The sequence below is a fragment of the Ptychodera flava genome, chromosome 5 (assembly GCF_041260155.1).
Source record: "Ptychodera flava strain L36383 chromosome 5, AS_Pfla_20210202, whole genome shotgun sequence".
NCBI lineage: Eukaryota > Metazoa > Hemichordata > Enteropneusta > Ptychoderidae > Ptychodera > Ptychodera flava.
Window position 1 is genome coordinate 15523892 of NC_091932.1, and position 288358 is coordinate 15812249.

Consider the following 288358-nt stretch of genomic DNA (forward strand, 5'->3'; position numbering starts at 1 on the left):
GATTTTTAAAATTGTTATGAAATTTTCATATTGTTTTTTTTTTCTGGGTAATTTTTCGCAGTTTTGTTTTGGTCAAAACAATCATTTTCTCTGAAACCGCTAGTCCGCTTGAAACTTGCTTTGAAACTTGGTATGCATGTTTCCAGGGGTAACTTTTGTGAAATATACTCACTCTGACTTGCAATATAGAAACCAAATGTGAGCCAACTGTTGATCATTGACTTTATGTTTTAATAATGGTTCTGGACAAGAGAAAATGCGAGAAAATGGCTGGCCGGGGGCAATATTGCATCTTATTATAAAGACATTTGACATGGGTATGTACGTGTAAGTCATAGTATATAAAGGCATATCTTAGTAATGACTCTTGTCATGAAAAAATCACAAGAAAATGGCCATCAGGTGACTATATTGAATCGCATCACGAAAACATTTAACACAAGTATATAAGTCATGGAGTGTTGTCCTTGTGCCGAGTTTAGTATAAATTTGTCGAGACATGTCACAGTATTGGCTCTCAGCATTGAAAGACAAGAAAACGGCCGTCTGGTGGACGTACTGGATCGTATCACAAAAAATTGACGTGCGTATGTATTCTATAGTGTATCGTCCTTGTGCCAAATTTGAAAGAAATTGGGCCAGGCATATCTGAGATATCTGCGTGGACAGATATACGGAGCCAATCTAATAAAATCCAGGGAAACACATGCCAAGTGTTGTTTGACTTTGCTCCGAAGATCTTCAAATTACAGCACCTAGTACCGGTATACGAGAGCTTTTGTTAAAAGTACTTATTAGTTTCCGTTTGAAACTGAGTTTGTTTGATATAAATACAGGTTATATTGATATCTGTTGATTATGATCAAAATGGGAACCCAGTGTCACTAGCAATAATATTTTTCAAATTTGCACAAAAAGAAAACTGCCGATATCTTTATCAGTGAAGAAACAGTCAAAGAACAACATCATGAATCACTTTGATGTAGCACCTGCTGCTTTTGGTTTTACTTCTCCCTAACAGTCACTGAAAATTGACAGAGTCATGTGATTTATCATGTTAACATTTTAAGTGTCTAGAGAAAACAGATATGAACCGTATTTTAACATTTTAAAATACGAATCATAGTTTCACTGTGAATAACTAATATTGTGTTGGGATGTTTACATACAATAGTCGAACTAACAGAAATCATAACGTACAGAAACATCATTTAATTTACTGCCATAATTGTGTTATTTACGTTCAGTTTTGGGCCATTGCATTCAGATGCAAGCACAGTTTTACCCCAAAAAACCCCCAAACATATAGAAAATTTGTGATCATTACGACAGACAATTTTCATTGATCATATGTGTTTATCATGTCATCAACATCTGCTCTAGAGAACAGTGGGCAGCAGATCATGACAGAACTGCTGTTGACCGACTTTCTCAATGGGTAACGAGTTTAAGGACACTCTGATTGTCAAACTAGATGAAGCATAACCATTAATAAGCCTCCAAATCTGACTACACCGCTGAAATATGCCATTGAGAAGCTGAAGGCTCATATTTTTTCCCAATTCGTAAAGTAATTCTTGCTTTAAATGTTCACTGAAGTTACAGTGTTACTGAACCTCTGTACAGACTATAAGCCAATCAAGAGAAAGTCAAACTATGTGTAAGTAGTTTTTTAAGTTTTGTCCAATTGCATAGGTAAACCGGTATTGAAAATATAAATTTACAGGACAAAATATCTTTGAAATAGTTTGTTAATAACTGTCGTGAACTTTAAGGGTTGAAGTGTTTTTGACAAAAGAGAACATACAAAATGTTGACAGAAAGTTCAAATGCCGTGGTTTTGTGTATGCCTGATGCCACACCTTGTATGCCGTAGTCTTAGAAATCTCAAAAACCATCAAGTTCCGCTTTTTAACTTGGTGCAGTGATCATTTAGACAAATATCTCCAGACTATCCTTTGGGTTTTTCAATAGATTATTTTCCAGTCACGTTTTGAGATTTTCAGTGAAAATTTATTTTTTCAAATTTACCTCAAATCACGAATCTGATTACAGTGATGTTTGGCATGGGTGTACCTTGAGTTAAAGTGGAGTCAGAATTATACTTCTGCAATTATCAATCGGTTACAACCAACTTTCATGTTAGCCAGCATAATTTATTTTTGACTTTTTAACCCCAACGGACAACGTCTGGTCCGTGCATACCGGTACATGTATGCATCCGTTGCTCTATCCGTCCATTCACGCACATTTCTCAGAGATGCCTCTAGTGATTTCATTCAAACTTGGAATAAGGATTACTCCGTATGTCATACGTATGCACATCGATTTGGTTTGTGATACAATCCAATATGGCCGCGTGACAGTCTTTTTATTTCCTGTATTTGATGTCCGTGTGTAAGTTCACGTAAATTTCTCAGGGATGCGGGCAATGATTTTACTCACACTTGGTACGAGCATTACTCCTTATGTCATAAAAATGCATAATATCCATTTTGTTTTTTGATACGATCCAATATGGCCATTTTGTGGACATTTTGTTTCCTGTATTTGATGCCTTGTATCCTTTCATGCAAATATCTCAGAGATGCCCTGAGCGGTGTCATTCAAACTTGGTACAAGGATTACCCCGTATGTCATAGAAACTGTACGTTGATTTGTTTCATGACACGGTCCAATGTGGCCGGATGAGGGGTATTTTGTTTCCTGCATTTGATGTCCGTGCGTCAGTTCACACAAATTTCTCAGAGATTCTGGAAGCGATTTCATTCAAACTTGGTACAAGCATTACTCCGTACGTTTATGTCATACATATTCATGTTAATGTGTTTTCCGATACGATCCAATATGGCCGCATGACGATATGAGATAAACGCATGAAATATTCGTAGTTTCAGTAAACCCTCTCCTCATAGAAGCATGAAAAGTGAAACAAATATTACCCTTGCAATGCACTTCTATGAGACATTCTTTGGCATTATACACACTATTTTGTTACATTGAAAGTTCAGTGGAACACATTTTCTTCACTTTATGTGATTAGTTAGACACATCCTTTTGTAATTGTTACATGCATAACAAATATTAATAAAACTAGAAACAAAAAAGGACTTTGACTTAGTCTTATTCATTTGATTGTGGCCTTCTATGAAAAACCTTTGCAATTCTGGCCAAGACAATACTAAACATGCAAGTCCTGGAAGTTTACAGGTGCGCTGGAACAATACATTATTAGTGATACATGTATATCATTCATGAAAAATTGTCTCAGTAAAGTGTAAAGATGGCCCTATAACATTTGTGCGTGCTTGGTTATCGCTTTATGATAATACAAAGATTACTACTATTTCACATTGTGTGAAAAGGATCTTAGGCCTATAATAAGTTGCAGCAAATCAAAATTTAACAACATTAGACACAGAACATAGCTGCAGTAATAGCTTGTGCAGTAGCTGCAAGCATATGCATCACAGAAGCATAAAATTGTTGACAGCATTACTGCAGCCATTACAATCCAATGATTCTTGTGATTGCGTCATTATGTTTCACGGCTCAGCTTCGATAGTGTTTACTTTGCGCAAGATTAAACAAAATTAAATTAAACAGCACTGATACATTTTCGGTTTGGTGAAACATAACACAATTTTTGATACCAGTAGCATCAGCTGTTCATGCACTGCACAGCATAGTCTCGGTTTACCCAGACTGCAGTGGGGCTCTACTTCCGCCCGCCCACACAGACCTGTGTGGGCGGGCGGAAGTAGAGCCCCACTGCAGTCTGGGTAAACCGAGACTATGCACAGCAGGCAGCAATCTTGTGTCAAAGTTCACTTTCGAAGCACAAACCAATCGGATAACAGCATCCAAAATGCTGCACTGCCTCGGAAGGTTATATCTGATTGGTCGATTGTCACTATTCACAGCTACTTGAGGAGTCTATCCTATATAATTCATTATAGCGGCATGATTGAGCCAAAAGATAGGGTAACAACTTCCTACACGCTGCACTAAGTATGCAGCATGTGCTGAGTAGTAAGTCAATCTGCCCAACACGTAGCCAGTGAGGTTAGGGAGATGTGATGGAGAAAAAGTATCTGAAAACTGTCTTCATCCAGAACCACCTACCATGAATATTGGATTGTAACTTTATTGTAATTATAAAGCTGTGCATGCTTATGGGCTCAGCCCTTGTGTGATATTATTTTCGGGGTTCGAAATTAGCGGTAATCCCGCGTCCACAGACTACCAACTTTTCCCTGGGGTTACCAAAGTCCATGAAATGGTAGCCCACACGGACTACTAAAGCCTGGGACATGAAATTACTTAGTGGGCGACATGATGTTGATCGCTGACGCCACTACACATTTAATCACAATTTATCAATCACAATTAGACACAAAATTATTCAAACTGCAAAGAAAAAGCTGTCGGGTCATCCACACATTTAGCTTTCCGAAGTGTACGAGATCATCCCATGATATGCTGGGGAAATATAGTCAAAATTGCCACGAAAGTATTAGGAACATGATTGTACCAAGTTGTCATCCTGAAATTCATAGCCAATCTATTTTTAGCCATGTTATGTTTACACGTGCTGAGTGAAAAGTCATTGTCATTGCGAACAGCAAAGCTCTGCGTATGTGTGAATAGGTCGTCAAACTTTGAGGCGTCACCGTCGTCCACTACACATGCTATACCGTTCTCCTAAGGCCATGATCTTCAGGTATTGATGTCAAATGACTAGAAAATTCACTCACTTGATAGAATCATGCAAAATAAATCGTTCATTGTCTAGATATAAATAAAATATTCTTTACAAAAGCCCCTCTTCATTCATGCATGGGCTACCAGACCTTGTCGCTGGGCTACCAACTTCAGAAAATGGTAGCCCAATGGGACTACCAGGGTAAAAAAGTTAATTTCGGGCCCTGATTTTGGTATTATCATCCCACATGGTGGATTTTTATTCTATTCTCATCATTAGCATCAGTTAGCAGCCTCTTAGAGAAAACGTAAAATATGAACCATAAAATGTAAATCTGATAAAGGACGAAATTGAAAAGTGAAGAACAACATCAAAGTGACATACAACAGAATTAAATCACATAGAAGACCGGAAAGACATATTTTTCATAAAGTTGTAGTGAATCACAAAAGATATCAAGTGAATTAAATAAGAGGGAAATGCAACCAATGATCCCTCTCTTTGTAAAATTAGCTCTATAATGAGGTATATAAATTAGAACCCCTCCATCCGTGCACTCAAGTGAAGAATATTGAGATCAAAGAAAAAGACAACATATGTGAATAAAGACATCGAGGCAGGAATACACAGTAAAAAATGTCCCGCCAAAGATGTAAATGCGCAATATAAAAAAAATGCAGCGTATATTATAGTCACAATTATACTAAACACTGCCGCCCTTGTGAAAGCCGTTTTTAACATATTAAAATCAGAGAAAGCAGTTTTGGATTTATTCAATTCTCATTGCTTGGCGTTTTCAGATGGAATAAAAATGCTGAGTGCTGTTTTCTAAAATGGGGCGAACAATTGCTACAAACAAAAAACAAACAGCAGACACATTGTAAACAAGATTAAAACTACACCTAATAATACCAACAATGGGATTTGCCATGGCAATTATGTGGTCACCATATTTTTGAAAGAATTTTTTGTGTCAAGGATGATACCAGGTCTTTATGATGATTAATCCTAATAGTCGAAGCGTTATTTTACCGCTGTGATAGTCATGCATGATAGAAACCCTTTTTAAAGAAATCTTCGATGTTCCACATTTGTCATATTTAGGGGTAATTTCAAAGTTGTTGACCACTGTACAAGTTTGTCTGACGACAACTGCAAATTGCAGCTGTCTTCTCAAACATTTGTCTGCTATTAAAAGCTTTCAAACTTACATTATAATACATAGCTGATGTCATTTCTCTGAATAATTTCGAGTTCAGTGACTATCTATCTGTGATTTATACTCCTGAATCGAAAATCGAAGAAACTGCCGAATCAGCTTCCTTTGCTTCTTATCTTCAAGGATTTGACTCTGATCGTCACCTTTCGACTAGACTGTGGGAAAAGAATGATGACTTCAAATTAACTATCATGAATTCCCATGCACACGTAGACAGCAACATTCCACTCTCACAAGCCTAAGGGGTAAACGTATTTCACCTTCTACCTTATGCAAGAGCATGTTGTTCATATCGTGATTTGGAGAGAGAAGTTGCTTCTCTTTCAAGCTTATACTCAAGGTTACACTTGACAAAGGCTTGTCTACAGAACGATTGGGCTCGGAGATAATGATCATATACCCTTGCCCATATCGCTTCATCCTAGTGACGTTTACCGTAAAATATCAGCCGTGATATTTCACGGTAAACGTCGAGATATGCACGATAATCGTTATCGGTTTTGGAGTTTTCCCGAACTACATTTGCAATTTGACGGTAAACAACGTAAAAATACAAACTGTCTGCCGATCTCCGCCTGCGAAGCAATGTCGCGGATGTAAAAACTTGAAGGGCTTTGAGGAACACGGATATTTCGGGTTGCTAAATACGGAAATAACATGTTGAGTCTTGTAATGTTTTCCCATGGTTTTACTGTTAAAGTTCTTGTATTTTTTACACAAGCTCTAGCGAAGGACAGTTTTTGATCGGTTACAATTTGTAATTGCATATTCCACCTTAACACGCCCCCCCCCCCCCAGGTACAGTAATTTTTTTAATCTCTGTGACTTTCGTCTTGAGGTTCATTGAGATAAGGAGAACTTGCAGCGATGTCGCGCGTGATGTTGACTTCTTCGCGATTAGTCCATGAATGAAGCCCGTCACACAAACATCTTTATATATATGCGCAAGGTGTACTAAAGTAAAGCCTCAAAATTTAAGTTTTTTTTGTACGTATTAGTAAATTCTGGGCACGGGTATATTATAAATCGGTTATTTCAGCAATAAAGCACACCCTGTCACAGGCGTTTGGCACATTGCTGGGATAATAATCGTATTTAATATGCAGAATGTCTATATACGACTTGATTATTCAATAAAAGAATCACTGTACGTGATATTAGTGTAGGCCTATAGGCCTATATGTTGACTGGCATTATACACGAATGGCTATGGCTGCCTGGCTCGGGCCCGGCGAACGCACTGCATAATCATCAATGTGTAGAATGTCTACATGACTTGATTATTTAATAAAGAATAACGGTACGTGATATTACTGTACATGTGAGCTAGCTTAACCGAGCGGCTGTAGAGCTCTGCAGGGCTTTGGTCCGGTTTGGGCCCGTTGTCCACCGCTGCACAGACAAGATGAAAGGTAAGAAAGCTTTTCACCGCCCGATTTCATAAATCAGCGATATTCACAAACTCTGAGCGTTTCCGGTGATAAAAACTGGTCAACGGTCAGATGGCTGCATAAGCAATCGATCGACTGACCTCTTTTGCCTAAAATCATACCTTACCGTATGCTACTGGCGAGAAATCGTCCTGAAATCGGCTGGGCACACCAACCCAGCGCCGGCCATTTTGAATCAGCTGCATGCAATGTACGCGTCCAATGAGAGAAGAGCGACAATACGTCATCTGCCAAGGGTTGTATGCAGGCATGCAGCTGATTCAAAATGGCCGGCGCTGGGTTGGTGTGCCCAGCCGATTTCAGGACGATTTCTCGCCAGTAGCATACGGTAAGGTATGATTTTAGGCAAAAGAGGTCAGTCGATCGATTGCTTATGCAACCATCTGACCGTTGACCAGTTTTTATCACCGGAAACGCTCAGAGTTCGTGAATTTCGCTGATTTATGAAATCGGGCGGTGAAAAGCTTTCTTACCTTTCCATCTTGTCTGTGCAGCGGTGGACAACGGGCCCAAACCGGACCAAAGCCCTGCAGAGCTCTACAGCCGCTCGGTAAAGCTAGCTCACATATACAGTAATATCACGTACCGTTATTCTTTATTAAATAATCAAGTCATGTAGACATTCTACACATTGATGATTATGCAGTGCGTTCGCCGGGCCCGAGCCAGGCAGCCATAGCCATTCGTGTATAATGCCAGTCAACATGTAGGCCTATAGGCCTACACTAATATCACGTACAGTGATTCTTTTATTGAATAATCAAGTCGTATATAGACATTCTGCATATTAAATACGATTATTATCCCAGCAATGTGCCAAACGCCTGTGCACCCTGTAATGGTATACCACGAGAGTTTGACCAGGTTTTGACCAGCGATAGCGAGTGCATATATGAAGTGAACTGGTCAAAATACCGTCGTTGGGTGTGATTTATTGCTATTATATCATAACAGTATATTGGAATTCTGGCGTGGAACGTCATAAACGGAGTTATGCTAAAGCTTAGAGCTCACGCATATGCCAGCCGTGGTATCGTCAATACACCACAGTTCTTTTTGTGTCTCGACCAATCAGATCGCTGTATTTGCACCATCAATTACTGGTATGATATAATACCCAATATCGCCTGTTCCTGTGCCGTATCAGCATGAGTGCCATTTGTGCTGCATCAGACACGAGACGAAGTCGAGTATCTGACGCAGCACAAATGGCACGACGCAAGGAACGGGCGATATTTGGGCACAGGCGCTTGGCACATTGCTGGATAATAATCGTATTTAATATGCAGAATGTCTATATACGACTTGATTATTCAATAAAGAATCACTGTACGTGATATTAGTGTAGGCCTATAGGCCTACATGTGACTGGCATTATACACGAATGGCTATGGCTGCCTGGCTCGGGCCCGGCGAACGCACTGCATAATCATCAATGTGTAGAATGTCTACATGACTTGATTATTTAATAAAGAATAACGGTACGTGATATTACTGTATATGTGAGCTAGCTTTACCGAGCGGCTGTAGAGCTCTGCAGGGCTTTGGTCCGGTTTGGGCCCGTTGTCCACCGCTGCACAGACAAGATGGAAAGGTAAGAAAGCTTTTCACCGCCCGATTTCATAAATCAGCGATATTCACAAACTCTGAGCGTTTCCGGTGATAAAAACTGGTCAACGGTCAGATGGCTGCATAAGCAATCGATCGACTGACCTCTTTTGCCTAAAATCATACCTTACCGTATGCTACTGGCGAGAAATCGTCCTGAAATCGGCTGGGCACACCAACCCAGCGCCGGCCATTTTGAATCAGCTGCATGCAATGTACGCGTCCAATGAGAGAAGAGCGACAATACGTCATCTGCCAAGGGTTGTATGCAGGCATGCAGCTGATTCAAAATGGCCGGCGTAGTTTTATGACTGTTATCAATGCTATCCAAAATGTTTTCGAAAATGTCAGTACCCGGCATAAATCACGTTCATGAAGACACAGTTTAAAATTTGGTGGATCAATGTTTTCTAAATTGGGAACTAACTGCTGCCACACCCAATCTCTGTCATGTTCATTGTAACAAACAAACGCATCATATTTCTTATTCAATGGCTGCTCGTCGTCATTTACTTGAAGTTTATAACCTCTACATCTAAGCCTTCCAATGAAAATCACATAACGTACGTGCCATCGAAAGCGAACAGCAAGTACAATACAAACTGTGAGAAACACAGCAATGCACACTATTGGTACAGAGATCAGAAATGCCTGGTTGCATTCCAATCCAAATTGTAAGCTATATATGGACATCTGATTTGGAATATCACATATTGGATAGTCTAAAACAAGTGTTGCCTTTTCATCACTTTTCATCCAGTCTATGAATGGTTTCATGTTGCAGTGTAAACAGTTAAAACTTCCTGACTTGATTTCTACTTTAATTAGATTTTTCTGATCCTCAAGCAAATCTGTATCAAAAGATTAATGAGAGTGCTGACTATTCTTAATTGCTCTAACTTGTTAGTTTGTGGAATTTGGTTGATACTTGTTAATGCAGGGACTTCTTCAATACTGAGGTCTTTTACATTAGGAAAAAGCCTAAGAAAGGAATATAGACTGGAATAAGGCTTAAAGTGCAATCAAAGATATGTAACCTTTCTATCGAAAGAAGCTGGCTTGAATTCATATTTTCTTCAGTGTCTATGCACATTTCTGAAATACTCAATTTATGAATTGCTAATAAATGAAGTATTTTATACATTTCATTGAACTGATCACAAAATACAAAAGGTTGCAAAGACGTATCTGTAACAGACAAATCCTTTAGTCTTGGCATGTATTCTACATGCATTACTTTAAGCGTATTAAATGACACATACAATTGTTGCAAGTTCTTTGTATCCATAAAAGGGTGTGTGGAATATAGATGCAGTGAGTCCTTACCACTGCCATCAATGTCAAGTGCCTGATGAGAAGGCAATGAAAACACTTTATCGTGCACTATTTTGATATTATTTCCAGATATATCCAATATTTCCAGTTGTAATAGGGAAGAGAAAGACGTGGGATGAACCACAGTGAACTTATTATCAGCAATATTCAAATATGTCAGGGATGGTAGATAAGCAGAAAGGTTTGGAGGAATCACACCGGTGAATTTATTACTGTCCAGCTTGAGATGAGTCAGTCTTGAAAATCTCCCCATGTTATGTAGCAATTCAGTGAAATTTTCGAAGAGATTAGCGGACAGATAAAGTTTCTCCAGACTCTTCAAATGCGCAAAAGCTCTTGGAGGTAAAATGCGCAGGCTGGTGAAAGAAAGCTCAAAGGTCTTCAAACTTGTCAAGCCGATGAAAGTATCAGAGGAGATGTTGCTTAGCAATTCCCTTGAATTCTCAATTCTTCCAAGAGCGGTAGCCACTGAAATACTTTTGAACGTAGAGAGTCTAACAAACTAGTTTGAAATTGAAGAATTTCAATTTTGTATCTTTCAAACCTCTCAATGTTGAGTCGGTCATTGTTAACAGCGGCCCAAGCATATTGATCAAGGATAGTTTTCTTATTTTACTGTATTTAAAGCCATACAGAAGTCTTTTAAGTGAATCCGCATTGATGTTATTCCCATATAGAGATATTGTAAAAATCGGTTCATTGTTCACACTGTCAAATGTTCCTTGTTGAGATGGTGGATTTTTGGTTCCTGCAAAGTCAGTTTCATGCGGCTTCTGATCAGCAAAGATAAAATTTGGTATGATGTCGTCTGCCATGAAACATGAAGACAATGACAGCATTCGTAGATTTCGGAAATTTTTAAGATTTATATCCGTGCAGTGCGTCTTCATTTCATTGTCGTCAAAATAGATACTTTCTATGTTGGCGAGGACTTGTAATACTTTGTTTGGAAAGCATGTCATTTTATTTTGTTTCAAATTAAGTTCCTTCAAGTTTGCAAGACTTGCAAATATATCATCAGGCAGGATTGATATTCCCGTACTGCTGATATTAAGTTTTTGAAGACTGCCTAATTTTTGAAATAGAAAGGAAGAAAAAACCAAAAAGTGATTGTCTGAGAGAGACAGATTCTTTAAATATTTAAGTGGTGAGAAGAGGTCGTTTGGTATTTTGGTGAGGTTGTTGTAAGATAAATCAAGTACTTCTAGTTTTGACAAATCCTTGAATGCGTCTACTGTTAGGACGATCCTATTTCCACTGAGCCACAGATCCTGAAGATTTTTCAGCCCTTTTAAAGATGTTGAATCAACACTGGTAATGCGATTGGATGACAGGACCAGAGAGTGAAGTTGTTTGAAACGCGCAAATCCGTTTGGTGGAAGAGATACAATCTTGTTGTTGGTCAAATCCAAGTACGTTGTGTATGATGGTATGTTCTGTGGTAAGTTGCTTAGTTCCCTTCCAGTGCAGTCAACATAGGTGGTCTTGTACACTTTGCATATTGGTTCCGACTGTAACGCAAAGAGGTTGATAACTGAGAGGAACAAAGTGAACCAGTGACACGTTATGATCATCCTTACCGTAGTTTGGTACCAGTTTGGCCAGATGTAAATGTACCATACACCGAATAAGCTGGTAAGTTTGTAGGGCATTCACAGTGGAAAACTGTACTCCAGCCCTCTTTTGATAGTACTGGTGTTGTTTCCGCACTTCGGTTGTTGTAGCCCTGTACAAGAAAATTAATTAATTTTTAAGAATCCGGTGAACGTAAGTTTCACTTCAGATTTTTGACGAGACTGAATCTGACCGAAACTATCTGGAGGGTCTGGCCCTTTTACAAGCTGGAAATACAAAAAAATACAATATAATTGATGACTCACAATATATAGCTAAATTTATGACCCTCTCCTACAATGTATGTCCATATACGGGCATATACCGGCATGGGGCTCAAAACATCGCAAAGTATTTTTATATAATACTTTCTCCGCCGTGATTTGTAAGGATCGTTAATCGGTTGTTGTTGTTTTCTGTTAGAGGGTATTAAAAATGGCAACGCGGGCACAGTTTAACACCGACGAAGCCCTTGAGCATGTTTTTTCTTGACAGTGATAGTGAAATTGACACTGATCGCAAAACTTAACTCAGCGGAGATAGCAGAAGTCAAATTTCACTCGACAACAACTCTAATAGTGAATTTGAATATGTTCCCGCACCAGTCAAGCAAAGAAAGGGATTGTATGGAACACAGGAAGATAGGCCAGCTGAGCTGCTGTGCAGAGTGTGACAAAGGGCCGCTGACAGACATCGCAACGATGATAGGGTATCCTGTGGATATTGTACAACATCAATCTATCAATGACAATTACACATCGGACTGGCTACCAGTATATCAGCTTATATATAATATAGCTCTTTTTTGAATGTCAGATGATACCTGTTGTTAGACGATGAACTTGTAATAAACGATATGCATATTAGCCTCATTTATGTTGAATATGTTTGAGAGTATGTGTTCCCCCTACTGAAGTGAGTTAATAAAACTTATGTAGTATTTTTAAGAGTGTTACGCTGAAAAGACGTATGTTTATATATTGGAATTTTTAAAAATATAACATTATTTGAATTTTTTGTAAAATCCAATATGGCTGCCATGATCACATGAACTTCTAGATGGGTCACATGACCTTTTGTGCATATTTATGCTGCTCTGTCATATTGCAATACTCAATGAAAAAATTGTCCTGAATACTCTTGTAATAAAAAAGATACAGCTCATGCATTCAAAATTATATTTATAGCTCTGTATTGCCATAAAAAACTATGCATAGGAATTCATGTATAAAAATTAATTACGCAGCAAAAGTGTTTACATCACGGATATGCACACTCCCTCAGGCCTTATCAAACATGCAGATCTGCATTGAGCTCTCACAGATTTGTTTCAGAGCTCTACCAGCTCTCACCTGCTTAAAAATATTTGGAGCTCTAAAATGTCTGCTTCAGATTCAAGTATTTGTGAAAAACAAAGTTCAGACTCGTGTACCTCTTAGGCTGCATTCGATATTCACAAACACTTCTGGAGTGGGGAGGGAAATTTTAAGGGGGACTTGAAAAGATCTACAACACGCCAAGGGGATCTGAAAACAATTGACGTTGCAAAGGGGGGGACTTGAAAATTTATTGAATATCAAATTCCTTTTCAAATACCTTCTGTCATTTTCATTTCCCGCCATTTCTATCTTCGGGCGCTCTTCAGGCGCAAGTTTTAGGGTACATTAAACTATTTATTGATGATCAAAGCAGCCACATGTGGCAAAAGATTTAGGTTTTCATGATTTCTATTTACACACCATTCGTTGTCTAAAACTGTACTCTTTAATGACTAAAAGTTCCAACTTAATCTTTCAATAACAAGGGAGATAACTTATTTCATATCATTCTCCCGTAGACAATAATTGGGTATAGGTCAGTGTCAATTTAATGGTCATGTCGCCGTATGTACAATTTTATTTTTGAAGGACTTTGACAGAATACAAACTATTTAGAATAGTGTATAGTGTCATAAATAAGAACTGGAAGCTTCAGGTCCGGCAACCTTTGAATAACAATTTAGGAGCTGATAACCTATGCGTCATTTGTAGTTTCCTCATAGCTTACAATGTGTACTGAATCAACATTTTGAGTGAAATTCCAATATCAAATTTCGTTCGCACACATGCAGTTGTATCCATCCTAGCCAAATCGAGTACATAGTGTCCTCATAGACTATAATGTATAGTGGATCAACATTTCGGCGAAATTCCAAAATCAAATTTAAAAACGCACAATACATACGTCTCAGTGCGCTTTACACATTTAAATCAAAAAAAATTCCAGCAAAGCAAGACAAGAAACGTAAAGTGTAAAAAACAATCAAATTGGGTAAAATGTACATGGTTAAAAATGAAGAAATTTCTGCAGAGTAAAAACAGTAAAAGTGAAAAAATTATTAAAATTCTACGAAGCATCAGTACATGTTAAAATTAAATCACGCATCAACGGTTACTGAAAAATGGTGACCCTTCCAATGTATTAGTAATTATAGTGCTTTAAAAAAAGGGGAGTCTTTAAATCGCGCTTATGAATGACATTAAAATAACAACTATATGGTGTTCACGGACTAAAATGATGTCCTTATACGAATCTATTTATTGCCTTACCCTAAACCTAACCTAGAGCCTAACGCTAGGCAACTAATACATGTAAAATTAGTCAAAACCGCATTGCATCGAAGTTACACACATCTTCAGTTTTATGTTTTATGGGTAGAATGTGTGGTAGATGTTTCATAAAATATTTACTATATAATCCCTTCATCACCAACATATAAAATTACACTCCATAAGACAGTGTCTATGCTATGTCAAAACAAAGTTGAAACTGTTTGAAAATAAAGATAATGAATCAGACACCCTTTAAAATTAATTTTTAAGAGGGGGGGAGGGGTAATTGTCCGGGTGGTAAATGTCTTGTGTGGTAAGCGTCCGGTGGTAAATAACCGGGGGTAAATGGTTGTGGCAAATGTCCGGGGACTAAAGTTCCGGGGGGTAACTGTCCTGTTACCCCATTCTAAGCCTTGTTCTCAATTGATTGTATTTATGTTATAAGCGCGTAAAAGTGTGTAATTGATCAGATGCATAAAAAATGAACATGTCAATGTATGTGGTTCGAACGTTATTTCGATGCACAAAATCTGACAACAGGTACATTTGCTAATGCAGGGAAAGACCTGAGCACTATGTATCCAAAAATTTGATTTCGGCAGACGTGATGGGTTTCTCATTCATCACAGCACATTACAGGAAAACATTAACATATTCACTGAATTGAACCACATCGCGATTCTGATTTTTGAAATATATTTGTAAATACTACTTTACATCTCTGTGCACTTCAGAAGTTTCTCACATTTTTCATGCGGCTATATGAATGATCTTTTAACATGTTAACCCTTTTCGCCACAACAGTTGATGGGATCGTGGCGCATCAGCGCAATACTTAGAGTGGCGTCATTGACAACTCATAGATCATGTAACTACCAAGTGATGGTATTTACAAATCATACGACTTAGTGGCCTGTTTTATATGTTCGAGGATGAAATTCTGCCGAAAGAAACACTGCCCGGCTAACGGGATGATCAGTATAGGTAGGCTGATGACCATGACAAAGATATGTTCTCTACTAGCGATCCCACCATAAAGTCGAATGAAATGAGCAAAATGAGACATTTTCGGATACAATTCAACATGAAAATCTGAACTTTAGAGGGAACATTTTCAGTTATTTCGCAGTTAAAAAGAGAACCAAATTCCACCTCGGTGGGGACCAGCGTAGACCAGCCGCCAGTCGCTTGGCTTTTCTCTGCAGCTGAGTTAATGGCTGGCCAAGCGTGGGCCAAGGCGTTCACCCCACGATCTTTGCAACAGCCTACCATTTATAGTTTTGATGAGTATATGCCCCAGACTTGGACAAAGTCGAGGACCACAGTAAGACAAGCGATACCTCTGCAGTGAAACGACAATATTCGGTGTATACGTCTCAAAGGCGTATGATAACGAACAAAGCTGCATGCCGTGAGTAATTAAAGAAGCATTCTCTTTTGTCGTACAAGTTTGTTAATATTCTATTTCCATACTAACTGTCAATATTTGATCCTGCAAGTATGTCCGCAGACATCAATGTCAATGAAAGGGCATGGTTTCAAGTATCTGTGGGTCCATAGCTGTGGTGTTTTCGGAGGGGATTCTTCCTTTTACGGGCTGGTTGTGACTTTTAATTTATGAACCCCGCCACCGTTAATAACGTAAAAGTCAAAGCCAGCCCGTAAAAGGCAGAAATCCCGTCCCAAAACACCACAGCTATGGACCCACAGCTAGTTTTCAAGGCAGGATCCTCATACTCAATGTTATGACCGTTTGCCATTTAGAGCTTATCCTTTCATAATTTTAATATCATTAAGATTGATGTTATCCTAGGAAGCCAACAAGAAGCAAAGCGTTCACCACACACAGTAGCCCTGCGTACAGGTCTTTGTGTTCCCGGACTCCACCAGGCCGTATAACGCCGGAACACACAGACCTGTACGCAGGGCTACGCATACAGTAGTTTCCAGATATGATTTCAGTCCCTTGTCCAGTGTATGTGATAATGTGCTTCTTGATCTTTCTCGTGAGCTCTAGGGAAAAAAGAAAGATATGAAAATAGTAGGAAGCCCAATGCGACATATTTTACATTTCATGTAAACAAAACTACCATAATTTGTGTACAATGGCAAAAAAGGGATAACAGCTAATTTATTTTAAGGTTTATTCCAAATTGTTATCACTCGAGTCATTCTCCAGTATGACAGTCAAACACGATTTGTGTGTTAACCGCACCCTGCATGCATACAGATAATCCTGTTTGTTTTGAAATTATGCAAAACCAAAACCAACCTCTGCTGTCTGATAAAAACTGTTTGACAGCTATCAGACGCATATAAATCTATGAGAAATATACACAACTACCCAGTCTAATTAACTTTTCGTCAGTTTTTTTGTAAATATTTGGACTCACTGTGTCGTACTTCCTAAAGGCAGGACAAATATTCAGACTCATTAATAAAATAAATAAACACACAAATCTGGTGTGTGTCTAGCTTAGAGCCTTTTACTAACAAACTTTCAATGTTCTAGCCAAAACAATGCAATCGGTGCCACTCTTTGAAATTGCATGAAATAAAAAAGCATAAAGGGACACAAGTGATAGGAATAGAGTAAACACAAAATAAAAGCGGACTTGTGACAATTTCAGATCATAGAAGATAGTGCTAAAAGCGCTTATATTTGTTCCTGAGCTGCACTGATTTGCATTCGAGGACACCCTTTTGCTGCCCACAGGTTCAATAAATATTTACCTTCTTTCTTTCTTTGCTTCGAGTTGTTTTTTTTATGTTTAGAAAATATGGATGATATTGTGTTGCTGTGCTATGAATACGGGAGCACAGACTTATCTTCAGTATTCACAACAGGATTTGTTGTCATAGTGTCCTCCTCTCCATGCTAAAGCTGTGAAATAGAATGGCATTAAAAACCTTTGAAACTGTCAAACCGAGCACAACGATATAAAACTTACAACACTAATATACTTGTATACCTTCAGGGAAAAATTGATGGTGAAATCCCATGTTGTCAAAGTGCAGATATAAACTACTACGCATTTGTATCAGTACGTAGATTTTCACATTTTAAAACTCAAAATTGGCGCTTTTTCGTTGGGCAATTTTTGTGTGTTACAACGCCTGTCATTGAGTTAGGAGTATCGGTGTTTAGTATACACATATTTCATGACTGTTGAAGTACAAGTTGTTTTATACGTTAACTAACACGTAACGTCAAAGGTGTATCTATTGCCTCACGTTCTCTTAATTAATTAATTGTAATTAAGTCATTCAGTCAATTTATATCGACACGTGAAGTGACAACGAGTTCTCGTGTACCTTGTCGCAAAGAATCTAAAACGGTGACTTGGCTTTGTTACAATATCACTGGTATGCGTTACCCTGTGCAAGGCCAAACAGACCATCGAAGACATTGTACCGGTGATATGCATGTTCCACTCCAAGACTTGGAAAGATATTCATCATACACACTGGTGATTTTAGTCAAACATCAGCTATCCTGCTAATGTCTGACCTTAGATCCAATCTTAAATTCGTCTAGAAGAGGTTTCTTCCTGCTTTATTTCCACCTGTGGCATGACAGCATCTGGAGTTCCTCCCTCAAACTACACAAGAATGACTCTATAGCATTTTCCCTCAAGGAAATAACTTTCTTATGTGTTCTGAGTGATTAATGGTTTCATGATATTTTGATCTTAGTATCAGATATATATTTTGCTTCACGTTGTATCATATAAGTAGACAAAGTGGTCATCTATAGATGTTGTCAATCCCTTTGACCCCACCGAGAATGTGTCCCCCATTAATTATTCTTACTATTTAAGTAGCTATATACCTTTTAGACACTTTCAGATTTTTATTTTTTTCTCAATTGAACACGTCCCAAACCCCAATAAAGTATACATTTTCTGAAAGCCCTGATATAGAGCTATCCGACCAAGCATAGTACACGGTCATTATTTGCATAAGAGTCACGTGACAAGAGTTTTGCTGAACCTTCCAAAAACCGGTTTTTCCCGCCTTATGCAAACACGCTGCAAGATTTCCGGTTGGAATTTCTTCATTGACAAGCCTTGACAATATCCTTAAAAACCGTGTCTGCGATTTTTTCCCGGAGGCTCCATTCAAATTATATGGCGTGATAATTAAAATTCCTTGAAAAGCACCTTCATCTAACACCTTTAAGAGCGCATTAAAAAAAACAAAGGCAAATAAAGAAAATCCCAGGCTTTCAGAAATGTATACTTTATTGGGGTTTGGGACGTGTTCAATTGAGAAAAAAATAAAAATCTGAAAGTGTCTAAAAGGTATGTAGCTACCTTAAGACTGTTCAGCATGGATGGATATAGCGTATGTGGTGTGACATATACATGTACCGGATGTACACAACAACGCTCATACATGGGTAATGTATGTAAGCACATCTTAAAACAACAAGGCGGTTACATGAAATTGACGAATTGACGATGATACAAGCAATCTGCGTGGCCCAAAATCCAGCCAACTAACAACACTCAATACTGATAGTCTTAAGCTTACAGCTTATAAGGTATAAGGCTGTGATACATTCACAAATCCACCAAGATGATCCTACTGTTTGATTCTGAGAAATTCAATGTAAATTATAATAAAGAAAAGAGGACACACATGTTCATAATATTGTGCATTTAATCTGATAAAACGTACAGAAAAGCTTCTTCAATTGATAAGAATTCATTATTAGGTTCTTACATGACCCTTTTTCTTTTCCCAAAGGGTTAATACTCTGTGCAGTTTTACAATTTCTATGTGCGAATATCACTTCTTATTTCCAAATATATTGGTAAGCTACATTTACTCTTTGAAAAATATAAAAATAAAATTGAAATTCAACCACAAAAATGTGTTTCTATATTAGTACAAGTAGAGTCTATGATAATATACCGTACTTGCTAAAATCTCATCAGCCAAAACTTTAACACTGATTTAATACACAACTCTACGAGTATTGTATACAACTAGCCTAAGATTATGGAGCACTCTAAAACTAGTAAAATGAATGGAATTAACTGGGTATTAAATGACATTTTATTTAGGTAGTCGCATAGAAGTTAAGAACACTGGCATGCACTTTTATCTTTATGGGATTGAATAATATGTTCGATCAAATATTCTGTTCCAAGTACTGTGGCCATGCACTTACAACGCTTTTCTACTTGTGCTGTGGTATTTTCACACATTCGTTATCATAAAATAAATGTTGCATTAAAATTAAGTCAATATTCGTATGTCAATTAAACGTTAATGACCTAACTTATTACGGCAGAAAAATCCCAATTTGCTATATACTCATATTAATGCTCATATGAGGTGACATGGAAAGACTTTCACCATATGTAGGGAAGAACAGGTCAAACATCGGCAACCCTGTTGACTCTATTGCCTGACCTCAGGTTCAATTTCAAAAGCTCCAAGTCTCCTCCCTGCCCTATTTTCCACCCATGTGATGTACTTTTTCGTTAGTAAAATTTTACGCAAAACTCGTGGCATTACAGCGTTTGGAATTTCCTCCAACAATACAAGAATCAGAACATCTCGTTTCTCAGTAGTAAGGATAACTTTATATCTGAGTCACTTACCTAAAAAGCTACAAAATCCCCTCACACCTCCCAGAACTCTACTCGTTGCTCCAATATTCGGTAACCGTGGAGCAAACCCTGCTTTGTCATTGATATGGCTAACAGATGGTTATCTAAAAATAATCCAGTGGAGTATGTATAGACATGAAAAGCTGCTGGTAGGTACCCTACATGAAGTGAGGGTGACCTCTGCAACAGCTAGCAGGGTTCCGTCACCACAGATTACTCAGCCTACAGGAAACAGGAAACTGACGTCAGTGTTTTTCCTGGTATTTCAACATCTGTACAGAAAGAAATAGCCACATTTCAATAATGGACGGAGACTCTTCAACACAGACTTCAATTGACTGGCACTTTCAAGCTCTACAGACGGAGTCCAGCAGCTCTGAATGAGCGAATTAGGCGTGATATAGTTATTGGAACCAACACTGAAAGAACCGGGAGAATTTGAATGGTTGTTATATTTGATGACCAGTGGACCCATCCTCTACAATGTGCAGCTACTTACCCTACCGGAACTGTAGGGATGTTGCACAATACCTTTTCCAGTATGACTTTCGCAATACCGTTCCGGTTGCTTAGCAATTTGTGATGTCATGATTCAGATGAAACATTCTACAGTTTCAGAAAAATCGTTCCGATAGGTTTCTAGAGAATTTTTTCTGAACGATCTCGTTAACTAACTTTCATATCCATTTAATCCATAATGTCGTAGGTATCGTTCCAGCGGCGGACTAAATCCTTCTTGTTTTTGAATTTCTAGTGCCTGCTTGAAAATGTTCTGAATAAGTTCTGACCCGTTTTCTGTTGTTGCGCCTTTTTCTTGTATTTGTGTAAGCAGCTGTTTATATTGAACGTAATAATGTTTATATTTCTCTCTTCTTTTTGATACTCCTGTTTTTCCTTGTATTACATCAATAATAACACCTGGTATAGGAGTTAAAGCTAAAAGAACTGGAACTGTCGGAATTGCCGCTATTACAGCTGAACTTACAAGAATTCCCTTAGTCACATTAAGAGCCATATCAATTCGACCCATTAATTTGTAACTTCGTCGATATGCAGCGCTAGTTCTTTCGATATAGTCGGCCAATTGTTCAACGCTTTCAACAACTGAGATGTGCATTTTTTACTGTATATGTAAGGGATTATAAAAATAATTGTAGTAATATAGAAAGACAATGTGGCAGAAGGAGGAGAAGAAAATATACCACTCCAGGATTTCGATGATGCAAATTTAAATGATGATGACGCTACTGCTGAAACAACTTTTTTCGATGATGATACCTTTGCAGAAGCCGATCCTTCCCAGGCTGGCTCAAGCGATAGCCCACAGGTAGATCCTTCGACTAGATATAGAGTAGAACTTAAAATACAAATGGCTAAACAATTCTTAGATGAAAATAATATTACTGATGAAGCAGCACGAATTGAATTGATTACTAATGCAAAGATTAGGGATGGAAAGCTGTATTATAAAGACCTCAGGCTATCAAAAGATACAGGACGTGGATTTAGATCGCTCAAGACAGTAAAAAAAGTAGTGGGAGGATCTGAATTTGTAACTAAAGTATACAGTAAGACGGGGGACAGCGCAGAGCCTGAATTTGTGAGTCGTACATTGTATTCTGAAGATGTGAAAAATGATAAAATACCGGCTGAGAAGATGACGCCAGAAGACATGGGTGTATACAAAGATGAACTGACATTCTTACGGCAAGATGCGTCTGGTAATGCAGATAAAATACAAGCTTTTGAAAATAAAATCGAACAATGGAACAATCTAAACCCTGAATATAGAGCTATTAATGATGAATTAAGGATTGCGAATATGCGTCTTGGCGAGCTTAATAATGAAAAAAAGAAAATAACGCTAGAGAAAAAAGAAGTTGAAAAACAGTTAAAGGATCCTGAAACGAGCACCCAAGGAAAAGAAAAAGCCGAGAAACTACTAGCTGAACTTATAACAAGAGAAGCTAAAATTGTTGATCGAATTGAATACGAACATGGTAAGATCAGTGAGGCACGTGAAAGTCTGGCTACAACTAGGTCTCTTCGTGATGTAATTTCTGATCCAGAATTATCACTCAGGCTGAAGCTGACAGAATTATTTAAACGAAATGGTATTACAATCGCTGCAATACTGACTGCCCTTGGAATGACAATATCAACAATTGCCCTGGCTGTGACTAAAGGAGGAGGAGGAACTGGAGCAAACACAGGTGGTTCAGGTCCGCCCAAAGGCTCAGGCGATAGCTACACAAAAGCGAAAGAAATTGTAAAGCAATTTGGTGAATGGTTAAAAACATTGGCCTCAAAAAGTGCTGCTGCAATACCAGGTTTGATCGGTTCACTTGTCAGTTTTCTATTAAAAACAGCAGGATCGTGGTTGGATTTGTTGGAGAACAGCTATGGATATTTTTAACTGGATTAACATTAGTCATCATAAATAAAATTATGTATTGATATATGACCCCCCTACGGCATCGACATGTTTGGTGAAAAGAATATTGCAAAGTTTCTTTCTAAAAATAAAGACCTGTTTGGTTTCTCTGTCGAATTGGAATGGTGTAAACTCCGACGGGTAAATCGACATATCCTTCGAGCAAATCCAGGTGTCCGACTCAAAGATGATAATCTGTATCATAACATTTTAGCTTCGTGAAGGAATGTCAAAAGACTAACTTCTTTAAGCGACTAGAATTCATAGCTGTATTCCAGGATACTGAGGATGACCAAGAGGCTCATCATCTCCAAGAATATTGGGTCCTTCGATTGATTCGCGACACAGGCAATCGATTTATCTTTCAGTCAGACGGAAATATTTATGTAAAGATGTGATTTGAATTTTTTCTTCTAAGTCATTATATACACGAAGTGAAACTTAAGATGTGATTAATTTTCTTTTTTTCTTCTACTATATACATTACACGAAAATGGGGTACGATAGAACATTATCACCGACTTTCACCAACCGAATACCGCAGGGAACGAAGTCAGAAAGAACTCATCATGTGGTTGCTCATAATCCAAGTGAGGCAGATCCAGGCCAGACACTTATCATACGATGTCCAAAGTTAGAAAGCGGAGTAGTACTAGTTCCAGATACTTTCGACCTGGTTTTTGATCTCGAAGTAACGGGAGATGAATATAACCGAGTAGTACAAAATGTTGCAAAAAATTTGGTGGAGCGTATGGTTCTCACATTTGAGGGTCAGGCACTTTTCAATTTGAATAAATATAACCTCATTGAATGTTATCGCGATCTCTTCAAACATAAAAAGGAGAGAACGAACATGACACTGTACGGAATTCAGAACGAAAATCTAAGAAAATTGAGAAGTGGCGCGACCGATGCAGATGCTGCCGTCGTGGGCGATAAGTTACTTTTCGACACATATAAAACAAAATATGCTATTCGTCTCACTCATCCCCTCATAACAGGCCATGGAGTTGCATATCCAAAAGAGTTAGGTAGTCATATCGAATGGGAAATTACGTTGGCACCCGCCTCCCAATTACTTGTCAGTAATCAGGTTGTTACAGCCAATTATAAATTAAAAAACATTCAAATGGAATACGAAACAATTTCTGATTCCGTACTCGCGAGAGATACTGCTGGTTATTACAACAGTGGGAAAAGTTTTCTCTACGAGCATATACATTATTTTAGAACAATCCCATTCAAAGAATCAACCACGGTTATCAATGAAAATATAAATGTACCACGACGTAGCATTAGAGGTATCTTATTACTCTTCACTAAAAATCAGAATAAGTCAGAACTTAATAGTGAACTTTTCTTTAATCCATCCATTGAATCTGTGTCTGTATCAATCGAAGGCATTGCAAATAAAGTGTACGCTCAGAAGATGATACCAAGACAATTTTGGCGAGAGGCACGACGGTATTTTGCTGAAGATAAAGATTGGTGTGAAATTGATATAGATGAAGTCGATTATTTGAAGAATAAATTCTGTCTGTTTATCGATCTGCGTAGTTTTAAAGATATTGAATTTCATGGAAATGGTCTTAGAGTAATGAACACAAAGGACGGAATACAGCTTGAGATCCTGAAGAAAGATGCCTCGTGGGGTGGCGACGACGCTCACAATGATAATATATTTGCCCACGTTTATGTTATCAGTGATGCCCAGGTCAACGTTAAGAATAGTAAATTAGATTCTTTACAATTTTAACCGTAACCGTAGGTCAGTCCTATCGGCCATGTTTCTGCCAGCCATTCGCCCGTGTCCAGATTATATAACTGCACACGTTTGATATCATTTGGCGCCATCATGATTTTACTACGCTTTTCACTACGGATTTCTCCAGCCTTTTTCCGTACAAACTGTACAAACTGTGCCGGCTCGGGCTCCTTCCCAGTTTCAAACAGATCCTTATAGTCTTCAAAGTTCAAATGTTTTCTAACACAAACATCTTTTATCCCTTTATTTTTTTTCGTCTCCGAAGTTGGAGTCCGAAAAGCATACACTTTCGAGCGTATGCCGACAAAATCAAGAATAGGTACACCATTCAACTCATCTTTAAATTTACCTATCACCTTTTTATTAATCTTCGGAACTCCCATCTCATCTTTCATCCCACTAGTATCATATATCGACTCCTTACCATTCTTTTCCACATCTTCCCTAACTATATCATTAAAAGTTACGTCTCGGGAAGGAAGAGGTACACTGTAAATAAAACTGTCAGTATCTATGTAGGCTAATCGTATTCCAGGGAACCTTTTTCGAAAGTAATTGTAATGCATATCATACATAAGCAGCTTAGAAAGTTCAAGCACTGCCGCGCCAATGAAAACTGGCTTTTTATATTCATATCGATCCCTTTTCAGTTCCAGGAGAGCACTGTCGCAGGAATCTCCATCCACTTCGGAAGTTATGGTAGTTATATGTTTCATCTTTGGATTATACTTCTGAATCTTTTTACGACCACTATCCGTACCGTTCCGGCCCGAAACAAATCTAAAGTCTCTGTACTTTCGGACGTCTTCTATTGTCTTGCCGAACATTGCATTATTCATCAGCTTATAGAAATTCTTTTCAAAATCTGTCTTTCCCTTTGCCCTCATTTTAGTGTTAAAGTCAATGTAGTCGGCGAGACACGCCCTCTCTTCGAAGGCAAGCGCCCGATACACCTTTTTCAGTCGCATTCCCATCCGAAGATAGAATTCAAGCAACTTGTAGTGTAAGACGTATCTCTCTCTGTCCAACACACTTGTAATCAGTCGAGTACCCTGCCCCGGAAATTCATAGTGATGTGGCGCTAATGGCAAATCGCTGTGTTCTTCATGTAATTCGACTGGATATTCTAAGTCTACTTCTAGAAAACTTGGCGGAAAGGTGGCGCCGGATCCCCACGTACCCTCCGGAACCTGATCCGCCATTCTGAGCATACCATTCCTCCCACTCTTCCATCGTCATCCAATGAAGGCGGCCCGTGGGCATTGGTTGACTCATTGCCCATCCGTAAAGATTGTTTGCATCGAGATATTTTATTTCGGACAATGGCTTCTCCGGATCGTAACTCCCACCGGCGGCTCCAGCTCCACCGGCCCCATCAGGTTCGTCTGTAACATAAGCCGGATGATTTGTCTGTAAGTAATGAATATTACACTGGCTGATACCACCTCTAATTCCCTTCTGTACGAAATTCATCTGCTCAGCATCTTGAATGAGCCCAAACTTATTACCTGTATAAAGTAACATAGCATCCCATGTTAAGCCGGGCGCTGACATATAGTGGGCTGGGTCTAACTTATATGCTTTTAAACATGTGTCGCGGAAATTTTCAAACACATTCACAAGAAGTAGAACGTCCGTCTCACAATAGAATTCCATATAATCTTTAATCGTCTTACATCCAACTTCGTCCCACACCTTCAATGCATGTTCGTAATCAGACTCAGAAATCCCCTCTTCCGTTAATTCGCTATAAAATTTACCCCTCTCCGGGAGCTCCTCCTCTTCTAGTCTGTCAACCGAGTCTAAATATTCGTAGGGGAAGAAACCTTTCCCCCTTTGAATGTCCGGGTACGAAAGTGGTACTGCCGTCCATCCGTGGTCCGGCACAGTCTTTGCCAACTTCGCGAGCGACCCCGACATCAATTGAGCACTGTCCATAAACTTTATAGAAAAGAAACGTTTCTTTATCTCCCTCCACCCATCGACAACAATTGAGGCGTGAAAAATAAATGTTTTCGAGAGACCCATAATTCCACCATTGCCCGTCTTAGCTATGATTTTAGGCTCTGGTTCCCCTCCAGCGTCAGCGTCCCCGATTTCATGTAACTTTTGTAAAATAAAAGAACCATCGTATCCCTTGAGGTTGTGAAAGTAGATAGGAATGGTTCTCGACGGGCGGCACTTTTCACAATAAAAAGTATCATCTCCGTCTCGGTATCCTGCCGGCTCTCCACATGCAATACAGTCTGGATCGTTGTAATTAGAAGGATCTTTCATCGGTTTTATTTTCCAATAATACGATTTCGAATAATTCTCAGCCCTTTTCTTCATATCCTTTAGAAAGTCTGTAACACAGGAGAGACCCGTGAATGTTCTGTAACCATAAACTTTTGGCTTACCGTCCAGTCCCCACCGTTCCACCATAACATACGAAAGACAGATTGGAATGTGTCGGCCAGTGCCCCGCTCAATAATTGCTTCAGTATCTGCGTAGACGACGTAGGGACACACCACCTTCTTCCGATGTCCTTCAAATTGACATACTTCCTTAGGAAAAACTGGCTGGGCAGTGTCTGTTCCACAATACATCTCATGTTCTTCCAACTCTCCTGTTGACGCAAATCCTTTTCCACAAACCGTACAAATACACTTCCGTCTGTGCACATTCTTACGATTTTTATTAGAATTAAGAAGGCGATTTTCCGCAGTAATTGGTACGAAATGGTTCCGTGAGGCGCCGACTATTAGTAAAATCTTCGCTGTCTGCACCGTTCCACCTTCCCCTATCGGAACGGTTCTGTTAGGGGCTCCGCTACTATAAAACACAGTTATGCCGGACGGATCGGGATCATTCTCGTAGATCTGAAATACTTTGAGTCTGATGCCCGGATTTTGTCGCTCAAAACGCTCGAAAATAGTATCATCGGCGGGCGTGGGAAATGGAATGCCGTCCCAACAGTAATCGGCCATAAATGGAGTGTACGTATTCCAATTTTTTCTGGTATGACCAGCCTTCTTTTTACGAAACTGGGGGTCGGCCAACTTTAAACTTGCTACGACGGCATACTGGAAGCAGTTCTCGGCGCCTCTGAGTAGAACCAGATCGCTCACACATTTCTTATTTTTCAACCATTCCGGCAGTTGGACTGCGCCAGCCCCAAGTAGTACTTCTACCAGTCTTACTTTAAAATTAAGTATCTCCTCGAGAACTAGGCCGGAACCCTCAACAGCTTCAGCTTTATCAAGCCATTCTTGTAGTCTTTTACTAATTGTTCTTTCACTGCCGCCCCTCCCTTATCTTTTGTGTATATACCCCCCTTATTAACATAGTGTGTGCGAGTTTGCATACTTTTATCTTTTGGATTTGAAAATTTGACTTCCATTTCTGTAAAAACACGGTACATCTTTCTTTCTTTGGCCATACCTTCAATATCAATCTGACGATATCCTCGACTCGCTTGACTTCGTAGGAAAAATCTTTTTCTATAAATACACCTTGGAATGCCCTCCGTAAGCGATGTTTTTTTATGCTGTAATGCACAGTAAGTCTCCTTGGAATAAACTGCGGCGGCGCCTCCCATTTCTTCACCAATTCTTCTCTAAGATCATTGAAATCTATCCTTGGTTTTTTACCGAAGGGATTTTCTAGAGTAAAACCTTGACCTGAAGAATCTGTTAAATCTGTGTGAGTCATGGTATACAGGTAATTCTGAGTGTCTAGCCCTCTATTTAAAACGAGGCCAAGTATATCGGCCAATTGGTTTATCTTATATTCGTTCACGATTGGATCCATTGTACTGTCCTATATATATATCATAAATTTTTTTCTTAAAAGAAAATATTTATTCTAAATCATCAAAATCCACTATAATATTTTTAGCAGCATTTATTTGTTTATATATCTCGCCTAATCTTTCTAAGTCGATTAGTTCTTCCGCATCTTGAATTTCTGGTTTATTAGCCGCAGCACAAAATAACCTCTCAACAGTGAAAGAAAGAGCACGTTTATTTAAGCGCGGTTCAAATGCTAAGAATTCTATCTTACTACCTTTCCTGATATTACGAGGTACAATAGCAGGATTTTCTCGGACTGGCAATGGACTCACTGCTTTAAAACCACAGTCAATTTCTTGAACCATATCAATACATGTAGCGAAATCGTGAGCCCCTCTTTTAAACCGAAATTTAAAATACGCCACGCCCTGCCCCCCGCTCCCTCGCTTCTGATACACTTTAGATGGATTGTAAAATCCGGTAGTATTCTTGGAGTGAGCGGCCAGGCTTGCAGCATAACTTTTAGCAGTGCTTGCATCGAAACTTTCACCTAAGGTACGGAATACTATTAAATCGGTAAACTTTTGAAGACTTTGTTGCCAACGGACACACATTTCATCGCATGTAGCTGGATCTTTAGAACCGTACTTAGGTCCGATGTTGAAAACTACTTCTAGCTCACTGTCTACGTATATGAAAGGATCTACCAAAGATTCACCAAATATGAGTTTGCCGTCACTGATTCGAATTTCTCCGGTTTCAAGTATTTTTATTGCATCTGAAATAGAAAGGATTGTCATTGTCTTATCGTATATATCTTAATAAAAAAATAATTTTTAAAATTTTTTTCTATGATATATAGCACAAAAATGTCATACATATTCATAAATGGACCAACTGGAAGTGGTAAGAGTTACGATGCAGTAAATTTGGCGGAGGGGCCGGAGGTGACTCACGTACCAGAATTTGACACTAGTTTTTCCAGCAACATTGCCGACTTTTATAATGGACGTGTCGTTTCGATTGCCGATTTTCAGAATCAGTTTATAGAACATACTCTTAGTTTACAATGTCAGGCTGGGAGGGCCTCCCCTTCAGAACGCTACATTATTTGTGACTCTTCCATAATTCAACATCTAACTTTTTCTAGAATCCGGGGCGTTTCCGTGGCAGCGGAAGAAAAAAAGATTGTTTCTAGAGCATTTGACCATTTACATAGTTTCATTATCATATTCAAAGATATGCCTTTTGATTATTGCAGGCGGAATATTCTGACTCGAGCCAGACAATATGAAATAACCGCCTTAGAAGAACTAGAAGAGATTCATGATAAGTTCAAACAGACTTTCTTAGAAATTTGTAATGACTACAGACTTCCATGTTTGGTAATTCATCAATCTCTTACGCCTGTCCTTCTCAAGAATATACTTAATCCAACAATTGATACCGAGACAGTCGGGCCAGTAGATTTCCCACAAGCTTTTGACTTTGGAATTGCATGGAGCGGCCCTTCGGCACGCGATAGCGGCAGCCAGGGATTTTTAATAGACGGTTTCAGCAAGGAGGAACTTGAAAAAGCGTACTATCCACCTGGACAAGAACAACTAGAACAACCTCGAGTCTCACTCAAGAACCTACACAAACTTCTTAATGCTTGTGAATCTGTGCACGCTTATAATGCTCCGTTTGACTTACGGGCACTTGATATGATGAAGCCCTACGGTTCCGAAAGGGACTTTGAAGTTACTTGTCTATGGCTCATGTCAGTTGTGTACATTATACTTCAGCCAGAACTTATAGATAAAGCTGAACAAGGGGGACTCGAAAAGAAGGACTATGGCAACATGAGAAAGTCGCTTTGAAGATCTTGCAAACTTAATATGTGCCTCTGGATCCGGAGGACCCTCCCCTGTACCACCTCATCCACATACGGCCAAACAAGATGCAGTAAGTGAACATTACTTACGACAGTACATGATAAATACTTGGCCAGGTGGTTGGAAGCGGGGTGGTAAACTGACACTTTCGGCTTTCAAGAAATTAAGACTTTTTCCATGGTACTTATTGAATAACTTTCGTAAATACTTACGTTAGTACTTACGTTAGTACTTACGTTAGTACTTGACAAGTACCAGCACAGGAACTTACGAAGTTCTAATAACATTTTCCTCTGGCTCCCAACTATTGAAACTTTCCGGATAACCTTTCCATTTTATCAGATAATATTTCTTTCCTCTAATTTTTTTCGTCTTCAAAATTCGTTCTACTCTGTACAGCTCGTCGGCACGTTCCGAAAGGGCACTCTGCAGTTCATCGGAATAGAAAGTGCCGAGTATTTCCTCTCCATTCAGATCTTTTATTTTGTAAACTGGCGGCGTTCCCAGTCCAGCTGCGTACACCACTTTTGAAACTACGAAAATCTCCTCTGTCCAATTTGGTAAATATCCCTTCTTAAAAGTGGTCTTGTATTTTGTAATTCGGACCCGTTCTCCCGGCTTGAATTCAGGGTTAACTCCCATGGCTGCCAACTCAGGGTAAAGTGTATAAAATGCCTGCCAATCGTTGTCCTCTGTTACGTCGACGGGTTTCATTTTGATACTTCCGTGTACGGTGTTATTGTAATTCTCGAGAAGTTGTGGTAGAATGGGGAGCCAGGAACGTGTCTGTTTATATGTAAAGTATTTCCACATCATCGTCTTAAGTCCAGTTTATTAAAACGTTCAACGACGCTAGCTTTTTTGTCACTGTAGGTGTGAAACCAGTGAATTCCCGCCTCCTGGAGCCACCCTGCATTTTTCAGTTCGTAAATTCCCGCCCTCATCTGTCTGAAGTTTGTCGGGCCTTCTCCCGGATTTCTTAATTATGTCTTGTAGTGCCTGTAACGTATCATCTGCCGTTTTTGACTGTATCGGTCTGGCCCATGCATATTTGCTTAGCACATCGATTACTGTTAGCATGTATCGAATGTTACGGTTCTCTTTTGCGAACGATGAAGGGAATTCCACAAGATCAGCCTGCCAAAACTCGTCCACCGATGTTACGAAAACGCGCCTCCCGCCACGAGTACGAGGTACCGGTTTATGTAGATTATAAGTTAGCTGAGTTTTTAACCACTCCTGCACCTCTTTCTTAGTGACGTGGAGTCCGCTGGAGCGTGCTGCGTCATATAATTTTTGTACACCTCCAAAACCAGTTTTCGGGTTGTAATATAATTCTCTAAGAGTGCCTTCGGTGTTGTCGCCTTCGGGGGTGTCGCCTTCCATGATTAGCTATATTAAACGAAAAATTGAATGTCGTACGGATGCCGTAAATGAAATACTAGTTTACTGAATGGTGTACTTTTCAATTGTCTGACTAGGTCCGTGGCCTCCCGTTCTGACACCTCCATTCCATATTCTTTTATAATAGTCTTGTTGTCTGTCTTGCTCGGTGTGTAAAATAGTACTAACATCTGTATGTTTTCCCTAAATGGTTTACTAATACTAGTATATTGTTGAGTCAGAACCCAGACAGATAATCCGTCGTGTCTTGCACTGAAACCAAGTTTGACTAAAACGTCACTGCGCTTCTTCATATCTTTGGACGAGGCGCAGTCGTCGAGGATTATTAAAGTGTTCGTGCCAGCCCATTCCTTATGTACGAAGGCTAGTGTATCATCCACAGCATCGAGTCCGACCGGAAACACAAACACATTGTCATCGGCGAAAATGAATCTTTTATTATACGTTTTATTGTTCATGAATGTCGGACAAATGAAAACTATATATTCAAATTTCCTTAAGTACGGACCGGTGAGGAGATCCATTACATATTCCGTTTTGCCAGAATTTACTTTCTTTCGCTGATCGATGAGTGATTACTTATCTTTAAATATATCCTGTGAATGAAAAGTAAATTTATCTGTCGGCGTTACATATATTTCTAAGTCCATGAGAATAGGTTTTACTCCCCCGTCCGGTTTGGAAGGAATATCAGCATGCTGTACTGTCGGTACGCTCGTCTTATTCAATTGAAAAGCAACTGGGAATAGGTCTGTACTCATTATTCGTGTTTCTATATACAGATAGATTTAAATGGAGGAGAATTTTCCATACTTCGGAATCCCTGTCGGAATCATTCTAACATTCCAGACCATGTTAATACTTTATTTCGGATTCAGGTTTAAACGAATTTTTTATTTTTTACTAAGAATAGATAACATACTGCAAACAATGGAGAATTTAATAAAGTCATCGGCAGCGGCAAATACGCGTTCCGAAGGGGCACTACCTTCGGCGCCTTCGGACGCTCTATCCATAATAGAGACAAAACGTGAAAAAATACTCTGTGTCATCGCAAGTGGTCAAAGCAAGTTATTTTTTGACAAGGAGTTTTCAGTTAGAGAAGTGGAAAGGTGGAACGATGAATCCATAACACGAGCCTTTAAAGTCTATGAAGCGAAATACAGTTCTCTTATAAGTGATACCATCACTCAAAGTTTCATAGATCTAGGAGCCCGTGCAATAAGTCAGGTAGTTCCAATCGATGATCGAGATAACTATGCCACTGATCTTAAAAAGGATTTTATTCTAAACAGTGAAATAAAACGATTATCAGGACGGATAGCCTACACGTGGGGGCCCGTGATTGCTCTAGTTTCCACCGGTTTAATTACAGGTAAACATTTAAATTTTAAAAAAATCGGGCTTAATATAATACCCGAAATAAATGGATTCAACTTCTCAAGCACCGACTCAGCAAACGACGACCCCCCCACGACGACCTTCCCACCCACACCTCCGACACAGCGCAACATAGAGAAAATTACGTTACCGACGAAGCATCCAGGGAGAGTTGCTGCGGGCAGGCGATTAGCGGAATGGAACAGGCAAAACAAAGAGAAGAAACGTCAAGCAATGATTAATGATAGCGATGCGGTAGCGAGCCCCTTGCAGGACCCCTTTCAGGACCCCTGTCGGAACGGTTCCGATAGGGTACCACAACAGTGTGATAGCTGGTATAATAAATGTTATCTTGTTTTAGGAATTGTGGGAGTTTCATTGACTGCATTAGGGCTATATTGGGGGCGTGCTCGGCATAATTGTCCCTCCCGGAAGATGACCCGCTACAGAAAGCGAAAAAAACAGAGCCCGTAGCGGCTCCCTCCAGAACCCCTACCGGAACGGTTCCGAGGGGAGGGGAGGGGAACCCCAGCTCCTCTACATCGCATGAGATGGATTAACTCAGTAATTTTTTTTATTTTTCTATTTTATAACTAGTCAGCAATAATGGATACTAAAACAGTTGTAAACACAATGTACGATGGTATTGTAATCGCAGGACTTGCGATGGGATATCTTATGATCTCCAGCAAATTTCTGAAAATAGATATGGGCGATCCAAGTCGTCCAAATTTAACTCGATTGACAAAATTAGGCGGTGCGACTGCTGCCGCGGTTGCGACCAAAGATCTCCTTGAACAGAAAAATATTATTCCTGCTGAACCTTATACTTTGTAATAATGATATTCATTGAACACTTATACTTAGTAATATATACATACAACGCACAACGATGATCATTTGGATTGTAAGCAAAACAGGCGAACCGGTTACTGTTAATTTTAACCCTAGCATTGACATGGCACAGTTTACTAAAATAAGACTGCTAGAGTGTGGACTATATAATTCATGGCATAACATAACGAGGGCGAATAATGTACTAAAATATCAAGAAGGAAACGATCCAAAAAATAAGACAACAAAATCAATACGTCCGGGTAACCACAATATCAATACGTTAAACAAAGCAATCGGGTTGAAGCAAAAAATTAATTTTGAAAAACATCTGCCGACAAACCACGTTCTTCTAACTTTGGCTAAAGATATTAAAGTCTATTTCAATGCCACAGGTAGCTTCGCCAACGTCGTCGGCTTTTCAGATAAGCCAGAGGACAACCCAGTTATAAAAAGTACTATGAGTTCAGGTCGAGCAGATTTCTTAACAGTTACTAAATACATAGTTCATTCAGATGTCGTTGATGTTACTGGAAATTATGTTTCATTTGGCTCTGGTGAATACATACAGGGAAAATTATCGGACTGTTTACAAATACTTCCCGTCAAGGATACAAAAGAAATAAGTGAAAAGGTCACCTATGATTTTAAAAACGGAGCACTTTCCATGCCATTGAGAAAAGGTTCAGACCTTATGAGTTCAATGCGTATTTGGATAACAGATCAGGATGGAAACATAGTCAATTTCAATAACTGGCCAACTAGCTTTTGTATTGAATTGCTGTAGTCGTTCCGAAGGATCCTACCGGTGCGTTCCGAAGGAACCCTATCGGAAGATAAACCATCCCACGACCAATCCTCCAGCAATATAGATCATCTCATATTTCTTTTGTTCTTGACTTGGCTGATAATAATCTGAGAATTGAACTGCCCCTTCGGAACGGCCTGACGTAGAGTTGCTTTGCACCGCTTCTGCTTCTTCCAGGATTTCTGCATCTGTATCTCTTAACTCTGCCGCAGCATGTGCATCCTTTGCTTGATTTTCTCTTTCCCAGTCAGCCTGTAGTAATCTTTTTTCTGACCAGACGTTGCGATCATGTTCAAATTTTTCTAATGCTTTATCATGTCGGACCTTTTCTTCAATAAGAGCGTCACCATTCCCGCTAAGCTTTTGTCCGATAATATTTCCTCCTGTGAATGCCGTTGCATTTAATACAGCACCGAGAACTGTCATTCCTATAGCTGAAGCCATGATTGTATATTATTACAAGGTATTATTTAATTTTCATTGTATATAGGTCCCTACGGAGTATGTCTGGTCCAAGTAACTTCGGTCTAGGTGCAATTCATGTACAAAATCTCGAGCTCGAAGATCTGAGTGATGTTAAAGTTAACAATAATACTAAGATAGCAGGTAATCATAATAAGGATTACGTCCTTCGTTATAAGGACCGCGAGAAACTTTTTGTCTTAGCCTTAGCCGACGTGCAAAGTCACGAGCATGCTGTAGAATTTTCTGAACTGAAAGACATTGATGAGTCCATAATAGACGCTACAAAGGCTTCGAATGATCCAACTCCTTTTGCTCTGACGTGGGATGGGGTAGTAAGAAATTCATGCCTTATAATGTACCGCGTAACATCTTAGATATATTGGATAGTGAAATTAGTGGTGGAGTTACTGAACTGCCAGGAACTCCAAATGTTATTTATTTCGATAGCAATGTTAACAAGTACAAGTTGTTAGATTTCGTAGTTGGCTTACTCCTACGAATCCATACATTGCACTTCTTGGTATACCGATTCACCTTAAATTAGTCCTCTTAATACAATAATGTCTTCAGATAATACACTAAGAAGGTGGAAACGAGGGGAGAATTATTGCTCATACAATGCTAGCGGGTTCCAGTAAGATTATTTTGGGACACAACTTTAAAGAAACTGGGTCTGAAAAGTGTCGGTGATGAGGCAGCTGAATTAACTTTACAGACAGTAAATCAACAGATGACTGATAATATGAAAATACTTCAACATGGTACAGTTCTCATTAGATGTGTAAAGTTAGCTACGGGAGACGAGTTTGATGATTTGGTTGGATATTATGCTATGAAAACAGATAACAGAACAACTTGTGATATTATCATAAGTATTGATAAAGATCGCAATGAAATGAGTATTGAATGTTTTGTTGGTGGGAATAGAGTAGAGAACGACTTAGGAACTACATTTGTACGTAGAGATAAAAGAGTGAACACTTTAGATATCAGTGTTATTCATCTGAACGTCTCATTTTATTTGAAGTAATGGTCTTCCGTCACATTTTAAGTTCAGAGGAAATTACTGAAATTTTATCTATCGGGTGAACAAGTTCGCACCGATAGCTAGGTAGCCATATCAATAACAAGCCCGTTCGGACTCCACGGTTACCGAATATTGGAGCAACGAGTAGAGTTCTGGGGAGGTGTGAGGGGATTTTGTAGCTTTTTAGGTAAGTGACTCAGATATAAAGTTATCCTTACTACTCTTCTCCTCAAAGAGACAACTCTGTGCCATTCTCATCTCAAAATAACACCATTCACTCTCAGCAAAGTGAGGTGACAGTACTAGCATGGTCTTGTGACTGTTCTCAATGCTATCCAAAATGTTTTCGAGAATGTCAGTATCTGGCATAAAGTCACGTTCATGAAGACACAGTTTAAAATTTGGCGGATTAATGTTTTCTAAATTAGGAACTAACTGCTGCCACACCCAATCTCTGTCATGTTCATTGTAACAAACAAATGCGTCATATTTCTTATCCACTGTCTGCTCATCATCGTCTTCTGGAAGCGTATAACATCCAAACCTTAGTCTCCCAAGGAAAATCACATAGCGAATATGCCATTGAAATCGAACAGCAAGTACAATACATACTGTCAGAAATACAGCGACACACATAATTGGTACCGAGATCATAAATGCTTGATTGCATTCAAATCCAAACTCTAAACCATACAGTAACTTGTCTTTCATACTCTGCGGTGTTCCACATTTTGATACTACCACTTTGGTAAGTTTGTCGTTTTTTATCCAGTTGTAGAAATTTTCCAAATTGCAATTGGAACAATCAAAGTAATTAGATTGAATCGTAGCTTGTCTTAGATTGGTTTGCGATTCCAGCCACTGTGTATCAAGAGTTGCAAGTTCAGTGTCTAGTAATGTTAATTCCTCCACTGTCTTTGTATTAGGAAGGACATTGAAGCTTGTCAGACCAATGACAGAAGACAGGGAAAGCAACTTTGTACTGGGAAAGAAATTCAAAAGTAACATCAAATTAAAATTTTCAATGAATTTTACCTTGTCGAGTGATAATGTCTCAACATTGTGCAGTTGAGTAAGATTGTTTTTCTTGTCACCCATCATACACATATTTCCAATCTCAACTACTTTCACCTTTGATAAATGAATCACACTCAGCAAATCTTTATAAGAGACGCATAGTGTACCTGTGTTGTCTAAAATTAACATTTCAAGTGATGGAATGTCTCCAAGATGTAACAGGTCTATTTTGTAAAATGTCAGAGATAGTTTTTCCATGGTTCCTGTGTGTTTGAATGGGTGAATGCCTTCAGATAGTTTTTCCATGGTTCCTGTGTGTTTGAATGGGTGAATGCCATCTGGGGTCATTCATGAAGCGTATTTCCGACCAGCGAAAGAGAGCGCAGAGATTTCAGTGCATAAAATACTTCCTCAGGCAAATTGCTGATCTTATTGTTTGATAAGTCTAATACCTGAAGCCTTGTTGAGGCAGAGAAACTATCAGCATGAATTGAAGTTATACCGTTGTATGAGATATCCAACTCCTCAAGAAACGGTAGTCTGGCAGAAATGTTGGCAGGAATGGGACCTTCGAACAAGTTGTTCTGTAGCTGTAGATGCATCAAGACACTGAGTGCTTCTATGCTTCTGAACACTTCTGTGATGTTTTGTAAGATGTTGCCATGCAAATCGAGAGCAGTCAACTGATCTAAACCATTGAAGGTTCCCATGGAGAAAGTATGGAGTTTGTTCTCGTTGAGACCTAAGGTTTTCAAACTATGAAGACCAGCAAAGGCAGTGACAGCGATATGATTCAGGGCATTTTGACCGATTTGCAGTTCTTCCAAGTATGGTAACAATTGAAAGACACCAGATGGAAGAAATGTTAACACATTCCTTGAAAGATCAAGCACGGTTATCTTTGTTTCTTTCAAACCCCTCAGTGTCGTTTTTGTGATTTTTGACAGTTGTCCATATTGATCGCTAAGGTCCAGTGTCGTATGTCAGAATATTTAAAATCGTACAGAAGTCTCTCCAGTGAATCTGCATCAAAAGAGTTTTCATGAAGCATAATATTTGAAGCATTTTGACACCGATAAAGGTAATTTTCTGGATTGTGGCGTTTTGAAAGAAACATGAGCCTAATGTTAATGTCTCCAAGTGTTGGATGTTTTCAAGCTGTATCTCACTACAGTTTGCATCAATATTGTTAAAATCGAATAGAACAGTTTCTATTTCACTTAGCATTGTAATGCTGTGCTAGGAAAGCATGACATACTGTTTGCCTGCAGATCCAAGTACTTCAATTTATCAGACCTCTGAATATATTATCAGGCAGAATAGATATGCCTGAAAAGTGGAAGATAAGAATTTGAAGACTGTCCAATTTATGAAATGTTGTGGCAGACAAAACCAATAACTCATTGTGCGATAGATCAAGCGATTTCAAAGTTTTAAGCGGTGAAAAAGTTCATCGGGAAGTGTGGTTATTTTGTATCTGCTAGAGCAAGTGCTTCCAGTTTTTGCAAATCCTTGAATGCGTCCGGAGCTATTTCAGAGATCTCATTTGAAGAGGTATCCAGATATTGAAGATTGTTTAACCCCTTCAGAGATGTTGAACCAAAGCTGGTAATATGGTTAGTGGAAATTATCAGATATCGAAGATCTCTACAACTTACAAAACTGTTTGGAGGCACGGATTCGATGTAATTCTCGGCCAAGGTCAAGTAAGTTGCATATGGTGGTAAGTCTTCTGGAATGTTTTGCAGCTCCTGTAAGTTGCAGTCGATATACGTGGAATTGTAGATTTTGCACAGTGTCTCTGTTGTCGACTCAGAATACTGAGAACAAGTAGAAGTATAGTGACACGAGTGACGCAGCATTCTTGTCAGATTGGAAGGTTTTGATTGGTCTGAAGCCTTGTGCTATCAATGTAAATCTGAGCTCTATTCAAGCTCTACAGTAAAGTACAAATTTGACGCGTTGACTTGTGTGTAAAGGCGAGGCAAGTGGTTTATGACTGGGATCATCTGATCTTCTTATACTGATGTACATCAGGAGCGCTTGATGGTTACTGGGGAAGAATATGCAATGTTAAAGTTTCTTATCATAGTTATATAGGCACTCCCACTTAACATGTTTCACTTCCACACATGCCACACATGATACATATTAATCTCAGCTAATTAAATCTGTGACGAGCCTGTACTATTTGCAACATAATTCATGTAGTCTGATTATATGCGACACACTCATCTAAAACAGAACAAAATACTGCCATTCACCATTGTTTTCCAAAATCACGGGCATTTTGCTGACTGAAGCAAAACATTTTTTACAACATGTTTGGAACTAATTTTGGATAATTGGATGGTTTTTTTTTTTTGGTTTTTTTTTGTTTTTTTGTTTGTTTTTTTTTTTATGTACATTTTATTTCATCGTATAAAGTTTTCCATTTTCTCTTAGCTCTTTACGATCTAGAAAAGATTCACAGAATATGGTAGTCTCCAAATCGTGTTGAAACACAGCTTTACATGACTTTTGTAAACACCACGCCTTAAATATCGAATACATTGAAATAGTGATCAAATGTGTCACCGCCTTGTTTGGCATGCCGACAATCAATGATCGCATATTGATTATGGGATCAATGTCAAAATGTCTGCTGATAAGAAGTCTAACCTCATTCCAAAAGGACTGAACTTTAATACAGTGAAAGAAAATATGTACTTGGTTCTCTGTCACGTGGCAATAAGCACAAAATGGAGAAGTGCGTATTTTCCATTTGAATAGTTTTAGACCACAAGGCAAAATACAATGTATAAATTTAAAAACAAAATTACACAGTTTTCTATCAAAGGAACATCTACTGCACCTTGTTTCCCATATATTATTCCATTTTACATTCTGCAAATTACATGTCTTGGACCACATAGCCTCCACATACGATTTCTTTATTTTGTATTGAAGCAAGTCAAGATAGAAAGACTTAGTTGTAAAATTAACAAAAATATTTCTATTGAGTGTAAAATTACGAGAGGGTTCGGTATTTTCACTTAGCAGTGTAATCCAGGGTTTCATTGCATTTTTAAACAAAAAAAGCTCATTTACATAATTACGTTTGTTAACAATGATATTTATAATTTTCTGCATATCTATTTTCTTCCCAGTAATAACATCTTTTACAAACAAAATTCCAGATTTAATCCACTCCGGGAAAAAAAGAGTTTTATTTTTATACCTTATAAACTGGTTAGACCAGATTACTTGTTGCAGCAATGACGTCACGGAATTAGGCTTTTCAATTTTACCTTCAAAAGATTCGTGTAGATAAAGGATCATTTCTCTATAAAATGTTGGCAGAGAACCAGTACAAGGACAATCTACTGGTTTTGTAAAGTTGCTGTAGAAACTGATCACATCAAGGTTATTTTTACATAAATAAAAATTAGGAATAAAAATCCAACTTGGTTGTATGCTATCCAATAATGTACAGTTTTTATCTTTCAAGAAACGTTTCGCCCAAGATGCTTTGAGTGCTTTATACTGAGTCCAAATGTCAGTCATTTTAAGACCACCTTGGTGATAATCAGCTATAATTGTATTGCGTGAGATTTTATGTATTTTGGAACCCCATAAGAATTCAAAAAAAAGAGCATCAGCTTGTTTTAATTTGCACTGTGGAAATTCAAGCATTGACAAAGGATAAATAAGCTTCGAGGCGGCAAATGTTTTCAAAACCGCAATTTTCCCATACAGGGTCATATTCCGCTTACTCCGTGCTTTTAAAGCAAAAGAAGCTTTTTGGATAATTGGATGTTCATCAATTTCAAATTTCTTAAAAGTGTTAGTTGCCCTATAGCTGAATGTTGCAATATTACAAATTACTCATGAAAACAAGTGTATAACTTAAAACGAAAAGCAGGTGAGCTTACATTTGCAGATTAAACCAACATTATTTAACCATCCAATTATCCTAAATTAGTTCCAACTGTGTTTTACCTATTTCATTTTGTAAAGAAATAATTTGACAATTGCAATTATACAGCCAAGAGGGAAAAAATTGTGTGGGTTTCAGTCACCTGACCTACACTAATTTTTATCTGTGAACCGCAGAGCTTCCACTGACGCAAAATCCTGCGCATTTCACGCATAATTACTCTGAAGTATACTGCACACTGAATACTGCAGAAAATTTAATGAAACTTGGTACAGATGTTGATCTTATAGTGTTGTAACAGCATACAAACATATATAGCAGTATCATGTCAGTTGATTGGTAATTTGCACTCTTGCAATTAGGATATGTCCAGAAATACTTCACCGAATTTGATGAAACTTGGTACATATCTTGATCTCACAGTGCTGTAATAAAACACAATGACAGCAAGCATTATCGTTTCAGTTAATTGCAAATTTGCATATTTAGTAAATTTTTGTGTTTAGGGTGAATGTCCAGAAGCACTGCCTCAAATTAGCGATATCCTGTCAAGTATTGTGCTTCTGCATACTAAGGGAGGGCTCTGATTGATATTACAATTACTGTATTGTAATTAGATCACCCTCTTTAAATAAAGTATGCACACAATCACACAATCAATTCCACTCAGCAGATACCATAGTGGAGATGAAAAAAATCTTTTTTCTGCTTTCTCGCTGTAGTTTACAACAAGTGAAAGTTCAAAAATATTTGAGAGGAAGGTCATGCAGATTTTCCTTGCACTGGTACAACCCACTCAATTTGCTTTGCATGTATTGGTGCACTCAACATTGATATAGAACCTAATTACAGAAATTTACTAAATATGCAAATAAGCTAATAATTAGAATGTCATGCTCATCAAACTTACAAGTAGACCTAAGTATAATCAATATATAGCACAAATCCAGTCAAAGTCATTGTGCAAAACAATGAAATAGAGCCTGGTTACAGTTCATTAAATATGCAAATTAGCTTAACATCTGTAAGCCATAGCCACCACACTTTTAGCATATTTAGACCATAGAACAGTTTGAGTACCTGCAGAGTTTAATCAAATTGTGGGGAGTAATTCTTGAGATATAGCCTAATGCATAAAGTCACTAATTGTGTAAATGAGTGTTAATTATGCAGACCACACCCACCAAATCTAATCAGATCTAGATTTTTCTATGATGATGCCATATACCAAAGTGCATATCATTCTGACCAATAGTTTAAGTCATGATGGAAAAAAAATCTGTCCACAGATAGACGGATGGACGGACGGACAGATGACAGAAAGGCACATACACAAATATACGAACATTTGCGTCATAGGACACCATTTGGGGCTCAGGCTCAAAGAATCCAAAAGAGCTACAGTAGGAAGCCTCAATATTAATCATTCTCACTAACAATACTGGTTTTAAACAACACCTGTCAACTTTATTTTCTTGTCCGCTAACATTCATTCACATCCATTGAATTTAAACAAAATTATTAATTTTGATTTCCAAAAGCAAAAATGTGGTAATGGCCGATGTGTTTCTGGTTTTGTTCCAAGTATTTATCACTAGCGTTATCCTCCAGTACGCCTGTCAAACATAATGTATGTATCTAACATGTGCGTATGTATCAGTATATCATATTTGTTTTGAAATAATGCAAAACCAAAACAATGTATGTATCTAACATGTGCGTATGTATTAGTATATCATATTTGTTTTGAAATAATGCAAAACCAAAACCAATCTCTTATAAACACTGTGTAATAGCTTTCAGAAGTATCAATATTTTTACAGTGTGGTTCCAATAAAGCAACATATTCTTCACTTTTTTGTGAATAATGATTAAGTCTTGCAGTGTCATACGCCCTACATGCAGGACAAATATTCATATTTATCAATAAAATTCACAAACATACAAGAATGAATTGAACTTGGTTGTGTATTATTGGCGCTTTTATGAAAAACATTCTGCAGTTATAGTGAAGACAATATACTGTGTGCAAATATTTAAAATCTGTAATAATTTGTATTAAGTTAAAAATGGGATACAAGCAGTATAAAACAAATATATTAAAGAAGTACTCAGTTAAATATGGAGTAAGTAATCGTTCAACATAAGCAAACGTGTTAAAATTTCAGACCATAGAAAATAGTACTGATGTTTGTATGAAAACCACATTTTTGCATTTTAGGATACCCAGTTCTTATATATATATATATATATATATATATATATATATATATATATATATATATATATATATATATATATATATATATATATATATATATATATATATATATATATATATATATAAGGAGTGGTATCTAATATATATATACGGTATATATATATATATATATATATATATATATATATATATATATATATATATATATATATATACATATATATATATATATATATATATATATATATATATATATATAAGATGGTATCTAATATATATATATATATATATATATATATATATATATATATATATATATATATATATATGATGACATGAGTTGACGATGATGTTGATACATAGTGAAAATATGGATCACTGTGAGTGCATGCACACCGATAAACAACTTCCAGGACTGGATTCAGCATTTCATTGTTATAGCAAACTCCATTGTATACATCCCTCTGCAGTAGGTTTGTATTTTACACTTTTCAACCTGCTAAAATCAATTCATGTTGTAATTCAAAGGCTTGTTCATCACACCTACATTACATGCAGTTACCATTATTGTATGGCATTTACAGTCTAGAAATAATCTTTACATTTGAGGAGATTCCTAACAAAGTTCTTAGTCCTTTACTTTGAAATGATGCTGCCTGACGTTGCTGTTTGACATTTGGCATGGCTCGCTGTGACCGACGATTGGATCTCGTGTCACAGATGTTAACTCACTAATAATCAAAAGCTACATCATAAAGACAGCTGTTTACCTGGTGAAGTGATGAACTTGCATTGAATGATTTAAAAGATGAGGAAAATTGTTTGTTCCATGAGTTGGTAAGCAATAGTTTGGCAAGAAGTGACAAATTTTTATTAAGGTTATCAAAATAGTTTACGATCTCAATAGTGGGAGGGTACATACATGTCTATTACAAAAACTACAATGATATGTCAGTCAAGAAGTCTCAGAGACCATGTGCATGTAAGATTTTCCAACTACATGTAATAAATTCACTGTATTGCTGTTCTAAGAATAAGAGTTGTTAGAATACCACCCCATTTCTTGTTGTGTAAAGTAAATTTGTTCTTTTTGACCGCTGTACAATATTCTACTTTCTGTATATTTTGTAGTAATCTTTTGAAAATCAAGTCATGTTACCAAGTTTGGCAAAAAATACCCATGTGCTCACACTGGAAGACAACAGAAATGGTGTCTATATCTTCCAAACCCTATGCAAAAATACTGCCTTTGTGTTTACCCTGAAGAGTGACAGACAGGAAATCTCTGGCTTACCCCAGTTGATGGGCAATACCCTGGCCTAATTGTAAATTTGTGATAAAACACAACAAAGCCAGAGTTTCTCCAAAAGGTTTGTGTAAATCACTGGTCTTAAGTTAGAAAATCAGGTTGTGCACACATGGTACATTCAGGCCGGCACTTTAAATAAGGATTTGACCCATGACTCCCTTTAATGGCAGAATTTCCAGCACATACATGGAGTGAATAATTGTCTACTTTGAAATACCTGAAAATCCTGTATGTGTTCACAGTATCTTTGGAAAAGCAATTTTACCAGACATTATGGTAGTAAAAGCAGTAAGAAAAACAAATTAAGTAAAAGCAGTGATACTACATGTATTAAACATTGGTACCAGTTCATCACAGTAAAATCATGAACAGAGTAAATTGTTGTAAATTTCCTTGCTTGTTATTTGCATATCATTTGCATGATAATAGTTTTGCTGTACCCTGTTATGAAATCAGGATATATACCCTTTAATAACACAAGTTTTATCATGAAAAGGCTTTGAAAAGACACATAATTATGTGAAATTTCAATTTGTAATGTTCCAGCATTGAGTGCATCAGTAATTGATACACTACAAACCACTTTCCACAATTCTTACGGCACATCTTCATCCAAGTTCCTGTGTTTTGAAGTTTTTGGTGATTTTTGATAATGAACACTTGAGGAGGGCGTATGAAAGCTGACCATTGGATGCAAAGATGAATCCGCTGAATCCTCCAACCATTCTGATGGTAAATGCCGGGACACTTGCTGTGTGGTTGATTGAAAAACAAAAGAATAGGAAATAAAAAAGTCCACGCGTTTTCAAAGATATAATTCATATGAATTAATAACAGCTAAGTTTCTTGCAGTGAGCTCTGTACACAATCAAGTTTCTTTAAGGAAACCTGATAATTTATGATTCTTGGACATACAGTGGTTTGCGTTGAACCATTGGCAATATGGGAACTAAAGCTACCTTACTGTTTAAATTGCAGAGTTGCCCACACTGTCAGGTGTAACTATCATCTAGCTGTAATTTCAGTTAACAATAAAGGAATCAACTCTGTGAAAGCTGAAACATTGTCTAAAAGGAGGTCAGACATACTCAAAACAACATTACCAGATATGCACAAACGACATTTGCAAATGATGCATTCTGGACAGTCAGAGTGATGTGTGTGGATGTCTGGTGTTGTTTTGACTACATCTCCTTCAAGACAATATTTCACCTTTCACAGAGTTGATTTATTTGTGGTCAACTGATATTGCCGCCTAGACGATTATGCCTGACAGACTTGGCAACTCCTCAATTTAGACAGTATGCCTACTTTCTGTATTGCCAATGGTTCGACGCAAACCACTGTACCAGTAAATACACACCGCTATTCGCAGTAGTGGAGGCCAACCAGGGGCAGCTCACCTGTGATTTGGGCAATTCTTTCATGATGTGTTGGTATATTTTGTCTCCTTCTATTTTCTCCACTAAATGTTGGAATCTTGAGGCGAGGACGGCTGCTTCCATACCTTTCACAGTTTGTGTGCCAGAGCCTTCATCTCTATTCAGCTTCTACAAATGAAAGTACAAGTTAGAAATATTCAAAATGATTTGTTATTTTGTTATTATCCATTATTGGCAATCATACTTCATTAAAAATCATGCTTCAATGCACAGAAACACAACATGAAAGGTCTTTACTTTCAGAAAACAATAAATCTCTCGATGATGTTTAATTTGACCTGAAATGGTGCACAATGTACAGAAGAGGATTTAAAGCTTCAGTAAATTTTGGAATTTGAAAAATTGATCAGTTTGAAATTAATCAATTAGAAATTGCAGGTTTCTGACATTTGTTAATATTCATGCATGTCATTGATGATCATGTAGTATGAAATGAGGCTAAATACAATGTATACACAGAGCTTATCCTGAACAATTTTTCACACAAAAGAAGAAAGTTTGTTTTTCATCAACAAGCATGTCAATCTAGAGAAGCCATGAACACCCCTTTACATGTACATTTTCATTTGCATCTTAACAACATGTAAAAAGGACTTAAAATGACCGAGCATGATGAAAACTGGCAAAAAATACCATTGCATGGGGAATGAAACATTTACAATGCAAGGTCCTGAACACTGCGCATGTAATCATCATTTTGCTGCATGTCAATGTCAGAATTACAGGTACAATTGCATTTCAATATTCCTATTGTTCAGATCTCAAGTAAGAAATCTGCATGGTTCATGCACTCATCAGTCTTGTCAAAATTCAAGATTGTGAACAGCTAGACATTATGAGAAGCACTTGATGGAATTACACATACCTGCCACTCTTCAAAGAACACTTTGCCCAGTAGCTGACCTTGGTGCTGGTTTTCGATGGTCTGATAGTATGACCTTGCAACTTTAATGTCCTTCTTCCAAAACTGTGATGTCATCGCTGAACTGGTATGTGGTGCTACTTCCTTAATCTTCAGTGTAAAAGTAGCAAGTAAGCATCAATACAGTGGAATTTGATTGAGCGTCCGGTTTGCCTTGCAGAGCTCGACGAGTCTACATGTTGCTTATCATTAGAAAAGTAAACATTTGCAACAAATTGAGTCTTCGTCTTTGGTTGGTGTTAGATTACAGCGCGCGGCAAACGTTTCCCATACACTGTCTCGTCACGATCACTGCAGTCGTTTCAGCATGTCACTGACAGCAAGCATAACACTGCACTACATGCACATCATCAGTTTTCTTTTAGGTGTTTACTTTAAATTGGGAACTTTATGAAGAAACAAGTAAATTCTTTAAAAAAAATCCTTTCTTCTCCTCTCGATGTCAGCAATCACGACAACAGTTCCTTCAGCATGCAGTCTGTAGCATTGCGAGTGCAGTCTATTCTATCAACAAGTTTGACATGATACAACACTGAATATTGTCAACCAGAAAATGCTAAACACTCCTAAATGAAACTTTAATCCCGCTTTCTCTTTTGTCTCAGCTAAATGAAACTTTCTCAATTGACACTTCGCTCTGAATTGACACTTCTCTGAGCTACAAAATAGACTTGAAGAAAAGTGTTGATTTTGCACAGGCAAGGGCAATTCAATCAACACGGTACATTTTGTGCCATTGAATAACACACCAAGTGTTTCTGAAATAATTCACCGTATTTTGGCACTTCATTTCCCGGACGGCATCATACACGGCAACGGGTTAGCATGGAGGGGACGATGATATCTCTCTGCCTTCAAAATATTCTTTACCTTGCTGAAAAAAATACAATGTTTCACTGTAATAAAACGCCGAGAGTCAGTCCGGTTGATTTTGAGGACTTTCCTCGAGATATAGATCCGACACTCGAAAAATATGCCAGTGAGTTTTGTCTGAGTTATATTTCCCAAATCAAAGTACACAAAGCTGTAGCTGAAAGAAAACTTTGATGATGTGCTATAGCTATAGTGCGGTGTCAAGCTTGTTGTGCATGAGTGGCATGCTGAAACGACTGTCATTATTGTAGACGAGACAGTGTCTAGGAAACGTTCGCCGCGTGCGCTGTAATCTAACACCAAATACTCAATTTGTTGCAATGTTTACTTTTCTAATGATAAGCAACATGTAGACTTGTCGAGCTCTGCAAGGCAAAACGGACACTCGATCAAATTCCACTGTAATTATTGTAAAACTTACTGAGAAGCACAATATTTATAACAAATGATCAGAAAGTCTCTTCCATACATGAGAAATGGTCCACTTTTTCAAAAGTGAGATTTTTGATAAATGTTTGCTCTCCAAAAAAAATAAATGTGAAAGAATACACTCCATAATTACCATCATTGAGAATATGACAATTTTTATACAATGGCCAAAGGATTCACAAACTCAAAAGGCTAAACAATTGTGTGTTCAATACTTCTTTTTTAGCCTTCACATTTGGAGGGAATGTGTAGGTTCTGACGATGACACTTGGTACTTCAAATGGTGATATGACTCTGTATAAAACAGATTTGTGTCATCCCAACAAAAATTGGTTGATACAATTAGTCAAGCAGTGAGTGTTGTCCACTGTTTACTGAAAACTCTCACACTTGCTGGGAGTAAATATAGTAATTCACCTCAGTTGATTACTCATTTCTACATCAGTACTACAGTAACAAGATGGAGCTCGCTAATATACTCCTGGAGACGCTAACATGGTTTTAGACCAATACAACGTGTTGTTTTCAAAAAATGAAGGTGGACTTCAAGTTCAACACCCTGTAGTGATGAATGATGTCAGGGTTAAGGAAACAACCACATCAGCACTAAACGTCAGTCAACAAGTCATTTTCAATGACAGAGTCCCCACTTGTTTAATAACTTTGGAAACCATTGACAAAAGTAACAGTGAAGTGAAATTGGCCAAAGCATATCCGAAAAGGCTTGAGAAAGTATTAATCTCGTAGTAATATGTATAAACATTGATGATGTATCAATAGTGAATGGAATTAGTTGCATGAAATAGTTTGAAATAGTTTGGTAATAGTTTGGTAATATAGTTGGGTGATAGATGTTGCTATATGTGATGAGAGTGAATATGAAAAAGACAGAACATGTCTGAGATATCTGTGTTAACGGATGAACGCACACATGCATGCATACATGGAGCCGATTCTGGAAGTCCACTTGGACTTTGTCCATGGGGACTTAAAATCCATCTTCATAATAACACATTGTGATGATATGAGACTTGAATTGGAATTTTCACTTACTTTTAAAACTAAGATGCTGACTATAAATATGCAGACAATGTTCAACAATGTCAGTACAAGGCTGATGGTTCCTGATATGAAGTGTTCCACAGCTGGGTTCACGTATTCCATTCCAGAGGAATTCTGACTGGTTGCATTTAAAACCAAGGTTGAATTCACGGGGTCATAGGTCACCAATGTGTCAATGGTTTCAGTGGGTTCGACATATCCAATTTCAGGGATTTTGTAAATGGAATATGCCCACAACATACCCTGTATGCAACAGAAAGACTTGTTCAGTTAGTCATCATGCAGTTTGACATCTTCGGCATCTTCGATACAGACATGCCAAAAAACTTGATGTTCAAAGCAAAGACTAACCTGAAAGCACATGATATAACTAGTTAAATTGTAATAAGTGCTTCATCAACATATTTTCATATTCTCACAATATTTGATACTTTCATGCTGGATGTCTAAATTGTGAAACTTGTAAAATGTAAAACTCTGATTAAGTCAGGTCTGTTGAAGTTTCACAAATCCATATTTACTCACAACAACAGCAGGTGTCAAACTACTAATGTGCCTATTATATAGATAGAAGGCATGACTTGCACGATCTTATTCAGTCAAGCTAGATGCTTATGGTCCGTCGTGGTTGAATTCCATATTTGGCACATGACTTTCATTCTCTTACCTAGTCTTGTATATTATATGAATGTACAGTTAAACCTATTTTCTGCAAATAGCATCATCTGCACTATTTATATCAGTGCCACAATCGGATTGCAGGTTACATACAAAAGTTTTTAGTTCCATAAGTTGTAGTTTCATGTATATCCTAGGATTCTTGTTGTACATGTAACATTCAGTTTCTTGTTCTGTTCCTGAAATCATGCCAAAGTGCTCGTTCCCAGTTGTAAACATTGCTGATATGTATGTAATATTTATGTTAGTGTTGACAACTTATATTTTCATCAGGACTACAATTCATTTGTCAATAATAACATGGTGCATTGTGTTGGCAAGGCTATGAGAATGTGTTACTATATTTATACTGGTGAAAAGAAAAATACAAAAATGTACTTGTTTTACAGAATAAAAATGGCAAAAATACCATTGAATCTTGCAGCTGCCAATGGTGTCAGCCTTTTCATGTCAGTGAGAATCATTAACTTTGATCAAAAGCATGGAGGTGAATAATTCTTCATTTCACACAAAGTGACGTAGAATACCAATTACAACTGACTTACAGCATTGACTGCAGGTGGCAATAGAGATGCTGATATAGCCACACCAACCAGTGATCCGATGTTACCACCAAGGACTGAGATAGCCACCGCTGCACCAGAGGGTAATGCTATGAACACACCAACTACGAGGCCTCTGAGCTCACCTCTGAAAGGTCCAAGTTGAAAGTTCAAAAAAATAATTTCACGATGAGGCAATACTTTTTTGTTAAAACACAAGGTAAAAACTTACCCTGTCCTATGTGGGAGCATTTGCTTGAAATATATTCTAACTCAATGGTGTCACCATGGTGACAGTCTTTTTACACCCAATCATGACAGTTCTGATGTCACACTCTGAAATTTCAAACCTGGTTTGAAAGTCCTGAGTACATGCATATTACTATTGCTATTCCTGTAGTAAACATCTTAAATATTCACTAAAAAAGGCCTGATTCACACACATGCATACCCATGCAGAAACAAATTGTACAATGAGCCTGGCATACTGTTTGAAAGAAGAAAAGAACTGACAATGTCATTCTAATTTATTGTCCTCTAACAGATGAAAATCAGTGTGCATTGGGTGTGCTGCTTTCAGATCAGACAATTTGAAGGATCTCTGACAACATCTGACTCAGTGGTTTACCTTTAAAAGGAGGGAAAGTGGGGGAGGGGGCTTGAAGCAAAACTTTGGTATTTGACCTATTATCATCCCATAATTGCACTTTTGATGCTGCACTCAAATGTATGAGTAGCGACAATTTACATAATCATTGTGGACTCCACTAGTACAAATGTAGTACTACAATATGACATCATTCAATAGGAATTTCATTTACATATTAAAATTTGTTATTTCGAAATCTGCACTGATTTTCCATATTTTGGCAATACCGGCAAGACCATATTGGACAACATAACCCATTACATAAGAATCACACCTAATGCTTATACAATCGACTTCACTCAAATACCAAAAAAAATCCATTCCATTCATATAATGAGTATAACAAGTAACAAATTCGAAAAGTGAAAGTTTTTCTAACCTGCTTGACATGGCTTCCGTCGGCCAACCAAACTGGTCACCCCAACTACCCAGTATCAGCCCAATGATAAACCCTGTAATTTACCACATTGATATTTCATTAGTCATTCAACAGTCCATTTTTCATTTGTTTCATATTACCTATATTCATCTTTGCTCAGTATGCCCTCTTTAGTAAACTGTCATGTCACCGACTCAAAAACTTTTCTTTAACATCAGAAAATTTAGGGCTTGCTGAAAGAAAGAGTCACGTTGAGTTACTCACCACATGCAATACAAAGGACCAAACCAATGAGCTCTGTTTTGATACCAAGGTTTCTGAGTTTATTGTGTGCAATCACTGTCCCAAATGTTCCTGCAAGAATAGGTCCCTGAAATCCAAACATAACACGGATATGACACCGGAGGTAGAAACTTCAGTGCTACTAAGAGAGAGGTTAAGAAAGAACCAAATGACACATTTGTTGTGTTTTGTTTGTAATTTCTGTTTACATGAAAATGATTGAAATTCCTGTGTGGTGCAAAGTAAATTTCTTTACAAAAGAAATAGCAATGACATTAGAAATTGGTGTTGAGAATACATGCATTTTATTTCTGGAAAAGAGCCAGCATTGTGGTGGCTAGGTGGTTTGGAAGTATGGTAACATCAACCAGCCTAAGGGTGACCCTTTTATTTTTTTTGTTTCTCATCTCCAGAGGAATACTCGGGCAGGGCGGGCGGTCGCAATATAAAAAAAAACAAGTACCAAAAAAAAAATCTGTATTTGTTTCAGTTCAATGTTCTGTCCATTCAGTCTCTACAATTTTTAAGTACAAAAAAGGGGTATTTGTTTCAGTTCAATGTTCTGTCCATTCAGTCACTTCAATTTCTTGTCTTTCAGTTCAGTGTTCTGTGCTCTCTGTCCTTTCAGTCTGAGTCGCTGCAATCTCACAATTTGATGATGGTGGTGCTGTTGCTAGGATGATTGCCTCAGAGGCGGCGCAAATAAAAAAGTTTTTTTTATTTTCATGTCGGAGCTGAAATTTACGGTCGGTCGGGAGATGAGAAACAAAAAATAAAAAATGTCGCCCTAATGAAAGGTCTCCTTATTTTGGAAACTGTAATATTTGTCGCTGAAAACAAAGTCCATGTGAAAGAACATTCTCAGGATCTGCAGAAATATCAGTGACAAATTTTTATATATGCATGAAACTGTAACATGTATATCAATATGAAAACAAGTGCAATGGTTAGGAATCATCTCATTTACAGTATATTTGATGGACAAATGACATTAGAGTATTACCAAATAGTTGTATAAACAAGTAAAATGTGTAGTGGATAATGCAATACAACTTAACAGGATTTTTACTCAAGTTTTTGCAACTGGGAATCAGGAACAATACAACGTACAGTTGAGCATGTTAATGTTTAGTTAATAAAATGATAGTGCATCATTTAAAGCTTTTAAACATTCCCGCAACACGTGTGAAGAAGCATTCTCTTTTTGCTATCAATCAACTGCTGTAATGGTTGAAAGCTCACTTCCGATTGGCTAACACTTATACCTCATGAGTGTTGTGCCAGCCAATCAGAATGAGTTTTCTGTTGGCTTATCCTGGTTTTAAAAGGTGGGCTGCTTACCATGAGGGGTGATATCAGCATGCTGGCTACAAGAATGACTGAACTGTTCTCAGATAAACCAATGGCGGCAATGATACTGACAAAATGATAAAAATGAGAACAGGATAGAGGAGAACAAATATGTGCAGTCAATAAAATGATAGTGCATCATTTAAAGCTTTATGAGAATCATTAAAATGAAGTACAACGTGACAAATCTGCCATTCTACCAATGATTAAAGTATTGTTTCAAAAAAATTAATGAGATCTGGTGATGCGCTGCCCTGGCAAAGATATCTTTGGACATCTCTGTATTTCTATTGTCACAATTACATCTGATTGATCCACTGTTGCATTTTCTTTAATGGTATATTTTCTAAACCCCTTGTCCATGCAATGCTGGTTCAATGCCAAGAGCACAAATGACATAGCATGAAATTGCATACTGTACATACATACATATAATTGCATATATAACAATGTACAGACATACATACATGCACACAGATGATAAGGCCCCATTGTTATGTATACATATTTGGCATGTGGAAGCTTACTAATAGTACAAAATAAATCTCTGTAAACAATACAACCCATTTATAACTCTACATTTTGCACAGATGCGGACGAGTTTCTCCAGGGTCTATGGTAAGTTCAAGGTTATTTATGACAACAATAGTTATTTGTACGTCAAAGGCAAGACACTCTACATTTATGCAGGCATGAATATCCAAATGATGTCCACCTATGCATGATCTGACAGTATAGCCTTGTCAACCATTTTGCATTGGATAACTCACCTGGCAAGGATGATGAGGAGAACGTAGTCAAAAGTCAGTTCCCCTGCCGCCTGTACTGTTTCAACAACCTGTCAAACAAAATAAAAGTGAGTGGAAATAACAGTACTTGGTTTGGAAAAAGACTCAGTCAGCTCTGTTACTTAACATTTTCTGACATGATAAACTTTTAATAAGTTGCATTTACCAAATCAGCTCAAAGACAAGCGACCTATCGGCCGATATAGCTCCGCTGTGTTTATGTAGAGAATAACTATTTTTGACACATGTTGATGAAGAAGGTGGAAATCTTTGATAGCTCAATGCAGTGGCCAGAAAAAAGTGGCTAAAATAGCTGCAAAAATACACAATTGAAGATTTCATCATACTTTGAATATATCACATCGGATCATCCCTAAGAACATGTCAACCAAAGCTATCTGATGAGTAGTTTTTTGAGAATAAAATTTTCTGACCGAAAATGGCAACAATTGCCCTTAAAATAAAAATCGCAGATTTCACCATAATTTCAAAAGATCAAATTTAGTTCATCTATAGAAACCTGTATACCAAATTTCAAAGCTATCAGATGAGTAGTTTTGGAAATACACATTTTTTGACCAAAAATGGCAAAAATTGCCCCAAAAATACAAAATTACAGATTTTATCAGAAATTCAATACATATTACTTAGCTCATCTGTAGAAACCTTTATACCAATTTTCAAAGCTATCAGACCAGTACTTTTTGAGAAATACATTTTTTGACCAAAAATGGCAAAAATTGCCTTAAAAATGCAAATTTGCATATTTCTGCACAATTTGAACAAATCTGAAATAGATTATCCCTAGGGACATAATGTACCAAATATCAAATCTGACTGTTAGTTTTGAAGGAGAAGATTTTTAAAGAATTTTTTACCAAAAATGACAAAAATTGCCTTAAAAATACAAATATGCAAATTTCACCACAATTTGAACAAATCTGACTGAAGTCACCCTATGTAAACTGCATATCAAATTTCAAAGAAATCTGACCAGCGGTTTCAGAGAAGATTTTTTTACCAAAAACACCAAAAAATGCCCCAAAAATACAAATATGCAAATTTCACCACGATTTGAACAAACTTAAGTGAGGTCACCCCAAGTGAACTGCACATAAAATTTCAAAGCAATCGGACTTGCAGTTTCAGAGGAGAAGGCAATTGTTGACGGACGACGACGACGACAGACGACGACGACGACGACGGAAAATCAACCTATTTGATAAGCTCCGCGTCGCTGACAGCGGAGCTAAAAAAGACATACACAATACCTTCTCCAAACTATGAGGAACAAAATAATGAAATTAAGAAATAAAAAAAATTAAAATATTCATTCACTTTAATTTGTGTCGAAGTTCCTCGAATCCAGAATATCGATATATTATATGTCAACTTGATATTCAAGAGCAGATTTTTTACTCAAATCCCTTCAACAAATAAATGAGAACATGGTGAGAATATAGTATTTGTTGATCGTTACCTAGTAAAAGAACCAGAAAATTTGTGCAGCAATTATATATGCAGGTGCAATTTCTTGTAAATCACTAGTACCTGTGCCACAGTCATTCTTGATTTGATAGACTTAAGAAAACTGCTCTGCTTTGATGACGGATCTGTAACCATGGCAGCATCCTCTTCTTGTACATTTTCAGACTCAGAACCTACACTGGTTTCTGTTTCCTGGCCAAAGTATATCGACGCTGGTACTACACTGCGAGAGAAGTACCAATGTCAGAACTTTTATGAGTTACGGTATAATGCTCTGCGAGACTCTAAAATTTTTACAGTTATTCTCTGATCTACCACTGGAATGGATTCATTTTTAAAGCTCTTGGAGTAAGAAACATTCTTTGCATCTTAGTTTTTTGAAAAACAATATTTTATTTTTCCCCAGAAAGTTAACACAGGGAGGGCTGCCATTTTGAAGTTCAAATATAGCTAAATGTTTGGTAATTTGTCTAGTACTACATGTATCAAGTTTGGCACGTTGGCCCCTGATCTTTATTCTTGAAATGGTACGAGAATGGCTGTAAGATGCATTTAGGAAAATTTTAGTGAAAGTTTACATGTAAGCCTTCCCCTTGTGTGGCGCACACTACCTTAATACCGGTACTTATGGTTAGACTCAACCCTACATTTGAAAATAATTTTTCTGTGGTATAACCTTCGATAACTTGAACATTAAACTGATTTTGATGAGATAATATCTTTTTCTGTTTTTTTGTTTTGGTCTAGTATACTATATTCATTAAACCAAGATGACTTTATTCAGCTTTGTTCTAGCCAGCAATCCCAAGAAAGAATGGGCAAAATATTTTGTGCATTCAGTGGTACAGTCTCAGCAATTTGATTATGTAGGGCATGAGAAGTTCTATTACAAGCTCATGAACTGATACATAATGCACGATTGTTTGGCCCATATTATCCATTGTTAGTGGCTCGTGGCTCAACAACACTCAACCAATGCTCATCAATACGTACACTTTGAATAACTTAGATGCGGACTTGATCAAACAAACATATATGTGTAATTTATCCAATGAATTCTGCTAAAAAATTGCAAAGACTCACACACAATGTACCAATAGTCAATACAGTGAAACCTAACAATGGCCCATTTCCCTGTATAGAAGTCCAACTTTCTCAGAGAAGACATTTTAAAAATTGGGATAAATCATGGCTAAAATATTAAAGAACATGTATTTCAAATGAAAATCAATAACAGGCAACGAACGACAAAGTACCTGTACTAAACTTTTTCACTTACCATATTGATGAATTTGCTTGTTTACCGATGCCCACACTTGTTAATTTATTCAAGATAGTTTCACAATATAAGGGTCCTTTACATGTAAATATGACTTGGTAGAAGCCGTTGCCCTTTGTCCACACTGCATTGCTGATTCCTAGCCCTCTCAGCAATTCTTCCAAAACCTTGGGAATAAATGTAGTTGGGAAAATCTTACTCAGAACTCTAAATAACTCATAATCAAGACTTTGGAGACTGGACTCACGTCTTTTTGGCTTATTAATTTCTTTATAACATAAAGGGAGGGAAAAAACTTCAGCAAACAATATTGCTTTGATAGTGGTGTGAATGTGTATTACTATAGGAGTAATATTGGTGAGTAGAAACTACTCCACTGTACTACTGAGCGAGAAAAATACCAGGTTCATGTTCAAATGAGCTTTTGCAAAGTGGGCGAATGTATAGAATTTTATTTTCTGTGTGTGTTGAATCGATGACAATATTCGGTGCATAAGCTCAGTATATTTCTGATCAAGTGTAGCACAACAATATACTGTTGTTGACATGATGCTGAGGAAGCACAGGCGCTCCTTAGCTGGGTAGTCTGCTAAGTAGACCGATTTTCGGCTCGATTTATCGATCCCGTAGTCGATATGCCCGCCACTGCAACCTAAATACTCAGAAGATGTGCAACACAATCACTCAAAAAACACACCACCCGATTTGTAACTTGGCCGTGCGCTCGCACAAAACATTCAGAACTACACTACCTAGTTGGATCACAAATTTAACCATCTCCTCAAAAATCACGGCAATGAACTTGTTTCTGGCATCATCTTGAAGAAATCGGCCATGTTTTGAGACCAAGCGCAGTGAAATGTGGCCTGTAGAACGTTCATCGGCGTGATTTTTGAGATGGTTAAATTTGTGATCTAACTGGGTATATGGGAGTGTAGTTCTGAATGTTTGTGCGAGTGCACAGCCAGTTGACAAATCGGGTGGTGTGTTTTTTGAGTGATTGTGTTGCACACCTTGTGAGTATTTAGGTTACAGTGGCGGGCATATCGACTACGGGATCGATAAATCGAGCCGAAAATCGATCTAATTAGCAGACTACCCAGCTAAGGAGTGCCTGTGTGAGGAAGACCCGGGAAAACTACCGTAATCATGGTAATGCTGTATGTCACAGATATCAGGTTCAGGTGTCACTTCATACAAAGGCACATCAGCCAGCTCATTTCACTGCTCCAAACAATATGAGGCTGGGACCAGAATTGTGAAAGGATGCTGCTATGTGATGGATATCTCTCCTCCGTTCCATCTTGGATGACAGCTGCATTGTAATACTTTTACATGATGAAAATTTGGCATGCAGTCAGGGAAACAGCTATACTGAGCTACACATATATTTGGAGGGGGGCAATCAAGGACAGCGCCCTCGAACGACGAATTTTCCCCCAACTGATAAATCGACGAGAAGGGTGTTCGTGTTCAATGACACAGCTGCATGGTGCAGTGCAAATGCATGTGATTCATGAAGGTCTGTAGACTGTAGTGTCCCGTCTATGTGTCTCTGGAAGCATGGAAGTCTCGCTTCTACCTCCCTGGTCGAACTAAGCCAAGAGGCTATACAGTCGTCAAGGTGATCCACAACCTACAGATAAGTTACACGCCCTAGAAGCGCCATTGTTTCAAACAGAACCTATCTCGATCTCTAGGTAGGAAATTAGGACAGCCATGGAGCTAGACAACCGACACAGTTGCATGTTATGGGTTGTTTACCGTCCACCCCACAATACCAGGAAAACCTACAGGTGCCTGGGGTTGCCGGTGTACATGCATACTATCACAGCTGCCTGGGTTGCCGGTGTGCATGCATATACACCGGCAACCCAGGCACCTGTGGGCAAACCTCGAACGAGTGTACCTCTACTGCACGAGGTTTAATATCCAGTGCTGTTTGTCACTGATGCTGTCACTAGAGTCCGGTGATCACAATATTTCAGCAGACACAGTGTATATATTCTGTACCTCGTGAATCGGTTTTACGTCAAGAAAGTCTTTAAGCCTTTCTTCTTCACTTTGCAAACCATCTTCGTGGCTATTAACGGTCTCTTTACCTGCAGGGACTTCAGCTGGGACAGTGATTACAAAGAGCACGGCTGACATTTTGATAGTGAATTTTAGACCCTTTAACTTACTGGAAAAGTTAGAATGAGCCCTATACATTTTCTGAAGAACTTGCATATCTTCGATATTTTCGATTTTCAGCTTGAATTTGTATAAAGATGGAAATATTTGTTTGGTTGTAAATGACATTCAACCATCCCATGTGATTCTGTTACTTAGAATACAACAGTAAAAGTAGCCGTATTGAAGATAAATTAGCTGCTAGGGATTTCAATGGTGGACCAAAACATACCAGCTGAAAGAAACGTGCAGCGCGTCGCTTAAACCTCGTAGCATACAGCACTGTCGTTTTCCACCCGCCACTGCCGTCAACCAAAGACAACTATCAAAAGGTTTGACAACCAGCAATACAAGATATGGTTCGCAGTAAGTATTAAGATGTAATTCTCGACGTTATGCGTTGTTATGGTAACGTACACAGTTTATTGTACTATCAGCTGCTGTTGTAGTAGTAGTACCGTGGAGCTACTAGGGTACACTGGCGCTCAAGGTTTTGCCTTGGGTAGTTGGGTTGGACGGTTTTGCTACCCGACTACTGTACAACCCTTGGCAAAACCTCTAGCTACAGAATTGCAGCTACAAAGTTTCTCACAGCTTGGGTTCAAGAAGATTCAGTCTGGGAGACAGGGAACTTTTGATTCTGGTGCAGTGGTTATTGCTGTCTACAGTGTCTGCTCACAAAATTAGAATATGATGCTGCTGTTTCAATCATATTGATATTATTGTAAATTAGATTTCCATAGCTTGACTGGGTATGTATAGGTATTGAGTGTTGGACCGTACATTACACACCTTCTCATATAAAGGTATGGTTTGAACGGTCATCACAATGCACTCAATAGCTACCCAATACTTACTCATGGTATTTACAAGTAAGCATTAATTAATATGATAATGAAGCAACAGCAACAACAAACTTTGTGAACTTCAATTTTATTAACAAATAACATAAACAACAACAACGAACCAGATTACTAAATTCCCTGTGGTAAGACTGTGATCATGAAGTTTGCATTAAGGAAGCTAGCTGTATACTTATAGTTATACTCTCAGCGAGGTGGTGATCTATCTCAAAGCATTGAGGAACCATTGTACAAACAATTAACATGCAAGGTAATGATATCTCAATGATAAACCCATAGCCATACATCAAAACTTGCTGTACTGCCCAAACTCCATCAAACAACACATTTTGTTAGGGCTACTGGGTCCCACAGCACCATGGAAGCATACCTATAGATTTTACATTATAGGATATGAAAATTAGGAGATGATTGGTGGTAGTTTATCTGTAATAAATCCAAATCAATATATTTGCATACTCACCCCATTGCTGTACAAATACTGAAAGTTAGGGACTGGTCAGTTTCTTCGGCCGGGGGGGGGGGGGGGGGGGGGGGCGCGTGGATTATTTTTTGCCGACGTCAAAAGTGGCTGACCCCCCCATTCCAAATTTTGAAAACAGGGTGACCCCCCCATTCCAAATTTTGAAAACAGGGTGACCCCCCCCTATTCCAAATTTTGAAAACAGGGTGACCCCCCTGCTACGCGACAAGTGATCTTATAATATAATACTAAGTATATATATATTATATATATATATATATATATATATATATATATATATATATATATATATATATATATATATATATATATATATTATATTTTACATACATTTAATATTTTAACAGTCATTAAGTGTTTTAATGAAATTGTTGGCATGTCAGTTGTAAGATAGGAATTTCAAAGTGTCAATCTTAAAGTTTGAATACAGTACATTTTGAATGAGCTGTGAATGTATTTCACACTTTCTATACTTAACCAGATGTCCTGAACTGTTGTACAGGAATGGATGTCAATCATTAATATCAAACAGGAAAAAGCAGTAAATCAAAAATTTTGATGGATGTTAAGACTTGCCAGCTATCCAATTAAATCTCCTGAGGAGCCATAGAGAGGCATTTTAGTTGAATCTGATGTGTGCAGAGTCTGAGATGACCTTTTTTGTAACATTGATATTTGTGCATGTTGCTTTCTCATACTGAATTCTCATAGAGAGAACAGAAAAGTATCAGGAATTTGTCATGCTTTTCATATGAAGTGCAGGTTTCATAATAGTACACTTTCACTTAGCAAACATCAAGATATCTCTGCCATATATCTCTGATATATTAAAGTATGGCGCCCGAAGGGCACGGAGAAAAATATTGAACATCCTGATATCTCTGATATATATGTCTTGTATATTAAAGTAATGCACAGGAAGGGTGTGCTGAAAAATGTCTGATATATTAAAGTAATGCGCTCGAAGAGCACGCTGAAAAATAATGAACATACATATATCTCTGATATATGTATGCCTGATATGTTAAAGTTGGACGTGCTTAAAAATATGTCTGATTATTAAATTACGTGCCCAAAGGCGCGCCGAAAAATGCAACTGGATGAAATTTGTGGCTGACACGATGCATTTTAGGCAATGATGAGCCTGTGTCGAAATTCAAAAACACACTGACCCCCCCTATTGGGCATTTCAAAAACATGGTGACCCCCCTACAGTGTTCTCCCCAGAGCTATTATAGAGTGGTGGCCGCCACTCTATAATTTTTGGTAACAATAGAAACTCATTACATAATAGTTGCATTTATTGTTATGTAAATTAGCCGCCACTCTATCAGAAAATCCTGGGGAGATCACTGCCCTATCACCAAAGTCAAAAACAGGGTGACCCCCCCCCCCCCCATGATCCACCCCCCCACCCCTCCGACCGAAGAAACTGACCAGTCCTTATGCTCTTTTTAATTCACCATGTCAGCCACCAGTGAGAATAAAGATTTCTTGTAGTCAGTAAGATGGAAATTTAACTCCAGCAAAAACAAGTCAGGATATCTCTGCAAATTTTTAAATTATTTCTAGAAGTTGTTTGTACTCCAGGGTGAAATGAGGGGCAAAGATGAGCCTTTCATGATTCTTTAGGAAGGATAGGACCGGATAGAATCTTTTATGAACACTTTATAAGCATCTGAAGATGTTCAATGTCACATATAAGCTCTCTCAAAGAAGGCTGTATTACACTTTGTTGTGAAAATGTTGATATTTGGGGCTGAATGGAACAAATGATTGGCAAGTTTTTCAGGTGAGATATTTCTATATGTGTCTGATGCACTGGATCAATAAGTAGATCAGGTCTGATTTTGTATTTTTAGAAATCTATGTAATTCTCCACAGCTTCGAAAAACATAGGGGTGGTCTATTTACATGACAATACATAATTTGCATATTTTTGTTGTGGAAAAATATAGTCTTTTGTAGTTTGTTGGAAATCATTCATGTCCTGATATCTGCCAAGCAGTGCTCTGTGAAGTTGCCCTTCCTGTATTGGACTTCCAGAAAGCTAGGTATAGCTGATTATCATTTGCATTTGGCAAAATTTAATATTATGACAAGGTGTAATTTACAGGTCCTAGGGGTGTTGTGTCGGGAGAGAATAGTACTAAGATGATTTTTATTGAATGGCCATTGACAGCAAAAGACTGTGATCACTCGTATGTATGATGTAAACCATTTCAGGGCAACTGCCCTTGTATACCCATATCAACAAGTTGGTTTTTAGAATGTTATTATCAATAGTGCCAAATGCTGCAGACAAGACCAGCAGGATAAGGATGATTGTTCTACATCGACAGACATAATGATGTCATTTTGGACCTTCAGTAGTACATGTACATGTTTGTGGTGCTATGGAATCTTCTACATGTATACTCTGATTGAAGAGGATCAAGAGGGAATGTACTCGACTGTGTGAATCGACTACCTACGGAATTTGAGCAAAGTCCCCATTGCTCCTTTGCATGAGATTTAATTGAGATTTACTAGTATTCATGGTAGCATTCCCCACTATGATAACTGTCTATAGATGATGCAACATATATCTGTAGTTGATTTAACTGTGATTAAACTCACTATCAGTATCAGTATAGCCACAGTAAAGTGATATAAGCTTCTTATCTGCAGAAGGATGTGATAAAGCTGAAAGACTATCAACTAGTGTTTGCCTCCAGATTAGAATACTCTGTTTGATCTGAAATGAATGCAGTGTGAATGATTTGCATATATCCACGGTACTCAAAATTATTTGAAGCATTTACCAAATGGTAAATAGAAAAATCATTGATTTTCTTAGATCAGTTTTTTGCAGTATGTACTTTAAATTTATTCATACAAATGTAAGTTGGAAGAAACCTGGACAGATTTACCTGCCGTTTCACCTGTGGACAGTGAATGAATATATATATGAAAGACCATGTCAAAGATTTTGGGTAAAGTGCCTGAAAGTGAAGATACATGTTGTATCTTAATTGACAAACCTGAACAAAGGTCGATAATTTATGCAAAAATTCTAAAGTTGAAGACTCATTGTGCGAAAACAAAACTTGATTTCAAAAAATCCAAGTCATAGTTTTTAGCCCGGTATACATGTACCCACCTGTTGATTGCCGTAAACAGATCACCAAGATATTTGGAAGTACAAAATTTTTTGAGCAACAAAAGGTAAAAAGCAAGCATTTTTTAGTGAAATTACCATACACTGTACATGCGCGTGCACTTTTTTTGAAAAATGACAATTTTTTGGAACTGTTGAATATACCGAACTAATCAAAAATGTGACCAGCTCTTCTTTTATGTGAAAATGCAGATTGAAAATAAGTGTCAATGAACCTGAGTTACTAGGTGTGTGTGAAGAAAAAGTTTGTGCAGCATACCGGTAGTGTTGAGAAGTTTTCAACAAACATGATTTAACACTGAAGTTGTAAAAACCTCATGACCTTGAGAACATTTATAATCAGTGATAGAATGATGTTGATAAGATATGACTGCCCTTCAAGAGCTTTAATACTGAAATACAAATCAGAAAAACTGGAACAGGAAATGGATATGTTCGTATTTACCTTAAGGTAGACAACAGACCTTATGCACTGTAGATCATGTAAAAATGAAAAGATCAGCCACAAGTTATTTCAGAATAAAAATGTACATGGCTCCTTGAGACCACTCCGAACATAGGCATGCATCGTCTGGTATCATGAAGGTACATGTATAGCAACAAGAGCTGCCTCCGTGCATATCAAGCCCATGGGGTATCAACTGGGTCAAACCTTGAATTTGCATATACTTGCGCATGCGTGAAGTATTAGTTCCACTATATCGTGGAAAGGTCTTTTTTACTTATTTTCAAATAATAATCAACAACATAATCATGGTAATTAATATGTTTAAATTTAACTGGAAATTGATGTTCACATAAATTATTGGTTGAACACGTTTGACACACCAGGGCTTAGAGGCTATGATACTTTATTGCACTATGCATATGAAAATCGTAATGTACATGTAAAACTGTAGACAGAGTTTTAGAACTCTGGTGTCCCTTTAAAAAAGATCTAGGGCCACACATAGTGTGTCCTTAAAGGACATGCGTTTCTTTGGGACTTAGAGGTTGATAGATGTGCCCGGCCTCTGTAAAACTGTAGTCACATCAATGTTGAGAAGAAAAGTTAGTTGCACTGAAAGACCCACTTGGATGGAGCCGAGGGATAAGGCATGCATGCATGTCTGTGGATTGTTCACAGCAATGCACAGACATATAACAGTCCCTGGGTTATAATTGCGCAGACCATCTAAGGCTGAGGTCATCGTAACAACGCAACTAACTTTTTTCCTTCTACATTATTGGGTGTACCTGATAGAACTTCCACCACCTGTAGGGAAAGGAGATGTTCAGTAGTTTAATAGATAATCAACAGCTGCTTGTATAATTTCATCATTTAAGTGTCATTAATCTCTTATCGCTGATCATTTTGTAAATTTTTTATGCCCTGTGAAAGTGAATATTATATAACTACTTGTGTTTAAATAAAGTCTATAATAATGATAATAATGATACATGTAAGTTAGTAACATGCAGGCGGGACACTACACCAGCATTATACATGTACATGTAGATGGTATTTCTAAAGGTCTACCGGTATAACATCTCGATGATGTAAAAACTTTGTTTCACATGCTTAAGTCTTTTTCAAAACTTCAAGCATCTCTGTTTTAAGGCAATTGAGCAAAAGTTTAAATCGTTCAATTTGAGGTGAAAATATATGTACTACCTTCAACACACATGTCTCTCTATGTGATGAACACCATATGAAATAAATTTTTACCTGTAATTATCGACACACATTTCATGAAAACACTGGTTGATCCTTGCCCAATCAAGACATATTCCCTAGCCTTTACTTATATCTTACAATGTTACATTTACAAGAACCTTTGATATGCTTAATGCTCATTGTGCTGCGCTTCATGTAGTAATCATCAAATTACTCTAAATGCAGTTTGATATGATTTGTTTACTGTGCTTAAAGTGAACTTGATCATCAAATCCAGTATTGGTTCCTTCAACAGGGTTCCCTCCTTGCGCCACCCCCTGGAGTTTGTTCTCCCATCTTCCCAACCCCATCAGTCCAGTCCACATGGGTCGAATATGTTCGGCAGTAATAGTCTCCCCTGCCCAAATAAACACCCTTTGTTAGGGACGTTGAACCCCGCTTGAGCAGTACCTGTATTCTAACACGTAATCCTAAACCAGAAACTGTACTCATGAAAACTTATGATCATAATATGCATGCATTGTTATTAACAGTACGTATAATATTCATATAATTGTGCACAGCTTGAAATTTAATGATCTTGATAATAAATCAAGACAAATTATAGTCTTAGATTTACTACCCCCTCCATATCATTCAAAGATAAACTGAAAGACACTAGATTGTCCTTAGCAAGAGCAAACTATGGCAAAATAGAATTGTTTCATATACAACACTTGTCGGTATTCATCAAGTGCTGTTTTACTTGGCATTTCACAAAAATAGGATAACCTTATTGTTACTGGAAGTGTGACTTACATCTCAGCTACACTCAATGTGAATGCATACTATCTTCATGTACAGCTGCATGCATGTAGCCTTTTGAGATAAGATTATTCAAATTTCAAAGTATATACATAAGTGTGTGATGTGAACCTAGTAGTTACCTACCCCTGGTACAGTGCAGTGTACCGGGGTATATAAATGACATTGACAAATGGAATTCTAATCAATAAGATGTACCTGTATTGATATTTGCATTGCCGTGTTTCATCCAATAGGAGTAGGATAAAGACATTTCCCCGTACAACTGAAAAGATTTACAACACAGATTTTGAGTATTTCATGGTGAAAAATGAAATCCTTTCACCTTCACAAGACGTTAATTTTTCTCCAACATGCAGGGCATGACATCAAAGATCAAGTTGATGTGGGTTGTCCTGTGGAGTGGGTGCAAGACGTCAAGCAGTACAAGGATAACATCTTGTACTGTTCATTAATGGGCATACATGTCTGATATATGTCATTATGGACCTTTTCAGTCATACACTTTCTGGTGCTATGGAATTTTCCGTTCTCTTATTGAAGAGGATCAGGGATCAGGGAGGGATTGTACTTGACTGTGTGAATCCCATACCTATTGCTCCTCTACCATGAGATTTGAATTTTGCACCGAATATTTATAGTTAGCATTCCCTATACTATGATTTTTGCCTCTATAGATGATGTAACATATGTCACAAAGTTGTAGCCACAGTAAAGTCATACAAGCTCCTATCTGCAAAAGGTGCATGTGACAAAGCTGAAATTCTACCTCTACTTGTGTGCCTCAAGATTACAAAATTGTGTTTGAACTGAAATGAATGAAGTGTGAATGATTTGTGTACACCTCTAATTTGTTTGAAGCATTTAGCAAATGGTAAAATGTGACAAATAGGCGTGTCTTTTATTTGATATGCTACACCATACCTCCACCCAAGTAGGGACAATGGTGCTATGAACCTTTATTTGCTAATACACTGTACCTTGAAAAATTGTAATTTGCATAACTTAATTTGCATAATTTGTTACTGTTATCCAGCACGATCTTGGCCCTACGAATCAGTATGTTCACTTTGGCTGGGAAAAAGTTGTCCTATTGCAGGTATTGATTTTGAGTTTCTGGTACTGCCCTTTTCATTCTAGGGAGCATTAGTTTAGAGCTAGCTTTTGATATCTCACTCATGCTTTTTCTTAATCGTGAACTATGGTAAACCAGATTGTAATCGTTCAGACAACAGTATACAGTTTATGCGCTAGTTTAGTGTACGACAAATAGATTAAACCATGACTTTCATTTCTTGTTGTGTAAATACAACACACTGCTTGCACCAAGCAATAGCCATTTATTTCTTGCCATTTTCACATGATCTACAATTCCAAACATGTTCTACCTTCACAAAACTGACGCTTAATATATAGTACTGGTTAAATAAACTTCATAGCAAAAAATGTGCAAGAGGAACTTCTTGGCTATAATATATGAGGAAAGGATCTTTTACACAAATTGTTGATTTTCTCAGTTCTGTTTTTGGCAACTATGTACCAGTACTTTATTCAAAAAATTACAGGTTGGCAGCGTCTGGACAGATTAGGCTAGTATCTCAAAGACCATATATATCACAGATTTCTGGTAAAGTGCCTGGAAGTGAGAAAATCTTGACAAACGTGAACAAAGGCTGATAATTTATGCAAAAATCGTCAAGCTGATTTTGAAGCTCATTGTGCAAAAACAAAGCGAATTTTAGATATCCAAGATTCAATCTTTTGCCAGGTATACCCAGCTGTTGATTGCTGTAAACAGATCACCAGGTCAATGGCATAGTTGTACTTACATTTTGATGAGTAAAAAAGCTAAAAAACACACATTGTTGAGTGAGACAACTGTATGCACACTGTTTCTGAAAAAATAACAAATTTTTGGAACTGTTCTATGACTGAGCTTATAAAAAAAGTACCACATGTTGGGTGTGTGATCTCCTCTTTCATGTGAAAAGTGTGGTTTGAAGCCAAATCACTACAGTTTTGACAGATATGGGAATGTGTGTAAGAAGCCTTTCTGTAGCATAGTGTAGTGTTGAGAAGTTTTCAATAAAATTGATTTAACACTGCAGTCGTCAAAACCTTATGACCTTGAGATCATTTAGAATCAGTGACAGAATGATGTGGATATAAGATATGACTGCCTTTAAAAACAAATCAGAAAAACTGGAACAGGAAGTGGATATGTTCACATTTACATTAAGGTAGACAACAGACCCTTTGCACGGTACTGTAGATCGTGTAAAATAAAAAAGATCAGTTACAAATAGTTATTTTCAGAATAAAAATGTACGTTGCTCCTGAAGATTACCGTACTGTTAATATTTAATAGGTGTGTATTTATATCCTGAAGGTATAGCAACCAGTCAGCCACCTCCATGTATACCAAGCCTAGGGTATCAACTGGGTCCACCCTTGAATTTGCATATTCTTGCACATGCGTAAAGTATTAGTTTCACTGTGTCATGGAAAGGTCTTTTTCAGTTGTTTTCAAATAATTATCAACAACATAGCTATGATAATATGTTTAAATTCAACTAGAAATTGATGTTCACGTAAATTATTGGTTGAACATGTTTGACACACCAGGGCTTAGAGGCTATATTTTATTGCACTATGCATATGAAAATCGTAATGTACATGTAAGACTGTAGACAGAGTTTTAGAACTTTGGTGTCCCTTTAAAAAAGAGCTAAGGCAACTCATAGTATGTCCCTAAAGGACACACGGTTCTTTAGGACTTTGAGGTTGATAGATGTGCATCGCCTCTGTGAAAATTCTGCAGGCACATCGAAAAAGTTAGTTGCCTGAAAGACCTGCTTGGATGGAGCCGAGGGATAAGGCATGCATGCATGTTTGTGCTGTTGTGCACAGCAATGCACAGACATAACAGTCCCGGGGTTATAAGTGCGCAAACCATCCGATGCAGAGGTCATTGTAACAACTCAACTAACTTTTTTCCGTCGATGTTATTAGTCCCACACCATCCGGAGGGACTTGTAGTTTGGTCATGTCCGTGCGTGCGTCCGTCCGTCCGTTCACGCAGATATCTCAGAGATGCTTGGAGCAATTTCATTCAAACTTGGTACAAGGATTACTTCATATGTCATACAGTTGCACGTCAATTTGTTTTGTGATACGATCCAATATGGCCGCACAGCGGCCATTTTATTACGATTTTTTCATGTACAGAGCCATAACTCAGGCACGTTTCAACCGATTTTATTCAAAGTTGGTACAAGGACATTGACCTATGTCATACATATGCACGTCAATCTGTTTTGTGATACAATCCAATATGGCCGCCTGGCGGCCATTTTATTACGATTTTTTTCATGTACAGAGCCATAACTCAGGCATGTTCCAACCGATTTTATTCAAAGTTGGTACAAGGACATTGACCATCGTCATAGATATGCACGTCAATTTGTTTTGTGATATGATCCAATATGGCCGCCAGGCGGCCATTTTATTACAATTTTTTTCATGTACAGAGCCATTACTCAGGCATGTTCCAACCGATTTTATTCAAAGTTGGTACAAGGACATTGACCAATGTCATAGATATGCACGTCAATTTGTTTTGTGATACGATCCAATATGGCCGCCGTGCGGCCATTTTATTACGATTTTTTCATGTACAGAGCCATAACTCAGGCACGTTTCAACCGATTTTATTCAAAGTTGGTACAAGGACATTGACCTATGTCATACATATGCACGTCAATCTGTTTTGTGATACGATCCAATATGGCCGCCAGGCGGCCATTTTATTACGATTTTTTCATGTACAGAGCCATTTCTCAGGCATATCCGCATGTTTCAACCGATTTTATTCAAAGTTGGTACAAGGACATCGACCAATGTCATAGCTATGCACATCAATTTGTTTTGTGATGCGATCCAATATGGCCACTGTGCGACCATTTTGTTACGATTTTTTCATGTCCTGAACCATAACTCAGACATGTATCAAGCGAATTCATTCAAAAGTATTTTTATCACAGACCTAATGAAGAGGACTCTATCCTCTCTGAGGACCTGTAATCAAAATACCCATTAACAAGTGGGGACTGTGTCATCAACGATGACTTGTTATTTGATGTACCTGATAGAACTTCCACCACCTGTAGGAATAGGAATTGTTGTGTATTTTTTGTAGAAAAGGGTACAGATAATCAACAGCTGCTTGTATGATTTCATCATTTAACTGTCATTACCATCTTTAATATCGCTGATCATAGTGAATATTATTTACTACTTGTATAGTAACAGACAGGTGGGACACAGTACACCGGCATAATGTACATCTATGGTATTTTCCAAGGTCTATAAGAGTTTGATAATGTAAAAACTTTATTTAACATATTACCATCTCAGTTTTGAGGCAATGAGCAAATGTTGAAGTCTTTTTCTTTGAGGTACATGTACATCTACATTGTACACGTACTACCTCCAAGACACATGGTCTCTCAATGTGATGAACACCACATGAAATACTTTGTTCTCACATTCCTGGCCGCTGGGAGTGGGGGATCGACAGTGTGGGAAAAATCGATCCCACGTACACTCTCAGAAACCGTCCCACGTACACTCTGCAGTAAATATTACACAAGCTCTGATTGGATGATATACCGGTACAGTCTGTTTTGTTCCACATGCAAAATGTTATCCAATGGCACGACGAGTAACACACGGACTAGAACTACAAAGTAAGCAGATCAAAGTACAGTGGCAGATGACAAACTTGTCACGATTTTGGATAATGTTGTACGTGTGCAATGTGAATTTAACGCATTTTGTGGTCATGTGAGAAAAAGAATCTCACACACCAAGGACCTGGGATCAGATTTCTCACACGATTTGGGGATATTTTGTCTCACACTCGCCTGGGGCTCGTGTGAGACAAAATATCCCCAACTACCGGTAGTGTGAGAAATCTGATCCCAGGTCCTTGCATGGGGGCGTGAGATTCTATTATTCCCTATAATCATCAAGGCACATTTTATGATTACACATGCTTCTTACCCAATCAAAACATGTCTCGTAGACCTTACTTTATAGATCTTACACTGCTACATGTACGGAACCTTTGATGATTCTCTCATTATACTGCATTGCTGTACGGATCAAAATTACACTAGATGCGGTTTGCTATTTTCTCACTGTGCTTGAAGTGAACTTAAACTTGATAATTTCTTGCCATTTTCTCTCGATCTACAATTCCAAACATGTTCTACCTTAACAAAACTGACGCTAAATATTTAAACTTACAGTACTGGTCAAAACTCCACAGAAAAAAATGTGCAAGACGAACTTCTTGGCTATAATATGTGAGGCAAGGGTCTTTTACACAAATTGTTGATTTTCTCAGTTCTGTTTTTGGCAGCTGTGTACTTTATTCAAAAATTTTACGTTGGAGGCATCTGGACAGATTAGCCTGATTTTGCACCAATGGACAGTGAATGAATACTCTAGTATCTGCAAGACCATATCTCAGGTTTCTGGTATTAAAGTGCCTGGAAGTGAAAATACATGTACATGTATCTTGACAAAAGTGAACAGATGCTACCGGTAATTTATGCAAAAATCATCAAGTTGATTTTGACGCTCATATTGTGCAAAAACAAAAGCAAATATTAGATATCCAAGATTCAATCCTTTGCTCAATATTCCCAGCTGTTGATTGCCATAAGCAGATAACCAGGTCAATGGCATATTTGTACTTACCCTTTTATGAGTATAAAAGCTAAAAACCACATGTTTTTGAGTGAAACAATTATATGTGCACTCTTTTTGAAAAAATAATTTTTTGGAATTGTCCAATGATGGAGCTTATAAAAATGTACCAATGTTGGGTGTGTGATCATTCTTTTATGCGAAAATGCGGATTGAACTTCAGGGTCACTACAGTTTTGACCAATATTCAGGGGATGTGTGTTTGTGTCAGAGAAAGAAGGACAGCTAATTTAGATTTGTCTTTGTGGAGCATAGTATCATGTTGAGAAGTTTCCAACAAACATTGATTTACACTCCAGTCGTCAAAACCTTATGACCTTGAGAACATTTAGAATCAGTGACAGAATGATGTGGATAAGACTAGCATGCCATTTTAAAAGCTTATATTAAAATGCAAATCAGAAAAACTGGAACAGGAAGTGGATCTATGTTCGCGTTTTCCTTCAGGTAGACAACAGATATCGACCCTTCCGTTTGCACTGTAGATCATGTAAAATAAAAAGATCAGTAAGAAATCGTTATTTCAAAATGAAACTTTACATGGCTCCTTAAGACTACTGCGAATATACAGTAGGTGTGCATTTTCTGTATATCCCGAAAGTATAACAATGAGAGCTGCCTGCATGTGTAACTGGGTCAAACTCCGGATTTGCATACTTGCGCATGCGTGTAAAGTATTAGTTCCACTGTATCATAGAAAGGTCTATTTTGGCTGTTTTCTATAGTTATGCTATTTTTTTAAAATTGACATCTTGAAATGAATGTTCACAAAAATTATGGGTGGAGCATGTTTGATACACCAGACCTTAGAGACTGTAATATTATATTGCACTATGCATATGAAAATCATATTAATGAGCATGTGAAACTGTAGAGAGAGTTTTAGAACATGGTGTCCCTTTAAAAAAGAGCTGAGGCCACAGACAGTTTGTCCCTAAAGGACGTGTTCCTTTGGGACTTGGAGGTTTCATGGTTACTTGATGTGCTGGCCTCTGTGAAATTACAGACACATCACCATCTAAAAAAAGTTAGTTGGCCAAAAGACCTGCTTGGATGGAGCCCAGGGAGAAGTCACAGTGTATTGCTGTCAACAACACATCGTCATGCATGATGCATGTATGTCTATGTGTTGTTGACAGCAATACAGATGTGACTTGTACCAGGGTTGTAATTGCGCAGACTGTCCAAGCCAGCGATCATAGGAGCAACGCAACTAACTTTTTCCCCCTACGTTATGGGTGTACCTGATAGAACTTCCACCACCTGTAGGAATAGAAAATGTTCTGTATTTTCTTGTAGAAACGGTAAAGATAATCAACAGCTGCGTGTATCATCACCTTCTTATTGCTGATCATTCTTTAAAACATATGCCCTGTGAAAGTGAATATTATTTCCTACTTGTATATACCAGTACCGTTAGTAACATGCAGGTGGGACTTACCATACCTGTACCGGTACATGTATGGTATTTCCAAGGTCTATAACAGATTGATGATGAGAAAACTTTAACATGCTAAATTAAAACAAGCCTTTTTTTTCTTTTTTCTATTTTTTTAAATTTTTTATTGAAAATAGTACAAAAAAGTGAACAGATGCTATGACTAAAGAAAGCGAAAGACTTCACATATCTCTATCTTAATGTTATAAGAAGATCTCTCCTATATACATGTACATGTACATTTGGTCCATTTTCATTTTTAAAGAACATGAAAACACATAAAGAAAGACAAAAAACAAAAGCAGGCACTGACACAAAAGAAAAAAAAGACAAAGCCATTCCTACAACTGTAAATACATGTAAAAAATTACATTACTGCTGAGTTTTAGAATTTTGTGATCCGTCATACATCTATTTTTTGATGTATGTGTCAGGTCCAGTGTCAAGATGTCAAGAATGCCCTATATAACAAAGTCTTGCCATTTCTCAAAATATTGAGACATGTGCCTTTTCTTTCAGAAATTGTCAGTTCTAACTTTTGAATATATTTAATATCTATCTTTAACAGTTGAAAGTTTGGATGATCTTTCGTCAGTTTACAATTATATACATGTATGCATTTCTTGTAGAGAATAACAATATGATTCAACCGATCTGACCATTCTTTGTCTCCAAGAATTATTTGCTTGGGTAGAGGATTTTCGGACAGTTCAGAACTTTGTTCCAAGATTTATACAGTTCACAATCAACAAAAAGATGAGTCATTGTTTCTGATGCACTTTGACAGAATGTACACAAATCTGAGCTTATAACTAAAGGTGACTTCATTCGATACAATGTTGCATTTGTTAAAAGGATATCTTCCACTGAAACTCACGCAGAGAACTGCTTATAGTAACTTGAAAAGGCATTGAATAGATAAACTTCCAGTCCAGTTCTACTTCAAATAATTTTCCAAAGAAATACTGACTTTTTAGGACTAACAAAATAATTGCTACTGATCATTAGTACAGATCTGTTTTGAAGAAGAATTATACAGAGGTTGTGATTTCTCCGGAGAAAAAACCAGATATGTACATGTATTTTATGGTCGCACACATACACAGGTGTTTCAACCAAGTGTTTTCCTCCTTCTGAGTGGAGTGAGCCTCTTGAATCACTCTTCTTTAACCAATGGAACACCTTCCTTCTCTTCTTATTATCACCTAATTCTCTCACATTGAGAGAATAATCATTTGAAAAGGAGACACAATTTTGTGGTAGGAATGACTTGAAAAAAGCAAAAGTTAGAAATTTAGTTGCCTTCAAACAAACAAAACACATACACACAAAAGAACCACTGACTACAACATCAGCAGAAACTCCAAACACACAGGAGCAAAGAAAAAGACAAGAAAAAAAGGCCAAAGGCGCAGGAGAAGCTTAGAACAGCAAAAAAGTTTAGGAACTCAGGAGCGTCTGAAAAGGGGGAAACTACATGAATACGGTTTGCCCATAAGAGGAAAGAAAACAGTTTGAGAACTCTACAACATTAGCAAAGATTTTACATGTATTTCAGCCAGTTGCAATCACAGCATTGCAAGTATCGACTCTACAGCTTCAAATAAACACCTGGCGTCGGCATGTCTGTTCAAAAAACGCATTTGAGCAATACATACACATACACTTGGCAGTGCAGACACTGAAACAAGTCAGCTGCAGCAAGTGACCAGCTGCCGAAAAATACCTAATCTTAGAAAAAGAACACACAAATACAGTTCAAAGGGTAGAGACGTGCACAGTGCAGTGGCATCTGCCTTTGTAACGCACAATAAAAAGAATGCCAAAAACCGATCATCCGATACGTCTCAGAGTGAAACAGCATTTCCACATTTTGTCAGCTGACTAAGCTCTAACGAGGAATGTGTCAAAATAAAACCAAAAGAATGGTCCTTGCTGAAAATATATCATTCAAGTTGGAACATGCAGTTTATTTTCAATCAATGTATAAATTACCGTGCGAAAAGCGAATATGATTTCCTTGTTTATAAGCTTCATCCATGACCTCCCTCAAACTTTGTTTCACCATGTAGTCTGCATTGCACGAGTCAATTTGCACAAAAATATCTGTCAGTGAGTATTTCAAAGCTGCAGTCTTTTCTGTAGGACTAGATGCCATTGCAATCTGATGGGAAACTTGACGATGATATGCCGAGGTGACTTGCAACTGTCTTCTTTTGTCTTGCCAGGGGGAGTTTGATGTGCATTCTCGATGACAACGTCATCCAACTTGAACTTCTTCCTCAGTATATCTCTGACGATGTCCGCACAGGTTTCTTCTTTACCCTCTGGGATGCCACCAAACCTCAGATTGTTGAACTTCTCGAAATATGTTCAGTGTTTAAACAAGTATTCTCTAAACCCTTCACTCTTTCAGACAACTTTTGAAACAATTGATGTTTCTGACTCCTGTTTCTCCTTCTCGAGTTCGACGACACGACAAATGGTGTCTGTCAAATCTGTGCATGCCCATACCTGATGCTCTCTCTTCAAGCTGTTCAAATTTGGTGTCAACCAGTTCAATGCTCTCAACAACTTTTGACTACATCTCTTCATGGATTTCCTTCACCGTTTTAGATATACCATCAATTGTACTATCCAGGTCCTTCAGACACTCTTTGATGATTATTTTGAGAGCCTCTGTCGTCCAGCTTTCACCAGCCGCAGCTTCTGTCATCCCACTTTCCTTTTCAGCATGTGGGTGAGCACATCTGGCCGGCATCTTTGAAATATCGAGAGGTGGCACTATGTTCCCACCATGTTCCTGCGTACGATTCTTCATTGCGGCACAAGTCTCCATCAATATTACAGAATTTACTGGCAACTCTAAAATAACGAGATAGACTTTTAACACCAATGCAGTTCACATGTTGGGCGAAATAGTATTAGTATGTGATGTTAAATTTCTCCCGTTTTTGCAGAGCCTGTCGACCACGCTGTTCACTCAGTCATGACCCCCTAGCTTCTCCGCATACTAAAAACAAGTCTTTTTCAAAACTTTAAGCGTGATCTCCGCTTTTAGACAATTGAGCAAAAATTTAAGTTTATCCCTTTGAGGCCCATATACATGTACTACCTTTAACACACATGGTCTGTCTTTGTGATGAACACCACATGAAATAATTTGTTACCTATAGTATAATCATCAAGGCAGATTTCTTGAATACACTTGATCCTAACCTAATCAAGACATATTATGTCATATAGACCTTACATGTACTAAGATCTTACACTGCTACATGTACGGAACCTCCTCTAGATGCGGTTGTCTATGATTTTCTCACTGTGCTTAAAGTGAACTTGATCCCTAAATCCCGTATTAGTTCCTTCAACAGGGTTCCCTCCCTGCCCCACCCCCTGGAGTTTTGTCTTCCATCTTCCCAACCCCATCAGTCCAGTCCACATGGGTGGGATATGTCGGGTTGTGTATTAAAGTCTCCCAAGACTCTCTCACAGCCCCTCAATGGCTACGCCTCAGATAGCGCCCTCAGCAGTTGCTTTGCTTGCTAGAAAGACTCAGGGCCAATCACCTTATGGTTTATGATAGAGCTGCGTAGCGAAACTAGGGACTGTGAGAGTCTAAAGTCTCCCCTGCCCAAATAAACACCTTTGGCCAGCGATGTTGAACCCTGTGAGCAGTATTGTTGTACATGTAATCCTATCAAACCATGCCATATGGAAAACTTATCATGATAATGCATGCATGGTTATAAATAGTACTGGGTACCAATATTTGTTTACATTTGCACATTTTGAAATGCAATGATCTTACATGATAAATTAAGGCAAATTATGGAATTCAACCCCTCCATATCTTTCAAAGATCAATTGACAGACTTTAGATTAAGCAAAGAGCAAACCTTTGGCAAATGGTATCTAGAATTCTTTTATATGCAACACATGTCAGTATTCATCAGGCTTTTATTTTTCTCGGCATATCACCAAAAATTTGAATAACTTTGTTTTGTCAAGTGTAACATTTCAGCTCTACACATAATATGAATGTACCGTATACTATGTTCAATCATGTACACCTGCAATGCATGTAACTTTTCGAGATGAGATTATTTAAATTTCAAAGTACACATTTGTGTGATATATCTGATAGTGTGTGTCTATGTGGTACAGTGTTTATAAATGACCTTGACAAGTTGAGTCCTAATCACCATGTACCTGTATTGATATTTGCATATCGCTGTTCTTCATCCAATGGGAGTACCGGGGTAGAATACAGACATTTCCCAACACCACTTAAAAGTTTACCTCACAGATTTTGAGTACTTCATGGTAGAAAATGAAATCCTTTCACCGTCACAATTATAGGTTTCTTCAACATGTAGAGCATGACATCAAAGATCGTTTGATGTGTGTTATCCTGTGGATTTGAGCACAATTAGCATGGAAACTTATCACAGTCTCAACAAGTTCTGAGATACATAGACTGTGTCTCACCGCAGTTAGAGTTTGTGGCCATCCAAAGAAGGCTATATGGTGCTGAAATGTGCAGCTAAATTGGGAGGTTTGGAGAGTTAATACTAAGGCTCATGCATGCAATGAACCACAAGTTCCAGAGCGAATGGCCAACCTCTTCCGAGCTAAGCTGGTTCATTGAGCCAGTGTATCTCCTGCCTCCTGGGTTTCCATGTTGGTGGATGACGGTCCACAGCATTCCGAAACTCTTTTGCTACATGCAAAGACCAAATAAAAAAATATATTTTTTGTTTCTGATCCGACCTACCCTATTTAAAAGCCCCTTACCCAAAACTTTTTTCCTCATTCTCAAAACTAACGCATGATTTTGCTGAATTTTCAAATATTTTGGTGGGTCACACTGAAATAAATAAAAGTCCCCGACTGACCAACCCTAATTTCCTGTGGGTTTGTTGACAGAAACACACAATTACATTTACCCCCACTCAAGTAGGTGGTCATCACTGGCCCGGCAGAACCACTTTCACTTTCGGCTCTCCTAATTAGGTCTGCTAACCCAAGTTTGCAACCCAACCTTTTGCCCCGGAAGCAGACTTGAGAGACCCCTCACCCCTATCTCATGACGAAATTAAAATATAGCTGGATTACTTTCTTCAAACACTGTGGTATCAAATTGTTTGACACCATTGTTTGACACCAGCATTCTGCTATGGATAGTTTTATTTACGTCAATGGGTTTATTCAATTACTGTATTAACCCTTTGCACCCTGACCCCCCTGGTACTCTATGACGTCACCAGACATTTATGTTTGAGCCGGCCGGGTTCAAAGGGTTAATGCAAATAAAACCGTGTGAACAGGAAGTGACTTTTCTCATATTTCATACAGTTTCATACATACACGAATGAGTTCAAAATGGAATGCAAAGTATGATTTCGCTGAATTATTTTGTTTAATTTAGAACTGCAGTGAGGTTACTCTTTTAAAGAAGCCATTAATTAACTAATATTAAAACAAGAGTACAGTATTTTTATACTAACTGGACCGACTGCTGCAGTACTGCCATACTGCATTTCCCAATTCATATGCTAATTATATTTCAGGTGAAACCGTATAAACAGTTTGAGGAGAATGGGGTATCATTTAAGGAACTGTGCCTACATACATGGTGTCCGTAAGGACACAATTCCTGAAGGACTTTGAGGCTTAGATGTGCACCTCAGTAAAAGAAACTTAGCCACATCGTGGAGAAAAAAAGTTAGCTAGCATTTAAGACCGAGCCGGATGGAGCCCGGGGCCTTCAGTGGCTAAGTAGTACCCGGGTTGTAGATATGTCCATGGCGCAGGCCTTGGTTTCCATCCCAGCTAACTTTTTGACAGAGGCAGTGGACACCCACCACAGTATTCTTTAACTTAGGATTGTAATCTCCCCCACATTGTACCTTTGGAGCATTTAAATCCATAGAAAGTCCACTATAATCTCCCTCCCCCCTCCCCCCAACCTTGGGAGCTTAATCAATGGCAAAAACAAGAGGGATTTATAATCTACCGGTAGTATTATATAGTATCATATTACATAAATATCATATTATGCTATTAATGCATGGTGCTATAATACAGCAATCAAATTGGTGGAGACATAAAAGTAACTGTGGTATATTTAGCTAACATTTGGTATATGTTATATTTCTCAGCATCCAAACAAAAATTATGAAAAGGACAACTCTGCGTATATATTATTATGTGTATGTGCATTCATTTATTGTTGTGATCAAGCACAAAGTGCTGCCGTGGTTGCTGACCCGATGTGCCGAATCTTCCCGGGGGTTTCCCAGTTCTTCGGTTTGGCCACCGTTGAACTTGGAAACTCTTTTGCCATACCACAATATGGTGTAGCTCTAATACATTACCTCTGATAGTGTGGATTTATAAGAACTGTCCTGTGTTGCACTACGCATACATGTATTGGTCTTGGTGTATTAATGCCTATGAGTTTCATTGGTAACCATCAATTTCAGATACACATGGGTGCACACGCACATATACTCGCACAGATACCATTACAGAAAATATATTCACATACAGGGCTCGAAATAATACCTGTCTGCCTGTCCCGGACAAGTGAAATTTGGCCAGGGACAAGCAGTTTTGAAAAGTACTTGTCCAAGTTGACAGGTAGATTTTTTCAGCCTGCAACCAGTATTTCAACCCATTGACTACAGCAAATATTCATAAGTTTAAATTTATGTACCTTTTAAAATTTGAAAATCATTGTTTGGATATTTACCTGTCAGAAAAAGTAAAAGAAAGTACGATAATATCTAATCACTGTTTACAGGAGTCAGCCATGTTGATTTATCTAAGGTCACGTCTCAAATCTGTTAGATTGGGAGATTCTCAGAGCCATCTCGACACGAATGGCGTTGTTACGCCATTTTGCATACACACAGACGTGAGTTTGTTGAACTTTCCCAGATTCACTCGTTGGTTCTGTCAAAAACTTCCTATCAAACTAATTAAAAATGACATTCAATTTCTCTGGACATTGTCTCAGGTGAGTTGAAATTAGTATAGTTCTTAGAATAAATTATGCCATTTAAACAGGTATTTTTCTCACTGGGACAGGTACTTTTATTTTGACTTGTCCAGTGGACAGGTGGTTGAAAAAAAGTACTTCGAGCCCTGACATAAATGAAAGATAGCTCAGCATACAAGCTTGAAATTTTAAACTTAAGTCTTATTGTACACTTGATACTGGGATACTATGATCAAAAGTTTGTTGAAATGCATCTGACTATGAATATCATGAATTAGGGTCCATAGAAACTATTAAATACTCTACGTACACTCACTCTGGCTTGCCAAAATGTAATAAAATGTGGGCAAAGTGTCATTGACTCTATGTTTCATACATTTTTTAGCTTGTTTTGATAACTGTATGGGAGTGAACAGTGACATTGTCACTATTTTTAATGCAAGAAAGAAACATAAAGTGAAAGAAATCGAGTCAAAAGTAAAATGAAAGTGAAATTAGATGTAAAATGAAGACGTTAAAACAATGAAAATAAATTAAGCATTGCACTTTGCAGGATGTTAAAAGCTATGATTCAGAAAATATGCCCTTTTATCCCCATCAATCAAATGATATGTCATTAATAACCATATTGGTATACTGTGGGATGTTTAGTGTTTGTTAGTGTCTTAAGGTACACGTAGACTTAAACTTTTGCTCAAACTTTCATGAATGAAACTTTCAACCATTCTCTTCCAAAATCAACAATAAAAATCGGGGGTCACCGTGCAAATTTGGAACTGCTGTAGTGAAACAAATTAAGCAACATTTTGGGAAATCTGAAATTAAAAATGGCAGCCATCCCAGTGTTAACTTTATGTGGAAATTTAATTTTGAATTTTCGAAAAACTAAGAGCTTTAATGAGCCCTCACAAGTGGTACATCAGAAAAGAATTGTAGAAATTTGAGTGTCCAAATATCTGTGCAAATAATCACAGCTCTTTTATAAAAATTGTACCCATGAACCTAATTACCGGTATATGCAGTATTTAACCCTTTCACCACCCTAGTTTGACCAAATCCATTGTTTTCTATGGTAAAGTTGGACCTGTACACAGGGAACTGGGGTGAAGGGTTAAATGAGTACTTATCTTGCCTATTTTCCAAAAATCCTGTTTTCAAAAGTCATGTTTTACTATATGCTTTTTAACCATAAAATGCTAATTGGTAGCACAGTGCCAACTTTGGCATCCAGCATTGTAGTGATTTTATACTCGATGCTTATGGCATTCGCTGACATAATTCAAAGGGGTCTGACATGCACAGTCTTTGGAGCATAATATGTCATATTTCTCAGCATGCAAACAAAAATCATGAAAAGGACAACTCTGTGTATACATTATGTGTATGCATTCATTTATTGCTGTTGTGATCAAGTACAAAGTTTATGTGTACAGTGCGTGATCTGAACCCTAGCTGTACTTCCTATACCAATCTGGATATAAATAGCCATGATGACTAGAAACTAAGCATAGCAGAATATCATATATTGATATTTGCATATTGAATTTTTTGTCCAATAGAAGACAACAAACATATTTCCCAACATAACCTGAGTCTGCCTTGCCCTTGTTAAGCACACTAATCCCTGAAAAATGAACATTTTCTTCTTATTTACGTTGACTGTTTTCTTCAACCTGTAAGGCCATCTCTCTGAATGAATATTTACTGTTGAAAGTACCACAATCAACAGCACTGTGGTGGGTGGGGAAGTTATTTTTTTGCGAGTGTCAAGACGTAGAGTGTATGATGTCCTCACCGTAGTTAGAGTTTGTGTTTTCACACAGTTAGTTATGTGGTGTTGAATGCACAGACTGAATTGGGTGGATTCAGTGCAAAATGTCAGCCTCTTCGTCTTGCACCACAGCGGCCGGCCAACTGCTGCAGTGCCTGCCGTGGTTGCTGACCCGATGTGCCGAATCTTCCCGGGGGGTTTCCCAGTTTCTCGGTTTGGCCGCCGTTGAACTTGGAAACTCTTTTGCCATTCCAAAATATGATATAGCTCTAATACATTACCTCAATAGTGTTGGACATATTATGACATGTCCTTTAATTGTTGCATTATAGGCATACATGTATTTGTCTGGGTATTATGCCTAAAGTATATGAGTTTCACTGCCCTCAATTGCAGATACACACGTGTGCACACACAAAAACACACAACATACTCATATACAGGTACCACTACTGAAAATATGTTGTTCATACAAATGAAAGATACAGCTCACAGCATACCAAGCTTGAATTTTTTACTTCAGTCTTATTTTCCACTTGATACTGGGATACTATGATCAAAAGTTTGTTCAATAACATCTGTCAATATCATGAATTAGGGTCCATAGAAACTATTAAATACTGTACGTACACTCACTCTGGCTTGCCAAAATGTAATAAAATGTGGGCAAAGTGTCATTGACTCTATGCTTCACACATTTTTTTAGCCTGTTTTGATAACTATATGGGAGCGAACAGTAACATTGTCACTATTTTTTAATACAAGAAAGAAACATAAAGTGAAAGAAATCGAGTCAAAAGTAAAATTAAAGTGAAATTAGATGTTAAATGAAAACAATGAAAATAAATTAATCAGTGCACTTTGCAGGATGTACATGTAAAAGCTATGATTCAGAAAATATGCCGTTTTATCTGCAGCAATCAAATGGTACATGTCAATGGTGTATGTCATTTAATCATATTTGAATAATGTGGGATGTTTAGTGTTTATGTAAATGTCCTAAGGTAGTATTCAACTCAGAAGTGAAAGACTAAAACTTTTGCTCAAACTTTCCTGAATGAAACTTTCAACCATTCTCTTCCAAAATCAACAATAAAAATCGGGGGTCACTGTGCAAAGTTTGAACTGCTGTAGCGAAACAAATTAAGCAACATTTTGCAATATCTGAAATTAAAAATGGCAGCCATCCCTGTGTTAACTCTCTGGGGAAAATTTAATTTTGAATTTTCAAAAAACTAAGAGCTTTAATGAGCCCTCACAAGTGGTACATCAGAAAAGAATTGTAGAAATTTGAGTGTCCAAAATATCTGTGCAAATAATCACAGCTATTTTATAGAAATTGTACTCATGAACCTAATTATATGCGGTATTTTCATTTGAATGCGTACTTATCTTGCTTATTCTGCCAAAAATCATATTTTCAAAAAGTCATGTTTTACTGTATGCTTTTTAACTATAAAATACTATTTGGTAGCACAGTGCAAACTTTGGCATCCAGCATTGTAGTGATTTTGTACTCAATGCTTATACCGTTCGCTGACATAATTCAAAACTGTCATGCATGATCTTTGGAGCATAATATCTTATATTTTCTCAGCATGCAAACAAAAAATCATGAAAAGGACAACTCTGTGACACATCTCAGGTATACATTATGTGTTCATGCATTCATTCATTGTTGTTGTGATCAAGTACAAAGTTTATGTGTACAGTGCGTGATCTGGACCCTGTACTTCCTATACCAATCTGGATATAAATAGCCATGATGACTAGACATAGCAGAATATCACATATTGATATTTGCATATTGATTTTTTTTGTCCAATAGAAGACAACAAACATATTTCCCAACATAACCTGAAGTCTTCCCTGCAGTTGTTAAGGACACTTATCCTTAAAAATTAACTTTTTCTTCTTAATAACATTGACTGTTTTCTTTATCCTGTGCTGGCCATTACTTTTAACAAATATTTAAAGTACCAAAATCAACAACACTGTGATGGGTGGGGAAGTTTGTTTGTGAGTGTCAAGACGTACAGTAACTGTGTTCTCACTGCAGTAAGAGTTTGTGCGTGCACACAGTCTGTTATATGATGCAGAATGCACAGTATGAAGTGGGAAGATTTGGCTCGGCGTAATAGTAACTTCCACCTTGCACCACAGCGGCAGGCCAACCGCTGCAGTTCCTGGAGTTAGTCACCGTGTCGCTGTGACAAATCCTCCCGGGGTTTCCGAGTTCCCGGTTTGGCCGCCGATGAACTTCGAAACTCTTTTGCCATACCAAATTATGATATAGCTGCAATACATTACCTTTGTTGAATTACGGTAGGCATATTTGTCTTACTGTATTTTATAGTGTCTAATGTACATGTATATGATATTCATCGATAACCAAATCTCAGAGATCTACACACGTACACACACACACACACACACATACACCGTTACATGTATTATTCATTAATGGAAGATAACTCAAAGCATATCAAGCTTGAATTTCTACCTGAGTTTTATTTTCTACTTGATACTGGCATACTACTATGTATAATCAGAATGTAAAGTCATACATTTGACAAATTGTTTATGTTTCTGTTTGTTTGGGAGCTTTACCATAATCTACTTTTCACATTTTTGTTGCATTTAAAATATCAATTTTCTCTGGAAGGTAATTTTAAATATAAGGCCAAAAAAATAATAGGTTTGTTTCTGGTCATTGACATGTGGCAAAACTGATGCGGTAGCGATGTATAATCAGAATGTAAAAAGTCATACATTTGACAAATTGTTTTATGTAAATTTTTTTTTTTCTATTTTTTTTTTTTTTTTGATGGAATTTGATACATTTTTCCCATTTTTCCATATGGGCAAATGAAAAACAGGAAAAAAAAGAGTTGACACGCACACTATGAAATTTTACAAATCATTTTTTTTGGCCTAAGGGATATAAGTTGTGTTAACTCTATGGGGAAAATTTAATTTTGAATTTTCGAAAAACTAAGAGTTTTTGGCCCTCACAAGTGGTACATCAGAAAAGAATTGTAGAAATTTGAGTGTCCAAAATATGTGCAAATAATCACAGCTATTTTATAGAAATTGTACTCATGAACCTAATTATAAGCGGTATTTCCATTTAGATGAGTACTTAACTTGTTTATTTTGCCAAAAATCCTGTTTTCAAAGAGTAATGTTTTACTGTATGCTTTTTAACTATAAAATGCTATTCGGTACGTAGCACAGTGCAAACATTGGCATCCAGCATTGTAGTGATTTTATACTCAATGCTTATACCGTTCGCTGACATAATTCAGAAGGGTCTTGCACGGTCTTTGGAGCATAATATGTTATATTTTCTAAGCATGCAAAAAAAAATCTTGAAAAGGAACACTCTGTGACACATCTCAGGTATACATTGTGTGTACATGCATTCGTTTATAATCATGTGATCGAGTTCAAAGTTCATGTGTACAGTGCGTGATCTGGACCCTGTACTTCCGAAACCAATCTAGATATAAATAGCCATGATGACTAAAACTAAGCATAGCAGAATATCATATATTGATATTTGCATATTAATTTTTTTGTCCAATAGAAGACAACAAACATATTTCCCAACATAACCTGAGTCTGCCTTGCCGTTGTTAAGCACACTAATCCCTGAAAAATGAACATTTTCTTCTTGTTTACGTTGACTGTTTTCTTCAACCTGTGTAGGCCATCTCTCTGAATGAATATTTACTGTTGAAAGTACCGTAATAAACAGCACTGTTGTGGGTGGGGAAGTTTGTTTGTGAGTGTCAATACATAAAGTATCTTATGTTCTCACTGTAGTAAGAGTTTGTGTTTGCACACAGTTTGTTATATTGTGCAGAATGCACAGTATGAAGTGGGAAGCTTCGGTTCATCGGTCTTCAGCAACTCTCACTTTGCACCACAACAGCTGGCCAACTGTTGCAGTGCTTGGTCTGGGTTGCTGAGTCGATGCGCCAAAACCTCCTGGGTTTCTCTGTTCGCCGGTTTGGCCGCCGTTGTGAACTTGGAAACTCTTTTGCCATTCAGAATATGATATAGCTCTCAATGATTACCTCAATGTTGTTGGATATAGAAATGTTCTTTATTGCACTATATATTTGTATTAGTATATTAGTGTCTAAAGTGTATGCGTTTAATTGATAATTACCATCAATCTCAGAGATCTACACACTCACACACACATACTTGTGCATAAACCATTAAATACATTGTTCACACCACGGTCCCTCTATCACATAGAGGGACCGTGTTCACACAAATGGAAGATAGCTCAAAGCATATCACGCTTGAATTTTTACTTTAGTTTGATTTTCAACTTAATACTAGGATTCTGTATAATCAGAATGTGAAAAGACATACATTTGACAATGTTTATGTTTCTGTTTGTTTGGGAGCTTTACTATAATTACTTTTCACTTTTTTTTTCAATCGTTTTTGGACAAAATGGGATATGAAATTTCAATTTGTGTGATATTCATTTGCTTGCAGTTTCAGAAGACTTGCTTCGGAGACGAGCTGAGCATAACAACCTTGAAATATCAACGTTAGAGGAAGTGTCATTACATCAACAAGATATTGAAAAGTAAGAAACAATGTAATAAAACTGGTACATGGTACAATTCACCTTTGGCATGGATTTTCAGTATCTGACTAATGGGATAAGCCTGCAGATGAACTTTGTGCCTGTAGATTTTGAAACATGACTGCAGAGAAATTCATTCACTTTTTATACAAAAATCAAAGATCCAGTACAGCATAAATAACTCTATTAAATGTAGTGGTGTTGACAAGAAAAAAACATTTTTATTAGCTACTATAGACTATAGTCTATAGAAGCTATTGGGATGGGTATCCGTCCGGCGTCCGGCGTCAGTCTGTATGTATGTATGTATGTATGTGTATGTCCGTTTGTGAGGCGTCCGTCCACTCAAATATCTTGAGAACCGCAGTACTTACTGATTTGATATTTGTTGTGTAGATGAAAAATATGATTTTGAGAAACTAGTTTTTTTAATTTTTTGATATTGTTGAAAATAGGCAAATTAATGCCAAAAAAGGTGTTTTTGGTAAAAAATCTTCTTCTTCATAACCGCTGGTCAGACAGCTTGTTATTGGTATACAGGTCCCTAGGGATAACCCAACTTAGATTTGTTCAAATTGTGATGAAATATGCAAATGTGTATTTTTAAGGAATTTTTTTGTTATTTTTGGTCAAAGTTTGACTTACATTGTATGTAATTCTTGTACTGTATAAACCCTATCAATTCACCCAGAATAAAATAATTAATATGATTTTAAATAATTGAATTAATTAGGAAATCATCAAAGCCAAAATAATTTTAGAGTAGAATTATCAGAAAGTTCAACTTTTTTTGACAGTTCATAGTGAAATGCTTACCATCTTGGAGGATTAAAACACGTGAAGGCAACTTTCCTGAATCCCAAGTTTGACATATTCTGAACCGTCATTTATTGTGCCCTGTATGTTATCTAATAGTTTGTCATGATAGGGTGGTAAAATAAATAGAGATGGAGAAAGTTCTAATTTCCATTTATGGTTGACTTGGTAAGGATAAAATAAGATTACTTTTTGAGGAAAAAAATAGAGTGGTCAATTAAAAGAGTGGTCAAAGTGATAGGGATTTTATGGTAAAGCTGGGCTGTAAGATTCCTATTGTGCTATTTATAGCAATTATGCAATCTGTGTAAACAGTGCAATGAAAGTGTAACATGATTCCTTATAATGCTTTTGATGACCTTGAACTTCTTAAGTTTCAAACATTTGTCTCTTCAGTGTGCTTTCTCTGAGTACGTACAGTCTCAACTTATTCAACAGAACTTACTTACAATGTTAATTTGAAAGTTAAAATGTGCTTGATTAATAGGATGAAAATACTGATATTAAAAGATAACCAGCTCAAGATTCTTTATAACCTGACAGATATGCTGTTTTTTTATGACGTAAATCTTGATTTAAGCAAGTCTTTTAATCTTTTATTAGAATGTAATTAACTCTCGTTTATTTTTGCTATTATAGACTAATATAGTCTGATGAAATATGCAAATCTGTATTTTTACGGAATTTTTCTCCATTTTTGGTCAGGCAATCCTGAAATGAGCTATCAAAGATATCCACCTTCTTCATCAATACATGTGTCACAAAAGGTTATTCTCTACATAACACAGCAGAGCTCTGTCAACTGTTGAGTTGCTTGTTTTTTCAAAACCGCTGGTCAGACAGCTTTAATAATATTAGGTTTACATGTTCCTAGGATGACCTTAGTGAGATAATTTCATACAGTCAGGAAATACTTAATTTTGTATCCATGTCTATAGTAGCTTCAGGGACTTTGGCCCTATGTTTACCAGAAGTCAAAATAATTGTCAATATATTCAGAAAAAAATTATTGAAATTTTACACTATTATTAATATTCTTTTATATGTTTCTCTCACAGAATAGAGCACATTGATAAATGGTGTCGAGATTTGAAGATTCTCTACTTGCAGAGTAATCTCATACCAAAGATAGGTAAGCATTAATGTTGTAACCTGTTCATCCCCCAATTCCATATAAACCAGTCCATCACCACCATTCATGACATTGGATTTGGGTGGAACCATTATGGTAAAAGGGTTAAGTCACGTTTAAACTCATTAAGTTGGCATTTCATTGACGCAAATGCAAAATGGTGCCTGACTACAACTCAAGAAATTACAATTCATCAATTCTGGTGTGGGGTTTTTGCAATCACTTCAGATCAGGCCCATTCGACAAAGTATCATAGGGTGAAGTGAGATGACCAAGTCATGATGAAATGAAAAATTACATAAAACTGTGTAATCTACTTATCTAATGTAAGAAAAAAAAGATATGACTTGTAGGTTTGTATACTCAGAAAAATGCAGGGATAAAGAAAAAAGAAGTGCAAATTGTTATCAGGAGATCATTGACCTATCGTAACTTTTGTTTCAGAAAATGTTGGCAGATTGAAGAAACTTGAATATATCAACTTAGCACTTAATAATATTGAGAGAATAGAAAATCTTGGAGGTAAGTTGAAAGTACAAGTTCATGTACTTTTTGAGTTTCTCCTGGTTGGTACGCAGAATATTGAATCTATTCACATCATCAAATTTACTTATAGTTAATGCTAATTATACAGTAAAACTATAGACTGGGTTTGAAGGCTGTCAAATGTACATTTAACTTGTCCTCAAGCTACTAAATTATTAAACTAATACAGGCTAAAGATAGAAATGGTCCTAATTAAAGTTTTGCTTAAACTTTCTTTAATGAAACTTTCAACCAATTTCTTACCAAATCAAGAATAAAGGTCAGGGGTCACAATGCCAAATTTTTAAATGGCACCTGTACCGAAGTCGGTGACTGCCACCAAAGCAGCTTCATACAAACAAAGGGACACAGTTTATCTGGCAAAGTCTTGCAGTGATTGGAAAGCTACAAAACTGGTGAACTATGAACATGCATCAAATACTGAATTCGCTTCATATTCGCTTGACATTGATCGTTGATTTCTTTGAAGAGACACAACTGTTCATGCACAAGAAAGTGATGAGCTGCAGACTGATCGACACCCCCTATCCCCTCCCCACCCCCACCCCCCTTTTACTATTTCTTTTGTATGATGGAGTTTCTTCTCTTTACCCATCTACCAATGGCAGCCTCCACGGTTTGTTCAATTCGTAATTTTCAAACAAACAAACAACAAAGTTCCCTGCTCAATCTGTATCATTCTGCTGAATGTGTAAGCATACCGGGTACATGTACATCTTTCGTCATTTCAGGTTGTGAGTCTCTGAAAAAGATTGACTTGACGGTAAATTTTGTCGGGGAGTTGACGAGTATAGAAAGCCTCAGGGATAATTACAACCTAAGAGAGATGTAAGTACATTACCATTCCAATAAATGATGTTAGTTTACCAATCAATTTTAGGTCTCCAAGTTATTGCATCATTTAAATATCACCACATTATTTTGAGATGTGTGATCCTTTGTACTTTTTTGCCTGAGTAGAGCATGAAAAGTTTAAACTTTGATGACAATTTTCAATGTGTATGCAGGTTGTCTTTTTTGCTGAAGTCCATTTATTTCAAATTTGTTGGAAAGAAAAGTGTATATCACAGACCAAGCCGTCCTCTTCGTAATGGACACAGAACATGAAACTTATTCTTTTTATTAGTCTATTTTATAATGGACTGTTTCTCAAGGGTTTGTGGTTTGTGGTAAAACCTGATCTCTCTTAACTATCCATTTTAAGGACAAAATTTGGTCCAATGTCATCACCGTATGGTAGAATGTGGACTGTGGAAACTGGGGTTAAAGACTTAACGGTATCAAAATTAAGTTTTCAAAATGGGCAGAAACAAGTAATTATGAGATACGTGTTTTAATTCTTTCTCCTTCTACCGTAGATTTCTTACAGGTAATCCATGCGTTCACTTTGATGGATACAGGGAGTATGTCATAGCAACGCTACCACAGTTAGAGGTATGCAATTCCCAAATGTCATTGTGTGGTTTTGTTGAGAAGAATTTTATTTCCTTTTCAACTTTTTTGATCCATGGCAAAGCTAAGAATCCACACGAAGAGATGAAGATTTGAAGTTTTCCCCTTAAAGCAGTTGATGATACAGGCTGAATTAGCATTTTGATATTGAGTCGAGCAGTCCATGCATGTGATCAGTGCCTATAAGACTATATCAAAACTTAAAAGTCAAACAGAAAATATTGAGTTGCATTGCAATAGATAGTGGGAAGAATAATGCATACCATTAGCTAGTGGTTTATTGGTGATAAACAAACACATTCTACAAACATACCAACAAATTTTGTATATATCTCTTTATTTATTCGTTTATTTATTTATTTATTTATTCTTATTTTAATTCAGACTTCATACCTGTCTATATACACTACAGAATAGAATAGAATAGAATAGAAAAGCATATAAATATACTGATCACATGAAAAAAACTAGAATTGATCTTGGAAATATATTTCATACATATTGACTCAGAGTAAGAAACCTGTCTTTAATACCACTGTTTTCTCAAATGTTGTCACTTGTTGATATTCGTTCCATTAAACCATGGATTTGGTTTCTAAAGCAGAGCATTATAACCATCAATCATATTACTGACAAACACTGAACCGGCGCAACTACGCCTTTCATAAGCCAACAGTATGAGGGCTGATTTGTCACAGCCAACTTGAAGTTTCAGCGCACTGCTATAGTAGCTGACCTAGAGATTTTGGTAGCTGTAAGATTCCTGTTGGCCAGAGCTCTGTGATATTTAGTTCCCTGACACTTTAATATGTAAAAGTCTGTACCTGAATTTTTTGTGTCTATGATATTTAATGATAATATTGAATAATATTCTGGCTAACCAATAATAAATTGAGAAGACCTGTTAGGATGTTGATATTTCTAGTGGGAAACAACATTGCAGAAAACACTCAAGACTATCAAGAGTAATGTTATTTATAATAAGAGTATGCATCATATTGATGTCACTGTTTATTATTTTGTAGTGGCTTGATGGCAAGAAGATCACCAAGACAGAAAAGATACTAGCAGTACAACAAATTGACACAATAAAACCAGAAATACTTCAACAAGAAGAAGAATATGTCAAGAAAAGAGTGAGTATAATACATATTAATATTTCTTAGACAGCTTTCATATTATAAAACATTTTGTTCAAAACGGTGGGAAAATGTGCCTGTACATTGTACAACAAAGTTTGGAATATGCTGTGTCATAAGTGGTGATATGAATATGTCGGGGTTGTTGGCATTGTAGACTAGTAGACATGGTGATGTTGAATTGAAGTGTTCGGTCAATCACAGCACAGTCATGCATACGGCATGAAATGTGTGTTTGAAGAAACAGAAAAATGAGTCTGCATTATGGAGAATGCTGCAAGACATCTCACTTTACCCCCTTCTCAAGTGTGTTGAATACAGCATGGATATAATTTCAGCAGTTCTGTGATTTTGATTTCTTGACAATAACTTCATCAGGCACAGGAAAAAGCCGAAGCGGAAGAAGCAGAGAGAAGGAAAGAAGCCAAGGCAAAGTTACAGAGTGAGAAAAAACCTGGATTTGATGGAAGATGGTACACAGATATAAATAAGTAAGGCCGACCGAGAAATTTTTTTAAATTCTTAGACAAAGGTGATAGGTAAAGAAAGACAAAATGGCTGAACGAGAGTTTATGGACTCCCTGACAAACACCGTAATTCGTGATCAGACAGAAATAAAGCGTGCATAAATATGATGGAAATATGATTGTTGTAATCTAGAAATTAGGCTGAATTATAATTTGACATTGTAAGTTTGTAATAACTTTTTGCTTTCCTTTCAATCCATCATTTTGAACTGTCTAAATGGATTTATCCTTTGACCCTGGCATTTTGAACTTGACTTACGGTCTTCACAAATGAACTGACAGTTCGCTTTTCTCTCTGCAGAGAAGACGCTGAAAAGAGGCAAAAGGAACAAAGTGGAACGGAAAACAGGAATGATGAAGACAAAACAAAAGAAGAAAAGATCAAAGAAATTGAAGATGAGAATGAAAAAGAGGCAGAGTGAGCTAAAAATCTCAAAATCTTTGCCGCAAAGAATTTAATGCAGGATCATGTCTTGCATCAATTCCACAATCACACCATGACATGACAGTTTAAATATTTTATAGTTTCCTCATTAAAACTTCAATCTCCAATGTAAGAACCCAAGTTTCCTCTTGATAGCTGAAAGAATTATTCAAGCTATCATTATTTGCTCAGACAATAGTGTATCACAAAAAAGTAGTGGAAGACATTTAACGAGTTTGGTTCAAAATGACGGATTAAATTACCCGTACAATTTACTATTTTCAGATTCTGGGATCAGGAAATGCCATTCACACCAGAGTCAAGAATCGCAGTTCATAAAGAAATAGAAGAGAATAAAAAGAAAGAACAGGAGAAAAAGTAAGTACTTTCTATAAAGTTCAGATTGTGTCTACGTAGAACATTCTGTGCTTTGCAAGTTCATCTGTGTGTGTCAGGCGCTGAAATTATTGAACCTTTCAGTGACAAGGTCACACCTGAACTATGAATCCTACCAAGCTCACAGTAATTTTTTTCCTTTCTGTGTTTCAATTCAATTTTATATCAAATTGTTATTGTTATAAACAAATTATTGCAATTATGTGTAAGTTTATGATTGCAGTCCACAATGCCAACAACTTTCCTGCAATATTAGACACTAGGAAAGAAGTAGGCACAATTGCGTATAAGCTGTGTAAAAGGATTTGTTTAAATTTCAATGAATCAAACTGTTGTCGCGCATTCATATATATAGAAGTGTTCAGATAAATATCGCAACTATGACATTTAGATTTGTCCTTTGGCAATGCATTTTTCAAGACCATGTGTCATTTTGGTGTTTCCTCTCAGTCTATTTAAGTGTCTAATTCATTGGATACATGCAATGTCCCTTTCAATTATTTCCTTTCTAATTTTATTCTCCAGAGAGGGTCCACAGGTCCCCAAGCGGCAAGTGCGACTCACATCCGATGACGGTAAAACCCTGAATGTCAATGAATCCAAGTAAGTGCATCGCAGTTAATCAATCAATCTTTATTATCCCAATTTGGGCAATTAGCATTGTAATTAGCATAGTTCCTGTGTGTGATGAATGTGAGTAGCCAAGAATTGAAAGCAGCAAAATTCTTCCAAATTTTGGATAGAAGTAGGGAGAAACCAAGGTTATGTAGTGAGAGGTGGGGTAGATCAAAGTATAGTAGCTACTCTGTCACCCCATTTCTGTGTCACATTGGGTCAGACCAATGTCTGGCCATTGCATAGACTCCCTCACAGTTCTCACTGCCTCACTGAGCTTTTTTGATTGGCGCCCCCAACAAGAGAACAGAGCAAAGCGAGGCTACAAGCTGCTATAGGCCAGCATGGCTCTAGCCTTGAATTGCCCAGCTTTGCTGCTGAAGGCACCGATAAAAAGAAAGCTTATTACTTAAGACAGTGAGCATTGTGAGAGAATCTAGCAACTGGAGAATAAATAAGTCCAGAGATCCTTGGATGCTGTTCCTGTAAAATTCATCAGCAGATGCTATCTATTTACAGATTGTGCGATTACATCATGTTATCACTCTGACTTTATTCTTTCCCTTTAACTACTTTCTGCAGAGTACCATTCAGTTTAGTTGATAACGAAGAAGACAATTGTTTTGTCTTAGATGTTGCTTGTTACAAGTACCTCAACACATCATTGATTGATGTGGATGTCCAACCAAGCCACATCAAAGTTGTTGTCAAGGGAAAGGTATGGCCTGTGTGGACAACCTACATTCTGCACCACTATCACATCACATCCATAACTCTAAAATCTTAATGTATCATAATAGACCTTTTTCATTATGCATCCCTTTCATGACATGAGTGCTGATCCCCTTCCCCCTTCTTGTCCTTATGCCTTTTTTAACACCGCTCTCTCTCTCTCTCTCTCTCTCTCTCTCTCTCTCTCTCTCTCTCTCTCTCTCTTTCTCTCTAACTCTCATATAAAACAATTTTCCATGGTTTACATTCCAATTGTCTTTCTTTCTTGTTGAAAAGTAAGGACTTTCTATCACCGACATTACTTGTACTTATTCTCACGAACAGAAAACAATCAGCGTCCATTCATGATAATCACTTAAATCGCCTTTCCCTGTTCTCAATCCATCTTCTAGATTTTACAAATAGTCTTACAGGAAGAGGTCAATCCTGATTCCAGCTCAGCACAGAGATCCAAGACGACTGGACACTTAGTTGTTACTATGCCCAAGGTACTCAGTTCAATATGTTTATTTGTTTCTTGATTGAAGTCAATTCATAAATTAAATTACTGATACTAGAAGCTCTTGTTGAGGGATTGTTCACTTGTTCCGCAAAAAGTTAATCTTGTATTAATAAAATGGGACGTAATAGCAAGTATAACCACTATCAACATGAAAAGTCCTGCAAACTCAAGGACGGTTACGTTGATAGAAGTACGCCCTCAACGCTTAAAATGGCAACCTTATTTTGTTTTTATGTTTTACAATTTTAATACCAATTTTAACACAACCATATTTTTTTCCTGTGGCATTGCTTGATCTTGAGAGAGAAACGCCATAATGAATTATTTAACTACATGTCGTCAATCCATAATGGAATTATTACTCTACACAGGCCAAACAAGTCGTAAAACCATTGAAGAAACCCATGACACAGAGCAGAAAGACACATACAAGACAAAAGGATGAAGTGACAGGAAATCAAAAGTATGTATTTTTCATTGACAATATATCTTTAAAAAATAATCTCAAAGTTTCAAGAGTGTTTCATATAGCAGATTTGTGACATTCGCAAAATCTTAAGCACAAACTAAACAGTATATCATCAGATTTACCACAAGTCAGCATGAAAAGAATTTTATCAGTCAAAGTTTTTAATGATAATTATGATCTGTGATTACTAAGATCTGTCATTAGATTAAATCTGTCAAGTAAAATTCTGATTCAATATAAAAGATCTTTCTTACCATATCAAGTTACAATGTGTGAATGTTTTGTATCTTTCTTTTCATGTTATCAGGGTGAGGCATGAAAAGTTGGAAGTAGACCCCAGCAAGGCTACTAATATTGATTTAATGGTGATCAATGACAAAACGCCGATGGGACCGTACGAGGGCAGCAGACGGAAGAAAGTTGAAGAAAGACCGAACAGCGAAGACTTTGTGGATGATCCAGACGTACCACCATTGATATGATAAGCCTTCAGTCCTATTGATATCACATGACAATGAACTCTGACTGGAATGATACACACTCATTGTGGCCCACAGACTAGTTTGAACAATTATTATGCAAGAAACAGGTGCTACTCCATGAGTGCCATTTTCATCTGAGGCAATGCACTTTGTTGGCTTCATGTTGGTCAGGCGTATCTGCTGTTCAAATTTAGCAGGTTTCAGTCATAAAGAAAGGACACAGCTCGCATAAAAAATGTATGGACCCAGTTGAGCCACTGGAGTAAAACCAGTTTCCAAAGACAAGTCCTAAAACTGCCTTAAACCCTGTTCCCCAGCTTAATGGCTATGCTTGCATCCCATCGGATGCACAGTTCATAGCAGTTGCCAAGGAAACACACACAGACCTTACATAGGAGAAGTCAAGCAACCACAATGCTTCTCAAAATATTCTGTGTCTCACTGAACTGTTTTTACCCCAGCTTTTATAGTGGATCTGTTCACTCACATGAAACTTCATAAAATTTTTGAGTATGTACATTCAGATGCGCTTTATTCTGTTTTCTGATTTCCCACGGCATAAATTCTGTACCAAAATATTACATAAACTATGCTGTAGTTACTGACAATGTTTTTCATATTTCCAAACAACAAATGTATAGTGTAGATAATAGAAAATGAAGAATCAATAAATTAAGACCAGAAAGTTATTTCTGTTGCTTCTGTGATTTATGATAATGTATGATTATTGTACAGCATTTCTGTTTTTTCAATAAAAGTTTTTATACTCATATCTGTGTTCATCTTCATTTTATCTTTTTCACATGCGGTAATGCTTACGGCAAGACAGACAGATCAGTTTAAAATTCCTCTGGACAAATCGTGAATGCATATTGAAGTATTATTCATCATTCGTTTTTTTCTTTATATTAAAAGTAGTTTGCGTTGTTTGACATTTTGAAACATTCTGAAATACTGGTCAACTGTGCACAACCACAACTTTGCTTGCAGCCAGACAAGATTTAACATTCAGTGAAAGAATTGACGGTCTACACCAAAAAAATCAAGTCCAAAAAGTGTACAACTCTATACATTATGGCTGAACATAGACTATTACATAAAGTTGGTACATCATACAAGTTTTTGCAATGAAATCTTAATTGCCTCTCATGTATAAAAGGATAGCAGCTTTCCCTTACATTGTGGCAATGTTTATTTGTGACAGGAAAGCATTGGTTCGAATAGGAAAAATCAATTTTGTCTAGGGGTCACAAATGAAATCATCTGTTTGCATTCAGCAAAGGGATAATTTTTGGCACTTTTGTAGTTATATACCCTTGTCATTTTGTATTCTGAGTGACTTTCAATATGCAAAGTTTTCATCGTTTGCAGATATCACAAAACGGTCAAAAGAGTGCAACTTTATCGCTTAAAAACTACTGTGTAATGTTTTGAGACTCGCTACTGCTGCACTGACTCATACGTATACCGATTTTGATTAAAGTGCAAACTTCTTTGCCAGTTGAAAATTTAAGAAACCCCTCTCATCACACAGCTAAGTTTTTCTGCTATTTCACTAATGAATGATGTGCCAAAAAATATTACAAGTAAGATCTCTAAGGTACCTGAAAATAATTTAAAAGAAATATTGCATACACTGACAGAACCACATCCTTATCTTGAACTTTTTTTGTTCAAAACAGCGTTTGGCTCAATCTTTACCTGTGACAGTAAGATGCGATAGTACGCCACCATGTGTTAGTCTGTAACTTCCTTCGTTTTACAATGAGTAGAAAGAAACACAAGCCAGGTTTGGTTAGCCTTTGTCTACAGTGTTCGCACTTTTCCTTTAAGACATAAACCTCATTCATTAAATTATCGAGCCAAACATTTTTCTTCTTTCTATTTTATCCCATATTGTACCTCGTTTCACCGTGTATCTGTTTAATGAAAACGATAAACGAACAAACAAACGCATTCATCATGGCTGACATGAAGCAGGATGTCCGGGCTATTGCCAAATTTTTAGGCGTAAATAGCGTGAAAGTAAACGTAAATAGCGAAACAAAGGTATGGAATAGCTTTTTGTAACATGTACTTAAGAGCCGGTAGAGTATTGTTGTGGTATATGCATAGTTGCGTCCGGGAGACACAATGTTGTTGCCATCTGCACGCTTTCGGATTTTCGATGGCAAAGCTGCCGGCCGGTCGCAATACGTACAGGTTTCACCGTGAGCATCGTTTTCAATGGCCGAGTACATTGTTTCTGTAACCGCAGTCACTATCTATTTCTGTAAGAAAATAACATTACAGCGAAACCTATATGGATTCCTTCTTGAAAGCGGAAATGTCGACTCAGTCACGAGAACAGGAAAACAATCTGTGAACTGGCGACCTTGACCTGGGCCGGTTGTGATGTCACTTTCACACTGGCCGGCCCGCACAATCTAATTGTATCAGGGGGCCTAGAAACTTCTACATGAAGTGATCCGCCACAGCTTTTTCGAAACTAGGGAAATTTTGTCTGTGGTTGCAATTTACACTATCAATCGTATGATATGTTATAGTGCACAGTGGCTACTGCACTGTACTGTTTCCTTCGGACGGTCTGTCTCTAGCTCTGTGCACCGTAGCTATTAAAATCAGCTTTTCAATTTCTCCTTTGTAGTTTCAATGCATATGCCCAAACCACTGAACCAGGTGACAGAAAAATCAGTTCAAGTCATTTCAACCATAGATCCTCCAAAACTGTCTTTTGGAGGGTGTATGTTTCAACGGCTATTTCGAAGTCAGACACCTAACCTCAACTTTTCCGACCTTGGTCACGTCACTTTAACCTGTGTAAATATTTTCTTAAACTAATTTTTCTGTCGCAGATAATTTTCTTCTGATGCCATCAGTATACACTTTTAAACATACAAAAACAAATATTATAAAGAAAAGGGTGCAATTATTTCACACAATTGTGCAGCCTGTAAGAATAACGCCAGATGGCAGTGACAATAGGCTCTGTGACTGCTTGGTCAAACTCAAAGATGAAAACTCACCGGGTGGTGAAGACTCATGTATCAGCATTGTTCATATGATACACATCAACCTTACTTTAAGCAATTATTCATTGATATACTAGTGGTACAAGTAGCGTAGTAATCTGGGATGGTATCTATGCAATGTGTTAGCCTACACCATGCTGTACGCAATCACTGACCCGGCATCAATTGTCAAAGATGGACTAGTCAAAAGGTTGACCAAACTTAGGTTCCGTTCTTAAAAAGGAAAATTTGACTGATAATGATGAATTGCTGCTCTACAAATGTTGATGCAGACAATTTACATTGGAGCCCAAGTGACTGAGAAGTGACATAGAATGAAAATTATGGAGTGGATAGCTTTCCAAAATGACAAGTGTAAACAGCAAATAAATATGCTAAATACATTGAAAGTTGAAATTTTGAAGCAACTTCTAAGGGGGAAATGCCAGTGTCAGAGTGATATATATTTAGACATGTACTTTGTACCCGGCTAGGGAACTCTTGATAAAACAAAAACAGATTTCAACAGAAGCAAAGTGGTGATATGAAAGGTCAGCTATTCAAAGATTATGTCTGCAATGAGTTTTGGTGACGCTATCGTGAAGTCAGTGTATAGACATTACCAGGATTTTGCATCTGGGTAGACAAAGTGAATTTAGTGGCAGTGAACCAAAGGGCTAAAGTCTCTCACTGTCTCTGACTCTCTCTCTCACACACACACACACATTTAAGGTAGTTTTGTATCATACATTGTCAAGCACCTTGATACTTGTTGAAGTATAGCTGACATAACATGACATCAACCGCCCTTACAGATAGCACTGATAAGAAATTACTTATGTAATTTTAGATATCTACTGGAAATATATAATGATCTGATCCCATATTACTGAACTGCAAAACTCAGATTACAACACAGTGAGGTTATATTTGGCTTTCAAAATGGATCGAGCAAATTGAGTTAGTGGTTAAAGGAAATATCACACATTTTCCGGACCTTTTCTGAACAAAAACAGACTTGTTTGTTGTCAATATCTGTTCTAAAAAAGTAAAATGCTTGGGATATTGACCACAGAGATTTCTTTGGCAACATCTGTATGACCATAGGCCTGGCGTAGGGGTTCTTCTCGCTACCTCCATGGTATGACCTTTTAAATTCAATGATCTTATAAATTTTCCGTTCCTGGACTGTGATTAAAAAAATACATGTAGGTCGAAAAATATAATACCCTTGGTACAATGCAGGTTAGAAATGCTGGTATTGGAAATAAAACTACTGAATATGAAACATGTTCATTTGTTCATTCATTCATTCATTCATTCAAGCGGTTCAAAGTCTTTTGTGGATATGTGGATCATGCAACCTTTCTGAAGGTTTGTACCAGTATGCATTTGCATCCCAGGTCTCTGGTTTTGTCCTTGAAACAAAAGTTTATTGATGTCATGTAGAATGCAGTAACTGTACAGCAGGGTTACATGTTGTATGTGTGTGTGGTGTGAGTACTGACTACTAAACAATGGAATACATACAGTGTAAAAAGCACTGAATTTATCAGAGAATTCATTTCAGGGTTTAGATGTTCAATCTATACAAAGGGATTTAAACTTTTCACCCCTAATTCCATTTATGAAAGTTCAAAATCATTCTGTTGAAAAAGGTTATATTTAAAACCTAAGTTTATCCCATTTGTATCGATGTTTCTCTGAGATTTCGTTGATTTACCAATCAGCTGACCCTGAAGTATTGATTTTTAATCTCTATTAATTATCAGTTTGTATGGCTTTAAAGTAAGTGAGTTCTTTTTCAGTTGGTATGTATTTTTTTTTGTTTTTTGAAATTTCACTACCAATTACTTCAATGACATCAATAAACTCCATGTAGGGAACTTCGCAGTAATTCATCACTGTTGTCAAATTTGCAGTGAAAGAAAACATGCACCAGAACATTCATTTGAACAGACATAAATTTTATTTCATCTACATTACAAGACATATTTAACCCTTTGAGCCGCTGTAATTTTCTCCCGCCAAAATTTTAGTGCAAAATTTTATTAAATTTTATGAATTTTTCTGTAATATTTCGATAATTTTGGACCAAATTGACATCACATTTCATTGGCTACAGTTTTTTCTCAAAATTTTGGCAAAAATCAGAGAAAAATTGACTGGGGTTTATTTTATAAAGGGGGCAAAATAGACTTTGGCACTGAAAGGGTTAATACAGAGAAAAATAAGCAAAATATAGTAATTTCATTTTTGTTCTTTTTGTCCACTTGATTACATTTACTTGATTTACACGTGCAGTAGCCTAGAATCCTATTCGTCCGCTTGCCCCCGTACCTCAGACCCACTCGGCAAGCGGACGAATAGGATTCTAGGCTACACGTACAGGTACTCTGTCATAAAACTATTTTTATTTTGTCTGCAAAACAGCAGTTTTGTGAATAGAACATGCACTTTACAAACCGTGATTTCATCTCAAAAACTGAAATTCTAAATTCAAAGATCATGAAAACCATGTACAATACAAATCCCTTCTATCATCAAGTATTGTTACTTGAAAACCATATTATTTTCCAATGAAACTTAATACTTATACATGACAGAATGTAATGAATTAAGAAAGACATGCTGGTAGTGTTTTAAATGTCATGAACTTAATACTCTTTACTTTATTCGAAGACTTAGGTTATTCACAAATAATGCAAAAATAAGTATATGTAATGATTTGCATTGACCCGTTGGCATTAGACGAACTAGACATTGTCTACATCGAGGTGTTGTCAACACTGTCAGGCGTAACTATCAGCTAGGCGGTATTATGAGTCAATTACAGTGAACTTGCTCTTCAAAAGTTGAAACATTGTCTGGCAGGTGGTCAGACATAGTCAAAACAACACCGCCAACTACCGGTAGGCAACAAGTGACTGCATTCAGGACAGCAGACATGATTCACAAACATAGTGTGTGTGGATCTGATGGTGTTGTTTTGACTACGTTTGACCTCCTGCCAGACATTGTTTCAACTTTAATTTGCAGAGTTGATTCCTCTATGATCGACTCATATTACCTCTAACACCGTGATTCAGACAATATGTCTAGTTTGTCTTATGCCAACAGGTCAATGCAAACCACTGTATTTCATCAGAAGATTTCATTTTGAAAAATAAATAAATGATTCTCTGTTTCGTTTTCAAGATTCCAGTTGTACATACAGAAAACGGCAGCAGTGTGAGTGGGCTTGCATCTATCACAAAATATTTAGCCCAGAAAGCAAACAAACAGACGTTACTTGGGACGTCAGCAGAGCAGAAGGCGGCCATCAGTCAGTGGTTAGAGTACAGAGTGACACAGGTGGACAGATGTCACAACAGAGAAGATGTGAAAACAGTGTTAAAGGTGCTGTATGGAAACATTAAGTAATTCATATAAAACTTTGGGCAAACATTCACGTAAAGAGAGATTTTGTATCAAAACTACACAGAATACTGTTGCTGAGAAACAAAGGTCCACAACTAAAAGCCAATGATGAAAGCTACCACCCTGGATCAGTCACCGTGAATCACTGTTTGTCAGGCAAATGCCTAAGGGGTTTGCCATGACTCCTTAGCTTTACGGGATTTCACATTTACGGCAAAACTGTACACTTCTACCTTTCTGTGCGTGTTTGTAACTTCCTGTTTACTGTAATTCATTATTGATGAATCAATTATGTTGTTCTGTGATTTAAATGTATAATACCAAAATGTAAAGAGAACACATTCTTATTTCTGACCACAGTAATCCGTATCCAGCCAGGCATGTAACTAATCTGTCTGCTAAGTCAGCAAAAAGCAGTATTGAGCAAAAACCTGTGCGTATTTTCACCTACTTGGGGTGGTACGTTATAGCAGGTTTAGTCAATAAAAATGACGTTTACGCATGTATATGTTTTACGGATGCCTTCAAATGGTTAAGTCTTTATCAAAATGCAGCATATGGGTCGTTATGCCTCACTGGTTTTAACCAAATTGACCTGATGGTGACACGTACACATGAACTTGAATTGGCAGGATAACGGTTTAACTCCCATCTGCACACACACGTTGTTACTCATTTGTGTGAACACTTCCTCCTGGGGGTCACAGTTTTGTTTCTTCTCTTGTTTCAGGAACTAAATTTTTACCTGAGAGACAGGGTGTACATGTCTGGCAACCAGTTTACTATTGCTGACTTGCTGCTCTATTATGGGCTTCATTCCATTGTTGTGAGTACATTTTGGAACCACTTTACATACCAAATTTCTTGTATACAATATATCGATACATCATGCACTTGTACAGGCACCCTTGCAAAATATAACCACTTTACATTGTAGTAAATATTTAGCTGTTATTTTGAAATAGTCTTTTCAATGTCGATTCTCTTTTACTTTGTTCAGAATATCATTCACATTTTACTGTACGGTTCTTGTTCTGCCTCCTTTCAATGCAACAAAGAAAATTACAATTCAATTGTAAATTCAAATGTGTGGAGAAAAAAGGAATAAATCTAGACATTTATGAAATACGTACAGGAAGTGCGCCCTCTAGAGTAAATGCCACACTACCAAGAATCAGCTCAAATTTCTATAAACTTTTAAACTGACCTTCAAAACAAAGCAACATTTTTCACATTTCACCCTGATTTGTATGTGAAAGTAAATAACAGAATACCAAAAGTTCCTGAATGAAATTCCAAAATATTCACTCAACCACAGTCCCTCCACTCACTGGTGAGTGGAGTGACTGTGACTCAACATGCAAGCAATTGTGTAATTTTTTTTGTGTCTTTCATAAATCTGAAGGAACTTTGTATTGTAGGCAGTGTGCCTTTAAACTTTTAAGTGTCCCAAACTCTTTTGAGTCAATTTTGAAATTTCTTGAAAGTTTCTTGAGTTGCCAAGCACCCTATGCTTACAAATGTATCGGTAATATGTAAACATTGTCATGGGTTGGACAGAAAGCTCTTGTGTCAGTGGCACTTCAAGATAGCTAAGATGGCACACTGAATATATGAAATTCAGTCCCTGCAATAAAATAGCTCCCAGACACTACACTCATGTGGTTCTTTTGCATCTGACAACATTGGACCTCCATGATTTAAAGTATATTCTTATGTAGCTAATGGATCTACATTGCTTCTTTTTACAGTCACAACTGACCATGCAAGAAAGACAAAAATTTATGAACCTTTCAAGGTGGTTTGATAACGTAAGTACCCTAGCCAGTGACTTTTACTATTCCTACATCGTACATTATTGCATGCTTACCAATGTACTATCAACACATGTCATATACTCTTTATAAATAATTGACATTTACTTCAGATTCATACTTCAGTGTTCTGTATACCGGTCCACAAGGGTAAGAGATATCATTTGAAACTAACACAAACAAAAACTTAGTACATTATCACAACATGCTCGACATAATAGAACAAATTTTTTTGAAAAAATTGTTTCAAAAATCATGATAAAAGCCTTGTTTTATCCACTGCAGAAATTGTAAAGTCAAAATTTCATCGGAGAGCATGCTGCAATACCATCTGAAACAAACCAATCATATTTTTGCAGAGACTAATACGACTTTACCATTCTAGAATGTGACCCTTCTTTTCAGATGTCTGTATTACTTTTGAGACGTGAATAGTTTTCGGAACATTTGCATGCAGACAAGACCAAACATTGCATAAGGGGCAACATCAAAAGTTCAATATAATAAATCTAACTTAATTGCTTAAGTTTGGCCTCAGACCCCCCACCCCCCTTCTAACTTAACTGACCTAAAATTGAAAAACATTGCGGACTCCTACCCTGTACTAATTCTTTCAAACGACGTACCAATGTACCATTGAATTAAATAAAAATTGAAAACCATTATAAAGTAACAAAAATACGGGTGACTGGATTGGTTTTCGCGTACAAAAAACAGCCTTAAAATCGTAAAATTTGCCAAAAAAGACGTTAAATCGTTTTTGACTGCAGAGAAATTAATTTGGCCAAAACCCCCCAACCCCCAAACTTAAGCAATTAAGTTTTTTTTCAAACATCGATCTTTTGACGTCGCCCCTAAAAGAAAGGCTTACACTCTCACAACTACAGTAATTACCATAATGGAATGTACCACTAAATCTCTATAACTTACATATTACACAATGGACTACTGTGAAACTACAACAGTTTGTGTAGCCTATATAACTGTTTCAGTACAGCATGTTAAATAGATACAGAGCATCCCTGCTATGTTAAAATATACACACTATAACCAGAACATAATCTTGTCATCATCATGTTTTGTCACCGATGGCTTTTGCACGGGGTTAGCAAAACCTTACAAAGGCTTGAGACAGCACACTGTCTTTCTGATTTCCCGTTTGATGGGACCGTGCATCACGCTGTAGATGAATGGATTGACTGCCGAAGCCAGGGAAAACATACCATCAACGAAATTCTCGGCTACCACCATGGTAGCAGCATCACTGTGTGTGTACAAGCTGACCATGTGAACACCTACGTACGGTACCCAGGTGATAAAGTAGGCGATTATGACGACAATAAAGGTCAAAGCCCCCCGGAAATCTTTCTTTAGGTTTTTAGCATTATTTGTGTTGTTGAAGTAGTTATTAACCTGATTCACTTGCTGTTTCTGATGTTTAACAGCCTGGTATATTTTTATATAGCAGAAAACGATTAACAATAGTGATGGGAAGAAGCACAAAGCTCCCGTCACTTTTACATAAATGCCGTTTTTTAATTTCATGTCCCACACCATGCTGCACGAATACTTGTTGGCGAAGTAGCGGTACTCTCCCAAACCAAGTATTGGGAGCAGTGCAAGGACCGTTGCGTATATCCACGCCGCGGCTATCATTAGAGTGACCCGTCTTGGGGTCATTTTTTGATGATAGTGCAGGGGTTTACAGCACGCGTAGTAACGGTCAACACTTATCGCAACTAAATTCAACAGCGAAGCAAAGGCCAAGGTCATATTCAGGCAGCCGTGGACCTGACAAAATGCATGACCATAAGGCCACGTATCAATCACAAAAGGAGCTATCGTGAAGGATAGAAAGAGCAAACTAAAGGCAACGTCGGAAAAGGCCAGACTCATCACGAACTTGTACTGCGGCGCTTCAAATTTTGTTTGAATGTTTTTCCACAAAGTGACAATGAGAAGGACATTTCCCACCAGGCATAACGGAAGTAGAAATGCAAAGTAGTAGGAGCCGCTGATCCACTTGAACGTCATTGACTTCATAAAGCCAGGCAGCAGTTCTTTCTCAGCCAATTCTGTCCAGTTGGATGTGCAATCTGTATTGGCCGTCGCATTGACTGTAGTGAGATGTTCGAGAAATGGCACACCATTGTCACGTTTCTGCACCCGCAGAATTTGTTAAAAATATTTTGCTGTGATATACTGTGAGTAATGTACGCAGACTGAAGATCCCCAGGACCCTGAAAGAATATATAATTAGTAAAAAATTGTTAATATATTTTTATAGCTATTAAACTCTTAATATCTGCATTTTTTCAATTTTTTTTTCACAATTTTAGTGCCAGTCATGTCGTTTTATTCTCTCAGAAGTGTGCTGGCGTATCGTCTCACTACAAGAAATCTATAAGTAAATTCGAACGGAGAAATAATATTTCCAATTGCATCCTAAAATGTGGATTCAAAAGTATAGCTTGATATAAAAACTTGGACACCATGCACAGTGAAAATAATATAAAATAGAGTGCTGATTGCAATTTCAGGTTTGGTACTTAATATAGCTGCACGCATGTGACATCAGACAATGCTGCCTGAAATTCAGACAGATTTTGTTGTTGTATGCACAGCTGTTGATGCAGCTTGTACCGGTAGTCTAAGCCATAAATTCACAAGGATGGGTGTTACTGTAAGGAGCCATTGTAAGAATAACAGGTTTTATTTCCATCGTTTATGCGGAAAATGTGGATGAATATTTATTTATGTATATTAATGAGAGAAAAAGTGACGTCATTTGCGATCAGCACTATTTATATTAAAAACAGATCCTTTGGTTTTCATTAACAAAGACTGTGATGAAGTTTATTGTTTTAGGAAACTACAGTATTTCATCTAACTTCTCACTAGTTCTGACGTAAGCAGTGATAGCACTCTTCATGCGAAAGTTAGAATTTGAATCCTTTGCTTGTTTTTCAGCATCAAAAAAGGTAATTTCATGATGGATGTACAATCACAAACACAGTATGCTGTGCTAGAAGGGTCATGGTAATTTGGAGGCAGCTAGAGAAATTTGGATGACTTTTTACTAGAGGAGCAAGTGTATGTAAAAATGGTGCCACCGAGTTTTAAAGTTTGGCTCGCGTAGCCAGTATTTGGCATCAAACTCTCTTAACCCTTTTCCTGCCAAGTCCATATTTCACCATCAGGTCAAGATGGTTAAAATTAAGGAAATACTAGTACAACGTATTCCATATGATGTATTTTAACATAATACTGTACATTTGTAGGCTGTTGAAAACAGAATACTGTAAAGTTGATTTTTTTTGGACAAAAGATGCTATAACATACCAAGCCAAGTGGGTGAAAAAACGTCATGTTTTGGCTCAATACCGCTTTTTTACTGACTTGGCTGATGGGGAAGTGATACAGTTATTACTGTCTGGCAGGAAAAGGGTTATATTTGATGTTTTGTAACATTCTACCTTATTAACATAAGCAAAGATGTGCAAACTGTGTAACCTGTTCATGATGCCTTGCCAAATCTATGTTTTGTCACTCTTAGCTAAGCCTCGATATGTGCTCACACAAATGTCCAAGGATCAGCATTGAACGGCTGGATCCACAATACATGGAATACAATTACAGGAAGCGAGAGACATAGTCAGCCTGAAAAAGCAATGCTTCTGGCAATCTGGAGACTTCCTTTATGCCGTCCAATGCCCATGGGAACAAAAGCCTGCCCATGGGAACAAAAGCCAAGCAAGAGAACTGAGTTTGATCTGACTAACGCTCATCTCGCTGTACCATTTTACAGATGATATCTGGCATGAAGAGAATTTGACTCAAAACGCTGGATGAGTGGCAGGTGCTAATGCTGTCATTTGACGCAAAACATAACCTTCATAAGCATTAAGAGCTTTTCAAAGCAATAGGACAGTGTGGAGTAAGGTGCAGAATTGTGTCTTTTACACTGATGCATTTCTAAACTCCATGTATTGACTATGGGAGCTAATGTAGCTCAAGTGGCTGAACACAGCTAAACAACTACAAAACTATGGTTCTAAACTTTATAAATTTGCCATTATTTAGCTAAGGCTTTCTGGCAGACCGAGAAAAAAATTTTGGTTGTTATATCCGATATTTAGCGCGTCTAATTATTGTTCTAAACTTAATAAATTTGCCACTATTTAGTCGGGCTTTCTGGCCGACCAAGAAAACAAATTTTGGGGTGATATATCTGATATTTAGCGCTATAATTATCGTTCTAAACTTTATTAATTTGATGCTATTTAGCTCAGGCTTTCTAGCCGACCAACAAAAAAAATTTGGAGTGATATATCGAATTTAGCGCCATAATTATTGTTCTAAACTTTATAAATTTGCCACTATTTAGCTGGGGCTTTCTGTCCGACCAAGAAAAAGAAAAAGAAATTTGGGGTGACAACTATATATGATATTTAGCGCAATAATTATCGATCTAAATTTTACAAATTTGATGCTATTTAGCTCGGGCTTTCTGGCCGACCAAGAAAAAAAATTTTGGGGTGATATATCCGATATTTAGCGCGATAATTATTGTTCTAAACTTTATAAATTTGATGCTATTTAGCTCGGGCTTTCTGGCCGACCAAGAAAAAAAATTTTGGGGTGATATATCCGATATTTAGCGCGATAATTATTGTTCTAAACTTTATAAATTTGATGCTATTTAGCTGGGGCTTTCTGGCCGACCAAGAAAAAAAAATTTGGGTGATATATCCGATATTTAGCGCGATAATTATCGTTCTAAACTTTATAAATTTGATGCTATTTAGCTAGGGCTTTCTAGCGACCAACAAAAAAATTTTGGGGTGATATATCGAATTTAGCACCACAATTATCATTCTAAACTTTATAAATTTGCCACTATTTAGATAGGGCTTTCTTGCTGATCGAGAAAACGTGTGAGCTTGTAGGAGCAGTCTTGTAGAACCAGGATAGTACTATTTGTTTTCCCAAGAGATATGTTTGAAAATTTAAAGCTCAAAAGTGACTTGTCCCATAGACTTCATTGAATAGTACCTCGTCTCATATATAATTGACAATTGGAATAGGCCAGAAGTTGGAATGGGCTTGACGTTGTTAATTTATAAGAGAATCCAAAGAATCCAAAGCTCAAATGTGACTTTCCCCAGACTTCCGTAAATAGTACCTCCTATATGATTGACCATTGCAACTGGCAAGAAGTTGAAAATCCGGAAGTAGAGAACTGTGGCAGTAAGTATGTATGCATTGAAACAATCTTGGTGAAGAGAAATTGTCAATGTGTCTTTGCGCGTCTAAAACAAAGACTGTCAAATAGTTACCGCTAGTGTCCGTGACATATAAACCAGATATGCAAAGTGAAGATGAATTTAAATAAATGTAACCATACTGCTACATTTCAAATGACCAAGGTCTGTTGAGATAATCTTATTTCCAGGACGATCGCGTCCATTTGTGCAGATTAAACAGTGCAAATTAATGCTAATAGCCTTATCAAACGTGTTGCCCGCCAAGCTGCCACCTCCAAGGTGCATGCTCACAGTAAGATGTAGTAATTTCGAAAGTCGAACCTTGGGTGAAAAACGTTTTCCAAGGATATATAGGATCAGGGGCCATGATAGGATCAAAAAAGATAATGATCGCTTTCAAAATAGCGTTGTAGATTTAGAAATTAGCTGTAGTTTAGAAAGTCAGGCCTTAAGTGAAATTTTTTTTCAAGAATATATCGTTTTCCCACTTGTTTAGAGTAAAACATTTGAGCTTGTAGGAGCAGTCTTGTAGAACCAGGAAAGTACTATTTGTTCCCCGAAGAGGAATGTTTGAAAATTCAAAGCTCAAAAGTGACTTGTCCCATCGACTTCACTGAATACATTGTAGTACCTCGTATAGAATTGACAATTGGAATAGGCTAGAAGTTGAGGATGCAAATGCGACGTCATCCAGTGCACACGTAGGCCAGAAGTTGAAGGTCACTAAGAAGGTCCAGAAGAATGTGACAGTGAGTAAGCTGACGAAAAGTTTCATTTGAAATTTCATTTGCACGTCAAAAACAAAGACTGTCAAATAACCGCCGCTAGCAAGATATGCGGAGTGAAGACGAATGTAAAGAAATGTAACCATACTGCTACATTTCAAATGGCCAAGGTGTGTTGAGATAATCTTAGTTCCACGACGATCGCGTCCATTTGTGCGGATTATGTTAATGTTAATAGCCTTATCAAATGTGTTGGTCCAGGCTGCCACCTCCCAGCTGCGTGCTCACAGTAAAAGATGAAGTCTGGCATTTAATTATCGTTCAAAACTTCATAAATTTGCCGCTCTTCAGCTCGGGCTTTCTAGTGGACCTAGAAAAATGTTCTGGGATGATATATCTGATCTTTATCGCGTCTAATAATCGTTCTAAACTTTATGAATTTGCCGCTATTTAGCTTTGGCTTTCTGGCTGACCTAGAAAAAAATTTGGGGTGATATGTCCGATATTTAACACGTCTACTTATCATTCTGAACTTGATGAATAGCATTAAATTTATAAAGTTTAGAACGATAATTATCATGCTAAATATCGGATATATCACCCCAAATGTTTTTTTTGATGTGCCAGAAAGCCCGAGCTAAATAACATCAAATTTATAAGGTTTAGAATGATAATTATCGTGCTACATATCGGATATATCACCCAAAAATTGTTTTCTTCGACTGCCAGAAAGCCCCAGCTAAATAGCATCAAATACATAAAATTTTTCAGCTAATTTAGAAAATTTAGATGTAGATGTAGACAAATCTAAATTAGCTTTCTAAACTTCAAGCTAAACTTTCTAAAAATGATAAAACACAATTCCGCACCTTAATGACAGTGTGGCCTTGTTCATCAGATCTTGTAGGTGTTGCATGCCACAAATGCAGCTACTAGCCTTGTTCATCAGATATTGCAGGTGTTACAAGCAACAAATGCAGCTACTAGCCTTGTTCATCAGATATTGCAGGTGTTTTACAAGCAACAAATGCAGCTACTAGCCTTGTTCATCAGATATTGCAGGTGTTACAAGCAACAAATGCAGCTACTAGCCTTGTTCATCAGATATTGCAGGTGTTACAAGCCACAAATGCAGCTACTAGCCTTGTTCATCAGATATTGCAGGTGTTACAAGCCACAAATGCAGCTACTAGCCTTGTTCATCAGATATTGCAGGTGTTACAAGCAACAAATGCAGCTACTAGCCTTGTTCATCAGATATTGCAGGTGTTACAAGCAACAAATGCAGCTACTAGCCTTGTTCATCAGATATTGCAGGTGTTACAAGCAACAAATGCAGCTACCGGAACTACATGTATCTTCTTTGGTTACAGTTGATGCTGACACAAGTTTAATTTAATGGCCGGAGACAGCTTTGTATTGTGTCTTAGTATGACCAAGTTCAAGTCTTGACTTTATTACTATAACAGGTCCATATATACATTGTAGTATGAATAATCATTAGGATCAATGAATGACACAACTAACTAATGACACGCCCAATGCATAATCTACTTAATTAGTAAAGGAGTTGGTGGGTGGAGCTACACCATACACGTGATTCCCAACATTTGAAACAAAAACTGTGGAATAGAAGTTGAGATTCATGACAAATTACATGGACATTGACTATGGTACTCGGACTTGAATACTGACATTTGAGTGGTTACTGTGACAAGAAACATTACCGCGAAATGTAAAACTACAAACAGTATAAACAAGTAACGTTGCATTTCTATTTTTACTGACAATTACTGGTTGATTTGAGTGACAGGGATATCGACTTTGTTGTGGCCAATTTTGGTTTACATGATAAGTAAGTTTGCATCTCGGTGAAATGCATGTGCAGTAATCCTAGCTATCGGTGTAACAAAAGCAGGCTAAACAACGCTAAGAATTATAAACACAAAATTGAAAATCACAAGAAAAATATAAGCTATTGCGTATATTAGCCGTGGCCCACTTTGAAAAGGATATCACACTTGGAGCACACTTGAAGGAAAAATACTAAGAGTACAAATTCACAAAATGTTTGATGGGATTCAAACTGACAAGTACGGCACCCAGTCATCTAGCAAAGACATCACAGTCAAAATGCTCGGACAAAGTGCATTTCGTGATGTATCTCAACTGGTGATTACAAGCCCATTTTGGGCGATACATGCAGCACAATACCAGTTGTCCAAAGTTTTCATTCCAGGCAAGTACATGTGTAGATATGCAAGCTGATATTATCAGTCACAAAAGGAGTTCTTGTGTTTACTTTTATTTGATCCCCTGACACGGAAAACTAATTATTGAGGGCATTTTACGTGTTGTTGTATCAATTGTCTAGCAGTCCAAAAGCAACAATGGTCGTAGAAAGGAAGATGAATTTTTATGTTAAGTTTCTTTTTCATATTACTAATAATTCACCAAACACTACATGCAAAATTTTAAATGAATAATAGCTTTAAAAGTCAGTCAACAAACCAAATATGCTATAGATGACACTTAAACAGACAAGCTACATGAAGCCCTGTTGAGAAAAACAACTTGCCTGCATATGTCATGTTTGAATTAACCCTTTGCGGGCTGTAATTTTTTCCCACCAAAATTTTAGTGCAACATTTTAAAATTTTTATGAATTTTTCTGTAATATTTTAATAATTTTGGAACAAATGGACATCACATTTCATTGACTAAAGATTTTAATCAAAATTTTGGCAGAAATCTGAAAAAAATTGACTTGGGTATACGACATAACGGTGACAAAAATTGCTTTTTGCACTCAATGGGTTAGACAGTACAAAGTGATCATTTAGGTGATCACAACACTAACATTTGACATTCTGTTCAAAATCTGGAGTACAGCAAAAAACCAAACACAGATTACATCTGTGCCAGTGTCTAATGAAAAATTTGCTTTTTGTAATAACATTTGACAGCATTGATAAATATACAAGCAAGCAAACTTACCGTATGTATTTCCTCCAGGGCAGGCTGAGGTTTTCAGATGAATGTTAGAGGTTTTCAGATGAATGTTAAAGTAGGTTTTTGCAAGAATTTGTCTACAAGTCTACAAGCTGTGATGTGTAAATAAAAGTTTCAATCTTTCCGTTGAAATTTGAGAAACAAGTTCCAATTTCATGGCGCCTATTCCAGCAGATAGCCAGCCCTTCTATGCCATCAACATCCACTAGTTTCATACGCGTGACTTTTGACTGAGGGAAAATTGAAAAGTTGCGAGGTGCAGGAGAGATGTTGATGAGGAGATGACGAATCAGAATATGTGACGTTTACAGAAACACCTCCCAGCAGACTTTAGATCCAAATGGAAAACATCAGCGAGAGAATCATCCTTGATGCAAGGTGTTGGGCGGAAACTTTGCCTATTCAACTCAACCAGAAAGACTGGAGATTGAGAAACAAGGTCATGTACAGAGAAGATGTGATACGGCACACCCTCAGGAACTTGCTGTGTAAGACCATCTCATTAATAATCTCAACTCCAGGAAGTAGTTTGCTTACAATGACAAGGGTACTTATGGCAATTTACCTCAAGGTGTTAACATCTGGAGTTTTACCACAACCAAACAAGAGGACAGTGGCCCTGAGTGGGATTAGTTGCCAAGTCATCATCCATGAGCTCAGTCCGGGAATCTGACCAGGCCTTGTGTGCTGTACATGCCTGCCTGACATAATTTGAAATTATTAATGAGCTCATCCGTACATGTGTTGTCAGGCATCCTCGTCATAATTATGTGACTCAGGTACCTTACAATAATTGACTTGCTTGGGAAGATGGGATGCACAATTTGAAGCGATTATGGTAGCATTTACGAAGGCTGTTCACAAAATGACAGGAGTCGGAAAAAAAAGTAACACACAAGGGATGAACAAGGAAGAAGCTTCCAGCCAGTGCAGTGCAAACTTACGACCCTAATACAAGAAAGGACAGTTGATAGATAGTAGGCATTTCCTTCAGAATGGCAGCACAGGTTGTTTACTGATTACCATTGTTATGAAAGTCGAAAAGACTGACATCGAAAGAGAAGATGTGCTATTAAAAATATACATCAAGCCTTATAGGCAAAATTATTTTTGATGATTATTTTGTCTCATTACATTTATATCCATATCTGTGTATACAATCTGATAGCTTTATAATGTCGTTATGGCTACACAGACCTGATCTTCATAAATAGTATCTATCGGTAAATGTGTGTTGTTTTGTCATTTAGTAAAAGCAAGATATGTCCATTTGGAAAATGACAGTGCAGCACTTGGCACTTGGCACTCATACTATAGATATTAGAAATTTTTAAGCAATATCACTATGACACATTCACAGAGGTAGGCTCTATTTTATTAAAGTTTTGTCAAAATTCTATAAAACATGCCTATAATTACGATAATTAAGGTATTGTTTGCACTTAACCAACACACAGTTTTCCAAAGTAATATTTCTTATCAAAGATGAATATGAAATCCTCATACTACGTATATTTCCAAAGATCACAGAATCTAAAGTTTAGTATAGTAGCAATGGTTTAGACAAATGGTTAAGACAGGGTACACATTTGGGGTAGGAAATCTCAATTTTGGTATTAATGACAATAATTAGTATCTCATTTGAAACTAGAGAATCTGTAGACAAAAGTGACAATTTTGTTTTGCGTTATCTATTCTGGTTCTTAAATGGTACAGGTTATAAGACTAACATTCAAAAAATGTGATTAAAATCATGATGAGCAAAACTGGAATGACTCGTATTTAAAATGTAAGATTTTAATTGCCAACCAAAATGATCATTTTGTAATAGTGTATTTAAGAACATAATGTTAAAATTTCACAAAATTTGACGCTGCCAGAGGAGCAAAATTTTTTTTGAAATGTTTGAAAACGGAGAAAAAAGAAGCCAGGAAATCGGTTGATTTGGGTACATTTGCATTTATTTACACTTCTTTCTCACCCAACTTGTGACTGCTTATCATGCTGAAAGGTAAAGCCAACCAATATTTTAATCTGGGGTTCACAAATTCATTAAAAATTGAACGAATATTTTACAAAAAAGTGATTTTCAGCAAAATACACAGTGCTGTGTGCAGAACAACCTTAAGGTAGTGTGCGCCTTGAAAATTAAAGATTTAAACTTTTGCTCAAACTTTCCTCAAGGATTCTTTCAACTGTCCTCTTTCAAAATCACAAACAAAAATTTGGGATCACCGTGGAAATTTGGTTTCCAGAGAAACAAATCACCCAAGATTTATCGATATTTGAAATTCAAAATGGCCTCCACCCTCGTGTTAACTCTATGGAAAAAAAACAAAATTTTCAATTTTTGAAAAACTAAGATGGTGAAAAGTTTTCTTACACCAAGAGCTTTAAAATGAACTCCCACGAGTGGTATATCAGAAGAGAATTGTAAAAGTTTGAGAGTCTGAATATCTGTCCCCGAGGCAAGTTCTGCTTTACATTGGCAATGTGGTGAAGCCCCTTTGTACATCTTCGCCGTTGAAAATGACAAGTGACTGGTAACTTCATCATCACAACATTTTGTTTTGTGATTTTTCTTTTCCTTCCTGTTTCTTTGTTACACCACCCCCATCACTTCAAATTCAATCGTACAACTTGAGAGGGATTTCTCTTAAGTGTTCTCATAAATGGGTAAAAGCAGTGCTTCATACAAAGGTGTTAAGATTGCATGTTTCTGAGATGGTATCAGTTTACCAGACGTGTCATTCTAAAAATAGTATCGGCAGAGATTTGTCAGGTGTTGTAGTGCAGATGGCACATATTCTATCAGATCTCTCAAAGGTTTTATCGAATCCATGGAAAGTGACTTACGAGATAGTTGCCATTGACCAAATAGGATATAACGCATAAAGCATGATGGAAAACTGCCAAGGGCATGACTTGCAGTGTGCACTGTGCAAGATTTACTGAGCAAACCCTCAGCTTTGATATCCGAACCTAATGAATTGCCATAATGTTCAAGAATTAATCACCATTCCAGGGTCACAAACTACGTACATCTGAACCCAATGAATTGCCTACATGTTACAAGAATTAATAAAATTAATCACCATACCAGGCTCTCAGCTGAGGTACATTGGAACTAAATTAATTGCATGCATTGTACCTTTGCTAGCTATTTTAGACTATCGTCTATAGAAGCTATTAGGAGGGTGTTAGTTGTCAGCCTGTTTGTATGTCTGTATGTATGTGTGCCCGTTTGTGAAGATGTCCACCCAAGCAATTATTTTGATAACCACAATATTTACAGACTTGAGATTTGGTGTGTAGAAGCATCATATGATTGTGGCAAATGGTCTTTTTTTTCAAAAAATGCTTGTCTGATAACCTTGCAATTTTATGTACTGTACAAGTCCCTAGGGATGATCAAAGCCAAATAATTTGTTAAAACGGGGGGGGGAAGAGAATCCAATTATTTTGTCATTTTTAGAGCTAATGTTTTAGTCTGCAACCTTAAATGACCTATACCAATCTTTGATATATACATGTAGTAAGACATAACGTAGTCATATTTAATATCAATTTGTAGTGAAATTTGATCAAGAAAACAAATCTGAGGTTATTTTTGACATAGATGACAAACTTATGCAAATGTTTTGTAGAGGAAACCCAAACACTGATAAGGGATTTGGATCTGTAAGAATGCCACATGGGGAACAAGTTTCTATTTTTCCTTTCTGAGATTTTCCCTTGACATTATTGAAACGAATCAGGGAAACAAACAGTAAAAATTGTCATACAAGTATTCTGCTTCAGGGAAGAATTTGGTTTGGAAATCTGGCTGGCCTGTGAGCTGTACTAATATCAACGTGGGCTAGATTTGGGGGAAACACAGTAGACCTGCCACAGGTGAGTTGGCGTGTGAATATCAAAACAGTGCAAACTGAAGGAATAAACTTCGGCTGGCTGTCGTGTTAGTGGTGAGGTGATCATGAAATTGTAGCGATATACTCTGGCAGACTGTCGTCTAGATCGTGGCGTGAACACGATGGCCAGTAACTGCTGCATGCACCCAAGAAAAGTGGAGCAACCAGGAGCAGTCTAATTATGCAGATAAAAAAACTGCACACAATCATTATCTGTACTTACTCATGCAGAACCATGCCCAAGAAATACCCATCAAAATAGCATTTCGCGTTATCCCTGGCTTTTTTGTCCATGTGCTGAAGTGAATATGACAGATATCATATGAAATAAAAGTCAAAAGAAACAAAATTTAGTCTGATTTTCTTTTGGCAATATATACACTCTCACTAACTTGTATGATAGTCCGATGCACTGTAATCTAATTAAAATGCAATGTAGAGATGGGTCGGCCTTTTTATGCAATCTTACTACAGTCTATATCTTTCTGCAGTCCTGCCCTCACTTCATCTGAACTTGTCTCTAAATCAGAGTGCGCGTTACAAAAAGCGCTGGAGGAGAGAGAATAACGAATGAAGACGATCAATATGGCGACATACAGCGTGCAGCCTTGTGTGCTTGGCCGCTCTCTGATTGGTTGGGTACTTTGAAAAAATAAGATTTCACACAGCGCAGGTTCAGATGTAGTGATGGGAGCTCCACAAAAGAGAACGTAATACGATAGCACATAGACTGACCTATTGGATTTTAATCTGATACAATGTTGTTTGTTTGTTTTCTATCTGTGGAAAAAACTCTTCAAGAAAACAAGAGGTACAAGTAATCGCACTGATTTTGAGTGACAATGATTAATAAATAGATGATCCTCTAGTTTATCATGCAATCTGAAATAGAAAATCCACTTGTATAAACTTTACTTTACTTTACTTAACTTTATTGCTCAACAACACACTCAAGGAGTGCGGTAAGGCAAAAATTACAAAACTCAGCAAACATTTGATATCCTGCCAAGGAAAGACAAAATCTGTTGCTCACTTGCTAAATGCAGCCACAGAATTGGAAGTATAGTAATTTTTACCTCCCATTTGCCATACATATATGGCAATTGGGAGGTTATATGGTTGAAAAAAGTCTGTATGTGAGATGTCTGTCTGTATGTATGTATGTATGTATGTATGTATGGATGTCTGTCCGTCCAACGCAAAAACTCCGAAACTGCTGCATGTATAAAGCTGATTTTTGGTGTAGTGATGCCATATATGGTGTAGATGTGCCGTTGTTAAAATGAACATTTTAGTCTCATGTATATGCAAATGAGGTAGAAAAAAGGGCGAAAATGGTCAAAAATCAATAACTCAGGAACTACTCTTCTGATCATTGTCATATTTGGTTTTTAGGTACCTTGGGCCCACTCATTCAAACATACAGATTTGGTGTCAATATTGGCAGCTTTCTATTTTTAATGAATTTTTTTCTCTATTTTTTTGCTATTTCAGTAAAATTGTTTCCTCTGAAACCAATGGCCTGTTCGCTTTAAAATTTGGCCTGCAGGTGTCTTGTGATAACTCAGAATAGAATTCATCAAAATTATGGCAAAATTTGCATATTGTATTTTGGGGCAATTTTACCGTTTTTGGTTAAAAAAATCTTCGTTGAAACTGTGTATGCCATTACTTTCTAATTGGGTGTGCAGGTTCCTATGAGTGACCTGAAGATGACTCTGTGAGCTCATGCTGAAATTTGCAAATTTTGTGGTACTTTTTATCATGCTTTCAAATTGGTACATACTAAGGTGAAATGTAGTAGGTCATTCATTCATAGTCAAGTACTGCCTGTGTGAATGAGCAGATTATGATTGTGCTGTTCCAGGCTGAGGTGCTATTCATAGGAATGATGAAATGTTAGACAGTAATTGATGTTTTAACTGAATTGGACTTTAATACATTGTATGTAACTCTTGTACTGTATAAACCCTATCAATTCACCCAGAAAAAAATAATTATATGATTTTAAATAATTGAATTAATTAGGAAATCAACAAAGCCAAAATAATTTTAGTGTAGAATTATTAGAAATTTCAACTTTTTGACAGTTCATATGGAAATGCTTACCATCTTGGAGGATTAAAACATGTAAAGGCAACTTTCCTGAATCCGAACTTTGACATATTCTGAACCGTCATATATTGTGCTCTGTATGTTATCTAAAAGAAATTGCTCATAATAGTTTGTCATGATAGGGTGGTCAAATAAATAGAAATAGAGAAAGTTCTAATTTCCATTTATGGTGGACTTGGTAAGGATAAAATAAAATTAGTTTTTGAGGAAAAAGATAAAGTGGTCAATTAAAATAGTGGTCAAAGTGATAGGGTTTTTATGGTAAAGCTGGGCTGTAAGATTCCTCATGTGCTATTTATAGCAATTATGCAATCTGTGTAAACAGTGCAATGAAAGTGTTACACGATTCCTTATAATGCTTTTGATAACCTTGAACTTCTTAAGTTGCAAACATTTGTCTCTTCTGTGTGCTTTCTCTGAGTACCTACAGGCTCAACTTATTCAACAGAACTTACTTGCAATATTATTTGAAAGTTAAAATGTGCTTGGTTAATAGGATGAAAATACTGATAAAGATAACCAGCTGAAGATTCTTTACAACCTGACAGATATGCTGTTTTTTATGACGTAAATCTTGATGAGCAAGTCTTGTTTACTTTAATTAGAATGTAATTAACTCTTGTTTATATATTATAAGCAATAGTATCAAGTTGAACAAGCTGATATTGACAAGTTGGTCGGCTGTTGGAGGTTAAAAGCTGTAAAAATAAATGTATGCATGTATGCATGTCTATCTGTCTGTCTGTTTGTCTGTCTGTATGTGCGGATGTATGTCCGTCCACATTAAAAACTCCTAAATCGCAGCACCTACCATCTTAGTATTTGGTGGACAGGTGCACCCAGGGGTGGAGATGTGAATTTGTTGAAATAAACATGTCAAAGTCAAAAATATGCAAATGACGGGGGAAAAAGGAAAAATCCTGCAAATTGCTAAAACTCTGTAACCACTGGCCAGATTTGGTTAAAACTTGGTATGCAGGCTCTATATAGTGACTTGCGTTACATTTCTTCAAATTGTGGTGAAATTTTGAAAGTTGTATTTTTTGGGCGATTTTCCCGTTTTTGTCAAAAAATCTTCTTTTCAGAAAGCGCTCATCCTCTTGCCTTGAAAACTTGTATGTACATGTATGATCCTAGGGTTGGCCTTGGTCAGATTTGTTCAAATTGTGGTGAAATTTTCATATTTGTATTTTTGGGGCAATTTTTCACATTTTTTGTCAAAAAATCTTTTTCTCCCAAAGTATTTGTTGCTGGATTGCTGTAAACATGATAGTCTTGATCCTAGGGTTGTTTTCAGTCAGATGTGTAAAAGTCATTATGAGATGGAGCATTTCATATTGCTGGGGTATAAGATTAATTTGGACTTGCAATGGAATTTTCTTAGTCAACCTGTAAGAATGCAATGTCATGTGTGTACTAGTAGTTATTATCTCTGTAAAATGGGAGGACAGTGTCATTGACACTATTTTTCATATGTCACAACATTCTCCATGTATATGGATTTTACAAGACATGTGAAATGTAAAGCCTGAGATCAGACCAAGAATTCGTTACCTTTGGTTGTAACTGCTTTAGTAATGATTTAAGTATTTCTACGAATATTACTTCCGATATTATCATTTTGTCTCGCTAAGAGGTCAAAAATCAGATCTTGGAGGGAAAGGGGTTCATCCATTAGATTTTGGGAGAGGGTATGATTCGTCCTTTAAATCTTGGGATGGGGGAGGGTTCATCCATAAGACTTTGGGAGGGGGTAGGGTTGATCCATTACATCGTTTAAAGGTATTAAAAAATGGATGAAATCTGAGCAAAATTTGCTCAAACATTTGCAGTTGTGTGTAAGTGTCTAGTGTTCTCATTAAGGTTTGGGTGAACATTTTGAATGCAAAAAAAAATTTCATATTAGCATTCCGATTTCCCCCTCCTCAGAAGATCCAATGGTCCATTCCTAATTACTACCAATAATATGCCATTTGCATGTTTTCAAAACGATCCACCAGCTAATCACTGGATGTAACTCAAATGTAAAATGTCAGCTACCTAATTATACACAGAATTGAGCATGATTTTTGCCAGTACTTTTTCCTCCAGGCTCTTGTATCTCCTGATGAACGTTACATACGTGCCTGCAAAGTAATTCAGCTCGTTACCACTGAGCGAAAATTACAGATAGCTACTTACATCATTTTATCATGGAAATGTTGAAGTTCAGTGCAATTTAACCCTTAGAACCCGGCTCAGACATAAATGTCCGATGACGTCATAGAGTACCAGGGGGTCAGGGTGCAAAGGGTTAATGAGGTAGTCTTCTGAGACGCTATCATGTTGCCCCCAGTGTCATAATTCTTATTGTACCATACACGTATTTTCTTTTTCAATAATATTGAAGGTGTTGATGATGTTTGATAAATTATCACTGGGAGAGTTGCACAGCAAGGGTGTGACTGTTCCAAACAATTTGTGAAAAGCAAAAAATTCTGCAAAAGAGATCAATATTCTAAACAGCGGATGACAAACATGAAACTTAAACAATTTGTGTGTGTATGTGTACGGTAAAGTGCTTTTATTCAAAAAGTGTGCGCAGTAAATTTTCTGCTCTGATGTATTTGGAGACGTGAAAGATTATACTGTGGATTCAAACAGCATTGCACATTATATTGCGTATAATTGTATTATGTCAGTACAGAAAATTGGAATTTATGTAAAACGACTCTCTGGCTGACCTTTGACTTCATGTTATTTATCTGTAGGTTCAGAGGTATCCCAGCATTCAACAGCATCTCACACAGCTTGTCTTTCCGAAGAATATATTGTATGCTGACGGCGTACACTAGGCTGTTTTGAGAAGAACGCATTGCTTCCACAACTGGTCATCAAGGGAAAGGAAGGCAGTGTTGTCGTTTGTCAAAGCTGAAAAAGATCTCTATGACGATTATTTCTTTCTGAATGCTATTACCAAGTACTGCTTGTCGCCTACAAACTGCCGTGACATATTATTGTCAATACCCAAAAAATGTTGATTCTTTTAAAATTTTAGCCGCCAGTATCAAGGCAACAAGTTTATGGAGTTGTTCTACTGAATGCCGAGAAACCTTGAAATTCAGAATTTCAGATCTTGGAATACTTCATCTGATAGAAAACCCTCAAATTTCCACCAGTTGTGAGAATTTGGCAGGAAAGAAAAGCTTATAAATGGAAAACTTGCAGGAAACATGATGTTCTCAATAACACTGCTGCTGTAACAATGATATGGAGATATATGTGTATATTTCATTTCAGAAAAAAACAAGTTATTTGTCAAAGTTCAAGGAAAATAAAAGTTGAAATTTGATGTACCCGGATGTAAGTTATAAACAATACACTATGAATTTCTGGTACCAAATTGCAGTGTTTTAGGATAATTTCTTTGGAAGATTATTAATAATGATACAACTTTACTGAATACATATATTTCACAACCATTTCTTCAGCTCACTTTAGCTGTGCTCTGCACAGGTTAATCACAAGCTTCAAATACAAGTAATAAATTCTAGTGATATTATGCCATTTACAGTGCACACTGTCTGTGGTTCTTTTGAACGGAGGTAAATATTCATTCCAGTGTTTTATTTTATACTTCTGCCTGGTACTTTTCTGTTTGTAAAACCCTTGAAACAAAAGTGACTGGGTCGATTGTAATATGACACCCAGTGGCTATTTGATTACAGAGTTACATATTTCTAAAGATTGAATAATTAATGAAGAGGGTATACCAGTAAATGGACGGAGCCTCACTAATATGCAATTAACTTTGCATAGACCATTCAGGGGTACAATTCACTATGTTCTTTCCCCACCAGCTGTTTGCCCCAATGTGCTGTGAAAGTGAAACGATTTCCATGACAACTGACATGACAATTTTCTGAAAGATGAGGTTTCGTCAAGGACAGGTAGTAATGATGTGTCCATTATTTCAATGATCCTGGTAGTTTGTAACTGAAAGTATAGACCCCTAGATATCTAGGGTCTGTGGGTCCATGTATGCCTGAAGTAGTGTTGAAATTTGGCCCTCTCTGACAGTAGTGATTCCATGTGTGAGCTTTCAGGAGATTTTTTACTCTCTCTCTCTCTCTCTCTCTCTCTCTCTCTCTCTCTCTCTCTCTCTCTCTCTCTCTCTCTCATGGCCCCTTGTCTGTTTCAAAGCTTTTAATCTCTGCCCTACACTGATGTGCCCTCACTGGTCTGGCATTGAGAGGGCATATGGCCATGGCCAGTGCATACCGCTTCACAGACAAGGAGAAAAATTGTCTGTGACACAGGGCAATAGAGGGTCACATTGTCAATGAGTTGCTGTGAGTCAGTCGATAGATTTCTCCATTGATACATTCATCTACATTTAAGGAAACAGTTCGATTTTACAAATCAATCGCTAAAATTTGATAGCTTCTCAGTCTTTCATGTTAATCTCAAACTGTAGGATGAGACTGGTTATGATAACTTGGAATATTGCATCCAATAGTGAAAAGTGAAACACACTTCATTTTCGACTGCACAAAATTATCTCAGTCGAAATGCGGTCAAAATGGATATCACATGCGATAACATTAGATTACTGCTGTCAACTTTTCCAGTTGAAACAGTCCAGTTGTCTTGCCTGGGTAGCTTTAGCACTTAATGATAGGGACAAACATGTTCAGAAAACCATTCTGACATTTCTGTTTCCCGATAGTGGGTGCAAGACAGCCGATGTAGAGTCATCACTACAAAATATCATATACGTGACAACTTACAACCATCATTGCACAGTGCAAACAGCTCATATTGAAAGTCACTGACAAGATTTTTGTCCACAGGGCCTATCCATAATCATGAAAAATGTTCTGCCGGACATCAGGCAGACTACACCCTGCACAAACTTTTAATCTTCAGGCTATTTTGAATTCACCATCATCAAATGAGTTCAACGTTTGATACAGATTTTCCTTCTGTAATTTTACCCTCCAGTAAATGGAAACTTGCAGAAATTGTACTGGTACTATGCAGTGAGCATTTTCAAAAGCATAATGCATCTTTTCTAAGCCTATAAACAGAGGATCGGTTACCAGAACTGTTACCAGCAAGAACTGTATTCAAAATAGTCCAGTGGGCGTATCTGCAGGTTTTATTTCTCCGAAGGATAAAAATTTTATTTTAGTAGCGATGAAAAAGTTTTAAACAATTATATGTAGGGCCGCTTGCTATGAGAATAAAAGAAAAATCTGTAGGAAACCTGAATGTGTATTGTCCCTTTTTGTTTACTGACATACGTTTGCCATGGTGATGGTACCAGGAGAAATTTGGGTACTCAATCACAATGAAAAGAAGTCCAAAGCTCAGCATTGTACACAATCCATTCTGACTTCTGTAATTTTATTATGTTATTCATAACTTTTTCTTTGTGCAGGCCGATGTTCCAGGTGTTTTGTTCCGAGAGCCAAAAATGTTCCATCACCTAAAATGTTCTGATGCTTGAAATGTAATTCTACCATCTCATTCTACGTGCATGACATATATATCATATGCCATGAAGCTTAATAAATCGTATCATCACACAGTAATAGTTTCAGGTGAATCACTGATATCCCCACCGCTTTCAGAAACGTTATTTCTAGCTGGTTAACTAGCCATAGGTCAAGTTGCATTCTATGCATGAGTCGAGATTAAGTACTTATCAAGGGTTGGTCAACATTGCAAAGATGTAAATGAAAATTAGTAAACTTTCCTATCTTTCGCGATGTTGACTAACCCATAAAATCCCTGATAAGTCCACGGATTAGCATAATTAGTCATGTTGACTATTAATTACAAGATGTGTGTATATGAGAGATAACGTCCTTGTAATGGGGTGTAAAATAAATAAAGAGTTAAGAGGCTAGGTTAGGCTATAAAGTCATTTATTTTTATTTACTACGATCAGTGAGAGCATGGATGTAAAAAATATTTTTTACATCCATGGTCAGAGCATGAAGAAAAGGAGAAGGACTGATAGAGAAAACTGAGAAAAACTCAATAATGAGCTTATTAATAGTGATTGGGCCGCCTGTGGACTAGAGTGAGAAAATGACGCTTTCTCGCAATCAGTGAGAATCTGTTCTTATTCTCACCGCTGTCGGTGAGAAAATTTTAATCTCCACTGGAGATTGGTGAGAAATGCACTCCTTGGCGGTAATCAAGTGTGAGAACGAATTCTCACCGGTGAGAATGGAAATTCTCACCAAGCACAGTGAGAATTGAAATTCACTGGCGAGAATCAGCAAGACTCCCCATTTATTGGCAAGAATCAGAAAAGCGAGGGCAAGGTCATACTTTGCCGCCTGCCGAAGGGATCAGTGTTCATGAACGTGCCTAATGTTGATGATGTTTGAATGCCACATCAATCAGTATCACTTCAAGGCACCATCATCAAATAAAGCCTTTCCGTCATCAATATTATACCGTGATGATCATCATCAGTTGACTTGGTAACAAATCTTTATCTCGCCCTTGCTTTCAAGGGTTATATTCTATCGAGTTCCCTTGTAGACTTGTGCCTGCGGTCAATCATTTAGATGCGCTTGCACTCCTGTATTGTGTTTAGGCCTATAAAAGATAGGATAGTGTAACACATAAAAAAACCAGCAAAATTTGATAAAATTATAGGTGATTTTTGATAATGAAATGAGGGGGCAAAATTTTAGTGTTGGAGTGTTTTAAATAGTAGTAGGTCGGGTTACCGGAAACAAGTGCAGTCTTTTGGGCTTTACCAAAAAACATGCACTTACAAATATAAGGAATAAAGAACACGAGATATTAGTTTAAGGACTTGAATCACACCGACTTGAACCAACACCTTGGGTACAGTGGTACTTTTAAAAACATCGTGACTTTTCGGTATGATAAAGTCAGTGTATGTGCTATCTTCGAGTTCAGTCAACCCGCTGTCATCGTTTTAATGACTGAAATATTATCACGCTTCTCGGATCACTGGTAAATTTTACACTAAATCGATAAAATTTTTGCCCAAGGAGTTCTTGGCAATCAGATTGCGAGTCTTTCATAAGACAAGATTGACTCAAATGTCATCTCGTGAGAGCCTCTTATCTGAACAATGACATAGGAAAATCACACCTGAGACCGTCGGACATTCAACTATATGGTCCTCAAGTTGTCGTCTGCTGATTATCGACCTCTAATATGCCTGTCACCTTGACAACTAACGCAATTGGAACTAATTTGGGAGAACTACATTTTCAAATTGCTGAAATTTCTCAAAAGTGTTAGGTGCCATGTAGCTTAATGTCGCGATACTACAAATTAGTCATAAAAACAAGGATGTAACTTTCAAAAGAAAAGCAGGTGAGCTTACATTTGCAGATTAAACCGAGATTACTTCACTATCCAATTGTCCCAAATTAGTTCCAATAGTGTTAACTATTTCGAGGCCCGGTACGAACATGACGGTCATTCCATTATTTTGCATTTTTATGTCTACAATAGTAATATGACATCATCAGCTAGAATTTGTCCTGGGTTTCCAAATAAACGCCGTAGAGATCCTAGATTTAATTTGCCAGACGCGAGAAGCTCTCTGTTTCGAGTCCAGCGTTGACCATTCAAATTGCGTGTATCGGCAATATTATAATCTGTGACATTGTTTTTGAGTTTCCACAAGAATGATACGTTCGGCTTTGTCATGTTAACTTTTAATATCTTGATTTTAAAAGCCCAGTGTGGCGAGCTAAAATCGTTCAACCTTTTTATCCGAAATAAAGAACAATAATAATAATAATAATAATAAAGTCGTTTAAATTGTTCTTAAGATCACTTTGACAGACACTGCAACAGGTTCTCTCAGTTTGTAATTACCACACACGGCAACATATATGTTGGCCCAGTTTTTACATCGCACGATAACGTTGCACGTTTCAGGTACATGATGGCATCAAGCCCACTAACTCAAAATCGTACGCGTAATAATGGGAAGAACTTCGTCACAACCTAAAATGCCTCGTGTTGTGATGACTGAATTAATGACGAACCATGACTAAACCATCGAAATAGCACACAGTGGCAAAAAAACCAGATATATTTACAATTCTTTATATTTTTTAATGTTAAGTATGACCACATTGAGCTTTTCACTCAACCATCAGGTCAGCAATATTTATTTTCAGTGAGTGATGACCAAAATATACAAAGGAAGAAAACTGATCAAGATTTGAAATGTAAGGAGGGAAGAGGGGAAATTTAAAACCGAGATTATCTTTGCTATTACTTAAATAGCTGTGGGTCCATAGCTGTGGTGGTAGACTCTCGCCAGTCGCTTGTACCGCTTGGTTTCGCGTATTGGCTTAGCTTCCGCCTTCGGCACTCGATCTCGCGCCTTCGCACTGCATGAAAACCCAATAATTCAGATAAATTCACATTAATGAGTTGCCTGTATTATAGTATAATACACGTGAATTCACATGAATCCACATGAATACAGGCTTGCTGAATCCCAAGACCTGAGTAGACCCACTGATACTGTTTTGTGGCTTCAAAATGTGGCTATGGCTTAGCTCGGAATATGAATGCATTAGGCCTACACAAGGTAATGAAATTTCTGTCGATTTTTTTTAACTAATACTGCGTTTGTGTCCATATATTTTTATTATTCGGTCCATTCTCTGCATTTATTCTATACATATTGTTTTTTTTTTTTCATTTTTATTATGTTTGTTGATATTGTACTGTTTGTTTGTATTTATTTTCTGGGAGTCTGTTATTGGACCCTGGACCTGTTGACCCGTCAAATAAGATAAATAAATAAATAAATAAATGAAGCACTTTCAGCAGACCCTTGCCATATACTTGCGCAACGCTAGTTTACCATCAACATCACACTTCATTATCATCTTATACAATGCTGTAATTTGATCATTTGATACTTATCATAATGTTCAAATTATCGCCAGTGAACACGTCCCGGAGGACATATTTTGTTATTACCCCAGAGCCATCATTGACGATTAGATCGCGGTATACGTAATTTGTCAGATGTAACACAGGCTCCACGGCTATAAACTAGCTCGCCACATAATTATTCTGAGGTTTGCGTGGACGATTATAAAGTGGAATTTGATTGAGTGTCCGGTTTGCCTTGCAGAGCTCGACGAGTCTACATGTTGCTTATCACTAGAAAAGTAAACATTTGCAACAAATTGAGTCTTCGTCTTTGGTTGGTGTTAGATTACAGCGCGCGGCAAACGTTTCCCATACACTGTCTCGTCACGATCACTGCAGTCGTTTCAGCATGCCACTGACAACAAGCCTAACACTGCACTACATGCACACCATCAGTTTTCTTTTAGGTGTTTACTTTAAATTGGGAACTTTATGAAGAAACAAGTAAATTCTTTAAAAAAAAACCTTTCTTCTCCTCTCGATGTCAGCAATCACGACAACAGTTCCTTCAGCATGCAGTCTGTAGCATTGCGAGTGCAGTCTACTCTATCAACAAGTTTGACACGATACAACACTGAATATTGTCAACCAGAAAATGCTAAACACTCCTAAATGAAACTTTAATCCCGCTTTCTCTTTTGTCTCAGCTAAATGAAACTTTCTCAATTGACACTTCTCTCTGATCAAGACACTTCTCTGAGCTACAAAATAGACTTGAAGAAAAGTGTTGATTTTGCACAGGCAAGTGCAATTCAATCAACACGGTACATTTTGTGCCATTGAATAACACACCAAGTGTTTCTGAAATAATTCACCGTATTTTGGCACTTAATTTCCCGGACGGCATCATACACGGCAACGGGTTAGCATGGAGGGGACGATGCGATATCTCTCTGCCTTCAAAATATTCTTTACCTTGCTGAAAAAATACAATGTTTCACTGTAATAAAACGCCGAGAGTCAGTCCGGTTGATGTTGAGGACTTTCCTCGAGATATAGATCCGACACTCGAAAAATATGCCAGTGAGTCTTGTCTGAGTTATATTTCCCAAATCAAAGTACACAAAGCTGTAGCTGAAAGAAAACTTTGATGATGTGCTATAGCTATAGTGCGGTGTCAAGCTTGTTGTGCATGAGTGGCATGCTGAAACGACTGTCATTATTGTAGACGAGACAGTGTCTGGGAAACGTTCGCCGCGTGCGCTGTAATCTAACACCAAATACTCAATTTGTTGCAAATGTTTACTTTTCTAATGATAAGCAACATGTAGACTTGTCGAGCTCTGCAAGGCAAAACGGACACTCGATCAAATTCCACTGTAAAGTCTGTGACACAACCGGATAAAGTCTAAGGAGAAATATATGACTTATTAAACACCTATTGCCTGGTCATGAGGGCTATAGCGACCGTCTATTACCCCGAGGGGCCGTGTGTTACCAGAAACACATCGCTATTCCCCGAGGCCGTAGGCCGAGGGGTATAGCGATGCGTTCTGGTAACGCACGGCCACGAGGGTAATAGACGGGCGCTATAGCCCAAATAAAGACCAGGCTATAGGTGTTTTATAAGACACCACATGCTCATGTTGTATTGTTATATAGTTTTTAATGTGTTTTGATATTTTGCACCGCAACAATCCATTGTGACAAGTTTACTGGGCGATGTTTCCACAGCGGTTTCAGTTGTACGTAGTACCACTTTCTTTCAAAAAATATTCTAAGCATACCTAGCGACATCCTTGGTTGCACTTCAATCTTTTCCGTCGATGAGCTGTTCAAGTTCCTACGCTGTTGGAATGTTGGAAAATGTTGGAAAACCTGTTTTAGAGAATGTGTCGTAACCTATCCCGGACGCACATCACGTTCTAGTCACCCGCCATTGAAGTTGCAAAGCTGCAGACGACACTGCGGTCACGTGACCGGCACTTTTCCAAATTTGGTCAGAACTATTTCCCTAGGGAAATAGCTTTTCAAAAAATGCCCTCTGACGTCACTTTTGTCGATCCGGTGGGGACTAGACGTATCTATTTTCTCGTCACGTGACGTATTCTGGCCAATCGCGACAGGGAATGAGCATGTGGTGTGTTATAAAATGAATATAGACTATTATTGATAAAATGAGTTGGGTATTTGATCAGGGTTGAGCTTCCTTTGTTCTGCAGCTCATAGAAAGTCATTGAACCCATGGGGATCACAAGTGACACGGCTTCCATTTACGGCGTGTCCGATTCAGTATATGCATGTGTCTTTAGGGCAAAGATGTGATTTTAAGAGTTCTAGATATCACCAAATAATACTATTTCAACATCACGTTGCTTCAGAACTTCCAGCTTATCAGATGTGTGTTATATTGTTTCTGGCTTAGAAGCAATTTAATCCAAAGCTGCATTCACATGCCCGGCCCAAGTGTTGAAATTTGGATTTTCGAAAAACTAAGCCGATAAAAGTTTTTCTTTCTACAAGAGCTTTAAAATGAGCCCTCACAAGTGGTAGATCAGAAAAGAATTGCAGAAATTGGAGAGTCCGACGCTCTGTCCGCTGGGAGCGTTCTCCCTTAAAACTGGGACACTAAGTGCACCTGTTAGCTACAGCTTAAAATTTATGCTGAGGCAGTCCAAGAAAAACAAGAGACGTCGACAAACATATCAAATTTTGATAATGCGGTTTTGAATAACATTTAAGAAGAATCAATTTCAATACAAGTTTAATATTTCCACTGGCTTGAGACTGAATTGCGTCAGTCTTAGATCGTAGATTACTTTACATGCTTTCTCTACATGATGGTCGTTCCGAAACACCTGTATGACTCTTTACCAACGACTAAACGGGTGAAAGTGGCACAGTGCTACTTTCACCGTCCCTTCTGATGGATTTTTCCATTCTTTTTCTGTTCTCGTCTTTTCCTCTCTGTAGAGATATTTGTAAGCTTAATGTGAGTTCACTAAACGGGTCGGCGCTTGTCAACTCGTTTTGTGCATGTAGGCCTATACACCTACGCCGGTATCATGTGCATGAAGAATCGTACCGGTGATGTGAAATTTGCCGTATTTCCACCTTTTCAAGGACTCCTTGTTCAAATCTAGTCAGTGGCTACTAAACTTAATTCCATGCACTACGCAGTCATCAAATACAAAGGGAACTTTGCACACCAACTGGACTGGAATAAACATCCCTTTTTCATGTATTGCTGTTCTTCACATTACTTTATCATTTTGTCGCTTTCTTCACATGCTATGTAAGCGTATATCTCTATCAATACATGTATCAGTGCTGCTATATATCTGGCTATTGACACTGTGCTACTTTCACAGTCCCTTCTAATGGATTTTTCCATTCTTTTTCTATTGTCGTCTTTTCCTCTCTGTGCAGATACTTGTAAGCTTAATGTGAGTTTAGCTGCATCGCACACCGCCAAGACCGGGCCATGATGAAAATTTTAATATTGAATTTATATTTGAAAGTTATGGCTTAAATATCTTCAGTTTTACGATAACTCTGCATGTAGGTATTGACATAGCTAACCATGTCATGGATATAAATTTAGTTTGACTTACTTGCGTAAGTAAGCTTAGGCTGTGTTCACAAAAAACGGTGGGGGGGGGGCTGGAGGAATTCGGGGGGATTCGAAAATTTTGGGGGTAGTAGAGGGGGGACTTGAAAATTTTGCGCTACCTGTGGGGGGGACTTTAAACTTTTTAGTTCCCTTTTATGTTTTACATTTTCCAATTCCAAGTTTTTGAAATTCAATGAAAAATCAATACCATTTTTATGTCATCCAATTGTTGTAATGTTAGTAATAATTTAACAGAATCTAGAACCATTTTGTCACATTTCATGACTTTTATCTCGAAAAAATCTAAACCTGTGTGATTTGTCATAAAAAACCAAACTTTTGGGCCTAGTAACAGGGCAGAAGCTGCAACTGTTAATGATTTCTGCAATATTTCTATGCAATATAACAACTACAGTTTCTTGCTTAAAATCTCCCTACACGCATGCTCAAACTCACAATATTTAGTTTGTCGACAAAGCCTGTATATATAAATATATATTAGGTGATAATTTAATTAACAATCAGTTGTCAGTGACACAAATGCATGGTACGTATACATAGGCTGTGATAGCAAGCTGAATACTGGACAATTCAACATACTGTAGGGAGAAGAACAAGACCGCAGTTGTAAAACTGAACAAAAATATTGTCAAAATTATCAAAGTTAATACAGCTACTGCCTACAGGTAGTGTCACTATCATTATTAATGCTCTGCTACTGTAGTGTCACTGTTACTGCATACCTGAGCAGTGATAGAGATAGCTCTGACTCTGATGTACATGGTAGTTGAAGAAGAGTTTGGGTCAAGTGACGCTCATGACAGTAAAACATACTTGTACACAAGATCAGGCCAGAGAGCAACACACGGAAGAACACATGGACATTTTTGAATATGAGAATAATCAAATATTAAAGAAAAAAGATGGGGTCACCATGCTTGATTTTCTAAATTTTCACATTCTTGTCATAAAATGATACAGAAGTAAAACTTTGAACAGTAAAGACTAAATGAAAAAATATGTGACTAAATGGAATTATTTATTTTTTAACCAAATTTGCAATTATTACACCCAAAATTTCAGAGATTAAAACATTTATTTGATGGAATATTTTAACCTTCCAGTATTGTCAATTTTGAGTAGCATCTAATTCATATATGTCTTGTAGTTTTGAAACAAATTTTTGGTAGGTCACTGTGCTCAGTGGCAATTAGCCAGAATTCACAATTTGCGTACTCTCTCATGATTGTCGTTTTGTGTGCTCTTCGGCAGGAGCAATTGACCTGGCCAGAGTTGGAATAACTCAAGTTGGCTTTTAGACCAATAAAATAAAATATACTGATGCATTTAAAGAACTTGCCTTGGAATATGACTATACAAAGTGCTAATAGGCTACAGGTAGTGTTGAACACCTGTGAGCAGAACAGCGCAATACATGTTTATTTTCTCTGTGCTCACATTCTTTATAAATATGTGGGCCTATGATAGTTGGGGGGGGGGGACTTGAAAAATTTTGACCATATAGAGGGGGTGGGGGCATTTGAAATTTTTTTAGGGTACTGAGGTGGGGATCTGAAAAAAAATAAGATTTCAATCGCGATTCCTCCAGCCCCCCCCCCCCCCCCCCCAATCGTTATTTGTGCACGCAGCCTTATGTGTTTTGAGCGCATGGATGCAGGGGTCATCTTGTCAGAGGTAGGTCACTTTTGCTCTTCACAAGATGAAGCAGCGCACGTAAAATAAATAAAACCACGCATTGTACTGGCCTCAAATAGCTGCAGGCCTTGTATTTTAGCTATCAGCAATCGTATGATTTTCAATGAGATCACCATTCCAAAAAATGCGACGTGCGTGTGCGCGCCTGTGCATACTGCATCAGGTAGCAGACTATCCAGCTGACGAGCGCCTGTGCGTAAAACGTAGGTGGACACGTACGTGTAGAAAAGTTACAGCAAACAAACAGCAATAAAATGGCTGCCCCCATGATGCGAACAGGAGTTCGCAAATTTTTAGTTATAAATTCACCACTCTACCAGTCTGTAACAAGTTCCTTCCCAATAATATGTTCAAAGCGATGGGTATTCAGGCGGAGAGGAGATCGCATCGACTCGCCGGAGAAGACACGAGAGTTTATCGCCATACTGGACAAGGGGGAGCGGTCCTTCCTGTTGACAGAACTGCAGAGCTTTGAAAACAAATTGAAAGCATCCCAACGTACGTATATGACAATCAGCAATGGGATAGTTATGTCACCCCTTTCGTAATTCGTCAACCATTGTGAAAAAGCTTTCTCAGCAAATATAGAGTTAAGAAAGCATCCTGTAGTTTTCGCATATCTCGTAAAATTTAGACTTTTCGGGATAAAGAAAGTGGGCGGGGACGATACTCGATAGCCAATGTCGACGGCTTTGCTTTTATTGCATTGTGATGGTGCATGATTCTCAAAACCCAGAGATTCGGTACATTTACATATGGCCGACTGTAACACGGATCCAATCGAGTTAATCATGGCTGCCAACATTAAGCTAAGCAGAGGATTACTGTCGTATTAAAGCTTGATCGCCTCCTCCATTGCACAGAATAGGGGTACTGCATCCCATTCAGGATGGTACGAATAAGCCAGAAGCATCCTAAACCAAGTTCCCTATGCCATTGCATTACTTTCATATTTAACGAAGAGAACTGTACACTTTCTTTGGAGAAAGCGTCACATCCATTGATAGTGTAAATATTATAAGAGAACCAGATGGTACGTGTATTGCATTGTCGACATTAGCTGCAAAATTGTAGCTCTACGGTGAGGCGGTCGGTGAGTTTTGGTTTTTGCGACCTCGCTCACCAGTAGAGCTACAATGCCGAAGGCCCTGTAGCATACAAAATAAGCGCGCCACACATGGCGCGGCATTTTCATGTAAAATCCCACATATTTACTGCATTTGGTCGTACCGATTTATCACTACTGAAGACTAAACACTATACTACACTAACCTTGTCGTTTATGGGGTTTGGTATTAGCGCAAACACGTCGATCGCGTTCCATAAACATTGAGCGTGTTTCTGGGAGCCGCCATTACCGGAAGTTGGTAATGGCGGCTCCAAGAAATGTTTTTGGAACGCGATCGACGTATTTGAACAAATACCAAACCCCATACACGACAAGGTTAGTGTAGTATAGTGTTTAATCTTCAGTAGTGATAAATCAGTATGACCAAATGCAGTAAATATATGGGATTTTACATCAAAATGCCGTGCCATGTGCAGCGTGCTTATTTTGTATGCTTCAGGGCCTTCGGCATTGTAGCTCTACTGGTGAGCGAGGTCGCAAAAAACCAAAACTCACCGACCGCCTCACCGTAGAGCTACAATTTTGCAGCTATGTCGACATGCTTGTATTTTTATTTCATGGTGTATGGTAGCTGCAAAATTGTAGCTCTACGGTGAGGCGGTCGGTGAGTTTTGGTTTTTGCGACCTCGCTCACCAGTAGAGCTACAATGCCGAAGGCCCTGTAGCATACAAAATAAGCGCGCCACACATGGCGCGGCATTTTCATGTAAAATCCCACATATTTACTGCATTTGGTCGTACCGATTTATCACTACTGAAGACTAAACACTATACTACACTAACCTTGTCGTTTATGGGGTTTGGTATTAGCACAGACACGTCGATCGCGTTCCATAAACATTGAGCGTGTTTCTGGGAGCCACCATTACCGGAAGTTGGTAATGGTGGCTCCGAGAAATGTTTTTGGAACGCGATCGACGTATTTGCAGCTAGGTGTATGGTTACGTTTCACTGTCACATGTAAAAAGCCGACAAGGCCGAAGAAGACTGTTATACCCAGACAGAACAATTTTACAAATCAACATTATACTAGGGGGTTCCAGCTTCCCTCTATAAGATACAGGACACCCTCCTAGGGGAGACACTAGTATTCTTCATGTGTGTGTACAGAAAAAACTACCTGTAAAACAAAACTACAGGATTGACCATTTTTCATTTCTCTGTACTAACTATAAGTCGTTCTTCAAATTATTGTCTTTGAGTGTCATTTGTATCTTTATTTTATTTGATTGTTTTTTTTTACTTTCTAATGAAATGAGCATTTTAATACTGTGGTAAGTACATATTTGCATTTGGAGCAATCTATATCATCATGCATGGGTGTGTGGCGGCACTATTTTTTATGACCTTGGTGAAGGGTTTAAGAATAACCTGGTGTATCAGGAGTTGAATGTATGGCCTTAAAGATGATCTTTTCATCATATGTATTCTAGCATACAGGTCTATCTTCTTCCTTTCAAGTTGAAATGCGACTCTAGTCATTGTGCACGTAAATCTGCAATTTCATTGTTTCAAAACACCCTTTTAACCCTTTGAGAGCTGCAATTTTTCCCACCAAAATTTTACAGCCACATTCTACCAATTTTTATGGATTTTTCTGAATTTTTTTGATAATTTTGGACCAAATGGACGTCACATTTCATTGGCTACAGTTTGTTATCAAAATTTTGACAAAAATCTGAAAAAAATTTGCTGGAGTATATTTGTTTAAAGGTGAAAGAAATTGACTTTGGCACTCCAAAGGGTTTAGATTGTATTTAATTATCAACAACAACATTGGACATTACGTACAGACTGTTTTGACAAGTTGAATACTCCACAGTGACAGCTCAGCAAGCTGATAATGAATGATGAAATTGACCTAAATGTTATCTCACTTGTGTGATTGGTCTGTAAAGTTGCTACAAATTTTACCACAGGACCAGTGCTTGCAGTTAAGTTGCCACAAACAATATTCAACATTGGTATTAAATAAATAGGTCCCTTTCAACTTAAACTCCTTATAAAATTTTTTGTACCAGACAGTTTACTCCCTGGTGGATGTTTTATTATGGATAAATATAGTCCTTTGGTCATTGGCACTACTTTGGCAAATTCAGGAACTAATTCTCAAAGCAATTACACAAGTGTGATAACATTTAGATCAATAGGGCTGTTTACACTTTACGTTACTGTTCCCTCATTAAAATGCAAAAATAAATATTTGTCCGCATTTTTAGATAACGCTTTTGAAAATTACGCATTCAAAAACGACGAAAACACATCTTAGTAGGCGACTGCTAGTGTAACAATGAATACTAAAAGGCATATTCACGACTCAGAGTACAAGCTGCCAAAACGGCCATGTATGCAACATTGATAAGATTTGTCCGCATTTCAAGCTGCGTGTCCGATTTGGCGTGCCTACAGCTATATTTAGTAACAAACCTGTAACCGTGAACAGCGCTGTTTCATTGTTCATTCTTAGCTGACTTTCACTCACTGTAATACATATTTCAAACTGAGTTTTAGGGTGGAACAAGAAAAGTTATATCACAACCTAGCAGACCTAATTGATGGAAAGTACACGAAAAGTTACGGCTAATTTAGCTCTGTACTTTGTTGCACCTAAAATCACTAAAATTAGTTTCATTTTTTTGTCAGCAGCAGGTACCATAGTAACACAGCGACCGACTCCAAAACAATTGAGAAAAGGTAAGGACAACCACCATTTAAGATGTTTTTATGTTGATTAAAAATTGTCACAGCATTAAAAAAGATTTTATCATTTATTAAAAACTATCTACTGTTGATTGACCAATCAGAGTGCTCATTCATTGTGTTTTATCTACTCGTAAAGCCTTGGTCACCAAATTCCAGAAACGAATGACAGCGCCGTAGTAAAGTACTGTCCAATCAAAAGTGAACCTGTCATATTCTGTAGACATCTGGTACGTTTTAATATTCAAATTTGGTAGCACAGCGGAAACCAGCTGCAACACAAAATCTGCTGTGCCCTAGGGCATTTATATAATGTGCCCTAGGGCATTTATTGGATGTTCCATTACATTTGAAGGCTATTTCACAATAAAAGTTTTAATTCATATCCTAAACATGTTACATTGACAAAGGGGACGGTTGACGTAAACACATTGAAAACGAAATATATCAGTTAGGGGCGATAGGGGCGCATTTTATCGTTGGGTTGGACTTTATATACCAGAAGAGCCCTTGTACTCGGGCTTTATCCTATACATAGTGTGCTTACTTCCTCTATATTCAATATTTATTGACTTATCTACGGTATTGAAAGACATCCCAGGACTGATTTCAATAAAACTTGGCACAAGGGCATAGTGCCATGAAGTACAAATGCTTGTCAATTCTTGTAAGTGATAATACTGATGTGGTCCAATATGGCCACTTGGTGATCAACTTTGTTTTTATTTTGGTCAGACTGGAGTCATAACTTGGACATGCCTTGACAAATGTCATTTAAACTTGACATAAGACAATGTGCTATGACTTATATTATTAATATAGCCGTGCTTACCAGTTACACTTTCTAATTAGTGTTTTATTACATATACGTCAATTCTGTTACATCTAATCAAATCACCTATAATACAGGTGGAGACTGTGGTATTTACAATAACTTGATGTCTCTTTAATTTTTTGTAGTCGCATTCAGCAATGCAGTCCCGTTTATAGGTTTTGGATTTCTGGACAATGCAATAATGATCATAGCTGTGAGTATACACAATGTTTTGGTCAAATATTTTGCAACTTTGTCACTTGCCAAAGACTTATCAAAAGACAATACTAGTGGCTGTTGCCATGCTTGATGAACCGTTTTAGAAGAAATATGTTGAGCCTGTCACAAAAATGTTCTAGCTGCACCAATATTCATATGCAATTGTCTTTGTGCATGTTCTTGCCGTCTGGTTTAATTGTACAGCAGTACATTGAACGTCACCAGCTGTTGGCAGCTGCAGATTACCTCATGTTTTTAAAAATGGTTTTGTCATACATATCATATCAAATGTCATGGTTTATAACTCGGTGTGACTGGCTCCATTTCATGGGAGGCTGGCTCCCTTGACAAATTACTATGGGGTGTCAACATGTCAACTGAGGGTGAATCCCCCATCCCCCTCTCTAGATGAAACACTGATAACTCTGCTAAAAGTTAGTCATTGTAAATAGGTGCCTTGTTTGAATGAATTTTATAAGACTTTATTCAGAAATGTTCAATTTGTAATGAAATTTTGATTTCAGCAAAGTCTATTCAGAAATTGCACATTCAATCGCTATGTTATTGTAGGCCGTGCATATAACCTGTGTCAAACTTCTGCATATGGTCAGTAAAGTATCAGCATTTATTTGACATTTTTTAAGGGCCAATAATACCAACTTTTGATGATTTTTTTTCATTTTATATATCAATTTCAACTTCTTATTCTACTCCCCAAAGAATGTCGAAACACCCACTATTTAGCTTGTCAACTTAGCGTCTTACATTTGAATTCTAGTCTAGACCAGAAGTCACTTTTCAACAATATCAGTGCAGTTTATATACAGGCTGAGCTGACAAGCTGAATACTGTGTATATCAACATGCCTTGGGGAGTAGAACAATGAATTATGGTTGACATTCAAAACCAAATGGTGAAAATATTATCAAAAGTTAGCATTTCTGGCCCTTTAAAATTCCTGGGAACAGCATTAAAGCATCAATTGTTTTCAGTTTCAAGGGTAACAAAACAGAGGCTTTATAAAATGCTCAAAACACGGTCTTTTCATTATGTTTTGCAAGGAATGAACTTATCCAGATTTGGTTATTGTTGTGAAACTAACAACTTAATATAGAAAAGAGTTTTCTGTTGATTATTGTATTCATTGTCATTTGTGTAAATACCAAAGTTAACCATTGATCCTATTGTTTTCTTTGATTTGTAAGCATTGTAAAGAAATGCATATAAATATATGTATTTGAAGAGAATGAAAAAGTATGGGGCTTAGAAAATTCACTTAATGATGGAGTGGGGCTACAAAAGTCTTTTGCCAGCATTTCCGTGCAAAACATAATGAAAAGACCGTGTTTTGAGCATTTTATAAAGCCTCTGTTTTGTACAAATTATCAATTTTTCAAATTTTGGCAAACCAGAGTAACTGTTACTTTTCACTGACTTTTTCCAATGTCCACATATTTTGCGAGGTTTTATTAATGCCATCGTTATTCTTGACATTTTTCTCTTCTTAGGGTGATTACATTGACCACTCTATAGGTGCAGTTCTAGGAATTTCAGTACTTGCTGGTGAGCTATTATTATACATCTTACATTCATGAATGGGGCATCAAATGTGCCGAGTATAGACCATTTTTGTGCAATGTCAAAATAATTTTTTTTTCTGATCTATAGCGCAAGTATGAAACGCTATCTCAAATGCGCTTCTGGATAGTGTGTGCACTACACGTACAGAATGCGAGATGTAGTCTGGCACTCCCCCAATGGGTCCCCTGAAACAATTCAATAGTGAACGCGCAGATGCAGCTGCAGGGCGTAGGGGTACCTAGAAACGGTAAATGTTACAAAACGGTCATTCCGTATGGCTTTTTTAGCGCACGCAAAATTCTATTGTTCAGGATGGTAGCTGTACAATAATGTATTTGAATCAAAGTTTGGCAAAAATATTAGAATTTCCGATTGCTTTGAGTGGCATCTTTGTTTCTCGTATTTCATTCTAGTGAAATAGGATATACCTAGCTGTTACTAAAGGTGAAGATGGACAGATACACAATGAAAGGGAATTAATGAAGGCTACACCATAGACCCTCGAGAAGTTTTTCTTGAGGGTCTATGGTGTAGCCTTCTGGTCCATTGTAAATCCTGTTTTTGTCAGCTTTATGCACACAATTTTCAACTCCCTATTTAAAACTCATAATCTGAAACTCTATCTTTCAGTAACCGCACGGACATAATTGTAAAAGTTATCTGCAGCTTTGCAATTTCAGTCTACAATGAGTACTCGTACCGACATTTGTAAAGAAACATTTTAAAGAACATCCATGATTTTATGTAACAAGACTTCCTCAGAAACTGATCACTTAGTGTTTCATATTTGTAGGTCTCGTACATTGACAGAAGTGTGATTTGTACAGATTGTTATTAAATTAGCAATTTCGTGTTTTCAGAATATTTGCTCATTCAAGTCCAAAGTCATCTTCTCACCAGTCACCTCTGGGATTTTTTCTTTAATGAGTGCCAAACTCTTAACCTACTGTTTATCAACTTAGATACCTTTGTAAAATTATTTGTTGTTCTCGAATTTTCCTCAACCTACCCTCCCATTGGATAAAAAACACAGGAATAAAACAATATATAAATACAAACACAAATTTTTGGAATGTATTACTTGGGCAGGGTAAAGAAAATAGCTATTTTGATGATAGTAACTTAAACAGGAACTTACCCTATAAAAGCCAGATTATCATAAATCTATGCCAATGTAAAAAAAGCCACGCTACTAATCAGACGTGCCGTGTTTGGTCCCAGAATCGCATAATTTTGCCATGTTTCAGGCGTTCATTGAGTCATATTGAATCTTGCATATGATGTCTGTTAATATATAGCGACTAAACTTGAGTTGAAAATAAACTGGAAAACTGTTCCGTTTTTTGTTGGAGAAATAAATGTGTTTCCTGTAAGACCATTTGACCCCTCTTTGCACATCACAAAAGTGCCCATCATGATTATTCAAATTTATCATACGGTCAAAGCGATGCTATGAGAATTCAATAACTCTGGCCCAGTGTATGCAAATGGCTGCATCATCATGAATCCCCTTATTGTGCGCCTTAGGTCCTTTAACTTCCCGTTTAAACACTGTTTGTTTTCATCGTTTTGTGTAAAACCCTAATCACTCGCAAAAAAACGAACAAAGAATATTATTAACCCTTTGAGTGCCAAAGTCAACTTTTGTCGCCTTTATGAAATGAACCCAAGTCAAATTTTTTTCAGATTTTTGCCATAACTTTGATAAAAATCTGTATCCAATGAAATGTGATGTCCATTTGGTCCAAAATTATCAAAAAAATTGCAGCAAAATTAATAAAAATTGTTAAAATGTTGCACTAAAATTTTGGTGTGAAAAATTACAGCACTCAAAGGGTTACCGGCACCTTACTATTCATCACAAACAACTCACACACCTGTACATGTATGTGTATGTACACTGCTCGCTGCCTTTTAGCAGCACTCGCCAATGTTGGGCTGCAACTTCAGCTTGTGACCCATCCATGGACATGAAAAAAATCAAGCAATTGTACATACGATATCTACTTACATACTGCTTGGAGACTGTCAAAAGTTTCAACGAACATCACCACCTGCAGTATATGTGAACATGCTAGGTAGACTTTGAATCCACAATACCTGATATATGCCTTGTAATGCAATGTGGAGTAACAGTGGCAATGTCCTTTCTGATCTACAGCTGCTGCACTGGGAAATTTGGTTTCAGATATAGCTGGTGTTGGGTAGGTATACTACGTACGGTATTCTTGCCTTGTATACAACAGCCTGTGAATTAGCAATTACGATCAAAGCTGTGTATAGTGGTCACTCAAGGGACTGAAAAAAAATGACCACTAGAGCAAGGTGGTCTTTCTGTAGAGGGTAGGTGTTGCATAACCTTTGGTCAAGATGATGTGCTGAGTGGTGAATTTCAGAAAAGATAACAGTAAGAATAAAATTCATTATCGTAAGTCTCATGAAAGTCATTAAACATGCGGTCTAATTTCTGAACCAATTGTGATGCAGATGTAAAATCAGAAAAAGTAGGATAGTTTCTTGCTTTCCATCAATTTGAAAGCATTTTTTGATAAGTCATTCAGAGTCAAATATGCTGACCATTATACACAGGTTTTGTAGCAATTACATATGGCCACTGGCCACATAGGAGAGGTGGCTGTCTGTAGAGGGCCTTCAAAGTGTAAAATGTTACAGAACTGCGGCAAGGTGACCACTGTAGGAAGGTGACCACTCTATAAGGGAGACCACCAAGACAGGTTTGACTGTACGACCTTTGCTATAATGTTACAGTCTGGGTTTGGCACAATATACCAAGCTAGCCTTGGAAATATAATGACAATCTAGCCTTTGTTACATTGTTTCAATAACATGATGTAGCCTTACTTGAAAACCAATCACAGTGATTGCTTGTACGTGGACCTATTTTGCTGTGATTTTGTACAGTGATTGACAAATTCCGTGCAATGTGGGGCCTAAACAAACTAATCACTTGGTTCAGTTACTATTGACAGTAAACCCATCACTGTGTTTGCTGCTGTTGTGATGTTGTTCATGCATCCGCTGAACTGAAATCCTGTCTTTGTCTCGTCCAGGTTGGCCGGTTACGTGGAAGCATTTGCAGTCAGAGTAGGAGTGCACCCCCCTGACCTGAGCCCACAGCAAGTCAACATGAATGCAACCAGATACTCAGCAAGCTTTGTAAGTCACTAAACCGAGTAGCAAAAAAAAATTGAGAGAGTAACCAAAATATGAAAGTCTTGTTGAAGGTAGAGTTTAAGGCATCAATCAGATAGACAAGGAAATTTTAAAAGAGTTTGTACTTCAAGTTGATGTTGTATGGTAAAAACACTTGAGTTTTAACTCGGCTTCACTCCTCTCTTTCATATGTACAACAAGTAACTGTCAAATTGGTGTTTTCACAACACTAACATTTCTAGCTTTAGTATGAGTATGGATCTCCAGTGCCAGGTAATATACACATCACATACTTGTATACAACTTGTTTGTGTCAGAGCTCTCGAACAATGTCACAGTGCTTTTGATCACAAGGTGTCTTGCACTTCCCCTTGTGGAAAAATTTTGCCAAACACTTCCAATATTTTCATCTTTTCATTCCCGAATCTTCGTGGAGTGTGAGTCTTTCTGCTTGCCAGCAGGAAGTCAACTTGTGACAATGACCCACATACAAAAGATTACTTCAAAACCAGACATGAAAATAACTTGTTGGTATTTCTCATGAATTTTACAGGGTAGAGCCATTGGGATAACGATAGGCTGTCTACTGGGGATGTTCCCTCTACTGTTCTTGGACACCAGTGATGATGATGATAATGATGATGATGACAAGGTAGAGGCAAGTCAATCAGTCGAAGAGAAGAGGTGAAATAAAAGATAAAGTCCCAGTGCTCTGCATGAGAGGATGATATGCGTCCACCTGATTTGTCACCTGGTTTGTGAGACAACCAATCATGTCATGCAACTCATACTGTCACTCTTAGCACCAACCAGATTGGTTGTTTCAAGGGATTACCAACTATCTCACCTGATTTAGGGGAGAACCAATGGTGCCACCCGGTTCATACACCAGCAGATATACAATGCACCTTAGAAGTTAGTACCATCTGTAGAAATAGCAGATAGATGTACCATTGACATCAGGTCACGACAGTACAGCCATGGCAAGTGATCGCTGTACTTGTCACTTCAAAGTCAAGTGTTGCCTGTAATGTCAAGTGTCAAGTACTACCCAGACTGTCAAGTGTCATACACACCGACAGATCAGTGTAAAGTTGCCTACTCAAGACACGGAGGTAGCACCACAGACCTCCGTGCTCAAGAGGATATGGATATGCTAATAAACTTATAAATCTTATTGAAATAGATAATAAGTCACACAAATATCAATGATGTCTACATGTATAATCCCATAGCTTTTATCATCAATTTTTGTCACTGAAAAAAGATAGAATTTTAATAAGCTTACCTCCAGTAAGGTGCTACCTGAAATAATTTGTATGTATATAAGGTGTGGTATAAATTTAGATAAATTCATGATATTTCCAGTTTGTGTTTGTTTCAAATCTTACAATTTTGGGAATAATTTCAGGAAAATGCTAGGAAAGGATAGAAGGGTATAGGTAGTAGATGATAGTTAATATGATTGATAATAGTGCTGAGTGTGAAGGGAACATATCGAAAAAATTGCTATGTTAGGTAATACCAGTATTAATAGTAGCTGATAGATAACAGAGAGTAGGTGGGAATAAAGCATTGAGAAACTGTGTTACTGGTGATACTCAGTTTTATATGTAGGTAGTGTATCTTACAATTTTTCAGCAGGCTACAGTGTTGTTTGTAAGCAATGGTATTATTCCAGTTCCATCCCTGTCTTCAAGAGAAATTTGGGCCGTTGTTGGCACTATTGTTCTGTTACTGTGGTGTCAAATGCGTGAACAGTTTTAGTGTGAAATATAATGGATTGTGTGATATCCAATGCAGTTGAATCTATGGTGCAATCATCAGTTCAGAGTTCAGAGTTTTGGATGTACTGCCGTTTGCTTTCTGCTGCATCTTTCTTTCTTGCGTGCTAACGATTCAATTTCTGTTTTTGTTTTGTTTTGCCAACTTTTGTTTGTTTTGTATTGCCAACTTTTGTGTGTTTTGTTTTGCCAACTTTTGTTGATGCCAAGTATTAGCTTTGCAAATAGAATTCAACCATCTTATATTTATGTGCAATCTTAAAGGCCAGGGACTCGATCCCAGGGATTGAGTTTGTTCTAGTCTGTAAGAGCATTATGGAGTGTCATACATAGCCTTTTGTTTTCCATTGAAATTGTAATCTAATAAGTAAATTTCCTGGCAAGACAATCTGACGCCTGACCCATGCCTTTAAGGATGACATAGCATTCTAGTCCAAACTGGAATTCAGTTACCAACTATAACAATCGACACAACACACCCATGAGCTGTGTTAGAAAATTCAGCACTTGCCATTGCACTATGATTTAGGAGAAAACTTTTACAGAAAACTCTATTTTACAAACACAACAAAAATAATTGAAAATACGTCAAATTTTAAAGCTGATAGAGTAAAGACTGCTCACTTTATTTAGATGTAAATTGTGGATAACTTATCTTAAAGTTCCATTAGCTGTATCTTCTGGCGATTTTTCCGTTAGTTTTGATTGAAATGATCACTGGCTCATGTTGAATAGCCTGTCAAATAACAGAGAATCGCATATTATTTGGAAACATTACGTGCTCTACAACTAAATATCATGTGATTTTACAACGAAAATTTCTATTTTTGTCCGGACAGAAAATACAAACTGTTGACATGCGAATTGCTACGTAGGCATTCTTCTGCACCTGCGCGAGCTATTTACAGCAATTTCAAAATAAATATTCATTACTTATGCCCGGTACTTACGTCGTAGTCCATTGTCCGAGCACGTTGCGTAGCCAGATGTCTGGCAATCCACGACGCAATGTTGTTTTTATCCGGCAATAAACGTGAACTTGTACATCTGGCGTGATCGCGGCGTCACCATATCTGCGTTCTCCCCACCAGCACGCTGAGCACGCCAGACGTCAACAAACGAGCTCGGAAGGGCAATACGTTTGAACAAAATTAGCAGTTTTATGTGGCTGTAACATCACTAATCATGTTTGTTTCTTCGTAAAACAACATTTTGCAACAAATATGAGCCTCCAACTTGGAATTTTCCGAGGTAAAAAATGGTCAAAAGTTACAAATAATGGCCCTTTAAAGGTAGTATGTGCCTCGAAATTGAAAGACTTACAACCTTTGCTTAAACTTTCCTCAACGAAATTCACGACCATTCTCTGACCAAATCAAGAATATAAATCAGGGGTCACCGTGCAAAGTTTGGTGCTAGAGAAACAAATTACCTAACATTTACTGATATTTGAAATTCAAAATGGCTGCCACCCGTTTGTTAACTTTATGGGGATATATACAGTTTTCGATTTTCAAAAAGCTAAGACCATGAAAAGGTTTATAATTCCATAAGCTTTAAAATGAGCCCGGCAACTTGAGTGGTAGATCAGAAAAGAATTATATAAAAGTTTGAGAGTCTGAGTGTCTGTCTCCGAGGCGCATTCTACCTTAAAGGGAAACACGGCCATTTACCATTTAGCATAATGATACACAGTTTGATAATTTCCAATAATGTAATTTCAATATTTTAGGTTCTGCTATTGCACCTCACTTTTTACTCAGTCTTTGATTTTTAAAGTGTCAGTACGCTCCTTGAAAGGCCTTGAAATTTCTGTAATTCTAAAACCTCATGGAAAATCCTGCCAGAGTCAATGAAACTAAAATTGAATCCTGGAAGGTTGATGATTGCCCCACAATTTTCAAAAATGACACGATGATCAGTGATGATTTTGCAAAAATGATTTGTAAAATCGTGCATGAAAATGATTTATTGGAAAAATGATATCTGATAAAAAGCACTTTAGACATGAGAAAGTCCTTGAAATTGCTGAAAGAGTCAATTGCAAGCCCTCGAATTTTAAGTAACTTTGAGTGTGTAGACCTTGCTTCTCAGAAACACTTCAAAGATTTTCAAGCAGAATATGAGTATGAGCTGAAATGTTTCCAGCAGTAGATATTATATCAGGCATTTCATATGAAAGGGGACATTCAAGTGGAAATAGGAAGGAGGTCATATTGTTTGCATCAGTGAGATATTCAACAAAAAGGAGTTGTAAAGAATGAATTTAATAGATAGGTAATGACGTAGAGCAACAGGTGTACCATGTCAGAAAATCCCTGTACGGCATAATTTCAGTGTTCTCAAAGAGGCAGGTATTCCCCAGATTTCAACTCAAAACTACCCTATACAAACAGAATTATGGCCAAGCAACATGCTCCCGTTGTAAAGTAGGACTGTATGGTCCCTGTTTTTTTCCTGAATTTCAATGTATATCTGACCTACTTACATAGAAAACCAATACTTCTTTGTGATTTCGTTTGCCATGCACATATAGTATAGTCACATTCAAAGAGTGCACTGTGTGTTCTGAAAAGAACCCAGATTTCTTTGAAATTTCAGACATGTGACATTCACTAAGTTTGGCGTAACTTTTGCACATTCCTATTTGAATAACACAGTCTGTTGATAATCCCCCATAACCAAAATACATCGCATGGATGAGATGGCCCCGAGAGTGAATTGTTGAAATTTGGAGCATACTAGTAAACTGTGATACCTAGTCAGTTTCTGTATCAGTCAGTTAGCTTAACTGGTAATTTGAAAGAAAGGTGGTGTAAATAAAAACACTCGCATAACTGCGCATAAAAATACGTGCATTTATATATTTCAACATGCGTTTGTACACATGGTTTGTTTGTGCCACCAATATGTGATCTCTTTGAGCGTACTGAATCTGCAGAATACCGTGCGACCTGTTTACTCCAGAGAAGAATTATTGTCCTTGCTGGTTTAACATTCCAGCTGCCCTATTTGCATTGAAACCAGAATTCAGCATATTTTGAAGTTTTTAGAAAGCAAAGTTATAGCTCACTTCATTCCTTCAGTTGGAAAGAACAGCAATGCTGTTAAACAGTGTGCACTATTTTTTTACAATAAACGATATGGATCTAGTTGTCAAACAGAAATAACTTCAAAGGGTCGTAATAAATACCATGTCAACTATTGTGAAGGGCCGTAAATCTCAAATTCAAATTATCAACTGAAATAGCTCTCCCTATCCCTGTTGTATGTATCAAAGAATGTCTTTGGTATTAGTATTGTGTAACACTGTTATGTTCAATGTGACGTAATTTTGTAATTTTTAGGGATGACAACTGACAAAAGGTCTACATAGCTTAGTCAGTAAAGAAAATAACAAACTTTTAAATTAGTTTGTACAAGCATAAATGTGTTCTTTTTGTATGCACACTATTTGTCAGAGTGTGGCTTCTTTAAGTTTTAAAATTCACTGTAATTCGTCTTCACTTGCATCACCTTAAAGCAGAATGAGAACTATGTTCCATTGAGGTCATAGGTCATCACGTCGGTATGAGTGAGATGTGACTCCTACACATCAAGTTGCATACTACATCATTCATACCAAATACATTTCATTTTACGAATTACAGTCAACATTTGTTAAATTTCCAGGGCTACCACTACGAATAGCATCACTTTGAGTGAAATAACTGTCAAAAACGGAGTGAAAAAAGTGTGTACGTACACATGCATCTTGTGTTTTGGACACAGATTTTTCCCTAACATTTCCAGAACAGAATCATTGCACATTTACATCGAAAGGTAAGCTTTCGCAACTTGGACTTGCTGATTTCAAAATTTGCCGCCACTGTGTGACCCGAACCACCGTGACTTGTGGGTAAAATAATTGTTAAACTTTGTGCACTGAAAACTTGGGACACTCACAGCTGATGACCTCACAGACTCTTTCAAAGATAAGTAACCGTTGTCCAGTCATTAGAATAGCAACAGGTATTTATAAACAGTCAAAACTCAAAAAGATGGTTGTTTTGCATTTTGCAAGTACGTAAACTCTGCCCTCTAAGTCAGACATACCCAAGAGGTTGATAAATCTTTCAAAGGAGGTTCATATTTACACTAATTTGCTCAAGGGCCTTTCTGTATTTTTTCTCTGTGTCAACAAGCTAGCATTTTATCAAACGAGACAGTATTTATTTGTTTCCATGGGCTTCCAAGAAAGACAAATTTGTTATTTATTATTTTTTTTCTTTTCGGTAGATATTTTGCATTATTTATTTTAAAGCCAATGATGTCTCTAACTTTCCGTAATGTGGCCTCGCTTTTAATTTGTTTAAAGTTTTTCGGGGATGGGAATGAAATTTTAGATATTTCAAATAAACAGAAAATTCGCCCTGCAGCAGTTACACGAGCTGTAGATATTACAGTGGCGTTCTTGACCCTAAGTTGACCCCACGGCCAACATCCGTAAACTGACCCGTTAGTTTCCCATTTTTTAGATAAAACACGATTGGAACTAATTTGGGATAATTGGATGGTGAAGTAATGTCGATTTAGTCTGCAACACTTTTGAGATATTTGAAAAATATAAAGATCCAATTATCCCAAATTAGTTCCAATCGTGTTATAACCAAACACCAACGTCAAAGCGAGAAAGTTTGTCATATTTATGGCTTCAGCTCAAGTTTTTTATCACGAGTTTTGTATTTTTTGTCACTTATTTAGACTTTGTATGAACACTTCAATTTTTGTGAATTTATTACCTGTTAGCAATATGGTATATCCTGTACGAAACATTACTGTCCAATGAGTTCGTTTGTGCGGCCTCTTTCACTGTCACTGAAAGAAGACGTGTAATAAAGTATTAAGTATTGAAAACACGTTCTTTATAGTCTTGATAATGAATATTAATTGCTATTGTCCCCATGAATACTGAAAAAGAAAATTATGTGCAGCATCTCGGAACGTTGTAGCCTATTGGTTTGATGCAATATCTTTATTGAATAGGCCTAATTTCTAAACAGCCAATCAGATCTAGCGCTTAGTTCCAGACTCCCTAAGTTGCTGTAAGTAATGACAATCAGGTACAACCTTCATAGTCAGCTGCACATTACAATGTAGCAGTAAAGAAGAGGGGATCAATTTTCCATTGTCTTAGAGATCGCATTGGCATTGCTTACTGGGAACTGCAAATACGGTATTTGCGCTTTATATATTGCCACGAATCCGATACAGCCGCTGTTTTATCACAGATGTGTTTGTTTGTGTGTTTCTGTCTGTCTGTTTAAACGTATGACTGGAAATTCAAATGCGTTGCTTAAAACCTGGTGTCATAATTAATTCCATTCTGAAATAGCTTCCTTGGCCAATCTCACCAAACCACTGACGACTCTTTTTTACTGTCGTCTACAATTATAATTTCGTTTGATAAATTAGCATTAATCTAAAGGTTGCCTGCAGGCCATCATAACTCCTAGGTATTTCAATAGAACCCAGCGTCACATCATAATTGTGCAGTTGTACAATGATCCCAAATTCATCACTCATTGAGTGAAGTTTAGGAAACAAGGATGCCAAAGACAAGCGGTCACCGTAAATGCGGACGTAATACCCTAGGCAAGTGACGTCACCAGCGAACACACGCCGATCGGATCTCACGAACCACTTTTATCTGCTCTCGCTTACGTGTTTACTTTTACTGATTGAAAACAGGATTCAAGGGTCTTAGTCATCACTATTATCGTTCCTGATTCAAGGTATAAGCTTTAAAAATAAAGAACGTTCAATGACGAACAATGCTCGAGCTCCCGATCGATGTTTACGGCGATTCCAAACAATGTTCGCCATCCGCAGGCGGTAGAGAAAGTGAGTCTATGAACAAACAAGTACAAGGACACTTCTCATGACAATAAAACTATAAATAAAAATTACAGTACAAAATATTAGTATATCTATGACTGTACATATATAACTATGATGACGTCATTGGCAAGATAAAACCACGACTGGAAGGTGAGGCACTGGCATAAACACAGAAGTATTGCTCGATATGCATGTGTGCCGCAAAGTTTTTGGTACCATGGGCAAATGCACACTCAAAAAAAAATATTTTTAATGCACAATTATAAAATATAGGCTAAGTATAGTATCTTTAAAATTATTTTGCTTTCACTCTGCAACAATCTTACGGAACACTTAGTGAATATAAATGCACAGCCGTCGACCAGCCTGTCCAATTTAGTATACTAGTAAGCAGATAATATGTATACAAAGGCCGCTAGGAAATTTATGTACACATATACACAAGTCTTGCAGAGCGGAGAGTAAGCTAAAGCCTGATAAAATACAAAAGCTCATTAACAATGTCCATATTTCATAATTATGCTATTAATATCATTTTATGTAGACTATTCACGTATAACTGGCATGTGTACGTGTGGGCACGCTTCAACGATGACACTCCCCTAATTGAAGATATTTCAAAAGAATACAGTCGCTTTCAAGACTAGCTGAAGAAACAACGTGCCTGGTGGCCAATTAATTTTATAGTTTAACACTGAAAAGATGTACCCGATTATAGTGAATTATTCTACCAAGTGAAGGCGTATTCTTGGTTCTTAATAGTACATACAATGTTACGAATATGATTCTTTTGAATTTTTAAATTCTTTTTTAATTTTTGTGTCAATACTCAACTCTACTATAGAAAGGAGCTAGAAGGTCGTCTCGGCTGTGCTTTTGTAGAAAAGCCTTTAAGGCTGTGATACGGTTAGACTGGCTGGCTTTGTGCGTCCGACACGGTGATGTGCATGTAGTGTTAGCTATAATCACCCAAACGGAGAAAAACAAAAGAAAATGAATTTTAAAAAAAAGCCTGCGACACAAGCATTGCAGACAGAAAAAATCATGAATTTTGTGCAAAATCACTGTCATTTTGTGACTCCTTCGAGTCACTGCTGGGAGTAGGCCCGACTACAGTGACATGTAAGTAACGGTCATGCTTACCGTGTTCCAACCTCAGGCACACGCGTTTTTACATGGTTCTGACCACCTTCCGGTGAGATTTTCAACGGCCACATAAAGGGCGAACTACGCGGACAGGTAAAGCGTGTGTAAATGTTGGAACTAGAATCACGTGAGAAGATAACAAAATGAAGCTATTCTTGGTCTCACAGCAGAGTCACGGAAATGCAGAAAAGCACGTGAAATTTAGTCTAGTCACGTCACAGCAGAGACCCACAACAATACCAATATCGCAAAGTGCGTCATGATACGACGCGAAAACCGCAGTTTATTCCAAAATCTTACAATTGTATGATGATGAGCGAACATGCATGAACAAGGTCCCAAGAAGATCAGTGATGTTAATGACAGTTCTTGTCATTCAACTTCTTAATCATTCGGTTGTGAGTATAGGGCGTTATTTTGTACTGGGCCGGGAAGGCAACCAAAGTTGCAACCCTTGTGTATGTGTAAGCGAGTATGAGTAGGGGTAGGGCAGTCTCGCTACCTCCGCTTCGGCAGTGCTATGGAAACTCAGATACAGTAAGTGTACTCGTACGGACACTCGTATCGAACCACAAGTTGAAACCACAAATGTTAAGAACAACAACAAAATATCCCCGATATCGTCCGCCGAGATCACACGAACGATGTGCCAAATAATTTCTGAACTTCCGATAGTTCAAGAGTCTCGATTTACCCATAATACTAATATTTAACAAGCGTAACGTCAAACTCTCATGCAGTTGACCCTTATGATTTGTATGCCATCCCGTGTAGACTCCGCACCAGTTGGTTTTAAACTCGTATCAATATTTTATTTGCGATGACAGTGATATTTAGGTCAATGTCTATTCCTCTATTCCAATATGTATTAACTTTCCACCAAAGGGAACAGCTGAAGTTTTTTATATTATTTTCATCATGTGTGCTTCATAAGCAGCGAAATGTTATTATTCTTCTCCCTATGTTGAAACACAAATGATTGGCGCGACACGGTGTGTGCAATATGCTCATTTCTGGTAAGATTTTATGCTTTCAGATTTAGATGTAGGAAGGAGCTCACTCTATGAAAATGCATGAAAGAAGTAACGACTTCGGTTAAATACATATTGGGGACTCTTTCCCTGAAGAATGGACTTTCTCCAGGATTTTTCGTTCTCGCCATATCAACTTTTGCATTGGGTCATGTCGGGCAATTCCGAGAAGACTAATTTCACTGTGTCATGTATTTGCGATTTTTGCAGTTTATGTCGCATCCACATCCTTTCGACTTAGAAAGGGTATTTAAATTTTGTGCCCTTCAACAACGTACTAAAGAGATCGTCGCTGTCATTTCTTTCCTCCCGTAAATACGTCTCAAACAGTCCATACAGTGGATGTTCGTTGATCGTCACCTTAGTCGCCAGCCAATCATATCTGACGTTTTATAATTGTCATAGACTTACAGTAAAATACTCAATTAGCTCCGCGAAGAACGATAAATGTTATTGGATATTATTGGGAATTGATAATACGAATACCACCAGACTCTGCACATTCTTATTAAAATTTAAAGTTTATTAACTAAGTGTATTCAATAAGATACTTTTAAAAATTACTGTACATGGTGAAAGAACGGACCTTAAGTTTGAAATGGGCCCATGGAAATGATATAACACTGGAAGCGGTTTATATTAACCCTTTCACCCCCAGTTCCCTGTATACAGGTCCAACTTTACCATAGAAAACAATTGATTTGGGACAAACCATGGTGGTGAAAGGGTTATACTAGGCTATCTCCATATCCATGAAAAGAGGTTTTTGTAAGCCATGGAGTTATCAAGATTTCATAAATAATGATTAAATAAATAATAGTTAACAGTAACATATAAAAATGGAGGGAAAATAATATATTGCACTATACAGACAATATTGCACAAGCATTCCGAACTGGAATTTTCTCCACGAATGGTCTTGCGGCGGTTCCCAGGCGAATACTGTGATCTGGAACATTGGCGGAGCCGAGTACTTTTACAAATTAACTTAAAACCTTTAACTTTATTGCTAATGTACGTGGCTTACAGACACCGATTCGAAAGGATACGGAAAGCGCATGTGTGTTTGAATACTTGAATCGACTTTCGGAACTATTCGCACCAAATATCGAACATTGGTTTCGTGTTCCCGCCACATTGGCTTGGCTACTGGCTACGCTAAATATTGGTATCGTGCAATCATACACCTCACACAAATCATCATATGGAGTCATTCTTCACTAGTGACATAAACATGTTAAATAAAGCCTGCTTTGGAGTCTTCACCCCTGAATAATCGCAAATCATGCTTATTGATATTCATGTGACAGTTTAAATTTCCAAGTTTATCCCATTTTATGTTAATTGTGAAACACGATGCCAAATTTAGGGCAAGAAGGTCTCTCCGTCTGATATTTGACTGCATCTAATAAGTTTTGTGTAGACTGGAGATCCTTGGTGCTTGGTGATGACAAGAATGGACAAAATGGTGAACGGCCTCCGAAATGATCGTCCTTTGGTTTCTCTTCTTCGTTTTAAGGAAATTAAATCGGCAATTATGGAATGTGACAAAGATCAAGGTTGGGTTTACTTTGAAATTACAGCATGGTTTGAGAATACTCAGTAACGCAGAAACAAAGCAGGCAGATTTGGAAGACTGTTTGATCATGAAAAGTTTACGCAAGCAGTTAACTGTTTCACTCCTCAAGAGTCCATAAATACAGCTGTAATTTCGTAATATACAGTGCTCGCTACACTCTCAAAATCCACGATCCACGCCTCCCGGCGAGAACGCGTCTAGCTCTTGCCCAAAGGACGCAATCGCTTAGTTGTCGTCATTTGCGTGTACGAAATTCCCTAACCCCACCCCTGCTTAGACATAATCCAATTCTCTCAAACAAAATGTCTATCATTCTCTGAAATCTTACATAAAACTATTATACCTACAGCAACTCAATAAATGTTTTTCTCACTATAAATTATCATATATTGTTATTGTTTCCAGCATACCCTTACATTCAATAAATATATCTCATTTGTAAAACGGTAGCAAAAAATGCCCTCAAAAATTATATTTACAAAAGTATACCTCCCTAGAATCCTATTGTTTAAATAATTGCACTTCCGGTTTTTAGTTTTTGCATGTTACTATATAAAACTCTATTTGTTAATATACATATCTCTGACAATAAATATAGTGATTTGACATCGAGATTAGAAGTCAAAACGAAAGTAATTCATATTGCACGTAGAGGGCGGCCATATTGTTTCCAAAATTTGGTAATACATTACCATCACGGTCTGTGAACAGCAGAGAATTGAACTCGTGACTTGAACGGAATAAAAAGTAGGTAAAGTACTTAATATAAAAACAGGCAAATTAATCAATAAAGTCTTAATTTCTCAACCTGTATATGATCCATTCTGGATAATTACAGATCACAGGTCTAGGTAGATACGTTAAGTATCTGTATTTTTTTTCAATAAAAACGCAATACATATGAAAAAGTTGATCAAGTTTCATAATGCATAAAAGCAACGGATGAGAACAAAGTGTACAATGACCGGGTCGATGGACAACTTCATTCTTGAATAGTTCGTACACGGAAAAACGTCATGACATTTGAGCTGACCGGGTGCCCTATCAAATCATGTTCACTGGAACTTAAAAACTATCCGCAACATGTTTCATATGTGGCCCCTTTCTCACATATACCGACTACGGTCATGTTCGATGGTAAAGTAGGAAGCGAAAATGTGGGAAATGGACAGACCACAAGAGTCGAGCCTTCAACTATTTCATAAGGTGTGTAGGCACCACGGTCAGTGTCGTATTGTTATCGGGCTATGCCATAACTCTCATATTTTGAATCGGTTTAGTACAGCGATCTATTGTAAAGAATGCCTGAATTTCCGTGGGTGTAGTTCAGTGCCTGTGACATCAGCAAACGACTCGACTCCCCCATCGGATCTGCGGCGCCGTGACCGTACCAGTCCGAGTACTGCACGCTGGGATAATCGTAGTGGCTGGAGAACGGCATGGGGCTGAGGGGGTTGTGGTCAGCGTGGCCGTGGTAGTTTTGGCTGGCGAGTCTCGCGTGGTGATTTCGCCAGTGGTCGGATTCGTACCATGTTGCGAAGTCGTACTGGTTGCTCGACTTGTAATGGTCGTATCCGTATTGATTCATGTCTTGTTGCATAAACTGGGCACGGGATTTGTTGAAAGTGTCTGTGTATACGTGAAACTCGTGCTTGAGCGTAGACAGGGGTTTATCGTTCATGTTGGTGTTGTTGCCAAGATACATCGAGACCAGCAGATCGATGTAGGTGCCGTTGTCTTCATCCTGGCCGTAACCATGGTTACCAGATGTAAGTTGGCTCAGGGTAGGTCCCTGCTGGGAAGCTTCAGGCGTCCCGCGTGAATAGCTGTGACTGACGTTCGTAAGCTCGCTGAAGACTTGCTCGTGACCTGCTGCCGGCGAGGACGGGCCATGATCTTTGTTACCGCTACCACTGCTGGCCGGTATGGCGGAAGGCGCTGTCACGTGGTTGGACGAACCCTCCGACAAAGATGAGTGGTTGACGCTGCTGGAATAACTCGGGGTGGCGGAGTTGTGCTGTTGGAGGCATCCCCTCCGGTGGTTTCTCTGTGGGACGATGATGGTATTGTCGGGGAGAAGGCAGAGTTTGAAGACTTCAATGTTGGCGCCGTTTCGTGTTCCTTGGAAGCAGATCCTTGTACATCGAAGAAGTCGAGAAGAGACGGCAGATCACCGGACGAAGAGTCGTTCAGTTTTTGAGCAGCGGCTGTCGCGGAGTCGGAAGTATAGTGTTTATCACTGGCGCGATTATCATGGTCCGGGCTGAGGTTTTCACCACCAGTTGATCGTCCTGCATCAATACTGGGGACTGCGCCGTTGCCAGCGTCCGATTCCGACAAAGTTCTGGCACGCTTATGACCGTCACTGGATTGGAACAACAGTGGGGGCGCTTTCCTTTTCATGGGGCTCACTTGCCCGTGACTTTGATCGCTTCCGAACGCCGAATCGCCGATGCCGTGCTCGAAGTATTCTCTCCCTTTCTCGTGCAGGCCCGCTTTGTCAGTGTCAAAAAAGTCGGGCATTTGTCCGTCAGCTAGTTGGTTGGTCTTATCCTTCATCTCCTTGATCATCTGACGTCGTTTGAGCATGTTCTGAAGAAGCGGGATCGTTCCCTTCTTGCCGTTGCAGTCACTGCCGCGATTTGCGATCGCGTCCTTCTGAAAGTACGTGCTCGATCGGCCGAAGTCGATGTCGTCGACACTGTTGGCATAGTAGCCACTGTAGGTTGTCGTGCCGCCAGAGTTGTAGTAGGCGTCCGTGGCATACTGGCTGTTCATGCCTGCAGAATGTAAAACATACAACCACAGTTAACGAAATGCAGAGAATTTGCTGTTATTTTGGGGGTTTCATCCTGCATGTTGAGTAGTGAAGATATCGAACTTTGGTGCTTGACCACACATCTGTAAAAACCAGCCATCTTTATTTTTCGCATTCCCCTGTCCTCCCGGATGGCCACATTGAAATGTTGATGAAAAGATCAATTCTGAATGTGTCGTCAATTTTTGGCGAACGAATTAAAAAATTTTGTGACACCACCCTTCATCATATTGATGGGACTTGAAAGGCGAGTGATGTGTGGACATGCCTACTCATTGTCACTTTGATCGGAATTAATTCGATATAGGTAGAGGTGAACCTGGTTTATTGCAGTCATTTTGCGCAGAGAGACAAGAACAGCAACGTCAGATGACTTTCTTCATGAAATTCATCTGGAGTAATTTTCCTCCGGCTGTCAGTTAATATAATTTCAGACTGTATGTAGGCATGCATACTGAACACTGAACGAATATACGATTTTGGACATATGAGATGTCTCTGGAAACTTGTTTTGTTTTGTTTTTTTAGGTGTTTTTGTTTGTTTGTGTTGTTTGTCTGCATCTTTTTAATGCTTTGTGGTTAACTCTAAATGGCCGATGATATCAATAAAGTCACGGTCCCTCCACCACTCGGAATTGGTGAGTTTGTGCGCCTTTGTGCATGGTTGCTGTGACGTCAGGTGTCATGAGGTGGAAGATTGATGACCTACCGTAGCCGTACATGTCATTTGAAGACTGGTACCACTGTTCCAGGCTTGGATTGGAGTGGAACGCCTGCTGACCATTTGGACCGTACGCGAACGAGCCTGGTCGATTTCCAGCTGCAAAGAAAACAAAGAGGCGATTGAGTTTAGTTGAGTTTTGAACTTTAGTGTGCATAATTCAGCAAAGGTCACATACAACGACGACAAATGTCATGACTAGACATTTTACCAAAGCACAGGAAACGCTCATCAACAACCTGTCGTTGACGAAATTCATATCTAGTTTTGCAAACAAGTATTGAAATGCTATAGGGGCAAATGCTTAAGGGCTATAGTTTAAATCAACACCAATCCATAAAACTACAAACGATCACCGTGTCTTGACCACAACCGTAGCCCCTGGAGGGTCTATGCAACAACATTAGTTAACAGATAATATGAAGCATGGGCAAGCGCAGTTAAATAATGGGTTTAATTCATCTAGAGACTTGAACTGAAGGACATGAACCTGAACTTTTTTGAATTTTGTATCATTCTATTTCACTTTTCAACACTTACAAGCATTAAACTCGGTGTTCAAACAGTCGCTATCGTCCGATTTCAATCGGTTTCTCAGTTGCATTCGCAATTGGTCGTATTTCGTATCTTTATCGAATCCCTTGAGTGCGCCAAGCTTACCATCGCTGCCGCCCAGCATGTTCTGCGCTTCGCGGAGCTGCCTGGCAACACGATCCACTCGGTTGAAGGACTTGTGTAAGTGCACGCCCTGTAATGATAGAGGAAATAACACAATGAGTCTCTCTTGGAAGTACTCAAAAATGTTTCCTGGGTGATTAAAATGAATTAATTTATGATATCGAAACAAATACATACACAATGTGCATTTTTGGGGCCATCAAATAACACCAACTTGATAGTCGACCGATCATCCTAAACCTGCATATGCGCAGTGCGCAATGCGCAGCAAATCGGTAATATTTTGCGTCCATCGGAAATTCTCTTACGGGACTAACGCTTTAGCACGTACCGTAAAATAAGGTTCTTTTCGAAGGATACTTTATGCCATAAATGTACACGGATATACTTCAGTTTTGTTGAAATGAACTTATCCGTGGATATGCATTTATATTTAATAACAACTATACAACACCATCTCCATTTTGGTCCGATTTATGATTTAAAAAAAAATCACAAACAAGATTTGAGAAGAGGGAGTCTCGCATTGCATTCGCGATCATTATTCGACATTATCATAGCAGAATGTTTCTCTTTATATGCCCCCCAAAACCCTCACTACTATGAGGAGAGGGCCCCTCAGTGTATTATAAAGATGGGTTAAGGTAGATTACACCACAGGGACAGATATTCGGACTCTCTAACTTTTACAACACTTTTCTGATCTACCTTATGTGGGGTTCATTTTGAAGCCCGTGGATTAAATCGTTTCTAACACCTTTTTTGTAAAAAATCGAAAATTGCATTTTCCCAATAAAGATAACACAGGGGGGGGGGGGGGGGGGCGGCCATTTTGAATTTCAAGTGTCGGTAAATATTGGGTATTCTGTTTGTCTGGTACCAAATGTAGTATCTGATTTGTGTTCTTGATTTCGAAAAGGAAGTCTCAGCAAAAGTTGAAGTTGTTCAATTTCAATCCATATGGCATTATACTTTGGTATGCGATTTGTCACTTGCTAACGTGCAAAGCCCCTATATTTAAATCTGCTCTTATCCACTTTGAACACAGATACATTTCAAAAACATCACTTTCATCTCAATCCAGTGAGGAGGGCGCTGTTTTGGCGTCTTTTGTACATTGTCAGAAGTAATAGCAGATAGAAGACAGAAATACATAAACACACTTACAATCTTTTTGCATATTTCCTTCGGCCGCTCGTGGCGATGTGTTCTGTGGTATTCCAATAGTGCCATCTTTGCCGTTGAGGTCGTCTTGACGACGTCAGGTCTGGGATGGTCATGATAGCCCTTGGACTGGAAAATTATTATGGATTCTGGAAAAAATAAAATATCAGTAAAATGGATGAAAATAAATTGAAGTACTTTGGTTGATAGTGACTCTCTAGAGATGTGCATTCAAACGTGTTTACGTGTGTGTGTTGATGTTAAAACATATAAATGGTGTCTAATACATAAAATAGGTTTATGAGTCGACGTTTTACAAATGATTCTTTCGTTTTGGCAAAATATAGTGAATTGTAAGAGATAAAGGGGTCAAAGCAGAGAGACACAGTAGTCTACATTTATTTTAGGCGTTAAGTCAGAAGGTTTGGATATGTTAGTTGTTCCCCCACAGAAGTAAATGGAGTGATCTGATCAAACAACCCATCGAGTTCGTTGCTTTTAGGAATGTTTTGATGCTCACCGATGCACAGATGGTCGGTGGCTTACACCTCGCGGTGAAGTCGGAATACATTTCGCTGCAGTGAGTGTGATACGGCGCCGACCACTAAGTATCGAGTCACGGCCACCATGTGACCATGTTTGCCGACCCGCGCACAGGGCAAATCTCAACAAACAGGTTAAAAACGTACGGGGTAAAAAAATGTCCCCGGGCAAACCCAATGTAGCACCTCATCACTTGTCTCCCGTTCAGTCACCTAAGTGCGCGCCGGAAGAGTGCAAATACTTCACTTTTGAATCACCAGATAATATGATGAATTTTGTCAATAAAAATATGGTCAACCGTGAACTAATGTTTTTATTAATAGCAACTGTACACTCATTTGTTGCCCGGAAACATGGCATGTTGGTCTGCTGCCGTGCAAATACAAAATTTGACATTTGACATTCTGCTCTGATCTTTACAAAACGGAATTTTGCGCTTCTTCACTTGTGCGAGTTATATCTATGTCTCTCTGTCTCTTGCTGTTTGCCTCTATCTCTCTGTCTATTTCATTGTCTCTCTTTGTCTGTCCGTCTATCTCTGTCTCTGTCTCTCACTGACTCTCTGTCCTTCTCTGCCTATGTCTCCCTGTCTATGTGCCTCTATGTCTGGCTTCTTTAATGTTGAGAATGACAAAAATTATATAGGCGTCACATACACAGACAAGAATAGTTGGTTTCTCATTATTAATGCAATACAGTGTACCAGATTTGCTATTTACAAATCCGATATCACACTTATTTCGAATTCAATACCTCAGATGTGGGAAACACATCGTACTGATAGCCTTCCAGACCTGTGAGTTTGCCAAAAGATTCACGTGAAACTTTGCGGTGGACTGTCTTTTAGTTATTGTCTATGGCTAGTGACCTGTTGCCTGAAATGACCTCTCTCTCTCTCTCTCTCTCTCTCTCTCTCTCTCTCTCTCTCTCTCTCTCTCTCTCTCTCTCTCTCTCTAGGCTCTCTTGACCACAAAATATCTCATATATCGAAATCAAAGAAATACTCGAATACTTACCCATCGGTCTCCAAAAATGTGTGACGGGATAGCCGCTTTTGCCAGCGCACTGAATGTGCATAAGATGGCCATCACAGTCCGGGTTGGGACACTTCTTCTCCCCTTGCTTCTTTCTGGCTCTGTCCGAGGTAGCAGGCCTTACGCTGACACGATCCCCATCGGTGCTGACGCAACGCTTACTGCACACAAACACACCTGAGAATGACCAGACGACCTCATTCGTTAACTAACTGATTTTATAAAATAAAAGAAAATCGTGGAAATATGCATTTAGAACACGTCAAACTCGAACAATCGATCCGCTCCCACCCCTCTCAAATTATAACCGTGTTCGTTTCAGAAGCGATGAACGACATAACGTCTTCCTACGAATCGTTCGATGATAAAAGACAAGCAAAGGCGTCAGGTTGTTCCCCGGATAAACTGACCATTTTCCCTTTAAACCACTCGTGCAACAGCCCGCTCCCCATGCAGGCACTCTGTATCTGTCAGAGAATCGGGGTTCACTTATTGGGCTAACACTGCATTTCATGCTCCACTGCGCACATTTAGCGGATCTTTACTGTATTCCTACGGCCCTTTTAACGACCTCGTAGCCTGACAACGGCATCGTTCGCTGGTTCAGCATCGTACGATTTCCATCAATTTCCGCCGAACTGAAAACGAATTAACCACCGATGCAGATTTTTGGGCCATAAAGGATTGGTTGCCATCGGATACGGAATATCAGCGAGGTGATAAAGTAGGCGAGCGAAAAAAGTTGTCACGCAACATGACTGGAAAATGTGTTTGAAGATAATTCTTCGCTCGACAGTATGTCGGGCTGGTCTCAAGTTCAGGCATTTAGTACATGATAATCTCTTCCCCCTCCGTCTGGCTTCCTCCCTCTCTCTCGTACAATTCTATCTTTTTATCATAGTGCTACATGAATGCGAGCCAAAATGTGTTCGCAAGGCAGTCTTTCAGGGTTGTCCGTCCACGAGTCCTTCTGTTCTGTGTCTGTCTGTCTGTCTGTCTGTCTGTCCCGTCTGCCAGTTTACCTGCCTTTTTCTTAATATTTCGTCTGACTATGATTTTGTCCCACATTGCACTTGTCATCTAAACTGTAGAGCGCCAAGTTTCCTGGATGGGGCTTTTAAAAAAAAAAAATCAAAAAACAAACAAATTGTGTCGCTCGACTATTCGGTTAATTCACTATTTAATTCCTCGGCGCATGTATAATCTTGGGTATGGGAATGTCAGCAATAAATGAATAACCCGCAATGCTAATATTTCCATCTCGTAATATCTGTATGGCATCAGGCTGCAGATAATATTGTTTGTTTTACAATAGTAAGCGTGGGGATCTCAAATTACCGAACGGTCTCTCCGCTACCAGTATGATCAACTCTCTTGCGGCTCTGAAACGTTCAGACGAAATGTCAGTAGTTCAAGTTTCGACTTGTGAGACCACATTTTGGGAGTAATATGTACCAAAGCTGACAAAACAGCACCACGCTTGTCCATATTATCACAGCAAGCCACACAAAACGCTTTTCCCTACAGGGCTTAAAAGAATGGAAGATTTATTCAGCGTATCGTATTTTATGCTGGTTGCTAAAGGGGCCGGGTACGCAGTTTCAGTTTTGTTAATTTTTTTCCTCCTGAAAACAGATTCCCGACCACAAGGTGAAAGCAAAATCGGGAAATCGACCCCGAGTGAAAATGTGGGATACAGAAACCGCCGGGAAGGCATAATTTGTTCAGTTCTTCGTTAGGAAAGATGCTTGGCCCTGACTACTGGAAACAATGAAAATAGATTACAGTAGAATTTTCAGTATCGTCTTGAAATTCGCTTCAACATCTGGGTAAATGGCTAATCCGTTGGCCCCTCAGGCAAACTTCAAAGCTTCAGGTTAAAGCATCAATTATAACATAAATAGGTAGCTACGTGCTCTGAAAGAAAATTATGCCCAATCGAACCCACTACAGCGGGGTGACTGGGTACTGAAAATCTGTTCTTTTTAATTTTCACACTGAAATATGTCACGATTCGTGTGTCGTTTTACAAAAGATTAACCCAAAGGAAATCTTTCTTTCTTCCTTCTTTCTATCTTATTCATTTGTTACTCACTATAATTATCGTATTTGTTTTCTTGCATATACATCACCAGCCCTTGTGATTTGTAATTATTTTTGACAACACAAACACCGACTGCATTTCGCGTACCCAAATCAATCAAAACCCAAGACCAATCAGAATGGCCAAAATATTGTTGAAAATACCAAGTTTATAAATTCTGATTAAAACGTTCATACATGGTTGTTCGAAACTTGTTGAAAACGTGTAATTTTTAAACGGACAGTGTACTTTTAAGTTGAACCAGCCAAAAAAAGGGCGGGAAAATAAAGAGTAATATTTGAATCAACTAACATGATGAATGTTAAAATTTAAAAGCGTGAAATAACCGAGCGTGGAGACGATCTTTGCCATCCAACAATCTACCAGCAAAACCGATAATTGTTGCTAAAGCTGGGAACGCCGTCGCTGTAACCTTAATTATCTGTAACCTATGAACCAACTTGTGGGCAAACCTTAAATGAACAGTACAGTTGCCAAAGAATTAGCAGTTTCGTTTGACCTCTGGCTGAATAAACCAGTTAAGTCGGCAAAATTTTTAAATGTATGAAACCGGGCTTTAACATCAGGGAAATCATCAGCGCTTTAAACTTGGCCTTCGACATCATAGTTGAACACTTTTTTATATACAAAATGTCGGTCACTTAGGGGCCATCGAACAATGTACGCATCGCAGAACCGTATCGGCCGAAAGTTGTCCCTATCGACCCTGTAAACGGTGGTAATACACGGTGCATACGTCATTTGAAAACGATTTCCAAATAAGTAGGAAATGACTACTCAATTTTCGCCCTACAAATTGAATCACATTGTCTCGTAATATCACAGTACACTATTGGAACACTATTTCATACTTCCGTAATCTGTTATTACTGAACAGTAACTTCGATATAAGGCAGGAAAACTGTTGGCCCGAGAGTTCGAGGGTCCTCCCGGGTGGTAATTAAAATGTTACATCGCTGGTTTTGCCAGCAACGCTTTTTGCAGCCTTGGACGAGCCTCTGTGCGTGTGTTTGGACCGCAACAGATGCTCATGCATGGTGCTGTGGATTTACATAAAAGGGCGAACACAGCACGCGTTTAACGCGCCACATTCGATATTTATTGTACTCTAAAAAGAGGCGACTCTAAATGTCGTGTCCTAAGAGCTACCAACCCTCGTTAAGACTGTCGGCTCTAAAGGCATCGCAATTTCCTTGAGAGATAAATGCCGTGATGTGGCAGATGACCACACTCGACTATCAGAGGAGGAGAGGACAGGCCATCGCAGCTATACATATTTTTGTCCTAAGTTTTGAGAAAAGAAGTGTTAGATGTAGACATTTGAATTTAAACATGTAAACACTCAGTAAAAACTTCGAATCGAGATTCGTTTATGAGACGTGTTGCACTAATCATTGGCGACCATGAAAGGTGTGTTCGGTATTGTACAATACGGTATACTGGGTGTACGACTATGGTGGTGTCTCTGGCCGCAGGCGTGTCAAAATTTGTCGTCTTGGGGCAGTCTCAACTCAGAAGACTACTGACGGGAAGTAGGCCAACGAAAACTATGGCAGAGTGGCTAGCACTCGAGGTCGTGAAGTGGCCCCACTTCAGTTTGAGAAGCTGTACACAGGCCTATTCGGTTTCTACCGTCATTGATACGGCGGGTTTGCGCCGCAGAAAATAGCTACAATGCAATGTGGTTCCAGAAAGTGAACAGTACGTGTGTCATTGTGGTGGAAGTGTTATTCAAACGATGTGTGTTGTATGGACAACTCATCACACGTGCCAGGCCTTTGTCCGTGCTGTCATTTCGACATTTGATCAATGGCCGCTCGCCATCTTTATAACCTCGATCTCTATTGTTAGGGGGTACCCTGGCACACACCCGACCATGCATGGGCGATCCCATATATACGGCCGACCATACTGTATACATTCACTGCTCGAGTCGCTCCACATACCCGCTTCTTTGATAGGATAACACTAAAATTGGCAAGCATATTTTGAACCATCCTTTAGCTTCTAGAAACACAGCCAGTCACTTTGATAACGTATCTACTCAGCTTATTTATACCGAAGCCAGTTTTAATAGCTAAAGTTTACCACAAATCGCCACACGAGTGCACATTGTCCGCAACATTAGTACGAGTGCTTTAGTTTACAAGAATGTCCCATGGCGGGCATTTATCGTCTGCTTTCAAATTTTAACCGATGCTGGATTAATTTATATTTTTATTTATATTACAGACCGTAAAATTAATTACATTCCACAATTTTGAATCTTGTGTCCCTTCAATCTAGTTTTTTGATCAAAAAAGTCATCTTCGAGGCACGAAACTTTTCAACGGGTGAAAGGTCAAATATGGACCAAGGTAATAAATTAAAGTTTTGGGAACACACTAGCGAAAAATTGCACACTTCAGGGACCAACAGGAAATATTGTCCGTCCGTCACTTTGTACGATACTCGTGAAAACGAGAAGACTGCTTCAGCCACCGTGTCTGCAGAAACGAACGAAACTTGAAGTGTTTCAGTACCCGAACATTGTAGATTGAAAATGGCGGATCCTAAAATCCAGTTTTCACGTGCAGCTGGTTCAAAAGACCTTTGTGAGACATTAGTCTGTAAAATGTATAAAACAGAGTTGGATGAGATAATGTAATTCGAAGACACGATAATTTTAAACTATTAATGTGAGTTTTCCCTCCTTTTGGGGGGGGGGGGTGAATTCAAATCGTGATTTGTCATAGGCCAATTTGGAAACAAATCGGACGTGCCATGGTAGGGATTTGACTTTGATGAAAACTATACGGCATGACCCTTGCTCCTAAACACAATAGCGGTAAATAATTTGTGCAGAAGGATAGACATATGCACCCGATTCACACTTGAGATGACCAAAGGAGTCATTTCATACAGTGCGCATATAATTTTCACACTGCATCTCATTGAGATGGTCTCTTCGATACGCAACGAGAAAAGGGTCCATAATGTTTTTTATCTACAAATACACATGATTTTCTCTCCAACGTTGACGACATTCCTCCTCAGTACTGTCATATTTTAAAGTTTGCAACGGCCCTCTTTGAAAGTATTTGGTTGTGAGAGCAATTTTAGTCGCTTTATAGGCTTTAGATAATATCAGAACAAATATTAACACATCTTTCCAAAACTTGGTCTAAACATATGGCCCACAAGCATACCATTATGCGTCGTCGGTGAAAAAACAACACATACTTAATATCGAGTCAGATAAAAATTATCCGAAGGGGAAATGCATCAGGGAATTTTCTGACTATTTTTTGAACCTTGTATGTATAGCTTGTTTCATTGTAATACTCTCTGATAAGCATTTCTCCGTGAAACAACAGGAGGGTCGTTTCTCTGGCACGCAAGGTGGTCGGCAGGACATTTTTGAATATGATTTAGCTTTGAAGGATATGCGCCTTGGTGGCGACAGTCTTCACTTTTTATTCGAAAAGTTTGGTAGTTTCCCACCGTGTCTCGAAAACTCACAGAATTCTTGCTTTAAAAGAACTTGTCGAACATTGAAACAGTTTACTTATATACGCCGCTATCACTGATCGATGATAGTGACCACATAATAGGCAAAGAGACAGTAGCTCTTCTTTGTGTGACTGAGCGTCCTTGGTAACTCAGATATATAAACAGTGAAGATACGGGCTATCAAATATGCCCAATTTAAATCCAAACATTTCTGTCTCTTTGCCTGTACGTTTTGATTACCTTTAAAGCAGCTTTGCTCGCACACAGATAATGGCCCAACTCCAAATCAAAACTTTTCCTACACGAAACCAATTTGTGTGACATGGTTCTGCACATAACATTGCAAAACAAACTAAAACGCCGAACGTTTGTCCTTTCATCACCGTGAAATTCCAGCCTGCACTGAGGGGTTTTTGCTTTGTAAAACGTGTTGATTTCATGCATAGATTTGAATTTTGTTTAGCTGACTTTGAACGGATTTGGGTTCGAAGTCACGTCCCAAGTACCAAAGTTCTGCTTAATCAAAATTCAAGTTCAATATTCCCATAGATGAATACTCGACATTCGAACGGTGAAACAGGCACAGAAAATGAATATTGTTTCAAAATTGTTACGCAGCTTATAATATTTTCTCAGTTTTAACTTGGCGGTCAATATGGCAAATTTTCACGCCTGAAACGTTGCCATTATTAGTGTTTTTGCGTTGCCTGTTGCCGTTAACGGTGAAAGGGCATACGTACGTCGCGGCATGAAGATGCGGGCATACCCGCCCTTCAGCATCCTAGACCCATCGTCATCATCACTTGTTCCGACCGAAAAAATACGCGGGTCAGTTTTGTTCTCCCTTTCCAGTTCATTCCCGCCGAGTACAGAAAATAATTATTCTCCTCCACCCCTTGTAATGTAAAGTGCGCTGTATCAAGTTGACATAGCGGACCTTTTGGCAAGTTGTTGACAGTTGAGTTTCTAAATATGTTTTGAGTTTGTTTTCAGACAGATGATTTAAATTCGTATGTGATGTCTTGTTTGTATGCGCGTAAGCGGCTTGTTTACGCTAATTTTTTTCAATCACTAGGTAAGCTGACATGCCAAATAATATTGCGCACACTGTTTTTAAAATACATTTTATTGGAGTAGTTCTACTGATGCAATTTGCATATGATTAATTATCGTGTTTGTCACGTTCGGATCAAAGGTCGGCTGCTCAGATATTCGTGAATTTTCCCATCGATACACTCAAGCCGTTTGAAAATGAAATAAAAAATAATCTTACCCTGAAAATTCTATTTACAAATGTTAGTCTATCAGCCCCGAGAGCGCTTCATTTTATTTGTCGGTCGAAACGAAATCACATCTTATGAAAGCAAAATGGCGTCGGGACCTCATTTGTATGCAAGCTTCATCTGTGATCAGACAGTCCCTTTGGAACAATATGCCGATATGAAAGTATGGATGAATACAAAACGTGACCCCTTGTCAGAACTGGTGTGCCATTATCGTGTTTTCTTTACTTCCATTCTTTGGCGTTTTTTTCCCCTCGCAAAACCTTTCCAGTGTTTGTGTCTGAAATCTTTTAAAACGTTTGGTAGGCGTTTAAATGTTCCACGATATCTTATTTAAAAGAAACGCTGCGCCAGAACCAGTTCATGCACGATTTAGTAGTAGGTGATACTGTGGATCGCACATTGGAAGTTAGAAAGAAGGACTCAGAAAAGGCGACGGACATCTAAACTTTTACCATCGTCATAGATAGCTGTAAATTCACAAAATCATAGTACCCAGAATGGTATAAAACAGCAACGAACAGTACAAATATCAAACTAAAACATTCTGCACTATCGTGTGTGTAAGTAATCTATGAATTATCAGTCACCTTAAAGACAGACGAATTTTTCCAGATTGCACACACTTGCCTGACTACAAGCATTTTGGAACTTCAATGACATGTAATTACTGGCAGGCGTGAACAACTAAATAAAACACTATTTGACTTGACAGCGAAATGAAAACATTTCAGACAGCTTTCAGGAAAACAGTCGTGAAATTCGACCATCTATGGTTTATGATTCATAGGACATTTTTGCAGACTTTCAGTAGAGCTTTAATTAATGTCGACTCTGCAATTGACTATGTGACTGTGTGCATTCCTTCGATACAAAGCCAAACACGGTTGGCTGCGCTCAGACAAAGTAAATCCGAATCTTCTCTAAGCCCGTTACCGTTATATTACCGGATTGTTGATAACACGTTCAATGGGGTAGTACGGGACTGGTCACTTCAACGACAGATGTTTAGTCATGGTGCAACTAGTTCTACACGATGGAGACGATGCTTTAACGTTTACGCTATTGGCAAACACATTTCAGTGACGTGGTTTTATAAGACTTTATTTCTTACGATACATCGGCATGATATGTGAAGTCAACTTTGATCACGCTGCAACTATGTGTCCCTGTAACATTATAAAGGTGATCACATCTGGAGTCGAGAGAGCAGTGTCGCATTTCAGGCGACTGGTTTAGTTAAAGTTTGAATAAAGAATTCAATTAATAGCATTGCGTTCGACCGCCACTAGAGTTATCAAAAGGCAAGAGTTGGCATGTTCTTTCGGCAACACTCATAAGTTGCCATGCCATCTTACCAAACCTTCTGTTTTTGGCTCTGTTGTTTACACAAACGCAAATATTAAAGAGTTAAAAATAAAACAAGCATTAAGGATGAATTGGTTATTATTTTGATCGATTCCATATTCAAATGTAAAACCCTCACATTTCTTCAACGTCCCATGCTATATTGCTATTTTGGAAACTTTGCTACCTGTAACATTCTTAATGGCGCCTGATGAATATTCATACATGCAAATATGCTGTTGTTCATAAAAGTAGCATTTACAATGGGACGGCATATGCACTCGGTTTGCGAGTGACCAAATGTTTCTGTATTGTCACAGCAAATAAAACAATCAAAAATATGACGGTAGGAAATTTGTGCATTACGAATATTATCAATTTTCAGAAGTATTCCTGTTGGATCATAAATTCTAGCCAATTCCTCGAAATATGAGTTCACACGAATGACTACAGTAAATTCTATTTTTATTTTCTTTAGAATTTATTATAATTTAAGAAGCGTATAAGGTTCGGCTCTTTGAAAGTTTCATGTAAGCCTAGCTGCACTGAAGATTTCGCGTGAAATGATATCAACCGGCAACTCTTGTTTGGAACAAACAGCGCTATAATTTTCAATGGCATACCAGCCTTCTCGTCGAGACAAACAAAAGCGAAGATTTGAGATGAAATTATGGCGGTAGACGAGAAACAGGGGAGTGACTGTGTGCTCAGGCAACGGCACAAACGATTTGCAGTGCAGCTTTCAGATTTGCAAGTAGAACTCCATTGTATGTACATGTCCCATCGAGTGTGTACATTAGTCACGAATTGTCCCCCGTACACAGCACCTGTTGTGAGCGGCAAATATGTTGGGTCTCAAACACACGAAAATCGCCTGAGATCCATCATGTCGGCATCTCTTACTCTCGTTCACTTATATGATTCTCTAAAAACTAATTTTTTTTTACTTTTGAGAGAGAAGCAACGAAGCTGAACTTACCGAGGCACGATTTTTTCAAAACTTTCTTGTTATGGTTGTTGGTGTTTCTCATGGCCCAGCCGCTGAGGTGTTTTCTGGCGTCTTGGTCCTTGGGTGAGTATCGAAGTGTGACGTCACCATCTACCCACTCTTCGAAGTCATCAAACTGGAACAGAAGGGGAGAACTTATTATATCTTAGTTTGTCATTTTTTACAGTGGAAAAACAAGTTTTCAATTTTTGCTGTCGAAAAGGAAAAAGCGAGGGATAATTTTAGTTATGCATCTCGATTGACTTTGTTGATTTAGTTGACCGCAAATATGTGAGAATAAAACTTACCACTTAAAGTTTTCATAATCGAACCTTTCATTAAATAAACTAATATGAACATACAATAAAATTATGAAATTATACCACATTACACATGTCGCAATAACAGGTTCAATGTCATCTTGGTGCGATTGAAATCGTTTGGCGATTTAAGAAAGAGAAAAAGGATCGCCTGCCTTAATACTAGCTCGGCTGACAACCTACCGATACTATACGCAGGAAACGCGATTTTGTCATCTTTCAAGGAGAACTCTGGCAGACTAAGGTGAAGACAATGAGTCTTGCGTGATCCGCTCTCTATCTCGCCAGGCCAAAAAGTAATGACACGTCGCAGCGGAGTTGGCCGGTTTATACCCGCCCTTCAGGACTCGCGGAGCAATTTTATATGCCAACGATCAATATTATCAAGACGAATTAGGACGAATCAAAGATGGTTTGCCGTACAAATAGACATCATTGTCCAGTCGTCTGAACTATTGTCGAATCGCTCTGTAATCAATAGAGCAAATGCTTAACGGCTCCCGTTCTGTACCTGGAATCTCCCTTCAAACATACGGTGTAAAAATGACTTAATCACCGCAAGAAAACAGCTTAATTAATATTTATATCGCTCAAGTGTTTTCTCTTTCATAGTAATTTAGATGGTTTTGGTGAATTGATCTAGTCATTGTAACAGCATCTTTGCAGGCGGCAATACATCAGCGGACAATGCCTTTATCGGGAACTCCTTTATGGCGGCCACGTGCGTAGGGGCGATTAAAACATCCAAATATGAATGGCCAATTTGGAGAACACAGTTTACGGACATAAATCTCGCGAAAGAAAAGGTTTTGTTGACACAATAATGGTTAGAAAATAGCTATCCGAGCAACTCTTTTGTTCGGCACGCAATAAGCGCAAGTTTTTGAAAAGACACAGAGATAATTGTCCGCCATTTCTCGACACCTCTCATTCAACCATATGCTTGCCTGCTGCGCATGCGCAAATGTGTTGCAAGGCCACTTTCAAGAGCCCCACATTGACTTGGTGTACGAAGTTCTTGACTTGTCTCTGGAATACTTGCACCAGGTGAAACTTTCCTAGTGTAAAATGTTGAGCGCCTGGCTACCTGAAGTCATTTTCTATTAACTTCTGCGCACATGCGGCAAAATTCTGAATACGGTTATTATTATGGGATAGAGTTCCTCCTGACGATTTCTGTACTAAAATCATTACCATAGACTTTTTTATCATTTTCGTAAAATCGTCGAAATGTAATATTTTGTCGAGCTCGATAGGTCGAATGAAAGTTGTGTCAACATCCGGGTTTAATCACGAAACTCGCACGCGTCTTTCCCCAAATCAACGAAATCTAAACGCCGAAGAGTTCACCTTTTATCGGCCGTAATCAGTGTATGAACTCGCGGCGTATACGATGTACAACAATCTCCAATCTCTCTCTCCGATGAAAAGACATTGTGCGAGGTACCGTTTGAAACAAAACAACAACAACAACAACAGAGATCTACAGTTTCTTTGGCAGTTGGCAATTAATTGAAGACAAACCAGAATAAAAAGCAAAAGTAATCCAAAGATTTGAGTTGATCATGTTGTTGTGAGTAAGTGATTTGACAGAAACGTCGTTCAGCACTATATTCCCCGATGATTAACGGCGCTGCTGTCGTCATCTGAGTCCGTGGCCTTTCACCAACTGAAGAAAGTATATACACAATAATCCTACGATTGTTTGTCTTTGATTGCTGGAAACATTCCAATTCTGTGACGATGATGGATGTAAAATGAGTCACTCATTAGAAATTCAAAAATATCATTGCGCGATGTTTAATTTTTCGATTGTAAAATATATTTTAGATTTCATAATCTCCAGTATCATTATACATATATATATATATATATATATATATATATATATATATATATATATATATATATATATATATATATATATAATATATATATATATATATATATATATTATTATACATTTGGCTGTTTGGCTGTTTGTTATCTTTATTTTTATGGTGAACTTTGGACATATCACTGTGTCAACTCTGATTCTATTGCGTTGATATCATTTCATCTAGATGACATGAAACAACACCACCAGTATCATAATATCTCATACGGGCGCCTGTCGTTTGTACCTCTCTCTGAGTTTTATTGAATTTTAAACAGTACATTACGGAACAAAATGCTTATCTTTGAATCCCATATCGCCCAGCCGATTATCTTAATTCTCCCCGTACTGCTCGGTGTAAAATTAACACCTTTGCGCGGAGCGTCACGAAACTTCCTAGTAGGTTTCCAAGCTCCTAACCAATTCGCGTAACTTGAATACATAATTTTTTTATTTAGAATATATCAACACATCAACTGATACTTTATTCCATAGAAGCCCGCATTCAGATTAAATGTGCAACTAGTCTCGCAAACTTTAGAAATGAACATCAACTAAATTTAGACAACATCGCGTGATCGAAAGGCGCTCATAAAATCCTTCCCTTTCCTACAATTTCGAACCGACTCACCGAGTCTGCGTGTTACTGACGCCATGTTGGGCTCATCACTGTCGACGCCCGCCTCACCTCACACTAGTCCAACATACTCTATCTGGAAGATTATATTTTTGTCGCTTTTGCCTCAAATGTATAACCTGTCCGAAATAATTTTATCAATATTCGGAGGTCTTGCGGTTTTTATTGTTCTCTATGTATTTGGCTATCGGGGCCAGAGACAGTACGCACGCCGAGAGAGAGAAAAAAAACGTTGTGAGTGGAGAGAATGCGTGGCGAAAGCTCAGCTTAAACATCTGTTTGACTTCATCAAATTGGCAGTAAGCATATTTACATACGCTATACCTAGTCTCAATATTAGAACGTCAAATATAAAATTGAAAAAAATAACCTCTTTCTGTGAATAAAAAATACTAATTTTTCAACAAAATATAGCATAGTCCCCTTCTTTGAATAAGCTCGCCACAATCAGAAATTCGAGTATTATGTGTTTAGTCAAAAACCAAAAATCAAAAAAACGTTGGCCAGGATAGGCAAATTAATTGAATATACAGCGGAAAGATTGCTTACAATATTAATTCCTGGGCTTTTCTTCAAAGCCGTTGGTATATGTGTATAGTTTGTTCTGCGCTATGCGCATAGAAAGGTAATTTTAGGATCAATCACGAACGAATCAATATCTACTGCACAATTTCAAAGTTTGTGTCATCAGCGAATTGGTATGGTCTGGATCCCTCGGCAAACACTACTCAAAACTTCCAAGATCGCCTACTCCAGGAAATGTTAGAGTATTTGATTTCTATTGAGGTTCTTAACTATTTCCGGTCCCTTTCAATATTGTTACATGTCCTGGCCATACAAGCTTGATATGCCGTGTATTGTACTGATCATAGATGCATCGGCGTGATGATAGAACGATAGAAATGTCAAACTCTCTATTGGTGTGTGACATTTTGATTTCTGACACGCGGCATTTCACAGTATGTACACCTGTCTCGTAATCGGGCCGTGACATTTAGACAACAAACGACAGGACAGGAGCATTTCAATCATTTATTTGTGCTAGAGCAGCTTGTCCTTTCTGCTTGGGTGCGGCTCTCTTTATGGAAGATAGAAGCCAAATCTACACTCCGACGCTTGCGTGATTTGGAGTCAACGGCATAGCCTTTAGAAATAAAATTTGCAACCGCTTTCACTCCGACAAACAATAAAGCACCTGCTATGGTGTGTCTCTCCAACACTATGCATATCGACCGGGACCTGGTCACAAACGTTAACTCAAATAGTTCATCTGTATTTCCTTGATTGGCGGTCCAAACATTCTCAATGAAAAAACAGACATCTATATGGTGGGGAGCGGGAGGGGTGGATTGACGGTGCAGGAGTTGACGCCGTTCCCTATCCCATGGGTAGGATCATTGTAACGGAGATAACAGAAAAGATATCCACAGCGAATTGTGGATAAGTTCAGCGAATAAGTTCATGTGACACAAATATAAGGTATGTGTACTAGAAAAGAAAGCGGGCTGAGATTGAATACAAGAAAATGGACAACGCCGTTTTTTTCAACACACGGGCCCGAAGAAAATGTCGAAAAAGATAGACGGCTGGATATGAAAGTTGACTGCCGGACAGACAGACAGACAGACAGACAGACAGACAGGTGGACGAACGAACATAAAGGCGGGGAATAGGCACGATAGAAAACAGCAGACGTGGAAGGACAATCTGAATTCAAATTTTGTTGATGAGAATCAAGTTTGTGTATGAAATTTGCAAGAGTTTGATTTCCATTTAGAATGTTACCCATAACAACTATCCACTGTCACACTAAAGCTGATAAAAATCACCAGTATTTGATTGATACTTGAGTTTTGCTGTGATCTAGAAGTGTGACATACATATTGCCAGTATTGCTTTTCTGTTGAAACTCAAACAAACAACTAACGAGGATAAACGAATAAATTAAATTTTTGAACACCCTGCCTTTAAAAATGACAAAATACGACCAATCGATGAAGAGGACAGGCCAAAGTCTCTTTGGATCGAGGTCTAAACTTCATTTTTTCAATTTTTGATTTTCATTTTATCCTTGTCCTAGTCTCTTCGGATACATTAAATTGACATTGCAAAGCGGTGAAGCGTTCACAGTGTCTTGATCGAAGAAAAAGAAACAGCTCAATTAATGATCATGATTTCTTTCGTGATGAAGTGTTTACGTATCCTTTCGCATTTATTCCAGTGACTAGATATGATGCTAGGTGAACATACAAAGAAGACTGGCAGCGCTGTTGTTTATTGCTGCGCCGGCACAGACGGACCCAAGTGGCGTGTACGAGTCGAATAAACTAGCGCGTTGGTATTTAAACGCCATGGAATCGTGACCTATGGAATCATGCTATCTCCGACGGCGTGAGATGTTACTGTCGGCAGCTGCTTTCCACCGTGTCGGCAGAATGATCTCCGACTAAAAAGTTTAGGCGGGGAAAGCGCCTGTTTTGCAGGTGTGATACCAGCGTCGTGATCAAATCAAAGCGACCTCGTAAACTCTAACATTATAACGGTCCAACTGTTACGCACTTGTTGCACCGCGATGGTGGAATCGCTTTTCTTTTCACGAAAGTCGACACGCCAGGATAAATTTCCTTAAATATTGCCTGCCTCGTGAAGCATACAAACGATGAAGGCATCTTTATTTGGACTCATTTAATATCGCAGTGACGGGCATCGATTTGTTTGGCTATTGCCATCCAAGTGGTGCCAGGACTCTTACCAAAAAACCTGGCTTCTTACCGTTCTGTGTACACTTTACAACTCTGTAGCCTTCCATACAGGTACATGTACAGCCAAAAGAAATGGTAGAGCGGTATCTATTTTATGCCGGGACAACAACATCTAAATACACAACGAGAAAATACGATGCTTTGTCTGGTGTTTCTGTTTTGGAATTTTATGTTGAGAGTTCTGGCTGAATTTATGATGGAGCACTTTACAAAAATATAAATCGCCGTGTTTTATTTTGGCCGTTGATAAAGATAGCCTCTATCTCAAAAATAGAAAATGAAAAATCGGCTTCTGTTACGATAGAGGCACATCTATGGAGGGTCGTGTAATATTTCGATGGTAAATGAAAAAAACAGCAATAAAACTGGTATAGATACAATCGGCTGTGAATAAAGAAGTTGAAAAATGGAGTAGATGAGAGCAAATTTCGTCTTACCTTGTCAATTTTATGCTTCTTGCGCTTTTAAATCCTCCTTGTGGTGTTTACGTAGTTTCATCGAGATATCATCCTCGCTCTCTTGGGCAACGGATGCCCTCTCCGTAACAACATCCATCAGAAGCGGCCCGGATATCATCGCCGAAGTCGATACGGTGGAGCCCATCGAACTCTCGCTGTTCATCGCACCCGACATCGAAGTTATCATTGGATAAGATTCCATTGTACAGCGGCTTTCCCCTTCAAGACGAACGGAAAATCTTTCGAGAGGGAGAAAAGACAAAAAATGCGAGGCTTTCAAAATATATCCTGGACTGAACGCTGCTGGGGCTATGAGATCGTCGGCGCAATGAGATCTCAGTGTTAGCGAAACGTTGGAAATGAGCCGTGGGGGTACCAACATTCACTGTGCCCTTCCAACCTGATTCGGGCTTCTAACTCACAGATCTGACAAAGCCCGTCATTCTTTGCGTATACTGCGATTTTTAGACGACCAAATGACATTTAAATAGATCTCATTTTCTTGCAATCGTATTGGACCTCGTCGCGGCCAGCCAAAATAGTAATCAAACAGCGCCATTAAGTGCGATGTTGTGGAGGAGTGCAAGGATACGGGCATGCCTGCCGATTTCCATCGGATTACTAGTCGGGTGACGGGAATGAATTGGCGTGACAACAATATTCTCATAAAAAGGGGGCTTGTTTGAAGAGAAGAGATGTGAGAGCGAGAGAAAGGGAAGCGATACCTGGTAATTCAAAATAGCCGCAACCCGCGACAGTTTGAAAGAGTGGTCCGTTCTTTCCAAAGATATTGGTCAGTAGTCTTGCTTTCGTGTGTCCCTCCCCTTACGCCAAGTGCACAAGATTATATGGGACCCTACTTATATGTGTGTTGTGTGCCCCTTTGATTTTTAAAGATCGCCATTGGCAGACATTGACAATGGACAACAATAGCGACATTTTCGCCAGAAAAGGCTGATTAACACCTCTCGCGCCGAGCCCGCACGCGCCGCGAGAGGGAGATGACGGCGACGACTGCGAGAGTGACGAACGCTTGTCATCTGTTTAAATCATATCTTTGCCGACACAATAGAACTTACATTCATAATATCAAGTCATCTAAAGGGCTCAGCATTTGGGATATTTGTGATACGGGCTTTCTGTATGGGTTTATATTAACAGCGACGACACGCTAGGTGGTATAGGGGACGAGCAAGCGGCGTCCTTTATATTGACATTGACAGAATTATTGTGTTGCTTCGAACGATAAAAAATTCATTAGTCAGTGGTTTCGTCAGTTTTTTTTTAATTTTCGTTTACAGTCAGTAGGTTAAGTGGCAATGCTTGCGAAACATCAATCGGTTCTTTCGTTCTTGAGTTTTAAGCCTCGCCTAGATTAAGCCTTGAAGCTAACAAATTATGGTTTTGAAAAGTCCAAAGAAATTTGGCGATAGATTCTATAATTATGTGAACAAAACCATGTGAAACGAAATAGCGACAGTGATCTTTGAAAATGAAAGACAGAGTGCGAGAAACCGTAGACTTACTGTATCTTTCGAGGAGTAGTTCACCGTTAACTGCGATTGACTCGTACTTTAAACAACACCTGTATCACAAGTCACAAATGAGAGTTTGGTGTTTCTCAAACTGGCGGCGGAAGACCACGGACAACGAAATGGCGACCCGGACGGAAAAAAAAAAACACAGAGAAACTTGCAATTTAGAGAAACGACTTTTGATTTTTTTTTGCCTCTACATGCTAACCGGTATTGTGCGCCGCCGGGATACTTGGGGATGGTGACAGTGGGACGATTAGCGTTTTCTTATGATGGATTAAGCACCGCTCATGCAAGTGATGATTTTGAGACAGATAATGGTGACTTTACCCGGCTGAAGCAAGGAATCCGAGTGATGTCGACTGCTGGCGGTGGTCCTAGATACGCACACTTTGGGTATCTCTATCTGGTCTCTTGTTAGCCAACCAAAGTGAAAAAAGTGAAGGTGCCCAGTTTTACCGGGAGAAAAAATTGACACGATTGCCGCGTTCAAACAGACAGTAAGAAAAACAAGTTACGTTACAATCTATGCCTGCATATTGCCGAGACGGCAAATCTACTTCATAAGTGTAATCATAGAAACAGGTAGTTTTGAAAAGTGCGAGGTACAAGCTATAAACTTACCGGATAAAATGTGCTGGCTGATGGACCGGTTTTCTTCTCAGAGTCCCCTTCAACTCTTCACCGTGTATATACTTTCGAACCAGCTCTTGCCGGGAGTGTTCCACACTCGAAGAAAACGGTGTGTGTGAAGTCCCAAGATGTTTGTTTAGAAAAACAAGGATTGTTCTCGGTGAGGAGATACGCTGCCCGGTACGTGCAGCCCCCCGAATGTGGAAGAGGTATTTTACGATGTCTGCGTGGAAGGTCTTTATACACAGTGAGGCAGGCTTGTTGAATGCGCCAAGTGGCAATATGGTGAGGCCACGAAAATAGCTGGCTGCTCTGTGAGTGTAAGCAAACCATACGGTGGAGATATTATGCAGTCACAAGGTGCTATTTTCGTCACAGTACACTGTAAATTGTGCCGGGTTGGTCCTTTACCACGGGTGATTCAAGCCCTAATCTTTCTGCGCACCTAGGACAAAACAATTAAAATTTTGATCCAAACCCCGCCTACCAATAAGAGCTGCTCGTTTACCTGGCAAAAAGTGGGAATAAAAAACCGAAAAGTTTGATTTCGATATGTAGGGTGATCTTAAAAGTTTTATTTGGACTCACAATACGACGAACCATGGAAATGAAAGTGACTGTTTTGTTTATGTGCATTGAGAGTTTGGACATTCACCTCTCTTAAGTAGCACATGCAACAAAAATCACTCTACCACTTCCAAGCTAGTTTAATTGCCCCGGATGCAGCTTTTATGTATTCAATCTGACCAATCACATTTCATCAAATCAATTTTCCACGATTGGTTGCAAGGGCAGACCAAACTGAAGACAACGAACGCAAATGTAAATATTAGTTAGACGGAAAAATCATGAATGTTTCTTGTTTTCACCCGAAAAAAAAGTTTCATAAAATTTTCATAGATTGTAACGTGCGGCTTGCAACAACGATAATCACCAAGTATTCAAATTCTATGCATTGATGAATTAAAGAAAAGAGAAGAGTACATTTGAATGAAAAAAACTGTCATATCACTCGCAAACTTTGGGCCAACGAAAACTTATGCTTCTATTAAACCGACCTGCTCTCTTTTATACCCTTTGATAAATGTAATTCGGCATTTTATATATGGAGAGACTTAAATACAATGTTTTCAATGTAATAAAGTGAGCAAGCTATAAGAAAGTAAAAAAGGGTCCCAAGGTATTTAACCTCTATTTCTAAGTCGTGTTACGGGTAACAAAAATGAAATTTTTTAAGTTTCGAAAATTTCTTGCCTAGAAAACTTTCTACATTGAAAATCATTCTTCCGATTTCCACTATAGAAGGACACGAAAACGTAATTTCAGTTATTGGGTCCATAAAAGCCGTAGACTGTAGGAAATCATAAGATTTTGAGTCAGGAAAAAAGATCTGTCCGGGGGGGGGGGGGGGCACATTCAGCCTTCAACATGCTTTACTGTTTTCATTGACATGTGGTCGATTTGTACAAGTTTGCCAACTCGACCACAGGCTCTTTTTTCTGGACAAGTATAACCTACAAATGATGATGACATTCGACACGTGCCAATTTGAAAATTGGGGGGCTGGCCAGACTGAGACTTAAACGGCGGATTAATAGACCGGAGGAAACGACTTCACTGCACTTTCCCACTAGGCTAATGTTGTTGCTTCCTATTTACATCCACGGTTTTTGTTTTAACGTTAATTAAGTGTCAATTTAATTAACGCACAAACTGTTGATTGCCCAACCCCTAATGGCGACTCTTGAGCGGTTGGGTTGTCTTTGCATTGTTACGGCACCCGCAGGGGCGGGCTTTGGAAACTGAAGATCGGTTAGGGATCTTTGTCCGTAAAATTGAATCAGATTCTGTAAAAAAGTTTGAAAAGTGTTCCCAACAGCATGTAGCTACACCGCATCGCAACTCTTCGTCGTTTTTTTTGTTCGTGGATTGATCTTGTTAGTTGAACTCATTCGTTTCACTGATTCGTGACGGCTGTCATTTGCGGCAATGGCTCATTTGACGAGAGCGTCTTTTTTTGCTGCCTTGTCACCCGAATAATCGGATTTCGTTCTCGCGAGAGTCTCATCAGGGCCCGTTCAATGGGCTAACTAACGACCATTATGATGGACCCGTGCAAGCGTTCCTAATAGCCCCACGTCAATCTACACCATTCTAGCGGAAAGTCAATTTCTGAAATCAACAAGTGAATTCCCAGTAATAAAATGTGACAAAGTAGATACCATGGTGATGGCTCGCGTGACGCGCTGTCCCGCAACTAACCGGGTTATTGCAACAATCCACGCATTGATCAATCACAGGGATACGCAATCACGTAGTCACGTGACCCCATCTTATCTTTCATATTCATTACCCACTGGCCCTTTTGAAGTTGACTACACGAACCCGCCCCCTTGAATAGGTTAAAAGTGACCTCTTCCCTGAAGTATGTTTTCTTTTTTAATTTTATCTCGTGTTGGTGAACATAATAAATGTTTTAGGCTCTGTAATTTTTTAGACAGATCAAGTGAATATTTACGTTAAGATTGATATGATAAGCTGTTGTTGTGGTGTGATATGTGTGGGGATATGCATGCATATCTACGCTTGTTCAGTAAAACATTTCGTCGCTTTTCCACCCATGCCTTTGTACGTTTTAGGTGTTTTATTCTGTCTTTATTTCTCCTCTGAGCAATGGCTCTCTGTACCTTCATTGCCGCAATTTTAACCTGACTGTATCGCGTGCTAGAAAGCCCCGAGTGCATTGATCCATTGCGTTTTGATTAATGTAAATAACAATCAAATTGAACAAACATTTTGAACCACGCAAAGGTATAGTTGACCGCAGTCGGACAGATCATCTGTTTTTGCCTGCGGGCCGCTGACAATTGGCAGTACTTGTCGTTCAACGATTGCATCAAAATCTACCGTATAGAAGAAAAGATATCGCTATGTTTCAAGCTAATATCTTTATGACGCATGCGTGAACGATGTTGTGTCGAACGATCTACTGTTTTAAACTCTCCACTCACAAACAGATAAGTAGAACAAACAGGTTTGATGAACAGAGTTTTTAACAACTCTGAAGAATTCCTTTGTTCGTTTTCTAACAAACTGCTTTTAATTAATAGACTAAAAACATTTCATTTTAAATTTCGTGCTTTACTGGACTGCATTCGAATCTAACGTTCATTTTCTGAGCGATGAATCGTCTTCCCCTAAGAACCCAAGATAAATAATTTATCCAGCTCGTTCTTCATTGTAAAGCTAATCTTTTCCTGCTATTTTGATCATGAGATGTGAAATGGATAATCGAGCATTGATATAAGTAGTAGAGCGCTTCCGTTTTCCTCCCCCAGGTCACGTGATTAAACGTTCAACGTCTTAATTTGCCGAAACGCTGAAATATGAATGAAACACGTGGTAAGGTAGAAAGCGCCTCGGGGACAGATACGCGAACTCTCAAACTTTTACAATATTATTTTGGTCTACAACTTCTGGCATCTCATTTTGCAGCTTATGAAGTAAATAAAGTTTTCAGCGACTATTTTTTTGGTGAAAATCAAAAATTATCATTTTTCACCACTAAGTTAACACAAGGATGGCGGCCATTTTTAATCGATGAATATTGGATAATTTTTTCCTCTTGTACAAAAACGACTTTTATTCTTCATTTTGAAGAGAATGGTTTAAAATTTGCTCGACGAAAGTCGGAGCAAGAGTTTCATGCTTTCATTTTCGATCTACCCGAATAAATGCCTGTATTCGAACTGCTACATTTTTGGACACAAATTCATCTGGAAAGAAGTTGGGAGCTGTGAAGAAAATCATGGTTTGGTGAGATCGAACACGGTTGTGTTTTCAAAATCTTGATAGCAGAGATTCCAATTATTTCGACGGAAATATCTGGTGATATATCCACACGACAAAGACACCACAAAAGATTAGTACCTTTCTGCTCATTGATTCTCGGAAAACGTATTTAACTTTCTTTTCTAACTCATCATGAGGGATTTACCTCAAATAGTGCCTTCAACGGATAACACAAGGGGACGAACTGCTTATGAAACATGAAAGTTTCACACTTCCGAGTAGCTTTGGGTTACTGTAAAGAATGTTTTTTTAATGAATGACAAGGACGATGACAATGACTGTAACTTTTGACGACATTTTAATTTTTTTGTCCTCAAACACATTATAAGTCGTCTTATTCTCTCTAAAGAGTGTTACAACCCAAGTGTAGTCCTGTAAACGCAACTAGGCAATGTCATTCTTGATAGATAAACACTGTATACTGGCCCGGCTATATAATTTACCTATTCCGAACTGTCCCGGGATCCCTTAAAACAGGGTATGTTTAATTCTCCTACGTTAGTCGATTTCAAAGCGTACAGTAGGGCACATTTCCCCCAGAAATGCAAAGTATCGCGAGTTGACTTTCCGAAGTCAACTTCGTCGCGCTCATAGGCATGGGTCATCAGATTGTCTTTCCGGGAAATTTACTTTACTAGATTACAATTTGTTATGTAGGTCATTTCCCCCACACTCATGACCTGAGTTCAATTAGTCTAGAACATTCTCAAGGTCACTGCCCTTGATGACCTCACAACCTTGAATTCAATTAGTCATGTTTGGAATGTTCTGGAAAGTTGATTAGTTGTGTAAGGGAGATAATTTTAGAACAGTAATTAGCATGTCAATAAAAGTTCTAGATTGTTCTTATATGCCTTTATAAAAGGGACGTGCTCAGCTTCCAGTCAGACTTTTGGGATCGTGTCTCTTGTGTGTTACTAAACTCCAGCAGTAGTCATTCTCAAGACTTTTCAAGACCTTCACTGTCAACGCTGGATTTATACTGTGGTCTTTGTGCAGCTTCAAGCCTGCAAGCCAAAGGACTGTTCATTCATCCGACTGACTGTTACAACTCTGAGACTGGAGCTTTGCCGTCCCAGCTGAGATAAGTAGTCTGTACACTTTTAAAGCTTGTACTCTGTCCCTAACTTAGCAATTAGTTTTGTTTTCGTAATAAATTTTGTTTAAACGTTAACTGCTGAGTTCACCCTTTTGTTCGTTTTCTCTGCACGTAACAAATTGGGGCTCGTCCGGGATACGAATATTTTGAGCCGTTTGACAACATTTTGACAGCCTTTTCAAAACTACTGTATACTGTGAACTCAGCAATTCAATCATGGCGGAATTCAAGCCAGACGAATTTATGGATGACCTTGATCAGGACACATTTAATTCCCTCAGAAAAGACAACCTCATAGCACTGGCAAATTTCCTTAAAGTAGATGTCAAAAGATCTATGCGCAAGCGAGAAATACAGTTCAAGATTGCAAAACATTTAGTTAATTCTGGCCATTTTGAGGAGTCTGCTAAAAGATTATGAGCCTGAGTCTTCCTCTGAACTCAGAAAATTAGAATTAGAATTGCGGACAAATTTGGAGATTAAGAAACTAGAATTACAAATGGAAGAAAGACAGAAAGAAAAAGAATTACAAATGGAAAAGAGAGACAGGCATTAGAAAAAGAAAAAATACGAATGCAGTTAGAAATGGAAGAAAGACAGAAAGAAAAAGAAAGGCAGGAAAGATTAGAAATGGAGAAAGACAGAGAGAAAAAGAATTGCGATTAGAAGAACAGCGATTACAGGTAGAAATAAAACGTTTAGAGCTTGGACAGTCAGGAAAATTCTTCCCTTCAGACAAGTTTGACATCACTAAGCATTTCAGGTTAGTTCCCCCTTTCCAAGAAAAGGATGTTGATAAATATTTCCTTCATTTTGAGAAAATTGCTCAGAGTCTGAATTGGCCTAAGGAGTCCTGGTCTATGCTTTTGCAGAGTGCTTTGGTGGGTAAAGCCAGAGAAATTTACATTCAGTTGTCAGTAGAGCAGGCTTCAAATTATGATTCAGTGAAGGAATTAATTCTAAAGGGCTATGAGTGGTGCCTGAAGCTTACCGTCAGAAATTTAGGGATTGTGAGAAGGTGAAGGATCAAACTTATGTTGAATTTGCTCGAACAAAAGAACAACTGTTTGATCGTTGGTGTTCTTCGGAAAAGGTCAGTCAGAATTATGACAAATTACGACAACTTGTTTGATTGAGGAATTTAAAAGGTGCATCCGGAGTGACATCAAGACGTTTATCAATGAACAAAAGGCAGATACATTGGAGGTTGCTGCACGTTTGGCCGATGATTATTCATTGACCCACAAATCTTCATTTCTCAGCAAACCATCCCAGTCCTTTTCATACAGAAACAATGCAGGTAAATTTAACTCGTCCTTTTCATCCAAGAATTTTTCAAAGGACAGTAGAAAATCAAATGACAACAGTTCACAGAGTTCAAGTAACACTCCCACATCATCAGATCCCAAGTCTCAATCTCCTTCTGACAAACAGTTTGGTACACTTTCTTGTAATTATTGTAAGAAAGACGGCCATTTAATGTCAGAGTGTTTCAAATTGAAAAGAAAACGTGAAGGTCAAAGTGGTAAAGTGGATCTAAGCCAACCGGCTTTATTTCTTCATCAACTCAATTAGAGTCTAATAATGTGTGCAACACATTTTCTGAGGTTAAACCCCTCTTATCCCCAATTAATGAGGTCAAGGTCAATTCTTCTCAAGATAGCATTATGGGTATTTTCGAACCATTTATTCATAATGGTTTTATATCACTTTCTAGTGATTTCTCTTCCGCTACCCCTGTCAAAATTTTAAGAGATACCGGGCTTCCCAGTCTCTTTTGTTGGCAGATACCCTGCCGTTTTCTGAAAAGTCATTTTCAGGTTCTAAAGTTCTTATTAAGGGGGTAGATTGTAATGACTACATTCCTGTTCCTCTCCATAATGTCTATTTGTCTTCGGACTTTGTTTCTGGACCTGTGGCTTTAGGTATTAGGCCTTTTTGCCTTTCGAAGGGATTCACCTTCTTCTTGGAAACGACCTTGCTGGGGACAAGGTCATTACTAATCCACTTGTGACTGATAATCCGAGTTTAGATCAAAATCCAGAGCCAATAGAGGAAGACATTCCCGGCCTTTTCCCATCATGTGCCATTACTCGAGCCATGTCAAAGAAAACTTCTGAGAATCAAAATACTCTCAAAAATAATGTCACAGATGTTGACTTAAATGACACCTTTCTCAGTCAGGTGTTTGACACGGAGCATTCCGTTATCCCTCGTGGATTTGAAACTTCCAGTAAAACTTCTGCTGACCAAAGTCAGACATTTTCTAGATCAAATCTCATTGCGGAACAACACAAAGACCCAGATATTTTGTCTTTGTTTGACAGGGTAGATGATGAAGGTAAAACTTCAGATAGCTCTGTTTCCTATTATACAAAATCTGGTATTCTCATGCGTAAATGGAGACCTCCAGATGTTTTGGTTGATGACGATTGGGCTATAAAACATCAAATTGTGGTTCCAAAGCCCTATCGTGCTGAAATATTGCGCCTGGCCCATGAAACGCCCTGGGCTGGTCATTGGAGTAAGGAAAACTTATCACAAAATTCTCAGTCACTTTTATTGGCCTAATCTCAGGCAGGATGTAGCACATTTCTGTAAAACTTGTCACACATGTCAAATGGTAGGAAAGCCAAATCAGACCATTCCAAAGGCCCCTTTACAGCCAATTCCTGCATTTCAAGAACCATTTAGTAGGATTCTAATAGACTGTGTTGGGCCCCTACCAAAAACAAGATCAGGAAATGAGTACATGTTGACAATTATGTGTACATCAACTCGGTTCCCGAAGCCATACCACTGAGAAATATAAAGACAAAGACTATAGTGAGAGCTTTAGTCAAATTTTTCACTTTATTTGGCCTCCCTAAATGTGTCCAGTCCGATCAAGGCTCCAACTTTATGTCTGGTATTTTTCAACAAGTAATGGATCAGCTAGGCATTAAACAGTATAGGTCATCCGCCTATCATCCAGAAAGTCAGGGTGCTCTTGAGCGATTTCATCAAACTTTGAAAAACATGATTAGGACCTACTGTTTTGACACAGAGAAGCAGTGGGATGAAGGAATTCATTTTTTGCTCTTTGCTGTTAGAGAGTCAATTCAAGAGTCTCTTGGTTTTAGCCCATTTGAGCTTGTATTTGGACATACAGTCCGTGGCCCACTTAAGCTCGTTAAAGAGAAATTCCTATCAGACGATGATGATTGTCTGAATATTTTGCAATATGTGACAGATTTTCGTACAAAACTCTCTAAAGCAGTGAATTAGCCAGAGAAAATCTTGAGTCATCTCAGCAGTCAATGAAAACCAAATATGATAAAAGCACCTCAAAACGGAAGTTTGAACCAGGTCAAAAAGTTCTTGTTCTACTTCCAATTCCTGGCAAACCACTCCATGCTCGTTACTTTGGGCCATACCTAATTGATAGAAATTGAGTGATTTAAATTACATCATAATAACACCTGACAGGCGAAAACAAAAACAGCTATGTCACATAAATATGCTTAAGCCATATTTGGATAGGGATAATCCTACTATAACTCAGCCTGTCAGTGCAGTCAGTTCAAACCATTATGAAGATAGTGATACTGAAACTGACTTGAGTGAAAATACTCTAAACTCAAAGCTGGGCTCGGTCAAGCTTCAGAACTCAGAAATCCTGGAGAAGCTGGAGTCTACAAAGTTGGCACACCTCCAGCCAGAACAACAACAACAGGTGAAAGAACTGCTCCATGAATATAAACACCTGTTTCAAGATGTTCCAACGAGGACAAACATCATCTACCACAACGAAGATGTCTGCGACAGTAATCCAGTGGAACAACATCCAGACGGACTGAATCCTGCGAAAGCGGAATATCTCCAGGAGGAAGCCAAGTATTTGCCGAACAATGACTTTATCGAACTCAGTAAAAATAACCGGACTTTGCCGTGCATACTTTATGCCAAATTCAGTGCCATTTCAAGTTTTCCAACAACAAATTGCAAGAAGATAGTCATGGGACATCCTGTTTGCTATTTTTCACGCAAATTTAACAAATCTCAGAGAAACTACTCTACAATTGAAAAAGAGTGTTTATCTTTGATATTAGCTTTACAGCATTTGAAGTTTATGTTACTTCTTCAAATCAGCCAATAGTGGTTTATATTGATCACAACCCTCTTGTTTTTCTGCAGAAATTTAAAGGCAAAAATCAGAGATTGCTAAGATGGAGTTTAATGTTACAGGAGTTTAATCTTGACATTAGACATATCAAAGGCAGAGACAATTTAATTGCAGACTGTCTCTCTCGTATTTAGAGTTTATTGTTGTTCACTTTCAAGAAATTTTATTGTTGTTCACTTTCAAGAAATTTTACTTTAGAGTAAAAACAAAATTTGAGTACTTAAATCCTTTTCAAGATTACATTTGTAAAAGAAAGATTTTTCTTTGAAAAATTTTCTTTTTTTGAAGAGGGGGTGTGTTATGTAGGTCATTTCCCCCACACTCATGACCTGAGTTCAATTAGTCTAGAACATTCTCAAGGTCACTGCCCTTGATGACCTAACAACCTTGAATTCAATTAGTCATGTTTGGAATGTTCTGGAAAGTTGATTAGTTGTGTAAGGGAGATAATTTTAGAACAGTAATTAGCATGTCAATAAAAGTTCTAGATTGTTCTTATATGCCTTTATAAAAGGGACGTGCTCAGCTTCCAGTCAGACTTTTGGGATCGTGTCTCTTGTGTTTACTAAACTCCAGCAGTAGTCATTCTCAAGACTTTTCAAGACCTTCACTGTCAACGCTGGATTATACTGTGGTCTTTGTGCAGCTTCAAGCCTGCAAGCCAAAGGACTGTTCATTCATCCGACTGACTGTTACAACTCTGAGACTGGAGCTTTGCCGTCCCAGCTGAGATAAGTAGTCTGTACACTTTTAAAGCTTGTACTCTGTCCCTAACTTAGCAATTAGTTTTGTTTTCGTAATAAATTTTGTTTAAACGTTAACTGCTGAGTTCACCCTTTTGTTCGTTTTCTCTGCACGTAACAAATTTCAATGGAAAACAAAAGGCTATGACATCTTCATAATCCTCCTACAGACTAGAACAAAGTCGACCCCTGGGATCGAGTCCCCTACCTTTAAATGTTTCCCTGGCTTCAGAGACATGCACGAAATAACAGTGCAGGTGTGTCTGTGTGTCAGGATTATTGTACATTGCCCTCCGCGCCGGAGAAGGTCACCGCTCCGTCACCCATCCTCTAGTAGATATATGTCCATAGAGGCGATTTCGAGGAGAAAGCACACACGATTGTTTAATCACAAAGAGAAACGGCATACTTTAAACTTGATCACATGGTTATCATGCAGCCGACCGCTAGTGCTTACCAGAGTGTTTTCTATAGCAAGGTTTAGCCCATTAAATAATTCTTTTCGAGAATTCAAAAAATAAACTTCAAGAAAAGTTATCCGTAGGGCAAACAAATAAGTTCTCCCTCAGATCGTTTAACGAATCATACCAAATATTTATTTGGCGATGAACGGCGAGTAGATTAAAATCACGGATGTATACGTAAAACAAATTTCGTTTTCATTTTCTTAAAATGTAAAACAAATTTCATGTTCATTTTCTTAAATCTTCATTATCTTCAAATTTCATTTTCTTTAATCCCTTCACAATGAAATAAGAAATACAGTCGTCGGAGAAGAAGCTGCACGTTTTGATATTTTTTCAGGAGACTGTCTTGAGCTCTGTGATAGAAAACAGGTAATTCAAATGATACAGCTGTTGCACTGCAATCTTACAAATTGGACTTAATATGCAATTTATTATTTATTTTGCAATCGCCTTATCTAGAAAAGGTCATCACATGTAAAAGTAAACGACGTGTGCCATGAGATTTTGTGTTGAAATCTAGATATCTGTGCAGTGTCCCACCACACTGATGTAAAGCATGGTTAGCGAAGTGACCGGAAGGCGAACTTTTCTTTCGTCTATCTGTTGGTTCAATTCTATATGCTGGTGTGTGTAAATAGAAATCCTTCTCGGAGAAAGTTACTTGATATTTGATGCGTGGGTTAAAACGGTATCATTGAGGCATCGGGTACGTTTTCTGAATCATGAAAAAACAACAAATATCGCTTCTTCTGTGATACTCCACATCGGAAATGAAAGAATAGATTTTAGAGTGGAAAGTTTGTGTTTGTCCACTGCTTCATGTCGTAATTGCATACTGCAGTGAAATGTTTCTGGGTTTATATGTCTCTTTTCCAAAGAAAAATTGTCAAAATAGTAGCAAAAGAGGTGTACTAGGCCTGGTCTGAGCGAAGAATTCGGAAAAATTACTGGGTAGATTGCGCCAGTCCTCCGTGTTAGCCACAATCTAGGCTGCTCACTTCAAAGCCGAGAGTTCGCGTGACTTGACGATTCGTCGATACTCCCACGTCCAGGGTTTCTGTTCATTGAATATTTACATTTTGTAACCTGTGTGTCTAAAATCGTCACAAGAGCGTGCAAGCCATCCGATTTGCCTTACACGACACATGAGCTTGTGGAACGATTCATTTTGTCTGATGCGAAGTCTTAATCATACATTCTGCTCGATTTTGCTCTCTGCAGACTTTTCTTCATTCGCAATAAATTTTGATGGGGTTACTCATAGTTGTTTCAGACAGGAAGGATTCAAATTTTGGTAGCAAGATGCCTAGATAGTGTTGAATTTATCACCAGAACTGAAAATTTGCATTGGTATAGGTAGGGTTTAATTTATTACTCGAACTGAAAGTTTGTAGTATATTCCGCTGACGTTTTTCATCCCTGATTTGTGAGGTTATCTTCAAAGCGTTTGCGAAAAATCTCGAGTCTTGGTATCTTTTATAGTTTGATACAAAAGAACTAACAAGACGTTACCAATAGACATTTGCTGAACTCAATGATGGTCCCATGATACCAGGATCAATCAACTTGAAGTTCATAGCACACATATCAAATTTTTCCCTCGCTTTTCATATTCACAGTTTACTTCTCAGAATTTTTTTTTCATTTAATTTCAGAACAGACGGTAGAGTGGGGGGGGGGTCAATACACAAGCGTCTACGACAAAACGAATCGAGATATGAATGTTTCGTCCAGCTGGTTTTTTTATCATCCTCATAAAAAGGCACGAAAGAAGGACTGCACAAATGTTCAGCACATTTTTGTCTTTGTACCACGCAAAAGGCGAAGACAGTATTTTCAGTGATCCCGAGAGGAGCCCTAGCCAGCGTCCGATGTGTCGACCTTTCACCTTTGTTTGTTCAGTTAATTACCTCGCGTATGATGTTGAAAAAAATCGAAAGGTCAAGCTCGTAAAGAGAACAGCATGTGGTGCGCATGCCGGGTGCGCACGGTTGTTTTAAAAAGGAAAGTGCGCTTACCCTGACGATATCAATGATTTCATACACGGATGACGTAAATAATACAGCAGTTGTGTCTGCACGCATTGCGCCGCGTCGATAGACACCCTAAATTTGCGAGGATGTTTCACTTTTGCACAAAGTTTCTTTCCGAAATCAAGCCTTTTAGCGCCAAAGTCAATTTTTGTCACCTTTACAAAATATAACCCAGCCAAATTTCTTCAGATTTTTGCCAAAATTTAAATAAAAAACTGTAGTCAATGAAATGTGATGTCCGTCTTGTTCAAAATTATCAAACAGTTACAGGAAATTCATAAAAAATGGTAAAATGTTGCACAAAAATTTTGGTGGGAAAAAATACGGCACTTTAATTCTAGACCATTGTATGTTTTATGCAATAGCTAGTCAATATCTCTCGGACCAAATAGCTATCAATATCTCTCGGAGCAACAACTTTTCCGCGGGGGTCAACTCTTAAGATTTTTATAACCTCATGGAATATTTTACTGGAAATTCACCTTACAATAACCAAACATAAAGAAACAGGTCTACTAGAAATTGACAGAATTACAGTGGGTCCTATTTATGTGAAACCATAGTGTTTGACGACAGACTCTCCTCTCTTCCGGATTGGAAATTCGAATCATGGTTTCGCATTTTGATTTTTTAGGCCAGACAAAAAATACACGTGTGTTTCCGGTGATCCGACCCATCCTGGAAAAAACTGCCGACACTGGGTAATTTTTTTCGCATTTTCAGGAAAACAATTGGGTAAATTCTCTAAATTTTACCGTATCTTATGTGTCTCAGCCAACAAAAAGGAAAAAAAATTCCTCCGCCGGACCTGCCTACCCTAATTTCCGGAGGCAATTTACTGGAAACACAAAGTTTTTGTTTATTTGGCCATATTTGCGCTAGCGAATGCCGGCACGCCAAGCTTCAATTTACAACATGACCGTGGCTATGAAGTAGTTTGGAAGATGAAATGGAGCAATTAATTATGAATAAGGAAATGCTGGAGAGGTTGTGAGACTGTTTGTGTAAGAAGGAATTTTTTGTTATAAAAAGGCATCGTGAAATGATTCGTGTCGGAGATTATGTCGGAGTCGAGTCGTGTTCGCCATACATTTTATTTGACTTCACCAGTGAAATCGATACTCAGTCAAAAAAGCTCGTATGTCAGATTAATCATATTATTAGCGAAGGTGTGATGCCAAATAACAACAATTTTCCTGGAAACACTCTCCAATTCACGAAGTTCATTTAAATCATGCCAATATTTTCAAAATTTCTAAAAAATGTATCTTATACTATGATAAAAAATCGACACTCTTTTATTGAAAACGAGATGGAAAAAAATAAAGAGGGTTATCCCTCCCCCAACACATATGCGTCGGTGTCTGTTGAGTTTGGGCCCGTATCGAAGTGAAAGTTTGGAACCCGTATCAAACTGAAAGTAGACTTTCTATTTCGTGCACTCGCCAGGGTGACGAGGTCATTGAACGAGCTGTTGAAGTCCAGTGCATGGAGTACACGTCAGCGTACAACAGGCGTTGAAGACAAGCCCTCCCGCATAACGCAGGAGACGGGTTTTTTTTACTGACGAACTAGAGATGAAGTGTGATGATTTGAGAGATTTAAACTGCTCATACAAAGACACTTTGGGGACAAGACAGGATGTATTGAGTCTTTGAGAAGGTTCCGCAAGGGACTTGTTCTGTCAGACATCGCCAAGATAATTGGACTAATTTCAGAACTTGATGCCCCACGTTGTAATGCAAACCAACTTCAAACCATGCTTTAATAGAAAAAATCACGAGCTTTATGTTTCATTTTCTCTGATAACAAAATATTGCTCTGTAGGTCGAATCATAAAGTGTCTGTGTAAAAATCGGTATGAAAGTAAACTACTTGTACCCGTTTGGTGACCACCCTCCTTATAGCAACCGCTGTTGACATACGAACGCGTGAGGGTAAAAAATAATGCGCAGTGACACGGTAAATTTTATGCAAACAATGAAAAGATAAACCAGTGATTGCAATCACTTTCTAAGTATGTTTTATTTTTGTCTGGTTGTTTGTATGTTTTCTCCAAGCTTTCATGAGGTGTAACTTCGCGGAAGATACGTATAGACCCAGCGATTGTCTGGTACACCTACGATGGGCGCCGTTCCTCGCTCGGCTTTGAACGACCAGCAAGGATTGACAAGTTGTCCACGGCGTGTTGATATTCCAAAAGCGGAATCGTTTGAGAAAGCTCCTGTTATTCTGCAAAATATAACGATCTGTCGCATGTGATAAGTAAATTATCTTTCTTCATTCAGCTCGGAAAATACATGTAACTTCACAGCTCATTTTCGACATATGGTAACCGGGTCATCACGTCTCTCTTATTGTCCTTTGCTGAATGAAGAAACATGTTAAGGAGCAACATTAAATTGTTCTACAAAACATATTTTCGGGTTATTTTTCTGCCTGAAGCATGTTTAAATATCGGTATAAGCCTTGCAGACACGAATTGTGTACTATACGTAATGTCATCGCTGTGCAATGAATTCTAGTCCGGACTGAATTTCAAAAGTCAACAATGTGATTGAACGATAGACACATACAGAATGTATCAACTCATTGAATATTTGGTATTTTTATGTAGCATGCGCCTCGAAAGAGGAAGACTTAAACTTTTGCCTCAACTTTCCTTAAGGAATCTTTCAACCATTCTCTTTCAAAATAAAGAATAAAAATCTGGGGTCACCGTGCAAAATTTGGAACTAGAGAAACAAATAACCCAAGATTTACCGATAATTGAAATTCAAAATGGCCGTCATCCCTATTTTGACTCTATTGAGAAAAATAAAATTTTCAAATTTCGAAAAACTAAACCAGTGAAAATTTTCTTACACCCAAGAGCTTTCAAATGAGCCCCACAGGTGGCACATCAGAATTTATTGTAAATTTTAATACCCGAGATGCATTCTACCTTAAATCGATTTTCGACTTGTTTACAAACAGAAAATTACTGGAAAATGCGCCAAATTTTACAACTCGTCAAATAATATTCATTACTTCATTTACTTCAATCCAAACAAGATTTTATCAAGTGTAAACGTTCGACTAAATATGTAGACCACGTGACCAACCGTGACGAGGTGGAACGAGGATAATTGATTTCAGCAAGTTGAAATTTTCAGTTTTCCCTCCTTTATTCTGCTTGAAGGGCAACTAGCCGTAATGTGATTTTTGCACCATTTTTGCTTTAGAATGTCAACTGCAGTATCCTGTTCCGCTCTAAAAAAGTATGTTGAAATACCTGTTGTTGATAGAACTTCAGGGAAGATTGAACGCCTAACTCAGAGGGGAGCAGTGTCCAATGTCCAAAGGTTATAACAGTCCGGCAGCTTTACCCTGAACACGGATGTATATTGCATCCATGCATTGAAAGAACGCTCACTGGCTGATAGATAAAGAATTCGTAAATTAAGTGTCCATGTGGAATTATGTACATCTAATTAGTAATGGAGAACTTTCAGTGGTGGAGGGAGAGAAAGAGGGGAGCTTGAACTGTTGTGAGGAGTTAGGAGCGAACTGACCATGATACTGGAGGGCAATGGGCATCATAATTCAGGGGGAGGGCATATTTCAGCATATGCCAGTGGGAGGGCGAACAGCTCTACTTTCCCCTCCAAATTTTAGGTGAAGGTCAGAATATGTAAAATCAGCATATCATTTGTTTTGTCACAGACAAATAGAGAAACTGTTTCTCTATTTGTCTGTGGTTTTGTGATGATTTTGTAAATTGACGAAATTTACAAGTTGGCGGCACCTGTACAACGCAGCATTTATACTTGTAAAATTGCCCCTGTCCCGGGCCAGAATTCAGCTGTCGACAACAACAGCAATGCAGTCTATACACATACGGGCTGAGTTGACAAGCTGAATACTGTGTATCTCGACATGCTTTGGAGAGTTGTGCAAGAAAGTGTGGTTGACGTGATTGATATTAAAAATAAACACTGTACAGTGAAAACAAATCATCAACAGTTCCATCTCAGTATTGGCCGCTTGGCTTTCGGCTTGTCGATAGAGCTTATGCGAGTGGCATGTTATCGTTGACGACTACATTTTAGTCCGGTCCAGAATTCAAATAGTCAATAACATTGAATATTGTTTACAATATTTTAGCTTTGCAATACTGATACGTTTTATTTCAAAATACTCCCAAGGGAAACCAATGAAGGCATGGAATTATTTTTTTGTTCCAAACCCAATGGAAATATTGTTACAAGTTACAGTTATTGTCCCATGGATTATCGATAGTAACCTTGATATTTGTCATAAGTTTCTGTTCAAATTCTGTTATTCACAAATAATTCCCGTAAAACGCACATAGGTCTTTGAGAGAAGTACAGAGATGACAAAACACGATAATATTTTTTTCTGATTGAATGAGGCAATTGCTGCAATCTTGAAATAATATTTTCGATTGATTTTGCTACCACAACACACATTACTAATTTTCTGTGTACGGTATGTTGCAATACAATTTAAGAACCCCATAATGCACTGCACACTGTATACTCTGCTGTTTTCGACAAATGAATTCTGCTCTGGACGAAAGTTTAGGTAAACACATTTGAAATAACACACATCGTTGCACGTTGTACAGTTGGGCATTTTGACGCGCTCATTGAAGTGGAACATGGAATCGTTTTTTAAAAGCCAGATAAAAATATTGCCAAATGCACCACAAGTCAGAGTTAGTAAAGCTTAAGACACCGGTCAACATCAATCCATTATTCATCAAACACAGTCAGTGCCTGATGCGTGACTCTGTTATTTGTTGCCGCTGTAGGAGAGCCCTATTAACAGTACTAAGACAGACCAGGGAAAAAACGATGGGTACCTGCCCAATTTTCTATTCTAATTACGTACACTCACATCTGATGTAACGACACGCAATATGCCAGGCCTGTCGTATTTTTTTTCATGTTCTTTAATTAGTTAAAGGAAGACTCGTGTACAGGAAATTAATTTTGGCCGCTAAATTTCCAGAAAGATACAGGTTTCGTTTCCGACACAAAATCGGCCTTAGAATAAATTTGACACACGTCCTTTATTTACTATTCGGCGAGACTTTGGGGGATTTGCCCAAACAAATCTCGCGCAAGTGCTGTTGTCGGTATATTTTTGTGAAATATTCACAGCCAGGCCGAGACTAAGGGTATGTAATTCGGAAGAACTTTAGCAAGTACCACCAAGCTGCCTCACAAGGATTAAAGCACCAGAAGCCGTAATTTTTGATGATATTTTTACCTTAATTTTTGTTCTTAGTGTGAACTGCAGTTTGTTCTATTGCCAAAAGCATATTGGCATATACAAAGAGCTCAGCTTGTCAACTCAATCTGTACTTGTGCAGACTGAATATTTATTGTTGACAAGTGAATTCTGGTCCGGACTGGAATTCATATGTATTTGTAAACATAGCAAGTGCCTGCAGTGCCAAACCCAGCCGTTTGCTGTTTGCCTTCATCAGTTGACTTGTGCATCCGTGGGCCTTAACTACACATGCCATGTTCCGTCTTTGTTCTGCCAGCATAACATTCAACACGCTATATTATTATTATTCACTGCGCTGGCGTTGAACGGTCCGGCTATCATGGTTGGGAGAAGGCGGGCCCCGTCACGGTTAGTAGGCTAAACACACGCGTTATTAACCATTTATGCTTGGCCATTAATTTCCACTTTGCACACACTTCTCAAAACAGGTAAACAAGCAAACACGCTGCAGCTGATGGTGTTTGCAACACCTAAAACACCGACAATCATACACTGAAAAAGGAAAGACTTTACAAATATATGAATGATGATTTTGTTTTGAAGATATCAGAACTTCAATCACTCTGGTCACATATTTTCGTTTGCAGCATGATGTACCACGTATATCCGATGCATGAATAATGTCGACGTAGGTTTTTCTTTATTATGACTCGCTGTACAGGTAATTTTTCTTTATTATTACGCACAAGCAGGTATTGTACATCAAAGTAAAACACAAAACCGCTGACAACAGCAATCCTCGTGGATAACAACCACAAGTCTATGATATTGGAGCGTTGCTAGCAAACCCCTCTCACATTTGCGATAATGGACGAAAGACGAAACTGTGTAAGGAAAGTAGTCAATGTTATTGCGTTATTCGTTGTCCAGGTTTTCGTTCAGAACAAAACATTTACAAACACTAAAGTTCAAGAGAGTCTTCTTCAAGCCTTTTAAATCACAAAAGAGGTACTTGAAAACAATAACTGCGATCGCTGTTGTTTTTGGAGATCGCGTGCACGATCGTGACATTTAACATGTAACAACGCAGTCACGCCGAAGTTACATTAACGTGGATCAGATTGTCAATGAAATGTCAAACTTTCTTCAAAAACTGACTACAAAGCACGTTTATTTTTGGATCGTAGTGATGTTAAACGCCACTTAACGTATCCGATTTGCCGGAAATCACCATGAATTTGATATTTGATAAAGTCAAGACTGCAGGGAGATGAACGGAAAGTGCTGATAGTTGTTGTTCCCTCGTATTGCACTAACTTTTCTGTAGACTGGGTTACTCCAACACGGCTAGTATCAGGTGATTTATTGTCATAACTGGTGGTTTAACGACACAACGTTTGATAGTCCTGGCATTATTTTGGTCTTTTTTTTGTCGTTTACCATTATTAGTAGTTATGTACGGCTGTGCGCGGTGACTGGTCACGATGAATCTTACTGAAATATCAGTTACAGGAGCCATGCGCCCTTCCTGATGTGCCCATGCACCTGTTGGAGACACATTTTTGTTATGCATCAGATCTGGGCTCAAGTAAATTAGATTAAATGTCCAATTGGAACATCGAGGAACGCGGAGGCGGTACTGTCCAGCCGTTGCATTTCAGCTTATGGCTTACGGTATATCATTGAGTAAAACTTGCTAAAAAGTTTCGAAAGACGGAGAATTTGTGATGTTGCAGTGACGCAGGGCAGTGTTGAAGGTTTGTGCGTTTTTGAAGACTGAATTTATTACGAGCCGGTGCAAAGCGTTGAGATACAAACCAGCTTTTCGTGAGTATGCAACACGTACAGCTATGTAAAATGAAGTAGGTCCGGATATTAAATGACAAATCAGCATGATCAACAACAGCGGTGAGTCAAGTAAAAAAGAGAGTCGGGTCCGGCCTGATTGGCAATCACGTGATGGTTGCTGTCAAAAGAATTTGAAGTTACGAACACTACTTGCAGATGGCAATAAAAGAAACACCAAAATGCAGCAGCAAAACAGAATTTAGAAAATTCTGAAGAAACCCATCAAGCAAGGCCACCAGACCACCGCACACGAACACCAAAAAGATGCTTATTCCTTCATTTTACTACCAGTAATTTCCCAGTTCGAAAACAATGGGCAGCTGTATCAAACAGCGCTGTTGCCATTCAGCGCTGCCGGAAGGTAAATTGCACAGCAGTATACACCTTTGTAATTCCCGTGGCCCAAGAGGGAGACTGCAAGGCCAATGATATTGCTGCAACCAGTACATAATACGACCTTGCAGTATCTACCGACTTCGCTTCAGAGGTACACAGAGAAGGCTGTGTCTTTATGAAAAGACATCTTTTTCATGCCGCATTACCAGGTCGCACATACACAACCGAAATCGTCTCTGTCTCCCATGGAAGTTCAGGCATGGTGAACTTTTGTAAAATCTGCATAGTCCCGAAACGTAAGATTTGTTCAATTTCTTCCATATACTTGCCAAACTTTTGAAAAACACACCCGGAAAATCAAGTTTCAGTCGATTTTGAGTACGTATGTCATTTACGGGCCCTGAATTTTCAGAAGTTTTTTTGGGGGAAACACAGTGAAGACACGCCATGGAAACATGTACATTTTACAGGCAATGCCGCACTCGGACTGACGGAAATAAAACAATAACGAGCTAGTGGTCCGGTGACTTTTAAAATCTACATTCACTGATTATAGCACGGCAGGTACAGTTCCCCATTGTGGATATGGACCGCTCCTTCAACTGTAGGCCTAAATACCTCAATTTAAAGGAGAATGCACCTCGGGGGACAGATATTCGGACTCTCAAACTTTTTCAATTTTTTTCTGATCTACCCCTTGTGGGGGTTCATTTTGAAGGCCGTTGAAAAAGAAAAACTTTCACCGTCTTAGTTTTTTGATATTCGAAAATCTTATTTTTCTCCATAGAGTTAACACAGGGATGGCGGCCATTTTGAGTTTCAAATATCGGTAACTCTTAGGTAATTTGTTTCTCTAGTACCAGAATTTGCACCTGTCAGTGATCCCAAATTTTTATTCTTGATTTTGAAAAAGAGTGGTTGAAAGATTCCTTGAGGAAAGTTTGAGCAAAGGTTTAAGTCTTTTACTTTCGAGGCGTATACTACCTTAAACATACCATGTCTCTCAATAGGAGGGACCGGGTAATGTTTGGTGACAGCAATATCGATAGGGTGTTTGCCAAAACATTAAATTGCCCTTCGAAAATGAAATATTTCTGATCTTTGATTGACTTAATGTATGCCAGTGCTCCCCAGTTATTTTAGCCGCATAGCTGATCGTCGCGACACCATAACAAATAGTCCAACTGGACGACACGTGCTGACTGTGAGAAGAGCACTTGCACAGTTTAACTGTAAACAAATGCTCATCATATCAGTTACACTGTAAACCACAGTTTCTATTCCAATAGCCCCAATTAAACGTTTGAACAAGTTCTCTCTCCGGTTGCGCGTTGAGAAAGTCGTTGATAATCTTTGGATCTAAAACAAGAGAACTCGAAAACAGATGTGTGCTAAACTTTTTGGTTTATGCTTTTGCTTTTGTTGGCCTTGTAGTGGGGAAGTAGATTCGTTCGCCTTTTTTCAAGATGATGTTTATACCTAGAAAGTGTATGATCTAATCAATTTGCCGGCTTTGAGAGCTCTTTGAAGATGGACAACTATTGGAACTTAAGGTAGAATGCGCCTTGGGGACAGATATTCGGACTCTCAAACTTTTACAATTCTTTTCTGATATACCACTTGTTTGGGTTCATTTTAAAGCTCTTGGTGTAAGAAAACTTTTCACTGGCTTAGTTTTTCAAAATTCGAAAACTTAATTTTTCTCCATAGAGTTAACACATGGATGGCGGCCATTTTGAATTCTGAATATCTGTAAATCTTGGATTATCTGTTTCTGTAGTACGAAAATTTGCACAGTGACCCCCGATGTTTATTCTTGATTTGAAAGAGAATGGTTGAAAGATTCCTTAAGGAAAGTTTTGAGCAAAAGTTTAAGTCTTTCACTTTCGAGGCGCATACTACCTTAAATGTAACTTTCTGCAAAAATAAATGTCATGACGACACAGTCCCTCCACACACGACTGTGGTCATAGAAATCGTGACAAGGCTCACGGTTTAGAATTCTTTGCAAGCCAGTCAGGCTCCTCTGAATATTCGTTTAAAAGCCGAGAAATTGCTAACTCGTTTTACGTCATGGGACGACGTGCTTGTATTTAGTCTACAGTATAGTATGTATTTACACATTAAGACACCAAGCCCCCATGACTGACACAAAAAGTCATGCAAAGTTACACTATGGGAAAATTAGCGTGAAAATCTATGAGTGTAAGCACTTAAGCTTTAAAATGTTATTTAAGAATAAGGTATAAATACCCTTCTTTAGTGACAAGCTTTTTATTCAAAAAGTTTGCTAATCCTAATTCAACGTTGTCTGACGATCGAGACGATGTGTTTACCCAACATCTCATGCAACCAATTTTGACTGAGAAATCTCAGTCTTTTCTAAAGAAGATAACTCTGAAATCTGAGCATTTGTCATTACCATCGTCAAGTTATAAGTTTGCGCTTTGTAATCTACTTATGCAAGAGACAAAGTTGGTTTAGAATTTTTAGGCTTCGGAGTTTGTAATAAGATTTAGAATATTAAAAAGAAGGCTATCGCTTTTAGAACAGCGAGAGAATGTTTACAAAAGCCGGAGTGTTTCTATGGCGCCGATGACAACATTGGAATCAGTCAATATGTTTTCCAAAGGATTCAGAGTATTAGTAGTGGTTTGTTATAAAACTACAGGGTTTGCTGAGACAATGCTTGCAAAAATTACGCTGGCAATTTTCGATGATATCATCCGACCACGGTTACTCTACCCCACGATAGGTTTATAATCCCAGTGGTTCTTGTCTGTGAGGAGAGTAAACATATGTACTTGCTAATCGCCCGCATCACTTTAAATCCACTCCTCGTGTCTGTTTTTGCCGCGTGTTTTGAAGAAAATGAAAGTTTCGATTTTTCACAAAAATGAGTCCTCGGTGAAAACTTTATTTACCCCACGAGCTTCAAAATTAGCCTAAACAACTGGCAGACCAGAATAGTATTGATAATTGTAAAAGTTGAGAGTCCGAATATCTGTTCCCGAGGCGCATTCCACTTAAGGTATAGAACGCATTTCGGGGACAGACATTTGGACTCTAAAACTTTTACAATTCTCTTCTGATATACCACATGTGGGGGTTCATTTTAAAGCTCTTGGTGAAAGAAAACTTTTCACCGGCTTAGTTTTTCGAAATTCGGAAATTTTTATTTTTCTCCATAGAGTTAACACAGGGATGGCGGCCATTTGAATTTCTAATATCGGTAAATCTTGGGTAATTTGTTTCTCTGGTACCAAAATTTGCACGGTGACGCCCACCGATTTTTTATTCTTGATTTTGAAAGAGAATGATTGAAAGATTCCTTGAGGAAAGTTACAGCAAAAGTTTAAGTCTTTCACTACCTTAACCTATAGTAGTCAGTGACCAGAAACACGTTTCATAGAGTCGATGACTTGGCGCGCCTCTGTCATTTCAATACCACAAAATCACGTCTTTAATATGAAACAAAAGAGACTTGTGACTTGAGCACTACTGGCAGACATTACCACTTCACTGCGTAAGCTAGACAAACGTTTAATTCGACTGGGAACACAAAAAACAATGAGGTATGTGAAAACATCGACACGTGACAGATCACCGCGAAGACTTTTCAATGAGCAAATCGTCGTGTGAAACAATAAATGTTCTCTTTTCACAGGAATAATACCTGGGTCAATTCAAGTCGAAAGAAAGCTCGACTTTTTGAGTTTTTTTAACTTTTTGATCTCGCGGTGTCGTACAAAGGCGGTCACACCTGATCAAAGTTGTCAAGGTAAAACATAGCCGACCTTTGACTCTGGGCAATCGGAAAACTATTGAGAAGCAGAAAAAGCGGGGAAATCAAGAATACTTCATTGATCGTAGTTCTTGGAAGTATTTGTAAGGCACAAAAGACGTGAAAATTAGCATTTCAACCTGCTTAAGGTAGTATGCGCCTCGAAAGTGAAAGACTTAAATTTTGCTCAAACTTTCCTTAAAGGGACAAAGTCGCCCATTTTTTCATGAATTTTGTTTGATACGAGATACTACTTATATTGTTTGACATGTTGAAAGATACTGAATAAATGTGTGACCACATATATTCGACCCCGATTTTAGACAAATTAAATGAAACCATGGCGAAAATGAATTAATGGTCATGACCATTAATTCATTTTCGCGATGGTTTCATTTATCGTGTCTAAAACCGGGGTCGAATATATGCATGGTCACCCATTCAATCAGTATCTTTCAACATGTCAAACAATATAAGTAGTATCTCGTATCAAACAAATTCAAGAAAAAATGGGCGACTTTGTCCCTTTAAGGAATCTTTCAACCACTCTCTTTCAGAATCAAGAATAAAAATCAGGGTCACCGTGCAAATTTTGGTACTAGAGAAACAAATTACCCTTGATTTGCCGGTATTACCAGCAATCGGTGGTGCATCACATCTGTAATGTATTTGTGCCAGTAATTAACAGCATGCCATCCAAAACTCACCGTAACTGCAACCACTTTGCAATAGGCACCGTCTATTCGAACTCTTACATGATATGTACATGAGCAAATCCAGGCTTTGCGATGTCTGGCTATAATGCGCAGCGGCTCGAAAGATTACCAGTAGATTGTCGTTGTTTACCACAACTTGAGGCCGGGGTCTACTGAAACCGGGATTTTTGTGTAGCTGTTCGGAAATGATTCAATATGGACTGAGTTTCAGCCAACCGATTGCCTAAAAGCTTCCGATACGCTGCACCTTTATGCGAGGTCAAGCCATACCTGTTCTTTGAGTTTAGGATATAACTGATGATTTAGAGATAGAAATATCAGAGAAAAATGTGTGAAATGAATGAAAGCGTAGCAGTGGAATGAGGAGTACAGCACAAAAACAAAGAAATACGCTTCGCTTATACGGCAGTACTTAAATCTGGCGATGGATGGCCGGTTATAAGATAAAAAGAGCCGGGGACAGGTATTCTGACTCTCAAATATCCTTTTTGCCTACCACTTGTGAGAACTCATTTGACGCTTATGGACTAAATAAAGTCTTGACTGACCTATTTTTGTGAAAATCGACTATTTCATTTTCCCCATAGAGATAACAAGGAATGGTGGCCGTTTTGAATTTCAAATATCGGTAGCCTAAATATTCGGCAATTGGTTTCTCTGGTGCCAAGATTTGAATGGTGACCCCCGATTTTTATTCTTGAGTTTGAAAGAGATTGGCTGCAACTTTACTGTAGGAAAGTTTGAGCAAAAGTTTTAGAATTTTCATTTTCGAAGCGCGAACTACCTCGACAAAAGAAACTGACCGGATCGTCTTCTCAGTCGGTTTTATGACTGCGAGCAACAACAACATGTCCAGGGCACTGCAGACTGTTCGCATTAATGTCTATATAAATAAATCAGGGGTCGCTTTGCCACTTCTCCGGTACCTTCATGTTTTCAACGTGACAGATGTTTGCGAAGTGTAAAGAGGACTTTTGAATTTAATGACGCTACATGTACTTTAATCGGGTACCGCTCGACCTCACCTGGAATTGCAACGTGGGGCAGTGCACAGCAATTACCGTTGCACGATGATGTAAACTGTTTATCATGCCCCTGTCTTCTTTCGAACACGATAACAGACAGTGAGTGAAAGGAAGAGAAATGAGGTGGTAGGGACAGGAACAGAGAGACTACGTCAGAGAACGGACGGACAGGGAGACAGATACAGACGTACACAGATAGATATATAGATAGACAGAATTGAAATTGATATCAGGACTAATGTGATTGACATATACAAACAAGGATAAAACTGACAAACACCCGGTCAGACAGACAGACAGACAGACAGACAGGCAGACAGACAGACAAACAGACAGACAGACAAAGTCTTAGTAGGATTCAATATCTTCACAGGTTATCAATAAGGTGCATATAAACATTAAACCAGCTCTAGGTCAATCAACCAAGTGTCCAACTAATGTGATTGACATATACAAACAAGGATAAAACTGACAAACACACGGTCAGACAGACAGACAGACAGACAGACAGACAGACAGACAGACAGACAAACAGACAGACAGACAAAGTCTTAGTAGGATTCAATATCTTCACAGGTTGTCAATAGGGTGCATATAAACATTAAACCAGCTCTAGGCCAATCAACCAAGTTTCCAACTGTTGATCGTAGAGCGCAGATGCAATACGAGTCTGCAGGCCTCAATGAATACGAGTTACACGTATGGTGTCTGAGTATACGTGTGTATTTGAAGGTGCCAGCAGCCGAGTATACTTATTATTTAGGTCTGGCAAATCAATTGTTTGTACACTACGGAGTATCAGTTACTTGTCATTACTGCAGCTATTTATCAGGTTAACACAGGACCAAGGCAAACACAATGTTGATACCCGCTGTCTTAATGACGCGACCATCTCTATCGCAATATCATGGTAATACTTCTGAATGCACCCACATAAATTTAAAAGCAATTTTTCAACTCCGTAAGCCTTTAAATTGCATTATCGTCTCTCACATGCCGAATCTACCCAGTCAAACTGACATTATATGGAACTCGAAATGTGGTGTGCGTTGCAACTGCATATTCCGTTTATCATTTTTCTGAAACAAGTTCATTCAGAACAATCTGAAAATTGTTAATGTTAATTATATCATTTCACACATGCAACAAATGTTTATTTATTTATTTATTTATTTATTCATTGACTTTACTCGTGAACCAGCGAATTGCCCCAATTACAAATAACTTCATTTCAAAACGAAGCGTACAAACTATATTAAAAAAAACCCCTAAAAATCTAAAATTTTATAACAAATATAAAGCATACAAACAAGGATTTCATCATATATGAATCGAGATCAGATGACATAATTAATATTTTAAGTTACCAAAATCCTAAAAAATTATCTAAACTGTACTCTTTAGAAACAGTATAATTTTGCTTCTCAATAAAAAATTAAAAACAAATAAAGTCTTCGTTCGCAGAGAAATTGGTCTGAAAAGAAGCATATTTCGCAGAGATAGTAGAAATTTATCTGTCCATCAGATATGTTGCAATTGAAATTAACAATGTCATTCAGGGAAAGCAGTGTCATAAATTGTCATCTGCTCGTCAGTGTATGGAGCTGGTATCTTCTACAATTTAAAGGCGTGCACGTCTCCTCGGAATGTGATTGCCGATAACTCAATTCAAGTTCAGATTTAAAAAAAGACACTATCATTACAAGTATTTGTTTATGAGGACAACAAATCAAAACAAAATAATCCAGACAAAGCTCTTGGGAGTAAACACTTTTAAACACGGGTTAAATTTTCTCCAAGACATGAAGGAAACCACACATTGGGAAAGTTAACGTATTGTCGTGAAGGAATTTAATATGAATATAGTGACTCGGTAGTTTTATGTGCTTTGGCGTCTGTAATCAGAGTGGACGTTGATATTTAATTACAGTTTTAGAGTTCACAGGTTCTGCAGAGAGGTAGCGGCGAAAAATTGCTTTGGATCGGCAGGTTTAACTTCGCCTGTGTTGGTCTATTCTACAGACTATGGTCCTATGGTCTTTATAATAAGCCCCATCTATTGTACTCAATGTTGTTCATAAGACTAGAATTCCCGCCAAAAAGCGAAAGCAGCAACAGTCTATGGATTGTGTTGTAGTGTGTAATTACGTGTGCTAATTTTAGTAATAAGCTGCAGTAGCATCACAGGGTATTGCAAACAATATTCGTCTAGGGGTTATGATCCATAAATGCCATGTATATACTGTTTGTATACTACAAGCCTTATCTGTGTCCTGTGTGTGTGTCTATTACTTTACCCTCGCTATCTCTGTATAGTATTTCAATGAAAACGGTACATACATCTTTTAAATACCATCCCTAGTCCCATATATTAGTATGTCCTACCGCACTGTGTCCCTCTCCACACTACCGATCGCCAACGCGGGGACTTTAGCCGAACAAAAAGAATTGTGCTGTTCCGATAACGCGACATACCCTATTTTTTACCTGCCGACCCTAAACTTTTTACGTAAACATGGAAGTAAAAAAAGAAAGAAAAAACTCGTAAAATCACGCGTTCGTTACTTGGCATTTGATTTTTGCTTGAACGAGGATGTCTTTTATGTTCCCTTGTATATGTATGATACATTTTCCTGGAAATGTTGTGCCCAGTTTTTGATCGCCCTGAACCCCTGAACCCCTGAAAAGTGCATATTTTAAAAAAATATTTTGGAAAAAAAATTGCTGCCGACCTACCCACCCTAGTTTTTAAAAACCATGTTATCGGAACAGCACAATTTATTTGTTTATTTATTTTTTTTTGCCTTATCGTCCGTCTTTTATCTTACATTTATGAGCTGCTAACGAGTTGTCTATCCAGGGAGATAATCCTCCGAGGTAAAAAAAAAACTAGTAACGGGGATTAGGTAGGGAAACTTACAAATATGGACTGGTAAGATATGGACTGTTATCTATCATATACAGACGATTAGTGTTTGCACAACCCTGTGGTAATATCTGTGGCGGGATATTTCACCCTGTGTCTTTTACTCGAAAATTCAGCATTTCAAGGGTCGGGCATAGCGACACGCGAAACAAGAAATCAATGTAATCACATAATGTGTTATAGAGTTAGCATCCGGTTTTAAATATGAATTATTATAGAAATGTCGTTTCGCTGCCGGCATTTTGATACACCAGATGCTTATGTGTTGTTGCATCTCTGGCTGTCCGTCGGTTCATTATTCCCTATTGTCTTTCCCTATATGGACTGTCTCTCTGCCTATCCATCTGTCTGTCTCTGTCTGTCTGTCTGTCTGTCTGTCTCTCGGTCCGACACTTTGTCTGTCTTTATTTGAGGCACTGGACTGGCTCTTCTCGTCAAACCACCCATCATTCTGCTCGCCTATTTATAGGAGAAAAAACAAGCTTTTTAGAAGAAGTTGGATAAAAATGTCCCACTACAGCAAATATGTTGTCTGCAACTAATGAACACGGATCAATAATCGACCGACAACATGGCTCCCGTACAAAATTTCGCTCAAATTTGCAGTGGTCAGCGCTCATTGAATCCGTCAACCAGTTTCTCACAGAATGATATCTTTAGAAAAGTGTGCCATATTTGACATCGTCCTAAAATAGCACCGCTTTAATTTAGGAGAGGAATGACATATTTTATTTGTTTTCACCAAATACGGAAATGCAACAAAGTGCATAGCGTTCAAATTAAAGGGAAAAAAATGAAAACATGTTTTATGTTTTTTTACAAGGTAAATTTGAATATTCGCTGCTATTTCATTCTATTTTAATTTTCAACAAATGTAGTGTCCCCTCTCCGATATGAAGAATATTTCATCTCTTTTTAATTTCAACAAATGTTTTGTCCCCTCTCAAATATCAAGAACGAACTCCATTTTGTTACAAGCAATGGAATTACTGTTTTATCGTCTGATAACACTTCAAAATCTAAGATATGTTGTACAATTCCTTTTGTAATTACGGTCAACCACTGACTCAGACAACAACCAGGCATCAAGGTGCGGGTACAAAATGTCGTCTGATCTTTATCACAAAGTGTTGTTGTTTCAATCAGGCTTTTTTAAAAGTATTTTTGATGAAATAAACAAAAAATATTGATCTAGTTCGTTGGAAGGGTATGCCGTTTTCATCGGTCGTGTGGGACAAATTTGTCAGAAATTTCCGGCCTTGCAACCTGGCAGCAGTTGTTTTATTTTGGACGGTTGACCTCCCAGCATGGTGGTACCATCAACTTCCTGGGCCATTAAATATTATAATAAGTCGATAAACTGGACGGCAGGTGAAAACATGGTAGATGTCCTATACACAAATAGAGGGGTTTGAAGTCCACAATACCGAATAAAGCGAGAGTGAAATCCAGACAAGGAGGCTTAAGTCAACGCCAGCGTCCGGAGAAATTACGGCGATTATTTTTGACGACGATGTACAACATGGCGGCGGCAGTACTGTTTTTCAGCCCTGCGCGCACGTGTCACGCAAGTCATCCAGCATGAACAGACCCTGTGTTTTACTTAAAGTAATCGGTAGTGAAAATACTACCGTGGAAATGCGCTAATCGGTTTAGATCAAGGGATCCTATCGAACAGATTGTAATTTGGGCGTCAGATATTTTATTTTCCTTACATCCTGCTCGCTGTCTCTCATGCCGTAAGGAAGGATAAATTTAGTTTGATGTACACGCATGCGCGCTGCAGTGTCCGACTGCAGAAGTAGACAGAAAGCTAGGTTTCAACCCTTGCTTGTCACTCGCTGTTATTTGTCGTTGTTGCCCATCATAAAAGTAACACCAGCTAGTGACGGACTTAGAATAGGGTCTTCGCCATCTTTGCATCTGAAGATAACCCAATATGAGGCTGTTGTTTGCTCTTTTGAGGTGGTATGCGCCTCGAACGTAAATGAAACTTTCCACCATTCTCCTGCCAAATCAAGAATAAAACTCAATGGTCACCGTACAATGTTTGGTACTAGGGAAACAAATTAGGTGACTTTCACCGATTTTTGAAATTCAAAATCGCAGCCACCTCTGTGTTAACTCTATGCTGTCTAAAGGGAGCCGGTCGTCGGAACTGCGCATGTGCGACGTTCTTGTTTACAGACAATGTATTTCCTTGCCTATTTATAGATGCATCATGTCAACATACCTGTAACAAATACATTTTACGACGTAAATTATGACAAACGTGTTTTAATTTTCATCAATCAACAACGTACCTTAGATACAGTATTTACAGCGGTCGTAGGGGTCCCTAGCGACCTTCGAGCGCACCTCCCACGACTGCTTCCCTTTAATACTACAAGTTTCAAAAGTGTCCCTTCCAAAGGACGATGTGTACTCTAGATGTACGCACAGAAATAGAACACAGTTTCTGTTCCAGATTTAATTTGACTGTTTCCTCCCCGAAACGCCTCAGGACTTGCGACGTAAATGATGTTGGTATTGAATAGCTTTCATAACATTTCAGTGCATTTCTTGGGATTTTTCTCTGATCGGTTTGATCTTTTCATCTGAAAATTTTATGACATGCGGCAGAATTACAACTAAATACCTGATTCTTAAAGACAAAATATTGTTTCAGAAAACAACTGATGCTCTCCGTTCGATATTGACGCGTGACGTGTAAAACTTTCGAAGTCGTATGGGAGTTTGTTATTGAGCATAACCACTCCAGCCACAAATGACGGGGAAAAGGCTGTTACAGCGCAGAATGATTGAGTGAACTTCATGGAAACATAACAAAATTCATGCGGATCTTGTTAAAGATACATCACCAGCTTCCGATGGAGAGCTCGTTTATTTTGGAAGAGGCCTTGCCCTACCAGCTCCACAGTGTACACTCTATGTATACATAATGTCAATATAATCTGGTTTCACAAGCAGTAGGCACATTTCTTGCTGTCAATTATTAATTAGCGTAGATCAAATCTCTAACGAGTGAAAGATTTGTCTACAGACGTAACTTCTGTTCGGTACGACCTGGCTTCTCAATATATTTTTCTACCGTTTGGATAAATTTTTGTGGACCATGTACTGAAATGGACGCAACACTGATGTAAAATATTTACAGGTTGTAGCTATATTTAATGGATAAATTATGCACATATATTTTAATGCAATCACAGAAAAATGGATGCCTCTTTATCTGTTTAAAATTTCGGCATATTTGAAGCTCATAACGTAACAAAACAGGACAATGACTAGGCAGGTGCCAAACAGTGCAGGGACACCATATTTCTGTGAAACAAGAAATTACATGTTTCAAACGTGGCTGTTAGTCGTTACAAGTTTACCTAAAACAGGCACAAATTATTCCAAAAGTTAAAGAGTTCATAATTTGCAGTTAGGGTCGGCTGACGACAAGACGTCCCGAGCGCTTTAACAATTCAAAATCTCTCAGGTTAAAATCGTACTTTCAGTTTGAAGGTTTCCAACAATTCAATACGACCATTTCATTGGCGTGTTATAATGTAAATATTCGGATTGTCCATTCCTGATATTCTATGGTCAGTTTCTCAGAAAAGGAGAAATATCAGTAGTTCTGTATATTGAGGGATTTCTGTCAACGTCAGTAAGCGCCTAGTAATTGAACCACTTAAACTTTTGCTCAATCTTTCCTCAGCGAGGCTTTAAACTATTCTTTTTCCGATTAAAGAATAAATATTAGTGGTCATCGTGCAAACTTTAGTACTAGCAAAAAATCACCAAATATTTGCCGAAAATATGAAATTCAATATGGCCGCCATCTTTGTTTTCATTCTAAGGGGGAAACATAATTTTTGATTTTTCTCAAAATTTGTCTGTGAAAACATTAGCTGCAAAATTACCCAACACAACTGGCAAACCAGGAAAATATTCTTAAACGTTTCTAGCTCAGTCCGAATCCAAGTGCCCTCGAATATCACTTTATTTGGATGATGGGAAAAAAATGCACAGGTGACGAGTAGTTTCAGAAACTGTTCGCTTCTTTCAAATATGTGTCATCGTATGACATGTTGGGATGTAACCTCACCGATAGGTTCAGTAGGTTGGTAAGCGACTGCAAACATTGAGTCGTCTCCTCGCATCCGGGAGTACGTCGCATTCAACAGAAATTTGAAACCCCGGTGTTCATTTCTCGACAACCTCACTACGCCACGCCCAGGATGTGCGGTCACGGAATACAATTACGCGCAAACACAATTGCATTATTTTTAGGAATCACGACGTTTTGTGTGTGCTGTCGCCCTACCAGTAACAAAATGCCGATAGCCAAACTCCATAGCCGGTGAACTCCTTGACAACTCTTCAATTCTGCAAATGCGGCGTCGTGAGAGCGCCTCCGCGCGACCAATGTACGCATGTGTAGAGAGCAAATTTACCAATACTGGGAAGATCGGCGTTGTAAACTTCGTAAACAAGAATTTTCTCGTGGTTGTTGTAGACTTTCTCAAATCTTTCTTCAGGGACAAAGCTCCATCACGTCAAAATGTTTTGGTCCATTTACTTAGAAACAGTCAGAAGTTCATCGACTCGTCACCTACATAGTACACTTGGATGTGTCACATTTATGACACGCACCTCAAACATTCATGTGCAACATAAGGTACATCATGTCATTGTTTTGTCCATTTCATTTTACACAAATACCATGAGAAACATCTGAGAGAAAAGATCGCGAAAATTAAAAAAGTAATAAAAAATCAATCTGTCAACAACATTAACAGTGCATAGTTTATGAAACAGGGTGAATCAAATCTTTCTCATTGATTTATCAATTTTCGTGCAATTTTCCTCTTTTAAAGACCTGGTTTTCTCTTTCTATCGACGATGTAAATTTCGACGATTTCAGTTTTCTACGCGATTTGTAAGGAACTGTTTGCCTATTATGGTTCAATTCGTCCGTTTAATCTCGTAAGTGAATGCATGACTTAAAGTCACTGGAAGTTCGCGCCTCGAAATCACAAGACTCAAAGTTTTGCTCAAATTTTCCTCAAGTAAACTTTCAACCATTCTCTTTCAAAATCAAGAAAAAAATCAGGGGTTACCGTGCAAAGTTTGGTACTAGAGAAACAAATTTTCCAATATCGATATTTGAAATTCAAAATGGCCGCCATACCAAAGTTGAAGTAATCTCTATTGGGAAACTAGAGTTCCCAATTTTCACAAAACTTGGCCGGTAAAAACTCCATAAGCTTCAAACTTAACATGCACATGTGGAAGGTCAAAAGAATATTGCAAAAGTTTGAGAGTCCGAATATCTGTCCCCGAGTAGGTGCATTCGGCCTTAAGCTTATCCCGTTGACATAAAAAAAATCATCAGCGAAATAAAATACTGACCTATTCGGATAACTTGTGAATAAACGTGTGAATATACACTGAATTGTTTTGAAGTTTCGTCAAAATATTTCTGGCTTCAGCTCATCTTTCCTGTGCTTCAAAACGTGTCAAATGCGACTCAATGAAATGCACCGGTTCAGAGAACACCTCCTTGATGTAGAGTTTGGCTTTCACAAGCCGGTGTCATTTATTAAAAATGTGCGTAAGCTTGCAATATCCTGATGAGTGTAGTCTTAAAGTAGGTTGCTACGACCTTGAGAGGTTTTCCGTGGACCAATTCTCATAGCGGCCGCTGGAGGCGACGGCCTCACTTGATGGCCTGTTTGGCGCGTGGGTAGTCCAATTGAAGGCAACGGGTTAACTGCCGTCCGGCTGGAGGGGCAACTCCCGCGCACGCTTGAAAGGGGCTTCAACATCAAAAGATCCATTGTGTTCATTTATTTCCAAACACGCTGTGAATCAAGGAACGTGAAGTTGTAAATTGTCGGTTAATTCTTTTGGGAATTCGTTCGTTAATACTCATGCCTAACCATAGGGTTCGGATGTATTGTGTTCCATGGTGAAAAATCGCGCAAATACAAGATGGTTTTTTTTTGAACAGAAGGTCCGTTGTGTGATCATTGTAACCGCGAAGAAGCATAAAATATATCGATAAAAATACCAAAGAGATAAACCGTCCTAAGTGACGGTCAGGGCTTTTTCAGGAATCAAATACACGATTTTCGAATAAATCTGGGCTGCTTTAAAACTATTTATACTACGTTCGCCTGAACCATCGTGAATGTCAAAAGCATTTTTCTATTCTGGGTGACCATCTTACGGTAATCCCGTAAGGGGACAAAGCCCAATGCAGGCAGACCAAACTGCGAATTACGGTCCCTTTGTTTTTAAACAAACCTCTCAAGCAAGTGCGCATGCTCCAAAACCATATGCCCTCCAGCGGTCACGGGCCGATGCCTGCGGTCGTCGCCCCCAAAAAAACTGTATAATCGGAGACTTTTGTGAAATCATCGATTTTAAAATTACGATTAAATTGCATAGTAGACTTAACTTCGGAAAGTCAATAGGCTTGTATGTCGTCATTTTGCAGCCGAAAACGCATGGCGATGGCACTCGGCAGTTTACTGTATATGAAATCATAGACTGTCATAGAAGCTTCTGATGTCTATGGTTTGGGGTAGTATGCGCCTCGAAAATGAAAGTCTTAAACTTTTGCTGAAAGTTTCCTCAAGGAATCTTTCAACTACCCTCTTTCAAAATCACGAACAAACATCGGGGGTCACCGTGCAAATTTGGGTATTAAAGAAACAAATTTCCCGAGATTTACCGATATCTGAAATTCAAAATTGCCGCTGTCCCGTGTTTACTCTACGGAGAAAAATAACATTTTTGAGTTTTGAAAAATTAAGACTTCGAAAAGTTTTTTTTTATACCAAGGGCTTTAAAAAAATGAACTTCCACAAGTGGTATATCAGAAAAGAATTGAACAGGTTTAGGAGTCCGAATATCTGTCCCCGAGACGCATTCTACCTTGGTCTGCTTGCAACGCGTCGTGATGGCATCCACTGTTTATCTGTCCGTGCTAACGTAAAAACGTCTTGTCTAAGTGCTTACGTGGTTCGCTGAATTGTCACAAGCTGACAATGCAAAGAACCGTGCAAATCAGACGGTACAGCATTTGCTTGGCATAGTTCACATTGACGTTCATAAACAGCATGCAGTTTAAACTTTTGTTTGAATTACGACCAGTATATGTCTGTCTGCGTTAGGACCCCCTCTTTCGACAACGCAGGCAAGGTTTCTGGGATCAGTATCTGGTCACTAACAACATCGAGCAACATTTTGAAGAGATAAATATATAGTTTTAAGGTTTTAGAACTTCTGTCCAGTACCTTCCCTTCACCGCACGAAGCTATAAGCATTGTCAATTTTCATCGCATGAAAGAATCACTAAAGTGGAGCTTTGCAAAACTCGCGCGCCTTGCAAATTTGCCAAATGGCAGCAGTCCTATTTATCCATGGTTGTACATTCCCTGTGGATCAACTGATCAGACAAGAGGATGGAATAAGCGATGAGCAATTATTGTATTTTGGTGTGTTGCTTTGAACTCGACCGTAGTGCACAGGCGCTTGGCACATTGCTGGGATAATAACCGTATTTAATATGTAGAGTTGATTATTTAGTAAAAGAATCACCATACGTGAGATATTAGTGTAGGCCTACATGTTGACTGGCATTATACCGAGTGGCTGTGGCTGCCTGGCTCGGGCCAGGCGAACGCACTGCATAATCATCAATGTGTAGAATGTCTACATGACTTGATTATTTAATAAAGAATAACGGTACGTGATATTACTGTACATGTCGGCTAGCTTAACCGAGCGGCTGTAGCTGCAGGGCTTTGGCCATGGCCCGGCTTGGGCCCGTTGTCCACTGCTGCACAGACATAAATAACTCAAGGCGTGAAAGCTTTTCACCGCCCGATTTCATAAATCAGCGAAATTCAGGATCTCTGAGCGTTTTCGGTGATACAAACTGGTCATCGGTCAGGTGGTTGAACAAACAATCGATCGACTGGCCCTTTTGCCTAAAATCATACCTTACCCTATGCTACTGGCAAGAAATCGTCCTGAAATCGGCTGGGCACACCAACCCAGCGCCGGCCATTTTGAATGAGCTGCATGCAATGTATGCGCCTGTGCATACAACCCTTGGCAGATGACGTATTGTCTTTCAATTGCTCTTCTCTCATTGGACGCGTACGTTGCAGGAAGCTTATTCAAAATGGCCGGCGCTGGGTTGGTGTGCCCAGCCGATTTCAGGACGATTTCTTGCCAGTAGCATAGGGTAAGGTATGATTTTAGGCAAAAGGGCCAGTCGATCGATTGTTTATTCAACCACCTGACCGATGACCAGTTTGTATCACCGAAAACGCTCAGAGATCCTGAATTTCGCTGATTTATGAAATCGGGCGGTGAAAAGCTTTCACGCCTTGAGTTTATGTCTGTGCAGCAGTGGACAACGGGCCCAAGCCGGGCCAAAGCCCTGCAGCTACAGCCACTCGGTTAAGCTAGCCGACATGTACAGTAATATCACGTACCGTTATTCTTTATTAAATAATCAAGTCATGTAGACATTCTACACATTGATGATTATGCAGTGCGTTCGCCTGGCCAGAGCCAGGCAGCCATAGCCACTCGGTATAATGCCAGTCAACATGTAGGCCTATAGACCTACACTAATATCTCATGTACGGTGATTCTTTTACTGAATAATCAAGTCGTATATAGACATTCTACATATTAAATACGATTATTATCCACCCAGCAATGTGCCAAGCGCCTGTGCCGTAATGGCATTAAAACATGCAATTGGATGAAATCGGTGTGCCATAGAAATTATTAAACCAACGTTGGATTTACTCATTTTGGATGGAACAACCATTCACCTAAACAACCGCCTTAAATGCCTTCCTGTGTCGATTGATATGCCAGAGAGTGGACACTTAAATCAGTGCATCAGAGAATATCGTCATGTTATGCACGGTACAATCGACTTACATGGACGAGACCTTTGTATTTCGTTGGCACGCCAATTCGCCTCTAGGTGGCGCACAACCTGTAAATACAGACTGTGCAAGGTTATTACAATATATCATGGCAGTCACTTTTTATTTTTCATATTATGACGAGAAAGATATTTCTTTATTAAATGGGGCGAATAAACCTTATATACGTAAATCAGATGTGCCATTGAACTTGGTAGTAAGAATAGAAAAGCCGGATGGATGTAGTAAGATATCGTGAGAGCTATCTGCTATATGCTTGACAATATACACCTAAATTATTGAACTCAAAAAAGCACATTTTTGACAAACGAAATACGAATTTTCAGCCTGCGAAAAATACAAACAAAACGAAAGAAATGCTTGTGATCAACCCGAAGTTGACATTTCCTGTGAATTTATTTTAGCAAAAAGGGTCTTAAAAATTACAAACAAAAATGTTTCTTCGTGAATTTTCAATCCTTTTATATCCGAATTGTTTTTCATATTTTATCCATAAAAATACAAAAACTGCAGTTTCTACTGAACAAAGTGAAAGATTGTATCATTTACAGATATAACACACAAGTTGCCGAATGTAGTCTGGAAGAGATCGAGGCGGAGCAGTTTCGTACTCCTAGCTACAGCAGTGAGTGTGGGAGTGCCCTAGTATGACGGATATTCCTCAGGCTGTCAAGTGCACCTCGGGGACAGACATTCGGACTCTCAAACTTTTACAATTCTCTTCTGATATACCACATGTGGGGGTTCATTTTAAAGCTCTTGGTGAAAGAAAACTTTTCAAAGGCTTAGTTTTTCGAAATTCAAATTTTTTATTTTTCTCCATAGAGTTAACACAGGGATGGCGGCCATTTGAATTTCTAATATCGGTAAATCTTGGGTAATTTGTTTCTCTATTACCAAAATTTGCACGGTGACCCTCTATTTTTATTCTTGATTTTGAAAGAGAATGATTGAAAGATTCCTTGAGGAAAGTTAGAGCAAAAGTGTAAGTCTTTCACTTTCGAGGTGCATACTACCTTAACGCAATTTTATCGATTTATTCGGTATAAACACCATTTTTTTCCTTTAAAAACAAAAACGAACGTTCATTACTGGTCCATCGGTGGCGGCGCTGTGCAAAGTTCAACTAGTAATTTCATGCTTCATTCGCTTGATTGACTACGACTCACTGTAAGGAACCCAATATCTTTTTCTCGTATTTTGAGTTAACATCATACAGGAGTCAATAAAACAGCTAAATGATGAAATGTTTACATAAGTCTCAGCGTACAGAATTTTCCTGAGTACAACAAGCAATGACAAGAACACGTGAACCACAAACAGAGCTATGTCAGTGATTGTCAATATGTGAAGGGACAAGAGTCTGTGGAAATATATAAAATGAACAAGGTAAATATGTGTAGCATTTAGCAGGGAATTAGCCATCCTCTTGTGGTTCAATACTTAGGAGCACTCATTAGGCGATTATTGGTCAAGACTTTCAGTACTGAATCAATTTCAATAAAGAGCGACAGTCCTTCATTCACCGTGCGTGCATGCATAATCACGATTCCGTTATAATTTCATCCGGGATGTTGTTGTTGTTTGTTGTTTTTTATGCATTGAACACTAATTTGTTGCTGATATTGTTCCATCAAAATGATAACGTTGCAAAGACAGGTAAGGGAGCGCCGTTGTAATTGGCCATCCATAGGTGCAAGCATTGGGACTGTGTCGAGTAAAGGGCTACTTTCTTCATACTTACTCTCTTCCCTGTATGAAATCACAACAAGAACAACAACAAGAAGAACAACAACAAAAGCCTGATGACTGATTTCCCTGTGATCAAGATGTGTGCCAGCTCGTTTTAATTAATACAGTTAGTTGGTAATGTCTCTGATCATTTCTTTGTCATGCAGGTTTTACTCGTCAATCTACCCAATAAGAGCAGGGCATAAGACTAGCCCTTTACTCACCCATATCCCTGCCAGGTACACCAATAATCAAGGATGTCGACCACCTTTATCGGGTGCCCTGCAGTGGGTATCAATTTTATTGACCTACGCCATTTATTGCGCCATGGAGTCATAATTCACTTTGTTATTTCACATTTTTAAAGTTTTTATCTTACAGTTACCTTGTTTTAATATTCCCGTTTTATGATTCTTATCCATTGTCCCTGAGTATTTGATATGGACCATTTTATAATTAGATTCTTACTCTGACAGTTGCACGCAGTGTAGAAAATCTTGCATGGTAGGAGAAACATTTTGCAAGAAGCTGTGCAACGCCTTCAATTTCCAAGAGGTTTAAGGTAGAATTCTCCTTGGGGACAGATATGTGCACTCTCAAACACGATGCTTTTCTGGTCTACCACTTGTGGGGGCTCATTTCAAAGCACTTGGTGTAAGAAACCTTTTTGATTTTTCTCCATAGAGTTAACAAGGGGTCGGTGGCCATTTTGAATTCAAAATATCGGTAAATCTGGGGTAATAATTTGTTTCTCAAGTACAATTTGCACGGTACAATTTTCATTCTTGACCGTGTCCATGAACTTTAAAAGGAACCAGTTATGGACAATAGTAACATATTTACAGTTTCTGATGCAAGGTAACACAATGGTATCATTACAGTCACTAGTCCCACCAAAGTATGTTTGGCAGACAAAGAGCCAGTCTTGCCGAATGTGTATAATGTGTTATGTTGTTGTTGACAAATAAATTCTAGTTCGAGTTATTCAGCCATCATTGCTTCAAGCAGCACAGCTATTATTGCATACAGACGGTTTTATGAAAATGAACATGAAACTTTACTTTGTAGACAAGGAAAGGGAAAAGACACCAACACCTACACCTAGATAAACCTCACAGATGTTTGACAGTTACCTCCTAATGGGTTAATGACTCTCAGTGTTTGCCTGGAAACTGGCTTTGGCAGTTTATGTTACTACAAAAGCCACGCACCCGCGCATTGGAAGTTTAGGTGTCAGATGGGAGGTTTACAAAAATACACAGAGACGGGATAACCAAGTGCAGTGATTTCCTTCATCAACAGCGATGATCTGGCCTTGTTACAGAACGAATGGAGCTCACATGATAAGGCCATTCAAGCAATTCTATCCCATTCCGGGAAGGTAAGACTCCGTCTTTATGAAAGAGTGTCAGGGTGAAATGTATACTCTCCAAAGCAAAATATTTTTTTCTAAACTAAAACTATTCCCTTCAAGGTTCAGCAAGATCATCGATATTTCCCAGTGTTGTTAATTCAGATCTGAGCCACTTCGTCAACAAGCTAATGTTGATCTCAATAACACGTTCTGTTTAGAACGTGTTTTGAGATCAACATTGCTTGGTGACTTGTATGACTCCAGAAAAAGACAACAGAGATTTTCAGAAAATACAAGAAAGAAGTGAGTTGTTATAATTTAGAAAAGGTAATTTAGAAGAAATGTTCACAGCCACTTATGCGAGAATTTGTTACGGAATTTGATACGTTGGAAACGACGGTATGTTATGCAAATTAAACTGAACTTTCACCTCGCCAAAAGCAAAAAAGCCCATTAATCTTAACGTTTTGTATGAGGGCATGCTCTGGTCGTCAAATAGTATAAGGACGTTGGAGTGTTCAAAGGCGACATTTTCAACACACGGAGTTCACAAGGCGAGACTGGTGTTTCTGTCACACTGTATGGAACGACACAAATATATAGAGGCAGATTTCAACTGAAATTGTTATTTTGACTTTAAACATCGTTGATTTAACTTCCTGGCAGTAATGAGAAGGTAGGAGATTTCAGGAGGCAGTATAATGTGCCAGTCAATGTAAAAACCCCCACCCACCCCACCTCGGGGTTTAGTGGGGGATTTGGAAATTAGTCCTGTGAAATCTGCCAAATGCCCCACCCCCTGGGGCAAGACAATCTGGAAAATCCCCACCTAAACCAAGTAAATCCCCCACATATGGGGGATGGGGAATTTGTAAATTCCTACACACAACCACTCTTTGGAATTTCCATGTCTAACAACCTGCATCAATATAAAAAGTTCATGTTCAACTTTAGAACAATTTTTATCGTTTAAAATAGGGTTTTGTGACATTTATGCTGTTCACAAATGTCTATCACAATCAACACAAATAGATCCAGGAAAATAACATACTTTTCGCATTTGTTTTTCAGCCACTTATACTGTGACCAGATAAAAGTGTTGAGGTGTCACTGTCACGTAATTCACCTATTTTGGAGCAAGAATTTACAATATTTTTCAGTCTAGTTTGCTTGTATGTTGTCAGGCATAAACATATTTCAGGCTAGAACAAATGATTTAATTAGATCAAAACACCAGATGTATCACACAAGACATGTCGCCTCAATAAACTAATTAAAGCTGATGAACAAGATACATGATGTCCAATCTCACAAGTGCAGCTTTTTTGTCTTCTCGCTCTCATGCTACAAGCACAATGACACATTCTACATCAGTCATGCACTGATTTAAAACAAGCAGAGGAATGAAAATTCACAATGGTCCGTGTTTATTCATCACAAAACACGGCAGAAAGATACTGTGTAAAACTCAACAGAACAGATGATCAGAATGATCACACTGATGAAACAGAACTGTTTCCCTAGCTATATGGGTCATCATGAATAAATTTGATAATACATTTAGCGGACATAAAAGGGAATCCCGTCGTGACCGAACATGTTTTCCAAATACATGAGCAATTTAAAGGGACAAAGTCGGCCATTTTCATGAATTTGTTTGATGTAGATACTACTTATATTGTTTGACATGTCGAAAGATACCGCATGAATGGCTGACCATGCTTATATTCGACCCGGTTTTAGACACGATACATGCAAACCATCACGGAAAATGAATTCATGGTCATGACCATTAATTCGTTTTCGCGATGGTTTTACTTAATTTGTATAAAACTGGGGTCGAATATATGTATGGTCACTCATTCACTCAGTATCTTTCAACATGTCAAACAAAATAAGTAGTATCTCGCATCAAACAAAATTCATGAAAAATGGCTGACTTTGTCCCTTTAGTGACTTTGTCCCTTTAAGTTTTATCAAAATAGAGTTGACCCGGAGGTCTTTTTAGTGCTGGATCATGTCGATGACGCATCGTGAACGTCCGAAATGTCACGCTCACGTGGGAAAATGTGGGAAATTTTGCGTATGGTATGTTCAATTTTCCAAAAAATAAGAATACACGGCGGATGAAAATCATTTATTTGGTTATCGATATTTCAGCCATCAATCACAAATATACTGTCATACACACCTCTGAATATTGCTGCATCGCGTTCATCAATAGCCTGTCGAAAAGCTGCTTACCGGCCCACATGGCCTTGACAGCCACCTTTCGCCATGCTACCGCTCTGAACAACAACATACCATTACCAGGGCCTGAAAATTTCTGTTTTTTCCCACTGGTCCCAGGACCAGTGACCTTTTTTTTTCACTGGTCCAAAGGTAAAATCCACTGGTCCTCAAAAATTTGCATAACAATACAAGAATGATTCATTTCTCATAATGTTATATATGCATTTCTATCAGATTTGCTTGGGATTTACATACAGCATAAACTGCCAATCTTTGTAATACAGACACACTGCATAAACATTTACTTGGTAGCTAGTGTGCTCAAGTTCTTGTACACACACTTGACATGTTTTTTTTTTACTATTGCTATAAAGTTCACTTCATTTTTATAATTGCCCAGCGGTTGATTCTTTTCCGTTCAAATTGTAAAAAATAGGTTGAAAACACCAAATACCTGAGAGGAACTTCTTTTTCCTTTGATAGCAATAGCAAATTGCCATAACGCTGTTTTGACAAGCTAGGCGGTTCTTGTTAAGGTCAACTACAATCGAGCTAGGGGGTCTTGACTATATAAGGAATTCAGCATGGTGACCTTCTAAATTCAGAAGCTTGCTTGCTACGGACGATCGGAAAGTTGTAATGAGACTCCTTCCAGAGAATTTTACTGCAAAATACTACTTTGATAGACAGAGATATAATATTTTCACACAATTTTGGGGTTGCTGATATTTTTAGCTGAGGCTATGGTCTGGTTTTTACCACATTAAATTTTACATGTAAAATGAGTACGTGCCCGTCATTTGATTTTTGCAGTGCACTACAGTGGCTAGTGGAAGCACATCGCCTGGCTCATATCATGAATCGCAAACTGTAATAGAGTAACTGATTTTCCTTTAGAGTTTACGTTGTGATGAAAAAATAGACTAAATTTGAAATGTTCGATTGACTTAAAGACGCAATAATTATTGTAATTTTGTAGGTAGAAGACGTAGTCTCTCAATGGGCTCTTGGTTTTAGTGTAACCATGGAGCCATGGTGTAACTGGCTTTAGTTCGTCTCTGCTACCTCCATGGTTTCAGTAACTTCGGTATTTTGGGGGGACGTAGTTTCTAATTTTTCGTCAAAAGACACCAGAACACAATCTGGGAAAAACTGGAAATTCCCTTGCAAAATAAATTGGCTCCCGTTTGTACTGGTCTGCGGACTTTTTAGAGGTAATTTGTACTGGTTCGGGATAAAAAACACTGGTCCGGGATCTCGGATCAGGGTAATTTTCAGGCCCTGCATACGTGCGCATGCGTAGTTATTTACGTAACATTTTTAGGGGGATCAAAACGAGGCAATTGCCCCACCCCCTCGGGCACAGTTTATGGCACACACGGTCTAATCCCCCACATTTTTCCGTTCGCCCGAGGTGGGGGGGGTGGTGGTTTACATTGACTGGCGCATAAATACGGTGCATATACAAGGTCAATAGACGGAACCAGTGCAGAAAACTCGAGATATATGCAAATATATTTGCTCAGACGAACAGTGAAAAGTCAACGGTTAAAGTTCACCTTTAATATCAATATTTCATTATGATTTTAACGGTTATCTCGGTATTTTGTTATCCTGAAACCGATAGCCTGGCTCACCTTGCTGTCACGAACTCATGTATTGTGACTGCTTGGCCGATAGGATGCACTACTAGTTGCACATATTAGGGAGCCGTCATTATTTACGGCCTGGGGGGTTCGGAGGAATTTCATCGGAAACTCCGAAATTTCGAGTACCCCCTGCCAACAATGATGAATTTGAGTAACCCCCCTCTCTAACTCAGAAATTTTTACTACCCCCCCCCCTCCACTTAGAAAAGGTAATACCGATACATGTGTACAGCAATGGTAAAGACTTTCAAATCCTGATGTACCCTGCTAGATTATCATAGGTTATCTCATGACGGTTGAAAAAAGGTGAAACCAACAAAATGAAATTCAAAGTGACAACAAAGTACAGATATAAGAGCTCACGCAATAACCAGTATCCTACCATATAGTATTGTTTAACTCGGATGGGTATCTGACAGGGTTTTCAATGGGATATCTGGCTGGGCAGAATTTGAAAGTACAGGGGAGAACACGCGAGAGGCTGAAGGCGAAAGTGTCAGAGGGAGCTGTCCTCTATCTTGCGTGGAAATTTTTGAGAAATTGATGTGTGCAATGGTGCAGTCTGGTGCAATCTGAGAAGTGGTTTTAATTTATTTTTTACTATAATAAGTAAAACTGTTAGAACACCCCAGGGGGAGAGCACAAGTGGGTGTCCCCCTCTCGTATCGAAAATTTGGAAATTGATGTGTGTAAAGGTGCAATCTGACATATAACCCCCCTTCCTCCCCTCCACATTTTGAGCAACGCCCCTTTAAGTTTTCAATTTTTTGAATGACCCCCCCCCCCACATTCCTCCGACCCCCAGGCCGTACATAATGACGACTCCCTTATGTCATTTTGAACTCATCACGCCGGCATTGTAAACAAGCCACAGTAAACACTGGAGGTCGCGATTATAACTGCGACCACTGAACACTTTACATACCTGTAACCAAGATGCAGTGCCCGAACAAAAGATATGACCGTATCATAATAAGGTTGAGAATCAAACCGGGTCATGTATCTGAGTCTCTAGGCCAACTATCGGTATGTCAGTAAAACACTTCTGCATTTGTTACCTTGCAAACACATTATAAAAGAGGTATGTAAGTAAGTACACATACAAGTTAAACTATTGATAATCTACATCATTATCGACAAAACTATAATTACACTGCTAAAATATTACTTGAGAAATAACAAATCCCTCTTGGCTAAGGATCAAATCACTTAAGGTAGAATGCGCTTCGGGGACAAATATTCCCAAGGATTCTCAAACGGCAAGCACTTAATTCGAGTTGGTTTTCCACTTTTGGGTGCTTATTTTTGAAGCCAATGGAGCAAGTTCAGCTCTCGGGTTTATTTTTGTAAAAATCGAAAAACAAATATTTTCCCATCGAGTTAACGCAGGAATGACGGCTATCTCTAATTTCAAGTGCCTGTAACCAAAATATTGGGAAATTTGTTTCTCGAGTACCAATGTTTGCTGGGTGACCTCTGTTTTCTTTTAATTTTGAAAGGAAATGGTTTAAAATTTCTTTAGGGAAACAGTTTTAGCAAAGGTTTCAGACGTCAATCTCGAGGCGCCCTCTACGTTAAGGTACACATTTCGCACATCGACCTTTCTCATATATCGTAGTTATTACATAGGCTGTACATATGATCTGTCATATATGATTTATTTGCGGAATTGCATACATTGAGTAAATAATAACGGAAAATGAAATCATGGAAGGTCCACCGCGAGATCATAAAAGCACATGCTTTGTAGCCATTGTCCGATACCTTTCCAAAACTTTGCCTTCCCTCGTATAGCAGGCAAAAAATCTCTCCGTCTGATGAATCGCAATAAATCTTGACAAATCTGATCTTGGAAGTAAATAAACACATTTTATAGTCATGAGCACAGTGACTCTGCTTAGATTAGACATTACTTGGAGGACAAAGTCCAAACAGTTTATCCTTCGTGACGTATAATTCATGTCCATTAACGTTTAAATAAACATACGACAAAATTAGACTAGGTATTAAATTGATGATATTTGGAATCATGTCATGAATGAATGTCTTTTACGTTTGAGCTGTAACAGAATGTTATTTTCTTGCAGGTTTTATTTCGGAAATATGATGTGATGACTATGGTAACCTAGGAAGCCAGTAGGTTCGAATCGTCTTTGACACCCAAGTGTTGTGTTTTCAATTCAGTCGCCCACCACACTGCAATATGATATCGCTGGGCAACGGCAAAAGACGGCACAAGATAGCATTAATCATCGTAATCTTCATGCTCATCTTCTGTCTCTGGGTCATCAGCGAAATGTATTTATTTCCAAATCAGGTATCGACAATATTTTCAAACGATTTCATCCCTCCAGCTGAAGACGACAGTTCCTTAGACCCATACTTGCATATTAATCACCGGCATATGAAGTCAGAATATACAAGTGTTTCAAGACTACCGAAATACAGAGACAATTTATCTAAAAACGATACAAATTCTCTCTTTCCTGAATTCCATTCGATCGGGAAACATCATCCTGAATATCGAGGGCCGAAAAACCGTCATGTGAAACCTGTTGTTCCGAATATCGCTCACTACATCTGGTTCAGTAACCATACATTTCGCTTCGATCATCTAATTAGCATATTAAGCGCCCACAAATTCATGAAACCGGATAAAATAATGTTCCACACTGATTGCGAACCTGAAGGGGAGTACTGGGAAGAGGTGAAGGAAAGAGTTGGTGACGTAATGCAAATCATTAAACGGGAGAGACCTAGAACCATTTTCAACCACCCACTGACATTTATAGAGCATAGCTCCGACGTAGCTAGACTGGAAATACTAATTCAATATGGTGGCATTTATATGGATATGGACATGATCGTGTTGAAGTCACTGACCCCGCTTCGTCACTATGACTTTGTGATGGGAAGAGAAAGTAAAAATGGTTTGAACAACGGCATAATAATATCCTCAGCAGACTCTAGGTTCCTACAGCTTTATTACCAGGGCTACAGAAGGTATTCCGGAAACTGCTGGAATTGTGAGTCGATACGGTATCCGAACAAGCTCTCGAAGCTGAATCCAAATTTAATACATGTCGAACATACTTCACTGGTGCATCCAACTTACACAAAGAGAGATCTTATATTCTTTGGTCATTTTCCATGGTGGAAAGGCCACTATACTATTCATACTTGGATAAGAATATTTTTCGAACGAGCGCACAGTAAAACTGCATTCACAAGGGACAATATCTTGTCGTGGGACACTGCCTTTGGCGAAATATGTCGGTACGTGTACTACGGAAATGCTGGCACGTTAGAAAAGATTCATAATGCAGATGACATGTTTTGGACACATATACTCTGACCTATGAGCTTAAACTTGAAAGAAGGCGCACTGTATGTCACCCGTTCGATGAGAAGCACACGTAACAACGCTCTGGAAAAAAAAACTTCTTCAAAATCTCGGCCTATTACATTTTTTGTTGTCAAAGCACACAGGTGCCTGGGTTGACGGTGTACATGCATAGAGAGAGATGGGCATCTCTCTCTATGCATGTACACCGGCAACCCAGGCACCTGTGTCAAAGCATAGACCCCCGAGAAAAACGTCTGGGGCGGTGTTTTCCTGTTGGCTACAGCCAGAATCCAAAACGTGATCTTCATCGTTACCGGAACATTCACCATGACTTGTATCAAAAAACCCTCAAAATTCTCTGTGTCATTACTCGGAACGTGCCATGCATGAGCAAAGACACAGGTCGATATATTTTCATGACATTTCTACACTATATTTGTTGCATAACCTAACCACTTCTAATCTGATTTAAATTGACGTCAGTTGGAAGTGTACATATTCACAAAGTCAGTTTGATCGTTAATGAGATTAAAATGTAAGTACAAAGTATTGTTGTCGGGGACCGCTTGGCAAATAAACTTAATATATTCCAAGATAGATCGCACAAAGAAACCACAGCAGTTGCCTGTCCCCATTTTTCTCGAGGGTCTATTGTCAAAGTTATTCTTTATACCATCTAAATGTCTTTCTAGTCGTACATTTCGAAAGATGGGAATGTCTGTAAACCAGTGGCGTCAAAAAATTGGTTGTTTTCTACAACCTGCACAAGGTAAATGGTTCGGAGAAAGTGCTGGCCTGCGGACGGACAAGTTACACGTTAGTCTTGCCATACGTGTCACCCTATTATAATGCATGCTGGTATGCGGAGATGTGGCGTTAAATCAAGGCAATGGAAACAGTAACACCTTGGGGGATTAAAAGTTTCCTGTTTGTACCCGAGTTGGTCAGGCAAGGACCCGGTTTCAGGTTGCATGCAAGTTAATGCGGTCTTTCCCTAATGAATATTAATTTTAATTTATATGTTTCTAATGAATGGATGGAATAGTCCATTCCTCACATTTTTGGCTGGTAAGGAGCAACGTTTGCCCAGTTGCCTTCGGGAAGGGAACAATGGTATGGGAAGAAGGTAGCCGGAGAATTTGTTCTGATCATCGTGACTGGCACGAAATTACGGTGGATAAATAGTCTGTGATACCCTTTTCAAATACATGATAAGAGCCAATAATAGTTTAAAAGGCAAATTTTTACTATTGTTTTAGAAGAAACACCTTTGAAAAAAAAGTAGAGAGAAAATTAGTCTAATTTGAAAAAGTCAAATAACTTCATCTTAATAAATCTGTATCCGGTCATCAATAGAAACCAATTTGACAAATTTAGAAGATGTCCGCAACCAATTTTCACAAAAATACCGTAGAAAATTAGCATACACTTATACATTCATAGCGGTCTAAAAGAGGTCTGCTCCGTAGATCTGTAAATTAAGTTTGAAAGCTGTCGAATGAGTGGGTCTCAGAGAAAGTCTGACCGTTTCGCAACAAGGTGAAATGAGGTTATACCAAAGAACATGCAAATCAAATTTCTTAACTGTAGAGAAGATATTTTGAAAATAAATCACATCAAGAAATCTAAAAGTAGTCATCTCTCCAAATACATGTACCAAATAAAGTAATCAGACAGTTTTTCAAATCTTCGACCTTCTACGTGACTTTGAGACAACAACCCAATTTGATCAATTATCCACATTTATTCACATCATATACCAAGGTTACACATGAAGTGATTCTAAAGTTTTTGCCATTCAACAAACTAACATATACCAACTGTTCAATGTTGGTCCTAGTGCTGTACACGAGTATTGCGAACAGGAGCTAAAATTGAACGATGAAGAGGTCCATGGAAATTTCATCCCAAAGCAAATTTAAAGGTGTTTAAAGAAGTTTCGGAAACCATATTTATAAAGGATGTTGTAATTCTATTATCGTCCAGATAGATTCCCAAGCATTATGTGCGCAGTTTTTAAATGCCGTAAGGCGTTGCTTTTTTTAGACAACAATTTCTTCCAATAAAAGTGGATATTTTTATCTCTTGCTCCAAGTTGTTGAGATGTCCAATGATTTGTCATGCGTCATTCGAAAATTTGCGCGTGATTTCAACCTGTCGTTCTATGTGCACAATACAAATACTGGATTATGTGATGGTTTCAAATGTTCGGTGTAATTAAATGAATAACACGTGCAGATAGGGTAATATCACGATTTGTGGCATGTCCTTGGGCTGGTGATCCTGACCGAAATATCGATGATACCCTCGTCGCATCTCTGCAATGTGTTATTAATTAAATAAGGGGTGGACCATTTGATATCCTGGGGGGGCTTGGAAGATTTGGGGAAAAAAAAGATGCCAGGTGGAGTTGCTCGAAAAAAAAAATCTGGCTTTAAAAGGCTAATGGAAAAACAATTATGGACTATTGCGACTCGGAAAAAAAAATCTTGGCAAATTGTTCGATGCACACTGCAGCATCAATAAAAATCAAGCAGTAGCTCTGGAGTTTTATAAAGCATAAACCGTTTCAAGCTTGAGGATCAATAACTGAATATGAACAATTGTACAGTATACATGACCTTCTGATTAGAGGAAGTATGCTGAAATTGAAATTGCTCACCAGTGTTTTCCAGAAATGTGTAAATCTGAATGTATGGATTTTGTCAAATTACCACAAGAAGAGAGACAGCCTGCAAACATTTTACTATTATCGTTTGCGTATAGAAAACTCATAACAATGAAAAAATGCGTAGAGACTCAATCCAATGCGTAATATTATCATGCATTGGATCAACTCTCTACACATTTTTTCATTGTTATGAGTTTTCTATATACGCATGTTTTATTCGTAAATGCGAACACTGTTATAGTGAATTATCTTACCAATGTTTTTCTTTACAAAAGCGAATGTGTTTTGATTAGAATTGAATGAGTTTGATGGTTTGGGGGAAACTACTATGTGGTAATGAAGAATGGGAAATGGGCAATGAAATGAGCAGACAGCAGGTGATTTAAAATTAAATGTAAAATCTTCACTGCAAATAAAACCATAAGTGTGTCATAAATAATACAAACAAAACAAAATCATGTTTGTTTGTTTTGTTGTATGTGAGCCACGTCTAAGACACAAAACAAAAGTACTGTTTCAGTCTGTAAATGTCACCTCAGATGCCACCAGAGAAAACCATTTCCACTCCAAAATTTCATTTTTTGACACCCCCCTCTCGCGCTCTCCCCCCCCCCCTCGTTCGCTACGCTCACTCGCCACTCAGTCGCTTCGCTCCCTCGCAGTCAACCCGTCTACTTTCTTAAATTACCCGCCTACTTTCAATGTAAGGACAACACTGACAAGTAAATGCCATAAATGTACATGATTTTACAAATATTTTTTTGTAAAGTGAATCAAAAATGTACATGTATTTACATATCTTTATTTAGTTTCTTGAATATAGTCTGTGTGCGATAGAACAGCATCTTGTTACTGGGTTTGAAAAACCAAGCAAACAAACATTGCACTGAAATTTGGTAAAAAAAATATATATTTCGAAGAAGGAAAGTGAAAAAAAAAGTTGCTAGCATATGCCCTGTAAAAAAAAATAATTCATGGTGAAGCACGTGGGAAAAAAAATAATGGCTCTCCACCAATCTTCCAAGCCCCCCCCCCCCAGGATATCAAATGGTCCACCCCTAATCCATGGAATTTTTCTCTGTGTAACGTCATCGCATGCTGGTGTTTTTCGAGGAGCCACACAACTTCTCGCCTTCCGCTCAAAGTTTTACGGCCCCGCAGGGGAAAAACACTCTAAAAACACTTGATTAAAGTTTGTCCGCATCGCGCTTAAATCTAGTTTGCTATCATTCCTCAGCATTCAATAAAGAACATGATTTAAAACGTCAAGCGAAGCTCCAACCTTGGTTCTCGTATTTATCATTCTTGTTGCTATTTACTGTTGGCCTTTAGGCTATATGAATCCGTTTATACCGCTAAACGTTTTGTCAAGTTCATTAATTTGTTTCAGAAAAAAGCCGATAAACAAGATGCCCGATTATTTAAGCCATATTCTTTGAATAAATTTTGATAGCAGATAGGTTCGCTATCAACATGAAGCGTCAAGTCATGTGAGCATAGTGAAAGCAAATCAACAACGGACAAACAACAGAGGAATTCAAACCTGAAAGCTGGACAGAAGAGCGCCCGCAGGTGACAGAACTTTATTATGTTGCAAAACGTTTTCAATTTTTCATGTGTATGTTGGCAAAAACAGAGACAGGAATGCTTTTCGAGCAAAGGTAGCTGCCTATTTTTAATGATGTTGAAATTGCTGGTTCTGAGGCGCCTGACTTACAGGGGTACCACGGTAAGATGATAAACAGTGTGATGGGAGGCCCTTGTTCAAGTCACAACATATTACGGACGATGGTACTTCCGCAATAGGGTCACCTGACAAAGAATCACATGACGACTGGTCAGTCCAACAATAAACATGGCGATTACGTCGAAGACTTCGCTGTTTGCATTGATGGTTGTCTTTCTTCACTCCTGTGCACACCCAGTGACAGCGAAGAGTACGAATTCATCGTTACCAGTAGTTCTCTGGCATGGCATGGGTTAGTACTGTAGTTGATCAGTATACGTAGCTCTAGTTTCGGGTACAAGTAATGTTTCACTGGATGGCACTTGCCAAGTACATTCATGCTCTCTGTACCTCATATAATTTCCGCCTGGCCCAGATAATGGGGCAAAACATCGAGCAACAACACTGCAGCTATGTAATGCTACAGCAGTACAGCTATGTCATACGTGAAGATACTTATTGATCACCGGTTAGCTGGCTGACCGCGCACAGGGGGCTCAACAACCAGGTTATATCACAGTCCCTCTAGAGGGACTGTGGTTATATGTACCCCGGGTACCTAATATGGTACAGGTGCCTGGAGTTGCCTGTGTACATGCATAACAGGCAACCCCTGGCACCTTTGGTTATACCATGGAGCTAAAAATTCCATTTTTAGCTCCATAGTTATACTATTATTATATTATTATTATACCATTATTGCTGCAAATGCAATGTTATTTACGATCTATGATGAATGGTATACTATTAGCATTGGGTGGCAACTGAAAATGACCCTTGTTTTAACTTCAAAAGTTCAAGGAGTGATGGAGGGTTAATGCACGCATATCCTTGTCTGGATAAAACTAAAATCAGTTAAATGATGCATTGTATTCAAAGACACAGTTGTGCCCATAGTCAATACCAGTATCTGGCAGCCAGAAATAAATCTCCTACTTTCATTGTACAGTGCCTCTTCCCAGGAATTGGCGATGAATGTTGTGCAAATATGTGAAGCAAATTAAGCATTCGATGCGTTTTCATAGTTCACTAATTTTGTAGCTTTCCCATCACTACAAGACTTTGCCAAAATACAGTTTGGTTGCGTCCTTTCTTTTATATATGCAGCTGTAGCTCTGCGTGGCAGGGCTGTGTGTTACCGGGAGGCCGTACAACGCCGGTAACACACAGCCTTGAGCCTTGCCACGCAGAGTTAATGCAGCTGCAGCGGTCACCAATTTCGTTACAGCTGCCATTTTAAAGTTTGATATAATAATGCTGCAGGGGCAACCCTGAAAATATGAAGAGCGCTGACTCAATTTTTATTGCCCTTTGTATTTTCAGGTGACAGTTGTTGCAACCCGCTCAGCATGGGTTCAATCAAAAGTCTCGTTGAAAGCCTTGTACCTGGCGTCTACGTCAAATCACTGATGATAGGGAGTAACATTATTTCTGTGAGTAGAATTTATTTGTAAATGAATTTTAACAGGAAACGGTTTACTCTTTCTTAATTCCTCTTAATGTTTTCTGCATTGCTTGTCTTTATGATCAAAACTACATGTAATGAAAAATAATGCATGCACAGAAAAATTTGCACTTGTTTAATGAAGATACCAAAATACATTTTGCTACTTAATATTGAAGGTTCATAGGTATCATGCAAATCAGAACTCCTTTTCAGGCAATAATGATAATGAGGTCATACATGTAAGAGAATCTATAGTTTCCTTGAAGTATTCATTCGTCACCGTGAAGTTTTCAGAGCATCAACCCACTTAACGTTCATGTGCAAATGTGAAACACAGATTTTCTCAGTAATAACTCAGACTTACACGTTGAATTACTCGTTTCACAGGACACCATGAATGGATTTTTCATGAATGCAAATGATCAAGTCACAGATGTCTGTAAACAGTTAGCCAGTGATCCAAAGTTGAAGGCTGGATACAATGCCATGGGCTTCTCTCAAGGAGGACAATTCCTGTGAGTTGATTGTAAACTTTGAAATCAGTTGTTGACCCGTGTTGAACTTTAAACTTTGTTTTAGATGATCCAGCGTGATTCTACAGGACTCAATTGAGCTAATTTTGAAGAGTATCCTTAAAGGCCTGTGCTGGCGTCAGATTGTCTCACAGGGAAATCTACTTATTAGATTACAATTTTGATGGAAAACAAAAGGCTATGACACTCCATAATCCTCCTATAAACTAAAACAAACATGATCCCGGGGATCAAGTCCCTGGCCTTTAAACTGATGTTTAACTCTGTTGCTGACCTTCATTGAACTCAGCCATGTGCAGATTTTGGACTTTTACCTTATTTGTTGAATATATATTGAACTTTGAACTTTCATCAAGGAGAGTACTCATCCATGCCAATCACCTCTGCATTAACAGTGGTGGTTATCTACCAGAGTGTCTGAACCCACAGAGGTCAATTTGCAAGTCAGTTTTTAAATAAAAAAATAATTCCTTCCCATCTAGTGTTCAGACAGTATTATATTATGCCTGCACTGTGTATGTATCAGCAATGTTCCTACAGTTTGCCAGATGAAGGAAGAGCATTTTGAAATGAAAAATTGACATGTACAACTTTTTCTCCCCTGTAGCCGTGCAGTTGCACAGCGTTGTCCAAACCCACCCATGCACAACCTCATCAGTTTTGGAGGTCAACATCAAGGTAAGCAGGAACACCTGTCCTATCAGCACGACAAAAGGCAGATATTAATGACCTTACAACCAAATTGTTAAAATCTCTTCAAGTGTTCCAACCTCACAGAATCTATTGGTGTTGAAAGGGTTCTGTTTTGTCCTTATATTTGTCAGCATATGTGTTGTTGTAGGGGCTGGTTCATTTGTACTCATCAGATACACGACTTCAGTTTAAATCAATATCATTACTCTTCTTTACATGTCAAAAGGTAGCAGACTTAGAGACGGAACAGACTCTCAAATTTTTACAATTCTTTTCTGATCTACCACTTGTGTGGGCTCATTTTAAAGCTCTGGGGAAAGAAAAATTTCTCTGTCTGAGTTTTTTCGAAAATCCAAAGTTTTATTTTTCCCCATAGAGTTAACTAAGGGATGGTGGCTATTTTGAATTTCAAATATTGCAAAATGTTGGGTAATTCGTTTCTCCAGCTCCAAAGTTTGCACCATGACCCCTGATTTTTATTTTTGATTTGGTAAGAGAATGGTTGACAGTTTCATTTTAGAAATTTTGAGCAGAAGTGTAAGTCTTTCACTTTTGAATCGCATACCACTTTAAATTCACACTCACACTTCTGATTCCTGTTAGGCACCGTACCTGGCAATACTAACTTTCTGGACCAATTCCTGCAGATCCTGTTTGGAGCTTGCAGATCTCGATTTGGGAATCATGATGCGTTACAATATACAAATGACCATACACCCTTATGATTATACATGTATATTAATGTTCATAACTAAAAACGTGCCGTTTACAAAGAAAAACAAGAAAAATACCTGTATTTAAACAGAAACCCAGCTAGTATTGCTTGAGGGAGTTTTACAGAACTAATAAGACAGTATGATTCATGCAAGGTATATGCATAGGTCAGAACTATCTTTCATTCTGAAACATTTTTCAGTCTTTGATCTGATGACAGCCTAAATCTTTTCTATTTCCTCGACTTCATGTCTTCAGGTGTGTATGGATTTCCACATTGCCCGGGCAACAGCTCCACAGTGTGCGATTATGTTAGGGAGCTTCTCAATCTGGGGGCGTATAACGACTACGTGCAAGGGTTTCTGTGCCAGGCAGAGTACTGGCACGATCCGCTCAATGAAGAACTATACAGGAATAAAAGTATTTTCTTGGCTGACATCAACCAGGAAAAGGTAAGGTTCCTCCATAGAATCAACATGAGTATAACACAGTGTAGACTGAAAGATCCGTCATTCAAGGGTGCCCTTGGGGGGAGCAAAAAGAGCGCCCTCTAGCGACAGATCCTGTCTGTCTCAACACATTAAATTAACCCCTTGACTACCTATGGCGCCGGATATTTCCGGCGCCATATTGAATTACCATATACCTTGAGTGCCGGAAATATCAGGCACAGTTAAATAGGCGTATTTGCTTCATTTTTATCGCTAAAAATCCCGTAATTTAGGCGCCTGCACGCAGCTCAACTAAGATTGATGTATTCCGATTTGGCTGAATGTGATTGCGCCCCCGTACGTCCGAATATGGCCAAAATCCGGAAGCAAATGTCGTGACCCATGACCTCAACCCTAAAAGGTCAGGCTGATCACTGAAGCGTCGCGCTGATTGTTTACAGTATTCAGAAGCCACGGACGATTGCAAAGATGTTTATGGGGTTTTTTAATGAAATGAAATGTTTATTTATTGAAAACAAATGATTTGTATGTAAATATATTCTATTAACAGTAATATTCGTGAATGAAACTAGAGGAAATACAGTGTTTTTACTATAAGCCAGTGAAATTTTATAGCAGCCATATATACCAATATGACTGGTCACATGACTGGTCATGTGTTTGGTCATGTGATATGTTGTTCCCTAAAATGTATTTTTAAATATTGTGAAATATTTTTTGATAAATCATAACCATTTTAGATGCATGTTTCTGCAAGGAAGACTTAAAGCAGGTGTTTACAAATATAAAATGTGTTGATTTTCAAATACAGAATCATGTCAGATGCTGATGTTTGGGTTCATTTACTCTGCCTTTTGTGAGAAAAATCTTAAATAGGTACATCTATAAATAAAGTAAAGGGTAGTTATTATTACATATATGTAAAGACAATGCCATAAAAATTGCAACTGTATTCAAATTTGCATCATTTTATGGATTCAAAACACGTCCTGATGCTTCAAATATTCATATTCTTTGCCAACTCTGGTCACATGACGTGTCATGTGATCAGTCACGTGACCTGGAAATACATAATTTATGTATGAAAAAGTGGGAAATTTCATGCTGATTCAGAAAATATATGGTTTATTGGTACTTACTTAATTTTTACTCTAAGCAGTGTTTATGCAATGACCACACCCCAGATTTTATCAATATTTACATAAGGGGCCTGGTATATAGGAATACATTGGCCTTGGTAGTCAAGGGGTTAAATCTAATTAAGATAGTCTCTCTCTCTCTCTACTTCTGGTTTGATTATAATTAAATCGAACAATTGCCGAGGAGACAAGAATGTTTGTTTTCACCCAATATCCTGTGAGTGGTATAATGTTGAGGGTGCTCCACACTCAATACATGTGTAGGGGTGCCCTCGAGCGAGTGATTGTCCAGTCTAAATTCCAACCACCAACAATGGGATTGTATGCAAGTGGTGGTGTGAGAGAGAAAGACCCCTTTAGCATTTTGACGTGATTTTCAAGAAATTGCATTACACAAACAGAGCAGAAATAATGGAGAGAAAATGCATCATAAGTCACCGCAAAGGCCAAATATAAAAATTGTGTCCTGTAACATAACTCGGGTAGGGTTTGTTTGATGAATTTTTTATTTTTATTTTTGTCGGCTGAGACCCGTAAAATGCAGTAGAACTTGAGAATCTACCCAGAAATTTTTGAAAATGCAAACGTATGTCTTGGGTTGGTGGGTTGTTTTTACGGTAGGTTGAGTGACGGGAAACACACACAATTTTTTATATGGCCTTATTGAGCTATAAGATAATAGGTGCATGATAGGATGGATTTTCATGAGCACTGTCACAACTTAAAGGGACAAAGTCGGCCATTTTTCATGAATTTTGTTTGATGCAAGATACTACTTATATTGTTTGACATGTTGAAAGATACTGAATGAATGGGTGACCATGCACATATTCAACTCCGGTTTTAGACAAATTAAATGAAACCATGGCGAAAATAAATTCATTGTCATGACCATCAATTCATTGTCGGGATGGTTTCGTGTTTCGTGTCTTAACCCTGGGTTGAATATATACATGGTCACCCATTCATTCAGTATCTTTCAACATGTCAAACAATATAAGTAGTATCTTGTATCAAGCAAAATTCATGAAAAATGGCCGACTTTGTCCCTTTAAGTTGACTGAGAATACCAAAGAATGTATATTGAAAATGCATTGGCTCATTTGTGTCTGTCCATTGCAAGTTATGTAGAAATCTTGGGAAAATATGTAGGAGCCTAAATTTTACCATCTTAAAAACTTGGGCATTGCAAAAAGTACAGAAATCCAGGAAATCTTGACATTCAAAAACCGTAAAATCTGAAGGGAGAGAACAGAATACATCATCTACTGGATGACATTGTTAAAAATTGATCAATGCTCTCACTTTAGTTTCTGCACTGATATGTTTTGGATTTATGTAAAATTTATGGAAATTAATTGTTTTATGTCAATCCATGGTAACTTCTCCTTTCCAGGTTGTCAATCCGACTTACAAGGCAAACTTACAGAAGTTGAACAAATTTGTAATGGTGCAGTTTTCGGAAGACACCATGGTACAGCCAAAGATAAGTGAGGTGAGGTGAATTTGTCTGTACATGTGTTATCCACACATTACAAGAGGTTGTTTGCATCCAATTGGCAAGCAAAATTCTCTCAGAGATATCTATGTGGCTGCCAAGTTTTGCTGCCTTATCACCATAAATTTTGTTTATTATTGATATTCAACTTGAACTGATAGGTTTCAAGGTTTTGCCAATATTTTTGTTTACAGTTCAAAGGTACTGTAGTTATAGGCATATGGGAGATGCGAGTCCCATGTATTCATTTTCATACTGCGGTGTTGATAACAGCATTCAATCTTGGAAAAGAAGAAATTAAGTAAACATTTATTAAAAGTGTTTGCTCGTGTGTTTGAAATGCAAATGAAATACTTTAGTCTTTGATTTGGTCACATACAATAGATAGCTTCACTTTAGATAAAAAACACTGTCCAATTCAGGGCTTGAGAGCAGGACACATGGACGGGAATCTTATCTCTGTTCTTGGTCACCAACTCTCCTGCAGTTTGCAAAGGCTGATTGATCTGACATTTTCATCAAACTGTGATCAAAACTGGCAATTTCACTGATTCTGAGTGGAAACCACCAATTGCATGTAGCTATAAAATAGATTGTTTGCATTCCAGAAATATTATATTGGTATGAACTCTGTTTATGGCTCCAAATCAGACCCTCTTTCAGATACAATCAACTTTGGACAACCATGTGCTGATAAATCTGATCAAAAATAGTCCTTCAATCTGAAATATGTCTCTTATACTTTCTTCTCTAATATGGCAGTGGTTCGGTTTCTATAAACCTGGACAAGCCAAGGTCACGTACACCTTACAGGAAAGTCCTCTTTACATCCAGGTAAGATATCTTCTGATTGGTTAAAAGATGTTCAAAAATATTTTTATGTCTTTCAGTATATGCACAAGCACAATATATTCTACACATTCTTTTTGTGTCAGTTCAAATGAATGGTTTCCTTTTGCAAGATTTATGTCGACAACATTATGTTTCAGATACAGAAATTGTACTTCTCAAACTGTAAGGTAAACATATTATGATACAGTAATGTATGATTTGGTGAAACAAACACTATTAAAATCTTAAATATGGGGTAGGAATCTTGGTTATACGAAGGGCAGTGTATTTACAGATAGCAGCAAATGAGAGTCATATCAGTAGGAGACTACGTAGTTTTATTTCAGACTTTACAGTGTAATATATATATATATATATATATATATATATACACTGAAATTTGTTGAAATGCATTGTACTCAACTAGAAATTCTCAATGCACTGACTATTTGAGCATTTTTAGTCTGGGAAAATGAAATGTACATTTGTGTAAACATAATAAAAAATATATTTGGCATGTTAACTCAATTCAGGGGTTGCATGATCAGTTCTAAAAATTCTTAAATCTTAATTCCATGATGCTGACGCTGTAGAGATGTCCCAGGTATCACACTCATGGTCTTTCAAATATGTAACTGTCTTCACAGAAAAGGTTGCTATGATGTCTCTGCGTGCCATCTCACCTCGATTTTGGCAAACTCCTCTCTCAGGTCACTTCTCTGCATTTCTGGCAAGATAATTAAACACATGAAATTAGAATCCAATGATGATGGACAATCTCGTCGACCAAAACTAACTATTCATGAATCAAACGTACTCACTTATGCACTCAATATGTGTGAGTATTATAAAAATACAAGATATTGATTCAAAGTGCGAAATGCTATCCAAAACCTGGTACGTTGAGAACAAGTAATACTATACAATAACAATGTTCAGCTGTTACCACTCGTTGCTTTCACTGTTCAAACAATCAACTCAAAGGCTGTGAGGTTGTCATACAAACAGTACAGTGTTCATGGTAGTAGTTTTTTGAAGATCCACATAGTAACGTTAGTAACACAGTGGTGCTTTAGCATTCCTCTGAGGGTATGTTTCCAGAGAAAACGGGCTAGCTTTGCCTGCCAAAAGTCACTCCAGTCATCGTTCAAAAGTTAATACCTAATGATGACTTTTTGTTATTAATTTCTAAAAAAACAGAACAACATAAATACAATGGCAAACAGAACAAGGACAAATGATACCTGTCAATCAAAATGCATGACAAAAGCACCCCACTTTTCTATGTGTTTTTCTTGAAGCCTCTTTGAGAATGCAACATAGCTTCCCATCTTGTAGACTGATTTAACATAAGATTTAAAGCTTGTGAGCTCAAGGTGAAGAAAAGAAATTCAATTCTTACATTTAGAAATATGAAGATAACCAATCAGAAATTAAGATCAGTCATGTGAGTTAGCCTTACACCCACATCACCAAGGATGCAATTCATAACATTCAGCAATATTCTGATTAGTGGAACTTCATAAATTCACTTGTTAACTGCATTCCAAAAATCTGTCTGTATGTATACAGTCCCAGTAAAGGGTGGTAGAAGTGTTCTTGTTCCTCATTACAAAAAGAACACAACGGGGAACCAATTAAACCAGAAATGTGTGGTAATAGTGACATCATAGCCCAATTATCATTGTGTAAAAGTGAATAGTTGCCTAAAGCCTTTTACAAGACTTTCAGGGATTACTACTTATGTAAATGATGAAAACAGTGCATTCTCTGTACCTTGGTAATATGGAAACTATGAAAATCAAATTCAGGCGTGCCAGCGATATAACAGGTGTAAAGCAAACCGGTTTGACCATTTCTAGTTTTGTCATCAAGTGCAATGTTATATTTATTAACAAACCAGAAACTGTCATCAGTGCCAGTCAGAGAGTTTACATACAGATGATGAAAAGGCTAGCAATAAACAAACAAATAAAATGGATTGACTGATGAGTAGATATAGGACAAAATTTTGCAGTGGTCAATAGGAATAATTAAATCTACCAGTATGTCTGTCACTGACGGTATAGTGGGCACACTTACATGTATGATGACACCAGGGGTGATGTATCAGGGTTCGAAATTAATTTTTTTGTTTGGTGGTCAAGTTTGACCACCAGATTCAAATTTTGGTGGTCAATTGCAAAATTTGGTGGTCCAAAAAATTAGTAATATCAGAGTGTAATTCTTGTGGAGGTTGGGGTCCATGGGGGTGAATAGTGGGCTGTACATGCTGTTTTGGAACCATTTCACCATGCTGCTACACATGTTAAGTTGGTTTACATGTATGTGGATGCCCAGTAAATCCACTGGAAAATTTTCAGTCATTTACAGATCAACTTGACTACTGCATGAGTGACTGACTGACTGCCAGACTGGTTATATGCAAAGGACTTGAGTTACAGATTTTAAGTTTTGACAGAATTACTGTGTAATAAAGAAATGACAATTACTGCTTGTATAACATGACAATTATTGCATTTTTTTGGACTATTATGAAGTTTTGTATGTGTCACTTTAATGACTATAGACGAAATTTGCTAGGAGATGTTATTCAACGTTTGCAGATTTTATCACAATAATCATAGCAGTAAACAGTAAAACAAAGAGAGACATTGTCTATTTAAAGGAACACTCAGTTGAGTAGTGGAGTGGGGTTGAAGGACTGACATTGAACCACAGTGGAGGGACTGTGATTGAACAGACAAGACGTGTACTACATAACTGCTAAAATACTATGTATCTATCTCTGAGGACAATATATTGTTTCTGGATACTCCTAGCAATAAACTGTGAGAGGCATGTAAGATTTACAGCTCTGCAGTGCACTATTGTGACCTCCAACAGTGTTTCATCTAGGATGCTACACCAGGGGGGGGGGGGGGGGGGGGGGGGGGGGGACTGGTCCCCCTCTGCAGGAATTTTTGAGGGGGATTTTAAAATTTTTTTTTGGGGGGGGTTTAACTAAAACATATAACCACGGCTTTACAGGTAACTTTTAATGTTGCAATGATGTCACTTGTGATACACATACTACAAACCATAAATCACTTGCTTACACAATCCAAGCTGCTGGCTGCAAACACCATCCTATATAAGATGTTTTCAAAAGTCAACAAATTTGAGTATCTCTATTGTGAATGTATGTAGAGCTTAGAAGAGTGGCGGATGGCTCATTAATATTCGTAAGCATTAATATTCCTGAAAACGTAGCGTAATTTGTATGCTACAATATTCTGTATGTTTGTTACAGCTAGCCATTTCCACTGTACATGAACCTTCAAGGATTTTTTTCATTTTTAACTGAACTGTGTGTACTTACACAAAGCAAGAAAATCTTTAGTAGTTATAAAGGAATGCTTTCCTATCTTCTGAAAAAATAATATATATTTGTTTGTCACGTTTTTACTGTGCTTATATCATCCCTAACCACAGCAGAGTTTGGATCAAGATTGCCCTATACAAACCTGTTAGCTGTATTTTTCTAGTGACCTAGCTGGTCTTGTAGTCTTGTGCGCAGACTCAGTAAAGTTAAAACGAACAACTTAGGAGGTCTCTGTCTGCCGTGTTTTGACGGTGGAGTTTCTCGATGTCAGATTCGCTCCAATTGCTTTTTGTCAGTCATTTTACAGTGGGAAAATAACAAACAGAAATGTTGGTTGTCATCAACAGTTAACTTTAGGGTTTATTTGCCCGAAAAATAAGTCAATGTTTGTTCACTGAATTCAAAAACCGGGCCCATTGACACTACAGCTTGCTTGTGACTCTCATTGCATGCAATCCCGTCACAGTGCCAATGTCATTCACTGAACTGAAAACGTTTCTGTAACAGTAAAGTCCAATTTCCGAGTCAATTTTGCTACCAGAATTATTTTCATAGTGTTACGGACATTCATACTATGCACAAAAACTTCAGTTTGTCTCCTGTTCTCGATCGTACAGAGATAATGAGACAAGGGCAATGAACTTTTGTGAACGTAACTCTCAATGGGCTGACAGGCTTTCATATGCAAAATCAGCATACGGAAAGTACAAAAAGTATCAAAATCGAACTAAAATTAGTTCCTTTCATGTAAATGTTCTTGCTACACTATACAATGCCTGTTGCCAAAGTATTAACAGGTGCCGATAATGGGTCAAAAGCATCGAAGTGTGACACCCATGATATTTGGATATGCCATTCCAGCCAGCTCAGTGCAGTGCGCGATGGGTCGCCCCTTCTACGTACACTTGGCGGCGCGCAGCACACCCGGGCAGCACACCAAACAAGGGGCAATCGCGCAATCGCGCAGCCTTGATGAAACACTGCTCCAAAAACTTGGTGGTCAAGATTGACCACCAAAAATAGAATCTGGTGGTCCAAATTAGATAATTGGTGGTCTTTTGACGCATGACCACCGGGTATTTCGAACCCTGTGTATGATGACACCCAGGGGTATATATTATAGAAATAATGGACGACACGCTGAGCATTGATGTTTATATATGGGCAAGGGCGAGAGGAAAGCCAAAGATTAACAGGCAAGGCTTGCCGAGCCCGTTAATTTTGGCTTTCCTCTCACCTGCCCCATATATAAACATTAGTGGTCAGTGCAGAGTCTGTTATTTCCACTATATTATCAATGAACCCCCCAAAAACTGTCGAAATTTACACAAATTTTCTGTACAAATGACAACAGGGCCCCAGAACTTGTCATTGATTAGTGTGCGCTGCAAACATTTTGCAAATCCGGAGATTTTTTTGAAAAAAGTGTCTAAACTTGGCCCACAAGTGCTCCATTTTATTTTGTGATTGATTATGATCTTTGTACAAATCACAATTTTCGTTTTAGCTGTAAAGTTACTATGTTTACGCCATTATTCATATTCACAGGCATGTGAACAAACCATTACTCTGTATTTGTGGGCAGTCACGTGGTTCAGCTCCACCAATTAAAATGCGATGGACAGGGCATGGTAATATAATATATTTTCTGTTTCTTTGTAAACTACTCTTTGTAAAACACAGTGTTTTTTATCATTCTTTCAGGACAAGCTTGGTCTGAAACAGATGGACAAAGAAGGCAAACTTGTCTTCCTGACTGCTGTTGGGGATCATCTTCAGTTTACAAATGAGTTCTTCAAACAAAGCATTTTACCATTTCTTAAATGAGAAAAAAGTGCATTTTCGTCACTCAGAGAAGTGTAATATTTGTTGTTTCACTCTAGCTGTTGCAGTTTTGAAATGATTTTGTAAGATGCTCACCATGTCATTTACTTTTGTTACATGAAAAAATGCATGAAGAATTTTTTTTGCACATTTGAATTTATAAAACCTTATGTTTTCTTATGTTCTTGTCATTTAAATATTGTATTTTCCAAGTGTACACATAGTGTATGATAGTAAGTTTTTCAATTTTGATATTCTTCATTGCTGGTATGAGATCTATCACATGATTTCTATTGAAGAGATATGTTTATATCAAATTAAATGAGGTAGCAAATTTAATTCCTTCAGAACCTTTTTTTGAAGGGGGGAGGGGGGGAAGAGAAAGTAATAGTCCCGTAAATCCTTGTAAAACATAAAGTTAAGTCGATTCCTGAGTGTAAGACCTGCGTTCAAACATACTTGCATGTTGGGTGTTACATGATAGTAATGCCATCGGCACATACCATAAAAAAACTAATTTCAACGAAGACACTGGATTATTGAAATTGGATAAACACTAATTCTCATGGCAATAACAGGCTGTGTTCACCAACTGAAGTAAACTATTGATGCTAATTTCTGCTATTCCACATAAATGGGCCATGTTTAAGTTGTACACCTTATTCTTAATGTTTACTTGTGGTATCATGAAAAAGACATTCAGGGTTGCATGTATGTACAGGTGCATCTCTGTCAACTGTATAGCTCATGTTTTTTTCCTCAACCTCAAGCCACTGTCTGGTATTGAGCACTTTGTTTGAAATTTGAATAGCAATGGCAAAATTTGCGCAAGAATTCTGAGTGTGATGCAATTATAGAGCACATAGCTATTCAGTGGTTTGATTCTGGTAAAGGCCACCTTAAGTTTCTGAAACAATGTTCATAATGGTTAACTTTAAGAAAATGAAACTGGCCGTCATGTGTGCAAATTATTTTACAATGTGGCCAAAATGAGGAGTGTGAATCAATTTTTGAAAGTTGATAAGCCAGCACATTTATCCACAGTAACCTTTATCTTTGTCCACAAAGTTGGTCATCACAGTGATGCCAAGGTAACAGTGGAACTGTTACCATAGTTTACCAGTCATTTATGTAGTGGATATTTTAGCAAATATTGCAGTAAACAGGAAAATAAACCAACTTGAGCTGATGATTATCTTTTCTAAAACAGAAACAAATATTCAAGATTGTTACATAATGTATTACAGTGATATACAGTAATCAATTTATGTCAAGTTTAAACTCAAGTTAATTAAATTCTCCATAATCTAGGTTTATAAAATAACAGCACGGAAAACGATTTCCCTTTAGCCGAAAACCTGAAATTCATGAATTTTCATTTTAAAAAAGTAAAAAATATCAGTTAAATTATGAAGATGTTCAGATTTGGAGAAGTAATTTTTGCTTTTAGTTGCCTTTGCATATTTCCATTGTGATATTTATGAGGAAAACATTAATTTTAAAGCATTTGGCAAGAAATCTCATACTTTCAAGTATGGTGAAAAAATTTCAACACTGATCAATGGTGTAAACATTTTTACAAATTACAAATGTAAAACGATCACAAATTTGTTTAAAATTAAAATTCAAAAATTTCAAAGAAATGTTGATATCTGTACTCAATCACAGAAAAATTCACAACGAAAAAATCACAATGTGACATTTATGGTTTTCAAACCAATATTTTTGTGTGTTATCTTACACTTAATGGGTTTTGTACTGGAAAGCCTATAATTGTTGCATAAAAAGCATCGATGGCAATTATGAAATAGATTTACAGGAATTTCCACTAAAACACATGGGACTTCTTTCGTTTATGTGGGTCATTCAAAGTTAGTTCTCATACAAATCAAGAAATTTCTTGCAACAGACACAACCAACCATGCAAGAAATTTCTTACAAGGGACACACCATCCATGCAAGAAATTTCTTGCAAGGGACACACCCAACCATGCAAGAAATTTCTTACAAGGGACACACCCATCCATGCAAGAAATTTCTTGCAAGGGACACACCCACCATGCAAGAAATTTCTTGCAAGGGACACACCCATCTATGCAAGAAATTTCTTGCATGGATGGTGTGTCCCTTGCAAGAAATTTCTTGCATGGATGGGTGTGTCCCTTGCAAGAAATTTCTTGCATGGGTGGGTGTGTCCCCTGCAAGACATTTCTTGGACACCCTAGACTTGGTTCAAGTCTGTGATTTGTGAATGTTTGAGTGGATAGTGAACGCAATGATTTGTATTTTGCTTTCATGTGAAAACGCGCGCGTGAGTGGACGCGATGAGTAGGGGTGAACGCGATGAGTGGAATGAACGCTATACAGCGGAGTTAACTCACTACTGCGCAGGACTCAAAAGTGACGCATTCAATCGCGCTGGGAAAACTGGCGTGAGCTGCCAAAGTCCGGATAGGTGTTGACTACGAAAAAGGAGAGACACAAGAGAGACAACTATTATAAAATGATTTATTTTTTTAAAATTCACCGACTTGAACCACAGGCGACCCAATAGGTTCTGAGTTTTTCACACTGTTTTCTCTATCATTTTCTCTTCTTTCTTCATGCTCTGAATGATCGGAATAAATAAAATAAATGGTTTATATAACCTAACCTAGCCTCTGTGACTCTTTATTTATTTTACACTCCATTACAAGGACGTATATCTCTCATACACACATGCTGTAATTAATTAGTCAAACAACTAATTATGCTAATCCGTGGACTTATCAGAGGTTGGTCAACATCGGAAAGATAGTGATGTTAATGAAAAAGGGGAAGGTATGAAGATCTTGGGAAACATGTCCCGAGGACGTCCGTAAACCTAGTGGACGCTTATATATTCATGATATGCGCAAACAAACACTGCTCATTATTCAAAAATAAACGGGAAGTTAGATTGAAAGGAACGCTGGAAACGCGCATGCTTTTCGTTGCCAAGCGCCAAATTCTAACATAACTAATTATGGTCCTGCTCCATGTAACAAATGCCACCCAGAAAGTATCGACCGACCAAGCAGAAAAAGATCACCGGAGTGGCCGTTTCATGAGTTTTTCAACAAAATTATATAGATGTATGTTTCACGTCGTCGTTTTCTGGGAGTGTATATACCAAGTATAATTTACAAACCGCGTCGTGATTCAAGGCACAATGGTGACACATTAGCAACAGCACGCACTGGAGAATTTTTGCCAGCACTGTGAATTTTTAAACAGTCACCTTCATTTCTCTGCACTCGCTTTAACTCCATGTCTACCGGTAACACATCGTTATTTTCTGTCTCAAAGTACGTACCAGCAACAGGCCTTTGACGTCAAAGTCGGTTGTTTTCTGGTATACGGTAGCAACCAAGCTCATGACTAGAATGACTCTACGGCGTCAAAGAGTTAATCTCGCCGGTTACTTTTTTCGCCTAATAAAAGAGAGTCGGTCGCTACATGGAGCTAGTTTCTAGCTCCATGGTCGCTACTAGTCTAAGGAATTCATCGATTTTCAATCGCGCCTTATGCTGTTAGTGCACAAAATTCCCGAAAGAAGCGGCGCACGGGCTATAAAACTTCGTTTGTACTGTTAGGCTAGCTTTGGGTCCATAGCTGTGGTGTTTTCGGACGGGATTTCTGCCTTTTACGGCTGGTTTTGACTTTAACGTCACCACCACAGCCATGGGAACGTCCATGTTCTGCCCGACAGCACGCTTGTCGCAACTTTGTTTGTCGATATTTCGAAAATTTTCCACCCAAATTAAATATTGCCAACACTCATCGACAACATGGTTATTAGGGGCCTACCACTACCAGAAATCCGCTCAAAAATCACCAAACTATCGCAGTTTTCCAGCTTTTTCCGACATGACTACTCGCAGACCGTTCTTTTTCTGGCGTACAAGCGATTGACGAGGCTCAGAGCAGCCCGTCACTAAAGTCACCTGAGCGGTGACCTCGCAACATCGAAACACAAACTGACATCACCGATGATGTCGGCCACTACGTTAAGAAGCCTGTGAGAATTTTTAGCAGCACTGTGAATTTTTTAAACCAGTCACCGTCATTTCTATTCACTCGCTATTATCTCCATGTCTGCCGGTAACATATCGTTATGGAGAGTTTAGTTACACGTAATAACGTTCCATCATCAGCTGATCAGTGATAACCATACGTCGCGTACGTGTAGAACATATACGTTCGGAACGGCAAACAACACTCTACACATACAAAATGTAGTCATAATTACGTGTAGTATTTTTTAGATTATTCTTGATGATTTCCGCGAATTAGACAAGAAACCTTGTAAACTATCATGGAAAACATCTTTGATATCATAATATTTCGTAGAGTTTGCACCAGCGCAAGAAGTACTTGCTATATGATTTCCTTACATGAACGAAATGTTGTTGTCTCATTCCATTGTTATCTGACGCCGCCCCAAAGAGTTCTCCAAACCATATAAAAAACTGTATCAAAGAAAATCGGCTGGTTTAATTCGAGGATACGAGCTAGAATATTCCTCATATAAAAATTAATGTTTCTTAAAACTTAAACGAATTTCAATGTTTGTGAGAAAAAATACAGCAAAATTATCGAGAACACACAGCTAAACTGAAGGCAGACCACCGTCCCTACACCCACGGACGGTGGGCAGACAAAACCTTAGCAACACCACCCGATTGAGAGAACCACGCTTAACCACACGAACTTTGACCCTAGTCAAAATCAGACTTGTCCCTGGGAAATATGTTTACAAGTTTGCCCACATATAAACAACGTAAAGGTCAAAGGTTTCAACTTCCGACTTCCTGCTTTACGGACGTCCTCATGCCATGAACTGCAGGCAAGGCACTGGCAGGGTTTGCACTGTTTCGCGACCATTTAAACGTTTGAAATTAGAGTAGCTGACTCTCCTCCGGCCATCGAAATACATTGGCTGCAGTAGATTTTGGATAAATGGTCATGACTGGCCGCAATTTGGTAATTTCTGGACACATTTCAGGAGAGCTTCTTACCTTCCGTTTTAGTAACCATTCCTATCTTTCGCGATGTTGACCAACCCGTAAAATCCCTGATAAGTCCACGGATTAGCATAATTAGTTGTGTTGACTAATTAATTACAGCATGTGTGTATGAGAGATATACGTCCTTGTAATGGAGTGTAAAATAAATAAAGAGTCACAGAGGCTAGGTTAGGTTATATAAACCATTTATTTTATTTATTCCGATCATTCAGAGCATGAAGAAAGAAGAGAAAATGAAGAGAAAACAGTTTGAAAAACTCAGAACCTATTGGGTCGCCTATGCTTGAACCAAGTCTAGGACCCTACCCACCCATGCAAGAAATTTCTTGCCAGGGACACATCCATCCATGCAAGAAATTTCTTGCAAGGGACACAACCATCCATGCAAGACATTTCTTGCAAGGAACACACCCACCCATGCAAGAAATTTCTTACAAGGGACACACCCATCCATATAATATTACTTTATAAACTTAGATTTTTTTCACAACCCTTGCTAGAATTTCTTGCATGGGTGGGTGTGTCCCTTGCAGGAAATTTCTTGCATGGGTGGGTGTGTCCCTTGTAAGAAATTTCTTGCATGGATAGGTGTGTCCTTTGCTAGAAATTTCTTGCATCGATGGGTGTGTCCCTTGTAAGAAATTTCTTGCATGGGATAGGTGTGTCCTTTGCAAGAAATTTCTTGCGATGGACACACCCACCCATGCAAGAAATTTCTTGCAATTGACACACCCATCCATGCAAGAAATTTCTTGCAACGGACATGGCTCACAGTTGCAGGAAATTTCTTGCAAGGGTGGGTGTGTCCCTTGCAAGAAATTTCTTGCAAGGGACCCACCCACCCTTGCAAGAAATTTCCTGCAACTGACAAGTTGACACCGGTAAGAACCCAACAGATATTTCACAAAGAATGAACTTGTGGCAATGAAATAATGACTGTAATTTGACTTGAAAAATAACGAAATGGCTTTTGCTTGCATATTTGCACATATTTCCATGGAAAATCATATTAAAGGATATATTATATATTAAATTTAGTTATTTCCATAAAAATATCTTAAACTATCAAGAAAGTTCAACCACTTTTGATCAAATCAGAAATTCATGGTGAAATATATCAAGTACAGCAGAACTGAATTTTATAACCAGTTATTTAAGTGGAATATTTTGAAAAAAGTGTGGTTTTCGTTAATTGGGGAAATTGTTTTCGTGCTGTTAAATGTCACTATCGACAAGGAGTCATTGAATGTAGACACTTTGCAATTAGCTATCATTAATTTGTTGGAATAAACTTGCATTTGAAATAAATGAATATTGATTCACTGTTTTTCAAATATTAGCAAGCTTTGAGACAGACTTTTGATTCTCTTGTAGTTGTCTCTCACAGGACAAAATGAGTTTGTTTTTATCAAAATAAAACTTTATACCAACATGCTGATTGAGAAGAACATTATTTTCAATTCCAGAAAGTAGTGCATGTCTAGCTGTCATTTTTGTCAATATGCACCATAATATCATTGCACCTTACAGTTGTTGCACCAAATATTGTGTATGATATGTACTATCAGTATCAAAAGCTGTTCCTTTCCTTTTGAAACATAACAGTTTTGTCATGTTGTTTACACAACTTCCTATTTCACCTCACAATCGTTGTCAACTTACAAAACTTAGAACTGCCTTCACACTCTACTCAGCTAGAGAAGAATTACTCCCCGAAAATAACGTAAGTAGCCCGAATAAGACGATATCAACAATTTAATATATCTGCCTAATTTTACTCGGGAAACAGGAAACCTTATGTGAAAGCATCGATGGATGCTGGGAAGGTATTATGTTATTTACGATGCCGGGTGTTGCCAGATAAACTGCGACAAAATGCAGCTCTGAATATTAAAAATACATCAACCACGAACATTTCAAAGGACTTCATGCATATCACCACGAAAAAAAATACTGTATTATTATGTCAGCTTGCCAAATCACAAAGACTCGTCTTATTGTTGTCAAACCTCGGGTAAGTTGCAATCAATTCTTTCGGCGATGTGCCGAAAATATCTCGCTTTGATCGTTACTTTCGACATAAACATTTATTTTTGAGTATCGAATTTGTAATATCATGCATGACATGCGTTTTGTTATACAAACGTCATTAACAACATTTTTTTCTGGTAAAATCAACACATTTGAACTAATGTCGATTTAATCGGCAAATGTAACCTCATCTACTTTTCTTTTTAAGTTACACACTTGTTTTTATGAGTAATTTGTAATGTTGTAACATTCAGCTATCCGGCACCTAACGCTTTTGAGAAATTTGAAAAAATATGAAGATCCAATTATCCCAAATCAGTTCCAATCGTGTTAGTCGAAATTGCATGTAGTGATGTTCACCGACGGAATCTTTGCCACCGTCGCCAGCTTCATGTAAATGGAATCCATTGCACATATTTACAGGCCATTTAATCATTTGAGTGGTGTAATTGTTCCCACCAAAATTTTAGTGCAACATTTTTTTCAATTTTTGTGATTTTTCCTGTAATTTTTTGATAATTTTGCACCAAATGGACTTTACATTTCATTGGCTAAAGTTTGTTATCAAAATTTTGACAAAAATTTGAAAAATATCGACTGGAGTAAACTTTCTAAAGGAGACAAAAATTGACTTTGGCGCTCAAATGTTAACCAGCTTGATCCTACAACTGTATGTGATCTCCAACGCTGATCAGTGCTTTCTTCCATACTTTAAGAAACCACTTAATCTCGAGTGAAAGCATTCGTAGAGGCTTTATATTCGTGTTAGAATTTCACCTCACTCAGTACCCCGTGCCCTTCACTAACTTGCGGTCAAAATTTATATTGCATTTCTAATTTCAATAAGGATTTGGTCAAATATTCTTCCTTCACAGCAGCAAGGAAAGGTCAAACAATTCACGAATTGAAGACGAAAACTCTCCAAAAGTGAAAGTGAACAGTAAGTAACATTTCATTCTCTGAAACTGATTTGTCAATAGGGAACTAGGGAATTACTTCAACAGTTCACGTAGCTAGCGATAAAATTTATATGTACGTTTTGACTCAGGTTTCAGTATTTTTGTGACAGCAAAAATGATAATCAACGTTTAGAAACATGTCTGTGGTAGAACGCTGTTCTCGTGTCATATTGAATTTAAACATAATCAGTATCAAAACGAATAGACCTTCACTCATCGCGATCATTATACCGTGAAGACCAATGCAATGAGAGAGAGAGAGAGAGAGAGAGAGAGAGAGAGAGAGAGATTATCAGTAATAAAGTAATAATCATGAACCTCTAGTGTCATGGTATAAGGCGATCATCAAACTGTTGCATCTGGTGTTTTTAAATCGTCATAATCAGCTCACACATCTAGTTACCCTGGTAGAGTGGAGCTCACAGGCCTAGCGCGAATCCACTTTCTGCCAATGCCTTTCTAGCAATGAATACAAGTGGCTATCAAACTGATTTTACATACACCTCAGAAAAGAATTAGCATAAACGTAGCAAGAACGGAAAGAGCTAACAGTACCACGTCATCCACTGAAACACGAGGAACATTGAAGCAAAGTTCAGGAAGATAATCCTCCCAATCACCAAAAAACCCCGCTTTCTAAACTAAAGGCTACGTGCAGTAACGACAAAGGAAACATCAAAATGTTTCATGTATTATAAAAGGCCACAACCGAAAAATCACCGAAAACCGAACAAACTATAAAAGACCAATCGAAAAGGACGCTGCCAATGTGCTTAGATTATTTATGAGGCTGAAATCTCAGAATCGCAAAAGTCTACCTTAGATCAGCTGAAAACAACTTCAAGAAATTCAGCAACAATAATCGCTAGTTCTCTTTCAAAGACAGGAAACGTGAAAACAGGACTTTATAACATTCCTAGCGTATAACGACAAGCATTCACCTTTCATTGGTCCGACGCCGAAATCAACATGTTTAAAAGCACGATAAAACTGGCATAAACCGCTGCAACCAGAGCAAATTTCACCCGACGAACTTCGTCTATGAATCTCCACAGCAAGCTCTAGTACCGTACAATGTATATGGCATCTCAACAGCACCGTGCTACTAGATATCGATAGGAAACTACATAAGTTGACTGATGGTCCCCTTACAGAGTGGCGATATTCAATTTACATTGTCCACACCAAATTCACTTTCGCTCATGCGTAGAGAAGGAAATGTTACAGTTTCCTCCGTCAGTCCTAGGGCTACTTATTACTATTAAGATGAAAATAATGGGCCATCAAGCGTTTTAGCACGTCCATAAAATATCAGTTCTTGTCCTGTTAATAGCGTCACTAAAGTAAAAGTAGCTACTGATCGACTTCAAATTTCACTGAAGACCTGCATGTGTCCTCATCTGTGACAGTCATCTTTTAGTATCACTAATGACCACTTTGTTTCCTTTATTTTCCAGGTTGATTACCATAAAGCATGACTGTACAACACGGCCAACGTCATTCTCGACAGAACATGCAACGCGTTTGGTTCATTAGTATCGTCTTTGTATGCTCTGCCTGTGTGATCTTCACCTTGTTTTTATTGGGCACAAATTCATGGGTACAAGAGCGTTCACCTTTTAAGATTCGGGGAGAATTTGAACACAATGACAAATACGTTCCACCACCAATTGCTAGAACTGGAAACTTTGTAAATGCAGAAGGACAAACTGCTGACTTTATCATATATAATGATTGAAGATAGATGGAATCCAACTGAGTTACAAGCTCTGAAAGAACGGTTTCTCAACCTTAATCAAATTTTAGATATTCAAGATCTCGAATCAGGGATTACCAAGGAACGACAGCAAAAAGCTGTGGAAAACTCTGCAACTTTTCCTAAATTGGAGACCTTTTTTAAGAACGTCATACTCACAAAAAGGACTTTACAGATTGGAGTCAGTGGCGGCTCGATCTCCACAGCAACATGCGTCGGTAAGAGGAATTATTATGTTGAAAAGCTTAAAAATAATTTGGAAGAAATCCTGCATACAGAAGTGGAGATATTCAACGGTGCATTGAATGCCAGCGGAAGCTTGTTTCACACATACTGTATGGACAACTACTTAAATTTAACCTGTCTTGATGTGCTCCTGTGGGAATGCAGCGTCAATGACAAAATCTATCATCATGGATGTTCTCCTCAAGAAGAATTTACAAGAAAAGTGTTGCAGGTGGCCAACGGACCTCAGCTGGTATACGTGAATTTTGTTACTGGCTTCCGAGGCCATTCATGTCAGAGCAACGAAGATAGCTGTAGTAAACCATTAAGTGAGCACTATAATGTGCCATCTCTTAACATGAAAGCTGCTTTATGCGATCTCATCGAACAAGGGGAAGCTGGTACTCTTGCATGTCCAGTGGACCATTGCCATCCAAACGTGCGATACCATTCCGTGGTTGGCAACCTTCTGACGCGAATGCTTGGCAACGTTCTGATGGGAGTTATTGAACAAATGGCGCATTCTTCCCGCCCTCTGTCTACAGATGACAAAAAGGAACTGGGCATTGCGTTACCCTTGCCTTTAATTAACACCACAAAACTGACAGGCACCCAATGCTGGTCAACTGCGATCGCTGAGACAGGAAACTCTAACCCTCTTGTGCCCATTCTGAATGGTGGCTCGCATGATGGTTCCACTGGAGAAGACCAGGTCTGTTTGACGATAAGAACATGTGGGAATCGGGAGAACCGAATACAACAATCAGATTTCAAATTGACATTATACCATACGAACATGAAAGAGCTCATGTAATGTTAGGTTCTAAGACCTGCAAGGATTGTGGGAAGGTTACCGCATGGCTTGATGATGACGAATCTACAGCAACTACTGTTAAACATGAGCTTAGGTTGGGATTTTTTGGAGTATTTTTATTGCGAAAGGGAGTAAAACCAGGTGTGCACACAATTACCCTACGCAAATGGTCAAAATCCGGTATACGCATTGTAGCAATTACTACTGGCTTTGACTATGTGCCACAAAATACTGACCAAGATCTCGACGGCCAAGATCGCTGGGACTAAAGATATATGGACGACGTATTTTGATCGCACATCCATATCAGTCCATTATCCGTAGTATAGATAATTATTTTGCTGGGTGAAACAAATCATGCCAACATCAGACGACGAAGTCAACATTGTACACTGTCAAATCATCTTGCATCCTTAGAGTAGGCTTTATCGTTTTCAAAGCTTGAAAAGTACAAATTAAAGAATGCCAGGTTACATCTTACAGTTGTATTCGACACTAACATTATCCTTGGGATGAAATCTGTGTTTCCTGTAAATAGCTTCCGAAAAAAATACATAGGTATCATTAGCAAAGACAGAGTCATTAGGTTTTTAGTGGGCACTGTGATGGCTGACAACTGTGTTACTTTGCTGTGACGATTCATCGTTCTTCGACATTGCACTGCATTATATTTTACATAATTTTACGTCATCTTCTTGACTTAATCATTTTGGAATCTGACGATTCAACTGTATTTTAAGGTTCCAAAGCAAGAAATTGACCTTTTTAATCTAACAATTCTCTTAATAAGCTCAGAACCCCGTAAATCATACATTTTCTTAAAGCCTAGATATAGGGAACCATTTTAGTAACCACAGTGTCATCATTGTTTACATAACTATCACCTGACAGGCAATTTGCATAAACTTCGAAAATCGCTTTTCCCTATGTTTTGTCTCAATACTTCAAAATATCTGACTCAAACTTGCTGGAATGCAAGCTGTCACAACACTCTTCCAAAGCGTGTCTCCGATTTTTCATATCTTGCTTAGTTTTTAGCACAATTTTAAAGAAATTAACTAGGGTTAAATTCACCACTCTGGAAGTTTTTCTGGCATAAAAATTGTTTAAGAAGGTTAAAAAATTCTGAGACACACTTTGGAAGATCCTTAGGACAGCTTGCACTCACACAAATTTCAGCCACATATTTCAAAGCATTGAAACAAAGCATAGGGAAAACCGATTTTTGAAAGGTTATGCAAATTACCTGTCACGTGGTAGTTATGTAAACAATGATGACACCATGGTAACAAAAAATGTTCCCCTATACTTAGGCTTTCCGAAAATATATAATTTACGGGGGTTCTGAGCTTATTAACCACTAGAGAATCGCTAGCTTAAGTAGGTCAAGTTCTTGTCTTGGAACCTTAACAGCTAGCTATTGATATGGTTTACCCGATGGGAGGTTGGGGTCGAACGTCTTTTGTACCTGCTCTACTGGAAATTATTTTTTCAACTTGCATTTCGTAACATTGTTTCCAAACAGATATTTTGAATTCATTCATTATTAGGACTTTGCGAAACTGTTAAAGATAAAGTTACTCATGTATATTTGAAGTGTTGAATTAAGTTCATTGAGCAGATGTCCAAGTTAAATTATTAAAGTTCAAGACACTCAAATATAAAGAGTTTCTCTGACATCTTTCTTTTAATTTTCAATTAATTCTTTAGGTTATATTTTTGTTGTCTGTGTGGTAACATCAGGTTTTTGTTGTAATACTTAATGAAATAACCCTCATTTGACTTATCAGTGCATCCACAGGCGGCCCAGACCTATTGAGTTTTTCTCGCTGTTTACTCTTTCAGTTCCTCTCCTTTTCTTCATGCTCTGACTGATCGGAGTAAACAAATAAATTATTATATAACCTAACCTAGCCTCTTGACTCTTTTTTATTTTACACCCCCATTACAAGGACGTTTATCTCTCAGATACAAATCTTGTAATTAATTAGCCAACACAACTAATTATGCTAATCTGTGGCCTTATCAGGGATTTTATGGGTTTGTCAACATTGCGAAAGATAGGAAAAGTAAGTCATCGAATGAATCACAAGCCCATACTACCCTAGAAGCTGTATTCGACGTCATCGCCAAGAATCTTATAAATTTGTGATAGCTTTCTTATCTTGGAAAATAATACGAAATAGACAACGCTTCAGCGTACATTGTTTTCGGAAAGCTATACTCCAACGTTGGAAAACATAAGTATGGGTAAAAATGCAGCTAACAACATCCAACTACAATACTTCTCGATTAAATTATTGTAGTAACGTATTTTACAATCGCCTTCCTTATGAAAGTTGTAAGCTTCAAGTTAAAACAATTTTTGAGAACACCTTTTGTTCAGGTCAAAGGAAAATGTGTTTTACAGAAGTCTTTTTTGTACCATAGGCAGGCTTATAAATTTGCAGACCAAGAATTTTGCCTTACACCGTACTCAGGTAGTCTTTTTGCCCATTTATAACAATTCCTATTTTACCATATATTAGTTGTATTACATACTCATAATTGCTATTTTCTTATACGAATAATATAAGAGGGAAATTTCAGAGGGAAATTTGAATGGCCTCAAAGTGCCGTCCTCACGGCAGTACACACCTATTTCTAAATTCAATCTCAGACCAAAGAATTTAAATTTAAAAATCGGCCTAAAGGTTAATAATCAAGATGATGATAACCCCATAATACAAAAACTTCATTATCATGGGGTTAGGGGTATTCCACTAGATTGGTTTCACAGTTACTTATCAGATAGAAATCAATTCGTGGTTGATGGGGAACCTCTCTCAAAGACAAATCAGGTGTGGAGTACCTCAAGGATCGATACTTGGTCCAACTTTATTTTTGATTTATATCAATGATATCTGTAATGCAACCACTTATTTTAATTTTAGGCTGTTTGCCGACGATACAAACATATTTAGATCTGTATGTGCCCAGCAAATAAATTTGAATGACGTCACTTTTCAACTTAATGAGATCGACAAATGGTGTAAGGGAAATAAATTAACCATAAATGCAGACAAAACAAACTATATGATTATCAAAACACCCCAGAGAAGGGTTACTTTTGAGGGTAACTTGCGTATCGGTACTACAGTTATTAAAAAAGTTTCTTCAGCAGGTTATCTTGGTGTAAATATTGATTCTTCATTTTCTTGGAAATCACACATTCAGAGAATTGTAAAAGCTATTCAAATTGGTATTATTTCAAAAATTCGACATTTTGTTCCAAAATCTGTTCTTCTCATATTTACAACGCTTTTATTTTACCTCACTTATCCTACTGTATTGAAATTTGGGGAAACACCTATCAGACTTACCTTGAGCCAATTTTCCTTCTTCAGAAAAAGCTAGTTCGCTTAATCACCTTCTCCGATTTCATGCTCATTCTGAGCCTTTGTTCCGAAATTTACGTATTTTGAATATTTACAAGTTAAGTAAATATTACTCATGTATGTTTTTTTTGACTTAAGCATAACAATTTACCCCATAGAATTGATCGTTATTTGACCTTGTCTCCATGATTATCTAACACGTTCAATTACCGACAATAATATTCGAGCCCCACATACAAGACTTAGAATTATTCAACATAACATGACGTATGCAGTTACCAAACATTGGAACTCTTTACCACTTTCATTAAAGAAACTAGAATCCAGAAGTTATTCAAAACGGAATTGCATTCTTATTTACTAAATTAATTTTACAAACTCTAGTGTCAATTTATTTTAGTGTTATATTTATATATTTGTTGTTGCTGATTGACACTTTATTTGTTATTATTACTATTACCACTCATTTGCTGACACCCGTCTGTCTCATATACGTACGTATGATTGCTTTGTTATACTTTTTCTTTGAGATTCAGGCCATGGACGAGATTAGTCTCTATGGACTATTTCCATGGTCCTCACCAGAAACATTGTAACGAGGTATCTTTGACATTTGTTTTGTGTTGTAGTTATTTTTTTCTTTCTGGTGAAATAAATTTGATGATTGATTGATGATTGATAATCAATTACAACTAAACTGGATGCTTGAATCAATAACATAACATTTGTCTTCCATTCTAGGTTGTTGGGCAGACTGACGGAACAGAATCCTTGTAGTCTAGCATGCCATCAGCACGCTTGCATGTCAGTATACCTACTATAGTACAAGAAAGTAAGCCATTCCCAATGAGAATTGAATTCTGCAACGTTTCGAGAAACAAAATTTATTTGTACTCAATGGCAGTATTTTTAGTCAAGGCACTTACATGAAACGCTTTGCCTCGATCGGTTTTCGATTGGTAAACTATCAACTTGTATCTGAATTCAACCATTCGTAACCATTCAGGGTACACTCTAATTACGCCATTAAGTGGCTTTCATTTTATTCCCAATCAAAATATAACTGTCCATCTCATAACGTAATGTTTACTGCTGGTCATTTTGCATACACACATCTGTTCCCCTTCTATCATAGAATGGTTGCTATGGTACGTCATTTATTTCCGATTCTAATTTATCAGTAGTATATATTGGAAAACCATACATGATTTGAAATCTGTCTTACAAATGCTGTTGGAGAATGTATTTTGAGTAAATACTGTCCGAAGTTCAGAAAATGTTAAAAATGTAATGTGTCATCATTCAAACACACCTGAGCTGAGTGAAGTCGTTCTATTTAACTGTAAACCAAACTTAAATCGATCATTCAAGTAGTACAAAATTCAGGGAAAACGTTTGGACTGAAATAGCGGGACAATATACACACACTGATATTAGAAATCCTTGGTAACATGATTATCCTTCACAAAAAAAGAAAGACAGATTTAAAGTAAATCAGAGAAATAGTTTCAGATAAGATAGTTTCCTGACCAAAAAAAATAAAGGAAAAATAATAAAGGAAGAACTGAAATTTGGATATAAAGTTTATGATTAATTGGGATAAGACCATGAATAAGCTCCCCATAGGAACTTAAAAAGTAATTTGATAGCTGAAAGAGAAATATTCCTGACAAAAAATAATATATGTAGCCCCTTAATGCGACATTAACATTTTCCCACTCAATGCACCTATGTGAATAACTGTACTGAAGGCAATGAAAAACGAAATATGTGAGCATTTACACCATTGAATGTTCGGAGTGTATGTGTCACGTATGATCCCGGATGGTGTCAAACAACATACAATAGGTTTCGCATAGAACTGCAGCTCTGAAATATTAAAAATATATCAACCATGAATATTTTAAAGGTACTGATGCATAACAACCTAAATGAAAAAATGCTTATACTATTGCATCAGCTTGCTTTCAGTTTTACCCCATGTACTGTGTCTTACATTATTGCTGTAAATCCCGAGGTAAGTTATCATGACATTTTCCGATAGTGTACTGGAAACCTTGCTTTGATCAATAACTTTCTGTCGTGCTTGAGACTGATATATCTCGAAGGAACTGAAGACTTACCAGAGGGACTGTGCTTTTACCCATCAACGCGATCATTAGACTGTCTACAGACCGGTGGGTGGAGAGAGAGAGAGAGAGAGAGAGAGAGAGAGAGAGAGAGAGAGAGAGAGAGAGAGAGAGAGAGAGAGAGAGAGAGAGAGAATTATTAACTTCTCTTATCATAACTCTGAGCTGTTTGGCGATCATCAAAGAATTAGTAGTGTTTTGCAGTCAGGGCATACCTTTGGTAAAATAAGCGGCCAGATATGGCATGTTATGGTCAAATCTACTATCTTCCAGTGCCTTGCTCCCTCACAATGAAAGAAGTGGCTACAAAAGTAATACATCACAGACCTGAGAAAAAAATAATATAAACTAATCAAGACTAGAAAACAATCCGTTGTCTCATCATCTGCTCAAACCCAAAGGGCTTTCAACCAAACGTCGGCAGCATAATCATCGTATTGATCGAAAACACGTCAACAACAAATGAAAAACACGAAATGATACAAAGTCAGTGACAGAGACATGGACAGCAAATCATGTATTACATAAAAGCCAGCTACCGAAATTCACTGAAAAACGAACTGATGAATTATGAAATATTGTGATCAGTAAATGATACTGTCTATCCATAGCAATACCATACATCCACGAAGTTAGCTGATGCAACTTGTGCTCACAGACAGACACAAACAACGTTAAAAATCCTCTTAAATACAAAGGTAAAAGTAGCCTATAAATCGCCGCCACCAGAACAAATTTAGAGGGTAACCTTCGTCTGTGAATCAGTATAACGAACGATGGTACCGTGGGATGCATGCCATATTCACACATCTGTACAGCTAAATGTGTGAAGTACCACAAGGAAACAACATTGCTTAAGTGATGATCGCCTCATAGCGACTGTATTTAATTTACCAAGTCCACACCAAATTCACTCTTGCTCAGGCGTAGACGAGCAAAAGTTTCCTCCATTAGTCCTAGGGCCATTAATTACTATATTCGGGTGACAACAATCATCCATCCAGCGTTTTAGCACGTTCACGAAAAAAGCATTTGTCCGGTTGATAGGGTTAGCCACATAAAAGATGTTGCTGATGGACTCCAACCATACTTGTGACCTACACTTTTCCTCGTCCATGTCAGTTCCTCTATCAATATCACTAATGTTTACATTGTTTCCTTTGTTGTCAGGCTGGCAGTAGATATTACCGTAAAGCATGGCTGTACATCATGACCAACGTCAGTCTCGACAGAATATGCCACGTTTCCGGTTCATCACTATCGTCTTGGTATGCTCTGCTTGTATGGTTTTCACCTCGTTCGCATTAGGCAGAATGACATTGGTACAAGAGCGTTCACCTTTGAAGATTTTGGAGACATTTAAACTCAAGGCCGAAAACGTTCCACCGCCAACTGCGTTAACTCGTAAGTTTGAAAATGCAGAACATCAAACTCCTGATAAGAGAAATAGATTTGAGAATATTTCGAATTCAACCGAGCTACAAGCTACAGAAGAAAGGGTTCTCAATCTTTTTAAAATTTTAGATCTTGAAGACCTTGAATCGGGGTTAAATAAAGGACAATATAAAAAAAGTCTGAAGAACTCAGCAACTTTTCCTAAATTGGAAACCGTTTTTAAAAAGGTCCTTCTCACACAAAGGACTTTAAAGATTGGAGTCAGTGGTGGCTCGGTCTCCACTGCAACTTACGTCGGAAAGAGGAATTGTTATGTTGAAAAGCTTAAAAATAATTTGGAAGAAATCCTGCATACAGAAGTGGAGATATTCAACGGTGCATTGGGTGCCACCGGAAGCTTGTTTCATACATATTGTATGGACAATTACTTGAATTTAACTGATCTCGATGTGCTGTTATGGGAATGCAGCTTCAATGATTATAACTATCATTACGGATGTTCTCCTCAAGAGGAATTCACAAGAAAGGTGCTGCAGGTTCCCGATGGACCACAGCTGGTATATGTGAATTTTGTCATGGGCATTCCAGCCAATTCATGCCGATCCAATGAGGATAGCTGTAGTAAACCATTAAGTGAGCACTATAACGTGCCATCACTTAATATGAAAGCTGCCTTGTGCGATATCATCGAACAAGGGAAAGCTCGTTTTTTACTTAGTCCTGTGGACAATGCCCATCCGAACGTGCGATATCATGCACTGGTTGGAAACTTTTTGACGCGAATGTTTGGCCACGTTTTGATGGGAATTATTCAACAAATGACGCAACCTTCGCACCCTCTCTCTACAGAAGACAAAAATGAACCCATTGTTTTACCCTTGCCTTTAATTAACACTACAAAACTAACAGGTACCCAATGCTGGTCAACTGCGATCGCCGAGACAGGAAACACTAACCCTCTTGTGCCCATTCTGAATAATGGTTGGCATGAAGGGTCCATTGCAGAAGACCAGTCCCGCGTGGACGAAAAGAGCTTCTGGGAGTCAAGAGAACCGAATACCACAATCAAATTTCAAATTGACATTATACCATACGAACGTGAAACAGCTCACATAATGTTAGGTTCTCTAACCTGCAAGAATTGTGGGAAGGTTACCGCATGGCTTGATGATGACGAATCCACAGCAACTACTGTAAAAACTGAGTTTATGTGGGGATTTTGTAGAGTATTCCTTTTGCGAAAGGGAGCAAAACCAGGTGTGCACACAATTACCCTACGCAATTGGTCGAAATCCAGTATTCGCATTGTAGCAATTACTACTGGCTTGACTCTGTACCAAAAGACATTGGCCAAGATTCAGCGGCCAGAGTCGCTCGGACTAACGATAGATCGAATCACGCATTTGATCGCACAAAACCATACCAGTGCATTGTCCGTAGTACATATTAACATTGCAGAGAAAGTTAACATTGTACAGTGTCAAATCATCTTGCATCTTGAATAAAATTTCATTCTTTTTGATGCTTGAAGAATAACAATTTAAAATGTCAGGTGAAATCTTACCATTATATTTGACGTTAATATTTTCGTAAGGGACTTGTCATTATATCTGTGTTTGTTGTCAATTTTATCGCGTGCCAGCAAAAATAGATTTCTACTCAAGGCAAGAATTGAGTCAGTACATCTGTAGAGGGCGCCATGATGGCTGCCAGCTTTTTCAAATCATTGCGACTATTAGCAGAGTATCTATACATTTCATTAAATTAATTTTCCTTGATTTGATATAATCAACCATCCTCACCACTGTGGTATTTGGTTGTTTAGGGGCATTTTAAATGCTTAACATATTTTACTCGATCAAAGGTTACTACAGTTAATATATAAATTTGAACTTTATATACGTTGAGCTATACATCTGCATCAAACTAAAGTGATAGATAGATAGATAGATAGATAGATAGATAGATAGATAGATAGATAGATAGATAGATAGATAATCAAAGGCTTTAAAGATTATCTGCTGACATATAATAACACATGTTCACTTGTTCGGATTTTTTTGTTAATAATGTACGATATCATTTTAGATAAACTTATAAATGTTTAATTGAAAGTTATTCGAATTTAATAGGTTATGTTACTGAAGGTCAATGCGTAACATTTCATACTTCTTTGCAGCACCTTGCTTTGGATGGGTTTTTTGTTTTATTATTGTGTGCATGGTAACCTTACCTCAGTTACCTCTTTAAATATCTGCTAAGACATCTTTCTTAAACTTGTCAATGAAACATGCCGATGTTAAGAACAGCTTATAAGTTTTTTATTTCAACAAGTCACAGAAAACAAAGCTATGATATGCTTGCATAAAACATTCTCTGTGAAACAAACCGAATGAACTGAAATTTCAATAGGCTTCTTTGAGAAGAAGACCAGCTGATAACCAGTGAAAACATTTAAAAAGGTTGTCACTCCCTATGTTTACTGAATTTTCAATGTGTGGTGTATCTGTTAAATAAGAAACATTTTTACAAATGATTTTGCCTGAGGGGCAAGTGAAGATCGGATACTGCAAAATATTTGTGCATGAGAGCGAGCCAAAAGAAAGTTAAGAGCACACGGTACTTCTGCTTGACGTTTTCTTGTTGTATTAGCCTACCGTCATTTTTTGTAGAGCCATCTATGATTGAATTCTGTCGTTGGTGTCTCTGATAGATGTCATATTTTGGAAAATATTGAGAAATTGTAAACACTCCCACATTCATTTTTTCCGACATACAGTTTCTTATTAGATGTAATGCATTCTCATAAGATTCTTAGAAGATGTCAATCAATGTCAGCTTAAATTTCAACATCACGCGTTTGATACTGGATGGTAGGTTTGATTTTGCTGAGCCTACAGGGAGATTCAAGGTATGTTTCAGTTGATGTGACACAAGATATGTTGAAACAAACAATAAATTTGAATTTCTTATCGGATTTGGTGACGTACGTTGTGAGTTCGAATCCCATCAGCAATTTGCCGATTTTACACAGGCATTGTATGCAGATGAGGTTATAGTATTTAGTGATACCCCAATTTGATTGAAAGACCCTTAAGAGTGCTTGTATCGTTTTGTGCTGAATGAAAAACGTCTGTTAATGTGAAATTCTATAGCACACTATTGTCTTTAGACGAGGGGAAGTATTGAAAAAGAGATGCAGTGGTTCTTTATTGGTCATAAAATGAAAGGTGTAAGTTATTACAGACAATTAGGTTTGATGATGTCAAGAAGAAACGTCTAGGTCAAAGCTATAAGTGCTGTTACCGAGATGACGCACACCTGCAGAACGTTCGTCGCTTTGTCCGGTTCAAAGGTTGAGACATTTTATGTAAGGCCAGGAGAAAAAATAAATCGTTATTACATCGGAATCGCCGCTTCTACTTTGGCATATTTGGAAATTTTTTTTGATCGCTGCAATTTCTTACTTCCACATTACAAATATTTTTAGTACTGCCGCTGGTGGCGCCCTACAATTTGTCGGGTTTTCGCGGGCACGGGATTTTGAATGAGACTTCAGACGTGTTTGGACTTAGTTTGACCGCCAACACGTTGTTGTGACGTCTGAATTTGGCGAATCACGATGCAAAGTGGGTCAATTTGGTCAGAACAATTTCGTTTTGTAAAGGTTAGTACATGTCACATCATGAGTATTAATTGATCGCCAACATTCGACGTGATGGCCAACAGTTAGTTCCAAAGACGCTATTCAGTGTTTGTCCTGATATTACGTTCGGCCATTATTGCCGCTTATTATTTCACCTTTAGTTATTATAACTTGTGGATTCAATTGAATATACAATAATGCAGCTGAGATAATATAAACTGAAGTAATAGCTTATATATAGCAGCTTTTTATCATCAGCGGGCCGTTGCCAATATGTAACTTCTACACGTAACAAATAAAATGGTGTTAACTTTGAAGACTAAGAGTTTCTACTCTGTTCATGTATCCCGACGACCTGTCGCATGACAATTCCCTAACGGCAAACAGAAGTGAACTGAATTATGATGGTGAAGAATCCGGGTATCAATTCCAGTAGCTTTCGCATGGCAATTACCCATAGCAGACAAAAGGGAACTGTAATAGTGCCCTCGGAGATCAACCTAGGAATGCTATGGGTTGCATCTTTCGTATGATAAGACATACTGGTACTTTACATTTCCAATATTTTAAACTGTTTGATACAATGATATTACCAATGCTGATGGGGCAGAAATATGGGGTAATCGCAATCATTGCACCATATGAATCCGCTAATGTACATGAGAGAGAGAGAGAGAGAGAGAGAGAGAGAGAGAGAGAGAGAGAGAGAGAGAGAGAGAGAGAGAGAGAGAGAGAGAGAGAGAGAGAGATCAGTTTAAGTATGTAAAAACCGTGACCATGCTTCGAAATGACTCTAGTTTCATCCTGGAATTCGATCATCAACTAGCTGATGTTTTATCCTGTCGTCAAGGCACACATTCAGTCAAAGTATTAAGCATGGAGATGGCACGCAAAGGGCGATTTCACTTTCTATCAGAACCTTAAAGTTTCCGAACAAATATTGGCAAAATAATCTCCTGATTGATCGAAATCGCTTCCCTAATAAAAAAACAACACATATACGTACCGTTACAACAAGGAAAACATGGCTATCAACAAAATCACAGAAATGGCCCATGGGATTTATGGAAAACTTTATGAATAAAGATTATTTCAGACATCGACATACTTGTGTTAGAAACCCCGTCAGCCGCTTAGTTACGCACTGTGTGCGATATCGGCCAAGATGTTGTGTTAAGGCAGTGTAGAATGCGCCTCAGGTACAGATATTTAGACTCTCAAACTTTACAATTCTTTTCTAATCTACCACTTGTGGGAGCACATTTTAAAGCTCTAAGTCTTTCCAAAGTAGAAAAAATTTATTTTTCTCCATAGAGTTAAAACTGGAGTGGCGAGCATTCTTAATGTCAAATATTGGTAAATATTAGGTTACTAAAATTTGCGCGGTAACTTCCGATTTTTATTCTTGAGTGTGAAAGAGAATGGTTGAAAATTCCTTAAGAATAGATTGTCAGCAAAAGTTTGTCTTTCGTTTTTGAGGCGCATACTACCATAAGTGAAATGTGACATACATTCTATAAAATATTCTAACTGCACATACTTCATATTGCCCTCAAGTTATGAATATCATTAATTTGTCCGCTTTTGTTTCATTTGTTGCATGGCTTGCAGTCGTTACCACATAACACGAACAACTTTCCCTTCTGATATTTCGACAGAGCATGCCACTCGTACAGTTGATTAGTGTCGTCATGCCATTCTCTGCTTGTGTGATCTTCACCTCGTTAGCATTAGGCACGAATGTGTTGGTTCAGAAACGTTCACTTTGTGAGATGTGGGAAGACGTTTAACACAAGGACAAAAAATGTACCGCGACAAATGGCAGTAACTGGTAGAATGAAATTATACATCTGCTCAAATTTCATCATTATTTGCAAGAATTAGACTCCAGTCATCTCGAGGAAGCCGAAAATCAAATTTGAAATCAGTCTCCTGGGCAGTTCAAAGCAAAATAAAGTCTAACCGGAGCTGAGGAAATTAGTCCTACAACTGCAATTATACACACTATATAAATATACCAATGAGGTCATCCAGAAGCAAAGCCGAAAACAGAAATTCAAAGCCATTAATAGACGTTTAAGAGAAGAAGATATTTTTGGAGAGAAACTGAAAAAAATCATTAAAATCAATATGCGATTGTTTTCCCAATCTTACTTATTAAGGATGCGTTCACAAACACACCAGGAAGGGTCGTCGGGAGATTTTAGAGGGGCAGCTTAAAATATTAAGAGCATTTCGGAAAGTTCATATTTAACCGGTCGTGAGCAAAGTCGATCAAGCTCTTAGCTACATGCCATCAGTTCAGGAGGTTGTCTGTCGATTTACATAAATGTAATGAATTACAATAAACTGTCAGACAAATGAGATACGGTTATTATTTTTTTTAATTCCCAAGATGCAACAAATTCCTGTAATATTTAGGGAAACAGAAGGTTACAGTGCATATTTGATAGCCCCCTTCACAAACTGGTAACTTCATGTTAAAATTCCTAGTTGTTTGCCACGTCTATACCTAAAGCAGTGCTGCACTAATTAGTAGTTTTGTATTTGTTCGCTCAAACGTTACTGTTCACCTTATAAGGTGCACACATCTGTTACCTTCATGTCATATAATGGTTGCCATGGCACGTCATGTTTTCCCTGTTCACAGACTCAAACTTTTAATTAGAATGCAAAATCAATCAACATAAAGCATGAAATCTGTCCGACAAATGGTTTCAGAGAAGAGATTTTGTGTAAATATGAGGCAAAGGTTCTGTAAATAATAACTATCTAAATATGTCATTATTTGAACAAATCTGAGTTAGGTCGTCTTCATTAATTGAAAGGTATTGGACGAGTGCCTGACGTTTAATGACCGATATTTGGACAAAACTTGCTGAAAAACATACCTAACACAAATATGCACGCTTTTAATAATGGGGAGTAATCCTAGTAACAAGGTGATCCCTCGCGAAACAGAAAAACAATCTATATTATAATTCGACAATAAACATCATGAATCAGGCCTATGCCGAGAACTCACACATTAACTTCAGAGCTAGAGAAAACATAGCTCTGGCAAAAGAAACAATAATTTAAGCCCCTAATACGACGGTAATAATGCTCCTAAATGCGCACATATCTGCGTAATTTTACTGATGGAAACATTAAACTGAATATGGAAGCATTTACACAAGCAGTATTTTTGACGGCATATTTCATTGACGATGATGCATGCCAACAGACAACCATCGAATATGTTTCGGGGCAAAACTGATCAATCGCCAAATTAAAACTACACCAACCGTGAGTACTAATAAGGTATTTATGTGTTCCAGCTTGAAAGCAAATGACTGTGACGTCAGCTTGCGCCAGTGGTACCAAACGTACCGTGCAAAATAAAAAAAGACTCACTTTACTGCTCTCAAACCTGAGGTAAGTTATTGTGAATGCTTTCTTCGACCATAGTTTTGGGTAATAGGGTTGCTATGATTGTTCATTTCTGATATAAACACTTTTGTTGGAAAATGGTATGATACCAAATATACGATATTAGTTTGATAATACAACAAGGGGAAGAAGATACTTTTTCCTGTCAAATCGAAATTGTGCATTGTCGGAATCTTTGCTAGCGTTTGCTGGATGCAGTTTAATGTGCATAGACTCCATAATACGTTGTGGCTAGCCATTAAACCAACTTGACTCTACCACCTTAATATTTAGTGCTCAATCGTATTCGTTTCAATACTTTGCAGAACTTCATGTTTCGTGTCGAGGCATTTGAAGTGATTGTTATAGTTTTTAGCTCTTCGCCCCGTTCAGATGCTAAGATATATAAAATTACTTTTTCGAGACATGCCATAGTGACTGTCAAGAAAATGAGGGCTAGTGTCGAATAGCATTCACTCTTTGCAGAAATAGGTACAAGAAAGATTTAGTAAAGTACTTCAACAGTTCACACCGCCATCGACCGCCATCGATGCAATTCACCTTTATTTTGATTTTGATTTCATTCATTTTCTGTGACGGCAAAGAAGGTGATTTGCTTGGGCAACTAATATTGGTTTTAAAATACAGCGCTCGCGAATGGAATACAACCACTCTCGGTTGTTTTTAAAAGAATGTTGAAAACTGCTGACTTTTACTCATCATCAAAATCATTATATCGCACAAAGAGACCTCCGTGATATGAGAGAGAGACAGAGACAGAGACAGAGAGACAGATACAGAGAGAGACTGGCCGGCAGACAGACAGAGGGGAGGGAGGAAGGGAGGGAGGGGTGGGAAATCAGCTAAAGTTCAGAAATAATCATACACGTGTTTATTGTACTGTTATTCTCAATTTCCCATTGTGTGGCATGGCGAATCATCGAACAGGTGATCTTTCACTTTTCGTCAGGGCATATTTTGAGTAGGTGGTTTGGAGATGACAGGCGTTACCTGATTCTCTCTGTCGATGATTTCATTGCTGTCAGTGACTTTCTTTCTTGGCTCTAAAAAAGTGGCTAAACAAAAATTTAGCATATAACATAGAAAACGCGTACACAAGCATGACGGACAAAGGTCGACAGTGTTGCATCTTCAATTCAAAGTATAGGAACTTTGAATGAACATTGTCAGGAAAATTCCTCTAGGAATATAAACACGTTTTTCTTGAAAGAAAGCTTAATATAGTTAGAACAAATAAAAGACCACAGTCGGCTGCAGATTAATAAATGGAAAAATGTCATGTATTTTAGAAGCTCACAACAAACAATCACTAAAATAGCTTATATAAACTGTAAAAATTAACTTTGCGCGTGTAGAAGAGAAGACCAATGCAACGCGCAAGCGAAAGCTTCATTTCTTCCAAGGTGATCTGATTTGAATTGTGGGGTTCTCGATAACTTCATTAAATAAGGATTATCTTTGATATACTGCCCCACTGGTGGCTGAAAACGTCAGCTGCAGAATTATGCACGGCAACTTATCGTCCACCTACGTGAGTGGATGACATGTAAATAAATTTTAATTTTACTTACGGAGGACGGAGGGAGGATGTTTTGGTTTTATTGTATTTTTGTGAGACTCCCCGAAAAGCCTTGTGGATAAGACTCTATTCCCTTCCTGAAAATTCATGTACACGATTCGATGCTGTGATATAAACTGCATATAAAATTGTCAACACAAAATGACTTCATACATGGAAAGGTTAAAACCAAGGCTACACAATACTAGGACCACTTAAATGCGTACAAGAAAAACTTTGCCTTCTTGAATTGGTTCAGCAAATGTAACGGTTGTAAGCTTAAGGTTTTGATTGTGAACAGAAAGCTGTCCAGTAAATGGGGAAAAAGGCCACCAGATATATTCCGCTCAATGCATAGTATTAAAGTCAATTATGTAGTAACAGTAATGTGCCTAAAAGGGGCAGAAAACGCACATAACATTTCTGACTACATTCGCTGTAACTTTTGACAATTTTGTCAATATTTATGCTAAGTGTTTCACTTTTTAGCTGACGTGTGTAAACACGTGGGCTAATGTCATAGCGATGTCTGTCTGTCTGTCAGTGTGTGTGTGTGTATGTTAGTGTGTGTGTGTGTGTCTGTCTGTCTGTCTGTTTACACGATAACTCAAAAACGCCTGAACGAATTCAAGTCAACTTTGGTAGACAGGTACCATATGCTACTTGCAAGAACTGATTAGATTTTGGTTAGTGTGGCTTGCATATTAATGAAGTTATGCAATATCGTTTTTTTCCGTACAATGGTTTCTCTATGGAGACGGTAATGACAGTGTAGATATATATCAAGAAATACTGCACAAAATTTCATGAATCTTTTCACAGATGACAATCTCAGAACATTATCATGATACTGTGAGTGTCATGTCAATTATCTTCTCATTTACATATTTAATGAACTTTTGTTATAAGTGAGATAACTCTGAAATTCCCGCACCAAACTTGATGATACTTGCAACAAATATTGATCTGATATATATCTAATTATACTTAAAAGCATTGGGCAGTGTCAAGTTAATAAATAGCTCATTTGCATATTTTATGAAGTTTTGTAATTAATCATATAACTCCGATATAACTGCACCAAATGTGATGAAATCTGCTGCAGATAGTGATCCGACACATATATAATTCCTGAGTTCCGAGTTATTGAAAAAGAGCACTTTTGTCGCGTGAGGGCGCTGCAATGACGTCATCATTTTTACAAACCGTTGGGGGTAATGGGACCAAAATTCAACATGGCGGCTATTTTGAGTTGATGAAACACTGTCTGCCTGGAACTCGATGTCATACTTCCTGTGAAACGAAATTGCCTGAAAATGGTGAACTGGTTTTGCGCTGCCCCTAACTGTACTATTAGTTTGCGCAAAAAGAAGAACGTTGCTAAGTATCCTGGATTGCGTGACGTAACTTTTCATGCTTTCCCAACTGAAAAGCATCGTCGACTTCGCCAGCAATGGATTTCTATGATGCGCCGTAAGGATGACTGGTCACCCAACAACTATTCCCGCGTCTGTTCGAGACATTTTCCAGGCAATAAGGGGCCGACCAACGAGTTCCCAGTTCCAGTGCTCTTTGACTATAACAACTGGAAACAACCTATCACGGTGCGTTCCACTGGTGTGATCACGAAGCTCTCACAACATCGCGATCGGCAAGATCGATCAGAGTCTGCCGATAAGGATGTCTGCGATATACCGATAACGGAAGTGGACATGGTCGTAGACGATCTCTACAATGGCGTTGGTTATGAAATTCAGTTAGGATCAGACGATACTCCTTCCAGTAAGTGTGGAAATAAGCATGCTTAATTCAAATTAGCGTACACAATCATTGTGTCAATCCATGGACTCTTCTCTGTACGTTCATGGTGAAGGTACAATGTTTGATTTCGTATGGTATTGTATGTGTGCCAAGAAAAATAACATCCTAGTGTTCTGAGCTCCATTTGACATAGGTTTAGCCCGTAGGGATGATTTATACATACCGTAACCAGAGTGATACCTAGCTGTCATGACATCTTCCATATTTAAATATTTGTGAAACAAAGGCTAATCTTTTTGCGGCCAAAATAAATGATTGACAGAAAACCTTATCATTAAAATTTGCAGGGCAAGCCAAACCTGAAATTCATATTCAATTCAATTTTTATTCTGTGGAAATAAATTGAATTGCATTATGAACAATTGCATTAACAAATATTGCTGTCATTTTTAGTATAAATAGAAATTCACATAAAGATAATTTGGCCTGTTCCATACCCTAGATGTATAATATTGTTGGTGTTATGATGTAGCTGGTTAAAATCACATCATATAGATAGTTGCCAGTTACATGTCAACCATGTTATGAATAAGCAGTGAGCCCAGTGATACATTTGTATTCTTGGAAATCTGAGATTATCTGTGAATATATATGTGAGTATATTTTGGAATGGGTTACGAATTTGTTTCAACAAATTATAGCTAATGTCTTTTTAGTTTGGATTTCTGACATTTTTTAAAAAAATTTTGGATGTTTATATGTAAAATTGTTCACAGTGTCCAGGTTTTCCAACAATACTTAATTTTAAACTCTGCCATACATGTGTTTTTGAGTCATGAAGAGTTCAGTCTTTTTATGTATGAGAAACTTGTAAAATATGACTTTCCATTAAATATTTCTTGTAAAGTATTGTGATCTTATTTATCAAATATTTGTGTGTTTATTATTTACAGAAATGTACTCTGCTGTAAAATGTGCTGATGTGTGTGAATCACCCAGCAGTGAACATGACTACATCTGTGTGGTTGGTGATACAACAGTTAAAGCAAACTTGAGTGGCGTTTCAAGGACTAGAGTGATGCCCATGTCAGGAGGAACACATAAACGACATGCTGTGCCATGTGAAGATAACAAGTATTCTATGGGCGTACCTAAACACTGTAAAATGACAGTAACTTGTGATCGTGAAACACAGACAGATTTGACAGGAGAACAAATCATTGATATGTCTGAAGCTGCAAGCATATTTTTGACAAAGATGTACTACGACGGGAGTTGCTCCTTGAGAAAGTGTTTGAATCGATATATCAGTACAAAACTATGCAGGATTTCAAATCGAAAGTCACTGGATGGTTTCTTTGGTGTTCTAGATAAGGCTGAAACGTATTTGAAATACTGGAGTAGTAGCAACAGTTCTGAGAACAAAAAGTATCAAAGGCAGGGCAAAAAACCAGGGCCAAAACGAAAACTAACAAAATATCAGGAATATATTTTAACTTTAATACGGTTACGCTTAGGGTTGGTGGCTTTCTTTGTAGCTGATCTGTTTGGTGTTTCAAAAACACGTATATCTCAAATATTTACAACATGGATTTCATATATGGCAGCAGTATTTGAAAATCTTCCTTGGCCGAGTCGATCACAAATTGATAAATATATGCCCCCATCATTTAAACGAGATTTCCCTAGGACTAGAACTGTTATTGATTGTACAGAATTTTTTATTGATAAGCCACGAACACCCAAAGCCCAAATTACAACATATAGTAGCTATAAGTCTCACAACACATACAAGTGTCTTGTTGGTGTTACACCTGATGGTGGTTTTAATTTTATTTCCAGGTTGTGGGGGGGCAATGTTTCTGATAAGTACATAACTGAAAAGAGTGGCATTCTAGATTTAATTGAACCTGGTGATTGTATAATGGCCGACAGGGGATTTAATATCCATGAAATGCTTCTTGATCGTAGAGCAAAGTTAATAATCCCACCTTTCACTCGTAAGTGTTTCAGGGGAAAGGGAAAGCGACTGAATGTTAAGGAGATTATTGCATCTAGGAAAATTGCCAGATTGAGGATCCATGTTGAGAGGGCCATTGGGCGAATGAAAAATTTCCATATGCTTTCACAAATCTTACCCTTGTCTATGAAAAGTATAACAAATCAAATGGTCCAAGTTGCTGGTGGGATATGTAATTTTCTTCCCCCTCTTTTGCGCAAATAGGGTTGGTATATCAATAGAATAATAATCTTGGAGGGGCAATGGACTTTAATCCACTCTTCAAACAGTCAATGCAGGTGCTCACACTATCATTTCTACTTTAACCATTGCCACAGGTGGTGATTTACCTTGATGTTAATTTGTGAGGAATGAAAACTTGTACTTTCCTGTATAGAATGGATGTATTTGCTTCCAAAAAATTGTAATAGTGTAAGAGTATGACTTGACCTAGTCTAACCTTCATGTGCTTTTGTTATGGTAATTCATCTGTGGAAGTGATGAAAGGGGGAATGACAATGCGGATGCCACATTACTTTAGAGTATGATTCCAACCCTTCTACCGTTGAACTGGTTATAGTTAAACTACATTTTATACAGGGTGGGAGGGGGTGTGATTTTGAGACTTGAAATGACACTTTTCCATTCTGTAGGGGCTTTTGAAATTGTTGTATGCATACAGATAGTTGGTGTACAGATGACTATGCTAAGAGTAATTTGTAGATTAATGTTACCGGGGTTCACAAGTCATTTTACTTTGGTTCTACATGATACCTCATTGCAATCATATCAGGGGACATGAGAAATATCACTAGAATTCCCAAAACTATTTACAAATGTTCCACAAAGTGCCATTCATTATTAAATTCATTTAAATTTGTTCACTTTTATTGTAGGAATAATGTGACTCACTTTTTGCTTCTCTTGTGAAATCAAAGAGGTTATGACTGTACAGAGGTCAATACAAAATGTGTTGTAAGGGAAGAAATCATTTTATGTGTTTACTTACTAATACTGATTTACTTACTAACCAACTAACCCAAGCAAGTATTCCACTGAACTAACCAACTAATTCACTAACTACAAGTATAAAATTTCTCTTACAACATATTTTATATTTGATATCTCTTTACAGCCATTCCCTCTCTGATGTCACAAGTGAAGCAGAAAGGGAGTCATTGTACTCCTACAATAAAAGTGAACAAATCTAGTTGCATTATAATCCTTTCACACCACAATGTAATTAAGCATGTTTTTCATGATGAGAGTGAACCTTTGTACAGAGCAAAGGAAAAGAAAAGATTAAGACAATAGACAAACAATTCAAGTTTCAATAATGTACATCCTTATACATGGAAAATTTATTCAACCAATAAAATATGACTGTACACTTTCTTTTTGTATTTTTCTTATACAATGTCAAAATAATTAAAGGCTATTGAGTCTATCTCATGATAGATCAACATTTACTCAGCTGGCGTATGTTAGCAAACTGGTTTGCTACAGAAATTTTCCAATCAGAACTTTAGAACAGTACAAGTATGTTCTGGGTTCAGTCACATCTAATTACCTTTACACATTGTAATGACCAGAACCAATACCTTTATGATATCATCTTTTCACTGAACTAGAAACCGTATGCAGTCTACTAGATTACAAAACATTGGCTTTGGTTTAGAATAAAATTTTAAAACAAGAAACAAACTCTGCCAACTGCTGGACTTTTTTACTGGTTTTTGCCCTCAAGCCTTACATAGATAGAAGCAAGCCCATCATCTCTCCCCCCCCCCCCCCCCCGATCATTCTCCTCCCCTACCTTTGCTCCAGTTGCACCATGGTTATTTTGCCCCTCCCACAAATTTCAATTTCAAGATTTCCTGATGAAGAAGTGACTGCCTTTACACTGCTTTTACAAATACAATCTTATGTATAACTGAGAACATTAGGTACAATGAAATTCTTATAAAAGGTGGTAAGTTTTACTTCAGTGGTTTTCCAGAAAGTTTCATCAAAATAAATTCTCTCTATTGAAATAGATTTTCTTGTAAACAGTACAAAGTCACACCATTGTAGTTTACATGTAGCAAGCTGCACTTGTATCTGGGTATACCACTTTGATGACTTCCTCAAACATACTTTACCATCTACATCCAAATAAACATGGTATTTAGGATCAATGTTTGGTATATCACATGGAAATATATTTCGATGTTTACTGGAGCATTTGATTTCACACAGACCTGTCCCACAGCATGCACATGACACTCTCCCATCAGGACTTGAACTGAGATATGGCTTGTCAGAACTTATGATTAAACCAACATCTTCAAAGTTTACTTTTTTGTGCAACGCTTTGTATTGTTCATAGTACAAATGCTTAGCAACAGGCTCATGTTTAATACCAAAATCAATGTGGGTTGATGGTATAGCCCTGTGACTTCCAGACATGATTTTTTGGACTATGTAATTATTCAAATTTTGAGTTTCTTTCATGTGAAGAATGTCATGTGCAATGCTAGCTGTAATTCGCCCTTGTCTGTACAAAAACCAATCCTCACAATCTCTCTGATCAGATGTCAGTGTTGAAATGAAATCAATATCAGCTTTTGTCACAGATTCACTCAAATAGCTAATGAAATTGCCATCATTGTAAGCATTAAATGAGTTGCCTATTTGAAGAACTGTTTTTGGTTTTTGTACATCAACTGCTGGAAGTGGATCTAGCATCCTCTTCCAGCATGAATCATCATCTGCTATTTCATACATTTCTTTTGCTAACTTCATGTCAAAGATTTTTTTTTCCTCGTCATCTCGAATAGCACCTGGATAATAGTTTGACATGGTTGGTTTTGGTTTATCAAGTTCTGACTTATTCTTTCTGATATCAATGTCATCAATTTCCATAGGCTTTGACTCTTTTCTGGGTTTATCCCATTTACAAGGAACATCTGTACCAACTTGAGTACTTCTGTCTTTGTGGCGTGTGTCGAAGTCATTGATGCTGAACAATAACGCAACACAATGTTTGCATGTTCCATGCTCACTGTAAAAGAAAACAAATAAACAATTTGGTAAATGTTAGTTATCATTTAATCTTTTCAATAGTTGAGGCATGTTTAATCAATGCACAAGAGTTTACATAGCAAAATTCTCAAACAATTGCCATGTTCACATTGAGCAAATGTTTCAAAAGCATGTGTCTAAACCCTGTTAATGTTTTGCTCTGTGATGTGTTCTACTGTTGGACAACACTATATGCTCCGGTGAACAGATAGTTTTTCTGTTTCCATGTTAAGGTTTCCAAGCTGATAGAATCTCTGATGTCAAGTGGGAGTTCAAAAGTTTAGAGGCACCGTAGGAAAAGATGCATCCTTCATATGTGATGCTTTAATAAGTAGCGACTGTAAAAATTTGAATCTATCAGAAGTCATTTTACTCAGTTTTATTTTTCATTTGAGAAGAGTGAACGCAAGATTGTAGTGTACGTGTTGACGCATATACACACAGACTGGTATATCGAAATCAGTTTGCGTTGCTATAAATAACTCATATATGACATCATCTTTAAGATGACAATGAATATTTGCATAGTCATAAGCGATGTATAACCTTCTGACCTCTTGATCTCGCATAATACTCACATGGCTTTTGTTGACAAGTTGGGGCGAGACGCGGCACACAGAGTTAGTGAGGTAATGGAATGTTAAAAGCGATAACATCGAGAAAAAAAGCACAAAAAATAAAATCTGCATTTGTCTGTCGGAAACTGAATAAGTCGGAAAATCTTGCGACAGTGAATTACGCTGATCGCGTACGCGCTTTCACGTCAATTTACGGATTCCCCCACTGAAGTACAACTACTGATTGAAACTGAACACATTTATACGTACATGCAATAAAGAATATGAAGTAAAACCATTGACTTACGCTACGCAATTGCAGCCACCAGAGATGATTTTGGAGTTCGTCTTCATAAGAAACCATGTACGATATGGTTGTTCACGCTGTGATGTTTCGCGTACACAGTCTGACATAACATAGATGTATTCCGTGTTTGCGATCCGGTGGATTTTCAAATCAATGATGTGTCCATCCCTGAACAGCAGAAATCCATTATCGTTCCGATAATTACTGAGCCTTTCCCGTGTCCAGTCACATTTGTCCAATAAATAAATCAAAATATCGGCAATTTCTACCGCTGGAAGAGAATGAAGGTCACTCGACCACCTCGTAATCGCCATCGGGTCCGGCAAAGTGACAGCATTGGCGGGATCTCGATCGTCTGCTACTGTCCGGCGCCTTTTGCTCGAAATTTCGTGATCGTCAGGCTCTAAAGGGCGAACATCTAGTTCTGTTGCTAGCAGTACTAGCTGAATAAGTCTGTCTTTCCGGGTGTTACTGCATGTTATTCCTCGCTCAGACAAAAATTGTCTGAGTTCAGGAACTCGCTTCCGATGAACGTTGTCCATGACGCAATGTAAACATTGCCCCAAACATACCGGAAATACTGTGGTCCCAAGTCGTACGCCCTCAATTGACAAAAGTCATGTGAACTTTCTTCTTCAAAAAGATCTCGGACCAATGGAATTGTGGTGAAAAGCATTTAGTTGTGTCGAGTTAATTAAGGGTTCATTTGCATTTTTACGAACTTTTAATTGTTGATATTACTCCGAAATTAAAGCATTAAATTTGATGAAACTTGCTACAGATGTTGATCTGATAAATATCCAATTGTACTGAGAAGCATTGAGCAGTGTCAAGTTAATAATTAGCTCATTTGCATATTTCATGAAGTTTTATAATTAGTGATTTAACTCCGAAATAACTGCATCAAATGTGATGAAAACTGCTGCAAATACTTATCCGACAGATATCTAACTGTGTTGTAAAGCATTTAGTAGTGTGAAGTTAATTAAGGGTTCATTTGCATATATAATAAACTTTGTAATTAGGTATGTAACTCTGAAATTACGGCACCAAATTTGGTGAAACGTGCTGCAGATATTGATTTGATAAATATTTAATTGTTATATGAAACATTGAACAGTGTCAAGTTAATTTAGGTCTCATTTGCATATTTAATGAACTTAGTAATTAGTGACATTACTCTGAAATTACAGCATTAAATTAATTGAAACGTGCTACAAATGTTGATCTGATGGATATCTAATTGTCCCCGTGAAGTATTTAGCAGTGTCAAGCTAATTAACAGCTCATTTGCATATTAAATAAAGTTTTGTAATTAGTGATTAAACTCTGAGAGTACTGTAAACCTGCTACACATAGTGATAACATATATCTCATTGTTCGGTGAAGCGTACTACTACATTTTCTGGTATACATTTGTATTTTTGCTGTTGAACGCTAAGACATGATGCATGCACGTACTCTAACACGTTGAACGTTACGTAAAAACCGACGACATTTGGTTAATGAGTATTATGGTCTTTGCTAAGGAAGTGATACAGCTCAAATTCAGGACGATGGGTTCATGAATGTTCTTTTCTTAATTAACCTTTTGTGCATTCCCCTTGTCTTCCCACTGTATTGATAGCATTTTCAATTCACAAAGTGCAACTTGACGAAATGGAGGAGCGTCCGTCTATGCTGTTATGATGACAGTATTACTGTCATTACTAATTTGATGAAAATTTGGCAGACTAAGGAAAACAATAACTACATTTATAGGATGATGCCTGGCTGTATTGCAAATCAATTATTACAGGAAAGTAATCGGTGAAATCCTTTATACGGCAGTATACCTTGTATTCGTCAGACAAACTGAACATCAGATAACAATTAATATGTGCCTGGTCTGATGAACAACCTGTTTGGGTTTGGTGTCATAGGTCCTCCTATGTAAAATTTGCTGATAGATTTTGCTAATTATACAGGTGACTGTTACTTCCTCTACGGCCGTTGCTTTAAACATATCATTAATGTCCACTTCTCTTTCTTTTGTTGCCAGACTGGAAGTAGATATCAGCCAATACAAAGTATGGCTGTACAACACGATCAACATGATTCTCGTGCGATATCTCGACACAGGATGCAGCTCGTAGGGTTCATTCTTATCGTCTTGGTATGCTTTGCAGTTGTGCTCTTCGCCTCGTATTCATTGGGGGCGTATTCGTGGGTACGTGAACGTTCACCTCTGAAGATTTGGGGAGTAACTTTGTAAATGCGGGACGTCAAACTACTAACGATAATAGGAATAAGCTGAAAGACACACCAAATCTAACACAGTTACAAGACATGAAACAAAGGTTTCTCAACCTTCATAAAATTTTGGATATTGAAGATCTTGAGTCGGGATTCAAAAAAGACGAACAGCAAAAAGCTCTTGGAAACTCTGCAACTTTTCCTACATTGGAGACCGTTTTCAAAAATATCTTGCTCAAACAAAAGACTTTAAGGATCGGGGTCAGTGGCGGCTCGATCTCAACTGGGACTTCTGTCGGACGGAGAAATTGCTACGTTGAAAAACTTAAGAACAATTTCGAAGAGGTGCTGAATATAAAGGTCGAAGTATTCAACGGTGCACTTGGTGCCACCGGAAGCTTGTTTCATACGTATTGCATGGGAAACTACTTAAATTTTACTGATCTCGATATCCTCCTGTGGGAATGTGGTGTAAATGATTATACTTATCATTATGGTTGTTCTCCTCAAGAAGAATTTAGGAGAAAAGTGTTGCAGGTGGCCGACGGACCACAGCTGGTATACGTGAATTTTGTTACTGGCTTCCGAGGCCATTCATGTCAGAGCAACGAAGATAGCTGTAGTAAACCATTAAGTGAGCACTATAACGTGCCATCTCTTAACATGAAAGCTGCTTTATGCGATCTCATCGAACAAGGGGAAGCTGGTACTTTTGCAAGTCCAGTGGACCATTGCCATCCAAGCGTGCGATACCATTCCCTGGTCGGAAACCTTTTGACGCGAATGTTTGGCAGCGTTCTATCAGGGGTAATTCAACAAATGACGAACATTTCCCAAAGCCAATCTGCAGATGACAAAACGGAACTCATTTCCTTCCCCTCGCCATTACTTAACACCACAAAACTAAAAGGTACCCAGTGTTGGTCTACTGTACTCGCCGAGACAGGAAATTCCAACCCTCTCGTTCCGATCCTGATGAGTGGCTGGCATGGGGACTCTACTGGAGGGGACCAGGTGCGCGTGGATGAAAAGAATTTTTGGGAATCAACAGAACCAAACAGCACAATAAAATTTAAAATTGATATAACCCCATACAAACACGAGAAAGCTCATATCATGTTAGGTTTTTTGACCTGTAGTGGTTGTGGGCAGGTCACTGCATGGCTGGATGACGACGAATCTACATCAACTACCGTTAAAACTGGATACAGATGGGGATTTTGTAAAGTTCATCTCTTGCGAAAGGGAGTTGAACCAGGTGCGCACACAATTACCTTACGCAAAGAGTCAAAATCTAGTATTCGCATCGTAGCCATTGCTACTGGATTTGATTGACTCTGTGCCACAAACCCGCGACCCAAAACGTCGACGGCCAGGATCACTCCAACTAAAGGTATAAGGGACCACAGACTGTATATCACTACTATTGTCTGAATCATATCACTGCACTCTCTAAGTGTAGATTAACATTTCTTCTTGAATAGAAGATCATGAAAAGTCTGATAAAGTCGGCGTTGTACAGTCGCTGTGTTAAATTCTTTGCATTGTTTGGGATAGGATTCATTCTAAGGAAAACTGAAAGATTAAAAGGTCAAAGGTTATGTTATATTCGAAGTTATTATCTGTAGCTGCGTTCCTTGTAACAGCATCTGGTGCCAGGACGATAATCCCCTGCCCGGGGAAGAATGGAGTCACTGTTTTACTTAATATATGTCAACTAACTGTTGTGATCATCATGGAATCTTCTAGTCTAGACGCGTTTTAATAACGACTGATAAGTGCCTCTCCCCTCTCGATCGAAGGTTGAGGGCGGTACATTTAATATCTCGGGGGTGGTCAGAAAGATCAATGAGGTGATACCTTTGGCTGCTCCGCTGGGTATATTTTATCAAGTGAGTGAATTCAAGCAACGTTTTTGAACTCCTTAAGGTGGAATGCGCCGCAGGGACATATATTCAGACTCTAAAACTTAAAACTTTTCTTACCTACCACTTGTGGGGGTTCATTTAAAGCTCTTGGTGAAAACTTTTCACCGTCTTTTTCGAAAATCGAAAATTTATTTTTCTCCCTGGAGTTAACACACGGTTGGCGGCAATTTTGAACTTCAAATATCCGTAAATCTTGGGTAATTTGTTTCTCTAGTACCAAAATTTGCAAGGTGATCCCCGATTTTTATTCTTGAGTTTGAAAGAGAATGATTGAAATTTTCCTTGAGGTTAGTTTACGCAAAAATTTAAATCTTTTACTTTCGGGCGCATATTACCTGAAAGAGAAATAGTTTTTCCTCCATGTCCTACACATAAAAGTACTTACCGTACAGGAAATGAATCTTATATTAGGGAAGAAAACTGATGAACAATGTTTTCGACTCTTAAATTGGATTTAATACAGTTAATACAATAAAGTGATGACGATATATTTTTAGGCTGCATATCACTATTAAGATAAATGTAACATTAACCAGGAACTTCCCCTTTAAAAGCCGGATTATCGTAAATCTATGCAAATGTAAAAAAGCCGCGCTCCTGATCGGACGTGCCGTGATTGGTCCCATAATCCCATAATTTTGCCATGGTTCAGGCGTTCATTGTCATTGAATCTTGCATATGATATACAGGTGAATATATGGCGACTTAACTTGAGTGGAAAATAAACAAAAAAAATGTTCCTTTGTCGTAGAACGCATATGTTTCAAAATGTGTTCCTTGTACGACCATTTGACCCCTCTTTGCATATGTCACGTAAGTGCCGATCATGATTATTCAAAACCCATATGGTCAAAGCGATGCTATGAGACTTAAAAAATTCCCGCCAAGCGTATGCAAATTACTGCGTCATCAGTAACCCCCTATTGTGTGCCCTCGGTCCTGTAAGTTCCCTTTTAAAGATATCAAATCGACATCTTTATAAATGATCTGCTGAATTCATTGTGTACATACCATGTAAATGGCTTTGATAGATATCTTGGGGATTCCATTTATTGACGCTGTTTGCGAAATTATTTAATGTGTATTTGAAATGCTATTCCAGCTTATTTTACTAGTTATTCAAGTTAATGCATTGACGTTAACAACTTAAAAATTGAAATTTCCTTCTTGTACCTTGTTTTGAAACAACAATGAATGTTACCGTTGACAATTTTGGGAGTAATATGTTGCTGTGTGCATAACAATATCATAACAACAGTTTCCTGATTTAATACCCATCAAACTATTTACACTTGACTTGTAGAGAAGTCATCATTTTGTCAAATCAAAATATAGTGGTTAATAGACACAGTACCTGACATGGTTCCATAATATACGGGCTATGGCGGACAAATTAATGAGCATTTCAAAAGGCTTTTGTAAGAAGAAGAAACCAGGTGAGTTACCAAAACGTATTTTAAAAATGTTGTTATTCATTATATTTACTGTCTTTACATTTGTTATGTAGAAGTCAAATATTAAACTTTATCGATGTTTTATCCAAACAATTTGGTTTGAGGGATCACTGAATGTCTGATACTGCCCAAAACCTGAGCCTGAAGGGCACTAATATGAAAAAGGTCTGCCAGACGGTACCTTATGCCACGGATTAGTTTGTTGCCTTTTTGTCATACCATCTGTGACTAGATTTGTTAATTGATGTCTGTTAGGAATATCTAATCAAACCCTAAAATATTAAATTATTAAATCCTTCCTTCACGGGCCGCTCAGCAAATTTAAAACCGGACCCAGGCTTAAACACGATAATTTAAGTTTTTTTCTTTCGAAGAATATTATGCAAATTCTTAGAGCCAGCAAGTAAGTGCTGCTAGAGCAGTTATTAATTAACTTTTGATATTTGCTCACCAGAGAAGAGCGTGAGAGGAACATTTTTGTGTTTGTGCACCTTCCCTGTCACAGCTACCCGACACAGTTAAGGTATAGCATGCGCATCGAAAGTGAAAGATTTAAACATTTGCTCAAACTTCCCTCAATAAAATTACGACCAAGTGTTAGAAATCATCAAAAGTTAAAGCTAGTGGCCCGTAATTATTCTTAAGATACTCTTCAATGGCAGACTAGAATGGGCGTGGTAGAAATGTTCGCACACCTTTTACGTCTCCGTAACGTTCGGGAAGTATGGAAAACGAGAATATAAGGTTATTCCCAAAATACCGGGATTTATGTCAGAGTACATCGTGCAGCGGAGACGCGTAGCGTCGAGGACAATACCGAAGCGTACGATGCACGAGGACATAAATCCCAGTATTTGGGGAATAACCTTATTATTATGCACCTTTATTAGTTCCATTTCACCAGGAAAAAGTCAAAATAAAGCGTTTTTGGGGGGGGGATGCCCTTGCGCACTGAGTGGTCGCGAGCAGACACGGAACGCGTTTAGCGCGTCCGCTAAGCGTACCGAACGAAAAATCCACCCGCACTGCGCAGTGCACGCAGTAGAAATTGTAGGTCAGCAGCATAATTTCACTCAAATTTAGTTTTTGGATTGACCATTATTAGCTTAGTGAAGTACTGAATGTTAAGAAATATATTTTTTGAAAAAAAATCAAAAGTGTCTCTCCTTTTCCCCGTGTTGACGGAAAGGTGTTTTCAGGTCAAAGGTCAAATAGCGTCCAATAATACCTAATTATTTGTTCGTACGGCTTTTTTAGCGCACGCAAAATTCTATTGTTCTCGATGGTAGGTGTATGATAATATGAGGTTATTACGAAAATACCGCAAAGGATGCACGAGGACATTGGCGCAGCGTATCGGCGATGCGAGGCGCCAATGTCCTCGTGCATCCTTTGCGGTATTTTCGTAATAACCTTATTATTATACATCTTACATTCCTGATCGGGGCATCAAAATGTCGGAGTAGTGACCGTTTTCGTGCAATGTCAACAATTTTTCTTCCGATTTTATCGCGCCAGTGTGGAACGCTACCTCGGACGCGCTTCTGCAAGTTTTGGAGTGTGTGCACTACACACATACGTACGTACAGAGCGCGCGCGAGACTTGTTCTGGCACTCGTCCAAGGGGTCCCTTGAAACCGTTCTACAGTGAACGCGCAGATACAGCCGCAGGGAATGGGCGCCTTGAAACCGTGCCGTACGGAACGGGCGCGAGTTCCGTACGGCTTTTTTAGCGCACGCTAAATTCTATTGTTCTCGATGGTAGATGTATAATAATATGAGGTTATTACGAAAATACTGCAAAGGATGCACGAGGACATGGTGCAGCGTATCGCCCGACGCGAAGCGGAGGCGATGCGAGGCGCCAATGTCCCTCGTGCATCCTTTGCGGTATTTTCGTAATAACCTTATTATTATACATCTTACATTCCTGATCGGGGCATCAAAATGTCGGAGTAGTGACCGTTTTCGTGCAATGTCAACAATTTTTCTTCCGATTTTATCGCGACAGTGTGGAACGCTACCTCGGACGCGCTTCTGCAAGTTTTGGAGTGTGTGCACTACTACGCACAGAGCGCTCGCGAGACTTGTTCTGGCACTCGTCCAAGGGGTCCCTTGAAACCGTTCTACAGTGAACGCGCAGATACAGCCGCAGGGAATGGGGCGCCTTGAAACCGTGCCGTACGGAACGGGCGCGAGTTCCGTACGGCTTTTTTAGCGCACGCTAAATTCTATTGTTCTCGATGGTAGATGTATAATAATATGAGGTTATTACGAAATACCGCAAAGGATGCACTCGGACATTGGCGCCGCGCATCGCCCTCCGCGAAGTAAAAGTCATTGTACTCCGAGTCTAAGATATTGGACTCCATGTCCTCTGATAACGAAAGTTACTGTACGACGAAACTCCATAGGTTACAGACGCAGGTGTATAATAAAGGAGATTACAGCATGTAGAGTAACAGTGTCACGACAATATTTAACGTTGTCAGACGGATAAATACCGTGGCCGAAAACGACACAAACCCTCTTCAGTTTGTAATTGCGTCGTTCTGTTTGAGCTGCGTCGTTCTGTTTTGATCTGCACTCTTCAGTTTGTAATTGCGTCGTTCTGTTTGAGCTGCGTCGTTCTGTTTTGATCTGCACTCTTCAGTTTGTAATTGCGTCGTTCTGTTTGAGCTGCGTCGTTCTGTTTTGATCTGCGCTCTTCAGTTTGTAATTGCGTCGTTCTGTTTGAGCTGCGTCTTTCTGTTTTGACCTGCGTCGTTCTGTTTTGAACTGCGCTCTTCAGTTTGTTTTGAGCATAACACGGAAGTACTGGAGCAAACATTTTGCAACAAATATTGAACGGTCCTTTGGAGAATACCATAGCAACGTGGCATCGTGCGCGTGGAGTCATAGAGGGAGAGCAACTCCACACATCGTTCATATAGGCCTATTGTTGTTTGCTTTTAATTCATTAGTGTGTATTTTTTGTTTCACTGTCTTGTGTACAGAACTAAATTGGTACGGCGAGACATAGCCCTGCGTACAGGTCTGTGTGTTCCCGGCGTTATACGGCCTCCACCACAGGAGGCCGGATAACGCCGGGAACACACAGACCTGTACGCGAGGCTAGGCGAGACACAGCTGTATTAGGAATGTCAGTGCAGTCTGCACTACAGAGTCACAGAGTAGAGAGACTGCGTACGACACAACTACCTTTTAACGCTATATTTAGAAAGTTTGCCAGACTTTCTTCATCAGTCGCCTAAAGTTCAGGTTCAGTGGATAAAATGCGGGATATAATGGCATATTGTACATATTTCTATGTTGTCCCACGGGAAGTTTAATTCTTGAAGTTAGGACGTCTAAGTTTGTTCCATTGTGTTCATGGTGGTGTTCGTATTGTATTCAATACTAGATTGAGAGAGATATATATGTGGTCGTCAACATTATATATATATATATATATTATTTACATCGAGAGAAAAAGGTAAAACACGATAAAGAACAAGGATGGTACTAACATAAAAAAGACATTCTCGATCTCTGATTAAAGTACATTACCAGAGTATGTCAGCTACTCCTATACATTACAGTTGTACTATTTTTGTAGGCAATATTTCTCTCAACTTTGTGTTTTTGTTTGACCTCCGTTAAAAATAAATAGAACGGAAGAAATTTCTTTTTTCGTCTACACTTAGACAGGAACTGTTTCCTTTTCTTAAGGTGATGTGCAGAGTAACAACATGTTTTTACTGTAATTTAAATAGCAGGGAGAGAGGTAGACTTGGTTCAAGTCTGTGATTTGTGAATATTTGAGTGGAGTGAATGCAATGATTTGTATTCTGCTTTCATGTGAAACGCGCGCGTGAGTGGACGCGATGAGTAGGGTGAACGCGATGAGTGGAGTGAACGCTATACAGCGGAGCTTCACCCGGAATCACAAAATCCGGCAGAAACTAACTCACTACTGCGCAGACTCAAACGTGACGCATTCAATCGCTGGGAAAACCTGGCGTGAGCTGCCAAAGTCCGGATAGGTTTGTACGAATAGGAGAGACACAAGAGAAACTATTATAAATGGTTTTATTTTTTTTAATTCACCGACTTGAACGAAGTCTAGGAGAGAGGTTATGCCTCCACTGTTACCCTTGGACGAGGCTACCTCGTGGTCGTCATCATCACTTGCCGTACGTGGTTAGAGCAGACAGTTTACATCCTGAGCATTTTTTAGCCATTTTTACCTCGCGTGCGCATGCGCGCAGCGAGGTTATGGTTTAGGCGTTTCTGTGTGTGTGTGTGGTGTGTGTGTGTGTGTCTGTCTGTCTGTTAGCACGATATCTCAAAAACGGCTTGGCAGATTCCGATCACATTTCGCACACAATTTGTTCTTCAAATTTGCAAGAACTGACTAGTTTTTGGTGGTTGTGCTTTGCGATTTATCAAGTTATGAGTAAAAGAAAATTTGTGGCCTGTATAAGTCTATGGGAGGCTAAATAAGTATGTTTGAGGGCGCTATACTAAAACATTTTACACAAAGTGATTTCTGAATTCAGTCACTCGGCCGCGCTGATCGCTAATCTTGAGTTTTGACTGTTGATGTCGTCGTGTCGACGTTTGACTTTAAGAATCGTGTGGGTTACTCTGGACATAGCGAACCAAAAGCTAGATTATCGAAGGTAAGCGTCATAATATTTGATCAATGCATTTTTCTCTGAGAATGAGATGTAGAGTGACACTTTTCAATCTTGTGTGTGTGTCAGCGAATTTATATTCCGGCATGGTTCCGCTGAGATCAGCATACTATTATGGCGACGTATTGACAGTCTGTGTCTTTTAAGTTGCTTTTCAAGATTGTATTAGCTACAGAACCAACAATGTCAAATTTTTCATGAGATTTCCATGTTGGCATTGATGTTAAATCAGCAGCAGTAGGCTAGCTCCTGCGTACAATAGGTCTGCGTTTCCCGGCGGTACGGTGGTAGGCCGACGGCTTGTACCACACTGTCCACAGGACACCACGTGGTAGAGGCCGTGTGCACAACCTGTACGCAGAGCTTCGAATACACTAGACAGAGTTCGTGTTTCCGTAAATTAGGCATTGAACTTGACAATATAGGCAATAACCAGAATCATCGACCATCGCCTGACAAGTGCACCATAGTCAGCTGTACATGAGTTGCGTGGCGTGGTGAGCAGGTTCCCATGGGTATTTATTTTTTGAAACGCGTACTTCAAAGGTCACGAACTCATTTTGCTGCTACACGGCGCGGCACAGATGATTGTAGGCCTATCGTTTTTGGGCGCATTGAGATACTGTGAAGTAGGTCAACTCGTTCTACATGGCAATTTTATGTGAAATATGCAGAATTTATACGCAAACGCGACCTCTGCCAGTCAAGAGCCTGCTCAGCCATTTGCACTTGCATCGACAGATATTGTTGGATCATAATTTTTCAAATGGTTTCTTTTCTTTTTTTTCATTGCGTAATACAGTGGGGATAATGTCAAATTTAGATAGATTGGATTAATTTCGGGAATAAAAACAATGTAATGTAAATGATTTGTAAAAGTTTTAATTCTGTAAATTTTCCAATGTTTATAAGCTGTACTTTACATTCTATATTCATATTATAACTTTGAAACATTTTATCGTCCAACTATTCTAATTTTGAGGAATTCGGGAACAAATTTTGTCATCTATTGACACATTTTCCTTCTTCATAAAAGCCATACCCCAAGAAGTACTTTACAAAATGTGCACGCGAGGCCATTCAGTTCATATCTGGTATATACATGAAAGTGAAGGCAAATGATGCGGTACATTAAGCCGATTAATGCGTGTATATA

At 38.1% G+C, this 288358-nt stretch overlaps 11 protein-coding genes across 17 annotated transcripts; 6 read left to right on the plus strand and 5 right to left on the minus strand.

Annotated features, from left to right (window-relative positions):
- Window positions 1-37276: 37276 nt before the first annotated feature.
- Window positions 37277-37642, minus strand: LOC139132727 (carboxypeptidase N subunit 2-like). Its single transcript, XM_070698994.1, has one exon. It carries the CDS (start codon window positions 37640-37642, stop codon window positions 37277-37279), a length of 366 nt encoding a protein of 121 aa, XP_070555095.1.
- A 5761-nt stretch (window positions 37643-43403) lies between these two features.
- LOC139133131 (uncharacterized) lies at window positions 43404-58714 on the minus strand. The gene is made up of 12 exons (XM_070699553.1): window positions 58558-58714; window positions 56545-56711; window positions 55329-55488; window positions 53760-53827; window positions 52981-53056; window positions 51622-51727; window positions 51358-51430; window positions 50333-50477; window positions 49101-49352; window positions 46689-46835; window positions 45785-45931; window positions 43404-45132 (listed from the first exon to the last, which is right to left on the minus strand). Exons 1-12 carry the CDS (start codon window positions 58693-58695, stop codon window positions 44977-44979), a joined length of 1635 nt encoding a protein of 544 aa, XP_070555654.1. The 5' UTR covers window positions 58696-58714; the 3' UTR covers window positions 43404-44976.
- Window positions 58715-58921: 207 nt separating this feature from the next.
- On the plus strand, window positions 58922-96288 carry LOC139133132 (dynein axonemal assembly factor 11-like). Its single transcript, XM_070699554.1, has 15 exons — window positions 58922-59082; window positions 86193-86286; window positions 88161-88234; window positions 88679-88756; window positions 89512-89608; window positions 90139-90214; window positions 91258-91368; window positions 91750-91862; window positions 92200-92316; window positions 92608-92700; window positions 93244-93321; window positions 93916-94051; window positions 94458-94553; window positions 94939-95030; window positions 95344-96288. Exons 1-15 carry the CDS (start codon window positions 59073-59075, stop codon window positions 95516-95518), a joined length of 1440 nt encoding a protein of 479 aa, XP_070555655.1. The 5' UTR covers window positions 58922-59072; the 3' UTR covers window positions 95519-96288.
- A 1078-nt stretch (window positions 96289-97366) lies between these two features.
- Window positions 97367-122339, plus strand: LOC139133125 (eukaryotic translation elongation factor 1 epsilon-1-like). Its single transcript, XM_070699542.1, has 5 exons — window positions 97367-97567; window positions 101728-101928; window positions 102680-102775; window positions 103701-103760; window positions 121544-122339. The coding sequence occupies exons 1-5, from the start codon at window positions 97445-97447 to the stop codon at window positions 121625-121627; spliced, it is 564 nt and encodes a 187-aa protein (XP_070555643.1). The 5' UTR covers window positions 97367-97444; the 3' UTR covers window positions 121628-122339.
- LOC139133126 (5-hydroxytryptamine receptor 4-like) lies at window positions 104764-105941 on the minus strand. Its single transcript, XM_070699543.1, has one exon. The coding sequence runs from the start codon at window positions 105804-105806 to the stop codon at window positions 104880-104882; it is 927 nt and encodes a 308-aa protein (XP_070555644.1). The 5' UTR covers window positions 105807-105941; the 3' UTR covers window positions 104764-104879.
- Window positions 122340-133224: 10885 nt separating the features above from the next.
- LOC139133133 (transmembrane protein 65-like) lies at window positions 133225-144966 on the plus strand. Of its 2 annotated transcripts, none has more exons than XM_070699555.1 (7): window positions 133225-133503; window positions 136781-136828; window positions 137795-137862; window positions 139376-139430; window positions 141610-141652; window positions 142520-142625; window positions 143176-144966. In XM_070699555.1, exons 1-7 carry the CDS (start codon window positions 133260-133262, stop codon window positions 143308-143310), a joined length of 699 nt encoding a protein of 232 aa, XP_070555656.1. In that variant the 5' UTR covers window positions 133225-133259; the 3' UTR covers window positions 143311-144966. The 2 variants fall into 2 exon arrangements, with proteins under 2 accessions (XP_070555656.1, XP_070555657.1); XM_070699556.1 differs by having other exon boundaries at window positions 136784-136828; window positions 143176-144536.
- Window positions 144967-152973: 8007 nt separating this feature from the next.
- Window positions 152974-178751, minus strand: LOC139133127 (uncharacterized). 6 transcript variants are annotated; one of them, XM_070699550.1, is made up of 9 exons: window positions 178427-178751; window positions 176247-176506; window positions 170206-170350; window positions 160983-161177; window positions 159427-159572; window positions 158242-158329; window positions 157570-157680; window positions 153198-156822; window positions 152974-153108 (listed from the first exon to the last, which is right to left on the minus strand). In XM_070699550.1, exons 3-8 carry the CDS (start codon window positions 170255-170257, stop codon window positions 155984-155986), a joined length of 1431 nt encoding a protein of 476 aa, XP_070555651.1. In that variant the 5' UTR covers window positions 170258-170350; window positions 176247-176506; window positions 178427-178751; the 3' UTR covers window positions 152974-153108; window positions 153198-155983. The 6 variants fall into 6 exon arrangements, with proteins under 6 accessions (XP_070555651.1, XP_070555647.1, XP_070555649.1 ...); XM_070699546.1 differs by having other exon boundaries at window positions 158122-158329; XM_070699548.1 differs by lacking the exon at window positions 178427-178751 and adding an exon at window positions 176993-177117 and having other exon boundaries at window positions 158122-158329.
- A 51690-nt stretch (window positions 178752-230441) lies between these two features.
- On the plus strand, window positions 230442-244039 carry LOC139133129 (palmitoyl-protein thioesterase 1-like). Its single transcript, XM_070699551.1, has 8 exons — window positions 230442-230607; window positions 231678-231787; window positions 232189-232316; window positions 232942-233012; window positions 234000-234193; window positions 236729-236827; window positions 237593-237664; window positions 242730-244039. Exons 1-8 carry the CDS (start codon window positions 230484-230486, stop codon window positions 242850-242852), a joined length of 921 nt encoding a protein of 306 aa, XP_070555652.1. The 5' UTR covers window positions 230442-230483; the 3' UTR covers window positions 242853-244039.
- A 6649-nt stretch (window positions 244040-250688) lies between these two features.
- On the plus strand, window positions 250689-254561 carry LOC139133130 (uncharacterized). The gene is made up of 2 exons (XM_070699552.1): window positions 250689-250868; window positions 252345-254561. Exon 2 carries the CDS (start codon window positions 252582-252584, stop codon window positions 253680-253682), a length of 1101 nt encoding a protein of 366 aa, XP_070555653.1. The 5' UTR covers window positions 250689-250868; window positions 252345-252581; the 3' UTR covers window positions 253683-254561.
- Window positions 254562-270414: 15853 nt separating this feature from the next.
- Window positions 270415-274190, plus strand: LOC139132728 (uncharacterized). The gene is made up of 3 exons (XM_070698995.1): window positions 270415-271001; window positions 271934-272270; window positions 274115-274190. Exons 1-3 carry the CDS (start codon window positions 270536-270538, stop codon window positions 274188-274190), a joined length of 879 nt encoding a protein of 292 aa, XP_070555096.1. The 5' UTR covers window positions 270415-270535.
- Window positions 274191-274301: 111 nt separating this feature from the next.
- LOC139133134 (uncharacterized) lies at window positions 274302-277567 on the minus strand. The gene is made up of 2 exons (XM_070699557.1): window positions 276907-277567; window positions 274302-276022 (listed from the first exon to the last, which is right to left on the minus strand). The coding sequence occupies exons 1-2, from the start codon at window positions 277446-277448 to the stop codon at window positions 274903-274905; spliced, it is 1662 nt and encodes a 553-aa protein (XP_070555658.1). The 5' UTR covers window positions 277449-277567; the 3' UTR covers window positions 274302-274902.
- Between the last annotated feature and the right edge of the window lie 10791 nt (window positions 277568-288358).

What these genes read in the sequence shown, in the direction of transcription:
- LOC139133126 (XM_070699543.1), bottom strand. Translation starts at nt 105,806, where the DNA reads ATGAAGTCAATGACGTTCAAGTGGATCAGCGGCTCCTACTACTTTGCA.
- LOC139133129 (XM_070699551.1), top strand. Translation starts at nt 230,484, where the DNA reads ATGGCGATTACGTCGAAGACTTCGCTGTTTGCATTGATGGTTGTCTTT. An exon ending in TCTCAAGGAGGACAATTCCT is followed by an intron (nt 232,317 to 232,941) that starts GTGAGTTGATTG and finishes TCTCCCCTGTAG; the next exon opens with CCGTGCAGTTGCACAGCGTT. An exon ending in TTTTGGAGGTCAACATCAAG is followed by an intron (nt 233,013 to 233,999) that starts GTAAGCAGGAAC and finishes TCATGTCTTCAG; the next exon opens with GTGTGTATGGATTTCCACAT.
- LOC139133133 (XM_070699555.1), top strand. Translation starts at nt 133,260, where the DNA reads ATGGCTGCCCCCATGATGCGAACAGGAGTTCGCAAATTTTTAGTTATA. An exon ending in TCCAAAACAATTGAGAAAAG is followed by an intron (nt 136,829 to 137,794) that starts GTAAGGACAACC and finishes AATTTTTTGTAG; the next exon opens with TCGCATTCAGCAATGCAGTC. An exon ending in ATGCAATAATGATCATAGCT is followed by an intron (nt 137,863 to 139,375) that starts GTGAGTATACAC and finishes TTCTCTTCTTAG; the next exon opens with GGTGATTACATTGACCACTC.
- LOC139133127 (XM_070699544.1), bottom strand. Translation starts at nt 170,750, where the DNA reads ATGACAAAATCGCGTTTCCTGCGTATAGTATCG. An exon ending in GTTTCCTGCGTATAGTATCG is followed by an intron (nt 170,351 to 170,717) that starts GTAGGTTGTCAG and finishes CTTCTGTTCCAG; the next exon opens with TTTGATGACTTCGAAGAGTG. An exon ending in ACATTTTTGGAGACCGATGG is followed by an intron (nt 159,573 to 160,982) that starts GTAAGTATTCGA and finishes TATTTTTTCCAG; the next exon opens with AATCCATAATAATTTTCCAG.
- LOC139133130 (XM_070699552.1), top strand. Translation starts at nt 252,582, where the DNA reads ATGCAGAAGGACAAACTGCTGACTTTATCATATATAATGATTGAAGAT.
- LOC139133131 (XM_070699553.1), bottom strand. Translation starts at nt 58,695, where the DNA reads ATGTCAGCCGTGCTCTTTGTAATCACTGTCCCAGCTGAAGTCCCTGCA. An exon ending in CTCCTCATCATCCTTGCCAG is followed by an intron (nt 53,057 to 53,759) that starts GTGAGTTATCCA and finishes TCATTTTGTCAG; the next exon opens with TATCATTGCCGCCATTGGTT. An exon ending in TCAGCATCTTAGTTTTAAAA is followed by an intron (nt 46,836 to 49,100) that starts GTAAGTGAAAAT and finishes TTTACACTGAAG; the next exon opens with ATTAAGGAAGTAGCACCACA.
- LOC139133134 (XM_070699557.1), bottom strand. Translation starts at nt 277,448, where the DNA reads ATGGACAACGTTCATCGGAAGCGAGTTCCTGAACTCAGACAATTTTTG. An exon ending in GGTGGCTGCAATTGCGTAGC is followed by an intron (nt 276,023 to 276,906) that starts GTAAGTCAATGG and finishes TTTCTTTTACAG; the next exon opens with TGAGCATGGAACATGCAAAC.
- LOC139133132 (XM_070699554.1), top strand. An exon ending in AATTACAACCTAAGAGAGAT is followed by an intron (nt 89,609 to 90,138) that starts GTAAGTACATTA and finishes CTTCTACCGTAG; the next exon opens with ATTTCTTACAGGTAATCCAT. An exon ending in AAGTTGTTGTCAAGGGAAAG is followed by an intron (nt 94,052 to 94,457) that starts GTATGGCCTGTG and finishes TCCATCTTCTAG; the next exon opens with ATTTTACAAATAGTCTTACA.
- LOC139132728 (XM_070698995.1), top strand. Translation starts at nt 270,536, where the DNA reads ATGGTGAACTGGTTTTGCGCTGCCCCTAACTGTACTATTAGTTTGCGC. An exon ending in ATCAGACGATACTCCTTCCA is followed by an intron (nt 271,002 to 271,933) that starts GTAAGTGTGGAA and finishes TATTATTTACAG; the next exon opens with AAATGTACTCTGCTGTAAAA. An exon ending in GGGAGTTGCTCCTTGAGAAA is followed by an intron (nt 272,271 to 274,114) that starts GTGTTTGAATCG and finishes ATCTCTTTACAG; the next exon opens with CCATTCCCTCTCTGATGTCA.
- LOC139132727 (XM_070698994.1), bottom strand. Translation starts at nt 37,642, where the DNA reads ATGGGAACCTTCAATGGTTTAGATCAGTTGACTGCTCTCGATTTGCAT.
- LOC139133125 (XM_070699542.1), top strand. Translation starts at nt 97,445, where the DNA reads ATGAAAACGATAAACGAACAAACAAACGCATTCATCATGGCTGACATG. An exon ending in ACGTAAATAGCGAAACAAAG is followed by an intron (nt 97,568 to 101,727) that starts GTATGGAATAGC and finishes TTCGTTTTCAAG; the next exon opens with ATTCCAGTTGTACATACAGA. An exon ending in ATGGGCTTCATTCCATTGTT is followed by an intron (nt 102,776 to 103,700) that starts GTGAGTACATTT and finishes TTCTTTTTACAG; the next exon opens with TCACAACTGACCATGCAAGA.